Source organism: Aulonocara stuartgranti (assembly GCF_965226115.1).
Source record: "Aulonocara stuartgranti genome assembly, chromosome: 4".
NCBI classification, from domain to species: domain Eukaryota; kingdom Metazoa; phylum Chordata; class Actinopteri; order Cichliformes; family Cichlidae; genus Aulonocara; species Aulonocara stuartgranti.
The window spans coordinates 6,169,566-6,413,832 of record NC_138942.1 but is presented as its reverse complement, the minus strand read 5'-3'; the positions used below and the strand labels follow the sequence as shown (position 1 = coordinate 6,413,832).

General features: G+C 40.3%; 13 protein-coding genes and 1 long non-coding RNA gene across 28 annotated transcripts; 8 read left to right on the top strand and 6 right to left on the bottom strand.

Annotated features, from left to right (window-relative positions):
- Positions 1 to 40,207: 40,207 nt before the first annotated feature.
- Positions 40,208 to 41,847, bottom strand: ndufa4a (NDUFA4 mitochondrial complex associated a). Its single transcript, XM_082530795.1, has 4 exons — positions 41,688 to 41,847; positions 41,004 to 41,092; positions 40,823 to 40,883; positions 40,208 to 40,479 (listed from the first exon to the last, which is right to left on the bottom strand). The coding sequence occupies exons 1-4, from the start codon at positions 41,727 to 41,729 to the stop codon at positions 40,423 to 40,425; spliced, it is 249 nt and encodes an 82-aa protein (XP_082386921.1). The 5' UTR covers positions 41,730 to 41,847; the 3' UTR covers positions 40,208 to 40,422.
- A 3,272-nt stretch (positions 41,848 to 45,119) lies between these two features.
- slc35b1 (solute carrier family 35 member B1) lies at positions 45,120 to 51,872 on the bottom strand. The gene is made up of 9 exons (XM_082529767.1): positions 51,139 to 51,872; positions 49,166 to 49,257; positions 48,850 to 48,980; positions 48,701 to 48,731; positions 48,057 to 48,217; positions 47,784 to 47,910; positions 46,381 to 46,487; positions 46,093 to 46,246; positions 45,120 to 45,806 (listed from the first exon to the last, which is right to left on the bottom strand). The coding sequence occupies exons 1-9, from the start codon at positions 51,261 to 51,263 to the stop codon at positions 45,754 to 45,756; spliced, it is 981 nt and encodes a 326-aa protein (XP_082385893.1). The 5' UTR covers positions 51,264 to 51,872; the 3' UTR covers positions 45,120 to 45,753.
- Positions 51,873 to 52,059: 187 nt separating this feature from the next.
- Positions 52,060 to 61,339, bottom strand: fam117aa (family with sequence similarity 117 member Aa). Its single transcript, XM_082529988.1, is given in 9 exon segments — positions 52,060 to 53,280; positions 53,283 to 53,467; positions 54,884 to 55,058; positions 55,199 to 55,424; positions 55,781 to 55,897; positions 56,214 to 56,327; positions 56,520 to 56,615; positions 59,168 to 59,313; positions 60,697 to 61,339. Coding segments are annotated over 9 exon segments (1,242 nt in total). The 5' UTR covers positions 60,821 to 61,339; the 3' UTR covers positions 52,060 to 53,221.
- Positions 61,340 to 62,807: 1,468 nt separating this feature from the next.
- rundc3aa (RUN domain containing 3Aa) lies at positions 62,808 to 76,409 on the bottom strand. 4 transcript variants are annotated; one of them, XM_082531946.1, is made up of 11 exons: positions 76,124 to 76,409; positions 68,141 to 68,268; positions 67,792 to 67,925; positions 67,604 to 67,689; positions 67,317 to 67,406; positions 65,540 to 65,620; positions 65,281 to 65,446; positions 65,038 to 65,195; positions 64,321 to 64,434; positions 64,114 to 64,220; positions 62,808 to 63,769 (listed from the first exon to the last, which is right to left on the bottom strand). In XM_082531946.1, exons 1-11 carry the CDS (start codon positions 76,228 to 76,230, stop codon positions 63,627 to 63,629), a joined length of 1,314 nt encoding a protein of 437 aa, XP_082388072.1. In that variant the 5' UTR covers positions 76,231 to 76,409; the 3' UTR covers positions 62,808 to 63,626. The 4 variants fall into 4 exon arrangements, with proteins under 4 accessions (XP_082388072.1, XP_082388074.1, XP_082388071.1 ...); XM_082531948.1 differs by having other exon boundaries at positions 68,153 to 68,268; positions 76,124 to 76,407; XM_082531945.1 differs by lacking the exon at positions 76,124 to 76,409 and adding an exon at positions 71,991 to 72,156.
- LOC309705885 lies at positions 70,949 to 74,544 on the top strand. Its single transcript, XR_014276627.1, has 2 exons — positions 70,949 to 71,105; positions 72,175 to 74,544. It is a non-coding gene; the product is annotated as an uncharacterized lncRNA (long non-coding RNA).
- An 886-nt stretch (positions 76,410 to 77,295) lies between the features above and the next one.
- On the top strand, positions 77,296 to 81,897 carry rnf113a (ring finger protein 113A). Its single transcript, XM_082531220.1, has 10 exons — positions 77,296 to 77,441; positions 77,851 to 77,930; positions 78,312 to 78,410; positions 78,668 to 78,775; positions 78,968 to 79,077; positions 79,399 to 79,505; positions 80,939 to 81,028; positions 81,105 to 81,198; positions 81,280 to 81,386; positions 81,754 to 81,897. The coding sequence occupies exons 1-10, from the start codon at positions 77,336 to 77,338 to the stop codon at positions 81,819 to 81,821; spliced, it is 969 nt and encodes a 322-aa protein (XP_082387346.1). The 5' UTR covers positions 77,296 to 77,335; the 3' UTR covers positions 81,822 to 81,897.
- A 38-nt stretch (positions 81,898 to 81,935) lies between these two features.
- Positions 81,936 to 91,390, bottom strand: strada (STE20 related adaptor alpha). Of its 3 annotated transcripts, XM_082531219.1 has the most exons (13): positions 91,280 to 91,390; positions 90,585 to 90,648; positions 90,064 to 90,121; positions 87,791 to 87,819; positions 85,673 to 85,775; positions 84,821 to 84,942; positions 84,520 to 84,628; positions 84,259 to 84,382; positions 83,986 to 84,157; positions 83,731 to 83,835; positions 83,270 to 83,523; positions 83,111 to 83,153; positions 81,936 to 82,941 (listed from the first exon to the last, which is right to left on the bottom strand). In XM_082531219.1, exons 2-13 carry the CDS (start codon positions 90,594 to 90,596, stop codon positions 82,786 to 82,788), a joined length of 1,287 nt encoding a protein of 428 aa, XP_082387345.1. In that variant the 5' UTR covers positions 90,597 to 90,648; positions 91,280 to 91,390; the 3' UTR covers positions 81,936 to 82,785. The 3 variants fall into 3 exon arrangements, with proteins under 3 accessions (XP_082387345.1, XP_082387343.1, XP_082387344.1); XM_082531217.1 differs by lacking the exons at positions 87,791 to 87,819; positions 90,064 to 90,121; XM_082531218.1 differs by lacking the exons at positions 87,791 to 87,819; positions 90,585 to 90,648; positions 91,280 to 91,390.
- A 44-nt stretch (positions 91,391 to 91,434) lies between these two features.
- ddx42 (DEAD (Asp-Glu-Ala-Asp) box helicase 42) lies at positions 91,435 to 99,581 on the top strand. Of its 3 annotated transcripts, none has more exons than XM_082531213.1 (18): positions 91,435 to 91,519; positions 93,061 to 93,282; positions 93,403 to 93,553; positions 93,637 to 93,698; positions 94,051 to 94,087; positions 94,377 to 94,529; positions 94,655 to 94,759; positions 94,918 to 95,037; positions 95,122 to 95,298; positions 95,391 to 95,519; positions 95,618 to 95,717; positions 95,821 to 95,868; positions 95,961 to 96,058; positions 96,305 to 96,581; positions 96,721 to 96,947; positions 97,069 to 97,179; positions 97,282 to 97,395; positions 98,279 to 99,581. In XM_082531213.1, the coding sequence occupies exons 2-18, from the start codon at positions 93,068 to 93,070 to the stop codon at positions 98,882 to 98,884; spliced, it is 2,730 nt and encodes a 909-aa protein (XP_082387339.1). In that variant the 5' UTR covers positions 91,435 to 91,519; positions 93,061 to 93,067; the 3' UTR covers positions 98,885 to 99,581. The 3 variants fall into 3 exon arrangements, with proteins under 3 accessions (XP_082387339.1, XP_082387340.1, XP_082387341.1); XM_082531214.1 differs by having other exon boundaries at positions 91,441 to 91,519; positions 93,066 to 93,282; XM_082531215.1 differs by lacking the exons at positions 91,435 to 91,519; positions 93,061 to 93,282; positions 94,051 to 94,087 and having other exon boundaries at positions 93,537 to 93,553.
- Positions 99,582 to 115,577: 15,996 nt separating this feature from the next.
- Positions 115,578 to 136,427, top strand: map3k3 (mitogen-activated protein kinase kinase kinase 3). The gene is made up of 17 exons (XM_082529736.1): positions 115,578 to 117,009; positions 121,999 to 122,088; positions 122,561 to 122,682; positions 125,504 to 125,544; positions 125,984 to 126,083; positions 126,517 to 126,630; positions 126,898 to 127,018; positions 127,659 to 127,792; positions 128,173 to 128,246; positions 128,442 to 128,509; positions 128,898 to 128,993; positions 129,145 to 129,306; positions 130,033 to 130,181; positions 131,388 to 131,519; positions 132,059 to 132,188; positions 132,342 to 132,519; positions 133,732 to 136,427. The coding sequence occupies exons 2-17, from the start codon at positions 122,085 to 122,087 to the stop codon at positions 133,958 to 133,960; spliced, it is 1,854 nt and encodes a 617-aa protein (XP_082385862.1). The 5' UTR covers positions 115,578 to 117,009; positions 121,999 to 122,084; the 3' UTR covers positions 133,961 to 136,427.
- A 6,149-nt stretch (positions 136,428 to 142,576) lies between these two features.
- On the top strand, positions 142,577 to 147,394 carry gfap (glial fibrillary acidic protein). Its single transcript, XM_082529256.1, has 9 exons — positions 142,577 to 143,116; positions 144,817 to 144,877; positions 144,975 to 145,070; positions 145,170 to 145,331; positions 145,504 to 145,629; positions 145,766 to 145,986; positions 146,074 to 146,117; positions 146,332 to 146,414; positions 146,866 to 147,394. The coding sequence occupies exons 1-9, from the start codon at positions 142,596 to 142,598 to the stop codon at positions 146,905 to 146,907; spliced, it is 1,356 nt and encodes a 451-aa protein (XP_082385382.1). The 5' UTR covers positions 142,577 to 142,595; the 3' UTR covers positions 146,908 to 147,394.
- Positions 147,395 to 153,118: 5,724 nt separating this feature from the next.
- kcnh6a (potassium voltage-gated channel, subfamily H (eag-related), member 6a) lies at positions 153,119 to 179,407 on the top strand. Of its 3 annotated transcripts, none has more exons than XM_082531164.1 (17): positions 153,119 to 153,289; positions 153,574 to 153,685; positions 156,834 to 157,064; positions 158,664 to 158,813; positions 159,096 to 159,199; positions 160,016 to 160,325; positions 161,984 to 162,186; positions 170,513 to 170,941; positions 171,864 to 172,281; positions 172,738 to 172,937; positions 173,737 to 173,989; positions 174,628 to 174,821; positions 175,758 to 175,857; positions 175,945 to 176,232; positions 176,437 to 176,617; positions 177,148 to 177,355; positions 177,864 to 179,407. In XM_082531164.1, the coding sequence occupies exons 1-17, from the start codon at positions 153,164 to 153,166 to the stop codon at positions 178,149 to 178,151; spliced, it is 3,795 nt and encodes a 1,264-aa protein (XP_082387290.1). In that variant the 5' UTR covers positions 153,119 to 153,163; the 3' UTR covers positions 178,152 to 179,407. The 3 variants fall into 3 exon arrangements, with proteins under 3 accessions (XP_082387290.1, XP_082387289.1, XP_082387291.1); XM_082531163.1 differs by having other exon boundaries at positions 176,434 to 176,617; XM_082531165.1 differs by lacking the exons at positions 153,119 to 153,289; positions 153,574 to 153,685; positions 156,834 to 157,064 and adding an exon at positions 158,036 to 158,200 and having other exon boundaries at positions 176,434 to 176,617.
- A 1,345-nt stretch (positions 179,408 to 180,752) lies between these two features.
- On the bottom strand, positions 180,753 to 187,486 carry dcaf7 (ddb1 and cul4 associated factor 7). The gene is made up of 7 exons (XM_082529764.1): positions 187,082 to 187,486; positions 186,609 to 186,767; positions 184,855 to 184,966; positions 184,629 to 184,747; positions 184,331 to 184,540; positions 183,965 to 184,082; positions 180,753 to 182,011 (listed from the first exon to the last, which is right to left on the bottom strand). Exons 1-7 carry the CDS (start codon positions 187,217 to 187,219, stop codon positions 181,839 to 181,841), a joined length of 1,029 nt encoding a protein of 342 aa, XP_082385890.1. The 5' UTR covers positions 187,220 to 187,486; the 3' UTR covers positions 180,753 to 181,838.
- A 9,050-nt stretch (positions 187,487 to 196,536) lies between these two features.
- On the top strand, positions 196,537 to 217,463 carry ccdc47 (coiled-coil domain containing 47). 3 transcript variants are annotated; one of them, XM_082531712.1, is made up of 14 exons: positions 196,537 to 197,277; positions 207,585 to 207,662; positions 210,139 to 210,431; positions 210,530 to 210,631; positions 214,127 to 214,301; positions 214,407 to 214,528; positions 214,615 to 214,680; positions 214,796 to 214,897; positions 215,078 to 215,188; positions 215,314 to 215,399; positions 215,473 to 215,531; positions 215,631 to 215,740; positions 215,814 to 215,981; positions 216,843 to 217,463. In XM_082531712.1, exons 2-14 carry the CDS (start codon positions 207,611 to 207,613, stop codon positions 216,921 to 216,923), a joined length of 1,527 nt encoding a protein of 508 aa, XP_082387838.1. In that variant the 5' UTR covers positions 196,537 to 197,277; positions 207,585 to 207,610; the 3' UTR covers positions 216,924 to 217,463. The 3 variants fall into 3 exon arrangements, with proteins under 3 accessions (XP_082387838.1, XP_082387840.1, XP_082387839.1); XM_082531714.1 differs by lacking the exon at positions 207,585 to 207,662; XM_082531713.1 differs by lacking the exon at positions 196,537 to 197,277 and having other exon boundaries at positions 207,406 to 207,662.
- Positions 217,464 to 219,671: 2,208 nt separating this feature from the next.
- setd1a (SET domain containing 1A, histone lysine methyltransferase) lies at positions 219,672 to 242,749 on the top strand. 4 transcript variants are annotated; one of them, XM_082529444.1, is made up of 21 exons: positions 219,672 to 219,802; positions 220,894 to 221,038; positions 221,127 to 221,225; positions 221,317 to 221,587; positions 221,896 to 222,026; positions 222,136 to 222,386; positions 223,461 to 225,132; positions 225,451 to 226,443; positions 226,772 to 226,939; positions 227,732 to 227,816; positions 227,902 to 228,044; positions 229,574 to 229,610; positions 229,696 to 229,888; positions 229,977 to 230,017; positions 230,112 to 231,403; positions 232,852 to 233,206; positions 233,401 to 233,582; positions 237,613 to 237,723; positions 238,720 to 238,839; positions 239,101 to 239,238; positions 239,353 to 242,749. In XM_082529444.1, exons 2-21 carry the CDS (start codon positions 220,901 to 220,903, stop codon positions 239,524 to 239,526), a joined length of 6,594 nt encoding a protein of 2,197 aa, XP_082385570.1. In that variant the 5' UTR covers positions 219,672 to 219,802; positions 220,894 to 220,900; the 3' UTR covers positions 239,527 to 242,749. The 4 variants fall into 4 exon arrangements, with proteins under 4 accessions (XP_082385570.1, XP_082385568.1, XP_082385569.1 ...); XM_082529442.1 differs by lacking the exon at positions 219,672 to 219,802 and adding an exon at positions 219,822 to 219,860; XM_082529443.1 differs by lacking the exon at positions 219,672 to 219,802 and adding an exon at positions 219,874 to 220,018.
- The last annotated feature ends 1,518 nt before the right edge of the window (positions 242,750 to 244,267 follow it).

Here is a 244,267-nt window from a genome sequence, read left to right as displayed (position 1 = left end):
CGCTAGAAAAGCTGCAACCACCAAGTACCTGCAGAGGGTCAGGCAAGTCCTGAGGAGTCAGCTGAATGGTAAGAACAAGATCCGGGCCATCAACACGTACGCCCTGCCCGTGATCAGGTACCCTGCTGGGGTAATAGGCTGGCCAAAGGAGGAGATAGAAGCCACTGACATAAAGACAAGAAAGCTCCTTACCATGCATGGAGGGTTTCACCCCAAGTCCAGCACCCTGAGGCTGTACGCTAAGCGGAAGGAAGGGGGCCGGGGACTGGTGAGTGTCAGCACCACAGTCCAGGATGAGACAACGAACATCCAAGAATACATTGGGAAGATGGCCCCAACTGACCGAGCGCTCAGTGAATACCTCAGGCAGCAGAAACCCAAGAAAGAGGAGGGAGACGAGGAACCATCATGGAAGGACAGGCCCCTGCACGGTATGTACCACCGGCAGATAGAGGAGGTGGCTGATATCCAGAAATCCTACCAGTGGCTGGACAAAGCTGGACTGAAAGACAGCACAGAGGCACTAATCATGGCAGCACAAGAACAAGCTCTGAGCACAAGATCCATAGAGGCTGGGGTCTATCACACCAGGCAAGACCCCAGGTGCAGGCTGTGTAAAGATGCCCCAGAGACAATCCAGCACATAACAGCAGGGTGCAAGATGCTAGCAGGCAAGGCATACATGGAACGCCATAACCAAGTGGCCGGCATAGTGTACAGGAACATCTGTGCCGAGTATAACCTGGAAGTCCCGAGGTCAAAATGGGAGATGCCCCCAAGGGTGGTGGAGAATGACCGAGCTAAGATCCTGTGGGACTTCCAGATACAGACGGACAAAATGGTGGTGGCTAACCAACCGGACATAGTGGTGGTAGACAAACAGAAGAAGACGGCCGTAGTGATCGATGTAGCGGTTCCGAATGACAGCAACATCAGGAAGAAGGAACACGAGAAGCTTGAGAAATACCAAGGGCTCAGAGAAGAGCTCGAGAGGATGTGGAGGGTGAAGGTAACGGTGGTCCCCGTGGTAATCGGAGCACTAGGTGCAGTGACTCCCAAGCTAGGCGAGTGGCTCCAGCAGATCCCGGGAACAACATCGGAGATCTCTGTCCAGAAGAGCGCAGTCCTGGGAACAGCTAAGATACTGCGCAGGACCCTCAAGCTCCCAGGCCTCTGGTAGAGGACCCGAGCTTGAAGGATAAACCGCCCGCAGGGGCGTGCTGGGTGTTGTTATATATATATATATATATATATATATATATATATATATATATATATATATATATATATATATATATATATAACATATCTTCAGCTACTGCAACCCTTCAGCTTATTATCCACAATACATTTTGATCATCATACAATTATATATAATTGATGCTACATCTTTCTGTCTTTGCACCTTTTGCTAATTTTATAAAAAGCTAAACACTATCAGACATGCCGCCTTCACTTACCCAGAGCTTAAAATGAAAGGCAGCTACCATACAGTAAACAGCACCAAGTATCATCTCAGACTTCTTATTGCATTGTCTGGATGGGTATACAGGCTGTTATTATGAAGGAAGTTTATTTTTAACAGGCCTCCAGTCTGTCCTGCTTTAGCAGCTCTAAAACATATTCTCAATTACCATATGCTGTAAATAAAAAATGGTCATAGCTTCCAGATATAAAAGGAGAAGAAAAAACAAGAGTGTCTAATAGCTGTCTAATAGCATCAGGTGGCGTCTCCTCTGGTTGCAAAAAGACATTTGGCTATAGAAACTGGTACTTGGCTCCCACGATTCATGACCTCAGCAACACTTTCCTGAGGAGTCATCCTCAGTAAAACACAACATTCATTTTATAAATGATAGTCCGATTAAAGTAAAAGAGCAGGATAATTTGGTATGCTTTACTGTATGACTGACAACTTGATACAGTCTGAGTATGCAGCATCCCTTTGTTTCTCTGTCCGATCCACCCCTTACATATCACAATGTGTTCAAAACATTTGAACAGCAAAAACACTCTGCTTCAGTGCCATTCTGTAAGGACAAGCAAGGCAAGCAGTGCTTCTTTGTCTACCTTTAACAATGACTTGAGGTGAGCAAGCTAAGAGGCCAGTAGCCGTTTTCTGGTTTAGGAAAAAAGGCTGATCTTTCATTGTAAACTGATGGGAGACCAGCGTGCGAGGCAAGCTGCCGCTGGCTCCACTTTCACTGCTCTGAGACTAATTACAATCTGCACTTTGTGTGGAAACCCAGCTAGCATTAGCAAAGTTGTTAATAACTCATTTAATACACTAGTGAGGAAAGCAGATGATGATGGAGAGGGGACAGCAGCTCTAACTATGTCTGGCCTAATAGAACAGGGAAGCTGAGCAGGTGCAAGTTCAGTAGCACTTTCAGATTAGCATCTATGAGAATGTCTGATTGTAGTACGTTTAACCAGCTGCTTTGCCAACACTTCATTTTCCATTCATATTTTAATAGCCCCTGTAGATATTTACAGTTAACTGTGTGACAGACTGCTCAGGCCTTTTAGTTCAGCTGATTTATTTTCATTTTTGTTGTTTTTACTATACTATTTTAATATACTTTTTAAAAATAAATATATAGGCATGTGTTTTGGAGCTCATGAAAACCTTTTTTCTTACAAAATATGTGGTCCTCATCGGACAGGACAGCCAGTAGAAACAAAAGATTTCAAGATTATGCTTTGCATTAAACCAGGGGTGTCCAACTCCAGGCCTCAAGGGCCAGTGTCCTGCAGGTTTCAGATGTGTCCTTGATCCAACACATCCGATTTAAATGTTACCTCTTCAACATGTCTTGAAGTGCTCCAGAGGTCTGGTAATGAAATAATCATTTGATTCAGGTGTCCTGACCCAGGGTGATATCTAAAACCTGCAGGACACCTGCCCTTGAGGCCTGGAGTTGGACATCCCCGCATTAAACAGAATATAAAGTATTTAAAATGAGCTCAACCTTAAATATATACAGCAGTAATATTAATATGTTTAGCACAAATTCTTTCCTTAAAAACAACAGAATCAGTGACAAAGCAATCCAACTCCCACAGGAAATAAGTCTGACTTACTGCTGGCAAACCCAAGCTTTTGCATCAGTTGTACAGGGACCACATGGCCCGTAGAAATGGACCAGGCAGCCCATACTGAAGGGTGGCTGGCCTCTCTGTTAGAGATAGGGTGAGGAGTTCAGTCATTTGAGAGTCATGTCAGAGTAGAGGCGCTAATCCTTCACGTTGAAAGGAGCCAGTTCAGGTGGTTCAAGCATCTGATCAGAATGCCCCCTGGCCGCCTCCTGGCTAAGGTGTTCCAGGCATGTCTCCCTTTCTCTCCCTCTGTGAAAAGCTTGGGTGTCATTCTCGATAGCACATTATCCTTTAACTCACATATCAATAATATTACACGTGCAGCATATTTCCAACTCCGTAATATCAATCGCCTCCGCCCCTTCCTCACACCTCACGCCACTGCCATTCTCATCCATAATCTTGTTATCTCTAGAATTGACTACTGCAACTCATTATTATTTGGCCTTACACAAAAATCTATCAACAAGCTCCAACGTGTCCAGAACTCTGCTGCCCGTATTATTACTAGGACTTCCTCTACCCACCACATCTCCCCAATCCTGAAGCAACTTCACTGGCTCCCGGTCAAATTTCGCATCCATTTTAAAATAATTCTGTATACATTCAAGGCTATTCATTCTCTCTCTCCACCGTACCTCTCTGACTTATTACAGATGAAGCTCCCATCCCGCTGCCTCAGATCTTCATCTTCTCTTTCTCTCTCTGTTCCCTCTGCTCGTCTGATCACAATGGGAGGGAGGGCCTTTAGCTGCTCTGCCCCTCGACTTTGGAATTCCCTACCCCCGGACCTCAGAAATATTAGTTCATTCTCTCTTTTTAAGTCCACCCTCAAAACTCATCTGTTTAAAATTGCCTATTCTTAAATTTCTGTATGTTTTAACTTTTATCTTCTATTTTTATCATTGTGTATATTTCCAGTTTTTATCTGTTGTACAGTGTCCTTGGGTGCTTTGAAAGGCGCTATTTAAATAAAATGTATTATTATTATTATTATTATTATGTCCCATTGGAAGGAAGCCCCAGGCCAGACCCAGGACGTATTCGAGAGATCATGTCTCTCAGCTGGCCTGGGATTGCCTCAGTGTTCCCCCAATAAGCTGTAGGAGGTGGCTGGGGAAAGGGGAGCTCTGGGCCTCTCTGCTTAGACTGCCTCTACGACCTATTCCCAGATAAGCAGAAGAAAATGCTTAGATGGTTGGATGGATGAACTTTGGGTGCACAATTTTCCAATATAGCTTTAATTGTACTGTTTTGGTTTGAAAAAGTCTTCAAAATTGTTTTTTTTCTTTTGGGGGGGGGGGGGGGGGGGGGTAATATAATAGATCTGCGGGACATTGGGGACCTGTCCAGGGTGTGCCCAACTGGGATAGTCTCCAGCCCACCCGTGACCTTGTCAAGGATAAGCGGAAGAGAATGGACGGATGGATACAGTACATATTTATTTAACTATAGAAGTGTTATGATCCAATGTTGTCAGTGTTTGTTTTATGTGTGACTCCTCCCACCAGAGGATGGCTGTGGGTTTTTTCCCCTTTCTCTCTTAGGAGGTGGACACCCAGGCGTGCCTGCTGAGTAGCTGGATGGAGTCTCTTCCTGTCCTGGGATTGGATAATTGGTTGATCACCTCCAGTACTTAACTACCGGATGACAGCCCTCTCTCTACTAGCCTCCACCATCCAACAAAGAGCATGTGTTTTTGAGTCGTTGTTTCATAGAATGTCTTTGCCCATTGATTTGCAAGTATAACCGTGTGTGTGACTTGTGTTAGTATCTTAGTTTTGTAAATAGCTGTAAATAGATTTGTAAAGTAGCAATTGTGTATTTTGTTCACCTTGTATATATTCTTCACTGCAGCAGCCTAGTAGGTGTGAGAAGCCATTTTTGTTTAGGTTTTCTCCTGTTTTTCATTCAGGAAGTTGGGTAAGTGAATTGTCTTTTGGTTGGTTTTTCATTTGTGTAGGAAAGCACAGGGACCGTTATTTTTTGGCACTGCTCACTGCTGAAGAAAATAAATGGCTGCTTAGCACTTGATATTGTGCTGTTTGGTATTGCTGTTTGTGTTCTTGCTTGGGTGGTGTGTGAGTGGGCCAATTTCTTGTTGCGTTCAATACTCGCCTAGACTAAAAACGTAACATTTTACAATTCTTCAACCACGAAGGACTGCAGAAAGACATCCATGTACGGTGCAGACAGGCAGGACAAATAGTACGTTTAATCTGATCCAGTTAATCTTGTGAAATAGGTAAATAGTGGTGGATGTTTTTGTTGGTGTGTATACGGGTGGGGGATCGTCTCTGCTTGCCTTTCTGTAAAAGTCACCACACTCCACTGCTCAACTTGGCTTGAGGCTTCACATGGGTGGCTGTGTTGATCTCTTATACACAAACTCTGTGAATAATACTGTATGTACAGTAATAATACTGCAATACGACTATTTATTTTTGGGGATATAGTTATATTGTTTGAGTTATTTGATATTATATTTGCACTATCCTACTGTATATTACTGTATACTAGTATTCTTATTGTATAGCGTATTCCTCTGTCTCTCTTGCTGCATTGAGCATGTGTATGACAGAAGAATTTCCCTCGGGATAAATAAAGTTAAAGTTAAAGTTATCATATGCGTTTATATGTGACGTTGTATGTGGTCTATGTGTGTGTGTGTTTATGAAGTTTACTTATGAGGATTAAGACTCATGAAACTTGGCAGATCCTGCGGTTGAAATTAGTTGTAAACCATATATAAAATGCTATATTTATAACTGAAGGGTTGTGCATCAATGCTGTACCCATACATGGAATAAAAATCCTTTTTTTTTTTATTGCAACATGCTGTATCCTTTTTACCTTTGAGACTAGGTGCTCAGTGACACGTCAAGCACACACACAGATGTACTTTAGTTTGTCGGCAGTGATTGCCTTACTCTCATCCCTGAAGTTCAGTCAATGTAAGCACAATATTGTTGTGCCTACATTGACTGAATTGGGGATTTGCTGTTTGTTTTTTGTTTTGTTTTTTTATTTCTGTATGTGTGTGTTTGTTTTCAGGGAAAATAGTGTTAAATGCAATGTATCTGGTATTAGGGAATTTTTGGCCCCAGGAAAGTGGGTCATCACAGCAGGAAATAAATGCAAGTCAAGAAAGAATTTAAGAGATAATGTAATAAGCAATTAAAAATCTGTGCAGAATAATACAAGCTATAACTTACAGTGCACTGTCTTCATAAAATGTGAGCTTTACTAGTTTGATCACATTGTGAAAAGATGTGCTATAATGAGATTATGATCTTGATGCCAACATTTAAAGTGACTTTGAAAAAAAAGGGTGCTTGTTTATGCTGCAGATGTGAGTAGGCAGTGTTGCAGATACTAAGTCATCACTCGTGGGTAGCTGCCCATGTAGGGTATCTTGGCAATTTCACTGTGTTATAAGAATATTGTAATGTGATTTTTCTCTGTTGAATTCAAATCACATTCATCAAACTTTAACAAAGGCGCTTGGGATGTACTATGAATTTGCTGTGAAGCTCATCCAAAAGGTTGTCTGACGGGATATTTAAATTAAGGCAAAGCAATTTGAAAAAATAAACAACAAAACAACTGAAGACAATTGGCAATTGAATAAAGGAGAAAAGAGACAAGTTTTTATGATACGTGGATGTTTTCTTCCTGGGAATGTTTGATCTGAGAAACACAACGCTATGGGGATGCTATCATAAGATCTTCTCACAACAGGAGTTTGCTTTTGTTTCCACAGTTTTTAATATGGACATTGATAAAGACTTTAATATTAGAGTTTGAATTATATGTGGGGGGTTTTATATATAGATTTTAAAATAAAAAAAACCCTCCAAGGCAGTCTATTTAAAACTGCATTTATTCTCAACGTTTGTTCTTGTGAAAAACAGGTTTCAGCACCTGGGGTGTTAAATAGATTTCATGGAAGTAACCTCTCTTTTTACCAGTAGGAATGCTCCACCTGTGGCGTTTTACCAAGAAGAATCTTCTAGGAACTTCAACAAGGACAAAGTTTCATCCATTCTCTTCCGCTTATCCTTGCATAAGCTGAAATATCACTAGCTGAAAGAATATGAATGTATTTCCACTGAAGAAAAAAGTCTGCGTTCACATTTTATACTTGTTCTCCAGTGAATTAAAGTCGAGACTCATTTTTCAGCTGCTCCTTGTTTAATGTACAGTGCATTCTTATGTGATATGTTGAATTTTCCTAGTCAGTGGGACGTTGCAATACACGAAATTGTATTACTGCGTGACAATCCCAGCTTACTCCACAGGTCTGGCACCATGTTCAGCCGTGGCTCAGCTCTGGAGTTTAATGCAATTATAAATAAATAAGCATGTGGTCGGGAAGAAGACAGGGCCCTATGGGGACAAGCTGAGAGAAAATAGAGGAAGTTTAATTAAAGCTGCACACTGCACTCCTACACAAACACACACCGATACACACAGTAATATGTGCAAAATCCATATACTTATATGTGTTTGCATGTGCACTTCATTTGCCATTATCCAGCTTTACATGCTCAAGTGTGTCTACAGCTACAGCTACACAAAAGAGGAAGTTGTCCACACGCTCACTGATGTGTCTGCCACAATGTGTGCACATATCTCCAGGTAAACCAAGACACAGGGAGGAAATTTTCAGCACAGAGAAATCCCATGTGGTATTCAGATAAGATTCTCTAAATTCCTTCATCACACTGAGGATTGGTGTGTAACCTTTCTGACAACAGACAGGGAGGCCTTTTTGTCTTGCTCAGTATTTCACCCCCAGTAACCCAGCTATCACACTCCACACATCCACTGTAAAATTATGTGGTGTGCGCCGCTACATTTTTGTAACATTATTTCCTGCAAAATGATTGAACTGCCAGTCTCCTTGTAATTACCTAAGGGGTGCAAGCAATGGCACAGCCAGTAAAAGGCTGATGAGGGAGTATTGAATTTGCACTTCAATTAGAGTGCTTATAAAGTGTGGATTACACAAGGACTCCAGGGCCAGAGCTTTCACTCAATTACCACAGTGCACTATGGGAGGAGGGACAGCAGGCAGGAGGGGTGGACAGCAAAGACATGGGGGTGAAGGAGCAAGGTGGTGGAAGAAGACCTGAGCCAATACTTTAATCAGGATAGATTCATGCAAAGGCAAGTCCAGAGAAAAGGATTAAATGTGGAGAAACAGTTGGAGGGAGGTCCATTCATGTGTAACTCAGGTCTCCGTCCCTATGCTCTAACCTTGGGTTGAACAAGGATTTCTGAAAGCACAAAGCCATCTGAGTTATTAAACTTCCCAGCACCATGCTGATTTGAAATGCCTGTGAATGTGCATTCATTTCCATTTTTTTCTGTTGTTTAAACAAGTCTCCTTCAAGTTGAAGGGGGTATACAGAGAGATCTGTTCAAAAGGAGCAATAAAAAAAAACGGAACAATGTGTCTGAGTCCCTGAGTAAATTCTCAAATGGATTATTGAGCCAACGAGTGAAAATCACCGGCCATTTAGAGTGGATTTGTCTGCAAGGCAGCGATAAACGGCAGCTCGCCTTGCTACGGCTTAGCCTCTCGATTCTGGGAAGGAGATGCTTGAAGGACACGCTTTTGGAGTAAACAGGGCAAGGGAAAATAATAAAAAAAAAAATTCAATTTGATTGCTTGGCTGAACTTATAAAGACAATGTCAGATGATGTGACTGTGAATGATTAATTGTTTTAGATTCTTAAGAGGAGCTACTGGTTCTCAATTATTTGTTGTGATTTACAAAAGAAGAATGAAGAGAGCAGGGTAGAAACACAGAAACAAAGAGGGGCTGAAGAAATCCCTTTTAGGGTAAAATAAGTTAAGTGGGCAAAAAAACACATTATGAAATATCTCGGCTAAGTATAGGTAGGTTACCTGAATATAATTTGACAGCCTTATAAGATGTAACTGGCAGTTACTGGAACACAAACCTCATGCTAATTGGATATGTGAACGAACAAATAAAGGAAACCTAACAGCTAACTGCAGAAAAGGATTTTATATCTGCACGTACCTTTAATCTCCCAGACTCCATCCCTTTTTCTGTCTGTTTAGATCATCTCCTTCCCCTCTACCTTTCTCTCCCTCTCTCTCACTCTCTCATTTCTACTGTCAACAAAGAATGTGCAGGCTTCCCACAGGCCCTAAAGGAATCTCTCACACTGCACTCACATAATCACTTCAGACCCGGCTGTTTAGGCCGACATCTCCACTGGGACTTACCAGCCGCACACTGCAGGCCAAATCAGACCGCTGAGTTTAAAAAAAAAAAAAGCACACAAAAAAAACCAACTGCAACACTGAAACAAAGAAGTGCAAGTCAGACAGAAGAGCGCGACCAGTCTGAGAACATCAAGGACTGGTCTTTTGGTGGCTGAGTGTCATACTCTCTTCCTTCAGTAATGGGATGATTTGGTGCCCTCCTGTATGGATAGAGCAGACTTTAAGAAGCTTTCTTTGAGGACACAATAAACACCCACGCATGTGTATGAACAGAGAATGCATGCATTCATGAGACTGTTTGTGTTTGTGCAGCAGGGCAAGCACCATCCTTTGGCTGTCATCAGCCCAGTTCAGAATCCACCATGCTTTCCAAAGACTAAATGTGATCTAGCGCTTCCTCTACTTATATCAAAGAAGCTGCATTTAATGACATGTGTAATGACTCCTTCCATTGGCAAATGGGCTTTATTTGAAACCTCCAGAGCCGTCAGAAAGAAGAATTCTCTCCTCCAATTAGAGGCATTCTTTGGAAGACAGATTTGCTGTTCTTGGCGAGGATCATTTTTTCAAAGATAGAGAAAGAGGAGCAGTTGATGCTTTGTCCCCGGCTAATGACAGGCTCGAGCAGGCTGGAAATGCATTAAACTATCAAGGTGGGAAAATATTTTTAAGGTAGGCAACTGCGAAAGCCTTATGGGAGCTGACAGCTTATGAAAACGAGTTAAATGCATATTGTGATTGGTCTCAAGCTCTCGCTACTGTGTTTAATGGTTGGTATCGTCATATGGTATTACCATAACTTTTTCCCCCCACTTTTTCTGTTTGTCTCAGGTCGTTTTCAAATTTTTTCAGGATCCACACTTGCTGCAGTAAAGCTTAAAAGTTAACAAAATAATTGTAAGTAGATAAATTGTTAAAAGTAGCAGGTTTTTGCTACAAGCATAGATTGACTGAGTCGACTAAATTATCCATCCACCCACTTTATTCCACTTATCCAGCTCAGGGTCACTGAGCAACTTTGCTGTGACGGTGAGAGGTATGGTACACAGGTTGCCAGTCTGTCACAGGCCCAACAGAGAGACAACAACCATTCACTCTTATTTTCACATCTACAGCCAATTTGGAAACACCAGTTAGGCCAACCCATCATGTTTCTGAACTGTAGGAGGAACCTGGAAAGGTACAAAGAAGGTGATGCAAACTCCACATAGAAAAGATCCAGCTTGGATTTAAACCAAGGCAGCAGTCCTAACCATCACACCATCGTGCCACCTCGACCAAGTTATTAATATCTTAATTAACAAATACAATACAAAAGTGTGAGACATAAGGTTCATAATGCTTGTTCTCATAACAAAGGCTGTGCTCGAAGCTCTCAAAAAGCGCATTTTGCTTCAGTTTTGTCTTGTATACGAATATTTGTGTAATAAAGTCACGTTTAGAAACTGAAAGGTTTTCAGAGGAAAATGTCTGTCATAATAAATGAGTGAGTTCAAATAGTTTAACAACCTGGCTCAAAAGCAGTAATATAATGTGGAAACTAAAACCAGTTTTAAGGAATGTGGCTTTCATTTTAAATTGCTTAATACACTCAGCTAAAGCGGTTGCAAGCCAGAGTTTAAAGGCAAGAAGTGCCATCTCCCCAAAGACAACCTCAGGCATGCCTTTGTGCACACATCATCAGTTGTAGTCAATCAGCAATTAAACCCAGGCAACACCTGAAGACTCTTACACTGCCACTGCAAGGCAGGGGTTGCAAAGGAGTGTAATAATACACATTTATTTTTAATAAGAAATATTTAAATCTAAGCAAATGCATTTCTTTGCTATGGTTTCGAAACTGTCTTTGAAGCATTATCTCAGCAATTTGATAATGTTCTTGTTTAATGCTGGGGAACTCTGAAAGGCAGATTAAAGAAGACAAATGAAAGCAGCAAGTGTGACGTTGTTAGTTCTTAGTCTCACAAGAATGAGCATAACCATGCACCAATCCAAAATATTTTGATTCCCAGCTGTTCATAACTGCTGTTCGTTTCAACAAAACTATCGTTAGTAGAAAGTAGGGTACTAATGACTGCAGCGCATCTTACTGAAATGTGAACACAGTGCACGGAAATACATCTGTGGAGCAATGAACTACTTTTTTGCAGACTATAGTGGTTTTCTTCTTCTTTTGACTGCTCCCTCTAAGAGTTAGTGGATCTTCTGCCTCCATCTCAATGTATCCACAGCATCCTCCTCTGTCACATCAAGCCTCTGCATGTCCTCCATCACTACACCCACAAAATCTCTCTGTGGTCTTCCTCTTTTCCTCCTCCTGGCAGCTCCATCTTGAGCATCATTTGCCCAGTATATCCACTATCCCTCATTTGTACATGTCCAAACCATCTCAGTGTCTCCAAACCGCAACCTCGAGTTGTCCCTCTGATGTACTCATTTCTAATCCTGTCCATCCTGCAAAAAACCAACTCCTCAAACCAGGTAACTTGAAAGAAAGAGAAATTAATTAATATAACAGAATACGTTTTAAAAATGTACTTAATGCACATTTAACTGCAAAACGAAACTAATGACGTGAGGACATATTTTACCAGTGTGTGGCTGAGGTCGTCACACCCAGGCTATAAAAACGTTTCCCACTGGATTCAGTAAAAGCACTTTGCCTATATTTTATATTTTGTTTATTAATGATATATGATATAATTAATTATTAATTTATTTATATTTATATAGAGATGTGGGGTGGGGTTGCAGCAAGGGACCATTACAAATTCCACATTTGTGTACAAACTTGCAATAAAACTGATTCTGATTTTGATTTGATTCACCCTTCTACTTGCCTCCTTCTTATTCACATACATCAGAATCAGAATCAGAAAGGGTTTTTATTGCCAAATATTGAGCAGGTTTACAACATTAGGAAATTGCTGCGGTACTTAGTGCAAACATACTGTCATATAACGCTTAAATAGACATAAAAATAAGAATTAAAAGTGCTAAGTAGATAGCTATATACATGAGTGCAGGTGGTGATCAGTGCCAAACATGGAATGATGCAGTGAACACAGCGTAGGGTCATGTGTTAGTGGTGGGAACAGTCATATGGTTATTGTTCATGTGTCCAACAGCAGAGGGGAAGAAACTGTTCTTATGGCGAGAGGTCCTGTTGCGAATGGACCGGAGCCTTCTGCCTGAGGGGAGCAGGTCAAACAGACTGTGTCCAGGGTGAGAAGGGTCAGCTGAGATCCGAGCTGCACGCCCCAGTGTCCTGGAGGTGTACAGGTCCTGCAGAGATGGGAGTCTGCAGCCAATCACCTTCTCAGCAGAGCGCACAACACACTGCAGTCTCTGTTTGTCCCTGATAGTGGCTCCAGCGTACCACACGGTGATGGAGGAGGTGAGGATGGACTCGATGATTGCAGTGTAGAATTGCATCATCGTCCGTGTTGGCAGGTGGAATTTCTTCAGCTGCCTCAGGGAGTACATCCTCTGCTGGGCTTTCTTGATGACGGAGGTGATGGTGGGCTCCCACTTCAGGTCCTGGGTGATGGTGGTACCCAGGAAGCGGAATGAGTCCACAGAGGTGATGAGGGTGTCGGTCAGGATGATGGGGGGGAGTGGGGCTGTGTGCTTCCTGAAGTCCACAAAATTCTCCACTGTCTTCTGGGCATTCAGCACCAGGTTGTTGTGGCTGCACCAGGACACCAGACGTTCAACCTCCCTCCTGTAGGCAGACTCATCCCCATCCAAGATGAGTCCAATAACGGTGGTGTCATCTGCAAACTTGATTAGCTTGACAGACTGGTGGGTGGAGGTGCAGCAGTTGGTGTACAGGGAGAAGAGCAGAGGAGAAAGAACACAGCCCTGAGGGGAGCCGGTGCTGATGGTCCGGGAGTCCGAGACATTCTTTCCCAGCCTCACATGCTGCTTCCTGTCCGTCAGGAAGTCAGTGATCCACCGGCAGATGGGATCAGGCACATTCATCTGGGAAAGCTTGCCTTGGAGATGGTCTGGAAGGATGGTGTTGAAGGCAGAGCTGAAGTCCACAAACAGGATCCTGGCGTAGGTTCCTGGGGAGTCCAGGTACATGTATTCTGTCTTGCTTGTACTGACACTGGGGACTGTGATGGTAACAGGAGAAAATTCCCATTTGGTCAGAGAAGGGTATTCTCATTCCTAAATATGGCTGATGATGCCAGCTCAGAAAGACACACCAGTCACAGCGATAGTGAGAGAGGTCTCCCTCATATTTGGTCTCATCTCATATGAATCAAGACCATATTTTGCTACATTTTAACAAACTGGGTACTTAGCAATGTTTAGCATGCAGGATTAATGCAATGTAAATAAACATAAAAATATTACTGGTGCTTATTTTAACAATCAGAAAAAACAAATAATAAAGGAGAAGTGCAAACACAAAGCTTTCAAGCAGGACACAAACTACAGTCCTCTCACTAATAATCTTGTGACTGAAGCCTCTTCAAATTCACCGCCACCTTATACAGACTTTTTCGGACTGTTTGCTCTCAGAGTCGAGTACTGCCATGACCAGAGTGGCACTAACAACAAAGAACATCTTGCATGTAGCTTTGTAATGAAAGCTCCTGATAAAATGATGTATTTTGACACCTCAGGAGAAGAACAGGATGGTCAGAGCTCGCAACAAACTGTGTGTATCTTTGAGGTAATTTGTTTGAACAGCCCCATTAGTCCCTGGTGAGCCCAATTCCCCAAATCCCATAATCCAGCATTCCTATAATTTAACCTCATAGCATCTTTTATAAGATCTTCACTTTGTCCACACCTTGAAACTCCACAACCCCACAGGGTAAAACTACTTTTCTCTTTTCATTTTAAATTCTCAAGCCCAAGCTGAGAAATGTCGAAGACATCATTAGAGGTTTTTAAAAATTGAACACTCCCTCCTGAGCCAAGGAAGACATGAAACAAGTTTTTTCACTGCCGGCATAGCAGCCAATAATTAACCTCAAATTTGTTTGTAAAATAGTTTGAATGACCCTTTTAAATAATGCTCATTTAACAATAGCCAGATGCAACAGCAAACATTTATTTCTACTAACAGAAAAAAAAGGAAAATTAATGAAAAATCTCTTACAAAAGGAAAGAAACAGTCATATAAGTTCAACATTTTTTAGCCAAAAACCCATAGTGCAAAGACACATCCTTGAAATCAGTATTAAAAATTGATTCTCCTACAATTACTCCAAAGAGGCCCTCTCTGTGTCTTTCAAACTGCATTCATTAGTTTCAACTAAAGTAGTTTCTGAGACAGAGAGGACACTGGGTGTCTTTCAAGGCTTTGGCACACTTGGCTTCATCTCAAACAAGCTTCACTATTACTCTGCATCTCATTCAGTAGATAAACAAGGACATGAGACAAACTGTCAAAAAGTCATGGTATGAAGAACAAACCAAGCAGAAAGCTGTCAACAGCCTTTTGATTTGTCATTTAAATTAACCCCTTCATCTTCATGTTGGTGGGGTTTCTCTAAAAAGACTTCAACTGATTATTCAGCAGCTATTTTCTGCTCACTGACCAGCAGCCAATGCACACTGGAAAAGTACAAACTGGCTTATCTGTTTTCCTGACACAGCTGGGGCATAATGACCTCATGCTACAGGTCAAAACATTTTTCTGTCCGCCATCCCCCAAATGAGGCTGCCTCTGGTCATTAGGGAGCAAGCGTTTTAAAAACACAGAAAAACAACCAGTGCTGTGGCCATTAAAGATGCCATCGACTTTTTAATTAAGTCTTATAAAGGGTCTATCAGTGCGAGGGGGATAATGAACGACGGCATAAAGCCAATCCCATCCCATTTCTATGCTTTTTGAGGCTTTAACAGATCTGTTCTCATTTCACGCTATTAGAGGAGGTCTGGGACCGTAACACTTAACAACTCAGCAGTCTCGGGTCTAATTTCTCATCATGTGCTATAATCCAATTCTGCGATTTCATGCAGCCGTTTTTGGGGGTTTTTTTTCATCTGAAGCTCAACAATCAAAGCAAAGAAAGTTTATCTAAATAGCCCTCTTTTAAAGATACCAGCAAAATACATTAAGATGTGTGTAGGACATAAAAAAGCTTTAAAGCAGCTATAATTGCAACATATGACTACAAACTGTATTTTCCATTACCTTTGAATCATGTTTCTGTGTTGTTTTTCAATTTCCTGCCAGCAATTATACAGTTTTGCAGAAAATAGTAATAGTATAAGGAAAAATAAAAGACACAGTTAAATACTTAGAAGCTCAAGAGACCACATTTTTCAGGAGTTGGGGCGGTGAAATTAAGCTCAAATTGTTCATATGCCTCAGTGTCAGAGTTCTTTAACTAGCTTTGTTAACAGATGCCCAAATTAACTTATGGTCAAGGTATTAAAAAGGCTTAAAAGTAGCATTCAAAATACAGAGAGAAGTAAGATTTTTACAAAGTAAAAGCTTTCAAATTCAAATTCAAATTTTATTTGTCACACACACAACCATACACAGTGTGACATGAGGTGAAATGCCTGTAGCTGTGCAATGCAATGCCCAACCATTAAATGACAGTGGTTTTACAGTATTTACTATTTACAGGTTATACAAAATTTACAGATTTAACTTAGAAATTTACAGTAAAAAAATGTGCAAATAGCAGAAAGAGATTATAAATTATAGGAAGTGTGCATGAAGAAAAACCAGAGTGTGTGTGGTGATGTGATGTGTGTGAGAGTCCAGTCTTATAGTGATGTGATGTGTGTGGGAGAGTCTAGTCCTACACCTGGTTCAGGGCCCGAGTAGCCTGGGGGAAGAAGCTCCTCCTCATTCTCTCTGTTTTGGCCTTAAGGGAGCGGAAGCGCTTCCCAGACCTCAACAGTGAGAAGATTCCATTGTTGTCCATTCTTTCAAGTGCTAGATGAAATATATTACTCTTGCCGACGTCAACAGGTCTTCTATCAGTGAACAGAGTGCTGTTCAGTGGGCTTCTTAGACTTTTCTGCATAAAAATGACCTACATCAGATTTTCAATCAAGTCTTAAAAGCATAAAAAAAACAATTTAAAAAAATCAGATAAAAAAAACATGTGCAGCTATCTGCCACTTCATTAGTTACACCGGCTAGTAGCAGGTTTTTGCTCTTAGAACTGCCTTTATTTTTCATGGTATAGATTCAACAAGATGCTGGAAAAAAATCTTTAGAGATCTTGTTCCACTTTGACATGAAAATTTGTCATCTCCACATCCATGATAAGAATCTGCTGTTCCACCCGTATCCCAATGGTGCTCTATTAAATCAAGATCGGGTGACCGTGGAGGTTATTTGAGTACAAAAACTCAAGGTCATGTTCTAGAAACCAGTAAGAGATATTTAAATTTTGTTACATGGCACGTTATCCTGCTAGTAGAAGCCGTTAGAACTTGAGTACACTCTGATATTTTGTCTTTTTCTAATCATTTTCTGTAAAAACTAGAGATGGTTAGATGGGATGATCCTAGCAGATCAGCAAATACTCAGGCCACTCCTTTTGGCTCCAACAACCATGTCACATTTAAAATAACCTAAATAACCGATTTTCCCCAATCTGATGCTCACTTTCAGTGGGTCAACTCGATCTTGTCTACATGTCTAAATGCATTGAGTTGCTGCAATGTGATTGGCCAGTAAGATATTTGTAGTAGCAAGCGTGATTAAGTAATTTATTTATTGAGGGACATTATTCAACATAAAAATAAACTGAGTGTGGCTATACATACATTCATCTTTTATGATTTTCTTCTGTCATTATTAAAATGTGTTTAAAACTGAATCAGGCCACACAGCTTCAAAGTCTGCTACAGATATGCGATGTATAAAACAGTAAACACAAAACAGTAAACAACCCAGTCCCAGACAGCCTGACATGGCTAGAAGCCGGCTGCAGGTCATGAATGTACATTTTGTCTCTAAAGCTTTTAGCATTCTGTAAACAAGTATTTTAAAATCAGTCCACTGGCATGGAGTTAGTCACTGCTGTGATCTAACTCCATGCTTTGCTTTCTTAGCCTGATAAAGTGTTCCAGTGCTAGCGGTCTGGCTGCTTTGGAGAAATCTGTAAAGACACTATTATACTCGTCACAGATAAACTTTTCTTAGTCATCCATCCTTCCTTATTTCATGTTTTTCTCTTCTTTTTTTATTGCATTTTACCAAAGGATAAGTTATTCAAAAACTGCCTACAGTATTTTTTATATGTTTGTTTCACTGGGTTACAATTAAGATCATGACAAAAATGTATGACCTGAATTAACAACTTCATTTTCCCAGAACACCACACAGACTTTGAAAGACTTTATTTCTTTGATTCCTTCTGTAAAGGACTCATCCAGAGGGAAGGTGGCATTGGAGAATGTTCACTCACCCTTACTGAGGGCACAGTGACCTCAAATCTCCACAGAAAGTTCTGAAGAGCACTCGGGCTACCAGTGCGCAATGACAGAACCGACCTCCTTATCTCCAGTTGGCAAAAGATATTCGATCTGTTACCCAGAAGATGTTAGAAAGTCTGAAACTGGGTTGGATTTTGTTGTGAAAGTTCAAAATTATTATTATTATCATCAGTAGTTGTAGTAGTAGTATCAAAAAAAAGGTTTTAAACTCTTTTGTTAAAAATGTTTTTAAAAAATTACATTAACTGTTCAGGTATAATCGCCATTTTTACACATAGTCCCCTCAGACAAATATAAGGATTTATCTCAATACTTGGATGAAAATCTGCCTAAAATCTACAACCCATAAATACAGTATTTCATCTCTTGAGATGCTCTGCTAGACCTCTACTCTATTAAATAACTGAAAAGCATGCTCTGTTGGATTGAGATCAGGTGACTGATTTGGCCATTGAAGAATGTCCCATTTCTTTGCTTTGAGAAACTCTTGGATTGCTTTTGCAGTACGCGTTTGGTCAATATCCATTTGCACTGCGAAATGCCATCAGATCAGTTTTACAGCATTTGGCTGAATGTAAGCAGAGAGCATAGCCCTGTAACACTTCAGAATTAATCCTGCTGCTTCTATCGCAATCATCAATAAACACTAGTGACCCAGTTCCACTAGCACCCATACTGTACATGTCCACGCTATAATACTGCATATCCGTGTTCGACAGATAACGGGATCTGCATCAGATTGTTCTCTTCCCATCATTCTGGTACGAGTTCACCTCGGTTTCATTTTTCTAAAGTCGTTCGTCCAGAACTTTGCAGACTCTTTCAGATGTTTTTTGGAAAAGTCTAATCTGGCATTATTGTTCTTGAGTGTAACCAGTGGTTTGCATGTTGTTATAAACCCACTGCATATTCATTCATTCATTCATTCAAGTATGTCTTGATTATAGGCTTTGATAATGATGCACCTCAATAGTGTTCTTGGTTAGATGTTGTGAAGTTGTCTTAAACATCAAAATGATTCTGTTATCATCCACTTTCATTGTCTTGTGTAGTTTTTTTAGACTTTTTGGTGTTGCTGAGCTTGCCAGTGCATTTCTTCCTTTTAAGAATGTGCAGGATTGCTGAGTTAGCCATTCCTGATGTTTTTGCTATGTCTCTAAAAGATTTATGTTTGTTTTCTCAGCCTAATGATGATGCATCAGCATTTCTTTGGGCCTCATACTGAGAGCGCCACTGAACAGATACCAAATCCAAGTTAACCTCATCTGGCCATAGATTTGTCTGTGAGTCTAGTTAATTTTGAGCCTTTAAAAATAGGGAACTATGTACAAACACAATTCCAAAGAATTTTGATTGCTGTGGCAAAAGTAACTAAAAACAGAACAATAACAAATTTATGAGATGTATTTGCAAATCTCATAAACTATATTTTACTCACAATAAAACACAAACAACATACCCAATGTTTAAATGTTTGAATGAAAAACATGGGCTCATTTTGAATTTAATGGCAGCAATACATCTCAAAAAAATTGGAATGGGGGCAACAAAAGGCTGGAAAAGTAAGTGTTACTAAAAAGAAACAGCTGGACAAACAGGTTAAAGCTCTAGCGTCCAAAAAAAAAAGAAGCTATTTGTGAACGTGATTCAGAAACCCTGCTGCCGGGCCAAAGCTTGGACTGAGTCAAAGAGGAAAACTGTTCTGTGGTCAGACAAATTGAAATTTGGAAAACATGGACACTGCGCTCTCCAGAGAAGGACTGTGCAGTTTCTTATCAGCGCACAGTTCAAACTCTGCATCTCTGATGGCTTGGAGGCGTATGAATGCCTATGGAACCTTTTACCAAACGAAAACATTTGATGCATTTTGGAATAAAAAGAAGAAGAAGAAGAAAGAAGACTGAGGACTGTTGTGCAGTTACAATCTTATTTCAGACAATAGTGGGACAACATTTCTCTCCTAAAAGTCCAAAAATTGATTTCAGTTCCCAGACCTTTTTTTTTTTTTTTTTTTTTTTTTTAAAGACTTTAAAGACTGCTGACTACTGTAAACATGGAACCTTTTACCAGCTTTTTTTGAGATGTGTTGCTGCCCTCAATTTCAAAATGAGTTAAATAAAAGAGCAAAATATATTTCCAGAGTTCTATTGCGAATAAAACATGGTTATATGAGATTTACAAATCATTGCATCCTGCATTTATTTTAATTGATTTTTTTCAGCTGGTGTTTTATAAAAATGGCTGTTAAAAAAAACAACAGCAGTTGATGCAATACTAAAACCCTTAAATTAAAGCTGAAAGTCTGAACTTGAACTGTATATTTATTGTTTAAGTTAAAATCCACACTGGCAAAGAGTCAAAAATGATGTCATTGTCTAAACACTTCTGGATTTGATGCAGTTAGATCAGAAAAAAACTCCCACACTCAGACCTTGTATGGTAACACTGCTAAGGTAACAAAAACAAAAAAACTCTTAAGCCACTTTGCTGCACGTCATTTTGATTTCACACACATCACACAAGCAGCAGTAGAGGACATTTAGAAACAGCCACCTTATCGCAGTTGCCTTTCAGTCACAACCAGCTGCTTCTTATAAATACAAATAAGCTTTCGCATTGATTTTACCGTGATACTAATGTCTTTTTGAGTTGTCTTTTTGAATCATTAAGGAAGGATGCCCTGTTGCAGTCACTCTTAATGCCTTAAGCAGTCAATCAGCAAACATTTAGCTGAATGGTTGCAGTTTATGGACAAACTTGACTTGCATATGAGAAAAACAAAGAGATTATGTGAGTGGTTGTGGTGATTTTTACAGAATGGCAAGCAGAGACAATGACAAGTTAAGCCAGATTCCAGCCATAGCCAACTTTGGCCAAAAGATGGCAGCAATTTAGAGGTTGGGGATTCTTTAATTAATGTATATTTTTAGATTTTGCTGGACAAGCACGGCCAGCTTTGCATGCCCTCGTGGAAAACCACATATATATCCTCAGTATATCCTCAGTAAACTAAATCTCAGATTTTATCCTGGTGGGAGCAGACAAACCAGGATTCAAATCCTAATCCTGAATGTTGGAGTAAAACCTGACAAAAAAAAAAAAAGGAACACGCCCACAGGTTGCACATGTGGTCCTGTGTCTGCTGGATATATTAGCGTTAGCAGAGTTTGGTCACATTTTAGCGGTAAGCTACCTAACTGTAAGTATTATGCAATTATTATGTCAGACGAGTCAGGACGTTTTAAGAGGCCATCTCCAACATGCAAAATAATGCCAACACCAATCTGGGCTGCATAATGTTAACTGGGGTTGAGGATATAATGTGTGATAAGTGTGAAATCTTGGTCATGACTTTTGACTTCTGCAACTTATTAGAAGTGGTGTTTTCTTTGTAGAACACAGTATGTAAATAGATTTACAGTGCTTTGATGAACACAAGCCGATAAGCTCTTTTAACTTTAAAGCATAAAAAGTAAGCCAAGCTTGTGTTTTACAAAGAAAATGGGTAGCTTCTTTCCTTCCTTAGCACATTGTGCGGCTTCACTAATCAAAGACCTTGAGTCAAGTCCAGCACATTATCTTCAACCAATTGCATAAAGGAAGGAGAAAGAAGGTAATGGGGTTAGCAATATAAATCAGTGCACAAGAAACTCTATTATTGGTAAAGTAATGGGGACCGACATTGTTTGTAAGCTTCAGCTGTTTGCCTAATTGCAGATCTACGGGCAACACTGGCTCTCATTTACATATGTAAATTCTAAGCAGGCCAACAGGGCTGTTCTTGGCAATGTTTCCTCTTGCCTGCAGGAGGATTTTTTTCTATGTGGTTTCAGAAAGAAAAAGAGATAAACAAACACAAGGAAGCTAAAATAGAAAAAGAAGATGGAAGGGACCAATTAAGAAGTGATGGGCAGATACCAAATCAGAACTCTAGGGTGAAGTGACAGCCTAGCGAGGATGGTGTTTGGTAGTGAAAGGGGGGCTTTGGCACGCTAGAAGCTCAAGACTTTACTTGAGTACACAGAAACTGCAGCAGTCAGATGGGTAAATAAAAGAACGTGTGGCTCTTTGCTTTAGGTTAAACCTGGGAGCACCCCTACAGATTGTCTGACAGTTGCAAGTGTCCTTAGGGCAACTTCCCTGCTAAGTTCAAGGACTCTCAGACTCACACTGATGTGCTCAGATGTGCACAGATGTTGCCGTGCCTCAGACTGTGATCTGCGAGCATTAGTGGCACTCTGTGTTACTAATTTATATAGACAGCTGGGGACAGTAGGAGCAGGTCCCCAGTGCTTTAACGGCTTCCAGACAGCATGCCGTCAGCTAATATAACCAGAGCAAGTGTGTATTTGTGTGCACGGAGGAGAAAGCAGCGACAGGTAATAGTACAACTGAGGAGTACAGCCTATAAATGAGAGCGCAGAGATTTTTTTACAGCCAGACACACTTTGATCCTTATTGTTCCAGTGAGATGTCAGGTAAACAGTAAGAGCGAGCCAACATGGGAACATGTTCTAAGTTCAAATTCACCCATCGGACAGAAAGAAAAACAAGCTTAGTTTAAAGGAGTATTTGGCAACTTTGTCTCTGAAAAGAAATACTCATATATCTAGTCCATCTATTCCTGAACATGAACCTTCTTGCCTGACTACATCAATCGGTAACAGAGATTAGATCACATAAAAGCAATACAACCTATTCCCAGCTCATGAATATACATTAGCTTTTCCAGTCATCTGAAGCCAGGGTGGGGGAAAACGTGTGTGTAGGAATTTATGGGATTTACACCCACTGTACAGCATGACATATACTACGAAGTATACCCTTAGGAGTGACCACCTACGGTATTAAAGCATCTAATGAGGGAGCTTAAAACTAGACAAAATAACATGTTCTTGGATGTTTACACTTTAATTACAAGCGTGAGTATTTAAATAAACCGGGTTAAAGCTACTCCGACACCAAAATAAAATCACTAGATTTCTCTCTCACTGTGGTTTGTGAAATAATCATGGTATCACTTGAAGCAGCATCCAAATATGCTGCAGTTCGGAGGCATGAAAGGCAGCCGCTGATATACAATTAATGTGACTTGGCAGCAGAGTGGGCTGGTGTCTATGGTCAATGTCTCAGACACTCACTTTTTGCCTCATATACACACACACACACACACACACACACACACACACACACACTCATGTGCAAAGACACAGGCTCAGTCAGGAAAATATCAATAAAATTCATTGCCACGTCGCCACATATTCCCTCCTGCTTGCCTCCTGTTGACAGACTCCTCCTATCTTCTGCTGCTGATCGTCAGGCTGTCCTAATTCATAGATCCTCCTGAGGAACCATCAAAGTGGTATCTACTGTATTACACAACTTTCTGTTGCTTCGCTCGTTCATTATACCCTTTGTTGCACACCCGGACTTTCACACGTTAAGGGAAAGGAATGCCTATAATAGTGGAGGTTGAGTAACAGTCCAGAAATCAGATTTGTTCCCAGATGGCAACGCTTAAAGTGGGTGTTTTAAGATGTGTCTGTGTGTTTTCATAATCTTTAATGTTCTTTTATATTACATCTCTTCAATTTGTCTAAAGCATTTCTGTTTGAACCTCTGCATGGAGAAAGATATTTACGAGCCGGCAACAGAGCGCGACATGTTTAAAGCTGGAAGGGCGTTTGTGCATGCGTGCTAAAAGAAATCACCTTGAGTTTTACACATTAAATGCTGCTAATGGGACTTGTACATGTTTCTATGTATGAGGAGACTGTATAAATTATTTTGTGGTTCTAGAGGGAGCTCTAGAAAATCTCACCCTAATGTTATCTGAGGCAACATCTAGTGGTGCTGAAGACTAGTTGCCTTTTTCCAACTACAATAGTGTTTTCACCACAGAAAGCACTCAAGTTTGATTTACATAGGGAAGGGTGTTGCTTGATTAGAGCGCACAGGAGGCAGCACACTGGACAATCACTGGCTGTCTGTGAATCCAGCAGATAATTACCTGCACTGTTCTCACAAAGGACCAATTTGACATCGCACAGACTTTGTACAAGGGAACTGGCAGATTAAAGAGCGCTTAATGACTGATCTGACTGCAGACATTTACATTCTCACTTGTACCGCTGTTGTGTAATGTCTACAAAAGTTAAGTGCTACAGTGCATGTGTGAAAACAGTTTAAAACACTTAAAAAATAAACAGGTGTGGAGGTAACTTCAGATCTTCAGAGCCACCTACTCACACCTGCTTGAAGCTAATGGTTTAAGAGTGTATTAGCCCACAGACACTATTAAAGGTGGATCTGGGTCTGAAAAGTGAGGCCAGCACGCAGGCGTCTTAAACCTGCATTCTGTGTAATAGCACGGCGCAGCCATTCTGTTTGGTTGTATTGAAAGAATATGCTTCCTATGTAATCAGTCGATTACTTTATGGGCTCAGTCTTTAGTTTCACGTCACGCTAGATGAAACTTGAAGTTCAATGACATAGAGTCATTAAGGAGGCTTATATAGGATCGTTTCATTAAAATGACTCTTGATTGACAATTTCAGTTTCAAAACACCAAGAGAGCAAAAAGAGGCTCAACTTGAGTCATCATAGCAGGACTTGACTAATCAGTAAGTGACGTCACAACGGCTACATATATTGTTTACGCTTTATTAGCCGCTTTACTAGCATTACATCATTGGCAAAGGTCACGTTCCATTGTGGATAATGTTTTGAATGCTGATATTTTATGATGCTGGCACACTCTTTCAAAAGTTAAACTAAGGTACAGTTTCTTCTTGCAGTTTCAGTCTCCAATGGAAGAATATGTAAAACAGCACCACGGACAGCTCCACTCTGGAATTTGTCAAATGACTGAATCCAAACAGAATTAAAATTCTGTTCAACTGTGCATTTTATTGGGTCAAAGCGGGGCTACAATGAGCATGTTAAGCTTCTACAGACAAGCGTGAATCTCGGATTCCCTGCAAAAACACATTCCCTCTCCGAATCAATAATCCAATATGTTCAGTCAGAGATAACAGATGATCAGAAGATAGGTACCACACAGTGCCAAGAGGCGCCTCCATCACGCCTGGCTCACACATTTCAAGCAAAGAGGGGGCTCGCCAAAAAGGATCTCGAGGGACTGCCAATCTCCTCCAGTAATGATAATACCGGAGACAAATGAAGGCAATAACTAGCAATGGGATTAGACCTCTTATAAAAGTGTGAAAGGGGGAGATTTGGGACATCTGTCTCCTCCACTACGGTGCAAATATGGCAGCGCCGAGCAGTGCAGTGACAGCAAGTGTGAGACTGTTTTTAATGGGTGAGATTTTGCTGATGTTATCATTTCATATTTTTAGTGTATGCCTATTAATGTCTATTTAGAAAAACCTAAACTAGACTAAGAACTGGATTTTCTGTCAGCTTTGCAACAGAGATAAGGACAGTATTTTGTACATCTTTCTAAATAGAGACAACACTCTAATATTTAAACAGTGTAATTATTTTCTCTCAAGGTCTGTGCTGTAGTCAGTCCAGTTATTGCATTTCCATTTACATGCACAATGTTTTGTGGCTTCCAATTTGGTGTTTCATATATTAACCAAAGTCTTTTCACTTTATGCCAGTAGAAACTAATGTCCATGTTGGAAACATGTGCACTCTGTCTCCAAGAAGAACCTAGTACACGTCTGTCATTTCTAAAACTCTTTCCTCTCTAATATTCAGCCTATTGTCACTTCATTTGTAACTTTCCCTTCGTACTTTTACCTGCAGGAGAAATAGGATTCTCCAAAGCATTTATAATAGCACCATGTGCTCACAGAGGCGTGTTATCACACCTTGAAATACATATTTCCACCTCATTTAACTTCCACTGACTTCAGAATGTGCGAGCTGGTCACATATCATTTATTACTGCAGTGAGCATTATCCAAGTTTTTTAAAACCAGAAATCTGACGTTTCTGAGTCGTTAATTTTCATCCAGTGCAGTCTTGTGCATTGTGTTACCCATCTCACATGCTGCTGTGCATATTTTCTTTCTTTTCTATAAAATATTAATTTTAATTCTCTAGCTAAAAAATTGGTTTATAAAGTCTTATTGCCTGAACTTGCAATTGCAAGCTTTTTTTTTTACAAGCATTGACAAATCCAAATATAGATCCTTAATACAAGAGCTGCGTATTAACACACACTGTCTGTCTGTGTTCTGTGGGCGCTTTTAGTCATCATAGAAGGAAACCTTCCTGACTGTAGCTTAACGCATTTCATGAATGGTTTAGTCAACAAACAACTTGTGTCATCAAACAGAGCCCAACTGCACATCTGTTAAAGCTAATCATTGTGATCAGATGGACATTGGAGTCCACAGAGAGCTGAGATTAAACGCAGCAGGCAGCAGACACAAACAGTACATGGCACTGGAGCAACTACATATAAAAATACAACAACAACGGAAAAAAAATCACAAGGAATATTATTTTGTGCCGAACATTCATTCATCATTTTTGCGTGACCATTCATGTTTTTTGGATGATTAATTTACATTTGCTCAGACAAGCTGTTAATAAAAGTAGCACAAGTGATAAACTGCAGTATGTCCTGACTTCAGATAAAAAACTTAAGCTTGTTCTGTCAATTAGTTTTTAATTTCCTCTTGTGATGTAAAGGCAAGTTTGGATTTCACATGATGACATGAAAGCAATATATAGGATCTCATTTGCATGGTTTTTTTTGGGGGGGGGGGAGTTACCAGCTTATGCTGCTCCCTCTAAAACTTATTAAAAGCTTACAGGAAATACGGAGCATGCTATTAAATTGGCTGCTTCTCTTTTTTTCCAAGGGAATAAAACTCAAGGGATGTTATTTACAGTGAACACGGTATTAAAAGGCTATAAACAAAAGAAACATTTGTAATATATACCGAGCAATTTATTTTCAATGGATTAAAATGTCTCTGACCACAGAATCGGTTCAGCAATAATGAGCAACATTCCAGTCAAAGTGATCAGACGGCACACTGGACGTTAGCACTGAATCAGTTAATCCTCTGCTTCTCTTTGAACCTTTAAACCTCATGGACATTGTTACCATTTTCTATTTATGGCAGAGAGCTAAAAGTTCAGTGTGCCTAGAATATGTATCTCCTCTGCAACCAAACTAGTTTCATATTAGCAAATCAGCTCATAAACCAGTGGCTACATCAAGATTACATTTAAATCTTGAGACCTATATCTAACGCAAGGCATAAAAGTGAATCGAATAATGGATGCTGGTGTGTTATGATTGTGGCTCAAACTGTAAATCTACAAGCTGCATTTTGCCCTTTCGGTTTTATTGCTCATCTGCACTTTAAAAGAACCTTAAATCTTACATGAATCCGATTAAATGTACCAGCATGGACATAATTATGTTACAGGACAGACGAAAAGCTCTCCAGTAGGCTAATGTGCCTGCAGTTGCTGCTCTCTTGACTTCAGATGGAAGCCAGTAGGCCTAATTGGCTACATACAGCCTAATCAGACTTGTTGGATTGTCTTGCTTAACATTTTATCCCCGTTCTTGTATCAATTTTCGACTAAATTAGCCTGTTTCACCAGAGATATGGCAGAAATAGGAAGGGGGAGCTGCTAGTGCTGCACTTCACAGAGTGCCATGATGGAAGGCTTCACATACACCTTGTGTCATTCAGAGGCAAATGACTAAATACAGTCTTGGGTGAGTATACATCCTACGGTACCTGTTGTAAATGTTTCAAAAATTTGCAAGGCTTGGTCCTGCATTATTTAGAGGGGGTATATTGCCCCCTTATTCAGGCACAGTGTCATTACAGCACTGTGCTGGGCTGCGGCTACAGTTTTGCCTCCTTGGGTTAATCCACTGGGGGTATTGGCAACCTGCAAAGCTCTATAGTAAAGTAAAGTAAACAATGACATTTTAGCAAGCCAGCAAAACCTTGTTCAAATGGCACATTTCATACTAGGTGAAAGCACAATGTGCTGAAAAAATGGGGAAATAGTCAGGAGATCCATAAAATGATGTGAACAGCGTAAAGGTGAAACATTTTTTTTAATTATTTGAATGCTTTAAACAAGCATGTAAATAAAAACCATTAAGCCCTATAAAATTAACACCAGTGTAGAAAAATAAATAAATTAAAAAAATAGTTACGCTCAAGAAAAGATCAATAAAATACAAGCCTGATAAATTAAAATGTATAAAATAGGCAGAAAATCATTTCTTTGACCATTAAAAAGAATACAGCTGGAGTCATCAAATAGTGTCAGGCATGAGGCGACCGAGTGAAAGTGAATGTAGCATTTGTTGTGTGTCATTTGTGTTACATCAATTTAATTGAGTATAGCAGCAGTTTTTGGAACACTGAGTAAAATCGATGTCGCCGACTCATAGTTTTATGGCTGTTGTTTGCTTTCTAATTTACAGTTGTAATTTGGTGGGGGATCTCAGATGGGATTCTGAACTAATGATGAGGAAACCTATTCCTCCCAAGTGTCTCTTATTGATAAAGCCCAATGTTCATTTTGGCCTTACAGTTTTGCAGCTGCTATTTACTAAAATTTGGGATGTTTTTAAGGTAGGAATGTCAATCGATAGGTAAGGAAAACTAGACTACATTCAGCCAAGCTGATTAAGGTATCTGATATATGTGAAAAGAGCCACATATTTTCCAAATTAAATAGCACCCAGCCATAAATAGGATCCTGTGGATAAAGTCAGAGTATTAAAAGATGTTTTTAAAAAAACCTAAATAATTTTTATCATTCTACATGGAAGATGTTGTCAGACATTTCTATAAAACAAATATATACATAATAAAAACCTTTCTCCATGGGATTCTCTATATAATGGCGTTTGTTTGCAGACTAGGGGGGCATATTTTCACAGTCCAATCGTGATATAGCCACATAAACTCAACTACTGTTCAGATTTCCCACTGGGCCTTTAGGTCCTTTAAACAAAATATATGAAGAATCTTAACTTGTAGGCCTTTTTTTCCCCTTTCTCCACATTTCAGTTGTCCCAAAGCATACATCTTTTTCTAATTTGTTTTCTGTTTGCATCCCTCTGCCGACTCCCCACGCTTCATTTTTGCTGTCATTGATTTAATATTGAATCTGAGAACTGTGAACTTCAGACAACAGCAGCAGTGGAACAGCTCAGGCAGTGAGCATCTCTGATCTGTTAAAGCGCAGAGAAAAATCTGCATTTCTGATTTTGTTGTGCAACATTGTGAAATTACTCCAAAAAAAGCATAGAAGGTGAAGAAACAGCTGACTATGATGAGAGAAAACAAGAGGCTTTAAGCTGTCTGAGAAGTGATGATGAGGAGGCAGGAAAGTTATCTTGGCTGTGGGCAGATGCTGGTTGCAGTGCCAGCTGGTGGGAGGTGGGCCCACCCGTCTCAGGCTCTCCCCGTCTCCCTTTTCTCTGTTGCGGAGAAAGCGACAGATGGAGTCCGAAGGTTCCATTCTGGTCCCAACGCCGCTTCTTCCGTCCTGCCTGCTTTTTCCCACCCCAGCCTGAGGGCAACCTGCCAGGGGAACATGCAAGCCATGCCCTCCACCGCCGCAAGGGTCAACTGCTTACAGCGAGGGGTCGCCCTGCCTCTCGATCTCCCACAAACACTCTACTGCCTCCCAGTGGATGTGAGCATCCCCTGCATATTTGCTTTGAAGTCCTGTGTGAGCTGAGGCGTTTCTTTCTTCAGACAAAACATGCCCTCTCAAGGTCTCTCAGCAATGCCTGAAATTACCAAGACTCCAGGCGTCAAGTAAGCAGCAAATTTTTTACTAAGACATAGAGAGGGAGAGCAGGGAGGGGCCAGATTTGGATATGTTGTACATGTTGATGTGAATGCGTGTTTTCTCTAAGGAGTGCTTTGGATGATGCATGTGGATTGCGTGACAACATAATAAGGGGGGGATTGAGATGGAAGGTGGAGGTCAAAAGGTCATGTCAAAACCATAAAACACTGAAGTTCATCACTTGGTGGACACTGACCTTTGTGTCAACGGTTTTGTGAGCAATCAATGCGCAAGGTAGTGGAAAAAAAAGCAGAGCGAGCTCATTAGGGATTCTTTAAGGAGTGAGGCACCTTCTTCAGTTGTTCGGCTGGACCTCTTATTAACCTCCTGCTCATTTGTTTGTTAGACCCACACAGCTCTTGTTTAAAGCAGCTCATCCAAATAAAAGACAAGATTGGGCATGTTGTCCCTATCTAAGGTTTTTTAGACCCCATATCTGTTTTCTATTTTCTTTTGCTCCTGCTTTTACTAGAATCAGCTTGATATTTGTGAGTATTTGTATTCATTAACTGCAGAGCTGAATTATTACTACGGTCCTCTCTTTAAACTCAGCATAACAGAGCTGTTTCTCCTCTGAGCAGCCCAGGCCGGTCCCTGAGGTACCTTTAGAGCACATTAATGGATTTTCTGCTATTCTACAAGAAAGTTATGGTTGCAGCAAAAGCTTCCTTTCAGTGTTAAAGATAGTTATCAATATTTAAATAACAGACTTCTTATATTGGGTATTCTACTGTAATACTGTAACACTGGCCTCCTTTAGGCTCTAAAGAGTGACAGAATGGATGATTAAGGAATGACCTAGACCTCAAGGGGGAGAGCCAAAGTTCCTCGACAGCCCTCTGATGAACTGCAGGGTTTCTTGGAGGTCGGTCTTTAGTCACAGGAGAGTATAGTCTCAGAGCACATTGCACTGGCTTTAAGGTTTCTGTTAAAGCCGTGTGGTATGGTAATACATTGATTTAATGGAAATTGTCTGGAGATTTTCCAACAGCACGAAGAATGAAATTAGTTTTCCACTGGCCAAAAAAAAAAAAGTCAGCTGTGAAAATATGAAGACTGGGGGATGTTTAAAAGCTGTCAGATGAACAGTTTGGTATTATCCAGACTGAAAAAGCTTCTCAATTACCACAGAACATGAAATGAATCTAAAGAGAGCAATTCTAACCAAATAATCAAGCCATTATCATTCATGACTCAATCACAGTGGAAATTATCAAGTCTCTGCTTGTGCCCAGCAGTGAGAGAAGATAAAAGAAGAGCAATGTAAGGAAACAAAAGGATGGTAATGGAGCTCAAACCAGTCTGTGGCTCCAGTGGGACTAGTGTTCATGTGTGTCACCGGGTTTGACGAGATACGGGCGCTCTGCCACATACATGAGCCTGATTGAGTGCAAATTAAATTCTTTTTCATCATTTGATAGAAAGGCAAAGGTATGCACACAAACTAGCCAACAATCCATTTGGAGGCAATAACTGTAAAGAAACTCCTTTCAGGAGAATACTCCGGGTTTGTGCTCTCTCTGAGTCATCAACAACTGGTGGGTTATGTTGAATATTTTCTCACATTAGCAAAACAAGAAAATATCAGTATTCTTTTTTTTCAAAGAGTAGATCTGAAAGATGCTCTGGAAGCAAAGGACAGTAGTGTTTCTAAATGTTATTCAATGGAAAGAAAGAGGCAACTTGGGTGTTATCTGACCTGAACAGTGACACTATGCCGATTGCAGACAAATTTGGGTCTAATATAAATACTTTGGGCCCTTTGGCAAATGTTGGGTGGGCCAGATGTGATAATATTGTTATGACACTCTTGACATCTATCAAAGAAAAACAGAAGTCATAAGGGCATTTTTTCCTAGAAATCTATAGGTACAGAAATCTGTTTGCAAACAGCAGTATCGCCCCCTGTTGGCCATTAAAAGCAATGCAGGTTTAAGGCAGTTCAGAGTTGGCTTCACTTTTCAGAGCCAGAAGGTATATCCACCTTTTATACTGTATGTGGGTGCGTCCCACAAACTCACGACACCTGCTAACTAGTTTGCCTGCTAATTCGTTCACAAGATACACACACACACACTCACACACACACACTCACACACACACACTCACACACACACACTCACACACACAAGCATAGGCTTCTTGGATACACAGCAAGCCATGTTTGCTGTAATGGCTCAGTCACACTAGAGTAAAAAGTGTGACTGAGATAGCAACTTCCTTGTGACTAGAAAAGCATACAACACCTTCAACCTTCTTGGCGAGTTCTTTCAATAACAAGGTGATTGCACAGGTCTCCTGGTGAGAAGCAGTCTCTCCCCAAACAAATGTGGTTGGACTGGCTGCAGTCATTCTCAGACAGATTGAAAAGGGTTTGCAAATAACTGCCGTTTAATTTATGATTGCAATTAGTCTGAGCGAGACGGCACAACTCATCTGGGGTGAATCAGTAGGGGACTTGACTCAACTCGTTTCCAAATGGCTGTATTCTGGTTATACTTCTGGGCGTCTGTCATTTTCTAGTTAAATCAGTATCCTGAAGCAACTCAGCTCAGAATGTAAGTAGCTCATGTGATTTTCTGTTTAATGTGTATATGTGTATTATCAGTAAGCGATTGCTCGTAACTGCCAATATGACACCCATTCAATTGCAAACTGACAGCACACTGATTCCATCTTATTGCAGCATGGTTGTACAGTGGTTAGCACTGTTGCCTCACAGCACATGTTTGAATCCACCAACTGGATGATGTGGCATTCACGTGTTCTCCCCATCCTTGTATGGTTTCTCTAGGGGTACTACAGTTCTTTCCTCTGTCCAAAGACCTGCATCAGGTTAGGTGAATTGGTAACCCAACCTTGGGAAATACAGAAAAGCTAGAGATGACGAAGGTGGAAGGTGAAGGGAAGAGTGGTCCCAGTGGTAATCAGAGGGCACAAACTAGGCTAATGGTTCCAGTGGATCCCAGAAACGACAGCCAAGATCTCTCAAACAGCAAAGATACTGCCTACGGTCAAGCTCCCAGGCCTCTGGTAGGTAGAGGACCTGAACTTGAAGGATAAAGACTGCCTGTGGAGATTGGGGAATTTATTATATATGTATGAGAATATTATTTACTTTGAAAAACCTGGCTATATTTATATATTTCATCTTTTTGGCAAACATGGGGAAAAAGCTTGTTCTAAAGTGTTAAAGTGTTGTTTTAAGGCCACTTCATGCAAAACTGCTGGGAGGAAAAATGTTCGATTCTGACTAATACAATAACTTTCAAGTACTCGCCAATTTTCTCCAGCTAGTCTCAAAGCGGAAACAGATGTTTTTAATGCAGAATAACATTCAGAGGCCTTGCTAAAACACTGACTCTTGTAATCCATTAAAAGTCAAATTCTGCATAAGTGTTACTGCGTCTGACTTTTTTCTCTACAGTTGCTCAGCATGAAAATAAAAGCTAAATGGCTATGGGAGCCTTTTGCTCTCCTTCAGCCTTGCTGCCAATCTTTAGACACGCTGCACACACTGATTTCGGTTACTCCGGTGCTGTGGGCTTGTCTCTATGTCTGGTTGCTCTTTGGATAGTTTATGTGGTTGTCGGTGATGTGTGGGATAAGCTGTTGGGATAGGTGGTGCTGGTGTAGCTGCTGGTGTGTGGAAGCGCTGTCTGGATGTAGTCTGGTTGCTGGTGTCAGCGTGGCTCTAATCAGCTGTTGGCAGGCGGATAAGCGGGCGGTCTCTCCCCGCGGCGGCACCCCGGGTCGAAAGCCGGTTTGAAGTTTAATGATGCCAGCTGCCAGCTCCACCAGGCTGTGAGCGCTAACGAGCTGGCACTGCTGGCGGACTGGGCCGCAGCGGCAGCACCTGGAAATGTAGCACACGTTTCAGAGGGGCGGGGCTCCGCCGGGGCTGTTGAGGGGCCTGCTGGAGACCCAGGACGGCTCCATCTCTTTGAAGAGCGCCCCAATTTCCATATTTCATTACGCACTGCTGACTGACAAGGCCCAGCCAGATGTTCTATTTTCAGCTATTTAAATTTTGACCTGCTTTCCTACCATGGATGCAAGAAAAAAAAGGGTGAAAAAAGCAGATTTCATCAAAACACAGATGCCAAGAATGATGAGAACTTGGATTGGGTTTGTTTGCTAGTTTTTCTTGCAATACTTCATTCCTTTCCATCCTTGTCAAGCACTGATAGAATGATCACAGATTAATCACACTTTAGCTTACATCCGTTTTCACTGCAGATATTTGGTTGGCAGTCTATCCTGAGGGGTGCACTGTCTTACTCAAGGACAACACTCACTGATTGTTTCAGCGATAAAAACCTGAGACCTTGTATATATGAGACAGTCTCTAACCATCCAGCCAGTCCAATGCTGAATTGGCTCCAAACTGAGTGATGCATGCTGTGAAACACCACATAAAGCATGCTCACACAGCCTCTTTGTCCCTGAGATATCGGAGATGATTAATTCCTGCAGTATTCCTCTTGAAATGGATGTTAAATTGCAGCATCCTTACTCAATCCCTCATGCAAAAATACATCGACAACCCTGACCTTTTTGTGCATCTGCTGAAAATGGCACTTTGTCATCCTCGGTGAGCAGACTCAAGGATCAATGTGATTTTATTCAGGGGGGAAAAAAACGTATACAGCAAACTCCCTCTCTGTTGGCTATGTGAGCATGTGTCAGTGTCTGAGCTTTATGGAAGTGAAACTGGAAAAGTCCAAAAAAAAAGGAAAAATGATGAAGAGTAAAGGAGAAATGGTCACAGAGAAGGATAAAGCAGGGGTGAAACAAAACAAGAACAAATGGAGAGCAGATCCGAGTTGAACACCAAATGGTAAAAAAAAATAAGAGGCACTCACCCTGCAAGAATCAGGAGGAGAAAGGCTTTCACTCATTACTCAGCACAGCTCACAGCAGGGGAGGGAAAGCAGTTTATTCTTTCAGTAATGCATCTGTGAGTGTGGATGTCTGTGTCTGAGTCTACTGAGCCAAAAACAGAGTGGTAATTGAGAAGTAACTAAGACATTACTGAGGCAATATTGACACAGAGATAAAAGTGGATGAAATCCATCACGATGTTTGTTCCTTTTCAGTCTGAAGCACTTGTTTGTTTTTCTCACTGTCATTCTGTATGAAATATCTATAAAATGTTGCACAAAAAAGTGTGTTTGGGGGATTTTTGTGTCTGCGTGTGTGGGTACTTTAGATGTTGAACCTAATGTATGATTGTAGAGTCTTTACCTTACACTATAAAGCGCCTTGAGGCTGTTGTTGTGGTTTGGTGCTATATAAATAAAACCAATTGAATTGAAATTGAATTGAATTGAAAGTGTCTCTACTGTGTGTTTAATGGAGGACATCTAAAAGAATGTTTCTCATTTGCATATTTTGTGCGTACAGACAGTTACTTGAATTACCTCCCAGGTTGTATATAGCACTTAGTTACGGCCAAACACGGGTTTTGTGAGGTCACAGCAACCTTCGCCTTTGACTACTTAATTCCAATTAGGTCATCCTTGAGCCCAAATGGACCTTTGTGCCAGATCAAATCAAATTTCCTTTTGGTATTTCTGCTATTGCTTCCATGACAATGGGAAGGATGGATGGACAACCTGAAAACAAAATGCCTCTGGCCTTGGCTGTAGCCATGAAGACATAAAAAAGGAGTTAGAGATTAAGGTGTCAACATATTTGAGGGTTTGGTGAGAAGAGGAGTTAGAAAATAGATATAAGGAAAGCACAAGGCAGCACATGTCATATAATAATATAGGAAATTGCAGTTCAGTTGTGTTTGCTGTTCATCAAGAGGTGTAAACAAACTGTTTCTCTTTCATTTAATTTATGGGCAACACAACAAATGAAACTGCACTATTTGGTTATTAAATGAGGGATGAAACTAAATGCTGGAAAGGTTTGTTGGTAAATTGCAAATCATTGGCAAACATAGGTGAAGGACTTTTATTTTAATGAAATGTTTTTTTTTAGCTGGAGAATTAAGAATATTGAAAATAAAATGTAAAATTAAATAGATTTAAAACCATTAACCTTAGCTTCTAAGTTAAAGTTCCATTATCTTTTAAACCTGAGCAGCTGCACTAATCAAAAAGCTGAACAAAAACTGAAAGGAGAAAAAAAGACAGCTGAAGATTATTTTTGTGGTACTGATGATTTCCTAAATGACTTTTTGAAAAGCAGTCATTTAAGCAGGCCACTCACTTGTATTTCTGCTCAGACATCATGGCTAAACTTTGCCGATCACAGTCATAAAATATTCAAGATAATTCTCGAAAAGAGAAAACGGGATGTCTAGCTGTTGCTAACAGGCTTATACTGGGGGAGAATTGCAACAGCTTCAAGTGCATGGCTTTCAGATTAAAGAGAATAGAAGAGCTTTTTAATTGTTTCTTCTCATGCACAAACTTCAAAACTCACACAAGCTTTATGAAGATGCTTTGGTCAGGACTTTGCTAATATGAATGGTGCAAGATTCTCTGCATTCTCCCATGTTTCTGGGCTGCCTGACCTTTGGTTTGACCTTTTGAAGAAAATTTGCAGCACCAGCTGCCTAGTGTCTTGCCTCACATTAATTTTCCTTGTTGCTTTTTTTTTCTATGCTACCTTTGCAGTGTGGCAGAAAAAAGCTGAATTCAAGGGGTCAAGGGTCAGGAGTGGGAGGGTAAAGATGCAGGTCAGCTTGGCTCTGCAGTTGTGTTCAGCCATTTTCCTCAGAGGTGTTACTGCCACAAAGCAGTTTGAACTCTTCCCCCTTTAGCTGCCTGTCAAAAACCGCTCAAGAGTTGACTGTTAGATTATTAGAAAAGCTCCTAAGCCAGTATTGTAATAATGTTATGTTAATGTTATGATTCAATGTACATTCATTGTTCTTTAATGACTTTAAAAAACAAGAATTGGCTGTATATGTTTGAATTTATTTAGGATTTTTTGTAGACATCAGCAAGCTTCTAGCATAATTCTGGCTCGATATTCTTGGTAGAACTGAGAGTGTTTTGGCTCAAAGATATGCATATACTCACTTAAATCTTGGGAAGAACACTCAACAACCCCATCCTCAGATGGGAGGAATTGAGGTCCCAGCAGATAGCTGCCCCTCCCTGAGCCTGGTTCTGCAAGAGGTTTCGTCTTGTTAAAAGGGAGATTTTCCGTCCCACTGTCGCCAAAGTGCTTGCTCCTGGAAAATAAGCCCCTGCTCCAAAACTGACACCTTCAAGCTTGATTGAAATCTGCAGCTGCCCACGTGGACAAGACAAATGCCTTCTGAAGAAAAGTGGCCAGCTGAGACAAAGACTGAAGTATTAGGTCACAGTGACAACAGGTATGTTTGGAAGAGTAAAGTTGAGGCTTTCAAACAGAAAGAATACTGTCAAGCATGGTGATGGCTCCATCATGCACTGGGGCTGCTGCCACTGGTACTGGTACATTGCATACAGTGGATGGAATAATGAAGAAGGAGGACTACCTTCGAATTCTACAAATTCACCCCAACTTAACAACTAAATGGCTGAAGCTTGGACACAGCTGGGTGTTCCAACAAGACAATGATCCCAAACACACATGAAAACTGGGTTTGGAATGTATAATGGATAAATCAAGCTAACATTACGTTTCTGGACTGGACTTCCCAAAGCCCTGACCTCAACTCTTTTGAAAACTTATGGACTATGCTTAAAATCCAGGTTCCCACCAAAAAAAAAAACACCTAGTTAAAATGATCTCTTGTCTTGATGCATGCTCAATCATCCAGGTAAGCAAATCCAGGAAAACTGATGACTGTTGTAGCGTTTTCACTGGAAGAAATGTTTTTGTCACTCTTCCAAGTGAATTCTTCAGTCTCAGTTGACTGCAGCCTTCTCTAATATCATAAATGAACTCTTGTTCCAAGAAGAGCAGTCAAATATCCAGTCTGAAGGTCTGAAGGTCGTTAATGGCTACAAAAGTCCATGGTGAAGGTGTAACCTGCTACAGGACCAACATATCTGTTATTTGGAATGTATACATGTAAGTATACATACTTTATGTATGCTTTTGACCCTGTATGGACTTAAAGATGTATGCTGTGCAATCATTCTACCCTGGAAAGTTAAAAGAAAACAAAAGCCCCAAATTACCATGACATTCATGTCCATGATGGGTGTATGTAAACTGTATGTATGCTTAACATTTACATGAAAGCACAATTGTTACAACAAAGTCTTTTTTTAATTTAATGCATTTATTCCTCAAAAACAGCAAAGTCGATGTAAAGATTATTAACATTTAAAAAAAAATAAGAAATCTGTTAGATAAATAAGTCTAAATGCCAATTTCCTTATATTTTAAGGTAGTGATTTTGCATCATTAATTCAAAAAATGTCTGTACACATTAGTGATACCATGAATAAGGCAGAAAGCGAGTTTTCTCTCCCCTGATGGAGTGTTCACTATGGACCAAGTACGCCACTGGCTTCCATCTTGTCCCCCCTTTAAAACAGATTTTATTACCTCTAATAAGAACCTATCTGGAGTGAGGCTTGGCAGCATATATACAGTGGCTTGCAAAACTTTCCCACAGATTCTCGACTGGATTTAGATCTGGATTTTGACTGGGCCATTCTAACACATGGATATGTTTTGTTTTAAACCATTCCATTGTTGCCCTGGCTTTATGTTTAGGGTTGTTGTCCTGCTGGAAGGTGAACCTCCGCCCCAGTCTCAAGTCTTTTGCAGACTCCAAGAGGTTTTCTTCCAAGATTGCCCTGTATTTGGCTCCATCCATCTTCCCATCAACTCTGACCAGCTTCCCTGTCCCTGCTGAAGAGAAGCACCCCCAGAGCATGATGCTGCCACCACCATATATGACAGTGGGGATGGTGTGTTCAGAGTGATGTGCAGTGTTAGTTTTCTGCCACACATAGCGTTTTGCATTTTGGTCTCATCTGACCAGAGCACCTTCTTCCACGTTTGCTGTGTCCCCCACATGGCTTGTGGCAAACTGCAAACGGGACTTCTTCTGGTTTTCTGTTAACAATGGCTTTCTCCTTACCACTCTTCCATAAAGGCCAACTTTGTGCAGTGCACGACTAATAGTTGTCCTATGGACAGATTCCCCCACCTGAGCTGTGGATCTCTGCAGCTCGTCCAGAGTCACCATGGGCCTCTTGGCTGCATTTCTGATCAGCGCTCTCCTTGTTCGGCCTGTGAGTTTAGGTGGACGGTCTTGTCTTGGTAGGTTTACAGTTGTGCCATACTCCTTCCATTTCTGAATGATCGCTTGAACAGTGCTCCATGGGATGTTCAAGGCTTGGGAAATCTTTTTGTAGCCTAAGCCTGCTTTAAATTTCTCAATAACTTTATCCCTGACCTGTCTGGTGTCTAAATCCAATCGAGAATCTGTGGAAAGATCTGAAAACTGCTGTTCACAAACGCTGACCATCTAATCTGACTGAGCTGGAGCTGTTTTGCAAAGAAGAATGGGCAAGGATTTCAGTCTCTAGATGTACAAAGCTGGTAGAGACAGACCCTAAAAGACTGGCAGCTGTAATTGCAGCAAAAGGTGGTTCTATAAAGTATTGACTCAGGGAGCTGAATAATTACCACACCCCACTTTTCAGTTATTTGTAAAAAATGTTTGGTATCATGTATCATTTTCGTTCCACTTCTCACATGTACACCACTTTGTATTAGTCTTTCACGTGGAATTCCAATAAAATTAATTCATGTTTGTGGCTGTAATGTGACAAAATGTGGAAAAGTTCAAGGGGGCGGAATACTTTTGCAAGCCACTGTGTATATGTGTGTGTGTATATATATATATATATATACACATACATACATACACACACACACACACACACACACACATTAAAAGCTGATATTGTGCTATACACTGTAGCAAAAGCCCCAAGGTGAAAACTGGGGGATTCACGTGTATGCAAAACTACAGAGGATGGGTGAAGACTCCCAACGAGGGCTTCCATTCAAATATGAAAGTGTCCTTGACATTTTCTGCACTGCACTGACTGCTCATCCTTGTCGCATTTCTCCAGGCTGCAGATGGAAAAGCACGACCTGTTGACATTTACAAACTTATCTGGCTGAGAGCGACGGCATTCTGTAAGAAGACACACCTCCAAATGTCCCACTGCCAACTTCCAGTTCATTCCACTTAATGTGTAACACGAACACGCTACTGCTCTAAACCATCAAGTCCAGCTTTGAAAAGGGGGGGGGGGAGAGAAACCCACACACCTTTTTGCCACCATGTCTTCTCGATTGAAGCAATTGCAACCAAAGGTGGTTCAAATACAGACAGGGTTTCCTTTTTATGTCAAAAGATTGGACAGCAACCAAAAGTAGTGTGGTACGTAATTTACTGTTAATTGGGTTAAAGCAGGACAAAGCTAAAATTAGGTGAATGCAAAGCAGGTATAGCAGCAGCAGAACATGACAAATGTAAAGAAGTTGTGGACATTGGTCTGAAAAGTGATGCAATATGTATGCATATTAGACACTGGAAAGTGATGATGCAAATTAAGACAGGACAAGCATATAGCAGGCAACAGCACATGAAAAAATAAAAACAAATTTTCTCAGTATAGAGGAGAAAAGACTCCTGTACTTTATTGATGAGACGGTGAGTAAATCAATATCCAAAAGCCAAATCGATGCAATGAGGAAACTTAAATATGTAACATCTGTGCGGGTTAAGCCTCTGCATCATTAAGCTTTCCAGAGGAACGTTCACAATGAGCCAGTGTGTGCAGATCTGCCGATCTTTGTGCTTGTGGTCCAGCTGTTGTTTAGAAATCAGGACGGTCCTTCTTCAGCTTGCTGTAATCCATGTTGACTGTGAAAAACTGAAAAGACACACACAAAAAAATAAATAAAAAATAATTAGGCCCAACACCAAGATTGCACAGAAAAATGCATGCACCACCATAAATGGTTTGGGTCACTTGCCACAACAAACACGACTACATCAAGTTACACTCGTTAATGACTTGATAAGATTTGTTAACACAGGTCAGCGTTAACAAGATTATGTTTGATTAGTCCAACTAAAGAGGAATTATCCCTGGATAAGAAACTCCACCACTAAAGCTACACAATACAATCCAAGAGTAAAACCACCTCCACTGTTAAATACATCAGAGCAGAAAAATCAAGACTGCAAGACAATTAAACATAAGGGATGCACACCTTGTACTGATCATTTGGGCCAAGTTTGTTCCAGGGCTCTGGATTATTCTTGCGATCCCAGCTGCAGAAAGAAGAGTTAAAGAGTAACTCCTAGGCACATGGCAACGAACTTGAAAATTCTCTTGTATGCAAATACGAAAAACAAACACATTTTTAATTAAGAAAACGACACATGACTTACCAGACATCAGGGTTTCTCAAGCCCAGACGGGCGAGGTACAACAGAGACATGGCTGCTCCTCCACCGATGAAGATGAAAAGGGGGATCAGCTGTAAGAGACAAAGGAAGATAAGGCATCTTATCAGCTGAGAGAATCCTAAAGCTCTCAAGACAAGGACACTCAACTACATGTTTACACTGAAAACACGCCCCTGCTCACGTAGGCAGCCTCTGGAATTAAACATGAAACGAACAGGGGCTAAAATTGGCCAACTTTAACTACCATAACTATAAAATATATACACATATTTTGTCGAAAAGAGGCGCTTTTGTGGGTTCTATTAATAGTTCACAAGGACTTGCTAACCCAATGTAGCCAGCTAACTAGTGGGAGCAGCTATTTAGAGGACATGAAAAGGCTCTTCGTGGCTAATAATCAACAACCATCGAATGACTAAAGTCGTGACCTTATTTAACTGAAAGTCATCAGCTGCCAGAAGGATCACTCTTAACCAACAAATTACACAGAAAAAATGAAAACAGAAAGACTGCTACATACTTTGATCTCTCAAAGTCAGTGCGGTCAAACGCAGAGGCTAATCAAGCTAGCACTGCTAACTGGCAACTTAGCCTAGTACCAGCCTGGGCTCTCAAAAAGATTACCCAAAATGACTTTTAACCTGAATATAGTTGCAATATACTTACAGCTGGGTGACTTCTAAGTTGTTTGCGGACTACGGCGAGCATTTTGTCGTTCCTCGCGTGCCAAGTTAACCGACTTTGTACCCAAATAAAAGGATTACGAGCAGTCTTGCCAGAACAGTGCGCAATTTAATCCTTGAGAAAGGGCGGAAGGAGGGTAGAGCAAGCACCAATAGGATGCTCACACACTGCCTGATCCAGCGTGATTAAAAAACGGAATTAATTATTACTATGTTCAGTATGCATATCGATAATTTTGTTAGTGGATATAATAAATTCCGAATAATTTCACATGGCTTAATTAATGAGCTGTTATAATGCTCGAGCTTTGATTTCCACGCAGCATTTTTAATCCGGCAAAGTCAAAGTGGTTTAAAAGCCCCAACAATTGCTTATTTTGAACAAAACAAATATTTAATATATATTCTCTTTTTCTTGAGGTCAAGAATAAAATTAACCTTCAGGACTGTCTCTGTTTGTGAAGCCTAAAAAATGTTCGTCTTAATTTAATTTGGAATACTTATTTTATGTACCTATTTACCTACTCCAATGAAAAAAAAAGTATTTTATTATTCTTATTCCCAATATTTCGTTCAAATTTTATGTGATTATTAAACAAAGAAAAGCTTAGATCCTACCGAGGTTATTGTAATTAATTAAAACTAAAATCAAAACTAGTAGATGTCGAAAAAGCTTTTTAGTTAATAAAAATAAAAAGTACACTTTTGAAAAAATATATATAAGCTAACTGAAACGATTTTGTGTACTTGAAAAAAAAAACTTAAAATAAAATGAAAAACATATCGTAACCAGCCTGATGAGGCTTTGATGAACATGTTTATTGGGACTTGTGGGTGACCTGCTTTCAGAAAGGTTTTTTTTTTTAATGTACTAGATATTCTGATTTTTTCCCTAAACATCCTCTCCAGTAGATGCTCTCCATATCCTGGAGGCCTAAAATAAAGACTTAAGCTAATAAAAACTCAATGAAAAGTAAACATTTGTAACCAAAATGAGCAAACACATTTTGGGAGCTATATTAAACTCAACTGAAGTCAAAACTCAATAAAATAAATAAATAAAAATAATTAAAAAAAATAATTCTGGTTCCCACTGATCCAGAACAGATATTTTTTCATTTATCATCTTATACTGCACTATAAATATAAATTGTGTTTACTGTAATATGTGCAGTCAGCTATATATGTTTCCCATACCAAGACAGAAGTAGCTGTTGCTCATAATTATATCAAGCTACAGTATAAAGTCTACCTAATGTTAAATTCCCCTTTACTCTATTTAAAAAAATCTTTAATATTAGTGGCATGATAGATAACAGTAGAGACACACCATGATCATTATGATGTTTGAGAATAAATATTCAGAGTAATTCATTATGTATTTCATTATTTGCTTCTTAACTTTGTTCTAGGGAAATGAAAAGTTTCATAACTCCTTATCTTGCTCTATGGCATCTACAGAGAGCAAGGTTAGAAGGTTAGAAGTTTACATACACTCATCATGGGTATGAAAGTTATGGTAATTTAGTTTTTTTTTAAAAAAACATTTCTTTTTCGAGAGGGGAATGATTGCACAGCTTAGATCTTTAAAAAACAAAGAATTGTGGGCATAAGTTTGAATGTATTTTGGATTTTCGCTAATCCAGTGTGTCAAAAGTATACAGATACATATTCCTATATATATATAAACATATATATATATACGGCACACATTCACCCAAATCTTTTTTGACAAGGCAAAGGCCTATTAACTTCTCATCACAGAGAATGATTGGTTACAACTGGTAATTTCTCTTTGCCAGCATAAGGAGGATTCACTGGATTGACCAGTACAGAACAATGGGACACAGCTGGGTGTTCCAAAAGGATCACCAAACAATCCAAAGCACAAATCCAAAGCTGGGTTTGGAATGGATAAAGGAGGCTAGCATTAAGTTTCTGGAACAAATTCTCGACTCTATTGGAAATTTGTGCAGTATGATTAAAATCCAACTTCTTGCCAGGGAATCAAGCAGATTAAAAAAAATAAAATTCTGCCAAGAAAAGTCAAATGTTCAGCCAGAATTCTTCCAGCAGCTTGCTAATGGCTACCAAAACTGTGTGGTTGAGCTGAAACTTGCTAAACAGAACAATTCGTGTTTTTAAAAGCCATTAAAGATGTTTGTCGTACAATCATTCCACACTGGAAAAACAACAGTTCAAAGAAATAACAAAGAGTCCAAAATCATCATGACTTTCATGACCTTGATGAGTTATCATATTTTTTTAAAGTTGCTATTTTGTTTTCACTTTTGTTTTATTTGGATTTTCTCCTCACAGTTAATGTTGTTAATTTGTTGTTGAGGCCTCCCCTCTGCACTGTTATGAGTTGTAATTTTATTTTTTGAACTACAACTGTGGTATATTTAAATGCTAAATGCTACTTTCATATAATTTCCTGAGTACTTTCTCTCAAAGTGCACACAGAGTATATAATTTGCATTATACATAAATAGTGCTCATTTACTTCAAATTTATTTTAATTGAATGATAAAATAGATCTCAGATTTCACTGTATGATATTGGTGAACTATGATATTGATGTTAAGAGTTGGTTATAAAAATGTATTAATTAATCATGCTAAAGAAAACAAGAATTGGGCTTTGGACTGTGACATTTAGAGTGGGTGTAAAACTAATCTAAGTGGAAGGTTAAACCCTGAAAATGTCATCAGATTTCAATTTTTGCTATCAAATGCACTTATTAAATTATGACAGATTTAAAAATCTTGGGGGGGAAAAACACTTATGTCCCCTAAGTACTTTGAGGACCTATAACTTAACATTTCTGTAGTATGAAGGTAAAATTTTGCAGGCCTTATTTAAATACATTAAAGATTGCATATTTTGATTCTTTATTAAATATAAAGAAACAAAACAGGCTGCTGTTAACATCTCTTATCAGTGCATCCATGTTTTAACTGCAGAGTTCACTGTCAGCTATTTCTCCTCCAAACACTGCATTGATTTTCAAGACAAAACAAAACAAAACCCTGGCTATTTAGTTTTAATTGTCAGGTTTAAGGACATTTCCCTTAAGATATAATCAATATTCCAGTTTTTTATCAGTTCCATTCAAAATATTGATTATGGGGCATTTCATATTTAGAAGTCCAGTGTCCTTTCATTCCTTAGGTGCATTTCCACAATCAATGCATCTTTAAAAATATTATTTGAAGTAGAGAAAATTGTGTAAGCTACATATTATTGGAATATCGATGGGTGTTTAAATACATTTAATTGTTGGGTTTGGCTAACAAGTTTAACAAGTAGCTGGTGATTAGTGCCATGATGCAGTCAATACCATTCTAGAATGAACCGATTTGAACCAGTTTTTAAAAACTGGAAAAAAAAAAGAATAAAAATGACAACAAAATATAATAATTTCCCTTTTATGGCAAGTAATTTTCAACTTTAGAAAATAAACGTAAATACAATTTAAAAGTAAGACTGGACATAAGACAACAGGCGACATACAACCGTCTAAATTTTCATAAAGGACATTAAACTTACTAATTGTTTTCTCAGACAAACTAAATGTTACAATTACACACATTCAAGCATCCATTTGTAAACCATTTGGTGTAATTTCATGGGTTAACTGCTGGAAATGTATTTCTAAGGCCTTGTTTGGTTCAACATCAATCCAAGGCAGGTGAGCTGGTTTCAGAAACAATAAAGATTTGTCTAAATAAAATAAGGTTTACACCTGTGCACTTCAGCCAGTTCAAATTCTTCCACAAAAAGGACTGCAGGTTGTGTCACAGCTCATTCTGGACTTGATCCCATATAATGCATCTCTTCAGTATATCAACTGTACACAACAGAAGCTGGAGTTGAAAACTACAACGACTCTCTTTTAAATGCAGTAAAATATCTGACCATAGTTCAACAAGTCATAGGCACATATAGTGTGCCTGTACATGATGTCTTATGAAAATAATATACTGGCTATAGTGTTTCCAATCTAGTGTTTCTCTTCTTTTTTTCCTCATGTGCGCCAGTGTGTTTCAGTGTGTAGTCTTCTTGGGGGCTTTGCCAAATTTAGCATCCATTCCAAGACCTAAAGTGAGAAAACCAAAGATGTGAATGGAGGGAAGACACAACATCTGAACAGATATTTTATATACATTTAACCTGATGAAATGTCTTGATGCATACTCAATCATCCAGGTAAGTAAATTCCAAAAATTTGACTCTGTTCATCTGGATGTAGCGTTTTCAATGGGAGAAACGTTTTGTCACTTGGATTGAAAAGACTATGTCCAGATGAACAGAATCAACCTTTTGGAAACCTGACAAAATGGAAATCTAATATATTAAAATACGAAAGTAATATAGTTACTGACCGAGGAATACGAGAATGGTGCCAACCCACTGCATTGTAGTCATTACATTGCCAAACAAAATAACAGAGCCAAGGATGGTGAAGAACTTCCTCGTAGTTGTGACAATGGAGCAGGTCAGAGGCCCAAAGTACACAACTGTCATGAAGATGAAGGTCTGAAAAAGGAACATTTGAGCCGGTCAGTCAGGATGTCAGTCATTACTAAGTATCTATTGTAAAACACAACAGGGTGTTTCCTGTTCTTTAATATGGCATTGCTAATAATCAGTACTCGCATTGATCCACCTACCTGGCCTAAAGCACTGGTGACTCCAAACAGAAATATATTGTAAAAGATGCCCGGGTGGCGCTCTGCAAAACTCAGGAATTCCCACACTTCCCCTGTCCACAACACCGCTGAGAACAGAGAGGAACGTAACATCAACAACTTTTCAAAAACACAGTTCATTTCTGACTATCCTTGGTAAGAAAACCAGACCGAGTTCACAGTGTGAATGTACAGCACCACCAAGTGGTTCTGTACAGTATTAGCAGTTAGGTGAAATCTTAGTGTGGGGGTGTAATGAATTTGTATGAGTGGAGGTATAAGAATACCTTTGCATCTTGGGAAATACTAGACATCAAAGTCTTGCTGTGCATGTTGAAACCAGGAGTATATCTGCATTTGCACACATTTGACAACCAATAACTAAAAGCTGTTAAGGTTGCATATTGGAACTGCACTTAACGCTTACAAAAAAAAACGCCATAGCTTTATAAAATGTAATTTAGCATAATAAAGTGGTTCAGGAAGGATAGAAAAACACTCCAAGACGGCAGACCCTACCAGTTAGTTAGCTTAAAAGTGATGACAGTCCTCCAGTTCTCATATAATCTTTGACCTTTTGATCTTTATCTCAGAGCCCATTAGTACCCAACCTTAAAAAACCCATCATTAAATTGTGTTTGTTTTATGTGCCTTGCTCTTCAGCATATTGTAGCAATCTGCTAACAGAACTGAGGGCTTTGAGGTGGAGGATTTCTTATCTAAAAAGATAACACTCCGCACTATGCCTTGACTGAATTAATGAGTTTTTGCCTCCTGAGGGAAAAGTGCACACATTTTCTGCTTCTAATGCAGCTGTTATTGGTTCTGTTTGAGGGTTTTTTTTTTTAAACTTCTTGCTACCATCTACTTCATCACACCCGCTATTCATCCTGGAGCTCATGTCAGAATCCAGAATGAGAATAAAATATACCAAACTCACATTAAAATCACCTTAGGAACACAGCACTACACCTTATGGTACTTTTGTAAATGCAAAATCACCATGAGGTGATTTCACTTTGAATTGGTGTTTAAAAAGTTTTGAGTGGAAAAGCACCTGAAGAAAACTACATTAAACATAGGATATTTTGTTCTTATCTTTAATCAAAATTTTTTTGTTAATTATAAATATTATAGCACCATAAGAAATTTTCTTCAAAAGCCTTAAACCGGTACTATGCTCTTAGATAATTATTCATAAAGAAAGCTTTGAAACCATATATTCACCAGTGTTGGCAGTACTGAACCACACCAAGGTGAGTTTGCTCATTAGTGTCTCCTCTCTAGCTGCAGGTGAGCAAATCCGTGTAATGGCCAGATGTATTTTCAGTTGGAATGAGAGCCTGCATGCTCCTGACACATATTCTATTAGATGTGGGACTCACCTAGTCCCAGCACCAGACTGGACCACATGTTGATGTTCAGCATCATGTGGTTCGCACCCGTCTGGAAGCGAGCCCTCATGTGGTCCTGGGCCACACCAGTCAAACCGTCCAATGTCAGAGAGACCAGCTATGATGCAGCAAAACACAACACCGAGACGTGAGATGAAAGTAATGGGAAAGTCAAAGCACCCGTGAGGACACGAGGGAGATGCAAGCAGATGGGCAGCATATGAGGACAAATAGGTGAAATGAACAGAATATGTGTTAGCTCACCAGCAGAATCTCTCCAAAGCCAAAAATATGGTCATCACCAACAGCAGAGCTCTTGTTGGGTTTATAGAGAAAAAGAGCAACACCGCTCACAATCAGCAACACACACAGGTATTTAGCCAGTGGATACTTCTTCCTCAGTATTGTCACACCGAGGATCATCACTGCAAGGACACAATAACAGAAATATGAAGCCGATTGATACCAGCCTGGACAGCGTGTCAAAACTTCAGCCCTGAGAGTGAAACATATGGAAGGAAACAGAATTCAAGCGATAACCAAGCTGTGAGGGGTGAGAGTTAACCTTCATGTATAAACAGGACATACTGTAATATGCAAAGCAGGCTCTCAGCTCCACATGCCTAAGAAGAATATTCAAACTAAATGTGTCCCTAATCTGTAAGAAAAGACCTCAGAATCACTCGTGTTTGTTTGGTAGCCTACACTTTAAAAAAAAGTAAATAATTTGACTTTGTATATTTCCTCATACACACCCTGCATACTGTACACTTTCTGAATTAGTCAGTACAGACAGACTGTTGTCTACGGAAACAAAGGTAAGCAGTGACAAAATATTATGTAAATGATATGGTGAAAGAAAGCACTTTAAAAAGCAACACTACAACACTTATTTTTGTTCGATTTACCTGGTATGGGTTTGCAGGATTTCCCCAAAACCTATCAAACAAAAACGCAGTTATAGAATATGCAAGGCTCAAGCACAAATACACATACAATGAAAAAAGAAAAACACATAACCAGTTACTGTTGACCCATTTAAATAGGGCATACTCACCTGGGTGGGATAGTTGACATATTGAAGGGCAGAGTTACTGGACACCATGGCTCCAAGATAAGAGAGCGAGCACAGGCCATAGAGCCAGCTCTTCGTGTGATCTGGCTTGGAGCTCTCAAAAAACTGGATCACTAATTATTAAAAGAGAATTAAAGAAAAAAGTTCACAACATTACATTATTTTAAATATTAGGCAGAGAAGTTAACATACAAGAGATTCGACTGGTGTTGTTCTCAGGTGTTTCCTAGCAGAGTCAGTGGAGTCTTTTAACCACTGTTATTAGTTTTTGTGTGCATTTTGTGCAGCACATACTCACAGATCTTTGCAAAGACACAACTGATGATGCACTGGATGAAGACCAGCGTACGGGCGAATCTGAACTTCTCGTGACCATAATCACCTCGAGTGCTAGAAAACAGAGAGCAACAGCATGTTGAACACAACAGACCCGTCTTGGCAGGAGCATGCAAATAGCTAGGTTAAACATCTGAGTGGTTTCATGTGTCTCCTAGCTGTGAAAAGGGCATTCAGAAAAGGAGAGTGAAAGAGGGGTGTGGTGAGGGTAGCAGTCTGTTAGTGGACCAAAAGTTTTTTCAGCAGCTGTCTTGCTTGAGTACTTGGTGTCAGTTTGCAATTGTTTTTAGTGGGCTAATCTGAAGATAATATGTCCATATTCATAACAACATGTAATAACATGTAATAAAAGTCAGACATTGGTTTGTAGAAGTGCCGCTTCACCTCACATGGCATTTTCAAGTCATCATTTTGAAACCAGAGAGTATTCCTGTACCCTTTGTTGACAGCATACCATCTGTGTCCTTTCTCAGTATGTGAAAGAGAACACAGGCAGAGCTCTGCTTACTTTACATAAGCCAGACTGCAGATTTTAAAGTTGCATGTATAGGAGAAACAGTATACATGAAACTAAAATGTCTCTTTTGCAAAAACTTATGCCTGAACCAGTAAATCTCTGAGATTTTTAAATATACTCCCCAAAAAAGAAAAACAACGCAAAAACAAAAGTCTGTGTAATGCAGAATTTTGCTTTTAAGATAGACTAAAAATAAAAAAATTATTCTTCAGAGAAGAATTTTTCCAGATGTCTTATTCTTTTGCATATTTCTCACACACGTTTCATTTCATCAAACAAATTTTAATATTAGTCAGCGGTAACCAGAGAAAACCATGATTTAATTTATTAAGGCAAAAAGAGCCAAACCTGTGTGAAAAATTAATTGCGCCCATTTATCGTTAAACCACAAGTTAACTCTGATTACCGCAGTTTGAAAGCTGAGCCCAGTTTCACTAGTCACACCCAGGCCAAACCCGTTGAATAAAGAAATTGCTTAAATAGATCCTGTCTGACAAGAGATCAACTTTTTAGAAAGTTTGAATCCCATCTTATCTGATGTAAAACTAACACATCATAACAGCAGCAGTCAAACATGGTGGTGGTAGTGTTATGACCTGAGGCTGCTTCATGATCAGAACAACTTGCTCTAATTGATGGAACCGCAAATTTTGCTCGACCAGAAAATCCTCATAGAGAATGTCCAGCCATCAGTTTGTGCCCTACAGTTTAAGTTCACTTGGGTTAAACAGGAAGACAATAATCTGAAACACACCAGCAAGTCCACCTCAGAGCTGCTAAAAGCTGCTAGTCAAAGTCCAGACTTAATTCAGATTGACCTGAAACAGACATTCATTTTCAAAAAACCATTTAATGTGGTCAAACCAATTCTACAAAGAACAGTGAGGAAAGCAATATCTGCCCTACAGTGACATAAAGGAGTCATTGCCAGTTATCACAAATACTTGATTACAGTTCTTGTTACCAAGGTTGGCACAACCGCTTATTAGTTTTAGGGGGTAATTACTTTTGCAGAGCCCGGTAGGGTTTGATAGCCCCCCCTTTAATAAATTAAATAACAAGTTAAAAAATGACGGTTTATATTTACATGGGTCATCTTTGTCTAATAGTGAAATTTAGGTGTGACAAATATGTAAGAATAAATCAATCAATCAAAAAGGGGGGATACTGCTGCAGTACTGTATTTAGTTTTACTTAACAGATCTGGAGATCTACAAAGACAGTGCTTCAGGTCATATGCTCATATGATTACGATTATGAGAACTGTGATTTTTTTTCTAATGACAAAACTATAACCAAACTCCAACTAAAATTTTAATGTATGCATAGCAATATTAAAGCGGCAGCTTTTTGAAGGGAGTTTTGGTTCACAGCAGCATAACAATGTCTCTAGTTTAGCTTCGTTACTTGTTACTTACATCGTCTCTTGCAATATTCCGTAATAAAAGTAGCACACGAAGACTCCGAAGAAGCAAACGATGAACCGTAACCTCATATTGTCCCACAGCCAGGCGGGCTTCCCAGCTCCCTTTCCCGCTGCCATGCCGTCGTCGACCACCCCGGGAATGTTAACCGACACCACCGCTCCACTTCCCGCTCCTCTCGCTCCGACCTCTCGCTCCACTATAGCCGCTATCACGAGCCCGGAAATGGCGCTCGCGTGTTTACGTTGGCTGTGGATTATGCACCAGCTGGAAGACTTGGTGATATATCGCAGTAAATCTTATTTGCCGGAGCTTTCCAACTCTTGTCTTGAGATTCGAGTATCATGCCATAGTTGGTTGCCCTATATCACCCCAGACAGAAGGGCCTTCTAGCTGTGCAGCTGCTATATTAAAAGCATCCCGTTTTTCACACCCGAGTAACGGTAAGGATGTGCCGCTCGGGTTTTCATTGGGAAATTAAAACCTGCAATTAGCAGGAAAAGTTATCTTCTAAAAGGACCCATTAGGTGTCAGCACCTGAGCCTGTACGCTTATATTAAGTTTAATAAAACTACCCTGAGTCATACAGGAATAATAACGTGTTTAATATACGCCGCTCCAATCCTGCAAACAAAACGCTGCCTCTTCTGTGATCGTTTGGTGTTCGCGTTAACCTTTAATGGTTAGTCGTGACTTGAGGCAGCTATTTAAAAAGCCGAGGTCCTTTCTTGAAAATGTCGCGTGCCCTTTTGTCGTCCTAGGATGTGGATTAAATTCATTGGTCCGTGTAAGAACTATGGAGCCGCTTTAAGCCAATCACAAAGCTGATTTGGCAAAGGAGGGAGGGTTTAGATTTAAAAGCCCACAGACACACGTGTCAAATGCAGACACGACAACAAAAAATAACCACAGGAATTATAATTACCGTAGAAGGCATTTTAACGCCCCCAAAACAATTTTCTTTTATTGTTTTCTACACAGGCAACAGCACAGGTAACAGTAACTGCTATCACGTAAAAAGAATACCAAAAAAAGAAAAAAGGCTGAAAAATTCTTCGTTGACGTTTACTCCCCATTTATCATGTAGGTCATTTATTATGTTGAAAAAACACAACTGAATAATAATTCAATCAAAAGGAAGTCAAGCTCTTCACTAACACTGTGGTCTAAACTCCAGGGTTCAAAAAAGGCTCAAACTGACAAACACTGCGACCTGCTCTAGTTATTAAAAATAGTTTGGTTATAACAAAGCCCCCTGTAGGCAAATAAAGCTACAAAATGTCTGCTTATAAAACAGCACAAGTCAGAACAGTGAAAACAGAAGCAGTATCGTGTGCTTCTTATAAGGACATAAAAATATGTATCTCCCTTGAAACACATCTGTAGAAAAGTAGGACATTGGAAACTTTAAGCCAAAAATATTTCAAACAGAGATATATATATATATATAAAATTCAACAAATATTTTGTTTTTCATCAGTTAACCCTCACAAATTAAGCTGGATGTTTATCTAAAATCAACAATACTCGACTACAAAACCCATCAATTGTTTGGATAGTAAGAAGGCAAAACCTGTACCAGTGTGTGTTCTAAGTGCTAGGGTTTTTGACAGTAAATTCTCACGTTTCAAGATGAAAAATAAAAGCATCCCTTCTAGACTGCGGTCTCTAACTAGAACAATTTTAATGCAAAAGAATGATTTAATAAACGCAAGTATTTATAAAGCTTTTCAAGCATTTCCACAACTTAAATCCTGCAGTCTAATCCATGCCTCATACGGTTGAATACTAGGACAGTTTAAGTGCTGATGAGGTAAATATCAGCTGAATCAAAGCTTCCTGCAGGTGGAAAAAAAACATAAAAAAAACCAAAACAAAAGATAAAGCGGGCAGAATTTAGGCCACAGTTATTCTAAAGTATGACAGCAACAAATCTTCACAGTCACAAAGGTTATTTTGATCACAGTGATGATGGCGTGTTACAGCAGTGATGCAACACTGTCCATTGTCACGATGCATTAAAAAAAAATATATATATCACATCCAGTTTCTGCTTGTCCTGGCAGTGCAATGTGGTTCAGTCCTGAGAGACTCTGCTCAGATATCCACCTACTGCATGCCCAGGTGCCTGGTAGGAGAGGCCTGACCTGAGCAGCCAGTGACGGGAGATACCGACAGGCCACGAAAGAGGAGGTCCATGGAGGGCAAGAGGGGCTTCAAAAGACTGACCGGGCAGAAAGCTGAGCCTCCGTGGGGGGTGAAGTTGACTTTATTGGGGTCAGGGCAGGATGACTGGAGGAGAGTCTCATCCTGATAGGCAGAGCTGTAGATGGAGAGATAGAAGCATGAACCCCCATACTGCAACACAGCATCCACGGCTTTATATGTAGTTACATATTTATAGCACCATAATAACAACTTCTACAACCCTTCAATTCCATTAAATAATTCAGTGAAAAGTAACTGTCACACAAGATCAGAAGGTTTCAAGTGTGCACTGATATTCTGACAAGACTAATTTAAGCTGTTTTCTTCAAAAGTGTATAAATTAGCTTATTTTCTAAGGTTGTCATAATGCATTGAGCCGCATAGTTGATTTAACACACATTTTTAGGCCAGGTGTCCTTTCTGATGTAACCTTCTCATTTATCCAGACTTGGGACTGCTCCAAGGCAGATACTGACTCATGACCTCCTGAGGCTGGGTTTGCGTTTCCTCCGAGTTGTGACCTTTGGGCATTAGGCAATTTTGCTAATCAACACACTATGGAATCCCACAAATGTGTAGGATAAAATGCTTTTTCATCTGTTTCTGCTGATATAGTGACTGGAGATTTTTCTACAATATCAAATAAGGATGCCAATATTATTGCAATTAATGTGCCACAAATAATAAGTCATCCTAATTCGGTAACACAATCAAGGCTTCATTTTTCCTGTATATTTCATACTTAGTGACAAACAGAATTAACAGATGAAAACGTGGCATATAGGGAACCAATCTAAACTCAGATGGTGTCATAATTTGATAGCAAGTACAGTGTGCAAATAACATCATCTTACTTAAATAATCATAGATTATATATGCATTTATATCTCTAGATAACTATGTCCTCCTTAACGGGTGGGCCAATCTCAACAAAACTTTGTATAAATATCACCACACATATAGGAATTATTATCATCTATATGTTTTTTTTTAAGGAAAAATTTCCTATAAATCCAAGTTCTTTCTATTTGTATATACATTATGTTTATATAATGATTCCCCTGCAAATGCAATGTTACGGCCTCAGTTTGTACTTGTTTCACGTGTCACGTGGCTTAATGTAAATAAGTTACATTTAAAAACAAATCCTCCTCGGAGACCTCTCAGACTGGAAGAGACTGGAAAAATGGCATAAATTTCATCAAAGTGGTGGACACTTGGTGCTCAACCTGGAAATGTTAAATTCATAAGGGACCACATGTAAATGCATAGCAAGCTGTTACAAAAATACACATAAATAATAAATTTGTATAAAACTTTTGCAACATTATTTGTCATTACTGGCTCCAAGATTACAACGTGTGCCTTTTGTCTTGTGATCTGAACTTGATTTGGAGTGGTAATGACATCCTGTTTTGCTCTGATGGTACTTGTGGGAGGGGTTTAGTTGGGTACAAAAGTAAATTTGTGGTATAGAAAGTAGGAAATAATTGCATGATATGATCTATGCATGATGCTTTGGTGTACTTACACTGCTTCCTCACACACTCGAACTCGCTCACAGCCTTCTGGCGGTTCGCGCTGAAAAGAGTAGGTTTTGTTGGGACGAGGCGAAGAGGAGCAGGCCTGCAGCAGAGGAGGATCCAGTGCAAATGAAGGAAGCGATGCTGATGGAGAGGGACACAAGATCTCATAGTCCACAGGCTCTGCATAAAGAGAGAGAGATTTTCACTAACAATACCAGAATTAAAGCAAATCTCTGTCTGTAGTATTATTATTTTTCAAAAATATATCCATTTATGGTTTAATAAAGCACTGCAAAACAGGAAATGTAAGCCTGTCTAACCTGGCTCTCCCATGGTGCAGGGAGATTGGGATGGGGATAAAAGTGATGGATTCAAAGGACAAGGTGAACCTGAAGGTGTCAGAAGTGACGTATCAAGAATACAAGGGGACTGAGAAGGAGAAAGAAGGGAAGGATCCAGTGGCCCCGGTGAGGGGTCACTCTGAGAGCCACTGCTGCATCTCTGAGCAGGGGCGGGAGCTCTGTGGCCATCTGGGATATCCAAAATCTGTGAAATTTAGAAGCAAATAAATGAAAATTTAGCATAATAACACTGAAGTGAATGTGAATAACGATCCTTTTCTTTTTTTCATGTCAGTATGGACCAAAATCTCTGAGGAATGTTTCCAGCACCTTGTTGAATCTTTGCTATGAATAATTAAAACAGTTCTGAAAGCAAAAGGCGGTCCACCCTGGTATTAGCAAGGTGTAACTAATGAAGTGACCAGTGATGAAATATGGCACACAGATATTTTGATGAGAAAAGCAACTGCACTATAAATTGGTTGATACTGGTAGTTCTTATAACCTTTTGATATTAAAACCTTTCTGGTTTTACGTATAAGCAAGTTTCAGTGCCCTAACCTCATGCTGATCGTCTTGTTTTTCACACACAAACACTTCCTCCAGCTCTAAGTTGAGGCCCTCGACGCTCCGTCGCAGCCGTGGAGCAAGTCTGTTCAGCGGCATCAGCGGCATCGTCTGAGGAGAAACGAGTATAATACGGACAAATTTTGAGGTAGCCTAAGCCTGATTATCTGGTTTTTCACTATTGCAATTGTTAATAGTGCATGTGAACAGTACAGAGTGATATGCTTGTTTCAAACTGTCTTTCAGAGACAGCATGGCAGTAGCACGGCAGACTTGATGACAGCCAGTACTAAAAAAAGAAGTGTTTTTTATATCCCTGTTACCAAGCTCCTCCTCGTCTGCCTGTGGAACACAGTCTGGCATTGGGAGCAATCATGAAAACTTTGTTGTATGTGTCCTTTAATATCCTAATTGGACAAAAGGCTACCTGAGTGACTCCTGCTGCATGACCTGCAGGCAGGGGGTGGGGGGGGAGCTCGCATCCTGCTGAGGGAGGGACATGGCGGGAACGCTTCTGCAACTGGTGTCTCAGCTTGGCCACCTGAGGGCAGAGTGGAGAGAAAAATGATTCAGGGGTCATTGTGATTCATTCAAGGTTAAGGTTCAAAGTTTGCCCTGAAGGAACCCTTTTGTTTCAGGCTATCAATGGGAGGCCAAAGAGAAGAAGAGTGTGGGTATGTGAGAGAAATAGAAGAAATGATTCATTAACTGCTTTAGTGTATACAATACTTGCCTCCCTTAGGTGCTCTGCACTGCCCCAAGAAGCTGAGCGCTTGTGCCCACCAGCACTTCGTCTTCCCCGGGTTTCCTCTGCCCAGGAACTTGGAGTCTTAAAAAAAAAAAAAAAAAAGGAAGAGAGAGAGCATATATAAATAAGGCATCCAGTGTTTTGCCTGACATGCTGTTGAGGGGCTCTGGTAGAAAATGGCCTAATTGGCAGTAATTCTGGCTGTCAGAAAGGGCGACCTTTTTGGAGACCCACTCTATTTTTTTTTTTGCCAAAACCAGCAAACTCCATTCGACACTCGTATGCACAACACTTAAGTTGAGCCCCACAGCTGTCTTGCACACCTGCCCCACAACAGCTGTACAGCGGAAGGCGACAAGAAACCACTATGAGCTGCAAAACAGCCCGGCTTACACTCTCATAAAAAAACATCCAAACCACATCAGTGTAAAAACTATAAATACAGTGCATTCAACACCTCAGTGCACTTACACACACAAATAAGTTATTTGTTGTTATTCACAAAGTCACACACTGTTGAGGAAAAACAAAAAGCAGCCAGCAAGCAGACTTTTTAGTGCACTTCTTCCTTTGTCAGTCACAACTCTGTAACATCCTTTTCACTCCTATATCCGTACCGATTTCTTCACATTGACTCTTGATCTTCTACCAGTGGGAGCTGGGTTGTTTGCTGCTGACTGTTGGTTGTATGCAGTAGACTGGACATTCATCATCACACGGGTCAACTTAAGCAACAGGATCCGATACTCTAGGTTCTGGTGCCTCCACGTTTAGGGTCAACTGCTTCACACACTTTCAAAGAATCTGATCCACTCCCTGGTGTCCAGTCTATTCATAAGCCACTCACAGGCAACCATGCACCGTGACTGCATTGTGAATTTCTGTCCCCCGAAACACAAGGTGCTCGGCCTCACAGCTCAGGGAAGTCTTACTGGTGCCATTACTGCCTGTAGAAAAACACCGACATCATCTCCTCTTCAGTCGACTCATACGTACTCTGTCGCCAGGCTAAATAAGTCCGAAAGCAGCATGAGTCAGTCATACAGTGGCATTGGTGTAGAGTTACGGCTACCAACCTCCCCCACCATCCAACATCAAAAACCCCACCCTCCCCAAAACATGGACAAGGGATCATGGAACACGAACCTATAAAAAGACCCCAAGGTACCAAAGCACTTGGTCTCCATGGCTAATATTTCCAGCTTGAGGCACTGATTAAAATGTGCTTGGTATTTATTTTTTTAATATAGTGAACAAGGTGGAAAAAAATATTATTTCCTTTACATTTTGGGCTAATTCTATAAAAAAAAAAAATTCTTCATTTATGCAGAACCTCAGATTTAAGAAGTCCCAATCAGAGAGTTTTCATTTTTAAAGGTTACTATATTTAACTGCTGCTACTTTAATAGGTCAAATTAAAGAAAACTCTAATGAGATCTGCAATCTCAACAACTATTGAGTGTGTCAAGATCATTTTTAACCACCAAGGTGATTAAAAGTTAGTTAGAGAGGCAAGATTGAGATGGTTTGGACGTGTGCAGAGAAGGGCCAGCGGACATATTGGACAAAGGATGTCGAAGATTTAGGAAGACTACAGACGATTCATGGATGTAGTGAAGGAGGACATGGTGTGACAGAAGAGGAAGCAAAGAATAGGGTGAGATGCTGGCTGCTGTGGCAACACCTAAAGGGAGCAGTCGAACGAAGATGAGGATGACGAGGATGAGATTCCATCAGCTTTGTGCTAATTAGCAAAATGCTAAAACATTGTTGACTGTCAGCATGTTAATATAATGTTAGCATTTAGCTCAAAAACAAGCCAACAAAACTCAAAGAGCTGCAGGCACTAATTCAGACTAAAATCAAATGTAATTGCCTCAAACATTTAATTGATTAATTGGTTGCAGTTACTTTCATTTGATTCACTAAGTGATTATTCTAACACAGACTGGAATAAAAAGGTGCAGTAGTGTGCAAAGTAAAGAATGAAGTAACACCAAACAACTAGTCATATCATCTGACATAATGCAGAGGAACTATGGCAGAAGGAGGTGCTGGGTGGGGTGCTGCTGAGTACGTGTTAGTGTGGTTTTTGGGGAGTGCTGGGGGATGGGGTGCCTGTATAATGAGGTCAGGAGGGGCCTGTGTCTCACAATGGAGGCAAAGGGGGTTCGTTCGGGTTTAAACTGTGTCAGGAGAGAAGACGAAGCTTGCGGAGCTTGGCGATGTTACTCCAGGCTTTGTGCACTAGTTAGGAGCAGATACAGTCGAGGGGGGGGGGGGAGCAGCGAGGGAAGAGAAGCAGATTTTTTTTTTTAAAAGAAGAACAAAAACGAGTATTTCCAGTTGGCTGCCTTCCACCCGCCGCGCCGAACTGGAACCACCAGACACCTGCAGAGCTAACATCAGATATCTTGTCCTCTATAGAAATCGTTAACATCCAGGAGAAGCACAGCACACACAAGTTTGCCTTTTATGCAATTGATTCAACAGGTTCACACTGTGTTCCTGCACTAACAGAAGCACTGGTACAGAACAAACTGGGATTAATTGAGACCAAGCTCATTCGATTATAGCAACTCCATCACAGTATCATAGCAGATTTGGGGGTTTCGGGATATATTAATCATTACCTGCGTGGCTTTATCATTGACACAGCTAACTACTGCCCCGTCTGCCTCTTTGGGCCACTGCCCCTGGAGATAGGGTCCGACAATCGCATCCAAAGAAAGAGTTCGGCGGATGGTGGGTTTTGGTGGACGAGCCGTGGTTCTGTCTGCTGTGGAAACAGAGAAAATAGAAAGAAGCCAGGGGCATGTTGAGACTGTGTAAGCTTCCACTCAGTACATGTCGAAACTGTTTCTGTGCTGAAGAGGGATTGAACTCCTGCCTGTGTAATCATGTTTAGCCTTCAGTAAGACACTGTATTGGACATGTAAGTGTAAATAACTCTTTAGCCCCAGTGGCAGTTGCTCACAGCCTCCTTCCTTTCCATAAGTGTGCAGACCACAGGGCTGTGTGAGTGTAACAAGTGTGTATGTGTGCGTGTTGGCAGCGTTTTGTATCTCTGGCAGGTGTGGACCATGCCTTTGACCTGGAGCAAAGCCATCCAGCTACACAACGCTGGCAACACTCACCACAGCCAGCTAGTACATTTACAACTGATCCAAAAGCACACCCACAGTATGTTGTCATCAGCCCATGCTGCAGGGCAGACAGGACACATAAATAACATGCAGATGTGAGTTTTGTGGATACAGTGAAAGAACAAGCACTCAAAGTAAAACAAAGAGGTCTTTAAAGCTGCTGCTGTGTTAGCATGAAGCATGCAGCAGGAATCCCACAGGTCAGAGTGCTAAGGGGCAGCTGAGTGTCTAAATAACATTATGAGAACAGTGTTATGTTTCAGGGCTAGCAGCCTTCATTGTTGACTTAGCACGTTGGAATTGTGCTCTTTTGAGCACAATCCAAGTAAAACGGCTGGTGCATAGTTAGGCACACTGAAACAGTTCATGCCCTGGCTTTGGGTGAGAAGCATGGTCGTCTCTTGTATTTGCTTCTTAAATATTCTTCCTGCTTTTCTTCAGTGTGCTGTGGTTCATTAATCATTCAGTGTATGAATAGCTGGTCCTGGTGTTACATGCTTTCCCTCTAGAGCTCCAATTAACAGTTCTAGAGACTTCTGGAAGAATCTTTACAAAGGTGCACTGATTAAACTGCAGAGTACTTTGAGGAATTGAAAAATAATGCATTTCCTATTAAATATGTCAGAAAATAGCAACTATTCCCCCATCACAAATTCACAGTTTTGTCTTACCAGCTTTTCAAAATATAAAAATATGCAGTTTTTAAATGACAAGAACAACTTAATTCATCCACGATAAAAACAGCAGCAGGGTCAGTTTTCATTAATCACCCAGCAATTCATGTTTAATGATTAATCACTCTGGCTCAGTTCCCCTTTGTGATGATACACAGTCAATATTTTTGCTTGAATAAAATCCACTATATATCAAAACCACAAAACATTAACCCTTTGCCCCACTGGGTCACATTTCTAAGGAATAATGATGATTAAGTGATGCACAATCAAACTTTTCAGCTCTGGACCACATGGAAGTGAATGCAGATTCAAGCCCCCTCCTCCTGAGTGTGTATTTACCCGTCTTGACCTCTCTGCTGAGGAGAGCTGAGCCCCTCTGGAGCTGGTATGGGACTGTGGCTCTAAGGGGCTGCAGGCTGGGGTTGCTGCACCCCCGAGGCGCTCCTCCACTTCGGCTCGACATCCCCCCACTTGGCTCCCACAGCCGAGCGCAGCTTATGAAAACAGTCGTCCCTGCTTTTCTTTTTCCTCGTCGTTCACTGCAGCTCTCACGGGCTTTCTCACTGAGCGCGCTCACTTCATCCACACTGATGATCCAAAGCTCTGATCGGGCCTCTGGATGGAGAAACTACTCGAGCTTTCTTTTGTGATGTTGACCATGATGTTTGCTGCCTCACTGCTTAGTTTCGGGAAGAAGAAAAAACACGCGTGTTAAGTGAGCTTTGCAGTTTAACGCATTATACCAAACTCCGTATTATTCTTCATGCTGCAGAGTGAAAAGGGCACCAGCAGAGTCTGAGTGGTCCTGTGTCACATTGCTGCTTGTTTCCCTTGTCTGCAAAGTGACAACACAACTACTCAACCTGTGCAACTATCTCGTGCAGCATGTAATTCCAAGGGAGGATGATGTGGTTGGTTGCTGCAGAATATTACTGAGCACTTATTGGCCATCACATCCATCTGTCTCCTAAAAGGAAAGCCACCGCCCCCCCAAGCATTAAAAAAAATTGAAGCTCCCACCCACTTTGTTGAGATTTTTTTTCCTTCACTATGCGGGGCATGCGCCATCCCCTCCTCCCTTTAAAATCCACGTACAAACCTAAATCTATTCACAGGGTGTACGTGTGGCTGTGTGTGTGAGCCTTTGTGGTCTTTCAAAGAAAGTTCAGGGACCGCTAAAGGTCACTGCAGGGGTTCAAGGGATCGAGGGCAATTTTCTCTATTATATCAGAATAAAGCAATGGCACTGAAGTAACCTTAGAGCAACGTGCTTGTAGGTTTTGCAAGTTGGTAATCCTCCACAGGCTTAAGCAGAAATAGACAAATTAAAGTAATATTTTATTTGATACAATATTCCTAACAGATATTTTCACCATTCTTTTTTTCCTTCTATAAAAAACGTCTTCAACACAAGAACCAGGATTCGGGTTTGTGCACTGTTTACATGATTTTGAACTATTTGCTTGGATTTTTCATTTTTATTCTATCATAACCACAAAATATAGTTGAAATAATCCATAATTCCTGCCAGAGTTATAATTAAAATGTATAATTTCTTGTGGAATGCAGTTAATCATAGAGGAACATCTGCACTATTCAGTATGACTGATGTGCCAAATGGGAGCATCTACAGACTAAACAAATGATATGAACACGTTTTTATTTATGCTACATAGATGCAAATTATAATAATATACTTTTAAAGACCTTAACATTAAGTTAATGAGCTACTTAAAAAGTCCCTGCAGGCATTGTTTGTTCCCAGCAATATGTCCTGGCAGCATAACAAAAGCACAGGAAGCTTGCTGAAGGGCTGAGAGGTTCCTGTGAACTGATGAGGATTATGCTTGTAATGTTGAATTATTGCGTCAGGGAAAATAACATAGACAAAAATTAATCACTGGGTGTGTAGCTGTTTGACAACTCCATATTTCAGTGACGTAGATAGAATTTTTCACAGAGTGACTGCTGGAGGATTGTGGTGCCTCCAGCAGTCCACCATGCTTTGGTGAGGACAAAGCATGTCAGGACGCCCACGATCAGCATAGACTAGTCAGATCTGTCTATCATGAGTTATCAACTCCAGGAATTCTTTTACTACTGTTTCAACTGTTTCTTACATCAGCCATGAAATACTGACTATAAAGTTGGTAAAGTTTCAGCCTTTCTATCAAACACTCATCAGCAGAATAATTCTTGCAGGTTATTATGTCAAAGCTGGAATTTTTAAAAAGATGTTTTGATCCGTTTAGAGGAAGTAAAGTCTGTTTTTTTCATTTTGTGTGAAAATGCAAGTACTCTAATTTGTTGCAGAACCCAAAGGCTTAGAAGTTATATGATATTTATATAATATATTTAACCAGCAGATGGAGCCACAGCAATGCAACTCCCTACTTAACATCTACATTGCTTTTGCCACTGTTCCTTCTAAGACACACTAAAAGACACACTTCATGGAAAAAGGCAATTTATTGCAACACAAAACAAAATAACTCAACGTACTGCATACGTGTAAAAAGAACATACTGTTGGAGATGATAAATGAACATATGCGGTACTTTAAGACTTAAAAGAATCCATAAATAGCTGCACAGATTTAAACCTACTGAAAATGTTTGTGTTGTTTGATTAGCCAGGCAGGAATGATAAGCACTTTCAAGGGTGACAGACCCTAATACCGTTCAGTCACACAGAGCATACGTCTCGATGCTATGACACCATAAGGGCAGCCTGTTTAACCACCCACCCTCTGACTTTATATGGATAATCTGCATCTCTTAAAATGATCATCACATCTGTCTCTGCATCCAAAGAGCTGCTAGTGCTGTCTTGGTTACACTTAAAATGGAATAAAAATGGCCAAAGGTGCACAAATACACAGAGAATACCATGAGAAGAATACCGATTTTCAAATAAGGAGCAAGATGGGAAAATTTAGATGCGACTGGATGCTTTGGAAAATGTCTGACAAGTGTTCCCGGAGGCATTGCATGATTTCAGATGAAGGGATTGACAGATACAAAGAGGGATATGAGGAAAAGATAAGGTGAGGGGAAAGGAAACAACCAAAAGAGAGAGACTCTTTTAGCTTCATGACAACTTCACTCTCATATACAAAAATCCAGATGTGGTGTCATAAGATCCTGTTGTTATCCCATAGAGGTGGCTATAAGATGAGAGCAGGGTTTTGGTAGGGTGTTTGGACATGGTCAACGCAGCAAGGCAGACAGGCTGGGGTTCAATCTCGGCTGTTGTTGGTCTTGAAGCTCCTAGCTGGGAGAGAGCGCAGGGCTGGGTTCAGTGCTGATGTTGACTAAACACTCACTGGACTTGAGGCTTGCCAGAGACTTCGAGCTCGGTAAAGAGGCCAAAGAGCCGCACAGACCCAGCATGGAAGGAGTGTTATCTTTTCCTGCAGGAACATAACACGGAGAACACAATAAAATTCAACTTGTGATCATGCATAGTTTAAGCTGCCCACATGAGGCATTATAAATGGGCGTCAAGCTTGCATTTGTTATGAATATGTATGTCCATGTGTATGGGTGGCTGCTTCTGAAAGGCTTTTATGTAGCTGTGCAGAGAGGAGGGAGCAGGATTATGGTTACTTTGTTAAGTATAAAAGCAGCTAATAAAAATCGACTCTGCCACTGCATAAAATTGCATTTTACTTAATAGTAAATACTGTCTACAAAAACAGAAAGATAATATCATCACTAGAGTAACATTAAAATGCTCTACAACAAACATTATTACCTGCAGAGGTCCAGGCAGCGTCGCCATTCTGCCTCCCATCAGTCTTCTGAGAGTCGGAGTTCAGACTGACTTCAGCGGAAAGCTGCTCCAAGCTGTGGAAGCTCCTCCTAGTTTTCACAGAATATCACCAAGACACAAACATGTCTGGATGAGCATGTATTACAATATGTTTTAAAAAAAAGAGCTGTGCTGTTTATTTAAGCTCACCTGCGGAAGAGTTTGACATCACGTTGGTTGTTTGTGATGGTTGACCACTGGTTGATGAGTGGGATGGAGAGATCTTTAGCCAGGTGGGAGGAGTCACAGGGCATGAGGGCAGAGCTGAATGCAGCAAAGAGTAAAATTATTAAATTCCAAAAACTCTTAGTTTTAGTAGACAAATATATGAGCCTGAACATCAAAGACAGAAGCAGCAAGCAAAAGCATCCATAGTTTGTTATAGTAGTCTTTAAAACAGCTGTCAGTTAAATACAGACCCTGGTGTTGCTGAACATCCAGAATCATCCTCAGATTTTACAACAGACCCTCAAAACTAACAGACATCAACAAGATCAGTGAGAATTGTAGAAAACTGGGGATTGAAAGAAGCAGGTTTTTTTGTCAGGTTGTGTTTCTTTATATTATATCTACAACATTTAAATATATTCAAAGTATTACAGACATAAACCTTTGCAGTCTCTTCATGAGGACAGCGTCAGAAGCCAGTGTAATAGTGTCTTTTATTCTTCTAAGCAGAAGCAAACTTGTTATGTCAACTAAAAGTCAGAATCTAACTGTCCCAAGCTGTGAGGTTACATTAAAACAATAGTTTTAGCTCCCCTTTTAAACTTGGCCCAACATGTAAATACACTGCATAATGGAAATCTTTGTGCGAGAAAGAGCAAACGAACAAATGTAACGCCAAGCTTGTATGTGCTAACTCACAGTTGTGCCTGCAGCTCCAGCACAATGGCTTCCAGCTCCTTCTTCTCCTGTTGGCTCTGCACTGTCAGCTCCTCCACCTTGGCTCTCAGACGCTTGTTCTCCGTCTCTACGTTCTTCAGCTGTGACTCCCGCAGGCGCACCAGCTCCTCTAGATAACCCTGAATAACACATATTGAATGAGGCAGGTAATTCTTTGCCGATGCTCATAGCAATGATCAGATATGTAATGTTGTTATGAGTCACCTTCTGAGCATAGACAATCTTAAATCTTTGTTCCATCTTGCGACACTTGTTGCTCCAGCTCTCCTCGTCTGTCACCAGAGGGATGTAGGGATGCTCAGGGACGCTCTCCTCGCTGTTACTGCTGTCAACACTGCGCCGGTCCTCCTCATCACTAAGGTAGTCATAGCTAAACAAGAGAGAGGCTGGAGTATTAATGTGACCCCATTCCTGTGCATGCATGCATGCATGCATTGTTAGAAGTGGCATGATGAGCGCTCACCTCTGAGTGAACTTCAGGTAGGGCGTATAATCAATCACAGCCGAGGATTTCCCATCCAGAGTCTCGCCCTTCAGGCAAAAACTACACGGAAAAAAATAAAAAAGAAAAAGAAATGGAAAGTGCTGTGTACATTATCCATTAATAAACATGCCTACACTACTGGAAAATTTGTTTTAGCTACTCTCCCTTGAGACAATTTGGCCAATTTAATTGGCTCCCATCCCAGAACAATGTCAATTAGATCACAACATTAAAGGCATGTAGATGAAACACTAAGGCAAAAAAATTGTCTGACAGCAAACATTTAAAACGATTTATTGGTTCAAAAGCTGACCTATTTATTTGAAACTTTGGCCATGATTAGTATTAGTATTCACCACTGTATCAGTATATATATTGCTGTGCAAAGGCTTTGAGCAACACTTCATTCATTTACATTTTACTTCCAAGAAGCCAGACTTTTTGGATTTTTTAAAGTGTTCTTGTGCAGAAGTTTTTCAGGCTTTCTGAAGGTCTTTCAAAGAATTTTTGTTGAGAGTTCAAAGACTCTTTGTTAAGTTGTGTTTAGTGTTAAGTGTTTACTTAATTACTTAATACAAAGAAGTGTTGTATCCACACATAACAGACAACTTAGCAAAGAACTGGTTTTAAAATAGTATCTTTAGGCACTTTGTTACTCAGACTGCTGCAAAAACACATCATTTGTTCCAGTTTATTTAGTTGAATATATAAAAAAAATGCCACAGACAACACAGTTTTATTTTTGCACCAACAAGGTGATTCCCAAAGAGCTATTGGCTAAACACTTGGTATATCTCAGCATGGTGGGAGTGCAGCGTGTCCTTCAAAATTATAGAAACTTGACAAATTATCAACAAGTATCTATAAGTCAAGCCCATAAGAAATAGTTAAAAAAACATCCAGCAAAGACTTGACAACGAGCATGAGAGATACATCTTGCGCTCCAGCTGATCCATCTACTGTTCAGTCTCACAAGAAATGGTCTCAGTGGAAGAGTGGCTGTCAAGAAGTCATTCTTATCAGTAAACCATCCTGCATTTCATCCAGTGGCGTTTGGGATCTTGTCAAAACATTATGTACGCAGAAAAGTACCAACAGATTTTGATCCATCATGCAACACCATCTGATTGGCAATAGTTTCATTTTTCAGGACGACAATGATTCCGAACGCAAAACCAATGCTGTAAAAGCATACTTGGATAGAAAACACACAATGGAACACTATCAGCCATGGCCTCAACAGAGCCTGGACCTCAACCTTACTGAAGACATGAGGGGTCATCATCAAAAGGCAGTCAACATCCAAAAAAGAATGTCCTTTAAGAAGCCTGGAGAACTACTCCTGAGGACTACTTAAAGAAATGACAAGAAAGCTTGGCTAAGAGAGTCCAGGCTCTAAATAAAAAAAAATAAAAGTGGTCACAACAGGCTTGAAAGTCAATGTGACTTTCAAGCCTGTTAGAATTGTACAAACTCGGTTTTTGCCTTATATCCTCTAATTCCATGTGCTTCCACCTATTTCCTGTTTTCCTGGAAAAATATAAAGTGATGAGAGGTACCTTAGGACTTTTGCAGGGCATTATATTTTACAGAAAATAAGGAAAAAGCATAATGAAAGGATAATAGCTCCACTTTATGATAGCTTACCGCATTCCACGTAATACCATATTGATTTTAAAATGCCTGGGCTGGTGTCTGTGCTTCTTTCAAAATATATTGTGTTCTGTGTCACAGTCTCTGCACAGCTCCACCTCACCTGAAGTCAATGGCACTCAGTCCAATCAGCATGCCAGTCAGCACTGTGGCCTCCTCTCTCAACATAATGGCACCATCATCATAGAACCTCCTGCCAAGTAAAGAGGTGATTATCACTTCCGAATTTCTAGTTATCATACTGAGTATTTACATTCATTTTCATAGGAGTAAAACCCTGTATATAGAAGCGATGTTTCGTATTGAGACGCTGAATGTGAAGTGAAGGAAAACAGGACTGGGGATCATTTTAAACCAAAGGTTTAGTTTAAATTAAGAATCCAGTCAAACCTTGTTGTTCTTGTGTCTCTGAGAGCAGTGGACACATATTCAGAGAGACGTTTCTCCATCAGCGCCACTCGAATCCACGCCCGGCCCTGTAGGACGACGCATTAGCGAGTGGGAACAGAGGACCTTTTCTCACACTCCGCACACAAACAGACACGCACACACACTAGAGTGCATACAAATCTCCTTGCCTTGGCTCGTGATGTGCTGATGTTCTCTATGTTTTCGATGCTGGCGATGCAGTTGTTCTGCACCTTGCTGCACGCCAGCCGGATGTATTCCCAGAAGCTGCGCTGTCCATCTGAGCTGAACCAGCTGCCAGAACCTGGTTTAATATTAAAACACACCAATCAATCATTTGTGTTCTGACAGCAAGTGAAACTAAAATATGCACCCACAGCAACAATCCAGCTGACTGTGTAATCGCACCCATTTTATGGCTTTTTGACAAGAATGCCTGCTGCATTTTTATTTCAAATATATTTCGACTGTTTCACAATGAAAGTCATATTAACTTTGTCCAGCTTTCCTGTATGTTACCTGCAGTGTTACCTTTGAAGCGGTGGCTGAGGATGTGCTCTAAAATGGCAGCAAAGTTGATAAACTCCTCAGATGAGTCATCTATGGGCTCTGCTGTGTACTTTTCGAGGAGAGTCTTTACGGAGAATCTGAAATAGAAGTGCACCGAGAAAGAAAAATTAGACAAATACTGCACACTTTGATGGCAATGTGTGAGGGGTTTGGACTCTTAGTTGGCTGTGCTGCACATGAAATGCAGTTGTGTACTGTAACCAAGCAGACAAATGTACTACTGTATTTGAACAACAGCTGAGAGGATTTTTTTTCTTCTTTTTTTGGGAACTACGCCATCTTATCATACTGAGGTCACCCCAATTGTCTTGTGTACTGCACAATGTACCCCTTCAGTGCTTTGGCAGTGTTATCATGAAAACAATACAATTAACTCCCTGTCTTTACAGCCTTTGTGCGTGCTGTGCTTCCAGGTCCCTTTGGGTCTTGTCTCTCTGAGGGACCGACGAGCATGAAAGAATGATCAAATAATTCCCTCCCCCTTATCTATACATTGTGGTGTGATCTATTTAGGGCAGCTGCTGGAGCTTTAGCTTGGCTTTTGACCTCACATGCTCACCCCACCGGCTGCACCACAGAAGGAACGCTATGCAGCGTGCATGTTAGGAGCGGGCATCCAGGCACAGGCTCGGGCGGGCTGCCTCGGCTTCGATGGGCAACACTAGCATCACAGAGGGCAAGACTGCCCTGGCAGTGGGAAACACCTCCATAGCCAGGGGAAAGACTACAGTCTCCTTAGGCAACTCCTCCATCTTCAGGGGAGTGACCACCACCTCCATGGGAGATTCCACCATCCAAAGGCAAAAGACGACTGTGGCTCTGGGACGGGCCAGCTTCAGCCGGGGAACCACTACCACCTCCTTCCGTAAAGCCTTGACGTCCAAGCGGAGGAACACCTAAATGGAAAGGACCCCCGAAGCCAGGGCTAAGACACCCAAAGCAGCCAAGCAGTCCAAAAAAGACTCTAACAATGAGTGGAAAACTACATTTTCGTCAAGCAAAACCTCCTTCACCAAAGGGAGGGTTTCTATCCTGAGGAATAAGTACACCATCTCCTGGGGTAAATACTCGATCTCCTGGAGCAGAACCACCACAATTTTGGGCAAAACCAGCATAGCAGTGGGCAATACCTCTGTTTCACGAGGAGAGACTACAAGCTCTCTCACCACCCTGACCTGCACCCATGGGACCAAGTCTGTGTCTGTGTTCAAAACCACTCTCGTCAGGGGCAAAGAAACGCATAGCAACATCTACTGGGATTTTCACACTTGAATCCTGCACATACTTAAAAACCCATGGATATATCTATATGGTCTGTTTTAGAAGGTCAGTAGTGATTCAAAATCAATAAAAAGAGCTGCTATGTCTATGATGTGTATAAAAAAATGATAATGACCTGCAGATCTAATAGGTTCGCAATCAAAAGCGAGCCGTCCCATTCCCAAAGTAGTGCTGAGCATGTTATGCAAATGTGACATTGATGAAATGACGATTTATGGTGTGTTGACTTGGCAGGGAGGGGATGTGTGTGATGCATGTGGAGACAGAAGAGTATGTGTGTGCTCTTCATCAGCACTTTTCTCCTGCATGTTGTGCATCAACACGTCCGCATCGTTGGTTTGAATGTGGTATTTTTTTCTGCTGATAAGACTGACTGATACTTCACATTTCCATAACTAAGCTCCCACACTGCAAATCCAGTTTTCACCCCCAAGACTGTAAAGGTTGATCGATGTAACAGTGCTTATAAAAGTAACATGTCTAAACACTGATGAGCTTGACTGTTTTGTATGTAGACATTTCAAGATCTGTAACACATTAAAGGGGAGGAAAATAAAAACTTTGCACGAGTTCAAAAAGTTCAGCAAGATTTCAAATGGATAATAAACACCAACTGAAGGAACCACACCCATATTCCAAACGGAGGGACGGCACAAATCCAGAAGAGGTGCAATCAAAGCTTCACATACATATGGAGAACATGAGCACATTCAGCGTCCCTTTCCTTTAAAACAACACGGTACAACTCATTTCACATATGGTGCATACAGTTGTACACAAAGGGAACATCTTACAATCACAGGCTATAGGGAACAATGGCTCAGAAGAAAGTGATGTCACCACAGACTGTCCTCTTTGCAACAATGTCTCCTTCAACCGTCCGGTGTCGTCGTGGCGCTGGGACAATCGCTTTACTGTCCCAGTCCCCCCAGATAGGCTGTGGCCACCTACGGCTGCCTCTGTCCATTCACAGGGACACATGGGTGGTATGTGGCCTTCCAAAGCCCACGTTGAAGAGCTCAACGAAGGCATTATGCGACACGGGGGTCGCACTATCCACGCTTAGCATTCTGGTCCACTCTGGATTGTAGCTGATGTTACTATTACTCCCGAGGGCTTGCAGAGCATAGAGTGCTGCATGAGTGTGCGATGCTTTGCGTCTAGTGAGTCCCGAACCCTGCCGTCGAATCTGGGTCAGGAAGACAAGCTTCTCCTCAATGGGCAACACCAGCTTCACGGAGGGGAAGACAGCCTTAACCCTGGGCAACACCACAATAAAGAGGGGGAAGACCAAGCTTGCCATGGGGAATTCTTCCATCACCCGGGGCAGGAGCACAACATCTCTGGGCTCCTCCACTATCACCAGTGGGAAAACCAAGATCTCGCTGGGCAGTGCGTCCTTCAGCAGAGGTACCACCAGCACCTCTTTCCGGAAAGCCATCTTCCCCAAACGCAAGACGCTCTAGATGAGAGAAGACGGCATCACGGGGTGGGGGGACTGACTCAAAATAAGAATCATCAGAGAGGACGTATGGATAACACGACGGAATCAGCACTGAGAGCAAAAACTGGATTAAATTTACTTTTCGAGCCTTGACTTTGTCAGGTCACTTTGGATTTATCAAAGAAACAGGTTAGTGGCATCTGAATTTTGTCTGATAAAATGTTTGAAAAACCATGTAGATCAGCAGATTAATGGATAATAGATCCAGAAATCCAGAATGTTAGGCTGAATCTCTTCAAGTGTGTTCTCTATTTCAGCTGGGCAGCTAAAACTGCTTTTGCTGAATAAAAAAAATCCACTTGGTGGGTATTGCGAAATAAGCACAAATATTGTGTGTTGGGACCGGGGGCGACAGCTACGATTTAGCTTCACAAAATAATCGGCTACATACTACCTGATGTTGTCTAAAGGGATCCCATCAGGAAGAAAAGTTAGAAAATTTGAAATGTACTAATCTGTCAAAAATATGAGATAATGAGTGAACAGTAAATCGTATTCACCCAAATTCACAGTACAATTCCTCTTTGTGATGCTTCCAAGTCAGAAAAATGCATTACATCAAATCTTTTCTCACTGTGCAGAGCCTAGATGCCATGGAAACCCAAGCAGTGGGTCTGGACGCTCAGTATACGAACCAACATGTAACAGCTTCTTGTTAGCAAAAGTTACAGCATTTAAAATCATAAAAACAAAATATCAACAGCTGTAAAAAACCTGTCTGACCTAATAATGTGAGAGCAACGTTATCTTAACAGGAATATTATAACAGATGATTGTAAATTAACTGAAGTCCTTTGATCTGAAGGGGAATCTCTGGCGTGCCTCAAATGCAAATGGATGGAGTGGAATAGCAACATGTTCTTGGTACGATTTGACACTGAAAAACAACTGCAGGGCCTTCTGACAAGCTTCTTTTGTGCAACCTCTCACTCAGCCTGGATCAATGCCAAGCACACTCTCAACTCTTGTTAAATGCCCTCTTGTTCTCCTTTCTCACCCCTCTACTGTACTTACAAACTTGCGTTTGATCCGCAGCACGACACGGGATAACCAAAACTGCATTCATCAGCAAAGATGTCTAACCTAAAAACACAAAGCTTCACGTTAACTTTCTCGACTTTCATTTTTATTTATTTTCCCTCACATGCATTTCCCTGACTACTTTCTCTGTCTTCTTATTTCTGTCTCTGTCTTCTAGCCTTGGCATAACCAGCAGGATCAGATGACACAGGTGAACTCCTCACTGGCCGAAGCATTGCACAACGCCAGCCAGTGCTGTGTTTATCATCGTGGACTGTCGGGGGAGGCGTCCTGCACTGGACTGGCATGAAAAAGAAAAGGCTTTGTGCTCTGAAGAATATTTCAAATCACAATTTGGGCCAAATCCTCAATGACGAAAAAAAAAAAGAAAAAAAAGAAAAAGTAAAACAAAAACCACACACACAAAAAAAACAACTACAGCAGGGTGTGTCTCTCTCTCACCGATCCCCTCTGTGACCAAGTGTCCAGGAAGTGTTTCATGGTCAGAGGAGGTGTAGAGGGATCACGGCGTACGACGGACAGTGAGGGTGTTGAGAAGCACAGATAGTGTGAATCAGATATTAGAGTATGACAGAGGGGTAAAAATGAGGAATAACAGGAGAAGTTAACAGTGAGAGTGTAGACAGATCAGCTGATGAGTGGTGTCCAAGTGTTCAGCCAAACTTCTAGACATTTCTGCTGTAATTTCAAATACTTGACGGTGTTGGTAAAAAAAAAGAAAAATTAAAAAAAGAAAAGAAAAAAGCGTAGGATCAGAAATCAGGAAAAATGCAAAAGAAGGCTGCACGGAAGCTGAACGATTAAAATTAGTGTTACTCCATCTGCACACGTAGATTCAAATATTCGTTGACTCTCTTGCCGATGCACGTCTAACAGGCGTGCTTTACTACAGTTCAGAACATTTTATTCTCTTCTCTTGAGCCACGCCCCAGAAGGCCTCAGAGCTCAGCCAACATGCAGCACATCGCCCTCCCTTCTTGCCTCTCTCCCAGCTCTCTTTGTTTACAGGAAGCGGCTGCATGGATACCTCTTCACATCAGACTTGTCTCACTCATCTTATCTATTTTTTTCTCAGGTTCACCATGCCTACAGTAGCACCGTTTCTCCTGTCACGGACCGCAGCAAGAGAGCTCTTAGCCAGACTAAAAAAAGCAGCAAAACATTCAATTTTAAACATTAACGGATGGAAAGCGCCCTTAAAAACAAACCAACACAAGCCGGTTGGTTTCCTTCTTCTGATCCCCAAACATTTTGTCAAACTGAGCTCAGATAAACAACACTAATCCGAGAGTTGCACGAATGTCCTCCACTCGCTGCAAAAAGCCACATTTAGATGAACCCTGTTGCTATTGACAACAGTCCAGCTCAGTACGATACTGATACCACTGTGGATGTCATAAATATCAAGTCTCTACGTGGCCCTAAAAAGATTTTTTGGGTTTTCAGATACTTTTTGGGATGTCTGGCAATTCAAAAGTCCCCCTAACCTAAAAATAAGGAGCATTCTTCTTACTTACTATTTAGAATAGCCATCTCTTATTATTTTTCTCTGTTGTTATTCTTTTTTTGTCCATTCTTTTCTCTGTAGATACAGCACGTCTCATTAAAATAGGATTGGTCTGTTAGGTTTGACACTGAAACACTGAGCAAAGATCAGTCAGATTTCTGTGGCTGGTACTCGTGACCCACATCATGCCAGATCAAGTGTACACACTTTTAACCGGGACTTTGATGCCAACACATTAAAGGAATTGTTGGGAGTAGAAATGTTAATCTCTGTGTGTGCTGACTGTATGTTAAACATGTATGATGTTGCAGTAAGAAAAAAAAGAGGGCAGACTTTATATATGCAGTAAATGCGCACACACACACACACACTTAGGGTAAATAATAGCTTGGCCTGGTGAACTAATTAAGCACTAATGTCACAAACTCAGCTGTGGGAATGGCTGCATCTCAACAACCGCGACAGAGCCTGGATCCTGAATCGTGCAACACGATGCCCTGCCTGCACTAATGCACAGCCAGAGGGACGGTGCTGATTCAGGCTCTCTCCTCATTATCCGATCAGCGAGCAGCCTGTGAATCAGCTCTGACCTGAACAACATGAAAAAGGTCCAAAACACCATGAGCAGGGAGATCGGGCAGCAACTTGGACATGCCAAGAAGAAACTGCCCTCGAAGTGAACCTAATCAATGTCATGTTGTTCATTAGAAAATGGAAAAAAGTTGTTGTAGTAAGCATTACTGATGGAAAGCTGTTTGAGATTTATTTCTGTCTTGTCCAGTTTCTTTGTCTTTAAAACGCTTAAATGATTAAATCTGTCTTAGCACGGTCAGGAGAAACTGAAAACAAAGGTGTTTTTGTGTCCCTGCTAATCCTTGTCTGTGTCCACTGTGAGAACTTTTCTTTCTTTGCATGCATGCTCTCTGTGATGTTGTGTGTTTTTGCCTCACTGTACATGCCACTAAAACGCAGGCAGGACCTTCGATATAAAGGTACTGGAATAAAAATGCTTGACTGTGAGTCCATGTTGGAGTCCTTTTCTGTTTTGATTGGTGGTTTCTAGCACTACGGTGCAATAAATTACAAGAAATACAGCAGAGCTCAGACGCATGATGCCACTTTTATGAACACTTTTTATGATTATAGTCAATTTGCAATTCAAGATGAGGAGTAGTAAATTTTATGAGAGCAAAACAACATGATCAAAGCAGCATTTTCCTGCCAGTCTCTGTGGGTATCACATAATTAACTAGTACTCCAAAAGTAGGATAAGGTCACTATAACCTAGTTATGTCAGAGAAAGGAAAATAATCAGCAACATATTTTTACAAAATGGGTAGTTCAAGTTATTTTAAGGCAAAAAAACATCTGAGATGTGGATATTTGTGGCATTTTTCTAGACTTGTACAGTATTAGGTTGTCCATCTTTGGGATGCGATGATTATTTGTGCAAAAGACGTTTGAGAAAATAGCACCTAGGCCTCTGAGAACTTGTGATAACATGGTCCAAAAGTTAATTAGCCTTCAGTGAAATGAGCAGAGTTACTTTTACATCAGGGGTGCCTAATTTGAAAGGTTACAAAATTAATGCAAGGAGGTCATGAAGTGCTGAGAAAAGAGAAAAGAGAAAAAAGATTTCTGGGCTATTTTTAATAGTCTTGCTACATTTATTGTTTCTATATGAATATAAACATTGGTCTCACGTGGAAGCATGCAAATTAGAGCCTCTGGTCAAAAAGGATGGAAGCTGTTAAAGCTCTAAATATCACACGTGATGTAATAATGTGCAGACTGGAACCAGGAGGGTGTTACATTATTGTATAAAACTGCACTTACTGTGCAGCTGAAGAGCTCTCGTTGTGTGAGCTGTCAGCTCACACATTTACAGTGCTAACCTCACTGCAGAAGACAGTGATTTATTAGAGCCAATCAGTCAGAGGCCATCTCTAGGCTGGATGGAGAAGGATGGAGGGCCCCTGATGTGGGGAGGAGTCCTTGCACTGCCCCAAATGCCCTTGTCCAATTCAGGCACTGAAGCTCACCATGATGGAGGAGGAGACCTGCTGCTGACTGGCTTATCTTCCCTTCATCCCTATTCTGCAATTGATTTTGCAACACTCATCACTTGAATCACTTGAAGGTGCATTTCCTGCTATAGAAACAAACACGCAGGGGACTGTACTTTTAAACGACAGACAGAATTAATAGATTAACATCATAGCAAAGAAAGAAAGAAAAAAGAAGCCCTGCAAGCCGTAAACGAGCATTTAAAAACAAACCCTGGATAATTGAGTGGTTTCTGTAGTCTACTGTACTGTTTCTATTAAACTGGGTGTGATGACAGAAGGTACGTGAAGGTGAACACGCACCTGCCCCCTCCTTAACCCTCGCCTTTCTAGAAATGTGGCCCTTTTTTCTGTAATATTTTCCATTTATGTTGCTGCCATTGTTTCACTTTGGGAATGAACGCAGGGGTGGAATTCTTGGATGAAAAAAAACCCTTCATGATGAGCATACTGGTGAAACTATAACCCGAACAGCTTGCAAGGACAGGCTCCTACTGATAAATACGGCACGTCGGTGGTGTCGTGATGTATACCTGCAGACCGTGATGAGGTTTTTTCGCTCCACGCAGACGCTCCGAGCAGACGCCTTTTTCGATGTCAGACCCATAGCCATTGCTGTCTGTATACAGCCCGACTCCATCCAGCGGCGGCCCCGGGGCCTCTTCGGGATTCGTGCCCAGGCCAGGACCTCTCCCTCCGCGGGCCCTGAGTCCTACAAACACCGGCCGTCCTCTGCGGGGAGTCACGGATGCTGCTACAGTCGCTGCTGGAAGAGGAGGAGGACGGGATCTAAGAGACTAGAACCAAGTTACACGTATTTATCAGTGCACATTCCGGTTAAAACTTTCAAAATAAAACCATCTTCCCGTTTTCATCACAGATTCATGAATTATACTGGAATTTCCAGTCTTCCGGTGTCAGGCAAAAAAAAGTGATTGCTGATGTTTTTATGTGTTTGTATGTGTTATATCTTGCCTTACATTGGCAGATAGGCTGGGGTCAACAGAATTTTCAAAGGGCTAAATATAAAATAAAGAAATGACCTTTTTTGCAAGTATCTCGACTCTGCGTTATTGTAGCTACTCTGCGTCCTGCATTATAATCAATCCAGTCCTTTTTTGCTGCTTAAAATATCTTTATAGAACTGTTCTTTTACATTTGTTGTAATCCCCAAAGCCCTCTTTGACCAAACATGTTTTGAAAAAGATATTTTTAATATCAGTTAGACTTTTTACCTGGAAAAATAAAGGAAGTCACTGTCTAAGAGTAACTTAGCCAATTACTTCCTGCAGCTCCTACCTTGTGCCTGGTCTGAAACTTTTGCAATTTATTTGATAGATTATAGACCAACAAGTCATTTAAAACAGTTTAAATAATTATAACTTTTTGACAAGTATCTAAATCCCCCTTTGGCAGACGAACGTGTTCTGGCACAGCTCTAAAAACATAACAGCACTTCATAGAGTTCTAAAGATTTCCAAGACATAACTTAAATTCTCATGAATTATTTTTAAATATGAAATAGGTAAATATCATTGAGCAATCTTTGATTGACTGGCTCGCAAAAATTGCAGCCACTTTCTCACTGAAGTATCATTGTTGTCTTTTTAAATCTAACTTTACAATGCCTGAGTAAATGGACAGGTGTGATTCTCCTTTTGGCCAGTACAGGGACTAATTTAAGACGACTCCTAGACACTAGAGGGTGCTGTGGCGAGAGCAGATATTTACAAAACAGATTCAAGATGGCGGAATCGGAGAAGCCTCGGGAGGGATCTTGCACTTTTCTGTTTAAAAAATCTAATAAGAAATTCTCTGGGCGAAAGAGAAAAGCAAGCGATAGCGAGAAAGGTTTGTTATTTAACTCACTTTCTGATCATTTAAAGCCCAGTGAACTTCCGGTGCCGACAGCGCTCGAGCTTTTTAATGATCGACTACTTGTTTCTGTTCTCGTAGTCCTTTACAGATAACCACTGTGTTATTAACACGGGAAGAGGCAAAACTACTGTATCTGATTCCAAAAATCGGAGAAACGATGTAAAGTACCGCAGATGACACATATTTTGTTCCTGTTATAAACAAATTTCACATTCGTGCCTCGTTTACGTTTCCTCGGAATTTGGAACACTGGATGCGCCTGCTGTTTTTTGTCCTCCCAGTTAACTCCGAGATTATTCTAAGATTTTGCAAGTCTGCTGTCAGTTATTGGGCAAGTTACTAGATTTTTTCACCAAATGTATCTCACTCATGTCCTTTTCAGATGAAAACAGTGATGAGGACCAGACCCTCGTTGTGAGAAAAGAAAAGAAAGAAACTCGCGTCAACCCAATGATTCAGAGGGTAATTAGGGGATTATTTATTTATTATTTATATTTTTTTGACACGTGTTTGTCGAGAATTGTTTTTTTCTGTTTTAATCACTGTGTACCTCAACGTGCACTGGAAACGGCAAGTATGTATCCAGAATCAGCTGGTACAAAGTTAGATTTGCAAAAGTCTAAATCTGCATTTAGATTTACAAGAGTACTAAAGTATTTAAAAGTGTGTTATGTTAATGCATATATAGCTTTTTCTTTTTACATTTAGAATTTGGGCAAACCTGATATTTTGAAAAAGTTTATAAATCTAATCATGCAAACACACATTTGCAGACAAGACTGCTATGACAGTAGCCTCAAATGAGACAGAGGTGACTGTTTTTGTTTTGGGATTTTTGTCCAGACAAAGAAAGTGGAGAGAGATGCTGTATCATCCAGTGAAAGTGAAGATGAGAAAGAAGACAAGAAGATGACTGTTTCCTACAAGTCCACACGATCAGCGGTGAGTTGACTTTTTCTATCATACTGACTTTTTAAAGGCTGTCCTTTAAAAGTAAAGGGGATATGAATGAGCAAGGTATCCAACCTTTTTGTTGTTTCATCTGTATGCATGCTGATTTGGCCTCTTCTGATTTGCCTTGTGTGTGTGTGTTCCCTCTCCTGTATACTGCTTAAGAGCCACAGTCTTGCAAACTTATTGATGTGCTCACATATAAGTATTTAATGTAAATCTTTTTCCCAATCCTATCCAAAAACAAGAAACCAGAGGGACCGGAGGACATGGGTGCAACTGCTACATATCAGCTGGACACAGAGAAAGACAAAGATGCCCAGGCCATTTTTGAAAGGAGTCAGAAAATCCAAGAGGTAGTAGATGCTATTTTTAATGTTAAAGCCTTGTAGAAAAGGCTACAACTCCTATCACATAATGACTTAGTTGGAAAACTGTTCTGTTCATATTCACAAATTGTGACTTGAGTGCTAAAATTAAAAAAAAAAAAAAGTCCAGTAGTTTCAACTAAATATTGAACTAATGTTCTTTTTTTCCTCTTGTAATAGGAACTGACAGGTAAAGATGATGATAAAATCTACCGTGGCATCAACAACTACCAAAAATTCATCAAGCCTAAAGACACAACTATGGGCAATGCCTCCTCTGGCATGGTCAGGTGAGCATTAAGGCGAGGCTTATCCATTCCATCACAGTCACATTGTGTCATTAAAAAAATAAAAGTAAACAGAACACCAAATGCACTTCTCTTGTGGATGTGTGTATCATTAAAAGTGCTAATAAACCACAAAGACAAAGGAAATCTTGAGCTTTTTAAGGGGCTTGAAATAGACATTAAATAATGCTCCATCTGCTCAAGACTTTCCTATGATGGTGCATGGTTGATGATCTATCACTGATGCAGTTTTGGGTTTTTTTTAGTTCTGAAATGTAATTAGTTAATACTGATATGTATAATTCAGTTCAATCATTTTAACAGAAAAGGACCAATCAGAGCCCCTGAACATCTGCGAGCCACAGTCAGATGGGACTACCAGCCAGATATCTGCAAAGACTACAAGGAGACTGGTTTCTGTGGTTTTGGAGGTGGGTATGATATTTTAAAATACATGTCTTTTGTATAATTAATCAAACACTTTTCATTTTAATGTCTTTTTAATGACTTCCCTCCATCTATTGAGGAAGAAAAACAACTCAGATTAAATGTTACGTGTTAAATGGGACAAATGTAAGTAAAACCTCCCACTAGTTAGAACAACATACACTCATTGGCCACTTCAATAGGTGTATCTGTTCAACTGCTTGTCGGTTCAAAAATCTATTCAGCCACATAGAAGCAGGCAAGAAATTTGGTTTATGTGACTCAAATGTGGCAAATGTGGCATTGTTGTCGGTGCCAGACAAGCTGATCTTGAGTATTTCAGAAAATGTAGATGCACTGGAATTTTCCCACAGAGCCACCTTTAGGGTTTACAGAGACTGGTTTACAATATTAGGTGAGCTGCAGTTCTCCAGGTGAACTTCCCTTTTTGATGGCAGAAATCAGAGATTGGTCTGACTGCTTGAGCTGATAGGAAGGCAACAGTAATTTAAATGACCACACATTACGCAGAAGGGCATCTCTGAATGGACAACTGTTAAACCTTGATGCAGATGGAGGTTCAGCAACAGAAGACCACACTGGGTTGAACTGGTGACAGCTAAGAACAGAAAACTCAAGCTACAGTTCACACAGGCTCACTCTAACCTGGACGATAGAAGAATCCTGTCTTGTATTAACAGTTCATGCTGCTGCTGCTGGTGTAATATTGTTGGGAAACATTTTCTTGGCACACTTTGGGTCCCTTAGTACAAGTTGAGTTTGGTTTAAATGCCACAGCATATATGAGTATTGTTGCTGACCATGTCATACTCTTAATGACCACAGCGCATCTTTAGACTTTGCTCCCAGCACAATAACGAAACGTCACAAAGCTCAAACAGGTTTCTTATACATGACATTAAACTCACTGCTTTCAAATGGTCTGCGTTTATAAGAGAAAACACTTTTAACATGTGATGTAATGGGAGAACTTAAGAATTTGGATTTTTCAGGAAGTCAAACCATGCAGTATTTTGTTTAAAAGAAGTCACTATGACAAAAAGGGAAATTCACAAAAACGACAGAAAATCAGGGAAAAGTTAATGGCAATAATATCAAATTCCCTTACAACTTTGTTTTTATTCCGGTATTGTTTTTGTTTTGTGGGAAATTAAACTATTACGTGTATAAATGCATCAGGTGGCACAAGTGTGACTGCAACTGTGCCAAAGCCTTTACAAGAAAAATTTTGGCAGACACTTTTTTGGGTGGTTTTCATAAAACCTTATATTTTTTCTTAAGACCTTTTTTCATTGCGATTGAGTTGTGTTTTTTATTCTATTTATCTATAGATTAGAGCAATTTGTAGTGTGTGTGAGACATTTAAGAAAATACTGGTCGTTCAATAAAGCTTCCTCATGATCATCTCTCCTATCAGACAGCTGCAAGTTTCTTCACGACAGATCAGACTACAAACATGGCTGGCAGATTGAGAGGGAACTGGAAGAGGGACGATATGGAGCCAATGGTGAGTTGAGAAGGAACTGCATTTTTGTTCCTACTGTAAACGATCTTTTCCTGAACGCTGTCTTATTTTTATTTAGATGAAGAGAACTATGAAGTAAGCAGTGATGAGGAAGACTTGCCCTTCAAGTGCTTCATCTGCCGGGAATCCTATAAGAATCCCGTAGTCACAAAGTAAGACTTTAATGTCATTTTTTTCCTTGCCAAGCTGTTCCCTGTTTTTGGAAACATATTAACAAGTCTAATGTCTCTCAGGTGCAGGCACTTCTTTTGTGAGGTTTGTGCACTTCAGCATTACCGCAAGTCCAAGCGCTGTTATGTGTGCGATACTCAAACCCACGGAGTGTTCAATCCTGCTAAAGGTAGGCAAGATCTCTATAAAACAGACGACTTCTTTAAATGTCTTGATTGTCCTTTCTGCATCCTTGGGTCCGCTCAGTTACGAGTGAAATAAATTTTGGCTTTAGACTTTGAGTGAAGGAGTCCATGCAGATGTGTGTTTGCCTACTTTTTGTCACTGCACACTCGGGTGTGGAGAATTTACATAAAAATGTGTCAACTATGCATGCGACGGGCTTCAAAGTATAACAGCAATGATTACTCGGCCACCAGGTTTCCAGCTGTCTTTGACCGCAATAAGTATAATCAAGGTTGTAAGATAGTATTGTAATCAGTGCAACTTAATAATACCCATTAATCATGTTTTATTTTACCTTTTTCCCCTCTCAGAGTTGATGGCTAAGCTGGAGAAGCACAATGCCATGACAGACCAACCACCATCCGATGAAGACAATTAGCAAAATCCAAACATTTCCAGCCTCCCCTTACGTGTTTGTCTGTGTAAAATTGAAATAAAACATTTTTTAAACAAGGTTTACAGCCTCACTGTGTGGTGCCATCAAAATAAAAAATTAACGTCAACCACGTTTATTGTTAAAAGTCAAGTTTGAGTTTTGCAACACATTGCTTTGCCCTCACTTTCAAATATACATGCAGACAAAACAAGCACCAATAAAACATTCATTTTTGACATGAGTTAATACCCAGAGTAAGTTCAAGCAAATACATACGTCTATGCTTTGATGGTTAAACTAACACGTTAATCTTAACCTCTGTGCAACAGAACAGTTGCCTGAAACATGAAATGTAGTTTACACTGTAACACAAGTAGAGCTAAGAAATGGGTTTACATGCTGTTAATTTAATTGACCCTCCGGGTAAACGCAAAACCTTCCATCTGGTGCAGAAGACTAACTGAGTCAGCTGTGAGGACTGCTGTGCGCCATTATGGCCTCACTGAGCATATGGGCCGCATCAAGCAGCCCTGTTCTCACACGAGGTAGAGTGTCCCCTCTGAATATTTAGTAGCAGCTTCAAACCAGTTTGTTTTGTGAGACTCTTTAGGCTACAAACACAGACTCTCTGACCTCAACACTAGCATGAGGAAGTGAGAGTCCTGTTTTGTTTTAGCTCCAGGGGGCTTGTAATGTAAGAGTACAATCTGTAAACAGGTGTAGGTGTGTGTGTGTGTGAGAGAGAGACAAATAGGCAATCAGTGCAGTGCAAGAGTTTGTGCATATCTAAAGAACAAAAGCGTGAGAGATGTCAAAAGAGGCAGGATGGCTGCTGGTTTGTAACCTGGGTCTGAGAACAGCCACTCCTTTTAGTATTATATACATAGGGGCCATAACAAAAACTAATCTTGTCCCATCTGCTCAGAGAGTTTCTCATATGAACATCTTCCCGCCAAATCCTCCACTGTCAGAAGTCCCAGTCATCTACTTCCAGGTGGCTGAGACCGGACTCCAGACTGGCAAGTCCAGAAGGTGAGTCCTGAGGCTGGGAGCTTTCAAAGCTGGTGATAGGCGACACGGGCCGCAACAGCTCAGGTAGGGCCTCTGAAGGTCGCCGTTTGATCTAAGAAAACAAAAAGATTTAGAGAACAAACTGAAACACGACCAATTCATATCTTATTTACCAAATTTAAATGTTCTAACTCTCCCACAATTGTCTAACACTTTAAATACTATATACTGATACATGTACACAAGTGAAAATGTTATAATTAATTCGATATCTTGCACACCTGTTTGAAGAAGGGATGGCCAACAAGACTGGTTGCAGATGGTCTGAAGAAATGCAATTGGGAAAACAGTTAGTGTCCCAGTCATAACACATTCCTAAAAGCAGTTGCAGTGCATTTATCGCATATATACTTTAAATATGCAGGGAGAGTTTCCCCAACCTTTTTTCTGGGTCTCGCTGTAGACACAGCTCAACAAAGGCGTGGAACTGTGGGGAGAACGTCCGGTTGTATGGGTGTCCTCCTGACGATGACGAGGGTTCACCGTTGGAGTTTCGGACTCCTCCCGGTCCTGGACCCTCACAGATCCCAGAGTCAGCACCAGAACGGGAAGGCTTCATGGACAGCTCCTCTGGTGGTATAGTTGTGGTATCCAGCAAGCATGGCACTGTCCCGTTTAGCTTCTCCAGTAGCATCTGTGGAAATGAGCTAGTATTAGTTTAACCCAATGACCTTCTTGCACACCTTAAGAGTTTGTGGTTTTAGTGTTCAGCTTTGCCCCTAATCTTCAGTTTAGATCAAAATGAAAATAACACCAATATTGTTGTTTACCATTAAATTACTTTCTACAGTCAAAATGTAACATAGGAGACTATTTAGGCCGTTGACACATCTCTGCTTACCTGTGTAGCTGGCATGTCTTTGAAGGGAACGTGTCCATTGGCTAGTTCACAGGCTGTGATCCCGAGGCTGTAGATGTCTGATCGAGAGTCATAGCCCTGGAGATTCTTCAAAAAAAAAAAAAATCAAATAGAAACTGTCAGTTTCATCTGTACCCCTCTTCTCATTTTCGTTGTGCATGTAGCATGAAAACTATAGTTCTGCAGCCTCTAACATTGACCGCAGAACAGCATTCACAGTGTTGAAAAATGTAGTACCTGTTGCAGCACTTCGGGACTAAGCCACGGCAGCACGTTAACGCTATACTGGGGGAAGTCGTGGACCACTTTGGCCCTTTGGCCATGTCGAATGAGGCTAAAGATGCTCCGCAGACCTGACATGCACACTTGTCCATCTGCAGAGATCAAAACGTGGCTGGCCTTCACACTCCTGCATAACCAAAACATTTAAGATAATCAATATCGTATCAGGTGTGAATGATTGTATTTTAATGACAGGGTAATATACATTAAACCACATGCTTGTCTTACCGGTGCACATATCCCATATGATGGATGTATTCAAGAGCTTTGAGCATGCCTAGCAAAATGTATGCTATAGTCAGCTCACTCATACCATCTGTAAAATGTGTGCAGATGAGATCTCTGGCTGACCCTGCAAGATTCAAAAACAGATGATCGTGATTAGAAAGCTCTCCGACATTAGCAGAGGCCGCTTCATGAATTGTTAACATAAATTTAGTTGCATAACGTATGAGAAACAGCAATAAGGTAAGAAATTGGATTTCTTACCATAAGCCATGAAAGGTGTGATGACCCATAATTCATTTTCAGCTATAAAGACGCTCTTGTATGGTAGAATACTGGGGTGGTGAAACAACTTTGACACATGTAGTTCACCCTGTGAGACAGAAAGGAAACTACATCTTATTATGTCAGAGCGAAAGATGGGGAGGAGAAGATTACATAAAATGCAATAGACTACGAGGCTGGCAAACAGATAAATTCTCAATAAAGCACTAAAATGAAATATGGGGAGGAGGGTGACATAAGAGTCAAGTCATGCACACTGAAGGCATTGAGCGATTCAAACCTGCAGGTAGGTAACCATGTCATTAGTACATGACTCCAAGTCAATCCGTCGGATGGCCACATGCTCCCCAGTGGGTCTATATCGAGCCAGGTTAACAGTCATTAAATTGTCCAAGCCCCGACCTACAAGACAATATTCAAATCACTGAGACAAAGTCATCCTCCAGTTCTGTTTGTTTGAATATTTATGTTGTTGTATGTTGTTAAATGCTAAACACACACAACTTAACAATACTTTTTATTTACAATCCAAATACTACCTTTAATAGTAAAAAAACCAAAACAACACATTTAGCTACACTTAAAACAATTCATTACATTCATCTTTAGTTTAAAAGGAAGGAAAAACCACCAGGACTCTAAACTACTGATATAGTAGCAGATCCAGCTCATGAGCTATCATAATTCACAGGAAGGTGACCACGGTGTGTGTACATTTGATTAAATTCTGATCAATACTGAAAAAAAGAGCAGTGATAAAAATTTTAAATGAACAGTTGATAGACTTATTGCTATAGAAAAAGCTTATTGTTCCTTTGACCACTTGTTTATATATAACTATTTTTAAGTTGAGTGTTCTTTACTCAAGCATCAATACATTTTGTTTAACAAATGTCCAGAAATAACAAGAACGACATTAATGAAGGTCACCCAAAGCTACTACCTTAACTATATGGAGGCCAGCTGTGCTTAAAAGGTGCATTAGGAGTCAGGAAAAACCCTAGGTGATCTAGTTTTATGAAGAAAAAAAAAACATCACAAGAAACTGTTCTTTAGCCAGTGCAGGCAAAACAAATCTGTTACTGCCAACAAAAACTGAATTAAGTTGAGGCATGTCTTTGATTTTACTTACCAATAACAGCAAGGAGCTCATAAGAGCTGCTGTCAGGAAGGAAACTGCCCATAGTGTCTCGACGAGGGAACGAGGTCAGACTCTCCTGACTGTCCTCATTGGCCTGGAGGAGAAAAGGAAACAGTGAACGAAGATCAGTTCTGGCATGAACCTCAGTGGTCATAGCACTGAACCAAAAGGGTTTGTGAGTGACAGCTGGAGACTTAGTCTTATGTGTGATAGCTGTTAGAAGATCACTAGAGAGGAGACTATGTTAGCATGACCCACAGCACTAGTGGAATTAGAGAAAATTAGCAACACAAACTGGGCAAACTATAAGTCTAATCATTAAAATAATGACCAGAGCTCCACTTAATCAGAATACCTCAATAATTCCTAAGGACATATACGCAATTTTAATTGCTCCAGAGAATTACAGTGCATCAGTTGTATATGGTTACTCCTCTGAACAACACAGTGTAAAAACATGGATGTAGCTTCCAGGCCAATTGTGAAGGGTCTTAATCCCTATCTCATAGGTGTCAAACTCTGGCCCGCGGGCCAAATTTGGCCCGCAGCCTAATTACATTTGGCCCACGAAGCCATACCAAAATACTATTAGAGATGGCCTACTGGTATTATACAGCTAATATATATATTGTTTAGTATTAAGCTTTGCTTGTTCCATATTCAGTTTTCCAGCAAAACTTATTTGAGTCCATAAGAAAAGATTCATTCTTATATCTGGAGGAAGATTTTTTTTCCAATAAATATTAATGTTAGCCCGCGACTTTGTTCCAGTTTTGAATTTTGGCCCACTGTGTATTTGAGTTTGACACCCCTGCCCTATCTGAAAGCCATGTGTGAACGCTCGTGTGCTAATAACTTGTCAATTACAAGTCACGAACCGATAAGCAAGCAGTTTCAAAGTCAGATCTGCCCCTCTCCATTACATCTGATTGCATTTTTTTGTTTGTTTGTTTGTTTTGCAACCAAGACGCTAATAGTGTAAATGCTCATTTCAAAGCCTCGGAACGAGACTTCATGGTAACTGTGCCATCTTTTAAACCATCTATGCTATGAACTAATTCTCCGATAACAAAAACAGAAGTTAAGCTTAAAACCTTTTACATAACATGTAGAGAACAGCTTATATTTTTGAAAGTGAGGACTCCTGAATTCCATCAGTTTACTTCTGTTAAAATGATGGAAATGGACAGACTGCAGTCAAGCTGTGGAGGCAAATGGCAGCAAGATATATGAATATTTGGACTGTCTCCATGGTGACCAGCAGTAAGAGACAGGCAAAATTAGAACAGCACCCTTCTTTGATCATAATTGACTCTTACAGGCTGGAGATGGCTTCAAGATCAAGATCAGGAACACACAACTCCGAAAATATCCTCACAGATAAAACTAAGAGTTGTTTCTTGTGTAAACCAAGCCACAAGAAATTATCTTTATGTAGTTTAAATTAAATACACATTAAAACTGGCATGACAGCAAAGTCAAACATGCTTTGGTAGCCATCGCTTAAGGGAGTGTCAGCAAATGTCATCTAATCACATGGGGTACACTAGACGCTGCCACTGTGATCAGATTTAGAAAGGGTTACCATGCATTGCAAAAGCTCAACACATGGAACTCCATCCATTAACAAACTGCAGGGACACACGGTCGCAGACATCAAAGTGTGACACTTTCAGCTCACCACCAACTCAACATAGGGGCCGTCACCTCACACAGGAAGTGTGAAAACATACAATATCTTTTTAATGTTACTCAAGACTTTTAGTACGGCTACAAAAACCCATCAAAATCCAAAACAGCAGCTGCCTGAAGGCCAACATGTAAACAGCAGCACACCAAAGGACTCAGACTATTTCAAATAAGCTGTAGGTATGCTTGTCTATAAACCACAAAACAGAAGCCCTTGTGAGTGAGGTGAAAAGGGCTTTCTATGCTACAAGCATGTACAGTGTGTGTCATGAACTGCAAAGTCATGCATATATAAATGTGCAAAGCCTTGAGGGGGTAGTGGATTCTGCTTATTCTGTGTGCGCACATACATATACATGCATGCACGCACATACACAAAAGGCACATGGGGTGATGCAGTGGCAGGAGTACCACACTTACTTTCCTGCGAGAGACTCCCTGAGCTTGCTCTGGGGTAGAAAAACCACATCAATGACATAAAAACATGTACACAAACAAAACAAGAGAAGGATCTGTGTTTAGAGAAGCTTTTGAACTGGTTAACACAGCCTCTGGAAGTAAGGGTTTGCTGCATGACCCAAAATTTGATAAATGAGCTTTGCTGGTTTCACATGATTTGTCTAATTCAGCATCTTTGTCCTTGGTGACCACCCACACAGAATTATCTGTTTTAAAGGCTTCATTCGTTCTTAAAAAACACAAATTTAAAAAATAAAACAAAACAATCTCACTAAACCCATCAGGCTCTTCCCAGATGTTATTTTAACCATCATGAACACAGCCAAAACAGAAATTAAATACTTGATCCAAATGCAGCTCTGAGCAATGATCTGCATGCATTGAAATGAAAATGAGACAAATACTGTACAACTTCTTATTAAAAACAAACACTTGACAAAAATAACAAGAATATCACAATTATAATACTAATTATTGAGGAGTCTGACAGCCCAAAGATGAGCTTTGCATTCACAGGATTTTCAGAAAACTTGACCTCTGACCTTAAGGTCTAGGTCACACAGATATGAACTTCTTCAAGATTTTTTGGTAGCTATACATATGGTGTCAATTTGAAAATTGTACGTCGCTTTGTTCTTCAGTTATTGCATTTACAAAATGTGTCGACATCACCCACCTGGCAGGGTGACAACAATACCCCATCAGCCCTTTATGGCTGAGGGGTAAAAACTATATAGAATATCAGAAACAAGAGTTAGCAAATCATTACAACTCTAAACACATTAGCAAAGCAACTCTGTTGCCAATATCAAGATTTATTTTATTTTTTTTTTTTTAAGTTGCATAAATGTTCCTTGTATGCACGTGGAACTATTCCAAATCTAACCTTAAATAAGCTGCTCAGAGTTAAATGACTTGTCAGCTGGGAAGAAGTAAGACAAAGTGAGAGACACAGACATCCCTTGCTAAGGCTGTGTAATGAGTTTAACACTAGACTCCTTGGAGCCCAATTAACTGAGACGCCATACTATGTAGGCTTTACAACAATATGGATGTTTCTTCAGTAACCAATTACATTAAATTATGTATGTGACATTGTAGTGCTGTGAACCCTGCAAAACCTGGAGCACCCTCATTGCAACAGTCCCTCTACACCTCACTAAAGAGTTTCTTGTAGCCTTAAGGTGCAGTCATTAATGAATTAATGCATGAACTGCAGTCACTGAAGGTGGGGACTAAGAAATAGCTGCAGATTGTCCATTTACCTTAACTCTATGTCTCAGACCTCAGATCAGTTTTTATCAATGCTTGCATACTTTTCTGTCAGCTGAGCACTGCAAAACAATTACACCAAACTAATGGCTGTGGACCTTTTGCACAGTTCAGTCACATGCATGCCTTTCTTGTTTTTTCCTTGTTGTTTTTTTTTGCTTTATTTCCACCCTGTTTTCACACTCAGAGTTGCACCAATGCTGAAACCTCGTGAATTTTTTTATTTTTTCCCCCAGATCAGGAATCTAAGGGAACCAAAATAATCAAGACAAAAGCATTTTAATTCCCATCCTTGTTTTAATACTATTGTACCCTCTTCCTATTTAAATAAATAAATCTCCCTCTCACCCCCGAGGCATGGTATGTGCTCCTCAAACTCGGGTCCTCTACTAGAGGCGTGGGACTCTGAGAGTTCTGCCTCTTAGACATTCCTAGGACTGCACTATTTTTTTTTCTTTTAGGTATGTTTTATCTTTGTTTGTAACCACATGTTTAAATGATCTGCATTGTTTCACATATGTATCTACTGTGTATCCCATTTTTAATGACCATTTATGTTAATGGTGTACAGTACATGTGGTCAGCTGCAACTTAATTCATTAAAAGGATAAAGTCGCATTTAATTACTTGTGAAATAAAATATTTAATAGTCAAAAATAAGAACTTTTAGTACCAAATACAACTTCAGAAGAAGCGTGGCAAGCCCACATGACATCAGTTGTGAGTGCCATCCTGTGATAATGTTCCCTTGTAAAATGAAACAATAAGTTAAGAACGCTGCTGACAGATGATTAGGGGATGGAAAGCTTTCATAATTGTGAAATTCACAGCAAAGTAAATACTCAACTGGAGTAAAGCTTCAGTGAAAACTGAAAGTTGTTTTCTGTTGGTGCTGTTGAATGGTCAGTGGTTTGTGAAAGGTGAACCCTATGGTTAAAAATTAATTTGGCTTTGAGTCTCACCTCCAAACAACTCCAAATCCCGCAGGCTCTCCACACTCAATTTCTCAGATACCCAACGCTGACATACACAGAGAGTTAATGGAAAAAAGGAGAGAAATGCAAGCAAGAATAAGGAAAGGTTACACATAAATATAGGCACATTTAATGTTGCTGAATAAAGTTGGTTAATTTAGTAAGGTGCAGCTGTAGAAGTTTCTTTAATATTGTGCAAGAGAAAGTTGTGCAAAGCTCTGTTTCAAACACATTTAGCAATTGTGTCCAGTCTTGTATATCTATAAGCAGTGCTGGATCGAAAGGCAAAGTGTTTCTTTGATGTGTTAACTTTAGAAACATGAATACACTAATGATGAATCCCTTAAAGGGATTAATCCTTCTCTTGGTACATTGGCAATCTTCAGTGGGCATAATGAATAAAAGCATACAATTAGACATAAGGCATGGTCTGGCTTAAGAATCAATCCTCATGATACCAGCCCTGCAAGACAATACAAGAATTTAGAAGAATTTGACCAAATACTTACAAGAAAAGACATCGATCCTCTCAAGTGTGTTACATTTGATGCCGAAAACAGATAAAGGGAATAACTGTGGAAACAAGAAAGAAAGAAAAAAAATGTATGTAGCGGTCTAGCCTCACTCAGCTGTAGTAGTGGTTAATTAAATTTAATATAATCAATACATATTACAATTATTTCACAGAATAAATGTGAAATTTAACACAAGTTGTAGACAATAACATGTCTAATGCTTTGGTACGTCGCCAAACAAGCAAAACCAGTCTTTCCTCGTTTTCATTTCGCTTACAAGTTATCGCAGTTCATTAAAGCGCTTACTAAACCTTGTATAGAAAAATAAAACAACCAGCTAAATGACCTGTAGAAGTAACTATTGGTTTGACGCATGACATCTCTTTTCTTGTCATTTTAAGCTTAGAAGCGGTCGGAGTTTACGTTTCAGTATTGATGATGGCTACGCAAACAGATTTGCTGAGCGACTGTCAGCAACAACAAAAAAGGAGAAGAAGGAGAAGCGTGAATAAAGCGAAAGAAAATAAAGAAATCATTCACTAGTACCACAATAATATTATTGTTATTATTGGGGGGGTACTCGCTAATGTTGCTATGATGGAGGACACAGGGTGGCATAGTTAGCTAAAACGGCGACATCAACCTGTTTTAGTCAGAAACGCCATTATTTTAACACCTCGATAACTCACCCGTATAATGCTCGGAGCAGAAATGCCTTGTTGATGTGATACCGTCTTAGACTAACTTATTTGGCGCACCATCCTCTCCGGCAGGATGTTTTTGATAGCTCTCTACTAAGCTTTATGGGTTGCGCGCCGTGTCGCCAGCGAATGACGAAATGCGCAAAAAGAAACCTCGCGCACACGGTTGACGCAAGCACCGTGGGGGACTAGTGAAAACAGAGGCGCTTTTATTGGAAAAAGAAACAGGTAAATAAATACTCCCTACCGTTTAGCACTACAAAGGATCGATGCTTTCGGCTAATGAAAAAAAATGAAGCTCTGTGCTGCGCTTGGGTGTGAAAGGGCCTCGTTCATGGCAAAGTTTCGATCCTAACGTCGCACACCTCCTCGGCCTTACTGCGGCCTTGAGCTAACGCTAACATTTGGTGCAGATAAATCATGTCCAAGTGCTGTTATTGTCCAACTGCTACGACGCAAACAACCTCTCGAAGCTAGCAGGGCAATCAAAATGTATCGTGTTTACTTTTATCTTCGTATTTAGCGTATGCGGTAAGCTTTAGGAACCGTAACGTCGATGCTTTGCTGTTGCTTGTTAACAAATATGCATACCGCCAATAGACAGCAGTTTCTGTAGTACCGTTATAGATATCAATAAAGGCGTTTCATGAATTTTGTGTATTTATCATAGTAGTCGTATTGACGTGAATAGTCGTAGATGCTCGTCTGCGCATGTGTTGTTCAGCTAAAGTTGCTTTCCGCAGTAGGGGATGTAATGTACTTACAATCCGTATTATTTGTTAGTAAACTCGTCATTATCCACCGAAATGCCCTTGTTAGAAGTGGACGCTATTGACCATGTGACCGACTAAAGAGAGAGGTGTCCATAATGCTGAGTCAGATTGTGCTGAGGGCACCTTTAATAAAGAGCCACGAAGTATAGAAAAGGTCAGATGGAGCTGCACTTTGTCTTTCTGAATCAAGAAAAAGTGTATGATAGGATTCTAAGAGAGGAACTGTGTTATTGCATGAGGCAGTGGGGACTGGGAGAGAAGCATGTAAGCGTGGTGCAGGACATGTGTGAGGACAGACAGTGGTGAGGTATGAAGTAGGTGTGACAGATGGGTTCACTGTGGGGGTAGGATTACATCAAGGATCGGCTCTGAGCCCCTTATTGTTTGCAGTGGAGGTGGACACATTGAAAGATGAGGTCAGGTTGGAGTCTTCGTGGATTATGGTGTTCGTAGATGACGTTGTGATTTGTAGTGAGAATAGTGAGCTGGAGGAAGCGAACTGGTGAGATTTATGGTCTGGAGAGAATAGGAATGGAGGGCAGTATAACCAAGACAGATTACATGTGCACAAATTAGAGGGAGACAGGTGTAACAGTGAAAGGTAGTCAAGGTGGATGAGTTTAAATACCTGGGGTCAACCATCCAAAGCAACGGACAGTGGAGACAGGGTGGAGACAGGAGCCTGAGCTGAGTTGAACATGATCAGGTTTTAGTTGGGATGGACAAAATTAGAAGTGAGTACATCAGACGAACAGCTCAGGCCAGCAACACTAAAGAGGCAAGTTTGAGATGGTTTTTAAAAACTGAGCTGCCTGTAAGGAGGAAGAGAGGAGGATCACAGAGGTTGGTGGATGTAGTGAAGCAGGGTTGGTGTGACAAAGGAGAAAGAAGAACTGAAAGAAGAACTATTTTTTAACTTTAAATTGGGAAGTGTAACAGGGCTGGTTTAAGATTTTAGAGACTTCTCTAAGAGCTCTTTTTTTAAATTCTTTTCAGAACAGCCATGAACTGGAACAAAGGTGGTCCTGGTGTGAAGCGAGGTTTTGGCTTTGGGGGGTTTTCACTCGCAGGAAAAAAAGAAGAGCCTCGCCTTCCTCATCAATCACACACATCATTTGGAGGCCCAGGATCTGGAAGTGGTGGATATGGGAAGAACCAGCAGCTCCCATCATTCTACAAAATAGGGACCAAAAGAGCTAATTTTGATGAGGAAAATGCGTGAGTATTACATATCTCACATATGTACAGTAATAGAAATATTAATTTCAGCCCTTGATAGCAGCACATACTGGGATTGTGAGTAAATGTATAAGCTGCATATGTCCTCTTTTCAATTAGATATTTTGAAGATGATGAAGAGGAGTCCAGCAGTAACATGGATCTGCCTTACATCCCAGCTGAAAACTCACCCACACGGCAACAGATGCAGTCAGGTGGTGGCTCAGACAGCGAAGATGACCCTTTGGATGCTTTCATGGCCGAAGTTGAGGTGAGTAGATTTTACAGATAAGCAGAGACACAAACTAAACTAAATTCTGCCTTTAACAGATTTATTTTATTTTTATTTTTCAGAACCAAGCAGCTAAAGACATGAAGAAACTAGAGGAAAAGGAGAAGGAGAAAAAGTCAGCCAAGTAAGACTCTATATTTGCTTGTTTTTATGCTTAATTTAGGTGTTAGGCATTAAATAAAATAATTTCAACAGGAAAAAAGAAATTGCCCACAATTGGATCAAAATTTCATTTAATTTTAAATGTGGCTTAAGTTGCCAAAAGCTGTTAAACTTTACTCAAACCTTATCATTCAAATTTCTCCAAGAAAAAAATGTAAATAAAAATAAAAATCCAACAGTACCTTTGCTAAATAAAAAAAAAAGAAAGATATTGTGAGGTAAGCAGATTGATCGTACTCATAGTGGGATGTGGGCTGTCTTTGGTGTACGAACGAGCCGCAGGGAAGTTTTTTTTTCTCCGCTTGTCATTTCAGGGGTATTCGTGATGACATTGAAGAAGAAGATGAGCAAGTGAGTGAGCCCTCCAAAGTTTTTAATCCTCTACTTTGCTGGTCAGAGAGGTCTACCCTCTCTAATGTTATAAAGCCTCATGTCTTCCCTTTTTTTTTTGACCAGGTTGCATATAGGATCAATATTTTTAAATGCATTTCATTCTTGTTTTTAAATTGTTGAGTATTCTTTAACCCGTATGTTAAGTTTGTGCTATAAAGCTGAAAGTCTCATTTGTCACTTCATCCTGGAGGCTGTAGTAAGGCTGTACTAGCTCACTTTTTCACCTGAAATGATTTAATCTCTGCAGGAAGCTTACTTCCGCTACATGGCAGAGAATCCCACCGCTGGGCTGACACAGGAAGAGGAGGAGGAAAACATTGATTATGACAGTGATGGGAATCCAATTCCCTCTACAACCAAGAAAATTATCATGCCACTCCCTCCTATTGACCACTCAGAGGTAAAGTTCATAATTCTCACTGAAAACACACAATTGTTTGGGGGGGTTGTTGTTGTTTTTGTATTTCTCACATATGATAACTATTTGATTGTACATTTTGCTGCCTTTTTTGCAATTTTTCATAGATTGATTATCCACCCTTTGAGAAAAACTTTTACGAAGAGCATGAGGAACTCAGCAGCTTGACTGGAACTCAGGTGCTGGAGTTGAGGCATAAACTGAACTTACGAGTAAGTCTGTTATTCATTTTTTGTACCTGAGAAGGGATAGGGATGTAGTTTAAGCTTTCTTTTCTAGTCTTATTTTCTTTATCACCGATATTACTAGCAACATGGATCGCGAAATAAAGATTAAGTTATTTGTTGCTCATTGTTTTGTTCTTTCTCAGGTATCTGGTGCTGCCCCTCCAAAACCTTGTACCAGCTTTGCCCACTTTAATTTCGATGAGCAACTAATGCACCAAATTCGGAAGTCTGAATATACTCAGCCCACACCAATTCAGTGTCAGGTATGTTGTAATTTAATGTTTTGATATTCACATGGGTGAAAATTTAATAAGTTGTTATTAATGGGGAATAAATTTTGATTTTAGGGTGTCCCCATTGCGCTGTCAGGACGTGATATGATAGGTATTGCAAAAACGGGCAGCGGCAAAACTGCAGCTTTTATCTGGCCAATGCTGGTTCATATCATGGACCAAAAGGAACTGGAGCCTGGGGAAGGACCCATCGCAGTCATCGTGTGCCCTACCAGAGAGCTTTGTCAGCAGGTAAGAGAAGGTTGGAGTATAAAGGGTATATTTGAAATTACAATGTTAAAAGCGTTGGCTCAGTATGGTGTGTAACTGTTAATATTTACTAGATCCATGCAGAATGTAAGCGCTTTGGGAAAGCCTACTCATTGCGTTCAGTGGCTGTATATGGAGGAGGCAGCATGTGGGAGCAAGCCAAGGCTTTGCAGGACGGTGCCGAGATTGTTGTGTGCACTCCAGTAAGAACCTTTTTTCATTTCTCCTGGTTAAAGATGAAGCATTTGCTGCACTGTTGCAAAATAAGCATTAAGTTCACTGCACGTGTGTGTTTGCACAGGGTCGTCTGATAGACCACGTTAAAAAGAAGGCCACGTCTCTGCAGAGAGTAACATACCTGGTGTTTGATGAGGCTGATCGAATGTTTGATATGGGCTTTGGTGGGTTATCATGGTCACTGCTCTAGGAAAGATGTTGTGCTTTTATTCTTTCTAATTTACAGTATGTTGAAATCATTTTTTGTTTTCTTTCTTTTTGCTTTAGAATATCAGGTTAGATCCATTGCCAGCCACGTTCGCCCAGACAGACAGAGTAAGTGATATGATTCTTTTTTTTTTTTTAATGCAAATACTGGAACTACTGAGAATTTATATATTAATATTGATTCATTAATTTCTTCTCAGCTCTTCTGTTTAGTGCTACATTTCGGAAGAAGATAGAGCGGCTTGCTAGAGACATTTTGGTTGATCCCATTCGTGTCGTGCAGGGAGACATTGGAGAGGTAAATATAGCTTTTAATGTTAATGCTTCTTAAATGTTCACAGGGTGGTGAAGTACATAGAATTCAACTTTTCCTAACTTTAGATTTTTAAAACGTAGTTTCATGTCTACTCAAAAGTTTTGTAAGACATTTTTGTCTTTGAAGCTCTGTATTAAAAAGTACATAACATGTTTCTTTTAGGCTTTCATTAAAATGCAAACAAAAAAATGCCCTGACACTGCTTTTATTTTAATCCTCTCTAAAAAGGCCAATGAGGATGTGACTCAGGTAGTGGAGATGCTGGTCAGTGGGTCTGATAAATGGGGCTGGCTGACTCGCCGGCTGGTCGAATTCACCTCCACAGGATCGGTCCTCATTTTTGTCACCAAGAAGGCCAACTGTGAGGAGCTAGCTACTAACCTGACTCAAGAGGGCTACAGCCTGGGCCTCCTGCATGGTGATATGGACCAGAGCGAGAGGAACAAGGTCATCAGTGATTTCAAGAAGAAGAACTTGCCCGTTCTGGTGGCCACTGATGTAGCTGGTGTGTACACGATGTAGTTCTGATTGACACTAAGGTTTCCTTGTTCCCTTTTCTTTACGTTTTCATCACTTTCTGTAGCAACTTAATTTTCTTCAAGCTGAGAAACACATTTCCTTGCTCCCTTTTTTCCTCTTACTAGCTCGTGGTCTGGACATCCCATCAATTCGTACGGTGGTGAACTACGACGTTGCACGAGACATCGACACACACACCCACAGGATCGGTAGAACGGGTCGTGCTGGAGAGAAAGGTGTGGCCTACACTCTCCTCACTAATAAAGACACATCATTTGCTGGGGACCTGGTGCGGAATCTGGAGGGAGCTAATCAGGCTGTTTCCAAAGAACTGATGGACTTGGCCATGCAGGTTAGATAAATCACTGATTCACAAATAATATTTATCTGGACTAAATGCATCACTTTATTAATTGATTTTTTTTTTTATAAACTTTGCTCAATTTGCATTGTTTTGGGGGTTTTTTCCCCAGAATCCCTGGTTCAGGAAGTCACGATTCAAAGGTGGCAAAGGAAAGAAACTGAATATTGGTGGAGGTGGTCTTGGTTACAGAGAGAGACCCGGCCTTGGGGCTGAAAGTTCTGTAAGTTAAAACCTAATGATTGTAATCATTAATGCACACTGTAAATTAATTAGCAAAATGCCCATAATAACAGATAATGACTTATAACTGTTTTCTTTACAGGATCGTAGCAGCACTAGTAGCTTGTTGTCTTCCACTAGTAGCTATGAAGGCTACAGCAAACCAACTACTGGGGCAATGGGAGATCGCATGTCTGCAATGAAACAAGCCTTCCAGGTACTCACTAATTCAATTTTTCTGCCATTCTCCTTTATGGTCTATAATTATTCCTACCTAGAGAGATTTCAAATGCACGTTTACGACATAGTATTAGGGCCACATTAAGAAAAAAAATATTATTGATCATTTTGAGAATAAAATAAAAGTTGAAAATCGAATTAGAGAAAAAATTCAAAATGTGGAGATTACATTTGTTGTTTCGAGACAAATTCCCACGGCTGCTGTATCCTCAGAGTTACTGAAATCGTACTTCAGACTCAGCTTAAGTGACAAGGAAAGAAATTATTTCTCTTTTAGCGCATAAACACAGTGTGGTGATAAGAACGACGGTGAAAAGAAGATTCAGAAGCTGCATTTGGTCAAACAGAAAAACCACACAAACTTGGAAGAGTGCATTTGTACAAAATGGAAGGGCTGGTAATGGACAGAGGCAAGATTATCGATGGTTCCACCCTCGTTCAATAAAGAGGATGTATGTTATATCTACACAAGGCATTTTGTAGAGGGTATAGCAGCCGTGACAGTTTGCCTTAAACCGACAGCAGTAATCTGCACGATTCAACTTTTAACTCAAATTAGTATTTCGACTTTTTTCTCAAAATGATCAATAATATTTGTTTTTCCTCAGTGTGGCCCTAATACTCCTTTGTTAGACTTACCTCCATGTATTATGTATAAAGATTTCTGTAACTCCTCAGTGCTTAATGCAGTATTTTTTGTTTAGCCGCTTAAATCAAAGCTGAAAAGCAGTTCAGTTGCATCTTGATGAGTTCATCTTAAACTTACTGTGTACGCTTACTTTGGACATTCTTTGTTAGAAAGGAATAAATGCCTTAGGTTTAAGATAGTTAGTCATTCATAATGTCTCTTTTTCCTCTAGGCTCAATATAAGAGCCACTTTGTAGCTGCATCCAGCGGCCCCCCAAAGCTCAGTGCCAAGTCTAGTGGCTCCTCAGGATGGACCAGTGCCGGCAGCCTGAGCTCTGTGCCAACAGAATCTGCCAATGGCTCAGAACGGTCTCACAGTGCTACCTTGTCCATGGTGGGTTTCACCAGTGCTGGCTCCCTGAGCTCAGTGGCCCCCACCAGTCAAACCAGTTCACTCCAGAGCTACACTCCACCTGCACCTCCGTCACAGAGAGAGAGCTCACGTGATAGACACGGGGACGACCGGGGGCGTCACGGTGACAGTCAACACCGCCATAGCGACAGGAACGATCGATACAGTAGCGAGGATCGCTACGGAGACCGGGATCGTCACGGGGATAGAGATAGAGATCGTGACCGCCACGGCGACCGTGATCGCCACAGCAGCAGCCGCCACAGTGACAGTCGTAACGGAGATGGAAGCAAGAGGGACAGAGATGATCGGAGGAGTGATAGGGATGGGGGAGACAGGGGGAGTGGAGATGGGAGGGACAGAGGAAGCGATAGCTTTGCTGTCCCTGAACCACCTAAACGTAGAAAGAGCAGATGGGACAACTAAAGAGAACATAAACACATTAATCGATCTTTATGTGCACCCAACTGCTCCATAACAAGCTTGTCTGTATAGGCAGATAGCAGAGCATATCAGAGGCTGACACAAGCACAGAACCGTAGGGGATATTTTATAGATTTCGATTAGATAGGAAGTGTACCAAACCTCCTATCAGGCTGGTTAGGACATCATGGTTTGGAGTTTAACAGTTTGGTCAGATCAGCATAAGCGGCTCCGAGACAGCTACTGTACATATACCATCTAAGACTGTTGTTATTGTAAGTCAAGTCAAGCAATACAGCTGTAATAAATCCTCCTGTCCATTAAAAACAATCAAATTAGGATGTGTTATCGTTGTTTGTCTCACTGGCCTCATGCTTTTGGCTTGCAAACTTGATGCTTTATTTTCTCCAGTGGTTTTTTGCCAAGTGTGTTTGTATTTTTGCATTTTGTTAATCTACAAAGCAAACTGTTTGATTTCTGAAGGCGCACTGTGATGATTCACAGTCACTCGAGTACATGTCAAAACAAATATGTATAGTTCTTTTTGTGTCTTGTATTCAAGTTTTAGTGAAGTGCCTCTCTTTGGCATTTAGTCTGTATTCCAAAATGTTTTCAAGAAAATGCATTTGTTTGAGAGGAATTTCAAGTGTATATTGACATGGAAAATGAGAGGTTTTTGATTAAAAGGACTCCTTTGGCACATGCTTTTATATATTCATTTTTGGCTTTCATTACATAGTGATAGGGTCAGAAAGTTGGGATTGAGATGGGATGACATGATGCAAAGGGACTGGAGTGAAACCCAGCCTGCCACATTAAGAACTAAGCTCTTGTTGTATGGGCTGTTGCTTTAGCATCATGTGACATAAAAGGAGTTTTTACTGTTGATGTTAAAATCCAAAAAGGTGACATGAAAGATGGGAGTTGTATATTTCTCTAAAGTGGTTTAAATTCATTTAATTTAAACTTAAACAGTTCCTGGCAGCAAACAACCACAAAAAAGTGGTTTTGTCATTTCTCACTGTGGCCACTGGGGGGCATAAATGGTTGTGATACGCATCATTACACATAATCGTAGCGGTGTCAAACATATTTTTGCAGGCAGCTCAGATATTTGCGTATAATCCCTGTGCAAATTTTATTCACATAAACTACAAAGCAAAAAGTAAATAACTAGCATGTCACAATTTTACTCCCCCTTTTCAAAAAAGTTTAACCAATTTTCTCTTCCATATTTGGCATTCACTTCACATAACGATTGGTTTAACTGCTTCAGTGTGTTGCACACTGCTCAACACTATGACCTGTATTTTCAAATTAATTCTACCATGGCTACCTATTTTACTAACATTTACTGGCTTCTAGTCTGGAGCTTTTGATCAAAATGAAGTGTAATTTCCTGTGTGTAAGAGCTTCAAAGAAGGCAACTGGACATATTTAACTTCTTTGAAGATGTTTCACCTTTCATCCAAGATGCGTCTAAAAGATGAAGAGTTCCAGGTATTTAAACCCTAGTGGGAGTTGTTTCTTAAGTGGGGGTGATTTTTTTATTTTTTTTATTTTTTTTAAGTCGATGATGCAATGTCCTCGAATAACTTAAAGACGTCCAATCACTGTCTAAACTTTCAAGCTCTTAAGACTACCGTGACCGGGATCACCAAGAACCTACACAGATCTAAGACTATCTACTTTTGATGGAGCATTTCTACATTATTATGAGGATATATATGGATATAAATACATTAGTCTTCTTACATTATGTACTTTATTTTGGTAACTTGTAATCTCCTGGTTTAAGAATTGATTGAATCGGGAAACAAATATAATGAATAAGGTGAAAAGCTGATAGTTGATAAAGCAAATAAATATGTGTGCTGATAATATATCACACATTATCACACGATTAGATTTTTGTGTTATGATGAACAGCCTAAGATGTCTAAAGAAACAAAGGTGCACTTTCACCATAACATCTCAGTTTGTCCACATTGAGTGATTTTACTGTTATCACTTCCATATTACTCACATTCATATATATATATCTTTTTTTTTTACTCATACTAACAACTCGAAGTGTTTACCATACATTCACGAAACACTTTATTTTATGCACTTCAAGGACTTTACCTATCTCTTACCCATAGCCAATTCAGAATTCACAGATAATCTAATATGCATGTATTTTGACTGTGGAAGGAAGTCTAAGTACCCAGGGGAAAAGATGCAAACTCCACACAGGAAGGCTATAGCTCGGGTTCAAACAGTGCAGCTTTTAAAGGCACAAAACCTGCACAACACGCATTTTTGTAACAGATGAACACAGTACAATAGTATTTTGCACCTTTATGATCAGAACTACATGTATTTAAGTAAGTAGTAAGTTAAAAATATTTTCAACTTATAGCACATTTTTACTCCTGTGTATAAATACTGCCATCGCATCACCCCACGAGGATTATCAGTGAATTAAATAAATAAAATAATGCACGATTCCGCGGTACATTTAGTCACATGGTTTTGACAAATTTAATGCATAGAAAAAAACAAAAAGCATCGAAAGCTTACATGACATGTTCACACACTTATGAATTCAGGAAAGACACGTAGCAATAATATGAATAATATCAGAAGAAATGTGCAGTTCAAAGCAATTACCAAAGAATATCTAAACCAATAAGCCGGAAATTATTATCGTTGTTCCTTTAAAACATGTAGATTACGATTAAAATATATTTAACCTTTATTTAAAAACTTTCTGTTCGAGCCTTAGTTGTGATTTGTCCGATAACCTGCGAATGTGTCAGAACAGATGAGAACCAATAGCGTGCGACCTTCTGCCGGAGGAAAAAAAAACACGTTCCGTTGAAAACCCGAAACGAGAAGCGAAGAGGAGGCAGAAATTCGCCGGCGTTGGGGTTACTGTTTCCGAAAAAAATCTTGCCTTAACCCAAAAGTGAATGAGAGGGAAGGTATCTGCCTCCAGCTACTGAGCAAGCAGACTTCGTGTTATCAGCCAGTGTATCGCAGACAAGAAGCCAGATGGTGAGTGTGTATTTTTTTTTGTCTGTTGCACCGTGTGTGTGTCTGCAGCCTCCCCTCCCTCCGCCGCGCGCCCCTCTTCTTCTTTTAATTTTTTTTTGTGAGAAGATGTGAGGTGGTAATGTCTTTCCACCCGGGAACGGTTAGCTGTGTAGAAACTGATTTGTTATGTAAACCACTGCGTGAATTGCTGGGGCAGGAGGAGAGAATCAGCTCTGAAAAATTTCCACAGAATTTAAATGCCCGCCGCCGCAGCCGCCGTGTTCCTCAGAAATGCTAACAGTGTGCCGCTTCTTGTCTGCTCGTTAGCTAGCTCGATGGCTAATTACTATAATCTAACCATAGTATCTAAATATACTATTGGTGCGTTATTACAAATCACTCTTGCTTATTATTAAGTCTACGACTTATTAATTTTCGTTCCTTTTTATCGGCCTACTTATACATGCGTTTAAATCAGCTGAATATTATGTGGCGTGTATTTATGTTTTTGTTTTGCTTGAGCTGCACTAGCCATAGCAGATTGTCATTACTTGCACCTGATATTTCTGTAGCAATTACACCAAACCATGGACGAGCATTCAAGAAACCTGGGAAAGAAAAGCACGCAAAAAAGTATAAAGATGCGTGTTGTATTCCACTCACTGGGCATACTTTGCAGCCAGCTGGCTTCATACATGATCATAACATAAATGTTGACTAGCAGCATCCATCCAGGCATTCCTGCATCCCTATGAAATAACTGTGTTCATTGAGGGATAAGCAATTATCCAGGTTTGAATACAATGGATATACAATGAATATAATGGTCCTCTTTGACTTTGCCCTGCAGCATACAAAGTCGCCTTCCAAATGTATAAGTGACTGGGTTTTCAGCTTTATTTGCACTTACTGTAGTGGTTTGTATTGTCAAACCATTATGTGCGGTGTGGTAAAACCACATTTCATCCATCCAAAGCACCACAGCTTTAGAAATCTGTAATTATGGCCCTGGCATATGGCGAGAAGGCTTAAGTAAGTATACCGTCATTCTCTGATTTCCTACTATCATCAGTGTACTGTCTGAGTGTAATTTCAGTTGGAGTAGACTGCACAGATTGACACCCTGTTCTGCTGCCTGAACTACGTCAGTATCCTGCTGGATTTGGGAGCCTGTTGTTGCAGTTTGACTCACTTGTTTGCCCAGACAGTAAATAAATAAAGCAGCTTTCAGCAAACCCCATTTTCCAAAGCTGCAATGAGGACTACTAAAAATTGTATTTAGTTTGTCCATATGCTGTTCTGTCAAACAATTACCATTAACGGCACAAAAACCTAATTTGTTGGGCATGTCAGAAGTGCCATATGTTGGATGGAAGGGGGGGGTTGCCTGCTGTCAGATGTGCAGAGGAGTATTAAATGGGTCGCCAGCAGGTCCATGGCATAGAGCTGCAGGAAAAAGTGGCACATAGTTACACTGGGTGCATACCTGTGCCTTTATATCCCCCTCTATCAATCATTTACTGAAAATAAGAAATATAGCCAGGAGGTATGTGTAAGCAGGCAGGCTCAGGCTTGGAAGGATGTTGAAACAATTTCACAGTTGATTTAATGCTTTTAACTGATTATCTATATATATCGTGTGTGTGTGTGTGTGTGTGTGTGTGTGTGTGTGTGTGTGTGTGTGTGTGTGTATTTTTTTTATTGTTGCATGGGAACATCACTTCTTTGCAAGCCAAATCAGCTGTGTAGAGACGAATCAGTATTTTTCAATCATTGGGCAAATCACTGATTGCCAGTTGAGCACACAAATATACCTGACCTAGTAAAAGGAAAAAAATACACGTCTCTTTCGTTTCCTGTGGGTATGTGCAGTCTCGCAGTCTGTAAACCTGCATAAAGACTCATTCCAGGAAGTCTTAGTACGTTACTTTCTCTTTGATTTATTTAATTTTCCTGAGAAGTTTCATGTCATTCTCTTGTAAATCAGATCACAGACAGATGTGTGGTGCTGGTAATAAAGGTTTGGCTGCTCTACTCGTACAGCAACAATCCGGACCATTGCCAGCAACTGCTCCAGTTGAAGATAAGAAACTTCAACATGATTATAGTCTTTTCTCCATTCTTTTTATACAGTCCGGTCTCCCCAGCCACCCCCACTGCCATTTAAAGCTCTGCGTGTCTCTTCTTTATACCAGTATTTTTCAGTCTGGACTGAAACCATTAACTCACATTACGTTTTGTCTCTGAGGTTGTCAGCACTGGTCCAACGTCTAAAGTCCTCACAGAAAATAGTTTTGAAGTACTCCAGTTCCTCACAGCATCATAAGTCAACAGAGAACATCTAAGATATCTCATGTCTGTGGGGGTCTGCAGACAATCACCTCACAAATGATTACTTTTGAACTTGAGAAGTAACTACTGAAGGCACTTTATTGAGCAACACTTAATTTCCTGTTCCTTGCCCTCCATTGCCACTGTGATGGAAATTTTGCTGTGATTGCAAAGCAGATATTTGCATGGGGCCATTTTTTTTGTAGACGGGATGAGACATGTTACGGTGAATTCCATTCAAGGAGAAGAAGTTGATTGTGAAATGGTCTCTCTTCTGAAGTCCCCGATAACATCAGATCATGTCTTGAACTTGCATCAGTTTCTGTTCTACCTCCAGCAAGGTTGCTGAAAGCAGTGGCATTTTGCTACATCAAGTCAACACAGACTCCGGGTCTCTAAAACATTTTTTTTATAAGCTGGTTTTACTTCTTTCAGTTTTAAAAAGAAACCATAAACATACCACCTGCTGCTGAATACCAGCACCGACAGTAGTGCTACTGGAATTTGGTCTCTTCAGCAAAGGTAGCCCTGCAGTGCAACTTATAAGTTACTATATGTTTCTTGCTTTTAACTGCAAGTGATAAGTCAGTAACACTTTCTCCTTTTGAAATGGCAAACTACTTCTCAGAAATGATACATGCAAATGATATTAAAATGTTGTGGTTTTTGTACTACTGAAAGACTTTTCCTACTTCTTAAATTAACAGAACAGCAAAACCAAAAAGAAAATAGAGATCAGAAATGGTTGGGATTGACTTGTTATTCATCAAAAAGTTAATGCACAGCATATTTGCCACAACTTTTCTGGTTGCAGCTTTCTTGTATGACGATCTTTTAATTTTCACAGTTAAATGCCAAGATAATGAAACAATGAATGATAGACTGAATCAGAAAAGCACTAAAAAGATGTTATCTTCTAGTCTCACAGTTCACCCCTAAAGTTCATGTCGTCTCTCATTAACATAGGTTTCACGAACTTCTTTGTCAATCTTAGACAGGAAGTGAAAAAACCTATGAGACGTGGACATGTGATAAATGGTCTATACTGTCGAACACAGAAAATGCCTCGTCATTTTCTTCTTTTATACAGGAAGTTCAAAAGAAGAAGAGAAGTAGTGGTCAAGCAAATACCAAAACTTGGCTCAGACATGATTACTCTGCAGACTGTTGAGGCAAACCTCTATCTGTGCTCTGGCGAACAAGACCATGTCATTCTTCTTTTAGCTGCTCCCCAGCCAGTAGCCATGTTCAAATATTTCTGCATCACAGATTTTTTTTATTTTTTTTTTAAATTAACCTTATATCAGATGAGTGTTTTATTTTTTCCTTTCTCTGGCATGTTGTCCACATAGCTTGCTTTGTCTCTTCACGTTAAGCGTTATCGAATCTCTTCAGCAGGTTTTGTAGTTGTTGGATCATTTCCGTAGCTTGCACATCCATATTACGTACAGTTAGATATTTTCTGTAAAATAAATATTCAAGTTCTAGGTTTATGTTGTAAGTACTGGTCTGGAAAATTATTGTTTTTATTCGTGAAACCGTTAGGCTGCTGATAAACAAGCTCATTAACACTGTTGTGTGATGTGTTAATGACGACGAGGTACATTGTTCGGTTTTTTGACTCTGCTTTCCAAATTATTAAACAATGATCTTGTTTCTAAAAATAAGAAAGTAAGCAAGAGAGAGAAAGAGAGAGAGAGACTGGGAACCTTATTTGATAAATGACATTTGTTACATAGCTTCCCTCCATTCCCTTGTAGGGGCCTGCTGCAGCACTCTGTGTTTTAAGTGATAATCAAGTGTGAGGTGGTGGCATTTGCCTTCTTGTGTTCTGTCCATCAGCACTACAATAGAAAAAAATGTGTGTCAATTTTGAACTTCACTAGTATGTTGAACTTTCACCCCCATAATACTCTTTTAGAGTTTTTGTAGCTAGTTAAAGGTCTGCGATTTACATCAGCAGACAGCTCTTGTATACATTTCAAAGATTTAGAGATCGAGGGCCTTGGGTTGTAGTTTTGGTGCTTGTTTAACGTCAACATCAGTGAAGACTGTATATGCTTTATTGCTTAATACTTCCTATAATTCCTAAATGGCATCTCCACATACTCTCCCTATTACGTCTCCTCTTGATTTTGACAGAATAAGAACAGACCTGAGGGCCATTTGACTCCCTGGTCAAACACATCCATGGCCTCAAAAGGAGAGTAGGATTTTGGGACCTTGGTATTTTAAGTCAAAGGATTGAAATCATACTTCAACATGGAGATCAGGATGCACAGTTGCTTACTGCTGCTAAAAGCTCTGTAGGAAAGATACTGTAGCTAAGAATATAAATAGGGAAAATGGCTAACATGCCTCTGCCATACTGTAACAAAAACTACCCTGTAGCACCAGTACTAGCAAGCGATGGTGCTACGGGGTTGATGTGTAGCTTCTTATTTACTATACAAGTGTAATAGAGGTATTTAACCTTCAATCTAAGTCAACAAAAGTGAACAAAACCTCCTAGGTGGTTGCAGCATGAATACAAATGCACACAAGCATACGTGCATGTGAGATTAAAGCAATGTGAGGGCTGAATGTGAGGAATGATGCTGTGAGCTAAGAGTAGAAGCTCTTTTCCAAGAAGATTTGAAAACTTGAGTGAAAGTGCTCTTTGTTTGGTAAGATAACCACGCTCCAGCTGGCTCTCGCTCCTCATACACTGGTATGCTGAACTGCCCCACAGTTAAAACAGTGTTACTCATTGCAGGCCTAATTAATCACTCCACAAAACTTTATTTATGTTTAGATCAATTTTTATCTTTAAAATTTTTTATTGCGATTTATTCATACAGCACAAAGTTGCCATTTACAGTCAATTATTAGTAAGAAAGTTGGTTAGGTACATAGTGATTATACTCCTTGTTGGGACTATGTAAGACAGAGGAAGCCAGATGTGTCAAAACAACTTCCTGCCACATTCAAGCTGTTTGATGGCAACTGAGACCCATATAAGGTAAAAGAAGACAAGATGGCACAAGCTAATCTCAAGTCTTCCTGCATGTTTGTGTACGTGTTTTTGGAATGACTACCCAGGCCTAACATAGAAACTCATGCTGCTGGGTTATTTTTACCAAAGAGAAAACAAAACATTAGCTAGTCTTTGCTTTTGCTTTGATCACTTTACCCTTTTTACATTTATTTCATGATTTCATTTGCACAACTTCCTTATCAGCCTTTACAGCCTTCTACTGATGTAAATATCCCCTGCAAAAAAACTTACAAATATTACAAAATCAAATTTGAGTTTCTGTAGTGTTCAGTCATTTGAGAAGATCAGATGCATGCTAGTTTCTCAGTTGTATTGCAGCAACAGGAAGTGGTCTATCATGCGTTTTGCTAGATAACCAGAAAAGTGTGAGCTGTCTGCTAGCGAGCAGCAGCAGCATAATGACTGAGTTCAAGATGAATGGGGGATAACGGGGAGACGTCCAACTGTTGGGATGTGATTACATCTACAGGAAGCGGCATGGCCCCACTGTTAATGAACCAATCGTTTCAAAGTATGTCATCCGGATGTCATAAGTACAGACAACACCCTTGCTGTTCTCCCTTTGAGGGTGCATTAAAGGCAGCCCTGTTCAAAAACAATATGCTAATTAATACGGCAACAGTTTACACTGTTAATGAAGTAGAACCTCTCTAATCATTAAACTAACACGTGATGTACAATCCAGGAAGTGTGATTTAATAATCCATACATTGTGAAGCCACATTTGTCAATAAAGTTTTGCAAAACTTTATCATTTATGATTGTAGCCAGAAATACTTGCTATTTGCTTAGCTGTGGCCTTGCTGCACTTCAATGAGCAGGAGTTCTGTGACGACGTGAATTGTGTGTTTAATGCAGACCAAACATTAGCCTGACTTTGACAGTAATATAAATGAGAAAATAAATAATAATTTTTTACATATAACACATGGTGCCAATATAAGTTATGTCTAGCTAAATTGGATTTTATGGGGCAATGGGACCAGTTGCTGTGATCTGTAAGACTTAATTTGCTCTACTGTTCAAAACAAACTTCTGACTACCAAGAAAGCACCTGGATCGCTCACTCCTATACATAGTACAGGGATCTAGTTTTTCAGGCATGTCAAGCACATTGCAATGCTATTTATCACTGGTTTGTTGCTTAACTTCTGCTCTTGACTCGTGTCAGCAGTTCAAGAGCGATTCATGCTCTAATGTGTCTTAACTCTTTGTTTGTTATTTTGTTTTCAAAGCTGTAATAAACCTGCAAAAAAGAAAACAGCAATCAGCATTTGTCTCTGATGCTAAAGAGCTTTGAAGTTTATAGCAGTCTCTGAACCACCATAACCTCACCCCAAGGTCCAGCTCCAGCCAGATTGCCTTATATAATAGGGTTTTAGCAAAGTCTGCAGTGGACTTTCCCCTACCTCAACAGCGACTTCCCTTCTTCTGCACACTAAGTTTTCTTGAAAAACTTGTTTTGAATGTTTTTCTGTTTATTATCTGCTTCATCTACCTGTTAGTTCTGCTTAAAGATGTGATCATGTTCATTGCTTCAGGAAACCTACTGCAGTACTACTGTCACTTCCTCCAGCAAGTTTTTCATCTTTCTTAACCGTCTTCATGTCTGAGAAGTGTCTCTTTTGCTTATAAAACTGAACGAAACTGCAGTTACATGACAAAAACTTTAAACACCCGTAGTGTGCAGAAAACTGTGCTGACTTGTGTTGTATGGCAGCCAGAGAATTAAAGAGTAAATTTATGAATGTGCATGATTGTAGGGTTGAGTCAAACAAAATGGTTCATTACATGAACTGATTACAGATTGCAAAGTTGAGTCATTTTTAAGATAAAGACTGGCAGCAGCACATCAGTTTTATTACTTCAGTGAGAGCTCTTCTACCTTTTGTAATAGTCCATGCCATTATCCCTTAAGATTTCTTAACTGAACGACTGAGTCTGAGTTGTTCTGCTATGTTGAGGGCTGATCCATGCAGAGCAACGCACAGCTCAAGTCACATGACTAAACAGAAGGCACCTGATCCTCTCCCAGGGGTGTAAAGAGACAGATGGAGTGAATAGAAAGAGATCAGATTGACACTATTAAAACACGGGCAAAGGTAAAAAGAGGACAGTGAAAATACCCTTTAGTATGATTTTTGTGACGCCTGTAATTTTATCGGACAGTGTTACCTAATATTTCTAATGCGTATATAGCGCACACACACACACACACACACACACACACACACACACACACGTTATGCATTATACATATTTGAATCATTTATTTAATTGTTAAATGTGTTTTTTGTGCTCACGCAGGACACCGGAAACACCACGGAAGAAAAATCCGTTCAACGATCCAAGGTAAACATATATGTATTTGTCTTATCCCAAGTTCACAGCTCTGTGTTCACCTGCATGTGATACTTATGCCCAACTTCACTTTCATCAGCATTTGATCTTAGGAGAGAGCATTTAGTGTCTAGCTTTCATCTTGCTAAAGCTAAAAGGCTGTATTGGGAACATTATGTGCATGCCTGGTAGTAAAGCAGTATATTTGTGTGCTCAGTCCTTCAGCTTCAACACCCAGAAGGAAGTGTGTACATCATGTTTGAAGACAGTCTACCCAATGGAGAAACTGGTTGCAAACAACCTTGTCTTCCATTCAGCATGTTTCTGCTGCAGGCACTGCAATGCCAAACTCAGGTGATTATATATAGTATACTGGTTTTTTGTTTTTTTTGTTTTTTTTTCTCCTGACCACTGTGATCGGCATGTAACTCTTTGATTCCTCCATTTCTGGCAGCCTTGGCAGTTTTGCATCTCTTCAAGGTGAATTTTACTGCAAACCCCACTTCAAACAACTGTTCAAGAGCAAAGGAAACTATGACGAGGGTTTTGGACGCGAGCAGCACAAACAGCTCTGGGCCGCTAAGGAGACAAATACTATAACAAAGACGCCATAATCATGTCTGCCTTTGTCCTGTCGCAGACCTGCCTCTTCTTTTCCCTCCTCCTAACACCTCCAATGCATCACGATGAACACATGCCTCATAAGCTGGGGCACTGTTAAATCACCCACGCACTCACTCGCTTTTTAAATGCCATCAAAACAAATACATGCACAGACATCTTGAAAATTACTGGGCAGTCATGATATATACCACTTACCGTAATTTTGAGTATAATTTGATGATAACTCTTAATTTCCTAATTGTATTTTCCAATTTCCTGTTTGAAATTGGTAGTTGATTGTGACCAAAAGCCTTCTCTGGTGTGGAGAGTGGAATAGTGAAGTTTTTTTTTTTTCTCTCTTTTTATTTTGTTTTAATTAATTGCACCCTTTTACTTTTAGAAATAAGTAAACTGTATGCTCAGGCAAGCATATCTAAGGGGTTAAAGAGCATCACGTTTTGCGTTAGGGCATACACTCAGGTCAGTTTTAACCCATGGGTTTAAAAGAAGACTTATCAGATTTTATTACTCATTGTAAAAACACACACATCAAATTAAAAAAAACGATCCTCTGTATTATGACAATGCTGTCAGACAGGTTTGTCAGGTTTCATATATTTGAGGAACAAACAGGGTACAATGTACTGTAAAATAACCGTGCACGTTAGCAACAACTCACCTCTTGTGTTTATATTTTAGCTTTCGTTAGTCTTATTATTGCTCACTTCATCACACGGTTCTTCATTATTTTAATGAGTCTTGCATGTTGGCATGACTGGGTCCTGATAGCCTTATCTTATGACTGTATTGATCGTTTGTGGTGTGAGTGTTACTTTCATTTGTTTCTCTTGCATAGCGATGATCTTTTTAACATTTTTAGACCCACTTGAGTTTAGATTTGATTGATGTCATGGCATAAGTTGATCTCTGAGCTTTTTATGGTTACGATTTTAATGAATTTTTCAGATTGTGCTTTGTATACTGTCTGTATACTAGCTGTAGTTTGTGATTAGTAAACATTCCCCTCTGTGCTGTACCCTTGTCTTGCACATATATCTACACACGATCACCAGACAAAAGGTTAATTATGGCAGGGAAGCTGAGCTTTAGTATGTAAACATCCCTCCATCTGTCCTATGAAACATTTTAAGAGGAACTGTAAACACCTGGATAAATTGATTATTGCATGTATGCTATAAATGAGGATGTTGATGGACAGAGCTTAGGTCTCACAGTGTGTTGCTTCATAATTTCATGCTTGTCAGCTTGTTGTTGTCTTGTGATGAAGTTTTAAAAGCTGTATTATAGCGACATAAACATCCAGTCACTCTGTCTTGAACCCCTGAGTCCTTTTTCAGTTAATGCCTTCTGGTTCTCCTGTCTTATTTGCTAAATGCAACTGGACCTATTTCTTAATATAAATGTTACAATAGATGGATGGATAGTTTGTCACATATATGGGCACCCTGATGTGTGGCTGCATGCAAAAGCCAGTGCAGAGCACCCCCTGCTGGGGAAAGTGTGACAATAGCGTCTCACATGAGAGGATAAAACGATAACTTGCCCATGATTTGAGTATAGCCTTTATTTTCAAGTTTTTGAGTTGGATCAGCAGCTTCTTTTGATCTTATTTAGTTTTAACATGTAAGAACAATTAATTCAATGTAGATTTCCATGGTTTTATTTCATTCTGTACAAAGGATAACTCCAAAGCCATCAAATCATCACATTTTAGAAAATGTCTGAGTACCGCTGACACTTGAATGGCACAAAGTACTTTCTGTGACTGAGGGTTTACTGTTAATTTGAGCTTGCTGTGCAGAATAGGAAGCAAAACAGATGGATTTTTTTTTTTTTTAAAGAGAAGCCTTAGAAAACAAAGAGCTGACCTTATTGCTTTTTCAAAACACCTTTGAGTGCACAGATCTTTACAACAATCTTGTGATCATGCCTTTTTAAAAACAGATCTGGTTATTGTAGAGTCCAACTCTTTAACATAGGATTACTTCACTCAACCAGCAGCCATTTTTCCCCACCTAACCATCTTTATTCACATGTACAAAAGTTCTAATTCTACTGTGTGTGTGAACATGTATGTTTTCTTTATGTCATTTTAAAACGGCCCTCTGGATCCCAGAGAATGCTTTAAAAATCAAGAGAATTGTATCTGAAAATGCTGTGTTTGTCACTCTCTGTTAGCAGTTCGCCAAGGTACAACTGCAAAATCTGTGAATTGCAATGTCCAAGTCTAATAGAGCAGACAAGGTACACTTTACACTGGTGCCACAAGGCTCAGGTGAATGATTGCAGTGTGACGTTTTATTGTTAAATCTGTGAATCATTTCATTTCTGTGCTACACTTGATGTGGAATTCCTTTTTTATTGCCGTTGTCATAAAGACATTTTAAACGTATGCATCTTTGAAAGTGTGTTCTATATTACAGACATGACCTGTGGATTGAGGTGGCCTTACAGCAAAAGGATGCTTGGACTGTATGCAGTCTTTCTCCTCTCTTCCTCCTCCTCTCTCTTGCTTAGTTGTAGTATGGTACATTTTAAAATGTGAGCGCCCTCTTTCTACGCCAATATACACAATCATTTGTGCATAATTTTTTTTTTTTTTTTTTTTTTTTTACATGCTTTTGGAAAAAAATAAATAAATAAAATGCTGGTGTTGATTTAACACACTGAGTTTTACATTGTCTTTATTTGTGGTGAAATACTTAGATCTAATAAAGTTTAGCTGTAATGGAAGTAATCCAAAAGGTAATTGGCTACATTTAAGTACAACTTTGAAGTACTTGATACACTATACTTGTATTCTAATACACTGCAGTGAAAAATACTGCCCATCTTACTCTGCAATATTTATATTTATATTACAGCTTTTTTGTCATATTTTGTAATATATTTTGTTTTTGAATGTGGTTTAGTTAGTTGCTGTTTTTACTGGAGTAACTTTGACCACAAAATATTATCTGGAATTAACAAAGTATTATGAATATAGAACTGTCACGGCTGCAAAGCCAGTGCGTTAAAGGAACGGACCCAAAATCAGAGACAGGAGAAAACAAACTAAGTTTAACAAAAAGCGAGCCGTTTATTTGGCTGAAAAACATGAATACAAAATCCAAAGCAAAACTAACAGTAGCGAAAACAAAACTGGAAAGACTAGACCCGGGGTGTCGAACTCCAGGCCTCGAGGGCCGGTGTCCTGCAGGTTTTAGATCTCACCCTGGGTCATCACACCTGAGTTCATTACCAGGGGGAGATCATTTAGCCGTTTAAATCAGCTGTGTTGGATCAAGGACACCGGCCCTCGAGGCCTGGAGTTCGACACCTGTGGACTAGACTAACAGCTATGAGCAGGAGCATGAGAGAAGGTATAGGACCAAAAAAAAAAGTGAACTTGAAACATGAACATGCTCTGAACAGAATCATGGAAACCACTTGAAACCTGATGTGGAGAAAGGAAAACAGACAACCTGACAAAGACTGAATGAAAACTCACAGACTAAATACACAGAAGAGGTGATCAGGGGAAGTGGAAACACATGGGAAAACAGCTGACTGGAATGAACATAATGACAAAACACATTGAACATGGAAACACCCGACTCTTCAAAATAAAACAGGAAACATTGAGAGACGTAGACAACACAAGCTTGGCAATATGGAACACACAAACATAAAACATATGATAGACTAGGGAGACATAAGAATGGATAAGGGAGATGGCATAACTAAAGGCATAACTAAAGATGGCATAACTAAAGGTAAAACACTGAGGCCAAGATAGAAAAAAATGATAAATAACTCTAAATATGTTTTATATTTTAGATTCCTGAAAGTAGCCACCCTTTGCTTTGTTGACAGCACAGCAAACCCTTGGCCTCTCAATGAGCTTCATGGTGTAGTCACCTGAAATGGTTTTCACTTCACAGGTGGGCCTTGTCAGGGTTTATTTGTGGAATTTCTTGCCTTCTTAATGGGGTTGGGATCATCAGTTGTGTTGTGCAGAAGTCAGGTTAATACACAGCTGACAGCTCTATTTGACAACTGTTAGAATTCATATTATGGCAAGAACCAATCAGCTAAGTAAAGAGAAGCGATAGTCCATCATTACTCTAAGAACTGAAGGTCAATCACTCTGGAAAATTGGTAAAACTTTGAATGTGTCCCCAAGTCCAGTGGCAAAAACCATCAAGCACTACGATGAAACTGATTCACATGAGGACCAGCCCAGGAAAGGAAGACTAAGAGTCATCTCTGCTGCTGAGAATAAATTCATCCGAGTCACCAGCCTCAGAAATCACAAGTTAACAGCACCTCAGATTACAGACCAGATAAATGCCACACAGAGTTCCAGCAGCAGACAGATCTCTCCATCAACTGTTTAGAGGAGACCGTGCAAATCAGGGCTTTATGGTCACTTAGCTGCTAAGAAACCACTACTAAGGAAAATCGACAAACAAAGAGATTTGTTTGGGCCAAGAAAGACAAGGAATGGACATTAGACCAGTGGAAATCTGTGCTTTGGTCTGATGAGTCTAAATTTGAGATCTTTGGTTCCACCCACAGTGTCTTTGTGCAACGCAGAAAAGGTGAACGGATGGTCTCTACATGCATGGTCCCCACTGTGAAGGCAATATGATGGTGTGGGGGGACTTTGCTGGTAACACTGTTGGGGATCTATTCAAAATTGAAGACACACTGAACCAGCATGGCTACCACAGCATCCTGCAGCGACATGCCATCCCATCCGGTTTGCATTTAGTTAGTTATTTTTCAACAGGAAAATGACCCCAAACACACCTCCAGGTCGGTAAGGGCTATTTGACCAAGAAGGAGAGTGATGGATTGTGTGTGTCCAAACCTTTGACTGGTGTGTGTGTGTGTGTGTGTGTGTGTGTGTGTGTGTGTGCGCGTGTGTGTGTGTGTGTGTGCGCCCGCGCGCGAGCGTGTTTCTGCTTCTTTTAGATAAATTGCATATATTGTATAATTGTTGCATTACACTGCGCAATAAATGTTTCAAATACATGCAACAATAATCCTATGATATAATAAAGTACAACCCGTTGACCTTTTTACATAAGTATTCCACTCGCTCCAGGTCCAGTACTGCTGAAACAAAAATAAAATGAAAATACTTGACTTCAAATACTTCACGTTAGATTATTCTAACGTGTCATTTAAATTCAATCAGGGAATGCACGTTATTGTTCAATCTTAAAGGAAACATTGGATGACTTCTTAGACGGATGAGGACTGTTAAATTAAAAGCTGTGAATTTCGGATTTCCCAACTCTTTTTCACGGCAGCAAACGCTTCACGACGTCACAGCTGGTCCGCCCCTCCAATAATATTGTGCGCGCTCCAGAAAGAAGACTTCCACCGAGTAACAGCGCGTCCCCGCGGCTGCTCGGCTCTAATTTAGATAGTTTAGGAGTCAGAAATCCCCCCGGGATTAAATCATCGTTATTACTTGCGTTTGGATGCCGGACAGTGAAGCATCTGGGAAACATGGATACAACCTTTTCGAGCCGTTTTCTTGACTTCTTGGAAGCATAAAAGCTGGTTCCGGTGGCGATATTTTTTCTGTCAGGAAGTTTGACGTATTCAGCTGAAGATTATTTCTTGCTTTGTTTTGGTTCGGAAAAGTTGTGGACGACCGCTGGTTCCTTTCAACAAACGACATCTTTGTTACTGTCGCTAAAAACAGACCGAGCTCGTCTAATGTACGTTTTTTTGTTTATTTTTTAAATATCACTTTGCTGTTTATATGAATACTCCAGGATCTACAATTTTAGAGTCTGCAGCCCTGCGAAGTTTAAACATCGATGGACTTTATCTTACTTGGCTTCGCATGACATAACGCATCTGGTTAAAGTATATAATAAACTCAAATGTAGTACTTTTTTCTGCCAATGTCCCAATAGTCTGTTATTTTTAAGTCTGAACCCAGAACGGTGCTATCTCAATTAAATTAATCTGCACATTTTTATAGGCCAGATAGGCCTTCGTGTATTCTTCCCCGATTATGTTATATCATCAATCACGTTGCAATGCGATGCAGTTATGTTCAATGCAACAATGAGAATAAAAAACATCTTCTGCCTAGAATATTGTGGATTTAAACCTGGAACCACGGTCGAGGAAAACCTGCAAACTTAGCAGGAAGAGAGGCCATCAGAATCACGGAAATCGTACGGTCTTTCCTCTGGCGAGCTGCTACCCACAAATGGATTTCATACAGGCCATACGGTTACTGTTACACTTTGGTTTGGCAGCTTTTGTTCGTATTTAACACTGTAATGGGACACGGCTCTGAATACATTTCTAAATTCATCGATTTTTAGTGTGACTTCTAAAGATGTTTTGGAAATTTAAGTTTTCCAAGGATCCGAGGCTACAACGGCGCAAAAGTTTGCCTCTGGGCCACAGCTGGAGCTGTTTGATGTAGGTTTTCCCATCGGAACATTTTCTCTGTGAGGCTTACAGCTGCCTCTTGTGACCGTGCTTGTTTTTACAACCTGGAAAGAATCGGTTTGTGTGTGTGATCTAACTTTCCGTTAAAGAAGACAAGCCCCGGTACCTGGGGGGGTCAGCCCCGCCGATGGCACCTTTACAGTCACTCACACTCTTTGGTGTGTTGGTCTGACCGAGGACACTAATGGACGTTAACAACAGCTGGACCTACTGCGTCATTCCTGCCGCTAGACTACGGTGACCAGTCGGCTGTACGCGGGAGAACCTCGGTCCTGACCTGACCTGACCTGACCTGCCGACTCTACAGGTGAGGGTTGTGAGCTACACCTGAGAGTAGTGACAGGTGTAAATTATGCGCTGTGTTCATGCGACAGGGAAAAAATGTATATATTTGAAATATTTTTTATATCTGTCTGCCAAAAACAGAAATGTAAACTTTTCTAATTATTTACGTGGGTCGGGTTTATTATTATTATTGTTGTTATTGTTATTATTATTATTATTGAATAGGCTATGTCCTGGAAATTATTTGTTTTGCTGAATTAGTTGAATAAAGTCTAAGAAATTGACGGTATAAAAAGCTGGAGGGAATTGAAAATGAATATTGATTGTAGTTGTAGTATTTTCTAAAATGATTTGTGTGTGGTCTCTTGTCTTAATCAGTCAGGGTTGAAAATGCCATTCAGCTTTCCACCTTTTTAATTGAGAAAAAAAATTAAATTCATATTCCATAGTGAATATATAACAGCTGTGCTTACAAAATTTAATAGCTTATCTTCCTCAAGCATGTGTGTCATTCCATTCTGTTCCATTTTCTGTATCTATCCGGTTCGGGTTGCGTGGGCACTCCATCTCATCTGGGGGACTGCTGAGACATTTCCAAGTCAGCCAAGACATTATCTCTCCAGTGTGTGCTTTTTCTACCCTGGAGCCTTCTCCCAGTTTGGCTCAAAAAAACCTTCCTAGCACAGGACTTGGAGGAATTCTAGTTAGATGCCCAAACCGCCTCAACTGGCTTTTATCAATAGTAGAGTAGTGGCTCTGATGTGAGTCCCTCCCAAATCACTGAGCTCCTCATCTTTTCAATAAGGGAGAGCATCAGGCAGTAACTCGTCCCTGGCTTGGAGTCAGCAATCCACCCTTTTCTGGCTGAGGTTCATGGATTCAAACCTGGAGGTGCTGGTTCTCATTCCAGCTACTTAACACTTGCTTGCAAACCAACCCATGTTACGCTGGAGATCACTGCCTGATTAGTACGGAAAAACCACATCATCTGCAAAGAGCGGAGACGTGATCCTGAGGTTGCCAAAGCTGAAGCCCTCTGCCATGTGGCTATGCCTTAAAAATTCTGTCCATAAAAGTTATGAACAGAATCTGCAACAAAGGGCCAGAAGCATCATCCTAAACTTCCAAGTGATGCTGCAGAAGCATGTCAAACGAGACAGCCACAAGTTCAGAGTCTTAAGGAACTCGGGGCAAATTTAATCCACCCCAGGGGCTCGACCACTAAAGAGCTTTTGACTACTTCAAAATCAGTCACAGTAATGGGCCAGTCACCCCTCCTTGTCCCCAGACTTTGCTTCTACTGCAGAAGGTGTATCAGTGGGCTTGAGAAGTGACTATATCCTCTATTGAGGTCAGCAGAACCCCATCCCCATTGTAAACAGCGTGAGCAGGAAGCTGCTTCCCCTTCCTGAGTCACCTGACAGTTTGCCATAATTGCCAAGTGAGACCGAAAGTCTTGCTTCATTGCCTCCCCAGACTCTCAGACCCGTGTTTTTCACTATACGTTTGGGGTACGCCAAGTCTGTCCAGCATCTTCTACCACCACCTGTTTTAACTTATAGCCAGGTGGTGATCAGTTTACAGCTCTGCTCATCTCTTTACCTGAGTGTCCAACACAAACTGCAACAGGCAGATGGTCTGATAACAAAAACAATCACAAAGTCAATCCGCCTGACCAAATCACTGCTGTGGATTGCCCCCTTCCTCCCAAACTTAACCCCCAACCAGCGATTGACTCCAGGGTGGGACCCCAGTAACCCTATCCCAGGGTATCCATGCCCCTTTTTGTTTGTTTGTTTGTTTGTTTTTCCTTCATCTTGTGAATCACTCTTAGTTTGGCCCCTCAAACAGGACCAATTTGCTTTGGGAGACCATACCAGGGGCAAATAGCACTCAACAACATAGCTCCTGGGATCATGTGTGCACACAAACCCCTCCATCATGATAAGGTGGCAATTCAAACAACTGAACAAAAATCAACTCAACAGCTAAATTAATAACTTGTACCCAAAGCTCCACTGTGCAGTTATTTTTATTGATCTGAATTCCAGAGCAGCACAGGAAAGAGAGTGTGTCAGTGAAGTCTGAGATGGCAATGAACACCTACACTCAAGTATAGTCGTTTGACAATATTCAAAGGTCTAAATTTAAGTGTGACAGAGTTTATCTTGACTTAAGTCAATACGGGAAGTCTTTGGGCCAGATTAGTTATGGGCATATAAAAGCATAAATCTGTTTTATGGACGATAAGTCAGGACTTCTGTGTCAGAACTTCCAGATACACAGAGACGTTTGTGTATCTGCAGATGTAAGTTTGTTTTCTTAACAACTACTGTTGAAAACTAACCTTGAATGACTTCATGTTACTATTTAAAGGAAAAGAGAGAATTGATAATGAGTGATGCAATTGCTTACTAACTGCAATATTTTGCATGATGAAGTATTGAGAGGAGACATATTAGAGGATGCTTTGAAAGGCTAGGTTTAAATGCAACTATGAACCTAGAACAGAGCTCACTATAGGCTATTCCCCACGCCATCCTGGTTAGAGTTTAATTTTTGTCACATTTGTATTGAGGAGTAAGCAATGGGCCCATTTGCTGGATACATCTGACTTTGATTGCCAACTCCTGCTACTAAGACAACTTTGTTTTAAAGCTAATATACAGTAGTATATTAGCTTTAAAACAAAGTTGTCTTTATTCACAACACTTTTGCAAGCCTATCCATGAATGCAACAGAAGGTGCCAGCTTTCTGTCTTTAAATCTTTTTCGGTGGTTTTCATATTAACATGCACAATGAACATTTTGATGTACATTGTACATAAGCTTTGACTTTCAGTGTATTTCCATGTGTGAAAACACTACAGAGGACGTTCTAAGACTTCACGTAGCCAACACAAGCACAAGCTCTTTGTTGAGATTGCAATATTTAAATGTGGTGGGTTGCACTAAATGAAAAGCACATGTGCACCTGAAACAGGACAGACATCAGGCCATGGGATTTTGCTGCGAAGCCCTCAGTCCTAATGCATCACGGGCTTGAGACAGGGGACTGTGGCTGAGAAAAACAGCCTCAGACTAAACACCTCTTAAAGCAGACAGAGAAGAGAGGGTGGAGGAAAATCCATGTAAATCCTGCTAGTCCTGGAAATGCGATACAAGGAAAATAAAGCAGGCACAGCTGACTGGACTGGTACAGTGCAGCTTTACTCTCCATTGAATTCCCCGAATTCCACTTGGGAGGTAATTAAAATCAGGAGAAGCAAGAGAGAGATGAGGGTAGCTTGGGGACTTGACAGAGAAGCTTGTTGTTGTGCTGTTGACCATAAGGACCACTTGAGTTGAGGTTTTGTTTCTAAATACTGTGTTGACTGTTCTCTTTCTCACACATTTTTTTAGGTAATGCATGAGGTAATTGCTCTATGTTACCTCAAGTGTCTGTACACTAATGCAGCAGTGAGAAATACACGCTGCATAAATTCAGTGTTATTTACTTTGGAATTAGATGCTATAAACAAGTTCAAGGACTGCAGGACAAAACTATTTGGCACCTTCACCGTTGGCAGGGCAACTTGAGAGTAGCATAAGCTTGAAAGCAATGTGGCAACGCTCCGGCGACCACAGACGGACATGCCCTGCATTCCTGTGGGTGATTATTACCCAGAAAGCCACAAAGTCAATGAGTTGCCTCAGGTGCCGATGCTGCTTATTTCATGTACAGTAGAGTTTCTCGAGTTCTTGTTTTCCTTTAAGACAGCCTTTGACTACAGAATACAGACGGACAGCCTCTGCTGTTGGCTCCAGACTCAGACACTGTTCAGCTTCTTGTCTGACCTTCTTTGACTGGGGTTTTTTTAGTCACAGCTATATTCTAAATCAAACCAGTCCTTAGTTTTCAAGACTTACTCAGCAGCTAATGATAGAATTTGTGTAGAGGGATTGATTTGCTGCAGTATATTTCAAGAAAAATAAAGCATGTGTCAAGTGTGGGTTCAAGTTTCTGGTCATAAACATCTTCCTAAGGGTGCTGTGTGGTACACAGTTTCTACATAATATCACCAGATATTACATTGAGGTATCAGAACTGGGTGAGAAACAAGTCGGTGCGTTTCTGGGGGAACAGCTGTTTTAAACTGTAGTTGCTGGCAGTGAGTCACTTGTGTCTGGTTGACTGAACAATATTTACTCATTATTTGGGGCATTTGTGAAAACGAAGTTTGTGTTGAGACCTCAAAGTCTCAAGAAACTCTAAAGTGCTTTGTATTTGCCTTTGCCGAATTAGTTTAAATTCCATGGTTTATTGGTACAAATATGAGGGAAACCCTCTCCATTGAAGGAAATGCCTCAGTTTATAATGCTGTTGACGCCTTGAGCAGGGCTGATAATATTGCCTTGTTAACATCAACAATGGAGTTATGACACAACCAACTTTGAGTTTTGCAGCTCGTGCAAAGGAGGCTGTTTAAAGCTGGTAATTACTTGAAACAGCAGAAAACTCCTCACAAAGAACATTTTTCCCATATGAACAAAGCCAGAATAATCACTGCCAGGGCAGCTTGAATTTCAGCCGTTTCCAACTGTCATTCTTTCTCATGGGCAAACTCACAATACACATTCTCACATGCACTGCACACTTTCTCATTCGCCTAGCCTTGCAGTCAGAAAAACTCTTTAGGTCTGTGGTCTGCAGGGTTCAGTTACGTGCCTGCAAGGAATGAGAAGAGATTTGTGTTGTAAATGAAAAAGAGATTCTCTGAAACACATTAAACACTAATGTGTAATTTCATTACTGTAATTTCATATAAGACGGGTACAATATAACAAGTTCTTTGTCATGCCAGCGTTCTGGTCTTATTCTGCGATTCCTTTTTTTTTCTATTGTCTCCAATAACATTTACCAGTAAGGTAGTGCAAGTTTTTAATGATGCCCTTTGTCTTATCTGTTCTTACCTCAATTATTGCATGCTTTATTCTCATAACTAATTGATTTCTGTGTTTACCACTAAAGGCTCTGGGAGTTGGTTGGCACAGCAGAGGCAACCCTGCAAGTTTCCGAAGACTGGTTTGTAGACCTCGATCACAAACAACGCCACAATGAGTAAGTCTTAGAGTATAGTTTTCTAAACAACATTAAAAACAGACACAAACACACCAATCACCATCCCCGAGGGCATAGCTGGTGCGACTTGCTTCTCCAGACAGTCAGGTGAAGAGGACTGGTTTTCAGCATTCTGGAGATAGGGGTCTGGTTCAGCCCCAGGGCTGTATGATGTCTGTCCAAGCTATACAAGGGGAATATTTTTCTTTCGTGAGCTTTTCCAGACAAGACAGAACTTGCCCTGAGATCAAATGTGGGAATAAGGCTATCAAAAACAAAGTACTTCTTTCAAGCCTCCAATACTCAGTCACAGGATAGTTTCAATAAAGCTGCAATTAAAGATGACTGATTGTCTTTTCACACCTTTTAGTGCAGAGCTCATATGTCTTTCACTTTGTGCCGTGCTCACACCACTCATTTGTTAATCCACTGTCTAATTGTCTGCTTTTTGCCAACCTATTTTCCCCTGTAGATGAGAGGCAGGCTCTCCACTCTATAATGAAGGACCTCGTTGCTCTCCAGATGACGCGGCGGCAGCCTGTGTTGTCTCATGACAGCGGTAAACCCAAAACACCAGCACAGGCCAACAGACAGGTACAGCATCAGTCCATCGCAATTTGGCTATAAAGTAAGAATTAATTATCTAAAATTTCAGAAAATTAATGAAACTGAAGAACTTAAAATCTTACAAATCAAAAACAAAACATGCTGATCCAATATGAATACACAACATCAAGATTTTGTGAGTCTAAAAACACATAAGGTGAGTTTTGCAATGCAGTTCTGAAGACATAAAGTTGTCATTTATTAGGCAAGACCCTTTAGAAACAGGTCTAAACAAAGGTTAAACCCTATAAATTTGTTTGTCTTCATAAGCTGCTTCCTCAGTTGTTGTGTCTTAAATGAATCCGTTGTAATGTTGTGTTTTGAAGGACTATATTTTCTCTAAGTCATGTAGTGAGAAATGAGTTTAATAAACATAATCATAACATAATAAACATAAATTGTTCTATAATTCAATTTAAAACCCCGAGTCTAGAGATCAGGGGGACAAATGTGTCAAGCAAAGAATTTTTATTAGAGAAAACTTCTTTAATAGAGCTCAGTGTAAGTGTCCAGGACTATTTGGCAAAATTTTTTGATGCTTTTAGTATTTCTCCTGACGCACATGGTACATAGTTTTAGCAAAATTACATGAATTTCCAAAGTCACCACCAATTTGTCAAATAATTTTTTAGCTTTTCTAAAAAAGAAAAAAGAAAAAGTGGCACTTGGCCCACCTAAAATTTAATCTTGGTGTTTGCCCAAAGCAACGTTCTGGGGAAATAAAACTCGTTCCCATTCCTGCAAAAGTTGCATCTAAAGATTGATATACATACTTCACTTTTATCTGTACAGTGTGTGTGTATATATATAAAGCTTATGTGAGCACCTGACAAGTTTACAAAAGAAATTGGACACTAGGGAGCAAGGACCCTAGTTTTGTCCAAAGGTAGAATGGAAAAGTTCACAAGTAGTAGAAACAAATTCTTCCTCATTTCACAGTTTTACGTGGGCTGTTTGAAGAATCTTTGCCCGGGATATAATAATGCAAATTGTGGGGGATAGTAATAGTAGTGATATGACAATATTTAAAAGAGAAAAATACATCCAAGTTAAATTTGACCCGGGTTGTTGCTGTTCATGGGTTAATGGTCAGCATCCTGAATCCTAAGCTGTAGTTTTGTCCTCAATTTCCAGTATTACACTTTGTTTTTTTTGTCCAAATGAAAGCAATGGGAAATAACTTAGTTGGTAAGATTTAGAGCTGGTGGTAGGTGCAGTTTGTTACCTTTGGACAGGACCATGTTAGCTGATCTCTCCGTTTCCAGTCGGATCCTGGCTGTAGCTTCATGTTTTCTGATGGTCAGTCAGGAAGCAATCTCCTCATGTAACTCTACAAGAAGGTGAATAAGTTTGTTTCCTGTAGAATTATAACAAGAAATTCTCTCTCTGCTTGGCTATCCATGTAATCTCGGTAACTTTATTTGCAGTTGTTACGAGTGCAAGTTCTCTAAGAAATGAAAGAGGTACACATTGGCTCGGCTTTGTGTGAGACCCACAGGTGAAGTCTAATTGGTATGATCACCACTACTCCTCAGTGCAGCCTGAACTCTCTTAGGCAAGCCTTCTTGTAATTTACTCAATTAATCTTCAGCAATAATTTTACAGACGTCTTGAGGGACATTCTTAGGATGTTGGCTGCCTTTTGTTGCCTTCTGTCTGATTCCACGCCACTTCAGTAATAATACGATCTATCATTTGAGGAGGCCAATCCATGACTGCTGGAGTTTCATTGTGTTTTTTCTATACCTATATGCTTTGGAAGTGTGTTTGGGGATATTATCACACACTTTCTAGATGGTATTGCATGGTGGATCAAAATCTGACAGTATGTTTTTTCATGCATAATTCCATCAGTTTTGACAAGATTCCCAACACCACTGGCTGCAGCCCCAAACCAGACAGAGCCTTAATTGTGGTTTACAGATGGCTGTAGACACTCATTCTTGGCCCTTTTTTCTGACGTCATTTGACGCACGTACTGACGATTTGAACCAAAAATTTGGAATTTGTATTGATCACTCTGTAAGACCTGTTGCCACTGATTTTCACTCCAGTTCTCGTGGAGTCTGGCACACCTCAGGCTTTTCTCCCTGTTTCCCTTCCTTAAGAATGGCTTCTTGACAGCTATTCACTAAGACCATTTCTGATCAGGGTTCAGTGAACAGTAGATGGATCAATTGGAGGACAAAATGCAAAGGCCTGTGTCAGGTCTAAATTTGATTTCTTTTTCTTATTTCTTAAAGACATGACTCATCCGAATCTTTGCCACCTAATTTTTGTTCTGCTTGTCTAGTTTCCTTAAAATTTTAAGGACACACTGCATAAGATATGCCAAGTGTGCAGCATATAGCTCTTCGCGAATCATCTTACTGGTGTAAGAATACTGTTTAGGGCTTAAACTTTGTTCTCATTGGCATTTTACATAGATTCAGTAAAGAAACAAGAAATAATTATGTGCTTTTCCACCGGGCTGCTAGTAACAAAGAATCAGAAGACGCAATTTAAAATAGGTTCTTTCCTAAGTTGTTAGTTATGTGTAGATACAACTTTGAGTAAAACAACATTTCTCTGAAAAGGTTCAGGTACAACGACAACTGGTCTAAATAATGAGTGAAAAAGCAGTCAATCTCCAAAAGAAAATCTTTTAAAGACTTGCATTAAGATTAGCAAACCACTGCTCACTTTTTAAAAAATTGCCAGAAAATCTGGCTCCTGGAAAGCAAAATATAAAGAAATGAGAAGTTACTTGAGACTTTTGTACATTACTGTATTAGCACTCTTTGAGCTTGCTATTTCTGCTTTCTTTCAGGACGACGTCAGGATAAAGTTTGAGTTCTCAGGAGAGAGGAGGTGAGTTTGGCGTGGTTTGCATTAACATGCATGTTGAGAATGTGTGGCTATCGTGCTTTCCAGTAGTATACGTTCATATGCAAGTGAGAGGGACTAATAACTTATGGAGGAGACATAAACACATTCACTTAGGCATGCAGCTGTTGTCACATGTTCCAGTTCATGAAAGAGCACTTCTCACAGTCTGACACACACTTCATTCAGACTGGTATGTGAGCTGGAGAAGAGAAGGGGAAAGGACTGTGGTTAGCCAGCGACTGCCAACATAAACCACAAATATGCAAGGTGTACATAGAAAAATCTGCACACACTCAAAACATCAGCTTGTGTATTTTGTTTGCATGTGTGCACGTAATTTAATGCAGTTTCTTTACCAACTGGTGTAAATCTTTCATAATTCCTTTGTCTGGATGATTCATTGCTGCTTTTCTTTTTGCAGGATCCTGGTCTTTGGACGACCTGTACAGTTTGAGGAAATTCAGCAGAAAGTCAAGACGGTCTTTGGCCAGCAGCTAGACCTGCATTATATGAACAATGAGGTAAAGTGTTATACTGTGCCCCCCCCCCCCCCCCCCCGCCCCCTTCACCCAACCACCCACCCACAGCTGCTCCTTCCTCAAGAATTTGACGGATCGTTGAGTCGAGACATGTTCAGAGTCAAGTAAAAGATGCAGGAAATTGTACTTTAAATCTTAAGATGTTATGTTCTTAAATAGTAGTTGTAAATCCTCTTTTGAGGAAGGGCAAGTAATTTGGTAAATGGAAACATGAGTAATGGATCATCCGTTATCAACTTTCCAATTCTCATTCGCTCAATTGTGCCTTCCTGCATGTCTGTTTTCTGTGTTGATTTAATGTTCGTGCATTTTACGTTTGAACAGCAGCCTGTGTATGCTTGTAAATGTTGGCAAGAATTTGTTTCCATGTCATTTTGAATGTGTGTGTTCTTTTTGTTGTCTGGTTTCTTGGCAGTTGTCCATTCCTCTGCGAGGACAGGATGACCTTGACAAGGCAATCGACTTACTAGACCGGAGCTCCAACATGAAGAGCATCAGGATACTGCTTCTCACTCAGGAGCACAGCAATGTAAGACTCAAGACACACACACACACACACACACACACACACACACACACACACACACACACACACACACACACACACACACACACAGGGGCGTGCATTTACAGCATACAGTTGCATCACTACCATTTCTCCACCACAGCGCCATGTTCTGAAATACCCAAGTTCCTGATTTACCGACACTAACTGGTTTGATGACATGAGGAAATTGTTAAATGTGTTAAAGCATTGTTCACATCTTCTGTTCTCCTATCTTTTCCCAAACTACAGGCGTCCTCTCCTTCCCACCACGTGCCATGTAAGCAGGTGAGGATCAAATCCTCCCACTCCACTGGAGATGTGAGCACAGTGTACCAAAGCTCCGAGCCCAGGGGGCGTCACCTATCAACTGGTAAATACTGTGATTTCTGGTCTATTTAAAGTTCTTCACAATTTTACTCATTTGAGAAAAAAAGAGATCTGATTGACTTGAACTGGATTATATCTCCTGAGAGTTACTGAATTATCAGTTATGGATATTTTTGTTGTGCCTTGATTTCCTTGCCTGTCTTATTTTACTCTCTTGTACTGGTGTGTCTTTTGCTTCCCCTTGTTGCAATGGGTCCTCTTCCTTTTCCTGTTCACCATCACTAGACGATGCCTGCTGGACAGCAGCCAATCAGATTACAGAATGCTATTAGTGTGGCGGACCAGTGGTCTGTTTTAGGATTTTTTTTTTTCCCCCTCTAGAAGAGGAGGGGTCAAAGTAGCTCCTAGAAGGCTTGAGAGCTTTGCATCATAACAAGTTTAAATGCTGAAACTAGTTCTCATTGTTGCCTTATCTTTGTTGGTCAGCAAGAAGAAAACCCCCAAAATTACAACATGGATGTGTCATCGAGTTTTTTGACTGTAGTCTCAACAGCAACATGTCCGACTTTCATGTGTACAGGAAAATAAAAATTAGTTTCAGTTGAGAGGAACAGAGCCTAACAATTTTTAAAATCAGGCAAACATGTAACTTGCTAATACACATCATTTCTGACTGATTCCAGGTTCTCAGAACACAGGGCGTAGTTCCCCACCTCCTGGCTACGTCCCTGAACGCCAGCAGAGGATTGCCCGCCAAGGTTCATACACCAGCATAAACAGTGAGGGAGAGTTCATCCCAGAAACCAGCGATCAATGCGTGAGCCATCTCTTTATTCATAATGGGGGAAAAGAAAACTTATAATAGAAATCATATGGATCTTGTGTCTTTGTGATTACGACTTTTAAGATTTGTTTACCTATGAGATTCAATTAAGATCTTTTCCGACTTTGGTTTTTAATGGGCTGTGAGGCTGACATGATGAGATTTTGTAAACATGTTCCTAAGAAGTTCAAATTAAGTTTGGGAATAAAAAGCTGAACTAAGTGCTCGGTGAATTCCCCAGATTTGCTCATCTCCATTTTCCAGTGCAGCTGTTCTACAGAAAATGAAAGTTTTCAAAAACATAGTCCTGTGTGTACGCAAACCACACACGCATAAAAACGGACACTCTGAATTTTCCATTGTGCCCTGTGCAGGTGCTGGATCCCTGGAGCAGTGCAGAGAACTCAATTTCTGGAAGCTGCCAGTCTCTGGACAGCAACTCAGACAGGTGACAAACAGGCTCTGCCTGCTAAATGTAAAACTAACACTGATGCCTCCTACCAGGAGCTTCTCCATTACATTTCAACTACTGGTATTTGGAAAATAAAATAAATGCAATGTTTTGCTGATGAAATGCTTAGCTCATTATGGGAAGGCTTCTGAACATACCTCAGTCTTCATCCTTCCCGCTCCTCTTTCACAGCCCCTCACTGAGGAAGTCTCGCATGCACAGAGCCAAGAGTTACCCTGATAATCGTCAAGAGTGCTCAGGTAACAGCCAAGCCAAGTATCTCCATTACCTATATAGAAAGATGATTACAGCACTCATGTAATAAGACATACAATGTGTGCATTCAGTCAATACCTTAGTATGTCTTTAAAGCCCTGAAGACAAGTTGGGTAAAGATTATATTATACACAATATAATCATTTAATAATAATTTATCTGTTATCTACTTTTGTTAATCAGTGTTTTCTTGTCAGTGATAATGTAAACTGACTGCAAGCTTACATGAACAGCATTTTTTGTAAGTACAAGCTACAAAATAGAGTATCAAAGAAGCTAAATTTAATGGTACGTGACACCGTGCAGCTAACTAAACTGTTGTTCAACTGCAGCTTCCTGCTGAGCTATGACACTCTGGGTGTTTGTTTTCAGATCGGGAGAATCATGTGTATGACAGGGTTGCAGGGAAGGGAGGCACCTTTCCTCGAAGGTACCTTGTGTCCCTCCCTTATAAGGACAACAGTGAAGGTGAGATTAATGATATCTACTATATATGTAGCATTTTTCAAGTAGGTAAAATTTTTTTCCTACTGCCTCCATCTGTAGTATAGCCTTCCTTAGTCTCACCATTCACAATGTTATATTAGAATCAGCCGCACTCTTTCCTGTTCTCCTCAAGGTCGCCGAACGTTTCCACGGATTCGTCGCCCTCAGGGGAACCTTTTCACTCTAGTGCCCTCAAGACGGTCACTCAACGGCAGTGAGGAGAGTCTGGGCAGCTGGCAGCAGGTCGACGCACAAGGCAGGCTACGCCCCCAGGATCGTTCTGTTCCCCATAAGTGTGAGTAAAACACAACTTTTTAATAAAAAACTTCATACGCAGTGCTTGTGACAGAGGTGAATAAATGAGTCAACAGCGCTAATTATTTTTTTCAGCTGAAGCTTATCTCAATCATGATAGTTCCTGTTATACTGCATCATAAAGAAAAAACCATTTGATTTCATCCTCTTCATAAAATCACCCACGGGAGCAAAATTATAGTGTCGGTAAATGAAACTTGTAACTAAATTTGACAGGAAGTTCGGTCAAATGACAATTTTAACTCCGGGTACTTGGAGCCAAGTCTGCCTTAAAGACTGGATTTGAAATTGTAACTGGAAATGACCATTTAAGGAAGTTGTGTAACAGTCCTGAGATCAATTCCACCATTAGGCTGGCGTCTTTCTGTCTGTTTAGTTTGCATGTTCTTCCCGTGTTTGTGTGGGTTCTCTCTGAGTACTCCGGCTTCCTCCCACAGTCCAAAGACATGCAGTTAGTGGGGATAGGTTAATTGGAAAATCTAAATTGCCCATAGGTGTGAATGTGAGTATGAGGTGTGTATATGTGTTAACCCTGCGACAGATTGGCGACCTGTTCAGGGTGTACGCTGCCTCTCGCCCTAAGACAGCTGGGAAAGGCTCCAGCCCCGTGCGACCCTGAAAAGGATAAGTGGAAGAGAATGAATGGATACATAAAACAACAACCAACAAATGTTTTGTTTTTTGTTTTTTGTCTGTTTGTTTTCAGCGCCCAGTGCTCCGGTGACGTGGCGCCGAGGGAAGCTTCTGGGCCAGGGCGCGTTTGGTCAGGTTTACCTGTGTTATGATGTAGATACTGGGAGAGAGCTGGCTGCCAAGCAAGTCCAGTTTGATCCTGACAGTCCTGAGACCAGTAAGGTGAGGAGCTAGGAGATATTCATTGACACGGATGGTTATGCATACCTTCATAAGCAGAATTTTTTTTTTTTTCACGTGTGTGGGTGTTCTCACTATTTCTCTCCCTGGTACTCTTATTTCCACGGTGACTTTCTTGTCATGCTCACATGTTGTATATTTGCAAACTTTTGCTTTTGCTTGTACATTAAAATTGTTTGTCAGAAGGTTACATCACATCCTCTTTTTACTGTATATCTCATGAATGATGAAATCGTTTTTTTCTTCTTGTTTTTTTTAATGTCAAACTCAAGCTTGCACATTACTGACAAGTCATGAGTCGGGACCAATGTCCAGCTGAAAATGTGCCAAGTGTGACTTCATACGATAATCTGTTCGGGTCATTATGCTGGAATGTAGATTGTTAGCAGGAATAGCTGAGCATGGGATTAATAAATCAACCAACATCCACAGTTTAGCTACGGCTCTGGATTCAAGCTTCCAATTTTATTTTATCCCCCGAGACAAAAATAAAAGCCTGCTGGAAGGAAAATCAACAAACTAAAAGTGGAATGCATCGTAGAAGTTGTCCTTCCACCATCAACCCCCCTCTTCCCCATTTTAATTTCTTTTCCTGTCTGCCACAGAGAAAACACGCACTGTCACTTCCTGTATCTGAGAGCAGCCAGATATTGCAGTGGTGACGGAGGGGCGATGGGTCAGCATTGCATTGACCTCTTGTTACCCCTTCACACCCCCACTCCCACCTCCTGCTTGTAGCAAATGTGATTCAGTATTTGCTTCTGTTAAAGCAGCTTCAGTGCTGGGACCTGGGGATTAGTTTGTGTCCCTCTGAGTTCCTACTCTTCCTTTCTCTCTGTCTCTCTCTCTCTGCTGTGGCCTAATTCTCTGAAGTAAACACAGGAACTACTTTTAGGGAACTGTGCTGTTGGCTTTTATTGACTCCCTGCATTAGTTTCCACTTTTGGCTTGACTTCACATGCAGTAAAGAAAAAGTAGCATTTGTTTATGGCTGCATTTGTTTATGATGACTGTGTAATGCTAACTGATATAACAGGGTCTGGGGCGGGAATTAGCTGTAGCTGAAATCCACATTGTGCAATTTGCAAATCCATAAAAATGCAAAGATGTTGAAAAATTATAGATTTTCTGTTATTTGTTGCCCTTTCTTCAGTTTTTAATTTTCCCTGTGTTCACTGTTCTGTGCAGGAGGTCAGCGCTTTAGAGTGCGAAATCCAGCTGCTGAAAAACCTACATCACGAGCGCATTGTTCAGTACTACGGTTGTTTGAGGGATCACAATGAGAAAACTCTCACTATTTTCATGGAGTACATGCCGGGGGTGAGTCTCAGCAGCTCTCATTTTACAGATTCAGGCAGAGCAGTGATTGTTTTCATGATAATCATTTGCTCAATCGCAGGCTGTGTGTTCATTTCCATTGCATGTAGGACTGAAACCAGTCGCACGAGGGCAACAAAGACACAAATGTCCACGAGTTAATGTTTTGCATTGCTGTGTTGACAATATAAACATATTTTTTTATTCAGTAAAGCGATTTGACCACTGTAGCTCACAGTAACTGGGCAGTTTTTTGTTTTTTAACTATTCTAGAAACTAGTGACAGAAAGTGACAATGTGTGATTTTACTTAAGCGGGGAAAGTAAAATAATGTTTTTCTTTACTCATATGCAGTTGTTTGTTATTGAATAACTGGCTGAGAAACACATGTTTGTTTCCTTTTCATTCTTCTGTCATCTTCAGCTTTTTAACTTGATTTCTTAGCTCATTGTCTTTACTCTTTATTGCATTCACTATCTCTGACTTGTTAAGCTGTTGTTTTAAGGCGTTACCATGTAAAACCTGTGATTTCTTCCTGTCAGGGTTCTGTCAAAGATCAGCTGAAGGCCTATGGGGCCCTGACAGAAAATGTCACCCGCAAGTACACAAGGCAGATACTGGAAGGCATGTCCTATCTGCACAGCAACATGATTGTACACAGGGACATCAAAGGTATTCCTGTTAAACTGCAGATACTGAAACATCATGCTCTGCAGAAAGAAAACGTTTAGTATTTTATAATGAGATGCTTGGTTCTTACTGCGTGTGGATGATGATTATTGACATGTAATATTTTGCATGTTTCATATCAACTGTGGCTTTCAGGTGCCAACATCCTGCGGGATTCAGCGGGAAACGTGAAGCTTGGAGATTTTGGTGCCAGCAAAAGGCTCCAGACCATCTGCATGTCTGGCACCGGCATACGCTCTGTAACCGGCACCCCCTACTGGATGAGTCCGGAGGTGATCAGTGGAGAGGGCTACGGAAGGAAAGCTGATGTCTGGTAAGACCAAAAGATCCACTTCAGTTTAGTTTTGTCCAAGTTGATCAAGGCGGTGTGTTAAACTGAAGTTGACCTCTGCACCGTTTCAAAAGGCTTGCTGACATACAGTTTATTTGCTAGAAAGAGAGAGAGGCTTAGTAGAAACTATGGAACTGATACAAATGCATGATGGTGGTACAGGTTTTGGTGTTGACATGGATGCGTTAGATGGGGCACAAAATAATGACTAAAACTACAAGAACTATATTCTTAATCTGTGCATTTACTCAAGGACTGCACTTTGAGTACATCTTTTTATGCCTCCTTGCTTTATTCTTTTGGTACACTGCTTCTTTACAGCAACATCCATACATGAAGCATTCTCTACTTCAGTTTTTTGTGTCTCTCAGTTAACAAATCAACTTACACATTAAACATAGAGTAAAAAAAGCAAGGTTTAATGTTGTCAGGTCACGGAAATCTTATTTTACATACAGATGTATCTTTACCCAAATCCTTCAGTAGACTGGCAACTTGTCCAGGATGTACCCCCTCTGTCCCAGTGACAGCTAAGATATGCTCCTGCAGTAGCTGCAGTAGTGAATGAGATCACCAGCAGTCTTTATTCACTAATAATCGGGTGTTTGTTGTTGCGATTGGTGCTGGAAACTTGTGTGAGAGTGAAACAAACACATGAAGCACCTTGATTGAAGTAACAAACTGCTAAGTTTATTGGGCAGAAACACTTGAAGATGAAATTAGGATCACACAATGAGGGAATGGGGAGGCTGAGACGTGTGAAAATACCAGGCTATTACTTGGTAAGCAGGAGTAACAATGTTCTCTCAAAAGAAAACACTGAGTGAGGAGCCTGCTGTATGAAACCCACTTTCTACTACACTCCCACACACAGCAGACCACATTCCCTCATGCAGTCTAATTGGGTGGTGACCAACCAGGCGAGTGATGTGATTGGCTGAAGGCCAGTCAAACAGGTCATTACAGAAGTTGGTATGTTCCAGGTTTTCAGTTTGTGCTGGAAGGAGAGTAATGCTCCCAGATAGGTGGCAGAGGCCATCTGCAGACAGTGTGTGTCGAAGTTTCCACCAAACACATTCCTGTAAGGCTTTAGGAGTGAGTCGCACAGAAAAAATGTGGTATTTGTTTCAACTTGTTTTGAGACTCCACTGTAAGTCATATTAAAGTTACATTTATTGTGTATGTCTTTTGTAGGAGTCTTGGTTGCACAGTGGTCGAAATGCTGACAGAAAAGCCACCGTGGGCTGAATATGAGGCCATGGCAGCGATATTCAAGATTGCCACCCAGCCCACCAACCCGCTTCTGCCCTCGCACACGTCCGACCAGGCACGGGACTTCATCCGCAGCATTTTTGTGGAAGCCAAACACAGGCCCAGTGCTGAGGAGCTGCTCAGACACCCTTTCTCCCAGATACTGTGTTGAGACCTGCGTGGTTTCTGAACTGAACCACAGAGTAGCCTCAGCAGCATGTGCAGCTTCCTTAAGATCCCAGAAATCCAGACATAGAGATGACTGAGATGTCAGTGTTAAGGGCACTGAGCTTCTTCCAGGACTCAGATACTTCAAAGAAGATTTCTCACAAGCACATCCAAAGAACACAAACAACACTGACCATGGCAGTCAACACGAAGCCTTAGAAATGCCAGTATGTGCTCTTACAAGAGTCTCCACAAGGGGGGAACAAAACACAGATTAAGTAGCTTGATAGATTCAAGCTCACACAGTCACACACACCAAATGATGCACTCCAAAGGCAGAATGATGTAGTTAAGGCTCAAGCACCAGTTGCATCAGCTCCCATGTTTACATTCACTTGTGCAGTTATGAGAAATACCAGATATCCTTAAGTATTTAAATCTAAACATGCAGCTTAGGCTCATTTTAAAGCTACAGTGAGCCGAAAGTGTAAGCTGAACCACAGTGTCGCTAAATGGACAGGATCGCTGTTCTGTTTTCCCCATCTTGTCCATCTCCATCTTTCTGAGACAAAGAAATCTCTCTTTTTTAAGCTATTTGTGATGCACTTTTTCAGTTTTTACCCCTTTAAAATTAAGATGTTTTAGGATGGTTTAGTTATCTTGGTAAAAGGGAAGATAGGAAATTTGGATAACATCATGATAGGACACAAATACACAAAGCCTGATGATATTATCTTGAATAGACGATGATCCTCCACAACTATGAGGGTCATTTGTTTTTCTGTTTATTGCATTTGAATGGATCTAACATTAGTTTATCTGGAAAATAGTCATCCTGCAGTCTTTGAACAGAATATATAAGAAAAATCTTTTTAAAACATGAAGTAGAAATCAAGACTTTGTAACTGCCAAAGAGTTGTCGTGTGCGGCTAAAGTAAGAAACGCACGTTACTCCCAACTTGACCAATTAGTTTAAATTAGTTAGTTTTTTACTCAAGTTTAATTTTGAGAAACTTTTCAACGATTGCCAGGTGTTTTGTTTTTTTGACATGCTTCGCTATTTCACTTGAAACTAGTTTTCATGTGTGAGAGGTGCAAACAGGAGCAATGCAGGTGCTTAGCCTGATCTAAGAGAGATTTTTCTAACAGTTAGTTTTCAGGTAGAAGAACAATATCTACTCTTTCAGGCCGTCTTAATGCATTCAGGTAAATTCAGAAAATCAGTGCGTTTCAATACAGTCTGGGGACTGAGCTGAATAATGTAATAAACAGTTTAAGGGATGTTTAGGGTGGAACTTCACCTCGTAGTAACTAATTTTTCTGTCAGACATCCTCCTGCTGTAGCTCAGAGCAGGAGTAGATAAACTAACCTTGTATGTATAAAAGTAAATCAGATGACGCTTTTTATTGTTTGAAAAGTCAAACTAAAGGCCTTAATGTGATGGGCCTTCTTCGTGTTCACGTGTGTCTGGCCCAGACCTCCCTGACTGAGAAGCTTTAGCGTAAAGATCAATTTAAATCAGATGCACTTTTCTATAAAAGGAATGTTTGTGATGTTTTGGTTTGTTTAACTTCAAATGTGAAAATTCTTTCACTTGTATTTATATCCCCATGTCCACTCCAGTTAGATGTTTATAGGTATATATGTTTAAATATATTTTTTATATTCAGACTCTGTCAAAGCTAATGATACTTTGAGGACTTAGTTTTGTTAAAGGTGACTCATTGAAAGCAACTGGTTTTGCAGACATTTCAGAAATGGGGTTTATAAATGAAAAATGGATGGAAAACGAACTCAGGCTGCCTGGTTTTTGTTCCAGTGCAGAAAAATGTTTCCACACATCCTTAGCTATACATTTTGAAGGCAGTATTACCTGACAGGTTATGGAAAATTTGCATGATTGGCCATACTGTTTTGACTCATCTAGGAGACACATGAATGAAACCTTTAGGGGTTTAACTTACAAAAGAAATTTATAGGAATATTTTTCTGTGAACTCAGTGTTATTAAAGCATAATTAAGTGGTGTGTGAGCCAAAGACAAACAGGATCAGAGCCAGCGCTGAATGTCAGAGTTCGCTGTTCAACCCAGACGACGACTTTGTTTATCCCAGGGTTCAGACGAGTCCAGTATTAAATGATTTTTCTGGGCAATAAGCTTGCTACTGCCGTAACTGTAATAGAAAACTATTTCTATGGGGCTGCTACATGCTAAAGGCAGCTAAAATGTGTTTTAAGTGATGCAGTTTTAAAGAAATTAAGGACCCTAGGATGATCAAATGAATACAGACTAGCTGGTAGAAATCAATATATGTAAATGTATTATATGTATCATGACAAGACTTGCAGTGCAAAGTCTAATGTATCAAATTTATTTTACAGCAAGAAAAGAATAGTATGTTATATATAAATATATACTGTATATATGTCCTTCCCTGTCTCAAAAACAAATAAATAGTTTTTAAATATGTTGTCTAATTGTTATCAGTGTATTTATATGCGTGGGAGGACGAGCCTGTCCAAACCCAGTGAGTCCTGTAAATGAAGGGACACAGGAGACTGAGCTCATTGTTGGCAATAAGAAGCTACTTGATTGATGCGCTCGTTTTTCTTTTCTCTCCCTCCCTCGCTCTGTTTCTTCCTCTCGTTTGGCTCTTTCATTCCTCTCATGAGGGAAAGCAGGAGGCAGACACAGGAAGAAGAGATTTCTACAGGCCGTGTCCGCCTGTGAGATGGATAAACAGACTGTATCGAACAAAGGGTCTTTTTTTTTTCGTGAACTGGTGTCATATAGACATTCCCTTACTTTTGAGAGGCTTTGTTTTTATTGTCTTTTCACTTTTTTTTGAGAATGGGATTATAGTGTAGAGTGAGATTTTAGGGTAAATGACAGCTTTCTTTTCTTTTGTTTCAACTAATCATTTTACCACAAATGTGCTGCATAGATTATCCATAAGGAAACCATTATCATTGGTTTTAATTGGTTCAAAACTGTTTGTCAAAGCACATCCTGTAGTATTCTCATCCTATCAAAATACTTTGCTAAACTAATGACATCTCTGTCTGCTAGATAACTTAGTAACTAGTATTTGCAACTTGTTAAACATGGAGAACGAGGCCTCTAAATATCTGAAGGTTAGGATTATTACTGTGAGCTGATGATGTTAACGCTTATCCAACAAAAACTCTAGCGTGCCCTCTCTTTCTTGTCTTTAATGAGGCTGTAAATTCTGACATGTTAATGATTTTCTGACCTGAGTATAATCAAGTGAAGCTTGGGTTGTTATCTGAGTGCCATCCTCATTATGTGATGTGTAGGGTAAGCAGAGCTATCTGTGTGTATTTGGGCCCCCAGCATTCCTGCTGACAGGCAGACTGGAGCTTGGGCTCTAAACCCCGTCTCTCTGACGTCTTCTTTGTGGCTACGCTCTGTTTGGACCTAGTGGTGCTGAGTCATATTGCTGTTCAGTCTGTCCCAGTTAAGCCCCCCTGATTTTCATTAAAACCCTTTTCCCATAAGGCCTTGCAGCTTCAGTAGAACCCAAGCATTCAGCTGTGTTGTTTTTAACTGTCAAGTCTCCATCGGCACCAGCCTACAGTCAGTACCAGCAGTGGGAGAGTGCTCAGATCCTTTGTTTATTGCACAAGAACAGGTGTTTTCATTTATTTTCCCCAATTAGTCCTCTTTTTTGGGGGGGGGGGGGGGGAGTGTTATGGAAATAATCAAAGTATGAAAACCTTCCCACCGTTGAAGCTGAATGAAGCAAGTAGGAGATTCAGACAGACAGGCACGCTCCACACACTCCACACACTCCTTAGATGGGATTTAATTAAGCATATAAATTAAAGGAGCTCAGTGCCCCTGTATTATATGTGACTAGTAGGGAAAATTGGAAGTAGGTTTAAGAATTTTATATGTTTTTAATATTTAACTTATAACAGGATGTTTTTATATAAAGGAAAGAACCATTTTTGTATAATGGCAGAAAATTAAATCTACTTATTTTCCCTCCACAAGTCTCAGTTAATCAGCCAAGAGCCCTGCACACCAGGTAAATGTAAAGATATGGTAGGTTCATAGTAATCTCATGTACAATAATTTCTCTCAAGAAGGACAAGGAGTAAAATGAAAACTATACTGCACCATGAGGATCAGTTTACAGACAAGAAATACGCCTAGTTTTAGGCATAAATAAAATCTGCATTAAATTATGTTGTTGTTTTTTAATATTCCTAACAATATCAGTGTCTGAGTTGGCTCAACTATGCAGGGAATTATGCAAAGTCACTAAAAAGTATAATTTGTCCTGACCAAACAAGTGCAGCAGGGGTGTGAGGGACACAATCAAGCACTCTCCCCACCTGCATAGTCGTTGGGGGATGCAAGTCTCATGTTCACAAGGATTAATGCAGAAAGGTTAAATTCATCTTGTTTAATTTGTTGCAGGACATCATTTTGTGGGTGTAACACTTTTTTTTTTAAACCCAAAGCACCTAGCTTTGATTAAGGCCTATCCCTTAATTTAAACCCTGTCTGTCCTTGATGTAGTGATGAAGGTGGGGCTGAGATAGTTGTATTTCCAGCTTGTTGGTCAGGATTCAGTTTGGTATGTGGCCATGTACATTCAGACATCAGCCAGGTTGAAGAATGGTAGCTGAGAGGTTCACACTGGGGTTTCTGGACGCAAAATGCCAGAGCAGTCAAACCTAGCTGGCTGCAGTTTTACCTTGGCCTGAGATCATTTCAGTTTTAAGATTCTGCCCCACACCCCTTCTTTTTGTAAGTCCTGCAGATGAGATGGTCTTCTTGTGCTGGATCTATGAATCAGCTGTTTGACTTGGCCCTTCATAAAACTCTTGCAGCAGGGAGCAAAGAGAAGGAGAGGTCCGCAGCACCACTTTTACTCTCTTTCTGCGTGGATGTTTAATCATCAGGTCATATTACCTCAGTGACCAGAACTGGGGCAACGGTGGTGACTGCCGGAAAAATTCAGAGGGGCGAAACAATTACTGTCACCTTAATGATGCAAGCATGCTATTAATCCTTAGAGATGGAGCCTTTTTAATCAACAAATCTCTGCCAGACTTACAGTGTGCCATCTTGTTTAACCTGCATTAAGAGATACCAATTAGAATTCAAGACAGTGCGTTGTTGTTTTTCTTCTTTACTAGCAACAACACTCAGAGGCCAAATAGTAAAGTCCTAGGGCCTTTATTCACTGTCTCCCACTGAATAAAGGCACTATGATTGGTCTACAGTCCCTGTGATTTTATGGCCTAGTAACAAAGAAATCCTTTATGAACCACTGCTGCTGTGGTTTTTACTACCTTCAGCAAGTTAATGTGCTACTGCCAGTCTGATCTTTCCAACACCAAACAAAAACAGAATTGATATTTTTTCTGGAATTTAACCAAATACTGGTACTTTTTTTTTTTTTTACCATGTTGCAACTGTTTGGTTTTTTTTTTGGGGGGGGGGGGGGGGGGTGCAGAGCCCAAATGTAGAACTAAACAAAAGGCAAGCCTTTATAGAGGTTGATCAAGGTTCCAAATGTGATACAAAAAGTCCAAAGAAGTAGGAAATGCCAGGAAACATGAGGACACAAGAGCAGGACACACACTGAGGATTACACAAATGACACCAGAACAAAGAACAGAAGGAAGAGTGAGGTTTCTATAAACCCAGAAGGCTCATTAGGGATAAAGCACAGGTGGCAAAATCAAACAAAGGTGAAGAACAAAAACTTGCATGACCAAACATGGATACAAAAGACTTATATGAAATATATAAAATATAAATTAAAGATAGTGAGAAGGGAACACCTGAGGAGAAAGACATGAACACAGAAAGAGGAGATAGAGAAAAGAAAGAAACTTGCTACACAGTTACCGTAGCTTTTCTCATTAAAATTACTTAGAGTTATTTACTGTATCTTGTCAGCAACATAAAACCAATATTACTCATAGTTTTTTCAGCAGTATTTCCCTAAACCTTTAGTACTTTTGTGTCTTTTTCAGCTCTGTTTTTAATAATATTATTGTCATGCCAAAATACTCTGTTCTTGACATGAGGGATATATTATTGCAGAAGGAAATGGGCACTTGGTCAAAATCGCATTTCCATAAATCACATCTTCTTCAAAAAGATCAGCTGAGGTGGTCTGAGGTAGCCAGCTCTGTGGTTGTCAAGGTAATGGATGATAATGGTTTTGCAATGCAGACTCTGTTAGTCCTCAGAGTTCAGATTAAAAGGCTTTACTCACCAACTCCCTTCCTCCCCACATCTCACCACCTGACCCCACTCATCTCTGCCATCCATCTGTCTTTGGAAACAGCAAGACATCTAATAACCAGACACAGTGAACATCTCCAAGTCTTAACCGTTTCATTGGGAAGTGTTTTTCTTCTTTCTATTGAAAGGCAATAGATGTCTGTCTGTCTGTCTGTCTGTCTGTCTGTCTGTCTGTCTGTCTGTCTGTCTGTCTGTCTGTCTGTCTATCTATCTATCTATCTATCTATCTATCTATCTATCTATCTATCTATCTATCTATCTATCTATCTATCTATCTATCTATCTATCTATCTATCTATCTATCTATCTATCTATCTATCTATCTATCTATCTATCTATCTATCTATCTATTAAAAGCTCCTGCTTTGAGATGAAGTGTTATAGATTAATATTTAATGGCATATATAATGAAAAGCCTGGGTCTTAAATAATCAGGTGCCATCTCATCTTTATAGTACCATAAGGTACTATAAGGTAAGATACCTTATAGTACCATATCACACTATTAGAGCACTTCACTGTAAAAGAGTACTTTATTGAGTACTTTATTGATCCCCGTGGGGAAATTCGTCTCTGCATTTAACCCATTCACTCAGTGAAGCAGTGGGCAGCCATTGGGCGCCCGGGGAGCACTGCAGGCTTGCTTGTTGTTCCTAGAGTAATAGTAGAATGGGAGGCAGAGCCTTCAGTTTTCAGGTCCCTCTTCTATGGCACCAGCTTCCAGTTTGGATTCGGGAAACAGACACTATCTCTACTTTTAAAATTAGGCTTAAAACTTTCCTTTTTGCTAAAGCATGTAGTTAGGGCTGAATCAGGTGACCCTGAATCCTCCCTTAGTTATGCTGCAATAGGTGTAGGCTGCTGGGGGATTCCCATGATGCATTATTTCTTCTTCAGTCACCTTTCTCACTCACTATGTGTTAATAGTAGTGCTGTCAGCGTTAATCTCGTTAAAATGACCTTAACGCCAAAACCGCATTAACGCGACAAATCTCCATTAGCAAGTTAGCGTGGCTCGCCCCGTGCGTGGGGCTGCATGGCGCTAATGCATTAACAAGCTAACTGCCGTGCAGCCCCACGCACAGGGCGAGCTGCGCTAACTTGCTAATGGAGATTTGTCGCGTTAATGCGGTTTTGGCGTTAAGGTCATTTTAACGGGATTAACGCTGACAGCACTAGTTAATAGACCTCTCTGCATTGAATCGTACTTGTTATTAATGTCTGGCCCTCTTCCACAGCATGTCTTTCATCCTGTTTTCCTTCTCTCTTCCCAACCGGTTGTAGCAGATGGCCCCGCCCCTCCCTGAGCCTGGTTCTGTCGGAGGTTTCTTCCTGTTAAAAGGGAGTTTTTTCTTCCCACTGTCACCAAAGTGCTTGCTCATAGGGGGTCATATGATTGTTGGGTTTTTCTCTGTATGTATTATTGTAGGGTCTACCTTAAAATAGAAAGCGCCGTGAGGCAACTGTTGTGATTTGGTGCTGTATAAATAAAATTTAATTTAAACTGAATTTAACATACTTAGTTGAAAATGTATTTTCTCCAATCTGGGTAATATGAACTTTTTCATCATACTTTAATTTTCGTTACTGATTAAGCACATTTTATAATAAATATTCCTATTTAGGATGAGTTCATGAATAATGTTATGCCCTTTGTTATATAACTACTGCCCTAAACTGTGATTGAAAGAGCAGTGACAACAGCTCTTAGATTCTCTCCACACAACTGACCCTGTGAAATCATTTGACCCCAGTCTCAAATGATTTCACAGGCTTTTGTTGTGCACACTTCCAATACACTCAGCAATGTTTTTAATATACTAATCTTTCTTTGTATCTGTACCTGCTCCACCTGCCAATCTAAAGTTATTTTCTGATTAGAGAGCGAAGATCTCTCCCCAGCACCCTTTTGTTTGATCAAACTGTGTTTCTGTTTTTGTGAGAGCGCATGTGTGGTCAGCTTGAATTGGTGGCCAGACCCTGTCACACAAATTCCTTTTCATTCAGCTCAAACAGAAAGAAAGAGAGGAAGACAAAAAAGGGTGAAAGTAAGAGTGAGAGAGAGAGAGTGAGTTAGAGGCTGGGGAGAAGGGAGGAGAAAGGGGGAGAGGGAGAAAGCCAAGAGACATTTGTAGTTGAGTGGACGAGCACAGACAATCCCTGGCACACAGCTTTTTGAGTGTCATGTAAACCACCCCTTCGCTCTCCCTTTTTGTCCCATTCACTGCCTGCCACCCTCCCTTCTCTCTGCCCCACCCTGTGGTCTCTCTGCTTTGGTCTTGGGGGGGTTGGTTGCCTGGCTGTATAAAAGCCCTGTTTGTGCCCAGAACGAGCTCCATTCCCCAACATGGAGAGTCAGAGAGTCCAGTCCTCGTACAGAAAGCGTTTTGGGCCCCAGAGCTCGAGCAGCTCTGGAGTCAGAATTGGTGGCCTTTCTTCTAGCCGCCTCTCCTGGCATGGCACCCCTCGCAATGTCACCCACTCCAGTCCTGTGTCGCGGATCTCCCTGGGCTCAAGCAGCACAGCCCTGCTGCTGGGGAGCCCCGTTGACCGGCTGGACTTCTCAGCTGACTCTCTGTTGAAGGCCCAGTACAAGGAAACACGAACTAACGAGAAGATGGAGATGATGGGCCTGAATGATCGCTTTGCCAGTTACATAGAGAAGGTGCGCCTGCTGGAGCAGCAGAATAAGGTGCTGGTGGCAGAGCTGAACCAGCTGAAGGGGAAGGAGCCAAGCCGACTGGGAGACATCTACCAGGAGGAGCTCAGGGAGCTACGACGACAAGTGGATGGTCTCACCAACAACAAGGCTCGACTGGAGGTCGAGAGGGATAACCTGGCTGCAGATCTGGCTGTACTTAAGCAGAAGTAAGAGGGAGCAGGGCAGGACTTCTGTGGGTGGAGGATCATGTAGATGTGATGTATGATCACACAGTAGTACCACCCATTTGTATCTCTTGTAGAGATTGCATATGTATGTATAAGAATAATGAAAGAAATGCAAACTCCTTTTGCTTTCTTTTTACTTGAATGCACACTCTAATAATCAAAGACTTGATTTTTGTGATATCATTGGCATTTTGTGTTATGTTTAGGGTTACAAGCTAAAATTTAAATGAATAACCATTTTTTTAAAAGATGGAGGAGTAGGAATGAACCCCCTATGTGCTTCCTTTACTCAAATATTATAGATTTTTTAGAGTTATGTACTGAATTTCAATTTCATATTTCATATTTCAGTTAGTGTGCAGATGTTTTGGAGCCATGTTTATGTTAAACCTTTCCATGTTCTTGATTAAAGCATAGTAGAACCTGAAACACACTCTGAAAAATATATTTGGACTGTGAAAAAACCCCCCACAAAGTGTGTTTTCTAGACAAATGCTTTTGGTTAGCTGGTCTTTGATTGGAAAACACATTCAGCTGGAGTAGATTTTATGTATTTTGGCACAAAATAAGACAAACTCTTTCCAGTGGAAAGGTTTTTTTTCTTAGTTTTCTTTTATAATTGCCAGTTCATTTATATGCAGATTTCAGACCCGCTGGAATGCAGCCCACTGTGCTCTGCCCCAGCTTTACTCCTGGATCCCTCTTTACAAACTTGATCCTCACTGAACCCCTTGTCCCCATTGAGTGAGTGCGAAGGAATGAGGGAAACACAATGGTAGCCCAACACAAAGGGAACGACCAGCCGGGCAGATGTTTACTAGTCCCCTGTTACTCCAAAATACTGATTCACTGCCATTGCATATGCACCTTTTTTTTTTTAAATTTAGATGCATATGTGGCATGAATCTATAATTTAATCTTGTGAATGACTGACTTGAAGCCTCTAATGGTTCGAAAGGTCTCTCTCACACTACATCCTCCGATTACCACGCAGCTGCTGGTCCTCTAAAATAATGCAGCATGAATAGTGATGATTCTGGTCAGAGGTCACTTTTGTGATTCATGCTGCTCTTCTTGAAGCCCTCTATTCAGCAATCGCTCCATGAAGCCATACAGATGCTTAGAGTTCCATGTCACTGTGTGCATGGCAGATGGATTGTAGGGTGGTGCCTATCTGTGCACGAGGCTGTGCGTAGATGCGTCCTTTTTATGTCTCTGTGTGTGTCTGCTCCATCCCGTGGGAAAGGCTTCTGGCTGCTAGATTCGAGTGAATGTGTAATGATGCGTAAGCTGCCCTTTCAGCTGAGCCCCGCACATCCCCAGCAGCATGGGGAGCAGCGGTAAAGCTGATATCGCAAATCTAATCGATGTGCTTAAATATATGTTTTTAGCCCTTGCAGATGATACTCTGTTAAACATAAATGAGAAACTGTAAAAAAAAAAGTTTAAATCCGTCCACGCTTGTTTCCTTCTTGCTGAGTTGTGAAGGAGTTGACAAAAAGGCATACTCATGCACAACAAGTTAACTCAAAATAAATGCCGTGTTTATGATTTTTTTTGTCTATAAAAGTATTTTGCAGAGCAAAAACTGGAAAGACTGGATGTTCTATTAACCTACAAAAAACAAATTTGAGTAATTTTTTTTTATTTTGGGGATTTTTCTCCTTTGTGTGACTTAGACTGCAAGATGAAATCGGGCTCCGACAGGATGCAGAAAATAATCTAAATGGCTTCAGACAGGTAATTCTGTTCCCTGAAATCATCAACTAAATAATTTAGACGTTCGGTATGACTGACTATCCAACTTCATCTCCCTGTGTGCTCATTTCTTGCATAGGATGTGGATGAGGCATCTTTAAATCGTGTCCAGCTGGAGAGGAAGATTGATGCACTGCAGGACGAGATAAACTTCTTGAAGAAAATTCATGAGGAGGTAAGAATACAACTGAAGGAATAGAAGTCACGGAGGAGAAATATTAAGGCACCAATAATTGCCACTAACCACAATCAAATTTGGACTTCCTCCTTGCAGGAACTGCGTGAGTTACAGGAGCAGATCATGGCCCAGCAGGTCCATGTTGATCTTGATGTGTCTAAACCAGACCTGACTGCTGCTCTCAGAGACATTAGGGTCCAATATGAAAACATGGCAAGTTCGAATATGCAGGAGACTGAGGAATGGTATCGATCCAAGGTGAGAAGAATTAGCTGTCTGACATAAAACACATATTGTATATGTGTGACAATTCTTTTTGTATTTCCTGTGAAAATTAAAAAAAAATGCACAAAGATAAAGATAATGTTTCACAGCTAATAAGCTAATGCACACACCACATACGAACGAGCTGTTTCACCTTTGTACACAGTTTGCTGACCTGACAGATGCAGCCAATAGAAATGCAGAAACCCTCCGCCAGGCCAAGCAGGAAGCCAATGAATATCGTCGTCAGATCCAAGTGGTCACCTGTGACCTGGAGGCTCTTCGTGGCACAGTAAGTACACCAGATCCCGCAGATTACACAGACATTTTGAGTTCACAAATTACACTGCAGTCAGATGGACTTTTGGCAAACACACACTTTTTTGTTGTCTATAAAATAGCCTGTTAAAACTATAATTCTATTTAAGAATGAGTCACTGGAACGCCAGCTCCGGGAAATGGAGGAGCGCTGTGCCATGGAAACAGCGGGATACCAGGATACAGTGAGCCGACTGGAGGAGGAAATCCAGGCACTGAAAGAGGAGATGGCAAGGCACCTGCAGGAGTACCAGGATCTCCTCAATGTCAAACTGGCTCTGGATATTGAGATTGCCACATACAGGAAGCTCCTGGAGGGAGAGGAGAGCAGGTGAGTTAGAGTTTGTCTGGTCAGATTTAACTATAAATCATAGTATGTGATACTGATTTTTATTTATTTTTGTCTCTTTTCTTCCAGGATCACGATTCCAGTTCAAAGCTTTTCCAACATGCAGTTTAGAGGTCAGTTTAAATTTTGAACCTCGGTATTTTCTTCCCTTGACTGATTAAATTGTTTTTGCTGTAGAATACCAGCAGTTAAACTGGACAGTATTTATTGGTTAAAAAGAGATTAATCCTGTACCTGTACTCTAAACCAAATGTGAACAGAGGATAGTGTTTCAGCAGGTTTGGTCAGAGTTAATATCCTTTCACTCTCCCTGTGTTTTTCCCTTAGAAACTAACTTGGACACTAAAACTCCTGAGGCCCATGTGAAGAGAAGCATCCTGGTTCGAACTGTGGAGACCAGGGATGGGGAGGTATGTGGATGAACACAAAGAGCAACACTGGATCGTACAGACATAGCATACCTCACTCTCCTCACCACCAATTTATTTATTTAACTTTAATTTATCTTTTTAATCTGCACACATTTCTCATTTTCCATGGCATGTCAGTGGTCTGCAGCATATGTTCTAGGAGTCATAAGGACAGAACTTGGCAAACTAACTATATTCTGCTACTGTAATCAACCAGCCACTTAGTAAACCGAGTGAATTAGTGCTTGTATAAGTCTTTCACACTGCTTCAGGACGATCTGCACATTGCACCTCTAACCCATTCCCTCTGGAGGGCAATGTTGAACTCTTCTGCAGATTTTCACAGATTCACTGTGGCTCAGTACACCTGATGCCTTGTGCAACTGATACTAAAAACCCACGAGAGATTTGTTCTTTTTGTTATTTTTAACTGAATTTTTCCCCTTTTCAGATCATTAAGGAATCAACCACTGAACACAAAGATCTTCCTTAAAGTTTCAAGACCAGCTCATCCATATTTTCCTTAGTTACTACCTGGGGATTCTGAATGTGCATTATTGGATATTACTACCATTTTTATTTGTTTGTCTCCAGACACAAAAGCTACCCCATCAAATTCACTGCATCCCTCTCTTTTCCCTCCTCCATCACCTGCTTCTTTTTATTGCAACCACAATATAACCACCGATTGTACTTAGTCTCCCTTGTCAGAATTTCTCCTGAAAGATATCTCGGTGTGGCTTTGTGTACAGCTCCACCATAAACCTGAAGTGTTTGCAGCCCAGTCACCTTACACCATCTTTAGATTTTTCCAATAAAAATTAAGTAAGCTGTTTTAATTTTAACTTGAGCTGACAGGACAGATTTTTAGCATTGATTCTGATTAAATGACACAGAAGAGGCACAGAATCATAGTGATTATGTTTAGCATGTAGCATGGTGGAGATTGATGTGCAAGTGAAATAAAGGAGGGAGTTGCAGATGCAGACACTTTAAATGGATTTAGGCAAGTACTGGCAGATATGTGTGTGTACTGCAGCTTCTGTCAGAGCATGTGAGTCTGAATTGTTGTTTTTTTCTTTTAACCCTTCGTTTGGTTTTATTTTGATTTTTCACTCCCTTTGTTCTAGTCTCTACTTGTTCATTACTTATTGAATGTAAAGTATAGCACACATACATAGGTAGATACATTATATGCATTGCATTGGAATGACTGCCCAAACAAAGCTATCTCTGCTGCTCTGGGGACTTAAATCTGCACAACCAGATGGAAGTACAAATAAATGTGCAGATACAGGTCGTGAGGGAGTAACTATGGCGACTTCTAGAGCGTTCATTCGCTCTATAAAAAGTGTAAGAGCTTGTCAGCAGCACCATTTGTGTGGGGCCTCTAAAATGCCCTCCATCACTGTCCTTTCACTCCTCTGTCTCTTCTTTAGCATCCTCTGCCTCTTGAACACAACCTGATAAGGGCAGAGTTTTTTGACACCAGGATGCGTCATGACATGCCCACTTATCCTGTAGCGATAACAGGAAAAGACAGGCAAGTTTACAGGTGTGGGTACTGACACGGCTTTTGCCCTGCAGCCTCCACCAAGTGTCAGCCAGCTCCTGTATTTTAGGCTGATAGCAGAGGAAGACACAGAGACCAAGCGGTTGTTATAATAACCTCACATATAAACTGTGCTGCAGTTCCGACTTTTCCTTTTTTTCCCTTTTGAATGGGAGGAATTTAGATTTTTTTTTAAACTGCTGGAAGCATAGATGGACATCACAGTTCAAACGCTGTAATCCAAGCCCCAACTTTTGTTGAAACCCCCACAGAGTGTTGACAGGACCTGCCACTAATGAGAGTGGTGCTACGCCAAAGCCGGCTGTGTCTGTACTTGTCGCCAAGGACACCATGTGTTCATGCCTAGCACCCTTTACACTGGAACTTTCACCCCCATCCCTCAGCCACTTCTCCCTTTTCCTCTAATAACACTTAGCAACTTATTTTGTTTTACTGAATGTCAAATAGAAGTTTTTGCTCCTTTGCTCTTTAGAAACCTCTGCAGGTGTGAATATAACATTAGTTTTGACCAGTGCCATGAGCTGTGATGTCATGTTAACAAAAATAAAACAATTTGTTTGCTGATCCCTCTTGTTTTTTATAAAAAGTCTGTCCTAACAGTGTTTTCATGTGTTCATAGTCATGGTCCTTTGCCTCTCATACAAGCCTGACACATTCATACAGTATATCAGCTCTCATCACTTTCAGCTGTGTTATGTATCCTGACAAGAGGGCTGACAGCAGCGGACAGATATTATTCATTGTAACTGATTGTTTCTGCCCTTCAAGCAGGCTGTACCGCTGAGCAGATGGGTTCACTTCAAGTTATGTCATGGCCCTGTGTGAGTTTCACTGTATGTATGGGCCTAGATATCATTTGTGGCAAAAGATAGTATGGCTTGAGATGCAGATAAACATTTCTACTGGACTGATAAACACATGATCTCAAAAAGTGAGTTTCCTACATTGTCAGAGGTGTCCTTATACGTCATTTGGGCTACAATTTGAGTTTGAGTTTTTAAAGGATAGATATTTGGATTTTTTTAAATTATTTTTTGGCTTTTGACTTTTATTTGCAGACAGGAAAGAGAGCAGGGGAAAACACATAGCAAAGGGCCACAGACTCGACACTAGGCCACTCCATTTCAGGCACCTACACAACCATGTCTGTCTCAAACTACTCGTCAGGTGTTAAAATATAAACTTTTTTTGCTCCTGAAATTATCCCTCTTATTGATACTGGCCACTAGTCACTAATTTAATTTAAAGTTTTAATGAAAGCTTAAAGACTTTTTTTAGGGATTATTTTTTGCACATATTCACTGTCTTTGATTTATTTATTTTTTTGATTTTTAAAGATACAAAACTATATAAACTTCAGATTTTTTATTTATTTATTTATATCTATTTATTTATTCACTGCACAGGATGTTTAATTTTTTTTATTTTTATCACTTTTTCTTTTTTAATCTCCAAACTGTTATGGAAGGATTTATTTTAGTAAGCAAAGCATGTTTTGATGTACCAACAATGGGAATAGGAGTACTGTTGTAAGACAATTTAAAAACAAAAGACAATTTACTCTTTTTAAGGAGTTGTAACAGGCTCTGAATCTGGTCTGTTAACCAACAGTTACTGAAACGGGTCAAGCTTGTGCTGCACTCCAGTGGGTGTTTTTAGTTATAGGGTTCAAACTATACTTTGAACTCAAAGGATTTTCTTTGCCTTAAATAAGGATTAACAAAAGCAGCTAAAAGGCTGAAAAGACCAAGTAATAAAAGACTTTAAATGTGATTCATTTGTTTTCCCTACTCTTGTTTGTCTTATGGTTTTGTTTGCCAAATTTATCAAGAAGTAAACTGTCTCGAAATGGTGAAAAAACATGTCTAAGTATGATCTGTTAAAGCAAACATTTGAGTAAATGAAGTAAATGCAATGTTTTTCAATACCTAACATGGTAAACTCAAAAAAGCTGACTGGTTTCACAGACATGAACACGGTTTTCCTCCTAAATTTAGAAAAACGTCACACCCTGCCTCACTGGCATTAGTGGTGAGTTCTTTTTATTTTCTTACCAGGTGAGTGGAACATGTGTATTAACTCTATAATTCCCTTTGTATCATATTTGATACGTGAATTTCTGATACCTCTATCTCATCAACAAGATCAATACTTGCCATAATTTTAAAATGAATTTTCTGGTTATTTTTTATGGGTTGGGTCTTACAGGGTTAAAGTATGATCCAGTAACCGTCCGTAAGCACAGCATGTGTCTGTTTTGTCCAGCTTTTATCAGAAGAATGGAGGTTCTCAGGTCTTAACTGAAGGCAACCCTGAGCTGAAGGAATTCCAAGCAGATAAAACTCTCAGGCAATTGGCCCCGTTTCCCATCTAGTCCTTTTCCACAAGGTTGAGAAGGTACAAAGGGTTACAGAGACGTGCATTTTTCAGGCTTATCTTTTTACGGTGGATGTGAGGTAGCAACAGCTGTCATGCATGCATATGTTATGTACAGAAGTCACAAATGCACACAGTGCCAACACCTTTTTTGAACTATGTAAATCCGAATATCAAGAGAAAAAATAAACCTCTGAAATTGATTATTTTCACCAGGAAATTCTATGTTTCTCTAATAAATTCTGCAGAGACACTCAACTGAAAGAAGCCGACTAAATCTTGCAGGTGAATTACAGAGAGGATTTATCTACACCATTTAGACAAAGAATTTGGATTAGCTTGTTCTAGCGTCTCAGTTGTTAGGATTTGCTGCAAAATATGGTTCGAGTCACACGGACGACAGAAAAGACTCTCACAGCGGCCGTTTAGAGTATTTTGGCAGTTGCTTTTTTTTTTTTTGCCCAACAACAGGTAATTCGAAATGATAGAATTACAGCCACGGGAGATACTGTCATGAAAATTTTAAAGTGTGTATCTGAGATCAAAATGAAGGTTGAGTTCAAAGGCTTGTCTGATCCCACCCACAAACACCAAGTAAAGGGCATCTTTACTAGAGGAGGCAGATGGTGCCTTACTTTACACTCCTGTCCCACATGTCTGTTAATTTGTAACTTAACCCACTTTTGTATCATTGGCATACCAGCTGGTATTATCTAGACATTTAAAGCTTAAACAACAAATCAAATTACTATGCAAATACATTTAAAAAAAATTATACTTGGATGTTCCAGAAGATATTCAGGAAAGTTAGAAATTACACAAGCACCTAGATGCGAAACTAAACAAAAATATTTCACCTAATTTTACATATTCCTAATTGGGTTTTTTGTTTTTGTTTTTTGTTTTTTAAGACAAAAATAAGACAATCAAATCACACTGGAGTGGTGATAATACATGTTCATTAACTTCTCATAGAGGAAATAATCAGGGTGATGGCGAATCAGGGCAAATTCACGTGTATAGCCTTCCAGTCAAAGCTCTTTGTCTTTCGTTGCCCTCTTTAGTGCACATTCCTGTGTGAGAGCCCTTTGGTGGCTCTCACACCACAGGGTCATGGGGAGGCATGTGTGCTCCTTGGTTAATTTTAGCCCTCATTTCATCAAGGCCGTTGAGACAAAACACAGAGCCACTACCTCAACCCGTCTAGTGAAAGGTGAACCGTCTGATCTCCTAACACCTTTTTCTGTCTAGGTTTCAGTGAACACATGTCTTTGGACAAAGTGGAAGGATGACTTCTTAAACACATTTGTCTGCTGGCAGCTCAAAGGGTCATGAGTGGCTTCCTGGTGGGTTTCTGTCACATTGTTTGAGTTTTTGCATGGTGAAGATTAGAATAACATATTTACATAGACTCTAAAGATTCAAAAACCATTTAGACATATTGTAAGTGACCGTATTTTTTACTAGTGGTGGACAAAACACAGAAAAATTTGCAATAAAAAGAGGAAGGCCCAATAGATATAACTCAGCTCTGTTCAGCCTGCTTTGTCTGTGAAACTCTTTTGTGTTTTTTTCCAAACAAAATGTGCACATTGTGTGAATTTGAAAAAGGCAGCTGCAGCCTGCAGGTGACCTTTAACTAGAAAGTCTGGCCACGATTTCTGCTCCGTCCCAGAAGACAGTGCCAGGTAATCGTGTCCTTGCTGCTCCAATTTGAAGTTAAGGATAGGATTGAGGCCTTTGAGTTATAAGACTAAAGCCCAGGCAAGAACTCACAGTATGAAAGCTAAACCCCATCTAGCTTTTGATTTAGTCAAACTTGAATTTTTCATTTTTGCAACTCAGATCGAGTCACACTGTTTGAGTCTGCATCCTCACGTCTGGCTGTGGCACAATAAAATCCAGACTGAAAGTTTCCAGTCTCACAGTCTCAGGCTTGTTAAACACAAAGTAATCTATCTTCTCAGTTTACGACCATGTTTTGAATCCCTTTTTCTTTTTTTAGTTTTGACAGTTCAATTGTTTCTGCAGTGGCACTTGCGCGCCTAACCGGTGCAGTGTATAATTCCTTTCTCCCACAGAAGTCCTGGATTACTTTCACCTACAAACTTAAAATGTGCTTTCTGAACAATTTAAAAAGGGATAAAAAACCTCTCACAGAGGCACATGTAAACACAAACAAATGAGTGCACTTTTAAGATTACCATCACTAGTTTAATATAATACTTCAGAGGTGCAATGGCAGCCACAGAGTAAGAAGATGCTGCTATTTTCAGCACAGTCTTCAGATGTAGGGTGAAGCAGAATAGACTGCTGTGGGTCTGCACTCTATCATTGTCAAATCACTGTCGAGCTATCCACAATGCCATAAATAGATAATGTCAGTATATACATTTCAAAATAAAACATTACTTCAATGAGAAACAAAGTACAAACAGCTATTAGATAAAAGATATGTAGCGCCTAAGGAATAGGGTGCCAGAAATGTAGAAGAAATAATTAATATGATTACAAAACCAACCAACCTTGGATATCCAGGATTACTAATAACCAAATTCTTCATAGTTTTTCATCACAAATATCTTCTAACCTGACTGACAGTGATGCTAATGAGTAATGTTATGGGATCGCTTCCCTGAATTAAAATTCCATACGGTATGTCTTCTAAGGTATATCTAATATATATGTAGAGAGACTTAATACTTATATATACATAACTGATGCGTCCGCTGTCTTCTGCCTTCACGCTGCTGATGGGCGACAGGGGGTGGTGCAAGGGGAGTGGATTGGGATCGGGCTAATGGGAGCTTCTTCACTGCCATCCTTATCGCGCATTGTCCAAAACTTGAGGGAGAATGCAGCGATTATAAAGCAACGAACGGATTCTGCGCTCTGCAGCTTTTGTTCACAACTTGTCCCACAACAGGTAACCTCACTAAGGAAAAGACTTTCGAATCGGTTTCATACAGCTTTTGTTGTATCCTAGTCTACTTTTTACCCCCACGTTATCAGCGTGCAACATCCTGCAACTGCTATTGCCCTGGCAACCAGCCCTCCTCTCCATCATTCTCTGGCGCTTCACCCCTCACCATCAGAGGCAGGCTCCGAGGGAAGCCAAAATCTGCCGCTTACGCTCGCCCTCCAAGTGGAAGTGGACCCTTTTGTTCACTGGCGTCAGTTCAAATCTCTTTGCTTTTTTACTTATCTCAGGTTCATGTGTCGGAAGTGTTTTCTCTCAGCATCAAAATGCCCGTGAGACGCGGTCATGTTGCGCTCCAGAACACTTACTTGGATACTATCATCAGGAAATTCGACGAGCAAAGTAAGTGCACATGAAATTAGTTTCAGTTATGCGTCTGTGCTGCTGTTGAGGTCCGAACAAAGGGTGTGATATTTAGATTCCAAACGTTTTACAAAATACATATTTAGTTTTCCCATTTTAAACATTTGGACTGGTTTTTGCTGCGATGGTTTAGCTCGCAAATGCTTTAAATAAATCCGAAAGAGATGGCAGAGACGGGCGAACTCTAATTTACGCTGAATTAATTACCGTACATTCTCTATTTTAAAAGGGATAAGTGTGCTCTTTGTCTATGGGAAAAGTGTTTCTGACAGCTAGTTCATCAGTAGGAGTGGTAGCTTGTATTTATTTCAGAGCTGTTAGTGTATCCAGTTAAATCTTGTTGGTATAGTTTTGTTTGCTTTATTTTTCACACGTCTGTGTTTGTTTGTCGGTCAGTCTCATTGCTTGAACAACTGTTTACAACTTGCATAGTTCCCATTTCTGTATAGCTGTATATCTCAGATTTCTGTAAAGTTATTTATTTCATATTCTGTATAGTTTTTCATATTTATATCCTGTTCATAGCCTGTACATAGCCTGTACTCACTACAGCCTGTACATACTTATAGTTATAGAATATTCACAACATACTTCATACCGTGTACATTATAACATACCATAATAGACCCATTTCTGTAATATACTTACATATCTATACCATTGCTAATATATATTGTAATATATCTATATCACTAAAGCACTTCTGGATGGATGCAAACTGCATTTTGTTGCCCTGTACCTGTGCATGTGCAATGACAATAAAGTTGAATTCTATTCTATTCTATTCTATTGAACAGATGGTAGAAGGACAGGCTTTTTATATTATAATAAATTAACACATCTTATCTTATCTGTATCAGTAATGCTGACAGAACCCAGCTGCTGCTTTTATGTTTGCGGGGTTGTTGCACCTGCATGTGAGTTTGTTTGTGAGAGCTCACCTTATGACTTACATTGTGTTCCATTAGCTCACATGTTCCAATGGCTGGAAGAAGAGACCACCTCTCACTTATTGGAGAGGAAAAAATCCCTTTCCCTGAAACCACAAAGGCCTCTGATAGAACACATATGTTGCTGTCTTCTTTTGACCTGACCATTATTTGTATGCAGTTTTACCTTCATCCATTTTCTGTACTTAACACTTATTACATGAGCCTGTAAATCTTTGTTAATGCTACTTTAGTTTAAAAACAAAAACACTGACAGACACCATGCCACATTATATCTCATGTGCCATAATCAGTACATTTCCTCACCACTAGCAGCGTGTTGACACAGGACTGAAAATAACCCTGCCATCCTGATTAGATACTGACCATAGATGGAGAAATAGTTGATTGCTGACAACTCTCAGTCTGTTTTAGTATGATCAGCTCTAGGACCAGTAATGCTTGAATCTCCCAATATCCCCTAAGAAACCCGTATTATGTAATGCCTCTACTGTATCCCAAAAAGGTGTATGTGTGTGCACGCGCAGTCTACATACACGTGCACGATAAGGTGAGTGCACGTGCCACAGTGGTGCTGCTTAGCAACGGTGTGACGATCAGTGTTTTTGCTTTGAGCCCCAGATAATGACTTTGGACAGAATGTGCTTTTCCACTCTAAGAGCTCACCCGTTTATATCAAAAAGAGGGGCCAAGAGAAGAGTCCCCTGCTCTCATCTGTGTGGGCAGGAAACAGCTGTTTAACCCAGTTTCACCAGCGTGTAATAAAAAGGCCAATGAGAGGCGACAGAGGTTATGTATGTACTTTTCATTCAGATCGTTCAACTCCTCCATTAGCAGCCTTCGAACAAAACTGCCCCAATTCCCTGTCATGCAGCATTTTTGGGACAGTGGGTGTTTCTGTTGCCACGAACAGTATCATTCATTTCATCGGTACTAGGCACTGAAGGACATATGAGCTTGGAGTTACTGTTAGGGATGTTTCTGAAAGCAGGGTGACTCTGAGAGACTCAGAATCAAAGCTCTGACTGACCAGGAAGAACCATTATTGTTGTAACTGACACTGTACAGCCACAGTGTTTCCCCCATGATGAAAGATCACTGATGGTGGTGGTCAACGCCCCAGTGAGTGTCATTAGCTGATGAGAAGTCCAGCAGCTACCATGCAGTTAGAGATTTGATCTCAACTTTAATGGCATTATTTTATTTTATTATTTTGTCGCACTGTCACATGTTTATCTTATTATGAAATTTCAATGTAAAATGATCTTAATATTGTGTTTTCATGAACAAAACTATTTCAAATGTAGGCTAGGTGTTACATTCACAAGTACTGACCTTCTTAAAAGACAGACTGGCAACATTTTTAATACAAATCAAAGCTGGTGGCAAAAATATCAACTGTACAGTGATTGTACTTTTAAGATATGAAAACTCTTTGATAAACAATGTAAATCTGGAAATGTAATATTTTTACTGTTTAGGTAGCCTTGCTAAACAAATAAAATATATTCATAGGCAAGTGGCTGATACCAATGTAATGATGTAATTAAAAAATGTCAGATACACAGGCTCCAAAACCTGTAGATTCCCATAAGTTACCTGGCGCCATGTGCTATACTCCAAATACCCTTATGCTGAAGTGCCCACCTGCTCCTTTTCAATCCCTTGGGAGGAATTGTGACGCTAATAACATTAGCACCATGGAAAAGTAGACTTCATTAGTTCCACTTCAGCTGATTGTCATGCCTAGAGGAGGAAGAACAGACTTTGTGGGCCGTGAAGTCAATGCGTATCCACAACAGTCTGTACTTCAGCATCTTTAAATCAAATTAAATCTTAAACAGTGTAAACAGTTTAATTGTCAGCATTAACAAACTATCTCTTTCAATCTTTCAGTGACAGGCATAAGTGCAATCACTGGAATCAGGCGTCATTACCCTCTACGAAGTATAAGGCTAATTTAGTTGGTGAGATAGTCATGGCTAAGCTTAATTTATGAACCTCTATGCAGTATATTATTTCTCCTTTAATGAGCAGAAAGTTTATTAATATTTATAAGCAAGAAATTGGCTTTATCAGTGTTGCTTCTAACCCAGCTTTAATGGGCGGTCGTTGTACTGCCACATGGATATCTTGCCTTTATAAATTGTCAACTGACACTGTGTTCCTCCCTTCAGATCGCAAGTTTATTATTGCCAATGCCCAGATGAAGAACTGTGGCATCATCTACTGCAATGAAGGCTTCTGCCAGATGTTTGGTTTTACCAGAGCAGAGATCATGCAGCAGCCCTGTACCTGCCAGTTCTTGGTGGGTCCTGGCACAATGAAGAGTTCCCTGGCCCAGCTGGGACAGGCCCTGCTTGGGTCTGAGGAGCGCAAAGTGGAGATCCTGTACTACTCTAAGGAAGGTAAGACACGCGAAAAACAAAAACAAGACAACGGAGCTGGAGGAAAAATGACTGGAGTAAGCCCATTTATAGCTCGAAACCTCATGAAAAGAGTCGTCTGGCTGTCACAAGATTTGGCCTGCTGACAGCTTGATTGTTATCAGAACAGTCCAAATAATCCTCCATATGTTCAACTAGTTTATCATTTATCTTCTGACAAGAAACCTTGTTACAGAGATCTTAATCCAGAATGTTACCTCAGTCCACCAGCCATTCGATTGGATCTGTTTTAAAACATCCTTCCTGCTTTCCAAGACTAGTCCTTTCATTTTGATAATTCATCATGATAAATGTCTGGATCTGATGCACAAAGATGATTTTCATGTGAATAATTTTTGCAATCAAAACAAGTAGATAGTAAAAGATCGTCTCCCTTTAAGTTTGTGTAGTTCAGGAGATTCTTTATTCATCTCAGACCACTATGTTTGGCAGGTATCCGAGTTTAGCTGCTATCTTTTGCTGGACTCCCATTGATCTTGCGAATCCGTCACCATGGCCAGATTATGCTTTTATATTTAGGCTTATATTTAGGCAGGCAGACTCAGCGTCTTAATCACTTCTTCAAACCTGCTTCTTTTGGTGTAGCCTTAATTCATACTTGCCTGTATTCTCATCAGTCCTATGCATGATTCTCTGCACATCGTTTACTTTTATTTTTAAAGTTTAATTTCCTGTTTATTCCAAGTTATTTGGGATGCCAGTGAAACACTGTCCTCTGCCGAGGTCTGTGTTTAACCTCCATCATCTCTTTTTCTTTATCATCTTTTTCTGGCACAAAGGAACTGAGGTAGACACACATGAGTGAGCATGAGTTAGACAATGACAGTTACCGACTATAAACCATACATTTACTGTCTACATTTATACAAGGACATTCATAGTACATGTCTGTTATAACTTTTGCCATTTGGGCATGAGGAGCGGAGTTTAGAGTGCTGTTGTCATGGGAATGGGATTGTGTGCCAGATCAAATCCACTAAGCATCCATTTGTTTTGTTCCCCTGCTTCCCACTGTGCTCCCAGGCTGAACAGACCGGGGAAAAAAATCTGAACATGTGATTGCAATGTGATTCAGAACAAGACTACAGCGCTCACAGGTCGATTTTTTTTCTTAACCTCCAAACAAAATCTCTGTTCAAGGTCTTTCAGGGTGAATGTATGAATGGAAGTGAATGCATGCACTGTGTGTGTGTGTGTGTTTGTCCGTTCTGCCCTCTCTCCTGTTTCTATTTTTGGAGCTCACTGATTGTGAAGTGAAGTCAGACCTGACAGAAGTATTGCTCATTTAGCCTTTTTTTTTTAGCTTCCACAGTTTTTGAAACGATTACTTTCTTTCTTTCTCCTTTGCTCATATTGCTTTCTCCTGTGTGACCTCCCTTAGAAACATAACCTCGTTAAACTAGGCCAGCCTTCAGCTGATCACATTTTAGAAGTAACTTCTAGGTTACCAACAGGGGGTGTAGCTCAGTGGTAGAGCATTTGACTGCAGATCAAGAGGTCCCTGGTTCAAGTCCGGGTGCCCCCTGTATAGCTGCTGTTTCTTATCTTTTGTGTCAATAGGGACCTGCAGACCCTGCCTTGTGGGAATCGTTCCAGTAAAAAATGAAGAAGGCCTTGTGATCATGTTCATCCTTGACTTCCAGGAGCTCATCGATCCCTCCCACAAGAAGACTGCTCTCAGACAGAGAATCACCCAAGGATGGGCCTATTGTAAAGCCTTTCACACTGCATACTGCATGTTTTGTTTGTGTTTCAAATTTATAGAAGCTAAACATTTTTCTGTCTTTCTCTTTTCCTGTGAATTCTGCAACTGTAAATATAAATTAGAAATTAATGTGTGTAATTAGTCTTGATTTTCTCATCATATTGGTCAGAATGTGTACTACTGTCTTACCTTAGCAGAAAAGTTGGATATTTTAAAGCAGAAAAGTTGAATTGAATACATTTTGAACTTCGATAACAAGTGAGCTGAAGATAAAGTTTTCTCTTTAGGCCAGAATCGCAGGCTGAAGATGAGGCTGCCGGTGCTGCGATCCATGCGACGACCTTCACTCTCAAAAGATCAGTTTGAAGGAGTGGTAGTAGACTACCTGCAGGTGAATAACACATGCATGCAGTGCAGTCCATTTGCATGAATGCATGCTTTGCATTTTGCTGGAATACATAAACACATCTGGCAGTGGAAAAAAATCTGTACAAAGATAATACGTCATACTGTGACTCCTAGGCATGACATTTGCAATGATACAATTTTAAAACTTACTGACATATTATGCCTGCAATGCTTCTACTGTTCTTCAATCATGCATGAAGAGCACTAATCAAAATGTTCTACACACTATAGTAACAACAAAGTCTTTGATTTGCCTTTCAAGTGCTATATATACAATTTTAGTTTTATATGCAGTTCAAATAGTTAAATACGAACCACCTTAAATAGCAGAGAGATGTTTTTGAAGCAGAAGTTCTTGTTTCTCAGCCCAAAAAGACACCAAATGGAAGAATAAGGGGGAAAAGCAACTGGTCTGTTTATCTTTCTCTTCTTAGAATTTTCCTTTACTTGTGTTTAGAGTTCTCTCTTTTGATGAATGGCACCTTGTATGAAAGTATTTCCTGCCAGTATCCTTACCTGACACTGGAACTGTACTGAATCAGATAAATTGACATGTTGGGACTGTTTTACATTTACGTGCTGGCGGGGAGGTGACATTCCTCTCTGTTTCAGAACAGCATTTGTGAAGTGTGAAATATTACAACGTTTTTAAGAAAACATTTAGAAGAGAAAAAAAGCATTTCAAGCCAAAAACCAGCAGATATGGTGTGTAATTATTTGTTTGAACTATAAAGAGACGCATGGCCTTCATTTACGTAATATTCAAAGTAGCTTGTGCCTTATTGCCCTTCCTTGACAGCCAAACAGCGAGGAAGTCCCTCTGAAAGAGTTTCGGATCCCATCTAAGGAAAGCTGTATGCAGTCTGAGACGGAGGCTCTGATAGAACAGGACATGGATCCCCCATCGCCGGCAGCTCAGCCCTCCACCAAACGACGCTCCCTTCTGACAGATCGACTGGACCCCATGCATGCCTTCCCCCGAGGGACATTACCTCGAAGTTGCTCGAGGGACAGTGTTCGGAGCCTCCGACGTGCCTCGTCACTGGATGACATCGATGGCATGAGGGCAGAATGGAACAGTCGGCCTGGAGACCCCCGGACTAACAGCAGTGAGTGTCTGATGGGGCATCTCAGAGGGAAACTAAAGCTGTGAATAAAATATAGAATTAGTAAGAGTATCATCAGGTTATCGTTGCTGTATTTGTGTCTCAAAGAAACTATGAAGTCTTTACAATGCATATTTTTTTATGATGTTAGGGGAATTTAATGTGTGTTTAACTTTTTTTCAGGTTAACCTTCTGACAGGAATATAAAGCAGCATCCTAATAAATTAAATCACACAAAGCACTTTTCACAGCTGGTTTCTCTGACTAACTCAGAAAATGACACAGAATGCAGTTCAAATTTTTTTCTTCATTAGCCTTTTATTCTGTTTAAAAAAACCTGCTTTGAGACATAAATTTGCCTTTGTTATTATTGCCACTTTGGTTTGCATACAAACAAACATTTTCACTGTGAGATCTGCTGGAAGGTTTGCTGGTATTAAAGGGATCTCTAACAAGTCGTGTCTATTATTTGTTATTTTAGGATACAGTAGGATCTCAGACTTGAAACAAGCTTGCAGTGGTGGCAAACATGTTGACAGATGAGGTCAGGCAGGATGTTCACAGATGACATTGTGATCTGTAGAAAAATTAATGGCGGGAGAAGCAAGACAGAATACATGTGCGTAAATAAGAGGAAGACAGATGTATCAGTGAAGATGCAAGGAGCAAATGAGTTTAAATACCTGGGGTCAAAAATCCAAAGCAGCAGACAGTGGACAAGAGAGTAGAAGAAGAGAGAGCAGGCAGGGTGGAGCAGGTGGAGAAAAAAGTCAAAGGTGATTTGTGACAGAGGATGCTAGCAAGGTTCACAAGATGGTAGTGAGAAATGCTGTGATGTGTGGTTTGAAGATGGTGACACTAACAAAAGACAGAAGGTGAAGCTGGAGGTGGCAGAGCTGAAGATATTAAGAATTTCATTGGGAGTGAGCAGAAAGGACAGGATTAGAAATGGGTACAGCAGAAGAACATCTCAGGGTGAGTGTTTTTGGAAAACCTAATTAAAGAGGCAAGACTGAGATGATCTGAATATGTGCAAAGAATGGTTAGGGGAGGAGGAGGAGGAGGGCTGTGTATTGGACACATTAAAGAGGACATGGAGGCAGATGATCAGCTGTAGCAACCCCTAAAGGGAGTAGCTGAAAAAAGAAAAGGAAGTTTATATCAGATTAGAAAGTGAGGTGACACATCAAATCATTAGTATTATCAAGTTAAATGCAGTTGAATTAAATGTTTAGTAGCTTAAAATGTCCTTGGCATATCCTAAAACACATAAATGCAAACTAATCAGAATCAAAACTGATTTTTTTCAGCTGAGCTGTAACAGCTTTCAACAGATTTCTCACCAGTTCGGCACTTGTCAGGTTGTTGATGTCAGATTGTTGCTCTGATATTTATAACACAGAGAGCGTCCCTCTGTGCAGCTGCCTAATAAAAATTCCAGTAGAGACACAATAATCAATTCTTCTGTCAGTGATTGGGTTTGTGTTAAAATTGCTCATCACTGCACATCTATTAACCTCCGCTCTCAGGGGAAATACTTCATGAGGAAACGTTTTCTTTTGTACAGGTTCCAATCATACTCTTCCCGTTTTCTATTCAATCTACTCTTCCACAGATTTTTTTTTTTACTTGACTGCTGATGCTGTTGTTTTGTGTTGTAGATCTCAAGCCCAATACTCTGAACTCCACTTCAGACTCAGACCTTATGAGACATCGAACCATAGGCCGCATCCCACAGGTTACCCTCACGTTCAGCTCTGACCGAATGAGACCGCCTTCCCCAACTGAGATTGAAATCATTGCACCCAGCAAGATTAAAGACCGAACGCAGAACGTCACAGAGAAGGTCACTCAGGTCACACAGGTAAGCTGCTCTTTACCATCTCAAGAGAAAAAAGGGAGAATAAATGCCTGTTTTCTTTGCACTTTACTCATCTTCACTCATTTTATGTCATCACCAGGGTCTTAAATTTTCCATTTCACATTGCTGGCTGCATATATATTTTCTTATTCAGTAATTGGCTACATCAACCAAATTGCTGTCTGATCTTTAAGAGGCAAAATTGCCAGAAATTACTTGCTTCTCACCTGTGAGATTGGCCAAATTGTTAAATGACTGTAATAACAAGGGACCAGCGTTCCTTTCTTCCCTTTGTTTGGTTAATACACAACAGCAGATATGTCTGCAGCTGCTGAACAGCAATCAGTGGTAGGAAACACTAAAAGGAAGAAAATGTTCACAATTACAATACTTATGTCCTAGAAAAGGAATCAGTGACACAGACTTCGGCTGGTAGAATTGGTTCTTGTATCATCTTCTGCTTGGAACATGTTGTGTTAAACTACTGCATTTTTTATTGTTTTAAGCTAATACAAGGAACAGCAATAAATAACTGAGTAATTAATATTTTCAGGTGTATTTTTAGCTGTTTTTGGCTCTTCCTGAAAGAGAAATTTATAATGTTTCTAACTGGAAAAAAAGAAATATGATCATTAACATCATATTTCTGTCAGATAGTTCAGTCAAAGGTGTCTATAAATGGTACATGCTTCAGGGTGACTGAAGACGCGAGACATCCGAACTCACAGGGTGAAAGCGTGAACGAATAATCTCACCTGAGGTGTGGCATCTATGGCACCGGCAGCAAAACACATTCATCAGCCACCTGTCATCACACCACGGTGTCTCTGTGTATATTTTGGCAAACTGCCTCACAAGAGTGAAAGAAGGACCACAATGGAAAATACCTTAAAATAACCAAGAAGGGAAACCGTTATTTCCAGTAAAATACAGTTAGGTCGATAATTTCTTTTTTTGCAGTTTTGCCGCTATACACGACAAGTGATTTAAAATCAAACGATGAGTACATGTGATTGAAGTGCACAGTTTCAGCTTTGATTCAAGGGTTTTTTTACAAAAGTACAGGATAAATTATTTATTATTAGCAGTCATTTTTATACACAGTCCCCCAATTTCAGAAGCTTAAAATTAAATGAACTGCTGGCTCACAGGCAGTTTCATGGTGAGGTCAGGCCTGAGCCCATGTAAACAAATGCAGCAGACATAATATTTGAAGCTGATTCAAAAACCTCACTTGATGCTTTATAGCTTTGCACTTGAATTACATTTGATAGTTTTAAAATTCACTGTGGTGACGTCATATGTTAGTAAGTAACATGAACAATGATTAAGAAAAGCAGTTTATAGATGCCAAAATATTTTTTAAATGCATTATTATTTGTACAGCAGTATGTCATGTTTTCTAGTAGTAATAATTAAATTATTAAAATTACTATAATTATTAAATATTTTTAATAGATTTGATGAAGGTCTCATGCCGCACTAGACACACTGCACAGCAGGTTGCTGCCATTAGTAAGTATAAATGGATCTACGAATGTTACATTGAACATAAGAAAAAATGATAAAGCTTTTCTTTATGACTGTAACAATGCAAAGGCCTGTTTGCTCAGGTATAAAGCAGAAAATAAGGCAATGCTGGGCTCCCTAAGTGCATCACATTAACCGGTTTATCTGAGAGGCTTTCAGGATGGTCAGTTGAGCCTCTTTTCAGCCAAACTGACCAAAGAAGGGTTTTTGTTTGTGTCCCATTTATCTTTTTTTTTTTTTTTGGAGTGGCTGGTTTGTTATTTTAGCAGGATATCAGATATAGGAGCTATGGGTTCACTATGAGGTGTTTTGTAAGCTATTTACATGGTTCATGACTTGTAACATTTTACAAGATTTTAATTATCTGATTCATTAAAGTCTTTAAAATTTAGAGCGTCAGCTGATTTAATATACAGTATGATTTTTTTTTAAAATCTGGGTTAATGATTCATCTATTAGTTCCTCCCCAAATATATATATAATCCAGGCTATAAAACTACACACAGTAACTCACAGTAAGTGATTTGATTACATTTGGTTGCAGTTCACCCCAATTGAATCTGCCTCTGGGCATTTAAGCGACCATGACTCGGTTAATCTTTGTGAAGTTTATTAAATTACTTAGAAAGTTTAATAAACATTTCAGTACGGATACCACCTTTTAGGAGATGTTAGTTGTGCATTTGCACAGTGCTGTGACCTCATGTGACTGCATTGTGACTGAATGTTGCTGCTGTGGTGGTGGTGAGATATTGCTTCTTTGCACTGGGAGTGATTGTGGTATTGACAGCCAGCTCTGACTCTATATGCAAGCAACGTAGCTTCTGTGGTCCTGGAAAAAGTGACTGCACAAACAGAAGACCTCTCGAAAAGCCTGGCTGAACACTTCATCTGTTATCTTGGCTTAGCTGACGTCATGAACAAGATTGGTTAGAAAGTAAGCGTTCCTCTGTTTAACCACACAGACAGAGTTTGTCTGCTTGTCAGGGAGGTTTGTTTTAGTCTTGTTTTGTTTTTGTTGGAAGGTAGAAGGTAAAAATAAAAATAAAGATTAATAAATCTCTTTGGTATGCCACTTGCTGGCAGACCACACACCGTCTTAGATGTTTAGTTGTTTTTAGATTGATAAAGTGCTTTGATGAAGATTATACAACATTAAATAAACTCAAAGCATTTCCATCCATCCATCCATTGCTGCTGCTTTATTTACAATTAATTAAATCTATTCCTGTTTTGTTTTTTGATATTCTATGAATGTGAAAACATATTTCTTTTTCAAATATATAACAATGCACAAAACATTTTAACCTACTTTGTTGAAAATTGTCAGAGTTTGTGCACCTGAGGTTTCAGGTGTTTCCCTTCCTGGTCACCACTCATGTACACAACTTAAATACATATGAACCATAACAGTAAAATCTCTCCTAACTACATGACTGTTCAATCCTTTTAGGGTTAAATTCTATAAACACAAAGGTCAAGCATCCAAATAAAGAAAATATGTCTGTGTCTTATAGAAATATAAACTTTTTCTTCAACATTCAAAAATGAAAAAAAAAAAGGTTTCATTAATTGCACATGCAAATGGAAGTTATTTCCAAATTTCTGTGTAGTCATATTGCTGTGTTTTCTTTATGTAATGTCAGTACATGAAGAATGCCTGGATGTATGTAGGGCTCACAGCTGCCTGTGAGTGTGGAGAGGAGTCCTGCTGGTTAGCTGGATTTATGAAAGGGAGCGAGACTATTGAGCGGCACTCGTGGCTTGACGTTGCCAGTGACCTTGGCCCCTGGAACTAATGGAAGTGGAGGGCAGTGGGCTTGGTCTCTGTGCCTCTGTCAGACACTAAATCACAACTGCGTGTTGTTACCGCTGTGAGTTTTTGTCCGGTTAAACCAACTTGCTTGAGTATCATAATGTTGAGTTCAGAGACAAGAAGGTCAGGCTAACGTCACAGTAATCACGGCTGCTGCCATGTGAACTGTAGCAGTGGTCTTTTACTGACTGTGAGTTTTCTACAGGTACTGTAATAAATAGTAAAGCACATGTTGCCTTTCTCTGTGGCCCCAGTTTCATTATGCATAGAATGTTTTCTTTATGCTGCCCTTATAATTGAATTTCGATTGGCAAGTTAAAAAAAGAGGCATGATGGTTGTCATTGATCTTTGTTCATATTGATTTGTCTGCATAACACAAAGCACACTGCGATTGATTATAGACTGTGGCTTGTTAAAGACAGATAACTGTACAAGAGCCTCAGCACACTGTAACTAGTACTGTGTGTCGGTGTGTATGTGGCGCCCCCTGGCGTTGACTGATCTTGCAACAGGGCAACTTGGAGATAGTTGCAGCTTTAACTGAGTGTGGCTCTGTTTTTTGCAGGTTTGCACAGCTATTTTTTTTAGTATTTGTCTCCATGAATGTGTGTGTACAGGTTGATAACATGCTCGTTTGAGATCTGATTGAACTCTGAAGCAGTCACACCCAAATAACGCGTGCTTCTAAAAAACAACATCCTCACAAGGCGTCTTAGAGACTAGGCAGTTAAAAATGTGTAAATATATTTTCCAAATATCAGGGTTGAATATGAGGTTATTTGAGTTTTTTAATGGAATTTATTAGTTCATTTACAAGACTTTGCAAAAAATATTTTTTAAAAAGAATTACATTAATTCAGAGGGGAGAAAAGACAGGGCAATGTTACCGTAAACCTTTATTTTTTGAAAATATAATAAAAGTGATTGGAAGGTTATTCACAAAATGACAAGACCTCACATACACTACATTAATTCAGATAATAATTTGCATATGCAAAAATACTAAACAAAACCAAAACAGCAAACACGCACAATGTATTTGCATTCACAAACAATTCACGCAAATGCTTTTATAATTATTTCCCCAGCAACTGACAATAAATCTCACCTCCTATAAAGAGTGTATAGAGCTAAAGGGAAATTTTACTTCAGTCAAGAGCTTAAAATTTATTTAGCTGTTTAGCTTTTTATTGTCAGGCCAAACACAACCACCTTTGATTTTTTTCTCCAATAATTACTACTTGTTGAGCATCACACAGGAGGCAGGTACCATCATCCATCACTTTTTATGTGCTTGAAAGAGGATCCCATGATGAGGGCAGGGCTACAATCAGGGAGGAAGAGCGAGAGGAGCAGAAGGGAGGGAGACACAGACTGACGGACAGAGTTCCCGTCTCCCTCTCTCTTTCTCTTAGTCGTAGTCTTGTCCTGCTTTTTACCCTGTGGTGTGTGTTTCAGCATGAGCGTCAAGCAGAAACTTCAGCCTGTGAGTACAGCCTTACTGGGTCTTTCATGCTCTCTGCAGTTACCCTCAAAACTCCATTTCTTTTTCAGCTCCACATTCCTGTTTGTTAGCTGCCAGTGTTCCTTTCCCTGTTCTTCCTCACCCCATCTTTAGTCGTCTTCCACCTCAAACTTCCAGCTCACTGAATATGTCTCCACGAGTTAGAAATGATCACTTGACTCAAGTTAAGCTGATGACATGTCAAAGTGACGTAACTTCACAGAGATTACACGAGAACTGTGCAGAGTTAGAGCACTTTCAAATTTACTGAGGGGTTTTTAAGCTGAAAATAAATGCTACTTTCATGTCTGCATTCTATTAATGTGATATTCACATCCTAAAGGCTTAATTTTATCTTTACTTATTTTTTATAGATACTATTTAAACTTTGAACTAAAATATTTAAAATGTTTTGTGCTTTGCATTGTTGCTTTATCCACAGTTGTCATATTATTATGAATATTTTATATTTCTGCTCTGAATACCTTAGAAGAAGCACTTTCATATATATATTTATATCTATATGCATGTCTCTCACTTTTTCTCTCTCTTCATATATTTATATATATATATATATATATGCTGGATTATTACTATTATATGATATATATTTTTTAAATCGTGTTCTCTGATTACAGCTCTGCTGACTTTTAAATCTAGTACAGCTTGAAATGTATCAGCTTGATCTCTTCCCATGATGACTTTAAAGTCGGAGTAGCAACAGAGAGTTGTAGCGTGCAAATTAGAGGTGCCTGTCGTTGTCTGGTCATCATTATCATTAAACAGAGCTGTGGTGGACATCAATAACGTAACATTTCTTGGATGAGTGAACCTTTGCTCATGTGTTTACATTCTCATTACTGTGTTGTCTCTTCACATCTGTTCAGCTCCTGTGGTTAGTTGCTTACACACAAAAGGTTGTCACAGTTTGTTGTCCTAGATGGAGAATTCAATAAATTCTGTGCACTTTCTTCCATTTACGTCTGTTTTCCAAACTGAACGCTGTCTTGTTGGTCGTAAACCCAAATTATGAAGCAAGTGAAGCAGCCAACATCCCTTTACTGGAAATATTATCGAAACCTTGGTTATTCCCAATGACCATCTTTTTTTATATATAGTACTCTGTCTTGAGAAAAAGTTTACTTTGACTATTTATGGACACTGCTTTCATTCAAGCTGGGAAAGTGGAAGGGAAATGCATTTTTGAGGAGACTTTTTTTCCCTCAACGAACAAAAAAATCTAAATATATATTACATTTTGCAAGGGAAGATGGGTTTACTGGTTTCTTGTACCAATATGTGACAAATTAAAGGAAAAACTCTCGACTTGTGGAGATCCAAGGGCCCTGTTTTGTTGTTGGGACATTTTTCTGGGTGCACTTCTCCCCTTGGATGGATAGCTCATGTATCAATCAATGCAATGTTCTTCTGAGTCATCAGATTTATCCTGTGGTGAAACATTTCTAGCTCGAATTAAGAGAAAAGAGAGAGATCTTTTCAAGCTTTACAGTGTCATCTCCATCAGTAGGAGGGGAGGGATCACTTAATAGTTAAATATAAATAAGATGCACATCATATGTCATGGCCTTCACAGTCCCATATGTATCCATCTATCAGCTGGATACATATGGGAGATCTTTGGCCACAGGGTTACACCACATTCTCTTCATCAAAACACCAGATAAGAAGCTGTTTTGGTGAATATGGTTCATTCCCTGCAGTGGGCTTCAGGACTTGAGCTATAGCACACCAAAAGCTTTTCCCTTTTAATTTCTCACTGATCTGTGTGCTTGCCATACAAGTTCAGCTTCTTTTGTCATGATGACTATCAACATAATTATGCAAACTGAAATGTAAATGACGGTCTAACCGCCAAAGGGTTTGTAAGGACAAGAAGGACATGGAAACCCAACAGCATGTACAGCAGTTTAGCGCTCTGTGGTTCATGTAGATGTGAATGTCAGTTATAGTGCATTAAAAGAATAAAGCACTTTGATTTCTGCAAAGCCAGTTTGGCCAAATAGAGCTGACCTTTCCATTAACAGAAATTACCTAAAATCACTCCTCTGCATGAAGCCCAGTCGATGCCAGCACTTATTCCAGTCTGAAATTGATCAGATCGCTGGCAGAAAGGGTCACGTGGCAATCACGTGGTGCAGCGGAGGCAGGTGAGGCTGCAGTGGACTCTCTAAAAAGGACAGGGATTTGGCTCGGTTAAGTGCATTTGAAGAGAGGATAGAAGAAGGCAGGAGCTGGGATGTGTGTTCATGGCAGTCATCAGCAAACATATTTATCTGGAAGAAAGTGATGAAGGAAGGGAGATGGGGAAGAAGGCAGGTGGGGCTGCAGAGAGTTTGGAGAAGCCTCCTCTGCTGCTGTGGACGCCAGGATGAGAACCTGGACATGGAAGCTCTTATTGTTGTACCGGTCAGTGGATCTTACTCATCACTGATTCAGTCACTGGTAATTTTCTGATTTGTGTTGGTCTGCATGTAAATGGTACTCGACATATGAGTGGATTTGTGTTTTGCTCTTTTCTGCCACCCTGAAAGAAGAGTCCAGAGTTGTTTTTTAACCTCTTGCTGTTTTAGAATATTAGGTTTAGAATATTTTGAGCAATGCACCATTTATTATAAATTAAAGCCGTGTTCATGATGAAGTTCATCATCTGAGGTGGCATGGCACTATCAAAGGACATGCTGGGCTTTACTTTAAGGGTGCAGTGGGGTGTGGTTAATGTAAAAGTATCCCAGTGTCTATCTATTTATCACAGTACTGCTACACCTTATGGATTTTTGCAGCTTGTATTGTAAATACTTGAGATGGCACTAACAGTAATTATGAAAACTACAGTTATTCTTGGGCTCTTGGGCTCTCGTGCACCATGTTTCCTGCAATAAATTCTGCTTGTTTTTCAGTTTCCCCAACCTTCGTCTTACTTGGTCAGCAACAGCTACCAGACTGTTTTAACATACACTCTTTTAACTCTCTCTTTAATTCTTTTAAGGCACTATCAGTATGTTGGAATTTTTAAAAAATGACTGAAATTAGTTTTGGCTGTTTTGTAAAGAACATCATTTTCATTTTAACTAAGAAAATTGAAATTTCTTATTAAATATTGCTTTATGGATAAAACCTGAAAATTGTTAAATTCTAATAATTAAACCGCAGTGAAAGCTGTTTAAATGATAACTTAAGATGCTGACTTACAGACCAAAAACATTTCACATTTTTATGTCAGAATTAAGTTATTGTTTTTGAATAAGGATAGTTGTTTGCTTTGTGAGAACTGTGCACTTACTTCCTTTACTCTCGTCTCAGACATTAGCTAATGTACACGCCTCCCCCTTTTTCCTGTTTTAATTGTATGCTTCATAAAGTACTCTATATAGTATTTATATTATACTTTCTGGCTATGGGCCTTGATCTTTCCTCCATTATTAATAACCTCCTCTGTATCCCATTGGCCTCTTATCAGGTGTTATCCCTCGGAGCTGACGTGCTGCCAGAGTACAAGCTCCAGGCCCCGCGCATCCACAAATGGACCATCCTTCACTACAGCCCCTTCAAAGCAGTATGGGACTGGGTCATCCTGCTGCTGGTCATCTACACGGCCATCTTCACGCCATATTCTGCTGCCTTCCTTCTCAATGAAGCGGAAGAAGAAACACAGAGAAGAATCTGCGGCTACACCTGCAACCCACTCAATGTGGTGGACCTTGTGGTGGACGTCATGTTCATCGTGGACATCCTCATCAACTTCAGAACCACCTATGTGAACCATAACGACGAGGTGGTCAGCCACCCGGGACGCATCGCGCAGCACTACTTCAAGGGCTGGTTCCTGATCGATATAGTTGCTGCCATCCCCTTTGACCTGCTCATATTTCGCTCTGGGTCTGAGGAGGTGAGAAAGCTATCGGAATATCACTTTGTGTTTCAGACAAAAGATTAAATGAAAAGTCTCCTTTTATAGCCTTTATGTGTAACAGATTTTTACAGTTTTGCAGTAAAACTGGAAAATTACTCAAAACACAACTTTTTTATTAAAGTCAAATACAGAAAGTCCCAAAATACAACCAACTAGGACATAAAACAGGTAACTCGGGAACAGACTAGGGTGGATAAGTAGACACGCTGACAAACGCTGTAAGGGAGCAGCAATCACAGAGGGCAATCAGGGGAAATGGAAACAGCAGGAAAGTGAGGCATATCCAAGATAATGATATACAAGAAGCAAAACAAAGCATGTAAAAAATAAGAGGCACAACACTGACACACACAGCAGCCTGGCACAGAGAAATATGAAGGAAAGCTAGGAAAATAAACCAAAATACAAGACTTATGTTTAAATAGCAAACTCTCAGCCTTAACAGAAACTGCCATCAGAAGTAGCCTCCAAACCCTGGCATTATCAAAAAACAAATACCAATCAAAACTCAACTAAATAAACAAGTATACTAAACTCAAAATGCATGAACAACCCCCCCAGCGCCATGGCACTGCTGTTATGAGTGGCAGCTCTTGGCCTTTTAACTCTTACTAAGTGAACCAACTAACGCGCCTGTGCTTTTTGTGCTACAAATGTAGCTATATTTGGTTTGGAGAAACTTTTATCTGTGATGTCCTTTTCCTTTTACCAGTTTATGTAAAATTGATATTTTTATAATACTATGATGGAGTAATTATTGCAGGATAGCTGGAAGCATTATGGACAAATTAGAAGTGTTTATATGCGTTTTAAGAAGATGGAAAACCCGCTGAGTTACACATGGTAAATGTCCAGTCTGCTAATAGCACTAACATTAAATCTTCTCTGTCTTCAACAGCCTCAAACAACCACTCTTATTGGACTACTGAAGACGGCCAGACTTCTGAGGCTGGTGCGAGTGGCCAGGAAGTTGGATCGTTACTCAGAATATGGAGCTGCTGTTCTTTTCCTCCTTATGTGCACCTTTGCCCTCATTGCTCACTGGCTGGCCTGTATCTGGTACGCCATCGGTAATGTGGAGCGTCATGGCTCTGCCCGCATCGGTGGCATGAAGATTGGTTGGCTGGACAATTTGGCCGACCAGATTGGGAAATACTATAATGACAGTGACCCAGCCTCTGGCCCTTCAATCAAAGACAAGTATGTTACAGCCTTGTACTTCACCTTCAGCAGCCTGACTAGTGTGGGCTTTGGCAACGTCTCACCCAACACCAACCCAGAGAAGATCTTCTCCATCTGTGTCATGCTAATCGGCTGTGAGTAGAAAGGAAAAGGATCAGAAACATGCAACACTTCAGACTTCGAATCATTGAAGTAGAATCCAGAATATTTTGCTCTAACTCTGAAGCTCATCTTAGAAACTCTGGAGTAATTCAATTCTTCTTGCATATATTCAGTCACTTAGGTGATATTTCCTCATTTTAATATGAGGAAAATTACAAAGATAATATCAAACAAATCAGCAAGTTCAAGGAGAATCATGTCAAAATATTAGGTCAGTCACTGTTTGTTAGCTGGTAAAATAAGTCCTCCAAGATCTTACCTGTTTTTATGAGAACAACTTGTACTGTTTACATAAATCCAGTACATCCTGAGCATACATACAGCCTTTGCTAACCTATTTTTTGATGGTACAGAGATAGACAGGAGAAATATAATCAAATTTATCACAACCCCAGGAGTAAATTGTTTCTGCCTTCTGTTCCATGCAGCTTTGATGTATGCCAGTATATTCGGAAACGTATCAGCCATCATTCAGAGACTTTACTCAGGCACGGCCCGCTACCACACCCAGATGCTGCGGGTCAAGGAGTTCATACGTTTCCATCAGATCCCAGGAGGTCTGAGACAAAGGCTGGAGGAGTACTTCCAACATGCCTGGTCCTACACAAACGGCATCGACATGAATGCTGTAAGGAAATGAAAAAACTTTGACTGCTGCCTTCCCCTTATGAGCATGCTTTCAAAGTGCAAACGTCAATGTGCACATTCAGAGCACCTAACTGAAGTACAAATAATGTGTTACAATTTATAGAAACACTTGCTGTCCTCAAGTTCTCAAACCAGTTTTTCTGCATGTCCAGTGTTTGACCTACACTGGCTGCTTGCCGTATTCTATGCTGCTGCAATGGCCCAGTTTTTGTGTGGTGATCTTTTAATGTCATGTAGTTCTTAAAAGTAGTAATAAGTACAAATCCAGGCTTTGTTTGATGCACTTGCTCCCAGAAAAAAAAGTTTTCGTAATATTAAAATAAAACCTTTATAACACATTTTATTTCAAACGTTTTCAGAGACTTTTAGGGGCATCTTTGTGTTCATGGGGGTATAGCTCAGTGGTAGAGCATTTGACTGCAGATCAAGAGGTCCCCAGTTCAACTCTGGATGCCCCCTCTTCATTTACAGACATTCATTGTTTCCGGTGTCTCATAGAGAGACCCACTTTTCAGATGTGATGTGCGTCATGTTGCTGGTTGGGACATCCCTGCTAACCAGAGCGCAAGAGCAGAATCAGTGCCTGCCAATTCAATGAGGGAATAGCTTATCAATTGTAGCTCTCATCCTGCATGCATCAATCTGATACTCTGCTCCCCTCCAGACCTTTTTCATGTGCTTTCACGTTACTTCTTTTTTTATGTTACAGAAGCTTAAAAAAGAAACATAATATGAAGACAAAGTTAGATTTCCTGTGTCCCATTTGTTTCTTCCTGCAGGTTTTAAAGGGTTTCCCTGAGTGTCTGCAAGCTGATATCTGCCTTCATTTGAACCGCAGCTTGTTGCAGAACTGCAAAGCTTTTCGAGGTGCTAACAAAGGCTGCCTGCGGGCTCTGGCCATGCGATTTAAGACCACCCACGCTCCGCCGGGTGACACCCTAGTCCACAGTGGGGATATTCTCACTGCCCTATACTTCATTTCCAGGGGTTCTATAGAGATCCTCAGGGACGATGTGGTGGTGGCCATACTGGGTGAGCTGCAAGTTGCTAATAAAGAGCTTTTTATTATTACTTGTTAACACTTTAAGAAAAATCATTTCATTTTCCATTTAGTTAAAATAATTATGACCAGAATACAATTTTCAAGGTTAAACAAAAAAATTCACCTATTTTTGGGCAAAACCAGTTTAATTTGTTTATATTTATCTGATTATGAAATGTTTTTTAGCTGTTTTATTTTGCAGTCCTGTTTGTTTTCCACTCACTTGTTCTTTCTCTTCCTGCAAAGTCACAGCCAGAACTGACATTGGCCCTTAGTTCACATCAGCACACACTTGTGTGTGTGTGTGTGTGTGTGTGTGTGTGTGTGTGTGTGTGTGTGTGTGTGTGTGTGTTGTGTGGCCAGAGGTGTTTGGGCACAGCTCCACTTTCATTCCACAGTGATTGATCATCAATAGAGCCAGCACTGGCTTATCCAGGCTGCACGGGTCACATCTTTGTGGCTGTACTGCTGTGGATCAGGTCACTGTGGTGCATTCTTTTTTAATAATGCATTAAACATTAAACAAGAAAATAAATAAATAAAAGAACTGACATTACCCTGTTATTGCTTATACAAGGATGGGCTTGCCTAATTGAATTTTCCACTACTTTTGCTGTGATGTATGTAGGAAAGAATGACATCTTTGGTGAACCCATCAATCTGTACGAGAGGTCAGGGAAATCCAGCGCTGATGTCAGGGCTTTGACATACTGTGATCTTCACAAGATCCTGAGGGACGACCTTCTGGAAGTGCTAGACATGTATCCTGATTTTTCCAACATGTTCTGGAACAATTTGGAGATCACCTTCAACTTGAGAGACGTGAGTGCCACCAGGGGGCGTTGTTACACAGCATCCTGCTTGTGATTAGAGTTTAGAGTCATAGATTTATGTCTCAAGATCTATTCTGTTAGTAAAAACGTAGCAAATCAACTGAGATGTTGTCATCATGACATCATAAACATGCTAAAACTGAATTTTCTGCCCCGGTTTTAATCGGTCCCCTATGCCTTTCCTCTCTGTGATGAGTGTAACTTTGTGTGGGGTCACGCTTTTCTTTTAATTTCTTTTAAGGGTTAGGGCAGAAATACCTGCCTTTCTCTTTTGGAAACAGGAACTTCCAGTTTGCTGATCTCTAGTGCTGTCAAGAAGATAAACTAGAACCATGTCTATCATTTCAAAGTAAATGAATCTATTACATTTTCCAAAATGCTCCCATATGACTTCATGACGTTGTTATTTCTTGTTATTTATAACTAATATTTATAACAGTACAATAAATAGAATAGAATTGCCCTTTATTGTCATTGCATGTGTACAATGAAATTGTGATCAAACATGTATAAAATGTCCATTAAAGACATTTCTTTTCATATATTACTCTGTCAGTCCTGAAATAATCACAGTGGCTAACTGGAGCCTTCCTGGTTTCTGAGTGTGGTGCCGTTTCAACTTAAAACTAAACGGTTTGGAAAAGCACTTAATGTGAGGGCCCTCCAGACAAACATGTAAATATAGGCAAAGTGTGCAGGAGGGTTTAGAGGCAGTATTGAAACTGGGGCATTTGAACAACACACTCAGTAAGCATTGTGCCACAGCGCTACAAGTGGTTACCAGTATCAGAGGTAATCTTAAGTGGTAAAATCATAAAGATCTCACCTAGATTTCTAAATATACTGATGGAAAAGGTGCTGTATGTTTCTTTTAAGCAGGAGATGTGGTTTGTAATTTTGAATTACTGAAGCTGATCTGTATCAGGTAGATAGAATAAACCAGACAACCCCAGGCAGGGACTCTGAATGTGCCTATCGTCTGACGAGGCATCGGAGAAGCTCACTGCGTCGGAGAAACAGGCCAGGTGAGTAAGGGACGCGGTCTAACGCCAAATGCTCCTGTATCAACTTATTGTCTTATTCCTATCTGAGCTGTGACTCTGTGTGGACAGACGGGATGGATCGTGAAGACTCTTACCCAGATCAGTCACGTTCGATGTCAAACCACCACCGGGGAACAATGGCAGGATCTCATTGGGAAGACCTCTGCAGCAGTGCTAGTATATGTTCACAGTCTAGTGATGAGGAAATGAAGCCCATAGGACACAGCAAAGGGGAGTTGTACCCCCATGCGGGTGATACCAGAGACTATCCATCCGCAGTAGTCAACCTTCTGCCTCACAGTGGACCTTCAGCTGGACTCGGCCCGCCTGTAGACCTTGGAGGACCTCCATACTCAGGTAAAATCCACTTAAAACACTTTTGGAGGCACAGAGAACACAAAAACTCCACAAATGTAAATTTTTTATTCCATTTTAATTTGCTTTTTTTGGTTTGAATGCAGCACTGATAGATAAATAAAAAATAACTGTGGAGTAATACATTCGCATATTTTAACAAACATTTTTTCAAGAAATGATTGTTCTTTTACTTTTGCACAGCAGCAACCCCTATCAACATGCCAGGCCTGTACAGCTACTGGCCAGACCGCAGAGCAAGTCAGTTTTCAGACAGCCAGAGGCGGCCATCCTCAGTAAGGGCGAGTTTTCACCCTTCACCCTGTGCTGAAGATCGGCCCAGTGAGCTAGAGTCTCGATTGGAGCTGCTTCAGTCACAATTAAACCGGTAAGCTAGACTTATGTTGTTTTAGAATTAAAGAAATAAACAAAAAGGGGGCACCCGGATTTGAACCGGGGACCTCTTGATCTGCAGTCAAATGCTCTACCACTGAGCTATACCCCCGGTGCAGAGGCTCCTGGGAGGTGGATGCATTTGTCACTGTTGTCCCAAGGCAGTGTTTGCATTTCAGCTCCACCCTTTCTGTGTTTGCATATCAGTTTCCAGCTGAGTGCTTACTACATGGGGCTATTTTGCATGTGTGTGAGAGAAAAGGAGGAGTAAGAACAAAATAAACAGAGATAAGAAAGGGTCAGGGGTGAGACTGAAAATGTCCATCATGTATGTTTTCTTTTAACTGCCTGCCTGCTTCCACGTGAATGATCGTGATGATTCTATAGCGACAGATAGAGAAAAGTGTGTTAACACTCATAATGCTTTATAGAAGTGTTCTGACCAGGATCAAATCATAGAAATCAAAGAAAAAATGTGTGAAAGAGTCTTGAAGCCATATATCTTTATCTTCTTGTCTTGTCCAGACTGGAGACCCGTATGACTGCAGACATTAATGTGATCCTGCAGCTCCTTCAGAGACAGATGGCTCTGGTGCCTCCGGCCTACAGCGCTGTGTCCCCCAGCCCTCACCCACCTCATCCCACCACACTGTACAGCACGGGCACACCCACAATCCACACCGTCCCTCCAAAGCAGCCACCACAGATCAACAGCACTGCCTCATTACTCCAGGTGCTTTACTTATCATATGCTATGTGCAATAAGATTGCTCCTCTATAGTCATTACTTTTTTTGACACTTTTGCCAGAAAAACTATTTAAGCAATTCAATTCAGTTCATCAGAGTTGAAAAAGAAAACAAGAACTTAAGACATCCATAATCCTGAAAGGAAAAAGAATAACAGAGATATCTGATAAATCTACAAGTCGAACGATGATTGTTATCTCCAGGTTTCAAGATAACAGACTGCCTTTTCGCCCCAATCATCATTTATGTCTTGCATTATCTGTAGCAAGAGATCAGTTAATGCAGGATCTTTCTTCCTTGCTTTTGGATTCAGAGCACTTTTTTTGAGCCCAAAACATCCATAATATTAAACTATTTTTTAAAATTAGACTCTAAAAAAGATTCTGACCTTTGTGTCCCGCAGAACATCAGTCAGGCCGTTTATTTAATATAATTAAATTATACACTACATACATCTAATCTTGTATGAACTAATACTTCTCTGTCTTTCCAGAGTCCAGACTCTGACTGCAAGCACAAATCCAAGGATTCCCTGTCCAGCGGGATCCATCTAACTGTGGCATCAGATGACACCATGTCCATGTCACCAGAGGCAGACCGACCACATCTACCCTCTGTCGACCTCACTCCTCCTCAGATCTTCTGCTCTGGAGACCAAGAGCCTTCGGGACTTCTGTGCGGCATCCAGCGCTTCCCCTCTCTCCCGGAGCACCTGGAGATCTCCACAGAAATGCAGGAGATCCAGAGGCATGTGTCTGATCCTGTCCTGCCGGGCAGCTAGAAGAGCTATCACTGACCCTCACACCCTACAGCCTGGTACTTTGGACAGTACAGCCATATTTTCCCCACATCGGTACTTCCTTCCCATTTAAACCTCCTCTCCTGTTCAGATGCTGCTGTGGAGCGTGGGATGCCTTGCCTTTCACATCACAGAGGGTACACAGTGTCTCGAGTTTCTCAAGCACAGACCGAACAATGCCCTCAAGGCTGCTGTAGTTTTGTGCTCCAGCATCCCATCACTCCCAAAGTCCTGTGCAATAAAGAGCAGGATGGTGCACTGACATCTACAGGACATGCCAAGCAGTCACTGGATCTCAAAGCTACACCAACCGCTCCTACATGGAGGCGTCCTTGAAGAGAAGTGAAATGACAAGAAAGAATTAAGAGGTTTCACGTTTCAAGAATTATCTGCAGTCACTTTGTGTAAGAATTGCACATTTAGATTTGAACATAGAAAACTATAATCAGCTATTTGGAAATGAAATTATTTTCATATTGCAAATATTTATAGGTACATTCAGGACCATGCACTTAGTAAATGTAACAACTGTGAGTGGTTTAGGTTCAGTGTTTTGTCGTTGTTGTGTATGTTTAAAAATATCAAAAAGTCGTACAATAACTGTCTCGCACACCGTGAAGGATGACGATTTATGGCAGACGTAGGAGAAAGCGTCGTTTTCATCTCATATTTCCTGTTGCAGCATTTTGATGTGAATGAAAACGTGTCAAGCGTGTCATGAGAAAATATTAGAATATACACAATGAAGCAGCACAGAACAAAACAAAAAACGCCAAAGTTTCATGTACATTTAAATATAGCTCTTACAGTTTTGTTTTTGGTCACGAATGCTTTGATTGCTCCCGTTTCTGTGTTTGTTTATCCGCTCACCTCAGACGTGTGTCGACTATTTCTCAAAGCAGCGTGGTCACACGGTGTCGTAACGCTCCTGATGTGTTTATCTGAAAGTGCCAATAATGAAGGACTTGTTCTCTCAGTTATTTTGACTCGCAGTGGACAAACCGCACCCTGGACGCACGTAAAGGGAAATCAGCTTAGTGGCAATTGAAGTGGATGGTAACTGTCAATCGCATACAGGCGCAGAGACGACGTCTAAATGTGCGCCGAGATGATCTCTCAGTTTCAGCCACGGGGTGAATGTAATGACCTATTAAGCATTTATAATTCTGTGAAAGGCTTCTTCAAGCACAGATTCCTGTTATTTGTCTTTTTTAGATTAAAGACACACTGCAAAGTTACTTCCTTTTGTTTTCCAAGTAACTTACCCGAGCGCTGGGATAATAACTGCAATGCCAAATGAAACATTGCAAACACTTCAAAATAACAGAACACACTAAAGCTAAGCTTTTCAATGAATATATAATATATTGTCATTTAGGAGGACGGGTTTTCCTAAATATTGTACACCTCAGCCCGATCAACAAGTTGTAAGAATACGTGTATAAAAGCAAAAAATCTTGATGTAAATTTGGCCAACCTCACATTCAAGGTCAACTTTTTTTGCACTTCTGCACCGTTTTCAATTAGGCTGATGTTTTCAGGTCTCTCAAAGGAAGGCTGCTTATGTCCCCTTGCTGTTGTGTCACTTGCAGTGGCAGCTGGATGTCCTCTAATGTGTCAAAACAGCAATCCTGCAAAGCCAAGGGGAGCAGGTGATGAGGAAGTATGACGCGTGTGGCCAAAGAACTCAGGGCATCACACTAGAACTCCTTGTTGATAGTCTCACACTCGGGACAACTTTATAGTGCACAACAGGATGAAGCCAGTTTAGTATCCTCCTGGGCTTCCTCTTAACCCGACATGTGAAAAGGAAACTGTCCACTCTTCACATGAAAACTGATGAAAAAGCTCAGTTCCTGGAAACCCAGCTTCCGTTGCCAGTGGTGATCCGCCGCTCAAAATTTGGGTCAGTGCAAAAGAAAAGTTCATGTTTAATTTCTGTGACAAATTTAAAGCATGTGCCCAGCATAAGTGGTCATAACGTGACTTCTAGGGAGTGATCTAAATTTATCAGCTGCACAGAAAGCTGAGTGGAAGAGCAGATTAGCCCAATTTAAAATTGGAAGGCTGCACCTTTCAGAATTTTCAGGAGGAATAGTAGTAAATTCTTATGAAAAGCAAGTATCAGACCTTAAAATTATTGATGGGAAGTGCAATGTTGAGGTTTTTTTGCACTGAAAAAAAAAAAAGCTACCTCTTTTACAAGAACAGTGTTTTTGACCTATCAGGGAACTGACAACTAAGAAGAGAAAATGACAGTATTACACCTGTAGGGGGTATAGCTCAGTGGTAGAGCATTTGACTGCAGATCAAGAGGTCCCCGGTTCAAATCCGGGTGCCCCCTCTTTTCACCCTTCTACCAACACAAACTGAAATTATGTTTATTGGAGAGAGGCAACTGAGCGTAAGGTGAAAATGACCCCGAACTGTAAATAGACAGCTCTGGCTCTCTGAGAACTGCAGGATGAATGTGCTGACAGCAGTAGCTTTCTAAATAGATTAACTCGTGCCATGCAAAGGCAGCAACAGTAAAATGATCTTACAAAAGCTGGGGGGCAAAAAAGAAATAAGGCAACACAAGGCTTAGTTTGTAAGACATGGAGGAATACAATTTATTTGAGTAAATTCCATATTAAACTTTATGAAAAGAAAAAAAGACTACGGCATGAACACTTGTCTTACAAACAACTTGAGTTGATATATTTATATGTATGTACAATTTGTCTTGTAATGGCATGCTACAAGGACATGACCCTTTAATTACTGAAAACAACAACAAAAAAAGAGGCAGACATAAACAGTCAGAAAGTTTTTTCCTCCCATTTTTACAGCTCACGCGCATGAAAAAAAAAATGCAGCTTTCCAAGCACAACTTTCTACATGTAAAAATAAGACAAAGAGGAGAATAATTGAATAATTGGGGGGTGGGGGCAATAAAAGGTTGAACAACATTGCTCTGGTAGGTTTTGAGTGCTGCTGTACACGGTTGCTTCACAGCATCGCCAGCCGAACTAAAACACAACATATGATGACACACCACTGCAGTGACAACATGAACCCTCTCAGGTTATTTTACATTTTTCGAAAAGTTGCACCAGTCACAAGCTTGAGGCTGGGCACAGTCATCTGAAGAGAGTACATACACCCAAATTTAACAGCTTTAATTGCCACAAGGGTAAACAAGACTGCAATATATTAATCCTCGAATTATCGATAAAAAGGTATGCATTCACGAGAAAGGCTACAACATATTCCTACATATTAGAGAGGCCATCTTCTGGCACCTACAGTAGCTGGTATCAACCTTTAGAAAGGAAACAGATGAAATGTACAAGGAAGGTAAACCCTTCATGAATATCACACGGCTGGCTACAAATCACACCGAGGAGTACAAAAATCGGACTTTCATACGCAGCAGCTCAAAGCACTCGTGTCTCTTCCAGCTGCTGAACACTACCATGTGAGCAAAATAAATAAGTGCTTAAACACGGTTAATATAACAGTAAAGACATGGAAAAAACATTGTAAACCAGGTTATTGCGGAGCAGGTGTTTAATATTCCAAACACATTCAGAGAGTTCACTCGACACCTCATCCTCGTCTTGAAAACGTAGGAATGAGAACGGAAAAAAAAGTCCACATCTGAAATGGCGCTCCTTCTCCGTGACTTCACACACGCAGGATCTCCAGGCAGTTGTTATAGCAGATGGCGATCCAGTCCGGCTGCGTGGAGGCCCACTGCACGTTGTTTATCTCGCCTTCGGCGGTGTAGGCCAGGATCGGGTCCTCGATGGCCCGTGGCATCTGTTGGATGTCCCAGATCAGGGCCTGGTGGTCGTCAGCTTAGAGGAGACGGAAAGAAAAGGGAACAATAAAATGTAAACAATCAATTAATGAATTTTTTAAAAAAAAGAACAGAAAAGGAAACCCGAGAAGCAGGCAAAGCAGAGATATCGGTGCTGAGGTGGAAATAAAATGTTTAAGTGCTTCCTCTAACATAATTATGCCAGGGCTGGGCAAAATAACTTTAAAGAAAATGTAACAAAATGAGCACACTGCTAATATTGAATTTTCTTAAAAGCAGCAAAGAACGGTGCACCTTTCTATCCAGACCCTGGCTTAAAGCTGGAAAACTGCTGTTCTGATCTATTCTGACGTGATGATGTGCGGCAGAGTCATCTTAAATCGTGAATCGAATCTTTGTTATACTTTCTACAGCAACGAACACAACATTTGGATAACTGCTGCACTGAATATTTGGCCTATCCACGGGCTTTTTATGACCGATTTTATTAACTTAATCACTGACATACTGACAACAAAGAGAAGGTTGTTTCAGTTACCACAAAAAAAGAAAAAAAACTAAATGGGAAAGGCAAAGCACTCTTCTTTAAAGAGAAGTCTCGCCCAACACACTTTTAGAAAACTAAAGTGTTTTTATTAAATATCGTTTTGTATTTCTGCCCAAACTTATTTTAAGTAGACAAATGTTGGTTTTGGTGTTTAAAGTAAAATCATTACACTTTGTTAAGGTCATGGTTTACAAGACAAATCAAACCATTTATGCAATATTTCATGTCCTAAAATACGTGAGACTCGGTACAGAAAAACCACCCATAAAGAAACAGCCTGACACTGTCAAGAAAAGGAATTTCCGATAATTCTAATGTTTGTTATCTCAACCTCACGGTCTGCAAAACATCTACAATAAACTGTAAATAGAATAGAATAATCATTTAATTGTCCCACAAGAGGAAATTTGGTAAATAAACCATGCACTATTTCGCTCCATATCCTCATCCAGCAAACATTTTGGCTATAAGGGGAAACCCCCGCTCACGGCGTGGGGAGTGAGTGCAACATTCAGTATTTATCTATTTGCATTTTTCCTAAACCAAAATAATTCAAAGAACGGACACAGTTTGCTATTTCAAATTAAAAATTCTGAAGAAACGAACAAAGACCGATCAAATCTGTTTTTGCATGTTAATCTAGATGTTTTGACATTTAAAAAGAAATCTAAAAAAAAAAAGTTTTGTAAAAAAAAATGTGAAGACAAATAAATGAAAGTGAACTTTGGGTTTTTGCATGCTGTGTCGCTTGTTTTCACTGTTGCTTGGCAGTAGGTAATGCACCTCCCTTGCTCAAATATGGTCGAAGTTGTTTGCCAAATATCATAAAACCACAAAAATAAAATAGCATGTTATAATCTTTTACATAATGCACCAATTAAACATTTCATGGCCCCTAACATCAGAAGCAGGACATACGACTACAGTCAAAAGCCTCAATTATAGCCCGTTACAGACATGGACAGGTGGAGATTTGATGGCCAAATAATCACGACTGTTACACTTTTTTGTAGTGTGCTTGAAGTCTGCTGCTTGTGGTAGATGGAGCGTGTTTGTAGTTTGTGGAAATGGAACAACAGTATTTAATGGGCCAAGCACAACATTTCACAAATTTCCCACTGAAGGATAAAGCCCCACTAAATGGTTAAATTACCCACACGTAGTTTTTTTCATATTGTATATGTCGCTATTTGTCTTAAGCATATCAAAATACAAGTGAATGACTTTGTAGCATGAGTCCTGGTTTTCTGTTTCTAAGAAAAGATAAGTTAATATTACAAATCAAAATCCAGCATATTGGTATCTTACAAGCCTTTAAAAACACAAATATAAACTTCTAGTTAAACACTGAAGTGTGTTATTTTACGTCTTAGCGGTACCTGAGATCACACATCTCCGTGAGTGGTTCTAATTTTACTGAAGGCCTGCTTGCAGTTTGCTTACCTGCGGTGCAGATGTGACATGAGGAGTGCGGTGCCCACGCGATGCCGTTAACACAAGCGCGATGGTTGTTCAGCCGAGCCACTGGAGTGCAGGGCACGCGTACGTCCAGGATAACCACCTATTAAACAAAAAGATTTCAAATTAAATAATAATAAAACTATTTTCCTCAAACAGATAAAATGTGGCCTGATGTTACAAAATGGCTAAGGTCTTTCTGGGAATCTCCTTCTGCTGAGGTATTTAATGGAAAACTCTGGAAGAGGTACTTTGATAATTACATGCCCCAAAAAATCTAAATGTTACTTTTTTTGCTCCCTAAAACAAACAAACAAAAAAAAGTGTTATAGTATTTTAAAGCAAACCCACCTCCATGCCGTCCATGGCCATCGTGGCCAGGTAGTTGGGGTCCTGTTTGTTCCAGCAGAGACGGAGGAGCGGGTGGTGCTGGGGGTCCTCGTAGATGATGGTGCTGTGCTCGAGGTGTCGCAGGTCAAACATGCGGACGGATCCATCGGCTCCAACAGAGGCGAACATGTCTCTACCACCTCCTGCACGGCTGAACGCGATGTCATACACCTGCAGAGACAAACAGCTGGATTCAATTAAATATTCCTGTGCATACACAGCAACACAGGGATCACCTCTGGGCTCCAAACACACACACCTCTTTGTCGTGGGCGATCAGCTGGGTCTTCACGTGTCCAGACACAAGGTTAACTCGTCCCAACACCTGGCCGGTTTCCAACCCCCAGATTGTGCAGGTGGTGTCAATACTGGAAGTACCTGCAGAAAAAGCAACAAAGCTTAACGATTTCAAAGGTCACAAAAGAAAGAAAAACTACATTCAATTTAGTAACTCTTTACAGTTTATGACATACTGGGTTACTTACCAAGTAGATTAGGATCGACTTCATTCCAGTCAAAGGAGGTGAGAGGAGCGCAGAAGTCTGAGTTCTTGTTGTTATTCAGCAAACATTCAAGACGTGTTTCTGTGTCGCTGACCTGCAACACAAACCCAAGGACTTATACAACAAGTGCTACCAGCTAATGTGCCACCAGCCAGCCTCCAGGACGAAAAAAATCTTTTAGTCCTTTTACATGCAGTTGTGCATTTCAGCAGCAGACAAGTTAAATAAGGCTGGAAATACCGTTTTTACTTTTGCTATGAAAACATAAAAAAAAAAAAAAAGACCAAATGCATCTTCTTAAAAGTCCTCAACAATTCACAAATGTAATATTTCCTGCTTTTAAAACAGCTGGATATGTTTTTAGCAACTAAAGAGGATTAAATCATGCATTTGTTCCATGAGGTAATAGTTAGAACAGCGGGACACTTTCAGTTCATAATAAAGAAGTAAAATGTGGGTCATTGATGTGTTATTAATATATATTTTTTTAACAACAGCAAAGCTCCATAGCGCAGAGACACAAAATAGCTCTTATTTGTTAACACAATTGGCTGTCTGATCCTCCAGTTACATTTGTTATCTGCTCATTTTATCTCCTAAGACTTTAACAAGCAGAATCGTGCATTCATTTCATCCCAGTTAAATTAATGCAAATTCTTCTTCGCCCCACAGGCTCTTACATTTAATCAGGTGACTTACTCCCCGTCTGTTTTAGAGTACAACTTAAAACATAATAGTAGGTATTAAAAATATTTAATGATCACTCTAAAAGCCAGTAGGTCATAAAGAGATGTCATCTTGATCTCTTCCCTGTTATTCTTCATCTTTCAACTGCTGCTTTTAGAGCACAGCAGCTCATCTCTCTCCATCTCACCCTGTCTCTAAGCATCCTCTTCTGTCACACCAACCCTCTGCATGTCCTTTCTCATTACATCTACGAATCTTCTCTCTGTAGTCCTCCTATTTTACTCCTGTCTAGCAGCTCCATATTCAGGCCTCCTTTGACCAATATTCGCCATCACTCCCTATGGACATGTCCAAACCATCTCAGCCTTGCCTCTTTAAATCTGGCTCCAAACCACTCAACCTGAGCTTTCCCTCTGATGTACTCATTTCTAATCATGTCTAATCTCACTATCACTCTGTAAACCTCCCCTCTCACTCCTCCTATCCTTGTGCTACAAATCACCCCTGAAACTCATCTCCACTCCCTTCCCCCTGCCTGCACTCTCTTCTTCACTTCTCTTGCCTACCTATGCTGCTTGCGTCTTCATTGTTACACGTGTCACCCTCTCATTCACTCACATATATTCTGTTTTGATTCTTCTAATAATTTAATCTTCTCTAGAACATACCTCCACTTCTCCAGACTCTCTTCCACCTGCTCCCTTCTCTCACTACAGATCACGATATCATGTGAACATCACAGTCCATGGATGCGCCTGTCTAACCTCATCTCTCAGCCTGTCCATCACCAGTGCAAACAAGAAGGGGCACAGAGCTGATCCTCACCACTATCATGCTGTACTCATACATGTCTTCCAACACCCTCGTTCCTGTGTGGTGACCCCTTTGCTCACAACATACTACTCTAACCGTGTCTTGTTTGCCGTTTTCTTTTAAATCACTTTTGGAAACTCGCGGTTTTAATTCATATTATCTATTATATTTTACTTGTTCTCTTTGTAGCGTGTTCAGGATTTTCCTATATAAAACACAGTTATCTGTATTCTTACCCTCCAAATGCGCAGGTAGTCCCCACTGGTGGCCAGCAGGTCTGGATAGACCCCCTTCGTGTCTGGGATCCACATGATCTTGGTGGTGGGGTAAGGGTGGTCAAATGTGTTCCTGCAGACAAACTCTGAGCTCTCTTCCTCCAGACCCACCAGCTGAACCTGTGCAGGAGGGAAAACATCTCCTGTCATATCAAACAGACGACCTGATATATCGGGAATGAAACCAAATGACTGTTCCCAAGGGGGTTCGGAGTTAGAATTATCCATTTATAGTGGCGTTACTAAGGGATATTATTAGTAATACACAACAAAAGACGCGCTGGTTATTAACACATATGCCCACTGTTGTTGTTTTAGTTTTACTGGTAAATAACAACAGATCGGACATTGTTATTGTACGCTAGGGCAGCTAGCATTAGCATTAATTCGTCAACGCTGCGTTAGCTGCTGGCGGCCCAAACCACACTGCGCACCTTGTTGTTGTATTCCTCCACGAAGCTGCCGAGAGCCAACCGAAACCGTTTGTCCGGACGGACGCTCCAGTTCATGGCGTACACCGTCCATGGCGCTTCGTATTTGTAGATTTCTTTTCTTTTGCCGTGAAGAGACATCCCCCCTCGAACTGCAGCCAACACACCAGCGTCAGCGAACTGCGATTTAAGTAGTCCCACAAGCGAAGTTCGACCGCTTCTTTAACTTGTATGAACAAATGACGGCAGACACGGCGACAGCGGCTATTTAAATGAGCAAATCTTGTCTGAAAGCAACGTTTACCACCACGTTACTTAACAAAGAGTACCATCGCTGGCTTCAACCTGAAGAAAAGGTCAAGTCACACGATATCCAGATGACTTCCGGTTAGTATTTCCAACATAAAAGCCCCTCTACTCTTGAATTTATTGGCGGTCAGCGAAGAAGCTTAGAGATGCATTACCGCCACCTGCTGGTTGGATGTAAATAGCGGGTGATTAAAAGGTGGAAACTGCTGCTCCCTGTAACGCCTGTGCTTCTTCCCAGGTTAAACTAAAACGAAACTAAAAGCTAAAACTAGTTGTGAAAAATAATGTTGTTTACTAAAATAAATATTTAAAAAAATAGATTTTTGAGAAATAATTAAAACTGAAACGATTTTGTGAATGTGGAAACCAAACTGAAACACTAATCAAGTTGTCCAAGTTGAACCAGTTTTTGAAAATGCTGAAATAGAGCAAATATTTCCTCATTTTTCTTCCCAAAAATTTCCCGACAAACATACAATCCATCATCTCATCACAAATGCAATTTCCTTTTACATGCGGAAAAAGTCGAAGAATGTTAGTTACTTTGCCTTTCTGGGGACAGCAACAGTACGTCAATGAGTCTAAATCACCTATGAGTAAATTGTCTTTAGTAATATCATATTCATACAGCTTACATCTATCAAATAATGTATGACATTTGCAACGATTGCTTTCTTCTCACTCGTGTGCTTTTGTTGTACAATGGCATAATAAGGACTACACTACATTTTTCATAATGCTTAATCAGCATTCGCACTGATTTGTTAATGTGTAATGTACTGCAGTATTTTTTGTGCAGTTACATATATATATGTATATATATATATATATATATATATATATATATATATATATATATATATATATATATATACACACACACACACATATATATACACACACACACACATATATATATATATATATATATATACACACACACACACACATATATATACACACACACACACATATATATATATATATATATATATATGTGTGTGTGTGTGTGTATGTATGTGTGTGAGTGTGTGTGTGTGTATATATATCACTCATAATAATCTGACAATACTATAATATTGGCCATATTATATTTACATTACCACAGGGAGATGATTTTAGTCTCATGAACAACATTAGCTAATTGTTATTTACTAACTAATCTTGAAATGACTGTTCAGTACAGAAATGAAGCCCAACAATCATGTTTTACAGTCCTGTGGTCTCAGCCTCAGATACTCAACTGATCAAAGTGATGTCATGACAAAAATGAATGACCAACAAAACATTTTTTTCTCCTTCATTTATGTCACATCTCCTTTCTCCTTCATGCATGTAACGTTTCTCGCGATTAGTATCATGGTTGCTAGGCAACCTGAACAGCGAGACGAAGGCTAGACCGTCCCATTTCACAAGCCTCTCACTTCTGCACTTCTTAATAATAATAATAATACATTTTATTTAAATAGCGCCTTTCAAAGCACCCAAGGACACTGTACAACAGATAAAGATAAAGATTCTTGTACTTATAGTACGCACCGTACGTAGTACGCGTAGTGCGCGTACTTCAAGCGTGCAGACCCTGAATTGGGACACAGCCTACGAATTTGGACAGCCTTCGGCGCGTCGCTGTGACGTAATCGGTCTACAAATGCGGCCTCAGGAGGATGTAGCCCTTGAATTTGGACACGACCAGCGTGTACTTACTCGGCCATCTTGGAACGCACCCCGCTCTTTGATCCTTTGATCTTCACAAAGGACCATTCTGACGTCACGGTCGACTTCACGTTCTCTGCTAGTCCTTAAATAGGGAGCTCCTTTAACAGTTTACATTGGAGCATTTTCAGAAACAGCCAGTTGTTTTAGACAAAGCTAATACGTATTTAACCTGTGACACGGTGCTTTAAACCTTTAAAAAAATGCCACAGGAGTCATTAAATAACTTATCTTCTGGAAGCGATAGTGGAGATGAGTCACTAAGAATGCAGCTTGAGGCTAGTGAGATGAGACTGTCTCAAATTCACAGAGACGTAGTGCTTCAATTTGAGCACAACCGTAGAAGAAATGCAAAACAAAGGGAAGAGCTCAAAAATATTAAGAAAGAAAACGCAGATCTCATGCAAGAGCTCAAAAATAGTTGGAAAGACAACGCAGATCTCAGGGAAGAGCTCAAAAATATTAGGAAAGAAAATGCAGATCTCAAGCAAGAGCTCAGAAATAGTAGGAAAGACAACTCAGAACTCATGGAAGAGCTAAAAAGTAGTAGGAAGGAAAACGCAGAGCTCATGGAAGAGCTCGAATATAGCAGGAAAGACAACACAGAGCTCAGGGAAGAGCTCAAAAAAAGTAGGAAAGACAACTCAGAACTCATGGAAGAGCTCAAAAATATTAGGAAAGAAAACCCAGATCTCAATCAAGAGCTCAAAAATAGTAGGAAAGACAACTCAGAACTCATGGAAGAGGTCGAAAATATTAAGAAAGAAAACGCAGATGTCAGGGAAGAGCTCAAAAATATTAGGAAAGAAAACCCAGATCTCAAGCAAGAGCTCAAAAATAGTAGGAAAGACAACTCAGAACTCATGGAAGAGCTCAAAAATACTAGGGAGGAAAACGCAGAGCTCATGGAAGAACTCGAATATAGCAGGAAAGACAACATAGAGCTCAGGGAAGAGCTCGAAAATAGTAGGAAAGACAACTCAGAACTCATGGAAGAGGTCGAAAATATTAAGAAAGAAAACGCAGATCTCAAGCAACAGCTCAAAAATATTTGGAAAGACAACTCAGAACTCATGGAAGAGCTCTAAAATATTAAGAAAGAAAACGCAGATCTCAGGGAAGAGCTCAAAAATATTAGGAAAGAAAACCCAGATCTCAAGCAAGAGCTCAAAAATAGTAGGAAAGACAACTCAGAACTCATGGAAGAGGTCAAAAATATTAAGAAGAAAACGCAGATCTCAGGGAAGAGCTCAAAAATATTAGGAAAGAAAACCCAGATCTCAAGCAAGAGCTCAAAAATAGTAGGAAAGACAACTCAGAACTCATGGAAGAGGTCGAAAATATTAAGAAAGAAAACCCAGATCTCAGGGAAGAGCTCAAAAATAGTAGGAAAGACAACTCAGAACTCATGGAAGAGGTCGAAAATATTAAGAAAGAAAACGCAGATCTCAGGGAAGAGCTCAAAAATATTAGGAAAGAAAACCCAGATCTCAAGCAAGAGCTCAAAAATAGTAGGAAAGACAACTCAGAACTCATGGAAGAGGTCGAAAATATTAAGAAAGAAAACCCAGATCTCAGGGAAGAGCTCAAAAATAGTAGGAAAGACAACTCAGAACTCATGGAAGAGGTCGAAAATATTAAGAAAGAAAACGCAGATCTCAGGGAAGAGCTCAAAAATAGTAGGAAAGACAACTCAGAACTCATGGAAGAGGTCGAAAATATTAAGAAAGAAAACGCAGATCTCAGGGAAGAGCTCAAAAATATTAGGAAAGAAAACCCCGATCTCAAGCAAGAGCTCGAAAATAGTAGGAAAGACAACTCAGAACTCATGGAAGAGCTCAAAAATAGTAGGGAGGAAAACGCAGAGCTCATGGAAGAGCTCGAATATAGCAGGAAAGACAACACGGAGCTCAGGGGAGAGCTTGAAAATAGCAGTAAAGAAAACGCAAAGCTCTTGGAAGAGCTTGAAAATAGCAGGAAAGACAACACAAAGCTCAGGGAAGAGCTCGAAAAAAGCATGAAAGCGAATGCAGAACTCGTGAAAAATGTGGAAAATAATCAGCGCCTACTTAAAGTAGGTTTAGGTCTTGCCACAGTGGCCATTGTTGTTCCTGCAGCTTGCTGGGCCATCTCAATGCTTTTCGGCTAAAGTGAATGTCCCGCTCTGTGGGGTCATGATAATAATCAGAGTTTTGATATCTTAGCAGAAGATATCACCAAAACTTTCTGAAGTGTAAGAAATATAAATTCATGCTCAATTGAGTCAAAGGCTTTATAGAAGTCCAGGAGAAGGATAAATGAGTCATCAGATATTAATGCTGAGTAGTCCAGAATATCCAAGACGAGTCTAATATTATTGGAGATGTGCCTGTTTGTCATAAATACAGACTGTCTCATCTACAATATCATTCAAAATATATTTCATTCTTCTAGCTAGCAATAGAGCTAAAATTTTATAATCATTATATAGGAGGCGTATTGGTCTCCAGTTGTCTATAAAAAGTAGGTCCTTCTTAGGTTTGGGAATTAAAGTAATAAGTCCTCCAGTGTGATAATAAAACCAGGGAAAAATGAAACCTGCTCCTGTTAAATATTCTTAAGTCTTTTTCTGTATAAATAGTGGTATATTTTTTTTTCAAAAGATACAGTAAATAAAGTAGTGTTAGTAGTGGGTGATATCATGAGGCAAAGAGGCAAAAATTAGTTTGTTTCTTTATTCAATTTTTGAACAGTAGTACTCAGTCAGTACATATTCAGTAAATGCAAATTATTTACATGGCAGTGCACTACAGGCATAAATCTAGACCCCTAGATAACACATTATGGCATTATTAGCAGTGACAACTCCTCCACAATAGCAGGTGGGACTTTTCTTTTTTGAGATGTTAAATTGAATAACCTTGACATTATTGGTATTTTGGATATTAGTGATAAGTCTGGCACCAGGGCAATCTTCTGCTGTGCTGTGCAAGTTGACTGTTGTTTCCTGTGAAATATCAACTGGCATTTCCGTGTTGCGGTCAACTGTGTTAGCGGTCTGTGCAAGTTCAGGAGCTGTCTCTGTCTCCATTGAGGCCACTATTGTTGTGCTAGTGACAGCAGTGTCCTGGCAAAACCTCATTTCTGCACCTGCCGACAGTGAGCATAGGGCAAGGACATTATCTACAAAATTACACAGTCTTTGTACGTGCTATGGAGTTTTTACGTGTTTTGGGGTTTGTACGTGCTTTGTCTCTAGCAGGCACCATAAATATACTTTTATTTATTCACTCCACATAAAATATAATAAATAAATCATATAATACAAAAACCAACTATTTACATTTCAACTTTTAACTATTTAAATTTTCAGCTTTTTCCTTTTAACCCTTAGATGCACACGTGGGGTCAAAAATGACCCCATGGGTTGTTTTTCTTCAAAATCTTTAAAATGAAAAGTTGTAATATATTCATATTCCAGGTATTCCTCATAAAATATGTTTGTAACATGAAGCCATTTCTATTTATTTATTTTTTCATTAATTAAAAAAAAATGCAGTTTTTGTATCACTACCCCACTCTTCCAAGTGGGGTCAAAAACGACCCCAAGCAGTTCCTATGCAATCTGCTCCTCCCTCTTTTTAAACGAGGCAATAGGAGCTGCTCACATTAAAAACAACTTTATTTAAAAAGTAATTTTACACCTGATACAAACATTTTAAAAGTCAAACAATACACAAGTTTAAAGGAAGAAAAATATTTTTAAGAGTTTTTTAAGAATAGGGATGGTTAATATGTTTAGAAAATTAATATATAATATTTTTCAAATAATTGTCACCCAAATCAACATCATAATAAAAATATAATTAATAGAATATATAATAATGATGATAAGAATAATAATAACAACAACTGAAACAGTTTACCTAAAAGCTCTTCTAACATTAGACTGCTTTTGAAAAGTTTCAATAGTGTCAATACACCGTAAGGACAAGGGAGTTACACAGTTGAAGTTTGACTGCTTGAAAAGACCCCATTCCCTCTCCTGCAGCCCGAGTGTCATCACGATCTTTCTTGTCTATTGGAGTATTGGGCATGACAATTGTTTTTTCGGTTTTTCGTATTAAACTGAATTCCAGGCTTTTAAAGATGTTAAATTGAATAACCTTGACATTATTGGTATTTTGGATATTAGTGATAAGTCTGGCACCAGGGCAATCTTCTGCTGTGCTGTGCAAGTTGACTGTTGTTTCCTGTGAAATATCAACTGGCATTTCCGTGTTGCGGTCAACTGTGTTAGCGGTCTGTGCAAGTTCAGGAGCTGTCTCTGTCTCCATTGAGGCCACTGTTGTTGTGCTAGTGACAGCAGTGTCCTGGCAAAACCTCATTTCTGCACCTGCCGACAGTGAGCATAGGGCAATGACATTATCTACAAAATTACACAGCCTTTATACGTGCTATGGAGTTTTTACGTGTTTTGGGGTTTGTACGTGCTTTGTCTCTAGCAGGCACCATAAATATACTTTTATTTATTCACTCCACATAAAATATAATAAATAAATCATATAATACAAAAACCAACTATTTACATTTCAACTTTTAACTATTTAAATTTTCAGCTTTTTCCTTTTAACCCTTAGATGCACACGTGGGGTCAAAAATGACCCCATGGGTTGTTTTTCTTCAAAATCTTTAAAATGAAAAGTTGTAATATATTCATATTCCAGGTATTCCTCATAAAATATGTTTGTAACATGAAGCCATTTCTATTTATTTATTTTTTCATTAATTAAAAAAAATGCAGTTTTTGTATCACTACCCCACTCTTCCACAAGTGGGGTCAAAAACGACCCCAAGCAGTTCCTATGCAATCTGCTCCTCCCTCTTTTTAAACGAGGCAATAGGAGCTGCTCACATTAAAAACAACTTTATTTAAAAAGTAATTTTACACCTGATACAAACATTTTAAAAGTCAAACAATACACAAGTTTAAAGGAAGAAAAATATTTTTAAGAGTTTTTTAAGCTTAGGGATGGTTAATATGTTTAGAAAATTAATATATAATATTTTTCAAATAATTGTCACCCAAATCAACATCATAATAAAAAATATAATTAATAAAATATATAATAATGATGATAAGAAGAATAATAACCCATATGGAAAAGAAATAGTAAAAACTTATATGTGATTACTCATGAAAGTGGCCACTTTCATGAGTAAATCATATAAGCCTTACATGATTTACTCATGAAAGTGGCCACTTTCTCATTACTTTCATATATTGTTTTAGTAAGTATCCAAAACATACAAGTTTCATTACATAATTTTTCAAGGGATCTTATATCTGTTTTCACTCTTATATGCTTTTCATACAAGTTTCACACAAGACAGATACAAACTTTATAAGATTTATATATATCTTTTCCATATGGGAATAACAACAGAAACAGTTTACTTAAAAGCTCTTCTAACATTAGACTGCTTTTGAAAAGTTTCAATAGTGTCAATACACCATAAGGACAACGCAGATCTCAAGCAAGAGCTCAAAAATAGTTGGAAAGACAACTCAGAACGAAGGGAAGAGCTCTAAAATATTAGAAAAGAAAAGAAAGTGTGTACTTTATTGTAGTGATGGGTCGTTCGCGAACGAAATGGCTCTTAGAGCCGGCTCTTTGACGTGAACGACGCGAGCCGGCTCCTTATCGCGAGCCGTCACGTGTTTTTTTTTTTTTTTCTTTCTCTCAGCCTCTCTCTCGCACTTTTTTTCCGCTTCACTCTGCACGCGAGCCTTGTGCTTTACGCTGGGCAGAGGGGGGAGGGGCGGTAGTTACACTCAGTAGCACAGGAACAGAGAGAGAGAAAGAGAGGCAGGGACAACAACATTAGAAAGGTATAGTAATCATCCACAACTATTTTCGGTTGCAGATGATAAAGGATTGAGAAAGTTTATTCATGCAGGTCCATATGACAGAGAATATGCATGTTCTTTTAGTTTTCATATTATAATTTATATTTAATTGTGTTGTGGTTTGCAGTGTTTTGTGTTCTTTTCACTTTAAATTTGTGAAAGGAAAAAGCTGAAAATTTAAATAGTTAAAACTTGAAATGTGAATAGTTGATTTTTGTATTATATGATTTATTTATTACATTTTATGTGGAGTGAATAAATAAAAGTATATTTACGGTGGCCCCTAGAGACAAAGCACATACAAACTTCAAATCACGTACGAACTCTGAAGCATGTACAAACTCCAAAACACGTAAAAACACGTACAAACTCCAAAACACGTAAAAACTCCAAAACACGTAAAAACACGTACAAACTCCGAAGCACGTAAAAACTCAGAAGCATATAAAAACTCAGAAGCACATAAAAACTCAAAACACGTACAAAAGACAACAGAAGTGCTCCAGGATGCTGGGCGCAGTGTTGAGCCTTTGTTATCTTGTGGCTACACAAGCCAGCAAGTACCAACGACCGGATTTGGTGTGTGGTAATAACAGGTAAATGAACTTTTTTTTAAATTATTTGAATATATATATGAGTGCCTGTGTATAAATACACAAACAATACACACATGCTTTCAATTGTGTAATTTAAGTGATCTAGTAGCTCTGCTTTGGAAGTTCAGTTCATGCTAGAAATGTGTTTTGGAGTTTGTACGTGTTTTGTCTCTAGGGGCCACCGCATATATTTATATATAAACATATATAAATAAAACCACTTGTTTTTACGTTAGTAATTCCTTTTGTGCATAATTTTATATTATTGTTAATAATAAATTAATTAAAGCAACAAAACAACCTGAAGAGCCGGTTCGGAGCCGAAAGAGCCGGCTCTTTTTAGTGAGCCGAACCGAAAGAGCCGGATATCCCATCACTACTTTATTGGTCCCCGTGGGGAAAATGTCTCTCTGCATTTAACCCATTCACTCAGTGAAGCAGTGGGCAGCCACTGGGCGCCCGGGGAGCAGTGTGTAGGGATGGTACCTTGCTCAGGGGTACCTCAGGGTAGCTGTTCAGGGGAATCGTACCCCCGACCTTCCGATCATGGGGCCACCACTCTACCTACTGAGCTATCCCTGCCCCTAAAGAAAGAAAACGCAGATCTCAGGGAAGAGCTCAAAAATATTAGGAAAGAAAACGCAGATCTCAAGCAAGAGCTCAAAAATAGTAGGAAAGACAACTCAGAACGAAGGGAAGAGCTCTAAAATATTAAGAAAGAAAACGCAGATCTCAGGGAAGAGCTCAAAAATATTAGGAAAGAAAACCCAGATCTCAAGCAAGAGCTCGAAAATAGTAGTGTCACAATTCTGGGTCATGTTGACCCAGCTTTCTGTTTTTCATGCTTTGGTGTTTTTCTAGATTATGATTTGATTAATCAGTGATACTGTTTTGATTATGCTTATTATTTAGTAGGCTTTGGTCAGTGTCAAGTCTGTCTCTCTCTGTCTAGTCCGTGTCTTAGTAAAGTGTGTTTTGTTTCCTGTTTTACTTTGAAGGTTCTTGTTCCTGTCTGATGTCAGTGTTCCGGCTTTGCTCTCCCTGTCTCGTTAGGTCTTATTTCTCCCAGCTGTGTTCCCCTTCTGTCTCTAATTCCTTGATGACTCCCTCAGTATATTTTAAGCCCAGTGTGTCTTTGTGTCAGTGTCACGTCATTAACGGCTGTTCACCCTCACATCCTCTGTGTGTTCCATTTGCCAGCATGCCAACCTGTCTAGTTATTCTGTTCACCCAGTTTGGTTATTCTGTTCACCCAGTTTAGTTAGTGTTTTTCCTTTTCAGTTTCATACCAGCAATAAAGCTGTGTGTTTTGAGTTACTTCCGCTTCCGTGAGTCCTGCGTTTTGGGTCCTCTCCTCCTGCCTGCCTACACACAGATATGACAAGTAGGAAGGAAAACGCAGAGCTCATGGAAGGGAATACTATGAGCCTGCGAGCAACCAGCTCACGCCAGCACAGGCGTTTTATAAAATGCTAGGGATTATCATTGTTACCCCCAGTGCATCCAACATTTCCACACCGCAGCAGGAGCAACTGCAGCAGAGTTTGCCCACATCACCGCAACAGCCAGGTTTTTTCACATCACCTTCAGCCAGCCCTGCTCCCTCTTCAACAGGGAAGCGGCAGACACCCCGCCAGCATTCACAGCCCCAGCGAGAGCCTGGATTTCTTCCTGTACAGTCGGCTAGGGTGAGTGGTGGAGCTACTCTTTTTTGGCTCCTGCAGAAATAAAAACTGTTAATTCTGGGCCGGCTTGTTGTGTAAGCGGCACCAGAAATGAAACGAGTCTAATATTATTGGAGATGTGCCTGTTTGTCATAAATACAGACTGTCTCATCTACAATATCATCCAAAATATATTTAATTCTTCTAGCTAGCAATAGAGCTAAAATTTTATAATCATTATATAGGAGGCTTATTGGTCTGCAGTTGTCTATAAAAAGTAGGTCCTTCTTAGGTTTGGGAATTAAAGTAATAAGTCCTTGAGTAAGGCCAGAGTGCCCCTTTCAATACTTTCATTATAAACCTGCAACAAAAAGGATGCAAGATGAAAAGAAAATAATTTATAGAATTCAGCCACCAGCCCATCTGTGCCTGGAGATTTGTTGTTTTTAAGAAATTCAATAGATATCAATATATAGAAACGCTTTGAAGCGTGATGTCACGGGGGTGGGCGTGGAAAGGATTTTGGCCCGATCCGCCATTTTGGGGGTCTAAACAAAGCGCAAGCGAAAAGGGAGCGAAGGCACACACAACAGCCACCGTTCATATTTGCTGTGTGGTCGGCTGCAATGTTCGATCGCACGACCGGCAAGAGAATAAGCTTGAAAAGGGTTTCTCTTTTCATTCTTTCCCAACCTGGAAGCAACATGAGGCAGCTCGTGTATCGATGTTAGCAAACGAAGCCGTCTAGCCTGGATAGCAGCTGTGAGGGAAGAGAACTGTGAGATATCCAGTTCTCTTCCCTCTCCAAATATCTGTTGGTGCTCCAGACATTTTCATTCCGGTAAGTTCTAAATATGTTCACTCTTTATAAAAGCCTATTAGTTTTATTTTTTCGATGCGCTCTGAGCTCATAGCAAATTAGAACAAACATCCTACTGAGTGATTTTGCAGAACTACCTTCTATTTATAGAGTTGCTAATTATTTGGCATTATTGCAGCAAACCAGTCTATGAAATGGATGAAACATCATGACTGGGTTCCAGCGCTACACAAGGGACCTGCTTCAAACAAACCACCATGCCAATCAGATTACTTCTTCCATGTGAGGGTGAAGAGCTGACCCTTCTGGATAAGATGGTGAAGGTTTGCTGCCGTTTGTTGAACAGTGTGATAATAAAACCAGGGAAAAATGAAACCTGCTCCTGTTAAATATTCTTAAGTCTTTTTCTGTATAAATAGCGGTATATTTTCTTTTTTTTCCCAAAAGATACAGTAAATAAAGTAGTGTTAGTAGTGGGTGATATCATGTAAACACTGTCATGATTTTATGTAAACATTTTGTCATTTGTAAACTATAAATGACATGGATTCTACACTGTAACAGATGTGATGTTCTATAAAGTGGTTTTAATAAAAAAAAAAAAAAGAGGCAAAAATTAGTTTGTTTCTTTATTCAATTTTTAAACAGCGGGACTCAGTCAGTACATATTCAGTAAATGCAAATTATTTACACGGCAGTGCACTACGGGCATAAATCTAGACCCCTAGATAACACATTATGGCATTATTAGCAGTGACAACTCCTCCACAGTAGCAGGTGGGATTTTTCTTTTTTGAGGACGGCTCCTTTTACCTTTCAATACGGATGGTCTGTTTATGTTTTGATCAAGAGCCTTTTTTTGGGCAGCTGAAGAGGAGAAGTCCATCTTATGGCCAACCACTGACTGTATCCTGGTCATATTACCCAGCAAAACCCAGTATGCAGGTTCATCTGTAACAGTCCTTGTGCCACAGATCAACACTGTTGCTTCTACATTAAACAGAAGAGCAGGGACATGGGTGCAAGTCTCCGCGACTCCGGCCTTACAGGTGCAGTGGGCGGCTTCAACCTTCCCTGTGATGCTCACAATGACCCATGGCTGCAATGCTGGTTCATGAAGTCTTTGAGAGTGCAGGACCTGAAACACACACAGACAAAGTTAATTTAAAGACAAGAACTATGAGCCATGGCTGACATAAATGTGTTTTATCTACTTTATCATAAATGTGACAAAGTGTTTAGAAAGTTAGCACATACATATAATTTTTCATTTCTTTATGTGCCCATCTATAGAACGCTGCATGTTATAGTGTAAATCTGCCTGTTCTCTGTCAGAAACCTGCCTGCAGAAAATGAACCTAAAGTATGTAATGTGTAATGTCATCACTTTAGAGATGGAGAAAGCATAAAGTGACAATTATGAATCACTTAATATGATAAGGAGATTCTGCAGGTCATTAATCAATGTATAAAATTAAAATAATATGTATTTTTAGTGACACAAGATACAAATATGGAAGCAAGATGTATAATTAGAATTATTTATAATCCAATCGTTCAGTCTGACGTCACTAGCCGTGTCTGGGCCTAAACTCTGCTGCAGGTCCATATATCAAACGATCACAAAAACTGTCTAAAGTCTTTCATCTTTAATAAAATGATCAGCGTTCTGCTCTACCAGGTGTAACAATTGAGTTTAACATCCAGGCATCCATGAAAACGGAATTTATGACATTTAACGGAGTTGGAAGTTAGCAGGGAGTTAGCTCGCTAGCTTCTATCTAAATACAATATAGCATGTCCTGACTGCGGGGTTTTGGAAACAAATTAAAACGTACAGCTCTGTTATCACTTCCAACATAAATGAAGACAGAAAACTAAACAGCAGTGACGTTTGTAGGGCTACTGAAGTTGGGCTAGCTGGTATATAATGATGTGCTACGTGACCGCTAGCGACACAGCTATGTTAGCATAATATAAACAAGCTAACTTTTTTCCCACTCGATATAAGTTAACGTGAGTGTTCTCGGTGGTCAGGAACAAAGGTAATGAATGAATATTCTTTATTGTCATTGTCACAGGTACAATGAAATTGAAAGATGTCTCTGGTCAGTGCAACATCACAAAAGATAAATACTTAAAAACTATAATTAAATACTTAAAAACTATAATGATAGGATATAAAAGATAGAAATACATATAAAATACAGTATTCTCATACCGTAGATACACCCAAGCAATCCAGGCCTAAGGCCCCATACAGACACTCAACATACGACCTAGTTGATATATCACTCAAACAATCAATCACTCAATCAATTTGTTAGCGCATCCAACAAAACATGTCTGAAAGCATTCCAACATCAAGGGCACAAATGACAACAGGGGCAATGAAAGTCATCTACTTTTAGTAGCATTGAGACATGATATTGCAATTGGGTAGAAACTGTGTTTGAGTCTGTTAGTCCTTGTGTATGTTGTTCTATACCGTTTACCTGAAGGCAGCAGTTCGAACATGGAGTGTCCAGGGTGTGAGGTGTCCTTTATGATGTTATGGGCTCTTTTGAGGCAGCGGGAACTGTGTAGGTCTTTCAGTTTGAGGAGAGGGCAGCCGATTGTCCTTTGGGCAGCGTTGATTACTCCCTGGAGTGCTTTCCTCTGAGCCACTGTGCAGCTAGCGTACCATATGCCTATGCAGTACGTTAGTATGCTTTCGATGGAGGCTCTGTAGAAAGACACCAGCAGTCTCTGTGTGATGTTGTTCTTCCTAAGCACTCTCAGAAAGTACAGTCTCTGTTGTGTCTTTTTCAGTAGCTCAGAGGTATTCACACTCCAGGATAGGTTTCCCTCTATGCTGACTCCCAAGAAGCGGAAGTCTGCCACCCTCTCCACACAGTCGTCGCTGATGATTAGTGGTTGGATTTCTGTCTTGTGTCTTCTGTAGTCAATTATGAGTTCTTTGGTCTTTTTCGTGTTTAGGAGAAGGTTGTTATCCTTGCACCATGAAGACAGCCGCTCCACCTCATCTCTGTAGGCAGACTCATCTCCCCCAGATATGAGCCCCACCACAGTAGTGTCATCTGCGAACTTTACAATGGCGTTGCTCTGGTGGGCGGGGGTGCAGTCGTGTGTATAAAGCGAGTAGAGCAGTGGACTAAGCACGCAGCCCTGTGGCGACCCAGTGCTTAGATTTAGGGCTGGAGATGTGTAACATCCCACTCTCACTCTCTGTCTGCGGTCGGTGAGGAAGCTATTGATCCACTTACAGGTGCTGTGAGGAAGCCCTAGGTCTTTTAGCTTGGCGTCCAGTTTGTATGGAAGAATGGTGTTAAATGCCGAGCTATAATCCACAAAGAGCATACGCACATAGCTTCCTTGCCTCTCCAGATGTGTTAATGCTACATTGAGTGCTGTTGCTATGGCGTCCTCTGTCGATCGGTTTGCTCTGTAGGCAAACTGGTGTGGGTCAAGGCTGCTGGGTAGGGCTGCTGTAATGTGGTAACGCACAAGTTTCTCAAAGCACTTCATCACCACCGGGGTTAGTGCCACTGGTCTATAGTCATTTAGGCTAGAGATATGAGATTTCTTGGGCAAGGGTATTATGGTGGAGGTCTTGAGGCAGGGTGGGACGTTTGACTGTTCAAGGGATTGGTTAAAAATCCTGGTGAAAATATAGGCAAGCTGGTCTGCGCAGTCTCTCAGCACACGTCCTGGTACGCCATCTGGGCCGGCTGCCTTCCTCGGGTTAACAGCCCGCAGGGTGCGCCTCACTTCATGCTCCTCCAGAGTGATGATGGTACTGCTGCTGTGGGCTGTATGGTGTAGCTGTTCCTCTGAGGCATAGGGTGCAGTGACCTCAAAGCGTGTGAAGAAGATGTTCAGCTCCTCCGCCAATGCTGGGTCACCTTCAGCCATACCTGATTTGGACTTGTAGTTTGTCAGCTGCTGGACACCCTGCCACACCAGCCGGCTGTTCTTACTCTCCAGGTGGTTCTCGATCTTCTTCCTATAGTCCGCCTTGGCCTTCTTAATGCCTTTTTTCAGGTTGGCTCTAGCCCTGCTGTAGCTCTCCCTGCTTCCGGACCTGAAGGCGCTGTTCCTCTCTTTTAACAGCTGCTGGACTTCCCGGGTCATCCATGGCTTTTGGTTGGTGTAAACCCGGATCTGCTTGTCTACTGTGACAGTGTCTATACAGTGTTTGATGTAACAGAGGACACTGTTTGTGAACATTTCCAGGTCTTGATGTTGGAAGATATTCCAGTTGGTTCTGTCAAAGCAGTCCTGTAGCTGTTGAGAAGCGCCCTCTGGCCATGTTGTTATAGTTTTAGTGATGGTCGACGCAGTTTTCCTGATTGGGGCATATGCAGGAATTAGGAGCAGGGATAAATGGTCAGATTGGCCCAGATGTGGTAAGGGTCTTGCCCTGTAGCCCTTCTTGATGTTGGAATAGACTTTATCTAAGGTGTTAGCCCCTCTCGTGGCACACTTCACATGCTGGTGGAAATTAGGGATAGCTGTTTTTAAATCCACCTGATTAAAATCACCCGCTATAATGTGCACTGCGTCAGGATATTTATTGAGTTTATTGTTGATGTTCGTGTGCAAAAGCGCTAGTGCCACGTTAGTATTTGCATCTGGCGGTATGTAAACAGTTGTTATTACCACAACAGTGAACTCCCGTGGAAGATAGATGGGCCTGCATTTGACAGTCAGATATTCTATGTCCGGAGAACAGTGACGGTCTATGATCACTGTGTTTGTACACCAGCTGTTATTCACGTATATGCAGATTCCCCCTCCTTTTCTCTTACCGGAATTGTTTGTTCTATCCTGGCGCTGTGCGGTGTAGCCTGCTAGCTCAATAGCAGAGTCCGGGATGGACTGATGCAGCCAGGACTCAGTGATTAGAAGAATACATGAGTTTTTGATGTGATTGTCCGTTGTTATTTGTAACCTTAGTTCGTCCATCTTGTTCGCCAAGGATCTGACATTCGAGAGATATAAACTCGGGAGCGGTGGTTTGAAAGGCTTCCTCCTTAGCCTGGTTAGCACGCCAGCCCGGCAGCCTCGCTTCCTCCTTCTCTCTCGTCGCCGTCTGCGTCTCCCTCCCGCCGGAATAGTAATCCAAGGAGCGCCCGGTCTCCTCGCTACTTCCTCTGGTATTTTGTGTGAGTGGATAAATTCCATGGTCACGCTCACACGGTAACTCACTCCGATCTTAAGAAGATCATGTCTGCTGAAGATGTTATTCGCTTGACTGATCGCGCATAGCAGGATGCTGATTGGCCAATGTCATGTCAGTCACAAATTTAACTATCCAATTGCAGAACTGCAGGTCCTTGAAGGGTAATACAGTTTGAATGAAGCTGGAGGATCTCTATGTAAATATCCGACAGAAGCTAGGTCCCCTAACTTTCAGTAGCTGTTGAAAAGATAAAGTCGTGGTATATCAGTGTTTAGAAATACCATTATTACTTTAGGATTAGTTTAACACAAAGTCAGGGCTGACCCGGGACCATTGCTGTGAGCCACAGTGCGCAGCATAAAGGTCCTTTCACATAGGACGCAGGATGTGCTGCTAATGCTAACTGCTAACTAAAAGCCAAGGATCCAGAATTTGTTGCGCTGGCTGCTGAGCTCTGTGGGTTTTTGCAGCAGCTCTACCTGTACTAGATGCACCAGCTCCTTGTCGTTTCTATCTCTAACTTTGTCCTCTACAAGAGTTTCTGGGGTTTTTTGCTGGTTCTTCAAATATTCAATAAAAACATGTTAATTCATAACGGAGAAAGCGTTGTAACTAGAGCAGGGTGATATGGCCAAAAATATTTATCACGATATATATTTGAAAATTTGCGATAACGATATAACCGACGATATAATTGATGCGAGACAAAATACAACTCCACAACATTACTAGCGCAAAAAGACAACCTTCCATTTATTTTCACTTAAACAAGAAGCTGGTTTTTATGTACATTAAAGCTTTATAAAAATGTAACAGTGCAAATGCAAATTCCTTGCTGAAAGTTTAACCAAAAGGCATTTCCAGTAGAAATGGGCTGACATATCCTGAGCATAACCACGTATAATATGGTTATATGGTTAAAAAGAGGTGCTTTGCAACATTAAACTGCAGTGTGCAGTACGCATTTTTCGGACCATAAGGTGCACGGGATTATAAGGCACATTAAGCGAAACAAAGCAGTCAGATAAATCAAACTTTATTAAACTCATTCTTCTTGCTTCCTCCACTTCTGTACCCTTGATTCATTAATGTTGAATTCTCTGTAGCTGCTCTATTCCCATGTTGTTGCAGTATATTAATGACTAACCTCGTATTGTGGATGGATTATCTCAGTTGTTCTCCTGACTGAAGTTTGGTCCGTTTACAGCATCCTGCCATGCAATTGCATTTGTCTCTATCTATCAGGAACCTTCACGTTAACTTTTATAAGTGGAAAAGTGTTAGTGTTCGTCCTCCAGCTTCACTGTTTATGTTATGCTAACATAGCTGTGTCGCTAGCGATCACGTAGCACATCATTATATACCAGCTAGCCCAACTTCAGTAACCCTACAAACGTCACTGCTGTTTAGTTTCCTGTCTTCATTTATGTTGGAAGTGATAGCAGAGCTGTACGTTTGATTTTTTCAGAAATCTCTCAGTCAGAACATGCAATATCATGCTTAGGTAACTAGCGAAACTAGCGAGCTAACTTCCGCTAGCTTCCTGCTAACTTCTAACTCTGTTAAATGTAATAACTTTTGTTTTCATGGATGCCTGGAAGTTAAACTTTATAGTTACACCTGGTAAAGCAGCAATGCTGATCGTTTTATTAAAGATAAAAGAATTTAGACAGTTTTTAACTCTAAGTGATGCTGCTGTGTTGTTTGACCTGAAGCATACGGAGTTTAGGACCCAGATTACTCCCAGATTTAAGAGCATCTTAGTCCGACAAATATGACAATGACAACAGCTGCTTGCATGTTCTGCAAAAAAATGTGCTTTGTTGTGTATCTGACGGACAAACACCAAACCAGTTCCACATCACGGAAGTTGCACCATTTTTACAAACCAATTCTGGTTCATCTGTTTCACTCAACAATCGGCCATGTGCGTATGAAAACAAAGGCACTGCGCATGCGCGTTTTACTCCCATTCTATCGCGATATTTCATTTTCCTATCGTTGCCTAACATTATACCGGTATTACCGTGAACGGTATAATATGGCCCAGCCCTAGTTGTAACTATCCCCACTAGTGAAGACTGTCATTTCCACAATACTGCCCCCCTAGGTCCGCAGCGCTGTTAAAAAGGCTCTGGAGGTCCCTGTATTAAGCACGTAAACCTGTGACACAAAAATCACCAAACTGAGACCACCACAGACTGTTTTCCTTCGTGGTGATGAAGGAAAATGCTGGGCTGGCATCTATGGCGTTATTTTTGTGCCACTATTCTGAGCGCACGTAAAGAAAAGTGAGCGCACATAGAAAATTTTTGCAGGTGCAAGTATTGCATTTTGAGGAGAAATTTATTTTGAGCGAAGAAAAGCTAAATTTGAGTGAACAGAATTCATTGCTGCGTGCAAAAATGTATTTCAGTGTTTGCTATTATCCATACACATACACAATAGCAGCCCCTCTCGCTCAGTTTTTGCACTTGCTCGCAATGTGTTGCTTGCATAAGTGCTCTAACGTTTTCGGAGATAGATAGGCATCTAAAAGGGCATTTATTCCCTTCAAGGACCTGAAGCTCCATAAAGCACCCCTCCAATAGTCCTGATTTTGAACTGTTGTAGTCCTGTTTTAATTCCAGATCAGTTCTGGGTCTGGTTGAATTAGGGCTTAGTCCGCATGTCTTGATACAGCCCCGACTTTGTTCTGCCTTGCTGCTTTATTAAAAAACTAGTTTAAGGTGTCCTATATATGTGATATATATTCTTCTCCATATGAAGTCATTCTTTTTTGAACAAAACTCAAAACAGAGCCAATCTTTCAGTCATTTCTAAGCACCCCCCGGCTGGGGCGCCAAAGTAATACCGTAAAATAACAGAAAATAACTTTCTCATAAAAATACAGTTATTTTCAGTGATGAAAATAGAGTTTGTTGCACTAATTTTACATGGGATTTTGCCTTTTCCGAGTGCTTTTAGACATTAAATTAGGAACATTTTAATGTGATTAAACAATGAAATTACCTATAAGCAAGGTCAATGAATGTGGCAATATGAATAATAATGCTTAAATTTGCAGAAATATACAGTTAACAGTTGGGTTAAATAACATTATTTGATGTAAAAAGTTGTATATTCAATTATATTTGAATATATCTACATTATACAGCACAAAATAATTTGATTTATCTTTTAAAATGTGTCAAAAAACTAGAGAATGGCTTCATAATTATAACTTCATAACTTTCAGTTTGAATTAAGTGTGCTCCCTGTAAGATTGTGGGTTTTATCTGTCACAAAACACCCAAAGAACCCTTATTAAACAAAACCCCTGATTATAATTACATCAAGATTATGTTAATTCTTGATTATGTTGTGTCTGAGCAGTTTGTAGATGTTTATTTTACTTATAAGACAAGAGACATTGCTTCAATCATTAACATGGATTTTATTGACAAAAAGATAACCCTTCCTGGAACAATCCAAGAACAACTAACACTTATGTATAAACAAAGGCAAGTAGAAAAAAGAATGTAATGCAAACGCACATTTGAGCACATAAGAAGGGGACGATGCCACCTCGAACGTTCATCTGCCTCCCCACATCTGGAGCAACGAAAAGGGATATATTTGAGGCACAAAACCTGCAGGTTTAGAAGTAGCTCTAGCTTTCTGAAAGTCTCACATTCAGGGCTGCTGCTGGCAATTTGGGTTCCCTTGGAGAAATTTGCAAAGTAACCATATGCAAAGAACAACTCGAGTAAAACAAAAGCCTCATTGTTATGTTGATTATACTTAACTGATAAGTATTGATATGTTGTAAGTTGTCACTTTAACACAAACTTTTACCAAAATAACTGAACGAATGGGACTGTGTTTCGACGACTGTAAATTAAAGGAGTATTTTTTTTAAACTAGTCTTTTTAGGTACAAAAGCCTGCATGCAAATATAAATTACGCTTGCCATATTATCTGAGGATCTGATGTTTTTATGTTTTATATTATATATTTTATGCTTATATATCTATTTGTTTATTTGATTTACTTTTTTATCGTTTAGAAATAAGAGCGTTTTATTGAATCCGTTAAGATTGACGGTAAACGAGAAATATCGTTAAGATTAACATGTGGTGTATGACAACTCAGGTTTTAAGTGTAACTGTAGTTGCGCGCTGTGTCCGCCAGGGAGCGGCAGTGTCGATAGACCTTAATGTAGACATGCAAACACTTCCGGTTTTAACAATCAAAATAAAAGTTTCATTTTGGAAATGTACAGAAACAAATCCACCACATCCGGTCGCGATACTTTAATTTTGAAAGGTTTTTCTTGATTTTCAGGTGTACCGTCACCACAAGGGCAGTTCATGCTATTTAATCTACACGAGCACTACTTTTACCGTCACAGGTCGACTTCAGGTGAGCTGTTTATTCACTAGTTTATGATAAGTGGGCTTATTTTAAACGTAAAGGAAGTTTTGTTTTCCTCAAATCGTAAGCGGTGTTGTTAGAGACGTGCTGTCATGCTAGTTAGCTACCGTTAGCATGCTAATGTCAGATTTGCTAGCGGTTAATGAGTGAGTGAAAGCTGGGCGGCGGGGGGGATGGGTTGGGTGATATTAATACTGTTTATGCTTTAATTATATAGCCATTACTAGATAAGGCCGCATTTATAGTTTTAACACAAATGTCACTAAAAAGTCAAAGACTTAAATCTCTGTTTTAGCTGTTAGCGAGTGTTTAGCAGAGATTGGGTCGGTGGCTAAAAGTTACTTGAGCTAAAGAAAGCTCATAGGATTGAAGCTGCTTAAGTTACTCCCGGCTGGCATGTGTGTCTACAGACGTCTGAAGGTGTAGTTTTATAAGTTTTCTTTAATGATAAAGCGGAGATGCGACAATTAAAGGTACTTTTTTTTCATTAGTCCTTTCTGGTTTCTGTCGCTATACTGGGAGCGCTTCCTCTTTGGGAATTTGTCACCTTAATATCCCACTGTGTGACGAGATTAAACTTCCTTAGAGTTTAATCTCAAAGAAAGATGGTGGTTTTAGATTAATACTTCAGTCGTTGGGTTAAAGATCTGCTAAACGTAAGACGCATATGTAAGTTCCTGTGGTCAAGTGTTGCTGAATCCTAGTAAGTTAGTGGATCTTTTTCTGCTTATCTTGTATTTTTGTTGTTGTTGGAGCTCTGTCTTTGGCATCATTAACTTGATGAACTATACACTCGTCAATAATTACTTTACCACACCTGTCCAAAAATATTGTTCTTTATAATATGTTGTTATATGCAGTTATTAATTTTTAATGTACAGTACAACAACCACATAAATATTTAATGTCCGATCTCATCGATATAGTTCTCAAACACGCTGGTCATAAAGAATGACATTTCCATACCAGATTGGGGTGCCAGTGGAAACTGCGTTACTGTTGGCTGAAAACAAAGGAAGAGGAGAGAGGGAAGGAATATTAGGAGACTGCAAGAGAAGGAAAGGCAGGACTGTAGATGTGAGAGTAGGGACTTGACTGGTTCATAGATGTAGTGAAGGGGGCAGATGTCAACCCCTAAAGGGAGTAGCCAAAAGAAGTATGACCCTTGTCTCTTAGTGGGTGTGGATGGGGATGGTCCTAGGTGGTTATAATTAGTGTTATGGTTTTATTTTCTATGCTTCAGTATGTCTGTCTTTATATCTTAACTCTAAAGTTCTCAAGTAAGTGGCCTTATGTTCTTCTGTTGGGTGGAGTAAGAGAAAGAGAGAGTTAAAATTTTTAGTATCCGGTTGAGGATATGGTACACTTTGAGGTTGTAAAATTTCCCTAAAGCCACAGTTCAGTTTATTTCTCACAGAGAAAGAATTAAAAAAACAAAAACAAAATCAGGTTATCTCTTTTGTGTAAATCATTCACGGCGGGCAGAACTGTGCAAATGACTTATTTTATTTTGTTGTTGTTTGCTTGGAAACCTGCATATTTACATAGCAGTAGATATCAGGGGGAAGATTTCTTTCTTTTGCATGTTTCCACATGAAAAACCAAATCTGTCCTGAGAACCAGCTCCATGCATAACATCAAGCTATCCTTAAGAGTAAACCAGCATTATAACTTATAAGCGTATCACTAATAAAGCTCTGACACTGCATGTTAAAAGTATAGCACTGTAAGTGTAGTTAGTGATGTATGGAGCTTACAGTTTTTGGGTTTTGTGTTGATGCTAAACAGTCTTCTGCCTGAGTGGAGGGCAGGGTGTCATAACAGTTTATAGGCTGGGTCAGTGGGTGGGTGGGATCCCTCATAATACAGACCATGAAGGGGAGGGAGCTACAAATGATCTGGGCAGCTTCCACTATGCTCTGCAGCGGCTTCTTCTCAGCAGCATACCAGGTGGTGATGGGGTGTTGAGGCCAACCTGCCTCAGCCTCTTGAGGAAATGAAGTCACTGGTAGGCGTCCCTAATGATGCTGCAGGTGCTACTGTTCCACGTCAATTCCCTGGAAATGTGTTCTCAGATGTATTTGAAGCTGTGGACTGTTTCTACAGCTCCTCCTCTGATGAAAAGGGAGATGGAGTATTGCTCCTCTTCCTGAAGTCCAAGACCAACTTCCTTATCTTCCCCACATTGATGCAGAGGTTGTGCTTCCCACACCCATCTATTATATCTTTCACATCCTGCAGATATCATTCTTTTCTACATTAACAAAGGATTTTGCGTATAAAAGTTTGGCTTTTCACCAGAACTGGTTTTATAAAATGGACAATGATTAAAGAAAAATGCACAGATTTCTGTTAAATGAAGTTACACAATACTCTTTGAGTATTTACAAATAAGGTGACATAAGTGGCTTTAATGTTAACCCTTATTTTCCTGTTTGTCGCATCAACATTCTCTCTGATGCAGGTCCCACCATGCAAAGCCTCTATCTCCTCCTGATACCTGCTCTGCTGCTCCTCTTGGCCATCCCCGTCTCCAGGGGGCGTTACAATGATGATTTTGACGATGGAGAGGACCTAGCAGACTTCGATGACAATGACTTTGCCGAGTTTGAGGACATGACCGATGATTCAGCAGCTGAAGCAGAAACCGCCCCTCCGCCTCGGGCTTCACCATCCTTGCAGCCGGATGAGGATGAAGATGAAGCCACAGTGGAGCTGGAGGATGGACAGGATGGTTTTGAAGACCCAGACACACAGGTTCATTACCTTCTAACTCTTTACGTCTCAGTATTTGAACACAGTTTTCATACTAAATCATGTTTGTTTTGATTTATTTTGTTTTCGTATTTTACTAGGATCAAGATATATACAGCAAATATGACCAGGAGGAGTTTGAGGGGATTGGAGACATGGAGAAGACTGGACACTCCATGAAAGACCCCCTGATAATCCACACGGTAAGCCGGGCTTACTGCTGAAATCTCCTAAAAAGCAAGTCTGACATAGTGAGTGGAGCATTCCTAATCCTTAAATATACTTTGCATGTTTGTGAGTCCACTTACTCCTGAGAAATAGGACTGTGAGTGCAAGGGTCCATGCAGATCACTAATTTGACCACACATAAATTCTCCATTTATATGTGGAGAGTTTACATTATTGTGCAACAGCTTGACATGCTCTCCAGTAGGGATGGGTACCGGTGTCCGGTGCCATGATGGCACCGGTTCTGACATAAACGGTAGTAACCAGACCGAAAAGCAGCGCACATTTCGGTGCTTTATTTCGGTGCTTTTTTTTCCTGAGCTGTGATACACTTCTAGCCAATCATTTTACGTTTCCGAGGATAGTAGGCGGGGCCAGGTACGTAAGTTCTGTTAGAGCAGAGCTACAGATTAAAAATGTCCAAGGCGAAGCGGTCAAAAGTCTGGCTGTACTTCACAGCAAAATATGCAAACTCAGCAGCCTGCAACAAGTGCTTTAAGCTGATACTGTGATACTGTCAAAGGAGGTAACACCAAGAATCCGATTAAACAGCTGGCGATGCATAGCGGTTTTTTTAAAAGCCGAGAAATGCGCCGTATTTGGTAGCTTGCTGCGAGACCTCACACCGTGCACGTCGGGTGGGTTGCCAGTTATCGGACCCGGAGCAACATCCCCCAAAAACCCGAAGAATAGAGTCCTGGCCCCTAGCCCTGCCAGTGTAGCAGAAATGATGACAGATGATGATGGCAGCAGCAGCCATTCTTCTCTGCATGAGTAGCTTAATGTTGTTCGTGTGTAATTTACGTTGAGTAGGCTAACCACGTTATTACATTAATGCATGTAAGGTGAACTAGCAAACATCATCATAGCTACATGCGGCTGTCTTCTTGTTTGATGGCAGATGCTCCCTTCACCCTGGCCAAAAAGGCTAAAATGACCAAAGAAAAAGTGGGAAACAGCTAAACATGAGAGGTTTTGGACAAAGTTTGTGTTTTTTCCATTGTTTAAGCACTGCTTCCAGCCAAGAGTGATGCCATATATGCCACATGGCTGCAGAAAAGGCACACATTGTTATCTTTTTACAAAAAAAAACAGCTGAACATGAGAGGTTTTTGGACAAAGTTTGTGTTCTCCATTCTTTAAGCACCGGTTCGAGCACCGTTTAAGCACCGGCACCGTTTCAAAAGTACCGATTTGGCACCGGTATCGGATAAAACCTAAACGATACCCATCCCTACTCTCCAGTCTGTGGACTTCAAGCAGACTTCAAACAAGTAAAATGGGGATGATGACTTGGATATCTATTGCTAGTCATATAAGTGAAGTGTCCAAATGAATGCATAGATGAAAGAGAACTCTGCCTAGATGTGGTGTAGCAAAACCTTCCACAGGGGAACTTGTTCTGCCATCAATACTAATCAATGATCATTATCATATGTTAAAAAACAAAAACACTAAACATGATGTATTATAATACAGAAAGATCAGCAGTTCAGAAAAGGTTTATGCCAGTCATAAAACTCGGTCAATCCTAAAGACACAGACATCAACTTTAATAATCCCACACTGAGGGAATTTACATGATACAGCAGCACAAAGAAGAAAGAAAAATCAATATTATACGTTTAGAAATGGAAAGAAATGACTGTGTACAAATTAAAAAATAAAAAAAGCCAAAATACTGCACAAGAGTAATTTGTACTGTATATTAAAGGTTGCTTTATCCAGTAAAATACACTCAGATTTTATTTTTATGTGTACATAAAGTGCAGTGGGAGTGATGGTGTATACACTCATACAGTCCCGATCAAAAGTTTAAGGCCACTTGAAAAATGTGGAAAAAAAACATATTTTGTATTGTTGGATCTTAACAAGGTTCCAAGTAGAGCTTCAGCATCCAACACGAAGAAATGGGAGTGAGACTAAACTTTTTTTTTTCGAGCGTGCAATTTATTGAAAACAACTCTTAAACTGAAACAGGCTGTTTTACAGCTGATCAAAAGTTTAGGACCACATGCCTTTAAAAGGCCAAATCTGTGCAAAAAATGTGGATTCATTGTAATTTTCTGTCAGGTAGTCACTGTCATGACGTTTTGATGGCAAAGGCAAAAAACTTTACCTTTTGAATGTGGATTGTTTTTAAATTATTATTATTTTTTTTACATTTTTCAAGTTGGTCTTAAACTTTTGATCTGGACTGAGTTTTAGCACACGTAACACACCCTATTATGTGTGTGAATTGTACCATCTAACTACTGTCAGGAGGAAGGAGCTATGGTGCTCTGTCCTACACAATGGCTGTAACCATTTAATGCTCAAGGAGCTGCTCAGGGCCTCCACATTCTCATGCAGGGGGAGAGAGAGGAGCTGTACATCGACCATAATCCTCCTCTCACCACCTCTATGGAGTCTGGGGGACTGGCCAGGACAGAGCTTGCCCTCCTCATCAGTCTATTGAGTAAAATAGTCTCAGAGTTGCACTGATTTGAGCTAGATTACTAAGTTAGTCAGACTGATACCCTGGCTGTTATTCACCTGTTTCATACACAGTAGTGTCTGTGTATGTCTGCAAAGGAATGACCGATCTCAGAAATGTCAAACCAGGTTTGGGGTTATTTAGAAACAGTACAGTCATTCCAGAACAAAAGTAGCAACCTGTAATATCCCTATTATGTTACAGTCAAAAAGAAATCAACCAAGTTTTCAACCTGAAGATTGTTTTTGTTTTTAAAAATTGCCATTGTTTAATAGTTCAGAACATCTTAAAAAAACAAACACAAACTTCAGTAATTCAGGGCAAAAATCACATTTAATCATTATTTTAATAAACAAGCCTCATGTAGTTATTGAACTAAAAAATTAAATTTAAAGTTTAAGGATAGATTAATTTAAATAAAACATGTACGGCTGAACAAGTGGATGTGTTGGAAGACACAAGGTCATTCTGTAATCATTAGGCTCAGACTAGCAAGTGTTTTTTGACTGTAAACCAGTCTTTCCAGGGCTGCAGTCAGTCCCCCGCTGGCCCACAGCATGCCTGTGGGTGTAGATGGGGGCAACAAGAGCCCCAGGCAGCAATGAACTAATCCACCTAGGGAAGAACAGCACAACATCACTGGGGAAACAAAAGCAACAACCAAATGGCACAATGTATTAGCAAACAGCTGCAGGCTAATAATGATCCTAAGGAAGGACCACCTGCAAAAACCTTTGACTCACTTCAAGATCAGTGAGGCTTCCAGGTACTTTTAGGAGTCATTTTGTAGTGAAGTGTAATAAACCTTTAATTTAAAATCTTCTAATTTTATTAAAGATGCTGTTAAATGTTTACATTAAAAACAAGGATAATAAAAACAGGCCTTAGAGTGAGAAATTATAAATTAATCTTTATTGTCTTTTTTTTTTTTCTTTAAATTTAATCTTCATTCCTGACTGAGCTGCCATACTCTTGGCTGTTTGCTTCTCTGCAGGTTCCTGCACATCTCCAGAACAGCTGGGAGAGTTACTACATGGAGATCCTGATGGTGACGGGCCTGCTGGCCTATATCATGAACTACATCATTGGAAAGAACAAAAACAGTCGCCTGGCTCAGGCCTGGTTTAACTCGCACAGGGAGCTTCTTGAAAGCAACTTTGCACTAGTGGGTGAGTTCTTTCCACACTGCCAGAAAGATGACTCAACAGGCTAGATCTGCTTCCTTGTATTTAGTATTAATGGTTAGCATGAGGTTAACTGTTGACACTTTGTAGGTGATGATGGCACCAGTAAAGAAGCGGTAAGCACTGGGAAGCTGAACCAGGAAAATGAGCACATCTACAACCTCTGGTGCTCTGGACGTGTGTGCTGTGAAGGCATGCTGATCCAACTCAAGGTGTGGGCAATGTGTTCTGATATACAAGTATGAGTATTAGATATATGTATGCTACATGTATCTCATGTTTTTATTGTCTTTTAAAGTTTCTTAAGAGGCAGGACCTGCTTAACGTTTTGGCCAGGATGATGAGGCCCGCCTGTGACCAAGTGGTACGTTTTCACTTTTTCTTTTCTCTCCGCTGTATATTGCTGCAGATACACTTTCTAACCAGCCGCATCTGTGGGTTGGTTTTTGTTGTTATTTTGTTTTGGGGTTTTTTTGCAGCAAGTCAAAGTGACTCTTAATGATGAGGACATGGATACTTTTGTATTTGCTGTGGGCACCAAGAAGGCCACGGCCCGGCTTCAGAAGGAGATGCAGGACTTGGTGAGTTTCCTCCTCAAATTGGACATGCAATTTTGAAATTCACTGTTTTTATGCAAATACTGACTTGTGTAGTCTGGATTTTTTGAATTTTTACCAGCTATGCATTAATATTAAAATAAAAGCCTTGTTTTTATGTATTCCTTTATTTTTTTATTTTATTTTTTATCTCTTTTATCTCAGAGTGAGTTCTGTGGTGATAAGCCAAAGTCTGGAGCCAAGTATGGGCTCCCAGACTCCCTGGCTATTCTTAGTGAGATGGGCGAGGTTACGGATGGTGTGATGGACAACAAGGTGAAGTCTGGCTCTCATATCAAAGCAGTGTCATAAAAGAGACTGAATATTCTGAGAATACTCTCTTTAAATCTGTTGCTGTCATTAAAACTCTGTGTTGCCTCCCTTTTTTTTTGTCATTTAAGATGGTACATTATATCACCAATCATGCTGATAAGATTGAGTCCATCCATTTCTCGGACCAATTTTCTGGTCCAAAAATTATGCAAGAGTAAGTAATCATTTACTTTTTCAGTGTATATTTAAGAATTTCTGTCTACTGATGGATTTATTTGATGCTTCAGGGAGGGTCAGCCCTTAAAGCTGCCTGAGACCAAGAAGACACTGCTGTTTACATTTAATGGTGAGCATGTCATTTCTGCTACTGTCTTGGACATCGTCATTAAACCTAATTTGATTTCACTGGTGTTTATTTTAATATATTTTATGTTTTTATATTCAGTGCCTGGCATGGGCAACACCTCTCCCAAAGACATGGACGCTCTGCTTCCTCTCATGAACATGGTGATCTACAGCATCGATAAAGTCAAGAAGCTTCGTCTGAACAGAGAGGTGTGTACAGTGCACCCACTATTGCAGTGTTTTAATGTTTTAGCTTCTTTTTTAATCATTCTTGTATGTTTAGGGCAAACAGAAAGCTGATAAAAACCGTGCCCGTGTGGAAGAGAACTTCCTGAAGCAGACTCACGCTCAGCGTCAGGAGGCAGCCCAAACACGGCGGGAGGAGAAGAAGAGAGCAGAGAAGGAGAGGATCATGAATGAAGAGGACCCTGAGAGACAACGTCGTCTGGAGGTCTGCAACAAGAACTTTTCAGACTGAATACACTCAAAATGATATGATATGGTATGCAGTAAATGTGCTGATGGCTTTAGCTAAAAGAAAAAGAAAAACTGACCAAACATGGTAAAATCCACTAGTAAGTGAGTAACTAAAATATTTATATACCACTTTTCATAGACAAAAAACACACAAAGTGCCGGACACAATTAAAAGACAATATCAACAGAGAACCATGTTTTAAAAAAAGAACTTAAAAAACATAAATGAAGACCGTGAGAAGAAGACTCCACAGAGTCAGATAAACAGAGCTGGAGTGGTAATCTGCTCCAAAGCCTTGGTGGCACAGACGGAAAAAGCTCTGTACAAGGGAAAACTAATAGATTTTGCGCTTGGGAGCAAAGACAATAAGCAGCAGTGTGACAAGAAGTCTGGACCTTGTCCATTTGGTGTTCTGGTATGCAAGTGTGATTAAAAAGCATGACCTAATGACTGGTTGCAACATCTTTTCAAACTAACTGTCTGTTATTGTAAATCAGATTGGTGAAAGTTTGGAAATAACAGCAATCTGAGTGATTGCAGTTAGCCTGAGTTTGAGATGGGTTGCCTCCCATCAGGCAACATCTGCAATCAAAAGTGGCCAGAGGTTGAGGGAGTTTCATGATCAGCAATTGACTGCTGCAAGTCCATCTCTGAATGCAATCGGCTTTGAATATCTTTTAGATATCTTCAGTTCAAGTGACTAATATTATCAGTTATAATGTACATTGATGGTGTTGGGGTGTCACAACACTTTTAATTAAGACACTTATACCTTAGCAAGACAGCAAGTGTGCAAAATCTGCAAAATTCAACTCTCTCATGTGACATTTTCAGGAAGCTGCCCAGCGGCGTGAGCAGAAGAAGATTGAGAAGAAGCAGATGAAGATGAAGCAGATCAAAGTCAAAGCCATGTGAAACATCACCACAGGGATGAGGATACAAGCACACATAAAAGCAGTGCTCAGCTCAGACCGTTTTCTTCCAGCTTGTCTCACCACGTCCACAGCTCTTCCTTACAAGTCGCTCAAAGCTTCAAACAGACGTTCTGCACCTCTGGATGTGTCGAGCTTAGCTGTTTGTATCACCACCTGCTCCATGTCAGTGGCTAAATCTTAAAGACTGTGAGTGAATATGAGGACTTTTTTTCACCATTGAATCTGTCACCACTTCTCACGTCAAGATTTTTCCCTGAATTTCATGAACGTTGCGTAGCTCAGTGAGCTTTTTAACCTTAGTTTGCAGGGAAGGAATACGCTATTTGGTAATACTCAGACACATTTTTTTAAAGGAATAAAAGGATTGCTGTGGTTTCATTGGATATATATTAGCATTAATATAATAAATGATACTGTCAAGGACGTTTTAATTTATATATGCAATGTGGTTGATTTCTTGCAAGTTGTTTCTAATCTTTATCTGAGCAAAAAATAAAATGTACTGGAGTCTGTTGGAAAACTTTGTTTTTAATGGTAAATGACAAGGCAGCTGGTTATGGGTGTTAGTGTCGTGTGTGTGGGTAATAAAATAGTCTCTCACTATTAAATTGATATACTTCTTTGGGTGGTAGTTGTTGAAAGAGTGAAGGAATAAAATGGGCACCAGAATACGGGTGGGGCTTAGTGCTAAATTTAACTAGTAGACTCTGTCAGCAGTCTGAGCTACATTTGGTAACATCGGCATGGTCGTGTCTTAACAGGCTGAAATATTATAGTCCTGTGAGGCTGGAAGTCATTTGTAATCATGAAGGTGTTTAATAGTTTACTGAATCTGGAGAAATGAAGTGCAGAAATGGACTTGTCATTTTGTCAGCTAAAATAATTTAATCCTTGTCTTTGGTAAAATGTTAGTTCCTTTTTTTTTTCCTTTTTTTTTTTTTTTAAAGTGTGACAGTCCCAGATGTTTGTTTAATGAACTCCCCTCTCTGGTTAAAGTAACAGAAGGCACTTGTTAGTATTATTGGCAGTTTATTGCTGCCCTTCTTTTAAAGGTGAACTAGAACTACATCAATTTACTAAATATACAATTCAGCAGCACAAACCAGTTCTTACATACTTTGACAGGTGAGTTCTTTTTCATCTCGAATAAATCAGAGAGATAATAGATACTCGTCACACTCTAACACAAAGTCGGTTAAACTTCAGGCAATTGATCTGTCCAGTTAGAAAGCTAGAACCAATATGAATCCATTTCACCTGCTTTGGGACATTAAAAGTGACAACTGATGCAATGGAGAGTCAACAACCTTTGTGTGACTCTGCCAACCTGGCACAGTCACACAAAGGTTCTGGTTCTTGTAGCAGTCTCAAGAGGTTAGAGGGGCATCAGCCCAGCAGCAGGAATAATATCTGCTCCTTTTTCCATAGAGAATCAGAGGGATCCCTACCAGAACTCTGGAAAATGCCCTCCAGCCTGGTTCATGTTTGTGACTGGACTCTGAACCTGGCTCCATGGTGGTGACATGAGGTCCTACTAAAAGATCCTGGTATCTTTTAGTAAGATCTGCAATCACAGTTGTGCCCCATGCAGCTTGATAGATTCACCACTGGCACCCTGTTCTTTACACAGATGAGAACAAGCTCATGCTAAGCACCTTGGTGTGTTCAAGTGACGGAGTCTAGGAACACCATGGCAAATGTTATGCTGTCCCCAACAACATGGATTTGCAACAGTTTATTCTTCATAACCGGACAGATTGATATCCCTGCAACTTGGTGTTAATCAACTTATTTAATAAATTATGGAATTTCCTATCCAAAATGTCTTAAGACCAACTTTATTGTCACACTATTCAACATTACAAGGCAGGTACTCCAGACGGAGCTTATAAGCATATTTTACATCTGGTTAATTATTGAACTAGGGACAAAAATCTTGAGTGCCCACCTTGAAGCTTTGGAGATTGTTTAGATCTTCTGTGCCTAAGGTCAGTCCGAATTATTTGAATTTCATGGTTTGTAGCTTATTTACAGCAAGTTGCAGCATCAATATTCCAAGTTGTGCCCACTGGCTGCTGTTCTATCAGAGATGACTTCATGATAAGGAAATCCCATCATTGCTTCTCCTACTTTAGATAACGAAAAAGGATTTCAAACTCCTGGCTGGGATGCTCAGGGACTTCTATTCTTACACTATAGAAAGCATCCTTAGTCGGAGCATCACGACGTTGATGGTGGCCCTCAGGAGTGTAGTTACTTCAGTCAAGAGAATGAGGCAGAACTTTTACCTTCAAGCCGCGAGACTGCTAAATGAGACTGCAACTCACACACTGCCTATCTGATACTCAGCTACTCAACTGATAGCTGTTAACCAGCTATCTAACACAATGGGGGGGTGCTGATTGGAATACTTCTCTATTTCTCTTTCTTTTGTACAGCCAGTCTGGCACTTAAGCACTTCACTACACATTATAGATGTGTAATTGTGTATGTGGCAAGTAATTAAATTCTTCAAGATGTAGCGGTATAAATACACTTAATATGTTGAAATAAATTCCTTTAAAGTGTTCACTACAAGTATAATATGAGCCTTGAAAGATTTTAATATACAATAAATTATATTTGACAGTAATTTTGAGGTAGGTTTGCTTATCAGCCGCTAGAGGGACCTTTGGCCATTTTTTATACTTGCGAATGTAGGAGCAGATTCAAACCAATTTTTAAAAATGCGTAAATTTCACGCTGAATAAAACAAATGACTTTATTTACATTAACAATTTTTAATGCTGTTGTGTGTACAGTGTTATGTGTCAATGTGAAAGTTCCCTGTATTTAGTTTCAGCTTTGACGAAAGTGCCGGTGAGTAATCGCAGGTTGCATTTTGAACACACTGATGGAGAACAGGCGAGGCTTTCAGGTTAGTTACGCGATGGCCGCTCTCTCAACAATGTCAGGATTTCGAAGCGAAAACAATGGCTCCGTTGCTCGAACAGGCGCGTTGCTGTTTTGACTAACTGTCGGAATGGTAGCGGTATCGTTTTAGCTCGTCGGTTTTGCGTTAAAGCCGGGCCGGAGGTGAGCCGTTTCTGTTAGGAACTCAGTGTTTTTCTTGTTCGTCTCCCGGGCCTGGCTGGAGCTGCCTACACTGTAGCGGCGGGTTGCTACTTTCGGATGAGCGGGCAGTAGGTGTCGAAGAGGAGAGGGGTCTGAATTTAATTAAACTGAAGGTGAAACGAGTCTACAGATCCTCGTAGTGAGGCACGTAACTGGTAACATTTTATCGCTGTGGGTTGAGGGACATGAAGTGCACAGTTTTAACTCCTAACGTGATGTTCTTGCTAACTAGCATTAGCTTACCGTACCGTTGACTTGCCCTAGCTAAAACGAGAAGGCATAACTAATTTACAATCACATCGCTCTGATCTGAGGTGAGAGAAACGGATAGGTGGGCGTTTTACTGAGTGTTTCTGAAGCCCGATTCAATGCGTGGAACGTGAAATCTGTCATGATGCCGGAAAGCAGCAGTTTGCATATTCTAGGTTAGCCGTTGCTAACAGCAGGTGGCTAGCTGAAGTATATGGTCAGTGACGTAACGGTGATCATTGTTTTGACAGCACACGGCATCATATCCGCGGCTAAGAGCGTCCCATTTGCTAGTCTGTTTAATTTACTTATTTTACCCATGCAAGAAGAACTACAACTGAAATATAGATGTCCGAAAAGTTGATCGTTAGCAGCTGATGTGACGCAGCTCGCTAGCCTGACAGGTTGCCATACAGAGTGCTCATAGTCTGTAATTACTGCAGCACTTTGTATCTGTTTGGCTTAATTCCGCAGGGATTTTTTAAAGCTTACTTCCCTGTGCTGATGCCCGGTCTTTTTTTTCTTTTCTTCTTCTATCAGTAGCTTCTGCACTGTGTGTGTAATGGTGGTCTTTCTTTGTGTGACAGTTGTAGGATGGATCCAGACGGTGGGGCAGATTCACAAAAAGCTGTCAGTTTGCAGTGGAAAAGCTACAAACTCGTCCAGGACCCAGCCATTAGGCGTGTCACCCAGAAGATCTACAGATATGATGGAGTGCATTTCAGTGTGCCAGTGAGTTAATGTTCACATTTATTTATTTTATCTTCAATCATTTCGACTATTGTTTGTATGTTGCATGCTGTTTATTTTTCGTCCCCAGGACTCTGGATTTCCACCTGTGGGAGAACTGCGAGATCCAAGACCCCGGAGACTGTGGTCCAGATATACAGAGCTGTCTCTGCCAGTGCCAAAGTTTAAGGTGAGAATACTTGGATTAGTGTTCATTTGACACGTCTCGGGAGCTTTCTGTTTGATTATCTTTTCACTGATCCTTTAATTTGTTACCGCAGCTTGATGAGTTCTATGTGGGTCCCATACCTCTCAAGGAGGTGACCTTTGCTCGACTCAATGACAACATCAAGGAACCCTTCTTGGCAGAAATGTGTGCCAAGTTTGGTGAGGTGGAGGAGATGGAGATTCTGTTTCACCCCAAGACTAGAAAGCACCTAGGCCTGGCCCGAGTATTGTTCACCAGCACCAGAGGAGCCAAGGACACAGTCAAGCACCTGCACAACACCTCTGTCATGGGGAACATCATTCATGCTCAGTTGGATATAAAAGGTAAGTTAAAATGTCTCCTCTTTGCCATCTGATGCACATTGTTACAGTGATGCTTTGGGCAGTTTCTTTATATGCAGTTTGCAATTTTAAATCAAAAGACAAAGAGAGTCACTTTTTCATGTAATCTTTTGAGCAGTTCCTCAAAGGAAGAAGACTTGCTAACAAAACAGTCAAGTGACACAGAAAAAACTTAAGCTGCAGTTAAATCTAAAGTTTTTCATACAAACCATGTTAGATATAAATTGTTTGTCTGTTGATTCGGTTTGAGAGCTTGCATTTAAATAGCTGTGACTTTTATTTTTATACAGGTCAACAGAGGCAGAAATATTATGACCTGATAGTAAATGGGTCCTACACTCCTCAGACAGTGCCTCTAGGAGGCAAGGCTTTGACAGACAGGCTTCAGCCTCAGGCTACAACACAGCCACAGCCTGACACGGTATTGTGACTGCACAAACATCTCTTCACTTATTTAGTGATGTCATGCTTGAGTGGTAATCTGAATGAAGATGCATTTAATTTTATACATTTTTACTCTGTTTCCATAGCCATCAGAAATGAGGCGAAGGCTTTCCAGTGAGCTTGCAGTTTTGGCAGCAGGGGTCCAGGCCCTCACATCGGGAAATGTCACACCTTCTGTAGAGACTAGCTATGATCAGCGTCTAGACACGCCCCCCTCCTCCATGGCAGGTCCTTACACCCCAAGCTCCTCTGCGTCATCTCAGGGTGGGGGAGGAACACCTTACAGCTCAAGATCTGGGACCCCTTTTTCACAAGACTCGGGCTATGCTGGTGGAAGGTTAGTTTCTGATAATTAACTGGAACAAAGCATCTTGAATAAAATTTACCTTAAGTGGTCTTACTGTTGTGGTTTGGTTCAAAGTACTGTGGAAAAGACTGAGGCACCCCTTGTTTCGATATATTTTGCTAGGAAAATGAGAAATGGATGCAGCGATTTTTTTTTAAACATGCAGTCATACATGAAAATACAGTATATGAGGCAAAAAAACAAGATTTGTACAATTCTAACAAGTTCGATAGTCTTGAAATATTTGTTTTGAAAACCTTTTATTTTTCCACATAGCCTGAACCTTCTGAGGCAAGCTTTCTTGTAATTTACTTAAGTAGTTTTCAGAAATAGTTCTCCAGACTTTTTGAAGGTCATATCTAAGCTCTTATTTGGATGTTGGCTGTCATTTGTTCCTTCTCTGTTTCCTCAGTAATGTTGAGGTTTGGGCATTGGAAAGACCAGTCCATGACTGATGGTGTCCATTTTTTGTTATTGCTTTTATTGTGTTTCTATGCTTTTACTGGATTGGCAGTATGCTTGAGATCATTGTCATGCTGAAAAATGAAGCTATTGCCAGACACTTTCTAGATGGTACTGAGTGGTGGATCAAAATCTGATGGTACTTTTCTGCATTAATAATTATAAATACGGTCCCAAACCATAACCGAGCCTCCACCATATTTTACCATATACTTCTTTCCTGAACTTGTTGGTGCAAATGATATGAAGGGAAATTTTTGGTACAAAAGACCTGGTCTGGTCTTATCATCTTTCATCATTTTTTTTGTTTTTGTTTATTGTGTCCTTTGTTAGCTTGGCTTGCACAGAGGAGGGAAATGCTCTCAGGTTGTTTGTTTCAGTTGTGCGACATTGAGTTTCCAATAGTATTTGCCACAATTAGATTTCACTGTATGTATGTATTGTATGTCAACCTCAAAATCCTTCTCATGTCATCCCTTTTAAAACAAAAACATTTAAATGACGTTACAACACAAACCACATTTTACCTTTTCACATAAAGTCAAAAAGCATCATTGATTGACTTAGTGGTTCATATATAAATTCCTCATTTCTGCATTTTAGGCATCCTGGTTACAATACTGGCACAATGGGCAGCGGCTACCCTCCCCAGGACATGTTACCTTCCTCATCTTCGTCTTCTGCAGTCTCCTCGACGGTTGGAGGATACAAAGTGTCACGCTACTCTGATGATGCACAGGAACCTTCAGTGTATCACCGGGGTCGTCCTATGTACCCCCCAACAACATCATACCGTCCCAATGAGCCACCATGCTACCCCCCTTACCCTAATGTTGGAGGACCTGGGCCACACATGGCACACCACTCCTCAATGCCCCCACCACCTCTTGCCAACCAATATGATCAGCCCCTAATGTCAGAAAGGGAGAGGGAGCGTGAAAGAGACTCAGGGGGACGGTATGGGCCAGCGGGGATTGGTTCCAGGAGGTCATCTTATCATCACCAGCAAGACACAAACTCTTCCTCAAAGTACCATTCCCATCATTCCCACCACCATTCAGATCGCAGGGATGACAGGGGGTACAGGCGAGACAGCCTGGGCTCTCGGTCAGGTGACCACGGCCACCAGAGACACCGCAACCACCACCATTCTCACAACCACCATGGCAGCAGCAGCCGCAGAAGAAGCAGCCATGACCGGGACAGAGACAGAGACAGAGATCGAGATAGAGACAGGGACAGTGACTACTCTAACAGTTCGGATCCCAGGTACAATTCCAACTCGTACCGCTCTTCATCTAACAGCATGTCTCCTCCCCCATCATCTTACTCTACATACTCCTCCAAAGAGCCTGCCCCAGCCCCTCCTCAGGGATTGGACGTTTCCACTCGCCTAGGGAGCACAAGTCTCACAGAGAGGGGTTCTCTGCCTTCATTAGGTGCTGAAAAAGACTACCATGGTCACCACAGTGCTCTCCCTCCACCTCCTACACCTCCTCTCCCACCAGCTTCTGTTATTGCAGCAGCTGTAGCAGAAACACTTGGAACACTGGACTTCAACCAGGATAGTCCTGCTGGTGAAGAACAATGGACAAAACCCAAACGTCGTCCCAGCACCCCACCTGCCCCACCCAAGACACCCCCGCCTTCTTCTCCGCCCCACCCCACCATTGCTTCCTCTTCTAATTCTCCTTCTTCTACTTCCCTTCCCCACCATCTTTCATCTTCTTCTAGCTCCCCTCCACCCCCTCAAAGGGACTCGTCCTCCCCAGAGCCAGATTCCACCAATGAGAGTTTACCGTTTGTCTACCACAGCAGCAGTCTGGACTCTCGTATTGAGATGCTTTTGAAGGAACAAAAAGCTAAATTCTCTTTTCTTGCCTCTGATGAAGAAGATGAGGAGGATAGGAAAGAGGAGAAGCATGGAAGTGGAGCTGGAACAAGACGTGGGTCAAGTGATGCGAAAGGGGAGCGGGAACAGGTGGGGGACAATGGCGAGAAAGACCACAGGAGGAAAGGGGAAAGAGACAGAGATGGCCACAGAGGAAGAAAAAGGGGAAAAGGGGGAGAAGGCAGGAAGAGCCCCACAGTACTTACAGCATCTACACCACCCGTTTCTACTTATTCTCCCCACATCCCACCCCCAGAGGAAACTCAGGCCCAAGTCGGCCCAGCTGGTCCTGGAGTATTGCAGGAAGAGTCTTCACAGGCTGGATCTGCTGATGCACAGAGCCGGACAGGAGCGCACACACCACCTTTTAATGGACAGAGTCAGGTATGATCTGTCCTGATTCAATTTATTTTTATAAATAGAATCAGTTGTTTTGATAGTCACCCAGAAATACCTGTCTGTGGGCAGAGAAATAAATATTTGGTGGAAATGAATAAAAACCTCCTCAGTACCGACACAGTGATTAACATTCTGAGTGCTGTCAAACATAATGTTCATGTTTTGGTTTCTTGCTTTTAATGTGCCCGTTTCTATGTTAGAAAAGTGGGACAGAAAAATAATTCAGTAAGTGTTATTTTGAGAATTTGCTTCAATATGTGGGTGGTTTCTCAACTTAAGACAGTAAATTCTGTTTTCTTTCAGGCCTCTCCTCATTCCTCAGGAGAAGACATGGAGATCTCAGATGAGGAGGAGGAGACTACGACCATAACAACCGTGACCACCCACCAGCCATCAGTCACCTCAGGATCCTCACCTTCTTCATCTCAGGCTGCCATGACTTCACAAACAACAGACCCCTCATCTTCACCCCCACCCATCTCTGACTCTGCACAGCACTTTGGCACCTCCATGCACCCTCCCATACCATCCTACCCCCCTCATCTGCCCCCTCCACCACCCCCTGGTTACTCCCTACAACCCCCACCTCCACCAGGGATTCCTCCCCTTCCTCACATGGAGCTGCATCCTGAGTATCCTCCCCCCATGCCTCACCACATGTATGACTATGCCAGCTCCATGGAGCTGATGAACCAGTACAGTGGTGGAACCCCTATGTCTTTCCAAATGCAGACCCACATGTTAAGTCGCCTACACCAGCTGCGCATGTCCTCATCCAATGGCACCACAGGCCCGGGTGAGGCAGCTACTGCAGACTACAATTCCTACCATCTCCACTCTATTCCACAACATCACACACACCACCCCTACATGGACCAAGAGGGCAATGGGGCAGGCACTCATTATGACCAAGACCACCGATACATGCCACCCCACATGACCTATCCCTACCCCGATCCCCACAGCACTCAAATACCACCCCATCCACACCATGGTATCCCGCCTCCACACAGTGGCTGGCCTCCACATGTCTTACCGCCACACTACCCATCTTATATGCCCCCACCTGGCTATGGCACGATGCTGCCTGGGGATGGAGATGAGTACAGGGCTCCAGGGGAGGAGATGTCCATGCTGGCAGAGAATCCTCATGAAGCCACAGTGCAGATGGTCTTGGCCACTCTTATCCAAGAAATGAAGAACATCATGCAAAGGGACCTGAACCGCAAGATGGTGGAGAATGTAGCCTTTGCCACCTTTGACGAGTGGTGGGAGCGGAAAGAGACCAAGGCCAAGGTAAGGAAGCCCAGCCTCAACAATAATGAAGGTCATCTTTCTAAGGTTGCAGTTAATTTTTGTGCATGTAAAATAAAATAAATAGGCCCACCCTGTTACTTAATAATTTTACTAGTTTATGTATGTGCTTCCTCCATTTAACTGTAATTGATTTTTTTATAATTAGCATGTTTTTTTGTTTGTTTTTTTAAATGAAAGATGTCATTCCTGTTACTATTTCATCTCAGTTTAATGATGCTTTTATTAGTCAGTTAACTATATAAAAGAAAGACTGTTGTTACGAGGCCAGAAAAACGTAATATCTTCTGTAAATGTCTACTTTTTGTAGCCATTCCAGACGATGGTTAGGGGGGTTTCTGCGTTACGGGATGAAGAGAAAAAAGAGGAAAAGGTCAACCGTCCACGGGAGCCTCTCATGTCTCTTGTGGATTGGGCAAAGAGTGGTGGCATGGAGGGATTTTCTCTCCGTGGAGCACTACGACTGCCTTCTTTCAAGGTAACAGTACTTTATTGCTGCAGATTTTGGTTTCATCTCCATGTTACTGTATGGAATCTATACTGCCTTCATATTTTATGTTTGTTTGTTGGAGTGTCTCATTTGCCATTACACCACCAAAACACTAGGTGGCAGTGGTGCTTGTATGCCACCTTGTTGAGGCACTTTGTTGATGTCACTAAATGGTAACTGAAACTGTTCTCCATGTTGGACCTAATAAATACAGAATTTATTTAGTTGTACTGAACTCTGTTTTTACAAGGGAGACCTGTCCAGTGTCAGGAGTTAGAAAAGACAGTAATTTTGTTCATACATGAACTGAATGTGACATGAACATAATAAAACGGCATAAGTTTCACTGCATTATCATCATGCTGTTTTCCTGCTTATTGTTTCTCAGTCAATAGTGCAGTATTTACAGTGCATGTTAGTACCAAATGGACCAATAATAATGATTGTGTTGGTGCATTGTGTAGTTGGAATTCTTATTAGATACTCTTCAAGCTACATTTAAGGCTGTCACAGGTAAACCATACTGTATAAATGTTCAGCACAGTATATGTCAAGCTTAAGTCAATAAATGGTGTCAAGAGTAGTTTAAAATATCTGATATTGTCATTCTAATATTTTGAATTTTTATGTGGTACCACAATATTCAAAAAGTGCACAAGTGTTTGGTGTTGTCAGTTTGTGGTACTTCCTCTAGTTCTGAAAAATAGTCAGACTTTGTAAAGTCAATTTTGGGGGTTTTTGGGGGGTTTTTATTCTTAAAAAACACTTTGAACTATGCAGGTGAAACGGAAAGAACCTCTAGAGTTTGAAGAGGGCGACATGAAACGGCCACGGCCCTCAACACCACCGGACGAAGATGATGAAGGTTTGCTCAGCTGTAATTCAGGCTTTAAAAAAAGGTTGGATTACTTGATCTGCTCCATGTAAGTCTTAAATTATCCTGTTTTCAGCTGCTGACGAGAGATTACCAGAGGCAGACAGGCATGGAGCTGAAAGGGACAACAAGAGGAGGAAAAAGAAGCCAAGAAATCGGAAACCCTGGGAGCTTGACAGTGAGGGAGAAGAAACATCTGATGGTTCTTCTACTGAAAAGGTTTGTCTGTTTGTTTTAAAATTGTGATTCAAGATTAAAACACAATTTTTAAAAAATGACTTTAGATTATTAGAATATATGAATGTGATAACATGAGTTTATAATTCATGTTGTCATTTATTTTAGTTGGCTACAGATAAGAACAAAATTATTAGCCTCGTATGAAAATTAAAGTTGTTTTCAAAACTTTCCAAAGTAGTTTCTACCTCTCAGCTGTAAAAGGCTGATGGGATGTTGCTGTCACCCCATTGGGCAGGCAGGCGGGCATCCCAAGTTTGCGACGTCAACGAGGCAGCATAGGATTTTGAAATTCATACCACTGGTGCATCAACTAAAAATCTCACATGAGTTTGACTCCCGGTGACCTTGATCTTCTGAAACTCCTGTGAATACAATAACTCAAGAAGGAAGTCGCCTAGGATTTTCAAATTTATGCTATATGTGCATCTATTAGGAGGCTAAGGGGTAGAACTGGTGATCACCATTATTTTAAAACGTACAAGGGATTTTTAACATAGCACTTGTAAGGATACTATTTATTTAAATTTTTTTAGAAACCATAAGTTAGTTGTTTCTTGATTTGTTTTTACACACAATAACAATTTTTTGAGAAATCAAAAATTACCAGTGTCACCTTTATAAGTCGCCAGAAAATGAGACCTTTTTATTGAGCCATAGCACAAACCACTGCTGTGCAATGATGTGCTTTGACTTTGTGAAGGTTCAAACTGAAGGTTATTTTCCAATTTGCATGCAGTACTAAAACAAGCATGGGTTTGAGGTGTCTAAAGAGCCCATTAACAACTGCCAAGACACTAGTGAATGACTAAGCAAAGTTGGAACCAAAGAAATGTTTCCTTTGGTCAGATGAGACAAAAGTAGAGTTCTTTGGCCATGGAGACAATGCTTATGTTTGTAGAACATAAGCTTTGTTCTCCAACTCAACAACACCCAAGCATGGGTTGTTCCTGGTACAGAAAGCCAAGTTAACATTGAGCCTTGACTTGAGTCCCACTGAAAATCTGTGGGGTGAACTGTAGACTGAGGTCTGTGCCAGAAAACCCATTAAATCTCTGGAGGAGTTTGAGAGATTTGCCAAAGAAGAATGGGCTGCGATTGCTCAGTGTGTGTGTGTGTGTGTGTGTGTGTGTGTGTGTGTGTGTGTGTGTGTGTGTGTGTGTGACTTGATGAAAACTATAACAAACAACTGCAGGCTGTTATCCAGGAAAAGGATACGCAGTTGATTATTAATATCAAGGGGGGTAATAACCCTGGTAGTTTTTATGAAATCTGTGTGCAAAGTAAAATAATGTAAGCATCCAAAAAAAAACCAATATGTTTGGAAAAGCTGTGTTTAAAAATTCCATGCTCTCTTTAACACCACTTAGGAAATAGTTCTGTAGTGAATTGAATGCAATAAAAAGAAATTTTCATAGCAGGGTTACAAATTCTGTCCTCACCTGTAGATGGCAGGATGTCACTGTGATTATATTGTTGTGATGACAACTTTTTTTCCCCCCCATGTTTAGGAGGATGAGGAAGACGAAAGTGGAAAAGAGTCTGATGGTAAACCACAAACAGGAATCTCATAACTTTGTTCTTATTTTCAGCTATCATGACTGTTTACATTGACTTTTTTTTATTTTTTTAGATGATGTCCTCAGTGCAGACAGTGATGACGAGAGCCTCTCATCCTCTTCTGAAGGCTCTTCATCTTCAGGATCTTCATCTTCATCCTCTTCTGAGGATGAAGATGAAGAGGAAGGAGAGCGGGCAGAGAGTGAAGGACCAGACAGCATGGATGAGTCAACTATGGATAGCACAACTGAGAAAGACAATGAGAGGTACATCACTTGTACTGCTGTAATCAGAATTATATAACAATGAATGTTGTACTTTTCAACACTCAAATGCTTGTTTTGTTTTTCTCAGGGAAAATAATGCAGCTGTTCCAAAGGCAGAGGTCAAAACAGGTTAGTCAGAAGTTGTTATAAATCACCAAAAAGCACCAGTAACATAATTGCTTCAGTTCGAGTTCAATCTTTGAAAACTTGTATCTTTTCTCAGGTGATACAAAAGATGGCAAGGCAGACACAACGGCGCCTACCAAACATCCCCCCTCACCACCATACCCACGCCCTACATCCCCTATCGTTCTTGTGCCCCCTCTCAAGAAGCGCAAAAAGACAGTCTCCTTCTCTACAGACGAGAACGAAAGCAAAATGCAATTGCCAGCTGCACCACCATCTCCGTCTCAAGTTTCGGGTGAATCTCCCCTCCTTTCAGGCAGGCTTCCAGACTCACCCATCATTGCAACCTCACCCAATTCATCTCGTCCCAGTCAGGGCATCCAGCTGCTTCCCTTTGCCTCTAAACCAGGCGAAGGGAATGCTCTCATTGTGCCCCCATCTGGACGAACCCAAGATACCGAGGAGACCAAGAGAGGACCCCTCATTTCTCCCCAGACTACCCCAGTCAAATCCCCTAGCAAACGCGGTACAAGCAAAGAGTCTCCCAAATCTCCTGCTCCTCCTGTTATGGTGTGCCGCACTGTGCAGAACCTGCCTTTGGACCATGCCTCTATGTGTAGGATGGCCTTTGAGGAGGCCCCAGCACCACCATCTGTCAACAAAAGGTCCAGAGGCAGACCACGGACATCTAGCCTGTCTACTTCTTCCTGTCACTCTCTCAGAGAGGAAGATGAGGATGAGGAAGAAAGTGAGCAGAGGTTAAGACTAAGAGAACAGGTTGGGGCCTCCAGCCTCCTGCAGCTGGCCTCTGCTTCAACAACTGACCTTTCTGTGTTAGCTGATGTGGCTTTGAAAATGGACCCTGATCCTGGAGACTCAGAGGAGACAGAAACATCTGATGAAGCAGAGGAGCACAAGATGGAAGGAAATTACTTCGCCCCAGAGTCACTGGCCCTCCTTATGAGTCCAGGGGCTGTAATCGTCTTTATGGAGCACAACTACTGCAAACCCCCTGTTGTACCAGTACCAACTGGTGCCAAAAGGACTTCCTCCAGACAAGATTCTTCTGTTTTGCTCCCAGCTGACCTCAACTCTATTTCTGGCGTGCTGGAAGCCCCAGAGGAAGTCATTGGAGATCCACTTACGTCACGGGGAGATGCAGGAGAATTCTTTTCTGCAGTGGGAGAGATGTGTGACTCTGAGGATACGGGCCAGGTTACGCCGGTGTCTCCATCACCAAAGAAGAAGAACCTAATTGGCAAGGGTTTTGAAGCTGAAGAGGAAAAGAGCAAAAAGAGGAAGAGAAAAGATAAAGAAAACCTTGAGGTTCATCACACAAAAAAGCAGAAGGAGCAGCCAGGCAAGAAAAAGAGGAAGCGGAAATTAGAGGTATATTTGTCATGTTTGTTCCTGTAAATGTTTGAGATTGTCATAACCGTAAACATGCCACAGGCAACAATAGCACGGACTCATTACCAGTAAGCCCAAAGTTGGAATTTTGAAATTGGTACAGTTGAAGAGTTTTACATGTCTCGAAAGAATTTTCAGAATCAGAATCCGCTGGTAAACCTTTGGGCTCTCCAGACCAGGAATATATTTCCAGTGTAGACAGAAATGTAGTTTTTTTGCATTTACAGAACTGTGTGATACAGTTTTGTTTTTTTTATTCTTGGGTATGTTCTGGCTGAAAACAGATGGGGTAACAACAGGGTGTACCCTGTAGAAGCGCTCTGCTCTCAGTCTTACTGGTGCAATCACACTAGAATTACTGACATTTCCTTAGCATTGCTTAAAGCTAATGTCAGCCAGGTGCTTTGCATCATAAAAAACTTCTTTTACTTGCGCAGATGAGTTTTCATTAACCATAAACTTGCCACCTGCCAGTGACACGTCTAATGTCCGATGGCGCTTTTTGCAAATACAGCAGGTAACAGTCCAGAGACTTCGTCTGAATTAAACTGTCTCAACTCGTGCACTATATATGAAAAAGTACCAATTTGGATGAGTTTCTGATTTGTTTTTGAGTCTCTGCTGTTTTCACCCCCTGAACTTAGTCAGACGGATTCTGAGGCATCTCCTCTCTAATAGGTATTTGAAATACCAGATGGTGCTCCAAACAATAGGTTACCTCAGGTTCAGGTTTGGTCTTTGCAAAAATTTCTGGCACAACTTCACCTGCTTCCAAAGTGTGTGGAGAGGATGAAAATAATCACAATGCAGGGACTCCAGCAACGCTTAAAGGGAAGATGAACAACTTTATTGACTGACCAACGCATTTTGGCTTGTGGCCTTCATCAGGGTCATAGTAACACATAGTAGAAGTGTGCTTCAATAAAAGGCAGGAAACAGAAAAAAATTCAAATTAACCAATCACATCTTCATAGGTAAACCAGCTGACATATAACAGGTTGGTATTGGTAAATTGGTTAAGGCATGCCCAAGTAAACACTGGACTAGATAATTAATTTAATTTATTTTATCAACAAAAGAAAGAGAAGCTTTCTAGACATCTCGTTTTAAGTCTACATTTTAGAGACATAATTGCGAAATGCGTTGGTCAGTCAATAAAGTTGATCCTCTTCCCGTTAAGTGTTGCTGGAGTCCCTGCATTGTAATCTTTGATCTTTACTGCATCTTGGCACAACACCTGTGCCTTTTTTCTAAGAACACTTATGTTCAACCAAAATGTCAATGACATTCAGTCACTGAATATAGTTATGAATATTGTTATGGATTAGATGACTTTAACTGGCCAGAGAAATGTCCAATGTGTCAGTCTGTATTAGTGTAAACACCGCATAGACTAGAAACTAAAAGACTGTTTTTCTTTCCTGCAGGACTCAGATTTGGACAAAGATGTGGATGTGGAGGAGCTTGAATCTGGGGAGCTGTCCAGCTCAGACACTGAGGAAGAGTTGGTTGAAGAAGTGAGAAAGAGTGAGCGGCTCTTTTTGCAAGAAGCAGGAGTAATAACATCCCAGAACTGGTCGAAACCTGTCCCAGCGCCTGAGCCATCAGCTGTGAAGTTTGACAACCGCAGTGAATTTGAGCAGATGACCATCTTGTATGACATCTGGAACTCTGGTCTGGATGGTGAAGACTTGTCGTTTTTGAAGAAGACTTATGAGAAGCTGCTGCAGGATGACCATAGCTCCGACTGGCTCAATGACACTCATTGGGTCAACCATACTAATATCCTTTTCAGTGATTATCTTTCACCTCAAAGATGTATGGGCACTAGGTTTGATTTACATGGAAGTGACACAATATCCAAAAAGTCTGACTGTTATGAATTTACTAAATTGTCTGCATAACGTGACGTTTTTAAATTGAGGAATGCTTTGATATTTGGTGCCCTGTTGTCAGCCTTGACCTTTGGGCTGCACTAACCAATTTGCCAAATCCTCGCCGCAAAAAGAAGAACACAGATGGGCAGCTTCGTGAGCATGTGACCGGTTGTGCCAGGAGCGAGGGGTACTACGCCATCAGCCGCAAGGAGAAGGATGTCTACCTGGACCTTGACCTACCCGAGCAGGTCATACGGGAGGTGGAGAATGTCGACACCTCGGTAGGCAGACTCCAAATCTTTTTGGATGCATCTTCTTTTATTTCTTTTCCATTTATTGAATCTGTTGTTCTCACATCAGTTTGATTTTGTCTGTTAAAGCAGTTGAGAAGCTTTGCTGAAATACTTGAGATATCTTGCGAAACTTGTTTAGGCTTTTCCTTAAAACGAGTCGGCATCAGGTAACAGGCCGACGCACTTGGACAGTTCAATGTTCATGTTCACTCGCTCACAGATAACGTTCACTCTCCTAATCTAATGTTTGTGAGATTGGAGATTCTGTTGTGCTTGATCCTTCATTTGTTGTTGAAAGAACAGGATAAAATGCCCGTGAGGTGAATCTGTGCGTGCAGCACAACCTAAAGTCAGTAAATCTGATTGGCAGTGGAGACGTTGGTGTGGACGTGCTTTCGATTGTGTGGAAAGTTGAAGCCGGGTTTAAATGGAATTTTAATGTGATATCCAGTTGAACCTTTTTTTTTCCAGGAAAAATATTTTGCTGGTCTCCACTGCCTCAGTAATCAATTATTAGGGGTTTGTAGCTGTTTCAGGGTATTATTATAAAGTCAACATTTGGCTAGATAGTGCCTCTCAGGCATTTGGAATGGAGGTGATTCATATTTGGCTTAGTTGAAGTGGTAATTTTAGGATTTGAGATGGAAAAAGGTGAGGGTTTTCAAATGACAGAGAAGTAAGATGATGAGTATGTGGACATTTACAATACAGAGGTTTTAGGCATTACATTTGTGCTGTCTGGTGGTTGAGACAGACTCATGCAGGAAAAACAAATTATATTTAATTTCAGTCACATACATCACTGCTCATATGTTTAAAGCATGGCATGTATTCTTTGTCAGTAAAAAGAACATTAAATTCAACAAAACAACAACAGTGCTATAAGGGCTGATAATAATCAGTAAATTATTGATTTATAATCATGCTTAAAAAAAAAAGAAGGACAATACAAACTGAAAAACTGTGTGAAAATAAGAGTCATGGAGAAACGTGCGAGATGCGTGTCGTTTCTAGTCGGGCTTCCTGATTTATCAGGCTTGTATGAGTCAGAATGTGGTCGTTCACAGGAATAATGTGATGTCTGAAAACATTAGGCTTTTGTTTTTCCTTGCAAGACTACTTGAAACAAAAATATTTCTTGCTGACTGACATTTTTTTTTCTTTTTTTTCTCATCATCTTTGCTGTTAGAAGTGGGTTTAGAGTGGGGATAGGGTGTGATGAATTTAACAACAGACGAAACAAGTGCGGCAACCTTGAATGTAAACGTGTAGTTTTCCCTTTGTTTTCCCGTTTTGTTGGCAGCCATAATTGTAACATACTTGAAATTGTATGTTGTGTCCACTGCTTTTGAGTTTAATGTTCATATCACGTATCTTATCGTCAGTATTCAAAAACAGTACAAATGTTATTGCATTTCGAGAATGTTGAAGAGTGAATTCTTCCTCTGGGCCAGTGGCAGGATGTTTCAGTCCAGGCGTTATTTCACGTAAAGCACAGTGATCATTCCCGTTTGTGACACAGGAAATCCATAATTCTTTTTTCCTGATGTAGATCCGGATTTGTCACATGTGAATTACTCCTTCCTGAACAAAAGATGATGAATCCAATTTACGTCAAAGGATCCTAACGATCACAAATTCTTATGAAGTTCCCTGAAAAGTTTGATCATAGTGAGTGTCACACCTTTAAAGTGTTTTGGAAAGAATAATCAGAGCAAATGTGCAACTCCAACTTTCGTCAAGCATGGTTGAACAGCTCTAGAAATTTGCACAGCACATGTATTCCCAATCCAGAATTAAACCAATTCTCCTTTCTTAAAAATAAAGGAGAAAATATCACACATTCAAAGATTGGAGGATTTGAATACATGTTTTATGTGTTTTTCATTAAAAAAGACTGGGTTCAGTCTGTAACTTCCATGAAATACTGCTGAATTGGGTGCCTCTTAGCTGGAAATACAAACAGGAAACATGAGCGCAGCATTTATTACACTAAACACACTAACCACTATGTCTTCATTAGAATTTACTTAGAAAAAACAAAAATAGTAAGGCTAGACCAGTTGTGCACTTATCACTTTGTATTCCAAGGCACGATTTGCTCAAGTATAGACATCTCCCAGCCTAAAGCAAACACAGACATGCAAAAATAATTTATTTATTTTTTTTTAAGTCAGTTTTTTTTATTTACAGCCAATTAATTTCAAAGACCTGGGGCATGAAGCCACTGAAGGAGGCGTGTGGACAGAGAAAATAAAAATGTTTGAATGAATTTAGGGAAAATAAGTTGGAATTGCTGATTGTATTGCGCTAACCTTTAAATATAGTTCAGCTTGGATGATTTTTTTTATTTTTATTTGTTAGTAATGGCTGATTAAAAAAAATGTGTGAGAACCATTTCCTGTGTGCCAGGAGTAATTACAGTTGCACTACATGCATATAGTCCTACTGCATATATGTTCGTGTGGTCAGCTTTAACCTACAGAGCTATGGTTGCCCGGTGCATAATGCTGGGCAGTAACATAGTATGTGTCCTGAATGCGTCACAGTATTTTTAACAGTTATTTTCAGCTCTTTGTGAGTATTACTTTGGTGTAAGTGCAGGGAAAGCTTTCTGATAAGTCTGCCTAGAGTCAAAAGCAGAAAAAAAAGGAGTAAGAGGGGTCACAGAGCCCCACACATTTATCATAGGCCTAAATATGGCTATTACTGTGATGATTCTATGATTTCATCATGCAACGTTCCTCTTTTATAATGCCTGCAAATAAGGTTTGGGTCACTTGGGGGTGATGATCTTGATGCTCGTCAGACACTCATATGATGCACCGTCATTGGTCCCATGTGCAGCCAGTTATCCTCCACACAATGCCAGATTGTCATGGAACGCAGGAACATTTGAAAAATCAGCTCACTTAGTGTTTGTGTGAGTTAAGAGTGGAAAATCCACGTTATCGTGTTGCTGTGCAAGGTTTATTCCTCCGTAATGTATTTCCCATTTAGCTGTTGTGCTTTCCCTTACTGCTTCCATGGACACAAGCATAGTTCCTTAGAATAATACACACAAATTATTATATTTTACTGTGGCATGTTTTATGCAGTCTTGCTGTTTCTAGAGTTACAGACTAATTCAGACTCCGCACAGAATGAGATGTAACTGGGGCACCACATCAGTCTGCGTCTTTTATTATCTGATCAAAGTGTCCCAATAACTGAGATATGTCTGCTGCTTTGAGGTTTTTATGTGCTTATATCAGGAACAAAGAGATGTGTCGTGATGAATAATCCCTGTTTATGTTTTCAAACCAAAGATTTGTGGCAGGCTTAAAGAGTTACTGATACTCAGGAGGATCTCTCCCCCACACACAGAGCAACACAGACACACATGATTTAACTTCATGGTGATACATTGAAACAGCTGTTTCACTTAGCTTTATAGGTGAAACATGAAATGTAATCTCATGGATTATTATCTTGATTGTAATATTGATCTGTTTAGTACTGAAAGCAAAGCATTAATTGGTTGTAAAAACACAGAAGTTGCATAGTCTGACAAAATCTAAAATGATGTTTGAGACGTAGCATGAGAACATGTCAGTTCATTTTGTTTCTAAGGAAGTTTCAGCTGCTTCATTTTTTCCATAGATTCCTTTTCCTTGTTTTTGGAAATTTGTGCTACAGTTACACTGCTGGGCTCCCTTTAACACTCAAGTTTTTTTCACAGTAGTTATGAGAGTAATTTTTGATATGTATAAGGAACACAAGTTAACATCCTGAAGAATTTAATTATTGAACCATAATAGAGGGAAGGCAGTAGTTGGGACTGAAGTATTCGAGGGCAGACTTGCTTCTATTCTTGCGTAATAACTTTTCCAGTCATATCTCTTTCGCAAATGAACCTCTGCTACAAGAGCAGGGGTATTGGAAATTGAGGTTCATGCTGTTACCCGTCAAGGCCATCTGATGAAGTCTTAGTGTAACCGTTGCACTCTCTGAAGCTCTTTTGTTTGTTTCCTGGCAGGGTGCTAACCGAGTGCTATCAGAGAGACGTTCAGAGCAGCGCCGCCTCCTCACTGTCATCGGCACCACTGCTGTCATGGACTCTGACCTGCTTAAACTCAACCAGCTTAAGGTACAAGCAGTACTATATTCATGTGGTCACTTACAAGCTAAAGGACAAAGTTAAACTGCAACCTGCGACTTGTCAACAGATTTAACTTTAAAAAAAAAAAATCTTTGCTTAAAAAACAAAAACACTGTAAGTTATGCCACCTGACACAATAAATTAAATGGTTTACAGTTCACGAGTGTAATCAAAAGGTCATCTAAGGAATAAATTTCCAGAGCCTGAAACTGATTCCATGCTTTTAGAAGCGCATAGCTGAATTTAGTAGGATATATACCAACATGTTTTACAGTCTAAACACAATACAAACAAGACATCTGTGAAGGTTCTCAGTCATCCAGGTCATCGTAGCTTGGAAAGAAAAGCATCTGGACTTCTTTAAGTCCAGACTTAGACTACAAACAAGACCAATTTTGACACGAACTCTGTGGTTTATTAATCAAAACTCGCAAAAGGTTTTTTCCAAGCTTCACAAGATGAAACTCAGGGCTGAATGCAGAAATTTTACCTTCACAATGGTGGGTTTATCTTTTGGTTTCAAGATGAATTTGTTTATTTGTTAATGCAATGTCTGAATAGGCGTTTTTTTGGAAGGTGGCTCTTGTCTCGTTTTTTGTGTGCGTGTGTGTGTTTGGTTTTGAAAGAGGCTGTATCTCTGGCTTTCATTGTTACACAAATCCGGGGTCGAAGTCACAGATCTGCCTCTGTGCTAAACGTGCAGAAAATCTGCTCACTACAGTAGGTCAGTGGTCAAACTTTTGGGTGTGGGCCTTTTTTGCATGTTCTTATTCTAGTCAACAATTTATTTTTTTTCTGGTTTTCACACCAAATTATCAACTTGGATTAGTTTACCTTTTTGAATTGTTGAAGATCCAATTATAAAACAAAGATATAGCCTGTAAATACTTAAAGCTGTCTGTTAATTCAGGACAGGTTAGTTTATAAAAATATCTATTGCTAGTAAGGCTCCTCTTAAATTACATCCGCTCTGTCCTGATGCAGTTCCGAAAGAAGAGGCTTCGTTTCGGACGCAGCCGAATCCACGAATGGGGCCTGTTTGCGATGGAGCCCATTGCTGCTGATGAGATGGTCATTGAGTATGTGGGTCAAAACATAAGACAGGTATGACTTATAAGGAGTTTTGTGTTTAACCAGTGATGGTTTTTGAAACTTTTCAGCCATCTTGACATCTAAATGTTTTCATTATCCACTGTTGCCATCTAAACAAATCTGTAAAATACTTATACAAATAATAAATCTCTAAGAGTCCTGCTGTGTTGGACCCTTACTCTTGCATTGTAATATTGATATGACTGTATGTGAATTGCAGTTTTTCAGACACTTTGAGGGTGTGGTCAGTCAGAAAATGTTCTTTATGCGCAGATGGTGGCTGACAATCGAGAGAAGCGTTACGCACAGCAGGGCATCGGGAGCAGCTACTTGTTCAGAGTGGACCATGATACGATTATAGATGCCACCAAGTGTGGGAACCTGGCACGATTCATCAACCACTGCTGCACTGTAAGTCTGAAAACACTCAACAATGATCTGCCTCTTACATGCTTTAGATATGGACTGATGTTAAGTTCTGCAGCTGTCGCCCATCAGTCTGTCGATGCTTTTCCCCCCTTGCAGCCAAACTGCTACGCCAAGGTCATCACCATAGAGTCCCAGAAAAAGATTGTGATCTACTCAAAGCAACCCATTGCCGTCAATGAAGAGATCACGTACGATTACAAGTTCCCACTGGAGGAGAACAAGATCCCTTGTCTGTGCGGAACGGAGAACTGTCGTGGGACGCTCAACTAGTCAACGCACTTCTCTACCACACTTACCAATGGCCAGCCATACCCGTAAACACCTCCCTTTCCCCATGAGTTCGCTCTCCTAAATGTGTAACTTGAACCACCCCAGTACACTATGCTGCCCCTCCTCATGGCCTCATAGCCGGCCTCACAGTACCTAGGACGTAGACACGCACACACTTGGCACTTTTCACACGCAGTTTTCATTCTCTAGGCAGTTCCACAAGCTAGTGGGTGATGGATTGGCGTCATCTGGCTCTCGATGCATGACAAGGCCTTTAGCATCAGCTCGTTAGTGGCAGTATTACTGGACAAAACCGGGTGCTCCAAGGAAGTTGTTGCGTCAGTCAGGGCATGAAGGATTTGTCTGATTCCATGCCGGCATCCGTTTGAAAGGAGACAATGTGGAGAAAAAAATAGAAAAGGACAAATGTTTATTGGCACTCTCTCAGACATGGCTTCATTACTCTTTTAAAGTGACGGCATCAGTCAGACATGGGTCATTTTTATGTTCCTCATGACTTACTTTCAAAAGGATTATATTTTTGTAAATAACTATTGTTAGTAACGACTTTAGTGAAGTGAAACTACAATTTCGGTGTTCATTTCCTTTGCCATTATCTCTAAGAGCAGCACTTGTTCACGTGTTTGCATGCTGCTGTGGAAGTTGTATTGTGCGTCTCATAACCAGCCTCTGAAATATTGTTTTTTTCTTTATTGGGTGTAGCTGAAACAAATCGGTGGGGGACGCTTTGATCTTTAATAAAAGCAGTCGGTAGGAAAAATGCCGTCCAGAAGTTACTGCTGATTAGGGCACTTAATAATTCACAAACATGCACAAGACGTGCAAAAATAATATTGTGCATAACTATCTGTAGACTTGGCAGCAAGCAGAGTTGTGCCAGGCTCCTACTCTCTAAGATTTTCTTTGTGACAATTACAGAAGCCAGGGTGTTTATCCAGATGTGAAGCAGTGCATTTGGATGCCGTCACGTTAATGATAAGGAGGTCATGTCTGAAAGGGGCTTTCTTTTGTCGGCGTCGTCCAGGAGTCACTCCTCTAGTGTCGAATTCCTTCTGTAACCACGCACCCATACAAATCCGCACAGAGACGCACACGAATACCAGAAAAATTCAGGGTTTTTAGACTCGCTCACTAAGGGCGTAACTTTTAAGATAAATCACTTCAATCAATTTGGTCTTCAGTTATGCAAGATTTCCAAGCCTGAGGGTTGTTTTGGAGCTTTTTTTTAAATTTCATTTCATAGTATTATATTATATTACTATTGCTGTTATTAATGGTATTGTTACTTATTTGCATTAGCTGTAAGTATATTACAGTGAAATGAGCTTCAGTGTACCCATCCACTGTCCTCAGTGGCTTTGTGATCCACCAGCCCTATAAATCCTTTCTCCTCTCTCCACTGTGTGTTACTCTCCTGTTTTGCAACAGTCTGTATGAGAGTAAAGCCGTTTTAACCCACTGTGAAAATGTGTAATTTAGGTTTCAGCTTACAGTGTGCGTGTTTTTTTTTGGGTTTTTTTTGGTTTTTTTTTTTTTTTTTTTTGGTTTTTTTAAATGCCACTGCTAAACTTTTATATTCCCCTTTTTATGTTTTTTTTTTTTTTTTTTTTTTTTTTTGTTCTTCTCCAAACTTATGGATACTGACATAGGTGCTTTTAACAAATTATTTGTGCGCTCTTTGTGGGTTCTTTATTCATCTACAATAATTAGGGCTGTGCTTGTGAAATGCAGTTGAGCACATGTCCAGTGGGGGTGGGATCAGAAATTGTCAATGACTGTTTCTATCACCAACACAATGGAGGGGGAGTGTATACGTTCATAACTCGAATCGCTTGTTTGTCAGCGATGATTTGGCACGCTATATCTGCTGTGTCAACAGAGAAGTCGCAAAAGTATGTTTCGTTGTCGACAAGGTCACGTCCCTGTTTGTGGGTGAATTCTAAAGATTCACAAAGGACGCAATCCTATTAGCAATGACGCTGGTTTCACAGCCGTTGCGTTTGTTGGTTAAAAGCACGTATGTCAGTGACGTAAGTCAAGAAAAGGTTTTGTTGCTGCTTACAATATATCACCCTGTTTCATTTCAACACGCGCACAAATTCCTGTTTAAACAATTGACAAAAGCGTTTTCTGCAAATCCTTCTCCCTAGTTGCTTTGTTAAGTTCTGAATTACACAAGTGAGTTTGTGAACAATGCTGCTGGCTTTGCAGCCATTTGCTACAAGTTTGCATTTCTAGCAGAGCCCCAAGTCAAATAAAGTTATAATAAGAAGAAGAACTCCTTCGAGGTAAACTTGTCAGATCTGTTTGTAAGGCACATTTATTTGATTTGGTTTCTGTTCAAAGACTTAAAGTTCTTGTTTTCCCCTTGTGTTGCAGATCTTTGCAGAATTCATGAGAATGCATTATATTTTACTTCAGTCATCCCTTCTGAAAGATCGTAACTCAAAAAAAAAAAAAAAATCCTGCTTACAGTCTGTTTGCATTGTAGATAGGTGAAAGTGTCCGTGTCCCTGCGAGGTTAACAATCCTAGCCAGTTTCTGATACGTTGCAGACGGGGATTTCAGTGACCTTTTGTGTTGTCTTTTTTTTATTTTCATGGCTATGGCCGTCCAAAGTTTAACTTTGATGTTGAACTTTTAACTAAACTCCTGTTTTTTGTTCTTTCCCAAACAGGAAAATGTGTAAGATATTTCTTGTTGCAATGAAAGCCTTTCAGTACAAACCAACCCTCTTTAATAAAGGAGAAAAAGATGAAAGGAAAAAACAAAAGCAAAAACAAAAAAACAAAGAAGTACATGTAAATATTGTAGAGGTGTTTGTTTCTTGTAGAAACACACTGATTCCAAGCTGTAAATATGTTGTTCCGTTTCCTTACTCAATGAGGAGGAAACATGTACATACCTTCCATTCATTTATTTTTTATTGTTTTTCCTTTTAATTTGATGATTATTTTAATATTATTTGCAATATTTCTCTTGTATTAATGCGTTGGACCCTTTATTAATGGTGCATTAAAATATTTTTTAAATAAATGAAAATCTTGGTGAGTGTGTTCAAGAGGCAAACATATTAAAAACATCAGCAGAAAAACATGGACCATTTTGTGTAAGTGATTACTTTTACATTCACAGGTCTCCTGATCCACTTTACTATAACAATATATTCATGACAGAAGGAAAGTAAAGGAAGCAAGATGAGGCCCCCGTAGCTCCCCTCATCACTTCTGAAGCCATTAGCTGCTGGTTAAAAGTTATTTAGGGCAATAAAGGCACCAGGTTCAGGTTTGTTATTCTCAAAACAAGTTGGCTAGAGCCCGTCAAATATTTGTAAGTTCATGATGTCCCTCAGGCACAAGGAAGGGTATGTTATGTTCTCAAACTAACAATGATTACCTTAGAATCACCAGTTAACCAAACAGGCATGCCTTTGAACTGAGTACATTTTTGGAAAAACACATTTCAACTGCCATGGTTAAAATTAAAAGCATTACAGCTGCTAGCATGGCTGAAGACTCCTAGCCCTGTAACTCATCTGGAAGCAGTAAAAAAAAAGAAAAGTTCTTAACCTTTAACCATCAAGTCATTCTTATCTGCTTCCTTTTGAAATGACACTATAGAAATGTGACCAGTTTTCTTCCCTTTTTTCTAATGACGTCCTCTGTTTAAGTATGGTGCATAAAGTGTGGTCTTAAAACTGTTAATACATTTTATGGTTCATGGTTGGGATCAATCCTAGCTCCCCTCAGGCACAAGGATGGGTATGCGGTGTTCCTTGGTCTATCACAACAGATCATTTTTATGTTCTTAAACATTAAACATCATTGGTCACCTTAAAATCATCAGTTAACCAAACAGGCATGCCTACAGACTACTGAATTTATTAGTACACAGTGGGTTCGAACACCCAAGTTGAAGAAGAGGGCTGTAACAGTGCTAACCACTTCAAAAGCCTTTTCTTAGTAAACTTGAGAAGCAGTTGTGCACTTAAAGGTAGATGTAATCAAGCAATGCAACATGCTAAAACAATTACAGAGCAGAAGATTTTCCAAAGTGTAGTCCGCTGTCCAGTGGAGATCCTTTGTAACATTTAATGAAGCATGGTGAACACAAGAAGGACCCGTTTCTGTCATAATGCAGCATAAATGCCTTGTTGTTGTTGACCCAAATTACCCTCACTAATGGTTGCCAACCAGCAAAAAATGGCAATGACTAAAATAAACCTATGGTTTGCAATATTGTATAATATAAACTAATATTTGTTTCCAAAATATAGTGAAATAGAAGCAAAATGTAGCATAATTCTTATATTTATTTTATAAACAAAAATATGGAACTGTCTCCATGTTTATTTAAAGCAACATGTTGAAAAAATATTTTTTAAATAAATGAAAATCTTGTGTTTTTCTTTACCAAGTCAGTGTCCTGCTGGATATGGATGTTCAGATTGGAAACAAGCGTGAGAGTCTGACTTCTAGTTGATCGCTCTCTTATGCCACTTTAAAGGCATGTTGGTTGAGCAGGAAGTTGTGTGCCGGAAATGAATGCATCTGCAACTGTCATAGACTGTAAGAGGAAGCAGTGAAATCTGATGAGAACAGATGGTGACCTGAGTTGACGAGGCTACAGCTGGCTAACATGTGCCCCTATATGCATTTCCAACTCCCATCTTTTTAGTGCTCTCCCTATAAGGCCAACTTTCTTCTGATCCACTGTTCCT

Excerpts from the sequence above, each read along its gene's own strand:
- ndufa4a (XM_082530795.1), bottom strand. The coding sequence starts at position 41,729 with ATGCTCGCCGTAGTCCGCAAACAACTTAGAAGTCACCCAGCT. Across the intron at positions 41,093-41,687 it reads AACTTAGAAGTCACCCAGCT|CTGATCCCCCTTTTCATCTT; the intron begins GTAAGTATATTG and ends TGTCTCTTACAG. Across the intron at positions 40,480-40,822 it reads GCCCAAATGATCAGTACAAG|TTTTTCACAGTCAACATGGA; the intron begins GTGTGCATCCCT and ends GTGTCTTTTCAG.
- slc35b1 (XM_082529767.1), bottom strand. The coding sequence starts at position 51,263 with ATGGCAGCGGGAAAGGGAGCTGGGAAGCCCGCCTGGCTGTGGGACAAT. Across the intron at positions 48,981-49,165 it reads TTGTGTCTTTGCAAAGATCT|TGATCCAGTTTTTTGAGAGC; the intron begins GTGAGTATGTGC and ends TTTAATAATTAG. Across the intron at positions 46,488-47,783 it reads CAGTCTGGTGCTGGGACTAG|CGGTGTTGTGGACAGGGGAA; the intron begins GTGAGTCCCACA and ends CTCTGTTCTCAG.
- rundc3aa (XM_082531945.1), bottom strand. The coding sequence starts at position 72,100 with ATGAAAGTCGAGAAAGTTAACGTGAAGCTTTGTGTTTTTAGGTTAGAC. Across the intron at positions 65,621-67,316 it reads CTGAGTGCCATTGACTTCAG|TTTTTGCCTGAAGGGCGAGA; the intron begins GTGAGGTGGAGC and ends TTTTCCGTGTAG. Across the intron at positions 65,196-65,280 it reads AGATTGTCTATGCTCAGAAG|GGTTATCTAGAGGAGCTGGT; the intron begins GTGACTCATAAC and ends TGTGTTATTCAG.
- rnf113a (XM_082531220.1), top strand. The coding sequence starts at position 77,336 with ATGGCGGAATCGGAGAAGCCTCGGGAGGGATCTTGCACTTTTCTGTTT. Across the intron at positions 77,442-77,850 it reads AGCAAGCGATAGCGAGAAAG|ATGAAAACAGTGATGAGGAC; the intron begins GTTTGTTATTTA and ends TGTCCTTTTCAG. Across the intron at positions 78,411-78,667 it reads ACAAGTCCACACGATCAGCG|AAACCAGAGGGACCGGAGGA; the intron begins GTGAGTTGACTT and ends TCCAAAAACAAG.
- strada (XM_082531219.1), bottom strand. Across the intron at positions 84,943-85,672 it reads TGAGCTCCTTGCTGTTATTG|GTCGGGGCTTGGACAATTTA; the intron begins GTAAGTAAAATC and ends ATTGTCTTGTAG. Across the intron at positions 84,629-84,820 it reads ACATGGTTACCTACCTGCAG|GGTGAACTACATGTGTCAAA; the intron begins GTTTGAATCGCT and ends TCTGTCTCACAG.
- ddx42 (XM_082531213.1), top strand. The coding sequence starts at position 93,068 with ATGAACTGGAACAAAGGTGGTCCTGGTGTGAAGCGAGGTTTTGGCTTT. Across the intron at positions 95,038-95,121 it reads CCACACCAATTCAGTGTCAG|GGTGTCCCCATTGCGCTGTC; the intron begins GTATGTTGTAAT and ends TTTTGATTTTAG. Across the intron at positions 97,180-97,281 it reads GCCTTGGGGCTGAAAGTTCT|GATCGTAGCAGCACTAGTAG; the intron begins GTAAGTTAAAAC and ends TTTTCTTTACAG.
- map3k3 (XM_082529736.1), top strand. Across the intron at positions 126,631-126,897 it reads TCACTCAGGAGCACAGCAAT|GCGTCCTCTCCTTCCCACCA; the intron begins GTAAGACTCAAG and ends CCCAAACTACAG. Across the intron at positions 128,994-129,144 it reads TTATAAGGACAACAGTGAAG|GTCGCCGAACGTTTCCACGG; the intron begins GTGAGATTAATG and ends GTTCTCCTCAAG.
- gfap (XM_082529256.1), top strand. The coding sequence starts at position 142,596 with ATGGAGAGTCAGAGAGTCCAGTCCTCGTACAGAAAGCGTTTTGGGCCC. Across the intron at positions 145,071-145,169 it reads TGAAGAAAATTCATGAGGAG|GAACTGCGTGAGTTACAGGA; the intron begins GTAAGAATACAA and ends TCCTCCTTGCAG. Across the intron at positions 145,987-146,073 it reads CTGGAGGGAGAGGAGAGCAG|GATCACGATTCCAGTTCAAA; the intron begins GTGAGTTAGAGT and ends CTTTTCTTCCAG.
- kcnh6a (XM_082531163.1), top strand. The coding sequence starts at position 153,164 with ATGGGAGCTTCTTCACTGCCATCCTTATCGCGCATTGTCCAAAACTTG. Across the intron at positions 153,290-153,573 it reads CACAACTTGTCCCACAACAG|GTTCATGTGTCGGAAGTGTT; the intron begins GTAACCTCACTA and ends TACTTATCTCAG. Across the intron at positions 172,282-172,737 it reads CTGTGTCATGCTAATCGGCT|CTTTGATGTATGCCAGTATA; the intron begins GTGAGTAGAAAG and ends TGTTCCATGCAG.
- dcaf7 (XM_082529764.1), bottom strand. The coding sequence starts at position 187,219 with ATGTCTCTTCACGGCAAAAGAAAAGAAATCTACAAATACGAAGCGCCA. Across the intron at positions 184,541-184,628 it reads TGATCGCCCACGACAAAGAG|GTGTATGACATCGCGTTCAG; the intron begins GTGTGTGTGTTT and ends TTGTCTCTGCAG. Across the intron at positions 182,012-183,964 it reads ATGTCACATCTGCACCGCAG|CTGACGACCACCAGGCCCTG; the intron begins GTAAGCAAACTG and ends GTCTCCTCTAAG.
- ccdc47 (XM_082531712.1), top strand. The coding sequence starts at position 207,611 with ATGCTATTTAATCTACACGAGCACTACTTTTACCGTCACAGGTCGACT. Across the intron at positions 215,532-215,630 it reads ACTGCTGTTTACATTTAATG|TGCCTGGCATGGGCAACACC; the intron begins GTGAGCATGTCA and ends TTTTATATTCAG. Across the intron at positions 215,982-216,842 it reads AGAGACAACGTCGTCTGGAG|GAAGCTGCCCAGCGGCGTGA; the intron begins GTCTGCAACAAG and ends TGACATTTTCAG.
- setd1a (XM_082529444.1), top strand. The coding sequence starts at position 220,901 with ATGGATCCAGACGGTGGGGCAGATTCACAAAAAGCTGTCAGTTTGCAG. Across the intron at positions 221,226-221,316 it reads TGCCAGTGCCAAAGTTTAAG|CTTGATGAGTTCTATGTGGG; the intron begins GTGAGAATACTT and ends TTGTTACCGCAG. Across the intron at positions 225,133-225,450 it reads CTTTTAATGGACAGAGTCAG|GCCTCTCCTCATTCCTCAGG; the intron begins GTATGATCTGTC and ends GTTTTCTTTCAG.